Consider the following 243,793-nt stretch of genomic DNA (forward strand, 5'->3'; position numbering starts at 1 on the left):
TTTTTTGAGTGTTTTTTGCAGCTTAAAAATGCCTGTCTATGGCTTCATGCCCACCTAGGCGTTTTTGAGCTGCAAATGGCATAGGCGTTTTTAAGCTGTAAAAAAAACCCAGGACCAGTGCGTTCCGTGGCGCGGAGCTAGAGCTGTAAAAACGCGCACAAAGGCGCAACATATTTTCTTTGTTTTCTGAGTGCTATAGCCAAGAGATGTGTTTCTTTAAAAACGCTACTTAACGCTAACGCTAAAAAACGTGCAAAAACGCCAATGCAAAACGCGGTAAAAATTGCGTTTTTAACGCAGATTTTTCCAGGCGTCGGAGGTAGCTTTGCAGCCAGTTTTTTAAAACATCCGTGTGCATGAGCATTTAAAGGTATGATGGGCCTCTGTAGCTTAGGCATGTATTTGCAAATGTGTGGCGATTAAACCTGTTTTTAACGCATACTGTTAGACAGGAAAATTTGGTTGATTGCAGGCTGATCGGTAAGTTGAGCAGGGAATTTCTGAGGGTTTTTTTTTTTTTTTTGCATCACCCTTCTATGTGCTCCTTGCTGCAAAGGCCAGTTTTAGGTGAGGGCAGTGGTCATTTGTTTGTACTGTTGAAATACTGGTAAGGGGACGCATTGGATACTTTTGCTGCCATAGTGATATGTGCTGGGTGCCCATTGTACCCCTGTACCTTTAAGGAGGGGTGGGCTCCTTCCAGGCTTACCTGCCCTCTGCCTATCCATTATAGTGCATGTGTTCCATAGTTACATAGTAGGTAAGGTTGAATAAAGACAATTGGGGAGATTTACTAAAACTGGTGAAAACAAATCTGTACAGCTGTACATGGTAACCAATCAGCTTCTAACTTCAACTTGTTTGATTAAGCTTTGACAATTAAACCTGGAAGCTGATTGGTTTCTATGCAGACCTGCACCAGATTCTATGTGCACCAGTTTTAGTAAATCTCTCCCAATAGTCCATCCAGTTCAACCTGTGTAGGTGTACGTGTGTCAGTGTCTATAATTGTTTCCTATATCCCTGTATGTTGTGTTCTTTAAAGGAAAAGTCCAGCCTGAGCTTTTTAGGCTGGGCTTCTCCTATGGGTTACAGGAGTGCAATTAGTATTTTACTCCTGTGATCCATTTTCAGCAGAGAGCAGTCTGAAGTCCACTCTCCGCTGACATCACTGCTATCAGTCGAAGCAGCGCGTCATCCCGACTTCCGAAGTCTGGATCCGCCAGCTGCCTTGATTGATGGCAGTCTCAGCGAGCCGCTGAGATGGCTGCTCCCCGCCCCTCCACAGCTCAGCGCTCCAGTGAGTGTGGAGGATCAGAGTAAGAGAGATGCTGACTGACAGGCAGCATTTCTCCACTCAGGGAGGAGCGGAAACCGAGCCATCGGCAATGTTCGTGGATCGGTTCTAAGTGCAGAGGCGCCGAGGGACACCTGCAGCATCTCTCTAAAGCTGCATCCACCTAGGTGAGTATGATTATGTAGCAAGGTCCTAGGTCTCCTTTAGTCTAATGAGAACCTCCAGGACCAGGGATAGCTGACATCCTTCAATATGTGGTGGGCTGTGAGGCATAGTGGGTGCAAAGGTGTTAAAAGTCATTAGGCGCCAGACACTTTGGATGTAAAATAGGTTTCCCTAGCTTTGCACTTCGGATACCTTCAAGCTTCACACCTGCTGACTGGCTCAGTCCATAGCTTGACACACAAGGTTGCTCTGCAAGCGTCACCTCTGCTGGTTGGGTCCCTGACTTGTTCACCACCTGAAGTTTCACAATTCTCCACCGTGCCCATTCGGTAAGAGTACTGCTTGGGTACTTGCTTCAGTTACTCACTGTGGTCCCTGGTATAGGCAATTGGTCCCTTAGTGGCGACAGTATCCCTTTTCCCCTTGACCACGACAGGTGCCGACCTCTTACTTTGGGATAGGCCCTCACACAGCCTAGCAGCCTGATGCCCCTGGGATAGGCCCAATCTCCGGCTTAGCAGCCCAGGGCAGACGGCACACATCTACCCAGATGGCGGTCTGGGTGGCACACAAGAACTTGGATCACCTGACCTCACCCAAATATATAGGCAGGCCAAGGGATTTAACAAAATCCCTTTTCATTGGCTGGGATACCCTATTTACGCATAACCTGACCTTGAATCGTCTTTCTCAATCTAATACCTCCAAGTGCCCAGTCACTTGGTGATAGAAGAGGAAAGTACAACCAGGCAAAACTCTAGTAATTAACTACAGTAGCTACTCCAAGGAATTTGGTGAGGAGCTCCCTGACTAAACCCCAGGGCCGCTACAATTATAAAAAAACAAAAACCCATACTTATTTTCTTTTGAAAATATCCATACTCCCTGCTGCCACCACTGTCCACCCTGACAGTGAAAAACCCCCTGCGCAGTTTAAGGTTAAACTTCTTCTACTCCAATCTCATTGTGTAGCCCTGTGTCTTCGTACACTACCTGAGACTGAATAATTATTGATTGGTTTGCGCAAAAGTTATAGCGTTTACAAAATAGGGGATAGTCTTATGGCATTTTTATTAATAATTTTTTTTAATGGAGGCGATCAGCGATTTTTATTGTGACTGCGACATTATGGCGGGCACATCGGACATTTTTGACAGATTTTTGGGACCATTGTCATTTATACAGCAATCACTGCTATATAAATGCAGTGATTCCTGTGTAAATGACACTGGCAGTGAAGGGGTTAACCAGTAGGTAGCAGTGTAGGGGTTAAATGTTCCTAGGGGTGTGTTACTAACTGTGGGAGGCTGGGCTTTAATTTAGTGAACACTGATCTCTGCTCCAATCACACGGAGCAGAGATCAGCGTCACTAGTTGCTAGGCAGAACGGGCAAATGCTGTTTACAATGGCATTTCCTCGTTCAGCCGCCCCGTGAGACGATCGCGGGTATGCCCGCGGTGATCGAGTCCGCGGGACCCGCGACCGGACTCACGGGGGTCCTGACCAGCACACGAGCACGCCGCCGGCGGCACGCTCGTGATGGCAGGGCGGAATTAAAGATTGGACGTACCTGTACGCCAATATGCCTGCCCGTGCCATTATGCCGACATACATCGGTGTGTGCTGGTCGGGAACCGGTTAGCAGTACTGTCTTGGTCGGTATACACCCCTCCTTTTCCTGCATAAAAACTGAGGAGAAGAAGGCATTTAGTACAGTTGTCTTCTCTGTGTCATCTGTAACCAATTCCCATCTTTTATGTGGGTAATGTGCTCTGATTTTGGCTTTTTATTGTTAACCACTTCAATACTAATTGTCTCATATGACACCCTTGACATTGAGTGGATATATCTGAATGATGCCTGCAGCTACAGGCATCATTCAGATATCATTCTTTCCAGCCAGCGATTCTGTGCGCGATAAGAACGATCATAGCGGCAGTTCCACTGCTTGATTGTTTTTATAGGTGTCGCCATCTGGTGCTTCTCCAGGCTCTCCTGTGCAATCGGGGCCTGGAGAAAGAATCGCTCGCCACTGGATGAGGAGCATAGAGATTTCCGGGGACTAGATGGTCACCAGTCATCTCTATGCCCGTCAGAAATAAACAAAGCCGCGATTGCGGCTGTCAGCATGAGATTGGTGAATTTTTCTTTCCCAATCTCATGCTTTCCAGCCTGAAGGAGAGATGTGGGGTCTTATTGACCCCACATCTCTCCATAAAGATGACCTGTCGCAGACCATTCCTATTACAAGGGATGTTTACATTCCATATCATAGGAATAAAAGTGATAAAAAAAGTGAAAAAAAGTGCAAAAATAAAAAAATTAAGTAAAATAAAAAAAATGTTTTTAAATGCCCCGTTTCCCGGTAGCTCGCGTTCAGAAGAGAACGCACATGTAAGTCCCGCCCACACATGTAAACGCCGTTCAAACCACGCATGTGAGGTATCGCCGCATGCGTTAGAGCTTGTGCAACAATTTTAACACTAGAGCTCCTCTGTAACTCTAAACTGGTAACCTGTTAAAATTTTCAAAGCGCCACCTATGGAGATTTTTAAGTACCGAATTTTGCCACCATTCCATGAGTGTGTGCAATTTTAAAGTGTGTCATATTAGGTATTTATTTACTTGGCGTAACATCATCTTTCACATTATACAAAAAAATTGGGCTAACTTCACTGTTTTGTTATATTTTAATTCATGAAACCATTTTTTTTCCAAAAACAAGGTATTTGAAAAATTATTGCGCAAATACCGTGCACGATAAAAAGTTGCAATGACTGCCATTTTATTCCCTAGGGTGTCTGCTAAATAAACATATATAATGTTTGGGGGTTCTGAGTAATTATGATTTTTATATGTAGGAGAGAAGTGTCAGAATAGGCCCGGTATTGAAGTGGTTAATATATGTAAAAAATTTATTTGGATTTTTTTAACTCTCCTCCTCTATGTGTCTCTCGTAATCTTTTTTAGCCACCCTAATTGCGGTTTTACACTTCTTAGTGCATTTCTTGTAGTGTTGGAATACTGACAATGACCCATCCCTTTTATATTTTTTAAAGGCCATATTTTTCCCTTTAATGCAGATTTTTACTTCTTCTGTACTCAATGTTTCTAGGATTTGGTCCCAATTGATGTAATGTAGCAAAGACCGCAGTTCAGAAAAATTGGCTCGTATGAAATTTGTTCTTGTGCTACCCTCATACCTCCTTTTTCTATGCTTTACGCTAAATGTGATCATCCTATGATCGCTAGATCCCAAGTTGTCCCGTATTTCCACATTTGAACTTGCATTAAATTTGCAGGAAAAAAAGTGCAGGGACTTTTTTCCCCAGCACTGAAATCGGATCGCATTGGTGTTCTCATCTGATTCCTGTGCGAGTTCACAGTTCGCACTGCGATCTGTGAACCGATCTGGGGGTGTCATTAACAATGTATTGACACCTGCAGCAGTTCACAGAAACAGTGTGAACTGCCTGTGGGAGAGATGCGATGCGGGAACCAGCGCTGTTATCGCGGTGGTTCCCGCATCGCATCAGTGTGAACCTGTAGCTTAAGCGTATAGCTTAATTAGCATAATTTTTCTTTTTTTATTATTTGATGCGAGAATGGAATTAACAACAAAAATACACATGCAATTAGCAGTGCTGGGTCTAAGGATGGACATTAATAAGTAAGAAGATTGATGGGGGTTGGTCTAAGAACTAGCAGATACAGGAAAGAAAGAGGGGATGCCTCAGGCAGCTATTAAAGCATATTGATATAGGTGGGGGGTAAGATATCAATTGGAGGGTCATTGGTTAACAATTGGTTTGATACCATTGGGTATATTGAAATCATTACACCATCGTTTGTTGGGTATCTATAGGCAAGGTTTCAATGAAAAATTCCTAGACACCAAAGAATTTTTGGACCTGTAATTCTTAGTGTATGTGCTACAAGGTACTTGACAATGAGGAGTTGCTTACAGTCTCTTGATAGTATGTTTTTATAGAGGTCTATACATCCAAGCAAAATTTGGTTCCAATAGAGGTGCAGTACCTCCAAATGAAGGACAGTTAGGAGGATTCATGCACATATGATACACATACCTCTGGTTGGGATCTGCACTACTCTATGCCATTCTACTCCTTCAGAAGTCTCAGCACCGAGATGTGCAGATACGGCTTTATAATGTGTTGTAGGGATATAAGAGCTCAATGAGAAGAGTAGGGTGTGTATTACAGAAGATATCCCCAGAGTTTCCATTAGGATCACATCTGATTAATGTACACTCTACATGTGATAATAGTTATGTACAAGCTGTCTCTTTCAATTTTCTCCTCTGCTATGATATGATTTGCATTCCTGTGTAGCACATCCAGCCTTATGCATTGAGTGCTCTATAACAATATTCATTAGCTTCTTCTGCAGCAGAATTACACAAGACATGTTGGCATTCCTTACAAGAACGCCAAAAAAAGGAGAGCTGTACAAATGTTCCTTCCCGACAATTGAAGAACAAGATGTGTAGAGCAACATGTGTACTGATACACAAGGGTATTATGTAAAATTAAAAAATGTTTTATGCTGGTATTGATGCTGCATGCCTCCTTCATCTCTATTCACCAAAAACCATAGACCCTAAAGTGAACCTGTCATTACTAATAACAGCCTTTAGCCAATTTTGTTCTTCTACACAGGGGCGGACTGACAACTCATGGGGCCCCCGGACAATAGGAGATTATGGGGCCCCCAGGCAATAGAAGATTATGGGGCCCCAGGCAATAGATTATGGGGCCACACAGTATACACACAATTAGGGATGAGCTTCGTGTTCGAGTCGAACATACGTTCGACTCGAACATCGGCTGTTCGCCCGTTCGGCGAATTCCGAACATTATGGGCCGTTCGCGCCAAATTCGTGTGGCGCTCACGGCCCACAATGCACTGCGTCATCGCAGTGCATTGCTGGCTCATGATTGGCCAAGCATGCACTGTGACCCCGCATGCTTGGCCAATCACAGCGCCAGCAGCGAGAAGAGCCATGATTGGCCACAGGCAGGATGCCTGTGGCCAATCATAGCTCAGGCTGTGTAGTACTCGCCCCACACTATATAAGGCCGCCAGCGCGGCGGCCTTGTGTAGTGTGTTGGCGTCTGAAGCAGTTAGTGGGTGTTCTGTGTACCTTCAACACAGTATACACCGATCGTTATCGGACGATTTTCGATCTTGCTGTTGTGTAGTGGTTGTTGTCTGCGTGCCCTGACCGCAGTATACACCGCTATATTCACCTCACCTATATAGCTAGTGATCTATCTTTTATAATAGAGCTTGCAGTCAGTAGTGTTAGGAGCTTGTGCGTGCTGTCTGCGTGCTCTGTACCCAGTACACATCGCTATATCCACCTACATAGCTCTTCTCTATTTGAGCCCACTTGCCATCTGCAGGAGTTATTGGAAGTTGTGTGTGCCTCCAGCACAGCACAGTAAACATCTGTATATACCCCTTTATCTCTGGTGTTCTATAATAAAGGCATCTGCACGAGTTAGTGGGTGTTTTGTGCCTCCAGCACAATATACACCTGTATCTACCCTTTATTGCTGTTCTCTAATAGAGCCATCTGCAGGGCTTAGTGGGTGTTGTGTGACTCCATTACAGTATACCCCTTTATCACCTCACTCCTCCACCCCCTCCTCTTCTTCTCCATGGCCTCTTCCAGTGCTCTGGCCTCAGAACCAGCGGTGCTCCGTAGGCGTTCCAGGGGCTACGCAAGTACACAGGCAAAACTATGCCATGCCGTGCTTGCGCTGGTTTGTTTGGGGGACAGGAGCCACACTGGGGCGGATGTTTTGTCAGCTCTGCAGGAGCAGGCCGAGAGGTGGTTGACGCCACACCAGCTTAAGCCAGGAATGGTGGTTTGCGACAATGGCACCAACCTCCTCTCCGCCCTCCGACAGGGACAACTGACCCATGTGCCCTGTGTAGCTCACGTCCTTAACCTGGTGGTGCAGCGGTTCTTGGGCAGGTACCCCGGCTTACAGGATGTCCTGAAGCAGGCCAGGAAAGTCTGTGTGCATTTCCGCTGATCATTTAATGCCTGTGCTCGGCTGGCTGAGCTCCAAAAGGAGTTGAACCTGCCCAAGAACCGCCTTATATGTGACATGCCCACCAGGTGGAACTCAACGTTGGCCATGCTGCAGCAGCTGCACACGCAGCAGAGGGCCATCAATGAGTACCTGTGCGACTACGGCACCAGGACAGGGTCAGAGGAGCTCGATTTTTTTCTCACCACGCCAGTTGGGCATGATCAGGGATGCATGCACTGTCCTGTCACCGTTTGAGGAGGCCACAAGGATGGTGAGCAGTGACAGTGCATGCATCAGTGACACTGTACCTCTTGTCCACCTCTTGGAGCATACGCTGCGTGGAATAATGGACAGGGCACTTGAGGCAGAACAGAGGCAGGAAGAGGAGAACTTCCTTGCCTCTCAAGGCCCCCTTTATCCAGACAGTGTTCCTGCTGTGCCACCCATCACACAGGAAGAGGATGAGGAGGAGGAAGAGGAGGAGGAGGATGATTGTGTCAACATGGAGGTGGAGGCTGGCACTCAGCATCAGCAGCAGCAGCAGTCTTGTAGGGATGATTTACAGTCCCAAGAAACACGTGGACTTGTACATGGCTGGGAGGAGGTAGCTGCGGATCATGTTGTCCTTAGTGACCCAGAGGACTCCGGACCGAATGCCTCAGCTAACCTACGCTGCATGGCCTCCCTGATCCTGCAAAGCCTGCGGAAGGATCCTCGTATTCTTCGGATCAAGGAGAGGGACCATTACTGGCTGGCCACTCTCCTTGATCCACGGTACAAGGGTAAGGTTGCCGACCTTATCTTGCCATCCAGAGGGACCAGAGGATGAGACATCTCCGGGAGGCCTTGCAGAAAGGTCTGTGCAACGCGTTCCCAGAGACTGGGAGGTTACAAACTCCTGGTCCTGGACAACGTGTTGCTGAGGCATCGGTCAGAAGGAGCGGTGGAGAAGGTGGCCGTCTGACTGATGCTTTCAGACAATTTTTTAGTCCGCAGCCCCAAGGTATGATCGGTTCCAGCAACCATCGCCAGCGTATGATTTACATGGTGCAGGAATACCTAGGGGCAAGGTCAGACTTGGACACCTTTCCCACTGAAAATCCTCTGGCTTACTGGGTCTTGAGGATGGATCACTGGCCAGAGCTTGCACAGTATGCAATTGAGCTACTGGCCTGTCCTGCATCCAGCGTTCTTTCGGAACGCACCTTCAGTGCTGCTGGTGGCTTTGTTACCGATCACAGGGTGCGCCTGTCCACCGAATCAGTTGATCGACTGACCTTCATCAAGATGAATCAGTCTTGGATCACCCACAGCTACCAAGCACCTGCAGCTGATGTAACCGAATAATTTTTTTTGAAATATCACATCCCTTCAAGACTGCCTATGCTGATGCTGAGTGACTGTCCTGTTATGTTGATCCACTTCCTCTTCCGCTGATATGACATTTCTGGTTCTGGGTGATGCCATCAGCCCAATTTTTCTGCCCCTGTTTAACAGGGGCGTTTAATTACAATTTTTGATGCAATGCTTTGCAGCAGGGCTAATTCCTGCAATAAAACTAGAGTATATGGGAGAGGTTGCAGTGTGGTGGCACCAGCACCAGTGCCTAAGGCCCAATTTTTCTGCCCCTGTTTAACAGGGGCGTTTAAGTACAATTTTTGATGCAATGCTTTGCAGCAGGGCTAATTCCTGCAATAAAACTAGAGTATATGGGAGAGGTTGCAGTGTCGTGGCACCAGCACCAGTGCCTAAGGCCCAATTTTTCTGCCCCTGTTTAACAGGGACATGTACTTACAATTCTTGATATAATATTTCACAGGAGGGCCCGTTCCTGTGCCCACCCAGAGTAACTGTGAGGACTTATAGTGTTGTGGCACCAGCACCACAACCACCAAAGGTCAATTTTTCTACCACTGTTCAACAATGGCATGTAATTACAATTCTTGATATAATCGTTCACAGCAGGGCGCTCCAGCGCCCACAAAGAGTCACTTTGAGGGCTTACAATGTTGTGGCAAAACTAACACCTTGTTCCGCCATTTCTGCAGAGCATATAGGGCAGGCCCCTACTTTCAAACATCCAACTTACAAACATCTCCTACTTGCAAACGGAAGGAGACAACAGCAAGTGAGATGAAAAAAGACGGACGACAAAACAAATTATACAGGGGTGATAACCCTTCCCTATGTTTTCCAAAAAGCTTAAAAATAGTTTTTTGACTGGAGCTACACTTTAAAAATGTACCCGTTGAAAATTACAAACAGATTAAACTCAACACAACAAACCTACACAGTCCCTGTCTTGTTTGCACCGCCTGTATACTGCTGTTCTGAGTATATAGGGCCTGGGGGCCACACACGTTTCCTTTTTTTTAATATGGGTACGGGGTTCTCCTTAATATGCGTACAAGACCCAAAGGGGCTGGTAATGGGCAGGGAGGGCTACCCATGCCATTTTTCTCAATGATTTTCAACCATATTGCAGGAACCAGATATAACATTAAAACCGCAAGCAGTTTTAAATGATGTTATTTCCGTTTAATGTCATTTTGTGCAGGGAATGTTCTAAACACGGGAAACACGTGGCACTTCACAGGCATACTACAAACACCCCCCAGGCACCATATTTAAAGGAATATTTCACTTTTTTTTTCACTTTAATTGTCATTAAAATCAGTGTTACGGCCATTTTTAAAAACATTTTAGGCATTGACCCATGTCCCCTGGGGCAGGAGCCAGGTCCCCAAACCCTTTTTAGGACAGTATCTTGCATATTAGCCGTTAAAATTAGCACTTTTAATTTCGAACGTTCGAGTCCCATAGACTTCAATGGGGTTCTAAAGTTCGTACGAATTTGGGGTCCGTTCGAAAGTTGTGGTGTGAACCGAACCGGGGGGGGTGTTCGGTTCATCCCTACACACAATATACACACACAGTTTACACACACAGAATACACATACACATATTGAAAAGGTACTGGGGAGGCGGGGCAGCTATAATCTGGGGATTTAAAAAAAAACACAAATTTTTACATACTGTCCCTGGTTTTATTGAGGCTGGCAACCCTGATGGGGCCCCTTAGTGGCATGGGGCCCTCGGGCAGTGCCCGAGTGCCCGAATGGTCGGTCCGCCCCTGCTTCTACTTGTATACCCCTTATAGACCAGAGCAATTTTCACATTAACACTTCGAGTCTGTTTATTTGGAGGTGAATTTTTCATTATTTAAGATAACAAAAAATATATACATGATGCCTCGTAAGCCTCGTACACACGATCGGACTTTACGATAACAAAAGCGTGCAATTTTGTCCGAAGGGCGTTGGCTCAAACTTGTCTTGCATACACAAGGTCACACAAGTGTTGGCCAACAATTACGAAAGTAGTGACGTACTAGACGTACTACGTGGTCTTTCAGCTCTTTAGCGCTACCCTTTGGACTCCTTCTGCTAATTTCATGTTAGTAGAAGTTTGAGTGTTGATTCACGTTTTTCATTTAGCTCTTTTCAGTTCGTGCTTTTCAGTTAGTTTCTGAACGGACATTCGTCAACCAGCCATGTTGCGTAACCAGATAATGTGTTATTTATTATTGGCCTTGGAGTTATTGCTTTGACATTATTTTTTTGGTTGAATAATGATTTGATTTGTTATATTTTCTATATTTGTGGATGCATAGAATGCACTTTTTGGTTAAGTTCTATAGGCAGATAGCATGTCTAATTTTTTTTTTTTTAATGCACAGTAAAAAAAAATTCTCCAGTCCCCGAGTAAACATTGGGTTACCCAGAAGGGGTGAGAGAGGTAAGTGTGGCGAGAGCTACACTATTTGGTGGAATCCCAAATAGCAAGAGTGTGCCTCATAAGAGGGCTCATAGAAGCAGGTAAAGTTTAAGTGAGCAAACAGCAACTGGTGAGCAACAAAATGCCTTCAATGCCTGAAATTAGGGACCATAACAGAGTTTTCAATCCATACCTGCTCTATCCAAGACTGAAAAGATATTTTTCATTGGAGTTTTACTTTAAAATGTGAATACACATTACATCATCTCCAAATCATCTTCTGGGCAGCCCCGGATCCCATAAACCCACCACACATGGTGTCAGAGGCTTTGACTTGGCTCCAACATTGGAGCTCTCTATTGGCTACTGAATAGTTCCACCAGATAGTCATGTTCAGGGTTCTGCTTGCTATGTACACCTAGGAATAAGAGATTCTGGGCACATGTAATGTAGTTTGGGGACAGTTATTGGTATTTGGCCTTTTTAAAGTGCAAGGATTTGTTTTAAAATAAACCTTTGGGCCAGGTTTTCTTTAAAATTAGAAGTGCTGGATGAGCAGGGTTTGATGCAACTACACTGGGAGTCCAATGCTTATAGGTTTTAGTGCTGAGAAGTGTAAATCCCTTAACAATGTCAGAGTTTTATAGTAATTATAGCGATGTGCCTGTAATTATTGTAATATCACTGTCAATATTATGAGGCCATGGAAGCTATTGTGATGCCAAGAATATTACCTTAAAGCAGAACTACATTGCATCTGAGCACCACAAACCGAAAACGCTATTTAATTAAAGGGGTTAAAAACCCTCGTTTAGCTGCTCTGGCTCTAATCAGGTGCTTTAAAAAAACACCCTGCCCGCATTGAAATCCATATGTAGATCAGTGGCAAGATGCATGAATAGTTGAGGTGGCGCCCGTGCGCCCTCTATGGACGGGCCGCCACTGCACTTTATAATCAGTTACAGCAAACAGTTTTTTTCCTTTTGCGATAAAGGTTTTGCCTGAATAAATAAGTTGATCATTTTTAACACCCCTGCCAGTGTTAAAGGGGTTCTGAACCCCCCTTGTTTTTTTTTTTTTAATAACAAACATGTCATACTTCACTCCACTGTGCAGTTCGTTTTGTGGCCCGGGTCCTCCTCTTCAGTGGTCCCTCAGCGGCGCTGGTGGCTCCTCCCCGCATCGAGTATCCACGTTGCAGAAGCTCTCTCCTTGGTGGACACCCATGCGGGTGCGCTCCCGAGTCTCGCATCTGTGTCCATTCACACAGAATGCAAAACTTGGCCCCGCCCCCGGCGCCATGTCATTGGATTTGATTGACAGCAGCGGGAGCCAATGGCTGCAGTGCTATCAATCTAGTCAATCAGGACATGAGACACCAGTTTGAGATGGTGTGCTCGTTCCTGGACAGAGGATGACAGTGTTTAGGTAAGTAAAATGGGGCTGCTGGGGGGCTGCCGCACTACAGAAGGTTTTTCACCTTAATGCATAGAATGCATTAAGGTGAAAAACCATGAGGATTTACAACACCTTTAATTTTTTGTATTGAAAACAAACTCACCCATCCATGTCGCCATGCTTTATTTTCTGAGAAATTTTGAAATACACCCCCCTAGCATTTCTGGACACAGCCATCTTGAGTAAGGGCAGATGACTCGTGTAGCATTTATTTTCTGGAATCCATCTGCCCTTAGCTCAGGCATACAGCAAGAGAGTGCTTTGATGAGAAAACCCCTCTCCCCCTCTTGAAGACTGCTGTAATATACACTATATTGTCAAAAGTATTGGGACACCTGCCTTTACACACGTGAGCTTTAATGGCATCCTAGTCTTAGACCATAGGGTTTAATATTGAGTTGGCCCACCCTTTGCAGCTAACCTGACCTCACAAATGCGCTTCTGGAAGAATGATCAAACATTCCCTTAGACACACTCCTAAACGTTGTGGACGGCCTTCCCAGAGTTGAAGCTGTTATAGCTGCAAAGGGTGGACCAACTCAATATTGAACCCTACAGACTAAGACTGGGATGCCAGTAAAGTTCATGTGCGTGTAAAGGCAGGTGTCCCAATACTTTACAATATAGTGTATAACATCAATGGCCTAGGCCTGGAAATCAGGAAATAATTGAAGAAATGTGCAGACTGCAGACAGCTGAGCAGGAATCGAATAGCACGCATCTATTACAGAAGACCCAGCTAGTCCTCCCCGATTGCTACCAGAGAAAAGCTTTTCCAGTGTGGTGGTGCTTTGTCCCTGGGCCTGGGTTCTCTTCAACTGTTAATAGTTACAGTTGAGTTATCAGAGCTACTTTGGATTTCAGTGAGAGGGACTGTCTATGAGGATAATCAAAAGTACATTATGTTCTGAACTGTTTTACTGAAGTATAGAGTCTCAGCTAGACTCTCTGTTGCAATAGAATATGCAATGCTGTCATCTATTACCCTGGCTGAGTCACAGAGACTTTGCTGAGAAGACTCCATGTTTGTGCAGCTTTCATATTCTGTTTTGTATTATTTTTCCGTGTGTGCATGCTCTTCATCATTCTGACCCCGTTTTGCATTGTTGATTCTAACCTTGCACCAGAAAGGAAATTCCCACCAATGAAACATAAGCAGCAATAAGAAAAAAGACTTTGTGCCTTCGTCAGGCAGTAATTCCTTTTTCTGCCCCTATGAAAGAGACTGCCTTGCTCTTCATGTCCAGGTGATAGATGTCAAACACAACAGAAAAATAGAGAACTAATTTCTGCGTTGACACAGACAACATTTAAAAAAATTCACAGCAGAGGCTCAGACTAAATAAAAGTTTTTGCTCATTAATCCCTTTACGACCGCCCAACAAATATGTATGGGGGTATGGGGGCAAAAGAGTGAACTTTACTGCCTACACGCTGCACATATGCACACTGTGTAGCTGCATGCTCCCAGCCAGGGCAGCCATCAGAAATTTTTGGGCCCCTTACACAGCTTTAGGCCTGGCCCCCCCCCCCCCCCCCGAGCCTGACCACCAACATTCCCAAGGGCTTGCCCACGTGCCATCCCTCCGAATCCACACACTAGCTACCTCACCTGTACGCACTCAGCCCCCCTCTCAATCCTGTATATATGCCACCCCCCACACCTGTATATATGTCAGCCCCCCATCTATATAAATGCCAGCCCCCCTTACACCTGTATATATGTCAGCCCCTCTCACACCTGAATATATGTCAGTCCCACCCCCCTTGGATATATGTCAGCCACACCCCCCCTGTATATATGTCAGCCCCGTCACCTGTATATATGTCAGCCCCGTCACCTGTATATATGTCAGCCCCACCCCCCTGTATATATGTCAGCCCCCTCACATCTGTATATATGTCAGCCCCACCCCCCTGTATATATGTCAGCCCCCCTCACACCTGTATATATGTCAGCCCCACCCCCCTGTATATATGTCAGCCCCCCCCTCACACCTGTATATATGCCAGTCCCACCTGTATCTATATGTCAGCCTCACACACATCTGTAAACACACAAGCCTCTGGCCCCTCCCTATACACAAACAGCCCCCCTCCCTTCCCTTCACAGTCCCTACTTGTAAAGGAAATCTTCCTACCTAATCCCAGATAATTTTCAAAAAGATGACATATTGCTGACACAGGGGAGCACAGTACAGGCAGTTCACATGAGGGGTGCACATGCACATAGTAGCCAGAGGTGGCAGTAAAGAGCTTGATATCTGACCTCAATTACAGAGCAGCAAAAGCTGCGAGATTGTTTCTACAGTGCACACCATGGCTCCCCTTCACCCGTCCTGCCTTCTTCTGGCCCGGGGCGGGCACCTTACAGTTGTATCGGCTGTACCCCCCTGATGGCGGCCCTGCACCTAGCACAAAGACTACTCTCGGTCCAGACTAACGATCAGTAGCTGACAGGACCAGCTTCCAATCACGTGACCACTGTGACAATGGTCAAATGATTGCTGATCTTTTCTGCCCTCTGGGCACTTCAAACTGTGTGGGTGGGGGGTAAAGGGAAACTTCACTCCCCTTTATGTTTTTTTTTGTTTTATTATATCTCTTACCTACAAAACCACAAAAACATTTTAACACAGCCAGCAAATCATGTGCTGTCTGCTGTAACCTTCCAAATCTAGCACCGCCATCTTCTAACATTATCAGAAGGCCTGGTGTCTTTCTTTGGTTCTTTCACCCGATCCCTTGAGGACGCAGCCCTGTGCAGAGTACATAAGATTGCCTAGCACATTCACAGTATACTCGGGATTGACCCAAAGCATCCTGAATGTGTGTTCCAGGAGGCTTCGGGAAGAGAGATATGACATTCTCGCCTAGGTGAGAAAAGACAGAAGAACATCTGTTTTTTTCCTAGAAGAGGTATTTGGGAAGGGGGGGGGGGTCCGCTTTGGTTTTCAGCAATGGGTAAATCCAACAACTTCCATTGGGAACCCAGGTAGTTATTTTGCCTTTCAATGGTCTGGCTTATTCCTTCATTTGCACTATGCCATCTACCAGTGTTACAAATAGGGCCAAACATGCTTGGATTTTCCCTGTTGCTTTGAAAAATAATTACTTGGTTGTTTACTAGACATCGGTTACATGGGGATGATTGTTCATGCCATCTGAAAGCCACTGAGCCTCTTAAGCATGGACGGAAAACTCATCATTCTGTCGCAAACAAAATAATTAAAATTTGGAACAAGTACAATCCTTGGTGTTGGCCTGTTCAAATAGCAAATTAAAGGCATTCAAGTTACATTTTGCATTGCCCTAGCTAGAATTTTTTACCAAAGGTCTATTGTTTCTGACTGGCAGAAGTACAATAAAGACAGGTGTTGAAACTGTTTCCAGGCCCCTGACAATGTATGGGCATCAGGCTGGAGCAAGCGAAACAAAAAGGGCAACTGCTCCAATTTATTTATGACTAGCTTTTTAAAGTAAGGTGAATATGGAAGGAATTCTTGCAAAACAAAAGGCAATACCAAAATTTTCCAGGTAGTCAGGAAAAGTCTATATAACAAGACGTGCCAACCACAGTGAGGTATGAGGGCACCATGCTTTTCAAGGCTTATGATCTAATACCAGGCTTATTCTGAAAGGTAGTATTGTGAATTAACACATTATTGTTACCTTTTGCAGGATCTCTATAGAAAACGGCACATTTTTACCAGGATCAACAGTTTTTTAATTTTATTTATCAACAGATACAACAAAACTCCCAGTTTGTAAAATCGTAGCTATGCTCTATCTCCCTGTACCGTCAGCTGTCATCAGATGCATGCCCACGAGCCACATTTTTGCTCTGCAGCTATTACCTTTTGTACCACCACCCCCTCCCTTTAGAATGTAAGCTCTACGAGCAGGGCCCTCCTGTACCTTTTGTATTGTACTGTAATTGTGTTGTCCCCCCTATACATTGCGTAAACTGTTGGCGCTATATAAATCGTGAATAATAATAATAATAATATCAGCAATGAATGGGAGGCACACTGATGTAATTACCGTTGTAAAGCCAGCTTTACTATAATGAGTAGAATATTCACAACACCTTTCCACCTCCCGCTCCAACATATTTCACCCCACAATCATGGAGACCATGGACAGGTGAGACTATATGGTGGGAATCCTCTACTTATTATATTATATTAAAACTGGTTTTACATCAGTGACCGCATCAAGATGCAGCCTGTTCATTTCTACTTGTCAAGATATAACAATAATCTTTGAACAATATATTGAACATACAAAATAGAACAAATAATAGAAATTTATTGTTAGGGTTTACATATCAAATACATAGGTTGGGGGGGAACAAAACAGCCAATTAGATTAGGAAGAAGGCAGAGCAGTGAGAAGCATTCTCACCAGGGGAAATGGCCACCACCCCAGTATGAACTTCCCTGCAGCCAGAGAAACGTCCTAATCCGCCATCTTCTATACTGATAATAATTTGTTGGTTTTGCAGTGTGCAACAGGCAATGGCAGATCTCTGGCTGGGTTCCAGTAATGAGCTAAATTGGACAGGAGTATGTATGATTTTGATGGGTCCTTCTTAGCCAATTTAGTTATATTCTCTGTTTTGACAGATTCAAGTGGCTGAAAGTATTGGTGTCATGCAAACTTTGTAGGATATGAGTCCAGCAATTGGGAACTCTCAGTACAACCAATGAGACTTTTATTACTACTTTTTTTTTACAAAGGTTTTATTAATAAATATTAAAATAATAGTACAATATTACTATTTGCAGTCAAAAAGAGACACGAAAATGTGCAGATAGCATTCAAACAATGGAGTGGAACAAAGCGCACATTGGATGGACAAAATTCCAAATATAGTGCAAAATATATAAACAAAGATCACATGCATAAAACAGGGCAGGCAGAAACTATTAACAAGGGGAGTACTGGAGTACCTAAAGTAATCATCAGAGGTAGAGGTGCCCTGTTTCCCCAATCCATTACAGCAGTGGTCTCCAAACAGTGGTCCAAGGGCCGGATGTAGCCCTTTGCTTGCCTTTATCCAGCCCTTGGGACACTACTCCAACTGACACCAATAATGGGATGCCCTTCCTCCCACTGACACCAATGATGGGGCACTATTCCTCCCACTGACACCAATGATGGGGCACTATTCCTCCCACTGACACCAATGATGGAGCATTATTCCTCCCACTAACACCATTGATGAGACATTATTTCTCCCACTGACACCAATGATAGGGTACTATTCCTCCCACTAACACCAATGATGGGGCACTATTCCTCCCACTGACACCAATGATGGAGCATTATTCCTCCCACTGATGCCATTGATGGGGCACTATTCCTTCCATTAAAATCAACAATGGGGAATTCTCCCACTGGTCACATTACAGCCCCTTAAAGCAAGGGTAGGATACCTTGGTCCTCCAGATGTTTTGAAACTACAAGTCCCATGAGACATTGCAAGACCCTGGAAATCACAGGCATGACTCCTAGAGGCCAAGGCATGATGGGATTTGTAGTTTCACCACAGCTGGAGGGCCGAGATTGCCTACACCTGCCTTAAAGCCTAAATGACAGTAAAATGGCCCTTTGCTTAGAAAGAAAACAGGGAAAGAGAACAGCTTTTTTTTTTTCCAAGATTTTAACCACATGTCAAAAGGTGACTGCTGCAAGCATCCCTGTCAATGTCCAATCCCTGGTCACTGTCGCGTTTGAACAGTTTTATATGCAGCTACATCAGTAGTGCCCAACAGGCCTCCCATGTTGGCTCTCTGTGTGCGTTCTGATGTGTCCACCACCACCTGTTGCTTTGCAAATAGGCAGCCGCAGGGAGTTGAAATGCGCTCTGCTTTTCAGCACCCAGAACTGAAATAAAGATAGTACTGTTGGGTTGAGTGATCTCTGCTTGACATTACAAGACAATTATAGTTCCAAGTTCTCCAAGTTCAAAGGAATGAACCTTACTTCCGCATTGTGATTTTTCTTTGTGTCAGACAATCTTCATCGTTCATCCAGCAAATTTATAAACCCATGGCTTAAACAGCACTGTACTGAGGACCAGTGCAGGGGATGAAGGGTCTTGGATCACTGCCACTGACCACTAATGCTTTAATAGTACTGCCACTGACACCATTGTGTGTGTGCGGGGGGGGGGAGGGTCATTATTGTGGTCACTGACACCAATGCTGGGGGTTATGGTATGTAAATAAAAAACAGAAATGCATATAATACTGGGGTTGGGCATGTGCAATAAAAAAAAAGATGTATATAAGGACTCATCATTATCATTATAAGTATTAACCACATGTGTTTATCAGAATACAGCATTTTACATTTGTGGTCATTAAAAGAACACCAATAAAAAGCTAACAGAGATCTTTAGAAATAAGAAATAAGCTTTAGCAGGCCATATAAGGTTTTAGTACAATTCATGTTCAATGGTTCTGGAAAAAATAGGTGATAATTTCCATTTTGTATCTCTCCAGTCCAATATAAATCCTGTGGGTTGCCCTTCTTATGGGACAGGTTCATGGTGGGCCAATCAAATCTTTTTTAATCAGATGCTCAGTAGGGCTGCTCAGAGATCCCAAGACAGAGGAGGTCAATATCATAAATTCTCTTTTACTTTCTTTGTCTAGTATCCGCTAGACATCCAGGAGCTTATAAATCCTGGGATCTGTGAGTATCTCTCACTGACTGAACACCAAATCACTCCCCTTATCTCGGTGTTCAGTTAAATGCTTCTTTTTTTTTTTCTCTAAAATTGCTGATATAAATCTGGAAAAACAGACCTGGAGAGGTGATGAGAGAATGCTGGGGTGGGTTGCAGGAGCAAAATCATCTGGAAGTAGCTGAGCAGATATCATTCCAGTGATGGGTTGGCTTTTATCTTTAAGAAATAATAAAAAAAGTAACAAGGCAACTAATAATATCACACATTGTAGGGAAAGTGAAAAGAAGAAAATGCCCTCAACTGATGGATTCATTATTTCCCTACTGTTGGTGAAATTCCCAATAAACACGGAGTGCGTGACATGGTTTTAAATAGCCACAGCAGCCCTTGATTTATCCATTAAACCATTAACAATTCCAATTAACAATAACCAAAAACCTTTGCATATGAATAACATCATGACTGCTGGTTAGGAGAAGGGATCTTTGGTGTCCTCCAGCTGAAAATGCTTGACTAAAGTCTACCCATGTCCCTGGCCACACTCCTCCAACTTGAGAATATCTCCAGAATTCACTATTTCCAACTACCCAAGGGACTGACCCCACGGTTAAAACAACTGACACCAACAGGGAGCACCATATAACCCCCCCCCCCCCCCCAGGCTTTGTAGCATCTGACCTCTTCACAGTCCTCCAAAGACTCTAAACCCACCAAGCTGCCATGACAATAAAAACATGCTGTACATGTAGATCTAGTTCTGTAGTTAAACATTAAATGAGGGTAGTTAGTAGGTTGGGTAGTACAGCTTTCTTCCCTCGTCAAACATTTCCAAAATGAACTCCCAGCAGCCACTGCTGATCCTATCCCTCCCTACTACCTGAAGACTGACCTCCAAGGTAAGGCCTACTGTTTCTGTGGTAATAATCAACTTTTTCCTGGAAAACTTTTTCTTACCCCAGTACTCCAGGTTTGTCTTTTTCCCTGAGGTCTTCATTAGTTACATAGTTACATAGTAGGTGAGGTTGAAAAAAGACACAAGTCCATCAAGTCCAACCTATGTGTGTGATTATATGTCAAATTATGGAAATTGCTGCGCTAGACCACTATATGAAAATGAATTAAATATAAAAAACTGCTCACACTAAAACAATGTCCAAATAAATAAAATACAACAAAGTGTAGCGCTAAATGTGCCAAGAAAGAGGAACACCACTGATATGGTGAACCAGGGAGAAAAATGTCTAAAAATACGAAAACACTAAATGATAATGTTCAAAACCACTTAAGGATAATATCTCACGTAATTGGCTGCAAGACAAGATTCCTAAAAGCAATGACCAATAGGAACTATGCTAGGACACCACTGGTGTTATCTGGGTCATGTGACAAACCCAATGACTGACCGCTAATCACAATGGCCACGTGCTGATCACAGCATGATGACGTTGCGCAACATCAGACACTCATAATGGGCGGCACAGTCCGCGCTGCACCATGACGTCACACAATGCCAGCCGCTTTGAATGGGCGGCACGGCCTGCACGACCCAGCCCCCATCTCAGACACGCACAGCACACACAGTGCCAGCAACAGGCGGAGCACGTGACCACCACGCGACCCGGAACCAGGTCACATGGTGCCACCGTCGCCATATCGCCATGATGTCCCGAAGTCAGCTGAGACGCTCACATGCTCCACTTAGAAGCAAATCAAGCCTCACTGTGGGTAAATAGCCAGCGTGACTACGAAAGTAGTATTAGAAGGCCACCTAAACACAAAGATCTTAACACAACCCATAATATACATGAGACAAATATAATGAATAGTACATAGTTACATAGTTAGTAAGGTTGAATAAAGACACTAGTCCATCCAGTGTGGGTGTGTGTCTACAATTTTCCCTATCCCTGCACATTGTGTCTCATTAAGATGCTCATCTATTATATTATTATTTATTTAAGGTACCCATATAGTGCCATCAATTCACGCAGCACTCCACACATACATCGCACACTCACATTGGTCCCTACCCTCAAGAAACCCACAATTCCAGGTCCCCAACTCGCATTCATATACTAGGGCCAATTTTGGACGGAAGCCAACGGAGTACCCGGAGGAAACCCACGCAGGCACAGGGAGAACATGCAAACTCCAGGCAGGTAGTGTCATGGTTGTGATTTGAACCAGTGATCCTTTTTACTGCTAGGTGAGAGTGCTAACCACTACACCACTGTGCCGCCCAGTACATAATTAACATACATATCAAAAACAGAAGTATAATATAAATCTGACATAAATCATCTTGTCAAATACAAATAAAAATAGAGCATAGAAAATCACAATGTACACATGCTACATTGATAACCTAGTAACAATGCACATGTGTCACAGTGTGAATAAGGCAGACAAAGTGTAATGAAAGACTATCAAGCTGATTGATGAAACAATTAATATTCCAATCAACATTCATACCGAATGGCAAGTAGGATCTAAGTTCATGTATCCATTATGTTTCTAATCTAGATACTCCTCGTAAACAAGAAATGCCCCTCCAATGCAGAACAAATTTGTCAATAATTTGAAAATGGGTACCAGTGGGGTTCTTATCATGGTGTAGTAAATAATGGCGAGGCACACTGTGATTGGTTCAGCCATTTTTACATTTATACTGCCCAGATGTTCATTGACCCTCACAGTAAAGGTCCTGATGGTGCGCCCCAAATATTGTTTACTACAAGGCCAGGTGATAAGATAGACTATATATCTCGTAGCGCAAGTGGTAAAGTGCTTCATTTCACTACGATAAGTGGCTGTAGACTCAAAAGTGTCTGTCTTGCATCTGCCACATGGGTTATGAAGACAAACGTTGCAACTGCGGCAAGGGTAATAGTCCTTACATTGTTGGAAGAAAACAGACCTCGTGAGTGGATCAATAATATCGGGAGCAACATCCCTTTGTAAGGACCTAGCCCCCCTGAATATGACCCCTGCTCGCTCTGGAAGAACTGGTCCCAAAAGTCTATCATTCAATAAAACCCCCCAATGTTTATTGATGATCCTCTTTATTTGCGTATGCTGCATTGAGAAAGCTGTAAAGAAGGACCACCGAAACTTGTTATCCTGAAACTGATTCCTGAATGGATTTAGGATTATCAGTCAGCAATGAAGTATCTAACCTCAACCCTTTATCAGATGAATGTCCATCCTGCTTTGTACATGCCACGCAGTTGCAAAATATATTTTTGTCTACACTGTTTTATTATTCACTACAGAGGAGTATATCATAGCTATTTGATTGGACACTTTCTATGAAGTTTATTCACATTTCTTTGTATTTAGTGTCTGGACTTTATTAAGTTTTAGGTATCAAATACTTCACTGTGTTTTTTATCCTTAAGACGTTTTGAACATTATCATTTTGTGTTTTAGTATTTTACACATTTTTCTTCCTGGTTCACCATATCAGTGGTGTTCCTCTTTCGTAGCACATTTAGCGCTACACTTTGTTGTATTTTATGTATTTGGACTTTGTTTTAGTGTGCAGCTTTTTATATTTAATTAATTTTCATTTAGTGGTTTCCAGAATTTTATGTTTTTTTTTTTTTTTTCCAAAGCAGTATCCATTCCCATATTCATCAGAGTATACATGAAAAAGAGACATTTGTCTGTTCCATAACCAAATAAAGCTTGTGCCATAAACTAAGCATAAAACATAACATACTATAACATAATAACTACAGCCCATCTCCACCCTCACTGCTCTCAGCCACCCCAACTTGGCTGGAGCTCCCTTCCCAAAACAAACCATAGAACACTAGGCAATGTCAATAACAATAAGCCACGGGGGTGGACTTTGCCAGATATGGACTCAGTGACAAGACCAAGTCTTCTCCCGTCATAACCCGGCTTGTAGGCCGGAGCCGGACCATGCGTCCATTTCCCACCCCACTCCCATTGGTGCGGTGCCCAGTTCAGCAGCGGGACATAACAGTCCAAGAAAGGGCATGTATTAGGAGAAATTCAAAGTTCTGCAGTCCCATGCAACAAGTCCAGAAGACCTGCGTCTCCCCCCCACCCCCCCAGGAAAAGGGCCCAATAAAGCCCGCCAAGCGGGTCCCCCAAACTAAGAGGGAGGGGGAAGGGGTATTGTGTAGCGAACCAGGGGGATGCCCGCAGAGCGTGGCCATAGGCAGCAGTATATGTTCAGTCAACAAGAGCATCGGCCATCCATGTTAGAGAGGGGGAACAGAAGCATCAATTCAGGGACTGAGGATAGTGAACCACACATAGGCAGTCCAACAGCGATCTGCTTGCATACGGGCAAATATAGAGAGGGGGGAGCAGATAGAGTACTCACAAATCTTCCAATGATTTTAGTCTCGAGGTGGCCGATTTCGAGCCGTGTCCCTCTGGTCCAACCAGGAAACCGCCATCTCAGGATCCTCAAAAAAGTAGGCCCTATCTTCCCCCACTACGCGAAGTCTGGCCGGGTACAACATGGCGTACTTGAGGTGATGTGCCCTGAGGTGCCTCTTGACTTCCACAAATCGGGAACGACGTTTTTGAACTTCTGCGTAAAAGTCAGGAAACACTGAGATATGTCCGTTCTGAAACGGGATGTTGCCTTTTTCACGAGTAAGGCGAAGGATGACATCCCTATCCCGGTAATTTAACAGCTTAGCAATGCACGTGCGAGGAGGTGCCCCCTCCGGCGGCGGGCGGGCAGGCATTCTGTGGGCCCTTTCAATAATAAATCAGGTAGAGAACGCTTCCCTACCGTAGGCCTTAATCAGGAGAGATTCCAAAAATGTCGCCGGGTCAGCCCCCTCGGAGCCCTCTGGCAGGCCGATAAAGCGGAGGTTAGATCTGCGGGCCCTATTCTCAAGGTCGTCCTGTTTCTGGGCCAGCTGCTGGAGCTGCCTTTGCACATCCTCTTGGGCATGTCGCAGAGGGAACAGGACATCTTCGGCCTGACTGATCCGGGTTTCAGTTTCCTTCACTCTGTCACGCAGTTTGGCCATGTCCTGTCGGATAAGTGAAACATCCACCTTAACCTCCTCAAGTTTAGTTGTCAGTGTGGTCTGGCAGGTAGAAATCGCCTCAAGCACCTTCGCCGTGTCTGAGGTAGCAGGTTCTGCAGCCGGAGTGGACTGTCCGCCATGTTGGCCCTCATGGTCCCGCCGGAACTTTTCAAGAGATGCCGCCGCTGCAGACTGCTTCTTCGTCGGAGACATTGTCCCAATGTATACACAAGAAGGTAGCGGGTATTACACCTGTAAAATCGTAGGTAAAACAGTCAGTGGGCACCCAGGATCACTACAGGAGATCGCGGTAGGAGCGGAGCTCAGGTCACAAGGGTCCTACTCCATTGCTGTCCAGGCCACGCCCCCCCCAGAATTTTATGTTTTATATACATTTATATCCTGACACATTTGTTGTTTGCAGCTACCTCCTTTCCATTTGATCATGGATTTTTTTGAATAAAGGACCTCTGGGTCCTTTAATACAGAAGGAGTCTTTGTCACTACTAGTACAGACACTGAAATAAGTGGTCTTTTTCTCAGGCTTAAAAAACCTGATGGTGACAGAGTTACGCCTTCAATGGGATATTGCATTCTTGGAACAATATATCAAAGAACATATGGTCCCAAGGGGTGTGCGCTGGGATATGCATCCCCAGCAGGGTGATATTGAGTTGGAACCATGGTTCCGGTATTTTAATGAGGCAGGAATTACATTTCTTGGCTTCCTGGTGGATAGAAAATGAGTAAGGCTGACAGTCATTGATAAGGATATCAGAGATCTCAAAGATAAACCAGTCTGCAAAATCATCTAGAAAAAGAGGAACTTGACCAGAGAAATAAAAAAACATAAAAAATATAATCGAGACATAAACGATTATAAAAGTAAATTCTGTTTTTAATTGGCAAAAGAAAGTGTCTCCTCCCGTGGATTTCTGTTGTTATACCAATTCCTTGGTGAACTTTCATATCCATCTATATGATATTGATTTCTGGTGCCTTCATGTTGCCGTTGTCTATTCCTAGATTTAGAACCTTTACCCCTGGAGTTGGAGGGATGTCTCCCCTGGTTTAGGTCCCCCTGATAGGGTGCCACATAGGACCCTCGCCTTGGGATATAGACACCATCTCCACCTCCAGAGGGCCGAAGATTTTCAGGTCGGTTTCAGGTCTCCTAGCTGCAATCTGTGTTGATGGCTCAGAAACATCCATGGGGGGAGCTATACCTCCCATATCCGCGGGAGGAGACACTATAGAAAGTCGGACACAAACTTAATCAGGGCTTTGACAGGGAAGCACAAATAAGTTAAACACTATAGGAAGCAGTGGAGGAAAGCTATAAAGAGAACCTGTTAGGTTGCCTAAAATTGAGAAAGTAAGAGGTTAATATTAACCCCTTTCTCCTTTATATCTTTTGTAGTGTTTGCCAACTGGCTATCTCACTCCTGACAGTCTACTCCTACACCGAGTAATCCCAGGATATACCCCCTCTCACCCCAGCAAACAGCAGGCGACTGACAGCCTTGGCTATGTATGCTTTTCTATGAGAGTGAAGAGGGGTGTGTTCATTCCCTTCACTCAGATCTCAGATTACACTTATCTCTGTGTTGTGCAGTGTGTGATATCAGATCCTCACCCTCTGCCTTCTGAAGCTAAGAAAAGCTGTGTAAGTTATGTAGTTTGAACAGCTTTGGAGGAGAGAAGGATGCAGATTAGCAGGTACAATTTATGCAGGGGGATATGTTTAAAGCAGACTTTCAGTCATTTTTTTTCAACTTTCCACCTATTAAATCTTCTGTCCTTGTTGTTTTAACTTTGGATAGTAGAACATTTTTTCTGCCAGTAAATACCTTATACAGCCCACTTCCTGTTTCTTGTCTGGTCATTAGCCTAGGCTTATGACATCATGCACAGCTCTCTCCCTCACTCTTGTGAGAGTTTGCTAGGAAGGGAGGGGGATAAGTCATAAGAGGGCAAATGAGAGCTGCAGGGCTGCAGAGCTGGAGTTGTGCCTTTGTGTGTCTGTGTAAATCCAGGAAGTGAACAGGCAGCAGCTTTGGCTGCCCACAGTTAAAATGGCTGCAGCCAGACTTAGTGGAGGGAGATTTCTGCAGCATATTTGGCAATTACAGAATCACAGTATATATAAAATAATATGCAAAGTAGTTGGGGGAAAGCTTCAGAATGGCAAAAGATGTGTTTATTACAAATTATGAGAGCAGACTGCAGTTCCTCTTTAACCCCCCTGACGGTCTTCCCGAGTCTGGCTCGGGGTGGAATTTTTGTACCATTAGCGGTAACCCCGAGCCAGACTCGGGACCGCATCGCTGGATCCAGGAGGAGGTTTACTTACCTTCTCCCTCGGATCCAGCGTTGTCTCCCCGCTGTACGAGCTATCCGTGCCCTGCGAGCGTTGCGACGCACGGGGACGGAGATCGGCGCCAAATTCAAAAAGTGAAACACACAGTATACATACAGTATAATGTAATCTTACAGATTACATTGCTGTATGTAAATATTTCACATCCCCTTTGTCCCTAGTGGTCTGCCCAGTGTCCTGCATGCAGTTTTATATACTAAAAACTGTTCTTTATGCCTGGAAACTGGAGATTGTCCATAGCAACTAAACTGTCACTTTACATCAAAAATGGTTTTAGACCAGCTAGAAAACAGCGATAATAAATTGGAATCACTCACAGAATTGAGCGATAGCGATTTGTGGGGAGATCCGTCATCAAATACTGAAAAGTAATGACAGTGACAATTCTGCAACTGAGCAAATTTCAGTGTTTTTGATTTGATTACATTATTGAATAATTTTTATTATTGTTATATTATTATTTGGTACAATTATTTATAGTTATTTATTATATTATAATTTATGATTTCATTTTTCAAACTTTATCATACCCGGGATGTCTGCTAGACTCTGGTTTGGACAGATTTAAAGTGGTTGTAAACCCTTACAAACCACTTTGACCTACAGGTAAGCCTAGATTAAGGCTTACCTGTAGGTCCAAGCAATATCTCCTAAACCTATATGGTTTAGGAGATATTTGCCCGAAAACGGGCACCGCTGTCTACGGCGCATGCGCCGTAGACAGCGGCACGCAGGCGCACTGAACGCGGCAGTTCCAAGAATGGAGCTGCCGCATTTGTCGATTCCCGTGCGCATGCGCGGGAGTGACGTAATCGCGGCTTCGCCGAATGACAGCGGCGGAGCTGCGAGACGCCACCAGCAAGATGGATGCGGCGGACTACAGGGGACAGCGGCGACTTCGCTGGCTCCTGTGTCAGGTAAGTGACACATAATGGGCTACTATGCGATGCATAGTAGTCCATTATGCTTTACCTTTGCAGGAAAAAAAAGAGGAAGTAAACTCATCAGGGTTTACTTCCTCTTTAAGAGAGTTATTCCTAAGAATTACAGGACTACAATATAAAACGCCAAATTTTCATGCAAAATAATGGTACCGCTTTTAGCACCTAAAATCCGAAATAATCGTACCGCCAGGGAGGTTAATCTCTGTGTATCACTTGAAGCCAGTCACTTCACTGGGTATATGTCAGGGTTTACAACCACTTTAAATAGTAAACTGCCACGCAATGCCATGAGATAGCTGCAAAAAGCAGTGATATTTCAAGATCCAGAAAAAGAAAGATAAAGACCATAGCTCCCAACTATCCCTGATTTCGAGGGACTGTCCCTGATTTGGAGTCAGTGGCGGAATTATAGGGGTCGCCAAGATCGCCATGGCGACCGGGCCCCTTGCTGTAGGGGGCCCTCAGGCCCCCTGTACTCTTCCGTAGGAGGGGAGGCTGAGAGGAGCTCCTCTATCATCAGCCGAACTGAAATCGGCTCTGTGCGGGAGCTCCTCACGTTAGGGTAAAGTGTGTGCTCTTTGTCTCCCCCTACAGTGCAGTACCCGGCAGGAAGAGCCAAGGTACTGTAAATGTCTGCCGTTTTTTTTTTTTTATAAGACTAGCTACTGCATTTGTGTTTATGTGTGTGTGTGTGTGTGTGTGTGTGAGCATGCTTGTATGTGTGTGTGTGTGTGAGCATGCTTGTATGTGTGTGTGTGTGTGAGCATGCTTGTATGTATGTGTGTGTGTGAGCATGCTTGTATGTGTGTGTGTGTGTGAGCATGCTTGTATGTATGTGTGTGTGTGAGCATGCTTGTATGTGTGTGTGTGTGAGCATGCTTGTATGTATGTGTGTATGTATGTGTGTGTGAGCATGGAGGAGCATGCTTGTATGTGCGTGTGTGTGTGTGAGCATGCTTGTATGTGTGTGTGTGTGTATGTGTGTGTGTGTGAGCATGCTTGTATGTGCGTGTGTGTGTGAGCATGCTTGTATGTATGTGCGTGTGAGCAAGCATGCTTGTATGTATGTGCGTGTGAGCATGCTTGTATGTGCGTGTGTGAGCATGCATGTATGTGCGTGTGTGAGCATGCTTGTATGTATGTGTGTGTGAGCATGCTTGTATGTATGTGTGTGTGAGCATGCTTGTATGTATGTGTGTGTGAGCATGCTTGTATGTATGTGTGTGTGAGCATGCTTGTATGTATGTGTGTGTGAGCATGCTTGTATGTGTGCGTGTGAGCATGCTTGTATGTGTGCGTGTGAGCATGCTTGTATGTGCGCGTGTGAGCATGCATGTATGTGCGTGTGTGAGCATGTATGTGTGTGTGTGTGAGCATGCATGTATGTGTGTGAGCATGTATGTGTGTGTGTGAGCATGCATGTATGTGTGTGTGTGAGCATGCATGTATGTGTGTGTGTGAGCATGCATGTATGTGCGTGTGTGTGTGAGCATGCTTGTATGTATGTGTGTGTGAGCATGCTTGTATGTGTGTGTGTGAGCATGCTTGTATGTGCGTGTGTGTGTGAGCATGCTTGTATGTATGCGTGTGAGCATGCTTGTATGTGTGTGTGTGAGCATGCTTGTATGTGTGTGTGTGTGAGCATGCTTGTATGTGCGTGTTTGAGCATGCTTGTATGTGTGTGTGTGAGCATGCTTGTATGTGTGTGTGTGAGCATGCTTGTATGTGTGTGAGCATGTATGTGTGTGTGTGTGAGCATGTGTGTGTGTGTGTGTGTAAGCATGTATGTGTGTGAGCATGTATGTGTGTGTGTGTGTGTGTGTGTGTGTTCATATATGTATGTGTATGTATGCATGTGTGTGTGCGCATGTATGTGAGTGTGCATATATGTATGTATGTGAATGTGCATGTGTTTATCAGTGGCGGTGCATCCAAAAGGGTGCACAGGTGCCACTCGCTCCAGCCACCCCCTCTATGACCAATGGATAGATTCATGCATAGCATAGCATGAATCTATCCATAGCCACCGCTGGCACCCCCATATTTAGGTGTCTGGTCCCTTTTGGGGTGTCGGGCGCCTAAATTACAGCGGCGGGGGGTGTTTTTGCAGCACCTGATTAGAGCCATGGTCTCTAATAGGCTTCAAAATAGGTGAACTGCGAGCGCCATGCTTGACGCTCACAGTCTACCCAGGTGTGTTAGAAAAGTGAATTAATATTCACTTTCCTAACACTGAACCACCTCTCCACCAATCAGGTGTGCGGGTCTGTTACCCATCACCTGATTGGCTGAAGCGATAGGCTCCGCTATTGGACGCCTATCAGGAGGAGAGGACAGGAGATGAGGATGGCAGGAGATGAATGGAGGACCCCGCTCATGGCCGTTACCCGCTGCCCCACCCAGACAGGGTAAGTGGCGGGCAGACAGCGAGCGGGTGGTGGGGATTCACAGTGGCAGCATTTGATGGGCACACCAACAGCATTTGATGGGCACAGTGGCAGCATTTGTTGGGTACACTGGCAGCATTTGATGGGCACAGCGGTGGCATTTGATGATGGGCACAGCGGCAGAGTTTGATGGGCACAGTGGTGACATTTGATGGTACAGTGGTGGCGCTTGATGGTACAGTGGTTTTAATTGATGTTTTTTAAATCGGTTCCTTTATATGCGGCCACCCACTTAGGACTGGGCCCTGGTGTTCCACGATCGGACTCTGAGAAAAGAGCCCTGTTCGGAGGTCAGGGGGGGGGGGGCCCTCCAAGGTTTCCTGCATCGGGGCCCTGAAGGTTCTAGTTACGCCACTGTTTGGAGTAATGTCCCTCTGTCCCTCGTTCCTCCTGAATTGTCCCTCATTTTGGTCTGATCTATATAGATGTATATAAACTGCACTTTTTATCTTTCCAAAAGTGTTCTCCAGAGCTAAACCTTTCATCTGATTTTTAAATCGCTGCATTTGTAAATTCCAAAAGCCAATATAAAGGAATGGCAGTGGTATAAAAAAGGACTTGTGAGTTTAACCAATCTTGTTTTGTTGTACAATTCCCCTTTAAAGTGGTTGTAAACCATTACAAACCACTTTGACCTACAGGTAAGCCTAGATTAAGGCCTACCTGTAGGTCCAAGAAATATCTCCTAAACCTACACAGTTTAGGAGATATTTACAAAAAGACAGGCACCGCTGTCTATGGCACATGCACCGTAGACAGCGGTGCGCAGGCACACTGAGCATGCCTCTGCTAACGACGATATGCTGTTAGTGGCGGCTCCCATGCGCATGCGCGGGAATGACGTCATCGCTGCTCCGGCGATGTGAGTGGCCGGAGCAGCGATACCCGGAAGAAGATGGACGCTCCGTACACAAGGGGACAGCTGTGACATCACTGGCTTTTGTGTCAGGTAAGTGACACATAATGGACTACTATGCGATCAGGGTTTACTTCCTCTTTAAGGGGCATGACCAGGGGTGTGTCCTATGCCTGCATACTTTTGCTGATAGGTGTCCCTCATTCCCATCACAAAAAGTTGGGACGTATGTTAAGACATATGATAGTAGTATAGTATTGCCCCTATATAATAATTCACGTGTATGAGTAATGAACGAATGTAGAATTGTGGGCACCACACTAGAAGAAGGACATTGTAGATTCAAAAGGAGACAACCACATTAATAAAGATGATAAGAGTTCTCACTTCTAATGAAAGCTTTCAAAATTAAGCTTGTTCAGTTTGGAAAAGAGACGCCTTGCAGGTGATCTAATTAAAATGTATAAATATATCCAAGGACAATATAAAGATTTGGGAGATTAGCTTTTTGTCGCCAGGACTGTGCAAAGGACAAAGGGCCATCATCTTTCATGTAGAGGAAAGGATATTTGTCATCAACAGAAGAAAAGGTTCTTTAAAGGTAAGAAATGTCATACCACAGGGCCTAATCATGACAAAATGAATACCAAAATGTGAAAAATTCTTGGGGGTCTTTTTTAGAAATATTTTCACACAAGATTCACACAACTTTAACCCAGGATTCACATTTTTTGCTAATTAAATCTGATTAAAAAAAGGTATACATTTTGGATAAACGTTGTGTGAAAACATTTTTAAATAGACACCTTAAAGTGGTATTAAACCCCAAACCAAAAATTTAGTATATTGCAACTTACCAATCATTAGATGTGGTGGCTGCATTGGTTTTCTTTGGCTTTTTATACTTTGTTTTCACCTAGTGATCTGTCTAGTAACACACCTGGTGGAATGAGCACAGGAGGCACAGCAGACAGCAGCATTGACATTGTCAGGCTGAGTTGGAAGGTAGTGCTAAATGTATTAGTAAATTTAGATACACTAGCAAATTGAAGCCAAACTTCAGCTCACACTTTATCATTGGCAGCTGGTAGGTTCTTCTTTTGGGGGGGTGCAACAAACAAAGAACACCCCCCTCTGGCGGCGTGGCACAGCATTGAAACAATTCTCAAACCCCTCTCCCAGTGCGTGGCACGTGAAACACCCCCCCCCCCCCGGACAGTCCGGGACTTACCTGCGGGGCTGTGGTGTCCTCTCCTCCTCTCCTGGAGTGCTGGTAGCGTCTGCGGCAGCTTCAGTGTCCGCTCCTCCAGCGACTTCATCTGCTTTGTGTCTCCGCCAAAGCGCTAGGTATTCAATAGGATCGGCTGGCGCTTTGGCCAATTGGGAAACAAGTCTCACAGACCTGCCTCCTGATTGGCGGGTTGGAACTTTAGTGTGAAAATAGCAAAAATGTATTTGCTATGGTCACACAACTGGGTGACCTCAGAGCGCAATGCTCTGGGCTCCGAGGCCACCCGTTTTTGAAGCCTATTAGCGGCTCTGGCTCTAATCAAGTGCTTCAAAAAAACACCCTCCCAAATTGAAATCCATGGTTCGGCGCCACTGATATGTAGATCAGTGGGCCAGACGCATGGATAGGGGAGGCAGTGCCCGTGCACCCTCTATGAATGGGCCGCCACTGCACTTTATAATCAGTTACAGCACACATTTTTAGCACCCCTGCCAGTGTTAAATCTCCACTGTGCAGTTCGTTTTGCACAGAGTGGCCTCGGTTCTCCTCTTCTGGGGTCCCACAGTGGCGTTGGTGGCTCCTCCCGCATCGAGTGTCCATGAGGAGAAGCGCTCTCCTTGGTGGACAACCGTTATCTAGCTAACTTTGCCAGAAATCACAACCGGCGGCGTGACACCACTTTCTCTTTTAGAGCTAAGCCGCGTACACACGATCTGACTTTCCGACTATGCTCCATTGGACAATTGTTGTCGGCCTTTCCGCCAACAAATGTTGGATAGAAGGTTTTCAAAATTTCCTCGGACAAATGTCTGTTGTCAGATTTTCCGAGCGTGTGTACACAAGTCCGCCGGACAAAAGTCCAAAGTACAAACACGCATGCTCGGAAGCAAGGACGAGCCGGAAGAGGTCGGTCTTGTAAACTAGCAGTCATAATTGAGAATTAACATTTGTGACGTGGCAAATTATGAAATCTTGAAATGCAGCGCACATTCTCTTCTTCTTTAATGGGATAATAATGAAGCTGCTTTGCTTGTGATACTGATGGAGTTATTGCAAACAAATTTTGGCTTTTTTTTTCTAGTGATATCAAGAATAATATTAGTATGTTTTGGTTTTTTTATTTGGGCAAGTTACCACAACACCATTATCCCGTAGTATTTAAGATCAAGGATACAACAATGTTGGTGTCCCTTGTTAAATTTACATTGTATTTTTTAAAGTGTAACTCCCAAACATTTGAAGTAAAACACATAGCCAAGTATTATTCTACACAATTTTTTAAATTGTTCATTAAAAAAAAGAAAACAAATACAATTACACATGCTATCTGCCAATAGAACTGAACCAAAAAGTAGATTCTATGCATCCAAAAATATAGAAAATATACAAAATCACATCATTATTCAACCAGAAAAATAATGTCAAAGCAATAACTCCAAGGCCAATAATAAATAACACTTTAACTCCTCCGATTCGCTTCCGGGACACAGTACACATAAGGACCTTTTTAAAAAAAAAAAAATTCTTAAAGGGACATGTTTAACTGCTTAAGTACCGCCTCCTGCACATTTACGTTGGCAGAATGGCACGGCTGGGCACAATCGCGTACCTGTACGTGGCTCTTTAAGTGCCCAGCTGTGGGCTGCACGCTCCCGACCCGGTCCTGAGCTCCGTGACCGTGGCCGCAGGACCAGCGGACCCGATCGCCGCTTGTGTCTCGTGATCAGGTCACAGAGCTGAAGAACAAGGAGAGGTCTGTGTAAACAAACCTCTCCCCATGCTTCCTACTGTGGCTGTCACCGATCGTCTGTTCCCTGTTATAGGGAAAGACGATCAGTGACGTCGCATGCCAGGCCATGCCCCCTAGTAAAAAAAAAAAAAAAATGCTATAAAACTATCCCCTATTTTGTAAACGCTACAACTTTTGCGCAAACTAATCAATAATCGCTAATTGCGATTTTTTTTTTTACCAAAAATATGTAGTAGAATATGTATCGACCTAAACTGAGGTAAAAAAAATTTTTTTATATATATATTTTTTGGGGATATTTATCATAGCAAAAAGTAAAAAATATAGAATTTTTTTCAAAATGATCGCTCTATTTTTGTTTATAGCGCAAAAAATAAAAAATGCAGAGGTGATTAAATATCATCAAAACAAAGCTCTATTTGTGGGGAAAAAAGGACGCCAATTTTGTTTGGGAGCCACGTCGCACGACCGCGCAATTGTCAGTTAAAGACTACCGAATCGCAAAAAGGGCCTTGGTCCTTTGGCTGCAAATTGGTCCAGGGCTTAAGTAGTTAAATAGCATTTTTTTTTACTTTTTTTTGGGGGGCGGGGGCGGCACCCGGGAGCCCCCTATGGATGGGCCACCACTGAATGGCAGGGTACGGAGACACAGCAATGGAACTGTCGTCTGTAATAGTGAATGTACCGATACAGCTGGGTGCCTGAAGTGCAGCTCTCGCTACATTATGTGGCTAATGATGCAGTGGGGCTTACAAACAGCTAAATAAGCAACAAAACAGTATTGTTAAAAGTTTAACAGAAACGAAAAATATTAAAGGTTAAAAATGTCAAAGCCCCTGTTCTGCCGAGTTGGGATTGAAATATAACATTTGGATGGACCAACTCTTTAAATATGCAGATTGTTGGCTTGTTAAAAATGCATACTCTGCAATTATATAACAAATGTCAGCAGGTAGCATGCACTCTTGGAATAATGACAAAACAAATACAATGGAAATACTATAGGTTTCTAACCCCCTTTAGCAGAATCGGGAAAATGACAGTTATGTGGAATTTATATAACCTAATTAAAATTCTATCATAAGACTATCAGATCCGGGGTTATCCCTGACTTACAATGCTTAGTCTAAAAAATGTCTTTCCAATTACTTATGAACTATGACATTTTCATAATAGGAAAACCTTCTCATATTGCGCAATGTTTTCTTGTGTATAAAGTTATGCTATTCATAGAGACATGCTATTAACAAAGGTTGAGGCTTAAAGGGAAACTTAAGGGTCCTTTCACACGGGGCGGATCAGTTCTGATCCGCCCCGTGGATATCCGTTTGCTCAGCGGGGATCACTCCGTCGATCCCCGCTGAGCAGGGAGATGACAGGTCTGTCTCTGCACACTGCGCAGGGACGGACCTGTCACAGCGCCGCTCTCCCCTATGGGAGATCGGATGACGATGGACTGCAGTGCCCGTCGTCACCCAATTCGATCCGCAGACGGATGGAAAAATAGCTTTTTCCTCCGTTACACTTTTTCGGATCGGAGCGGGTCGGATGTCAGCGGACTTGTCACCGCTGACATCCGACGCTCCATAGAGCTCTATGGAGCACCCGTTCAGGTCCGCCTGAAAAACTGACAGGCGGGCCTGAACGGGACGTCAGTGTGAAAGGGGCCTAAGTCTTTTAAATTGGCTTTCAGGTATTGATGTCAATTTTAACAGCTTAAAGAAAAGGACCCATTTTTAAAGTTTTAGAGAGGTATTAGCTGGTATTTACCTCTACCATGTAGAAAGCGTAAAGCACAACCAGGGGCGGACTGACAACTCATGGGGCCCCCGGACAATAGGAGATTTTGGGGCCCCCCGGCAATAGGAGATTATGGGCCCTCCAGGCAATAAGAGATTATGGGGCCACACAGTATACACACACACAGTATACAATCACATAGTATACACATACATGTACACACAGTATACACAGACATGTTTCTATTGGCTGAGAAGGTACTGGAGAGTTGGGGCAGCTATAATCTCAGGATTTTTAGACCAAAAGGATGTCGGTAAGGGACATTTCAGAGACAGATGTAAAAAAAAACACAGATTTTTACATACTGTCCCTGGTTTTACAGATGCTGGCAACCCTGATGGGGCCCCCTAGTGGCCCGGGGCCCTCGGGCTGTGCCCGAGTAGCCAAATGGTCAGTCCGCCCCTGAGCACAACTCCGGGCACAAAAATAAAATACTTGCAGTGAACCTCACTGGGGTTATATGCTTGTTCTATTGCCAGAATAAGGAGAAATACCTTCTTCTGCACTCCAGCATGCTCCCTCCAGCGGTGTGACTATTTCTCCACAGCCCCCCTTCTAAGTCGCTCACAGTTGCAGCCCCATGCTTGCCCCCCCCCCCCCATCTGATTGGTCCATGGCCAAACTTTTTTTGTCCCACCCCCCCATGCAATTTCGCTCTCCACCTCAACATCCCAAAAAACAAGCAAACACACACATAGGGGTTGATTTACTAAAGGCAAATAGACTGTACACTTTAGTAACCATTCAGTGAGCGCTAATGATGTGCAGTAACCTTTAGAAACCAATCAGTGAGCAGTAAGGATGTGCAGGACCCTCTAGCAACTAATCAGTGAGCCTGGACTAATCTGTGAGTTTGGACCAGTTCTTTATGTTTACATTAATAAACCTTTTTTTCGATACGTCCATAAGGGTTACATTACTAAAGTTAAATAGACTGTGCAGTTGCACTTTGTAAGTGTAGTTGCTCCAGAGCTTAGTAAATGAGCAGATGCACTGCTGACTTCCATCATCCAACCATGTGCAAGCAAAAATGCTGTTTTTCTAATTTTCCTTGCACATGATTGGTGAATCATGAAGGTTTACCTAATTTACTAAGCTCTGGAGCAACTGCACTTGCAGAGTGGAGAAACTGTACAATCTGCCTTTAGTAAATCAACCTCATAGACTTAATATAAAAAAGTTTCATAATGTAAGTTGCTTGAGGCTCCTGCACATCTTTACCGCCACTGATTGGTTGCTAGATGTTACTGCACGTCATTACCACTCATTGATTGGTTGCAAGAGGTTACTGCAATTTTTTACTACTCACAGGTTGGTTGCTATATGTTACTATTTATTATTACTGCTCACTGATTGGTTTCTAGAGGTCACTGCACATCATTACTGCTAACTGATTGGTTGCTAGAGGTTACTGCACATCATTATTGCTCACTGATGGGGGAAGTGATTTCATGTGATGAGAAATAAATACAGAGCAATAATCAATAATACTAATATTAATAATAAATGATGGGGGGAGGCCACTGTAAAGTTCTCAAAACCATAATTTTACTTCTGTATATACCCCACTGTCATGGGGGACCCTCAATAAATGACCAGCCACCAATGCCGCATTCAGGTCCTCAATGCATTCAAACAGACCGGCCTAGCTGAAGTCCATCCTGGAGAGAAGATCAGGGAGCCGCAGTGAGCATCATCCAGGTGGGCTCTTTACTTGGCAAGACTTAAGCCCCATACACACAATCAGAAATTCTGCCAGCAAAAGTCTGATGTGAGCTTTTGGTCAGAAATTCTGACAGTGTGTATGCTCCATCAGATATTTGCTGGCAGAATTCCAACCAGCAAAAGCTTGAGAGCAGGTTCTCTATTTTTCGGTCAGAAAAATTTCCGATCGGAAATTCCGATTGTCTGTACAAATTCCGACACGCAAATTCCGACGCATGTTCGGAAACAATTCGACGCATGCTCGGAAGCATTGAACTTCATTTTCTTGGCTCTTCGTAGTGTTGTACATCACCACGTTCTTGACGGTTGAAAGTTCAGAGAACTTTTATGTGACCCTGTGTATGGAAGCCAAGCTTGAGCGGAATTCCGTCGGAAAAACCATCCAAGTTTTTTCAGACGGAAAATCCACTTGTGTGTATGGGGCATTAGGAGATTTGGGGAGGAGTCGAGGAGGGGAAAGGGGGAGGAGTCAGATGAGGGGAGGACATGACCCCAGGCCTTTGGGAGCTGCCCCTTTTGCCCCGTGTTAAAGACACAGAAAAGGATCAATAGTTCACATTTTAAACGATGACACCAAGAGAGTGTCTACAGGCCAAAGCTTCCAGGAGAGCTGGAGTTAGGGTAAGTAATACAGTCTCGAGTTCCGCCTTTTAGACTTAAAGCAGTATTAAACCCATAAGCAAACATTTATTATATTGCAGCTTACCAATTCTTATATGTGAGGGCTGCATTAGTTTTCTTCTTTAGGCTTTCTTTCTTCTATTTTCCCCTGGCAACCTGGCCAATAAGTCTGTTGTTTTTCAAAAGAACAAACTGTCTTGCAAAATGTATCAGTTACAGGGATAAGACAAACCATTCAACACTGGAAGGGGTGCTTACAATGATTAGCTTTTATCTAGTTATGTAAAACCTTTATCTCAAAAGGAAAAAAACTGTTGCTGTAACTGCTTTTAAAGTGTTAGCTGGAGTTTAGCTTCAGAATGTTAGTGTATTAAATCTGCTAGTCCATCCAACACTCCCCTCCCCCCTGACAGACAATGCTGCTGGTCAAAGGTGCCTGTCCTGTTATAGGGTGATAACTCTCTGCTACTGTGTTCAATTTGTGCTCTGGCATCACTTAGATTGTAGGTTTGCATAAGCAGGACCCTTCCAACCCTCTTGTCTTCAATTGTTTTGTAACTGTACTGTCTCCCTTTATTTTGTAAAGGGCTGTGCAAACTGTTGCCACACTATAAACCTCTATATAATAATAAGATAAAGTTGTCACCATCAAGAAACCCACTCTGAGAAATGTCATGCAGCCATTGCTGGAGTGTTTGTGGATGGGAAGCAGCTGCAAAGAGAATACTGTAGAACGGCAACCCGTTGATCGCGATCTACCCGTTGACCGTAGGCAGGTGGCAGGTAGATCGTGACCGTGCCCTGCTTTGCTGACGCAGGCTAGGTGCTGCTCCTTCCAACCAGCCTACTTTGCCACTCTCATCCTCATGTCAGAGCGGAGAGTGGGAGGCAGCACAGCTCAGGATGGAGGGTGGAAGCTGGAGCTGCCCAAGTTACTTTTCAAGACACAGGAGACTTTTACCCACCAATCACCAGAATGTGAATATGAAAGTTAAATCATTACTGTGCAAGGACACTACTGTAGGGAACACAAGAAATTGCTTTGAGGGGCAAAGGTCACTATGGACTACTGTGGCGGATATGTGACACTGCTGGGGGGGGGGGCAAAGGACACTGCTTTGGAGGACACTGTTTTGGGGGGGCACAGGACACTATCTCGGGGGGCATAGTACACTACTGTGGGGGCACGGGACACTGCTTTGGGGGCATAGGACACTACTGTGGGAGGACACAGGACTCTACTGTGGGCGGGAGGCAGAGGGCACCACTGTGACAATTTCATGACATTGTTTTTTTGGGGCTTGATAGTTTGTTTTTTTAACCGCTTGTTGACCGCCGCACACAGATGTACGTTGGCAGAATGGCACAGGCAGGCAAATGGGCATACCTGTACGTCCCTTTGAATTTGCCGCCTATCGGGCACCCGCCGCAAGCCGCAGGAACATACCCACAGGTCCTGGGAACTCGATGTTCGCCGGCGGCCTGCAATTGTGGTGAGGAGAGGCAGAATGCGGAGATGCCTTTGTAAACAAGGCATTTCCCTGTTCTGCCCAGTGACATGACAAAGATCCATTGCTCCCTGTCATCGGGAGCAGTGATCACTGTCATGTCAGTGGTAGCCCATCCACCCCACAGTTAGAATCACTCCTTAGGGCACACTTTACTCCTTGATCGCCCCCTAGTGTTAACCCCTTCCCTGCCAGTGTCATTTAGACAGTAATCAGTGCATTTTCATAGCACTGATCGCTGTATAAATATCTGTGTTTGCCATAATGTCGCAGTCACGATAAAAATCGCAGGTCGCCGGCCTTAATAATAAAAATTCCATAAATCTATCCCCTATTTTGTAGATGCTGTAACTTTTGCACAAACCAATCAATATACGCTTATTGCAATTTTTTTTTTACCAAAAATATATAGAAGAATATATATCGGCCTAAACTGAGAAAGACATTTGTTTTTTTATATACTTTTTGGGGGACATTTATTATAGCAAAAAGTAAAAAATACTGAATTTTTTTTTTAATTGTTGCTCTTTTTTTGTTTATAGTGCAAAAAATAAAAACCGCAGAAGTGATCAAATACCACCAAAAGGAAGATCTATTTGTAGGGAAAAAAGGACGTCAATTTTGTTTGGGTACAACGTCGCACGACAGAGTAATTGTCAGCTAAAGTGTTGCAGTGCCGAATCGCAAAAAATGCTCATGTCAGGAAGGGGGTAAATACGTCTGGGGCTGAAGTGGTTAAAAAGGCGCCGGAGCCCGTTGATCTTTGATCTCTTCCATGTTGTCCAGCACCAAGGCACACCAAAGGATAAAAAAAATAAAATAAAAGCATATATATATATATATATATATATATATATATATATATATATATATATATATATATATACATTTTTTTTAATGGCAAATTATTATACAAGAGCTGTCAGCTGCAAAAATTGTGGCTGTTATGGTCTACTCTGTCCATATCTGTACGTGGGCTCACCGTGACCACCAGTACAGTAAACTAGACCATTTTCCCGGAGCCTGTTCTAGACGTGGAGGAAGAAATAGAGCTGATGTGTCAGTCTGCATTCTCCTACTGTTTATTGAAGTCATTCATGAAGGGAATAAATGATTATCACATAACAGGATTTATGTTTCCTGTACCCTCTGGAAATATGTTAACCCCATTTCTGCTCCTGCATGATTAATATGCAAAAAGCCTCAGATTTTTTTTTTTGCTTTGCTTGCCATCTCCCTTGGCGAGGAAAGCAAAAGACAGATAATTGACTTTAGCCCATTGAGAATCTGACAGAGCCCGGTGGCCCAGATGTGGTTAGGATGAGCGGTGGAATACCAGGGGGAAACCTCAACATTTTACAGATCCCACCCAAGAAGGCCTACCGTGAAGATCCCAGACTAATGGTTATCTATGGGAAGGGATCAGTCACTGAAAAGTCTGTGATTCATTAACCGATTTATAGCTCACCATGGGTTTATCTTAGTTTCTTAACGCACAGTGCATCATAAAAAAAACCTGTCATTTTAATACTTTTTTTTTTCATCCTATGTTGCATCTTGGTGAATTGTATACTTAGTCTAATGAATTAGCAATGCTACATCGGTCCTATGAGTGTGAAACGCAATGAGGGAATAGTAATGCAGGGAGGAGGGCAAAAGAACTGGGGGTGCATTAATGCAATCAGGTGGCTGTACAGCTGCCGGACCACTTCCGTCTGACAACTAAAAGCCAGCTTGTCAGATTTTCCCAATGTACTCCAAACTCTTCTGGCAGTGAAAGGCTTACTCCGATTATCGGCACACTGTAAGCTTCTCACAGTATGCATTAGAAGCTGTGGAAAACAATTTCACTTTCTGGCTGCAGGAATCCAGCATCATCTTTCATCTATCTTCTCACAACATCCTTTCTTCTCAGCCTTACTGTCCCTGGCCAATCCCTTTCAGTCATAAGATTGGTGTCTGATGGTCTGGGCACCTAGGCTTGTTTAAGTGACTATTTGTTAATTAGTTCATGTTAATTAGATCATTGTCAGCTCTTAGTTGCTAGATCTGGATTAGCATACTGTTTATGTTGGCTGTTCCTTAGATGTGATAATTGTCTAGGTCAGTGATGGTGAACCTTGGCAACCCAGGTGTTTTGGTACATTTCCCATGATGCTCAACTACACTGCAGAGTGCATGAATATCATGGGAAATGTAGTTCCAAAACATTTGGAGTGCCAAGGTTCACCACCACTGGTCTAGGTTAATGTGATCAAGCTACCCTGTTTCCCCGAAAATAAGACTTAAGCCGCGTACACGCGGGCGGACTGTATGGCCAACTTAGTTCCTCAGACAATCCGACGGACAGTCCGTCCTACTTTCGAATGAACGGACTTGACCACACACGGATGCAAAACAGTCCGTCGAAAGTTTGCGCGATGACGTGTACAGCACGTACGACGGGACTAGAAATAGGAAGTCCAATACACAGCAATGCAACCTTTCGCCGTGTAAATCCTTTCTGAGCATGCGCCATACTTAGTCCGTCGAACTAGCCTACTCACGAGCGGATTGTCCGCTGAAACCAAAGTATGACGGACAGTATTACGGAAATTCCGAAATACTTAGTCGGCCAGACTGCACGCTGAAAAAGTCCGCTGAAGCCCACACACGAGCGGACTGTCCGCTGAAATGTGTTTCGACGGACTAAGTTGGCCAGACAGTCCGCCCGTGTGTACGCGGCTTAAGCGTGATTGTCGGTGATGGCTGCAATATAAGCCCTACCTCCCAAATAAACCCTTAAAGTCCTTGTAGGTCTTATTTTCAGGGAAACAGAGTAGGGCTTATTTGTGGGGTAGGGCTTATATTGCAGCCATCGCCGACAATCACGCTAGGTCTTATTTTAGAGGAAACAGGGTATTACCTAGGGCAGTGATGGCGAACCTTGGCACCCCAGATGTTTTGGAACTACATTTCCCATGATGCTCTACTACAATGCAGAGTGCATGAGCATCATGGGAAATGTAGTTCCAAAACATCTGGAGTGCCAAGGTTCGCCATCACTGACCTAGGGTCACCACCTCATCCCTTTAAAACCGAACACATATTAAAGTGGTAATTAAACTCACTTGGTGCCTTATCTGCATTAAATTAGCCTCAGAACCTGTGTCATTCATATGTGTTTGGGTTTAAAGGGATGAGGTGGCAACCCTACTATTACCTGATCTTGCATGGTATATAATCTGTGTGAATTTACAATAAAGTCAGTTTGATTTCCAGTTTGCACCTAAGCTAGTGTTATCTAGTTCTTGGGTGCTCAGCTACAATACTCGGTTCCTGGGTCCAGACTGGAGGAAGCTGTATACTGACAAAAGCACCCAAGCTGGCCGGGTGCTGGACATTCTGTCACAGTATGCAATGACAACCGAATGGAGAAAGTAGTCGGGGAGGGTAACGTTTAAAGCAGATTAAACTTCAGTTTTCATTATTGTAGCTACTACTAGTCCCCATTATTTTGTAGCTGGCCAGGTCTAAAAAATAAAGAAAAATAACTGAAGAAGCTGAGGTTTAGGTATGGATATTTTCGCATAGTCACTCTGGTCCTGCTTAACCCTGGCAGATTCCCATTGAAGCTGGAACTCAATGAATTACCACCACCACAGCTACAGTGATTGGCACTAGATTCTGGATAGCGGTGCCCAGGGATTTTTTTCTTGGAGAATAGGTGCAAGAACTCCCCCCCCCCCGTCTGAGTCACCCCTTGTCTCTGCCCCCTACCCCCCTCTGACCACCATCCCTTGATTCCACCCCCTACCCACCTACCAGTACTGCCCCTTTTAGAGAATACAGAACCAAGTATCATTTTGTGGTACTAAATCATTTGTGTGGAACATTTTGGTGATAAAAAGAAAAGCAGTAAAATAGATCCCCTGTAGCCAGCAACAATAGAATCTCAGCAATAGATCCCCACACAACAATAGACCCCCCCAGCAACAATGGACTCCACCCCAACAACAACAGATTCCCTGCAGCAACAGTGAACTACCCACAACAAAATATCACACTCAGTAACAAAATATCCACCCAAGCAACATTAGACACTTCCCCCCAACAGCAACAACAGATCTACCAGCAGCCAGCATCAATAAATCGTCCAGCAGTCAGTAAAAATAGACCTCCCCCTCAACAGTAGATCCCTTCCAGCAACATAAGAACCCCGCAGCAACAATAGATTACCCATCAGCAACAATAGACCCTCACACAAAATCAGATCCCCACCAGTGACAATAGATCCCCCAGCAGCCAACATGAATAGACCCTCCAGCATACCCCACACCCCATGCTATTACATACATTCAGTGCGGGAGGTGCTGGAACTGTGTTCCCCCACGTTCCCGCTGAAAAAAAGCCCTGGCGGTGCCTACTACACTGATTTCCAGATTGTAGAAGGCACTGTATGAATCAATGCACTTGCATTGATTCAAGCTAGACCAGAGTAACTATGCAAAAATATCTATACCTAAACCTCAGCTGTAACTAGCATAATACAATGGGGGTTCTCCCTGCTCTGCTCCTGTTGTCAGTTGGTATGATGTATTACAGGGGATAAGCACAAAGATATAATATGGGAGTGTCTCACTTTTCTGATTTACTGTTTTACTTTGTTAAAGATGAAATGTCATGGACCGGAATTTTTTTTTTTTTTTAACTACTTCCCGCCTGTAGGACGTCATAGGACATCCTGGATTTTCAGTGGAGATAACTGAATGATCTCAAATATATTAATATCTGAATACACGTGAGTGTGCAATTTAAAATAAAAGCAACCATCGGTTTCAGTACATACTGCACTATGGTACTTTTTATGCTTCTATGAGGTGAAATACTCTACTGTTGGGAGTGGATGTGTGATTAATTGCTGGCGATTGGAAGGACTACATGGTGGCCCTTAGGATACGGGTATCTTTGGAGTTTCCTTATGTGAAGTGGTTACCGCACTTTTGGATCGAGAGTTCCATCTGACGTCTATTCGGCGAGTTTGACCTCTCTATAACATGAGGATCCACTCTGTCCGGTAAGGGGAACTAGTTGATCACTGTGGTGGTGTGTGGTTTCATCTATCACACCGAGGCTGGTGCTGGGACACTTTATCTTCTGGCTTTCTTCAAAGGAACTTTTTTTGTGTGATACAGATTTATATCAAGCCCGCAGTAGTGGCCCATACATTAAGGGTGCACAGGCGCCGCTCCCTCTCTCCTGCCACCCCCTCTATCCCCAATAGATAGATTCATGCATTGCATGAATCGATCTATGGCCGCCACTGCCATCCCCTATTCAGGACCCTTTTCGGGTGCAGGGCACCTGAATTACAGGGGCAGGGGGTGTTTTTGAAGCACCTGATTGGAGCCATAGGCTCTAATAGGCATCAAAAAAAGGTAACCTGCGAGCGCCATGCTGAGCACTCACAGATCACTCAGCTGTGTTAGAAATGCAAATGAATATTTGCTTTTCTAACACGAAACCGCCTCTCCACCAATCAGGTACTCGGGTCTGTTACCTGTCAACTGATTGGCTGAAACGACAGGCGCTGCTATTGGACGCCTATCAGGAAGAGAGGATGGGAGATGAGGACGAAGGACCCTGCTCGTCACCCTCACCCGCTGCCTCACCAAGACAGGGTGAGCGGGCGGTGGTCACACTGGGGGCATTCAAGGGCACACTGAGGGTCACACTGGGGGCATTCAAGGGCACAATGACCGCATTTAAAGGGCACACAGGCAGCATTTGATGGGCACACTGGCAGCATTTGATGGGCACATTGGCAGCATGTGATGGGCACACTGGCAGGTATCATGGCAGGCATCATGCAGATATCTTTTTTTTCAGCCGACAATTCCCTGCATGGTAAAAGCTATAATAGCGGGTGCTTAGCCGCCTGATTAATTTTAAAGGCAGCGCGAGGGGACATGTCAGTTAGGTGTCCAATTTGTCTGCCGCAATATTGCAGTCCCGCTATAAGTCACTGATTGCCGCCATTACTAGTAAAAATATAAATAAAAATATACCATAGTTTGTAGACGCTGTAACTTTTGTGCACAGTAATCAATATACATTTTTTATTGGGAATGTTTTAAAGCAGAAAGTAAAAAATATTGTTGTTTTTTTTCAAAATTGTTGGACATTTTTTGTTTATAGAGCAAAAAATAAAAACTGCAGTGGTGATCAAATACCACCAAAAGAAAGCTCTATTTGTGGGAAAAAAATGACATTTATTTGGATACAGCGTCACAGGCCCACGCAATTGTCAGTTAAAGTAACGCAGTGCCACATTGCAAAAATGGCCTGGTCATGAAGGGGGGGTAAACATTCTGAAGCTGAAGTGGTTAAAAGTCAGAGTTTAGTTTATTTAGATGACACTGTAAAGTAACAATAACAGAACCAATAAATGACTGTAGTAAGGGAAGATTTAATGGGATACTACAGGTCAAAAACATATGAGTATATTTAAATCCAATCTAAAAACATCTCACAAAAGCTTTAGCTTAGATCTCTAAAGACACTTAAAGCGGAGGTCCACCCTAAAATGGACCTCCGCTCATCGGAATCCCCCCCCCCCTCCGGCGCCACAATCGGCACCTTTCAGGGGGGAGGGGGGTGCAGTTACCTGGATAATCCAGGTAACTGCACCCACTTCCGGGCTAGCTCTCTGCGGAAAGGGGCGTACGTTACGCCCCTTTCCGCAAGCGCCCGCCCCGTTCAGCAAGTGCCCCGCTGCCTGCTGGGAAACACACAGCTCCCAGAGGCAGCGGGGACCGTCCGGATTGCGCCGCGCGGCTCGCGCATGCGCAGTAGGGAACCGGGAAATGAAGCCGAAAGGCTCCATTTCCTGATTCCCATACCCAAGATGGCGGCGGCACGAGCGAGCGATCGGCTTCGGGTGCCGACATCGCGGGCGCGCTGGACAGGTAAGTGTCACTATTTAAAAGTCAGCAGCTGCAGTATTTGTAGCTGCTGGCTTTAAAAAAAAAAAAAAAAACGCGGAGTCCCGGTGGACTCCCGCTTTAATATGACTGCCATCTAAAGTACCTACCATAAAAAAGAGTTTAAATGTACCCGGGGGAAGACAGAAATGCAACATCATAGCATCAGGAATCTATTTATAAAAAAAAATGTATTTTATTGTTCTCATCATTAAAATTGTTCAGTCATTTCATAAAACACATCGACTACAAAACTGATTGAAAAATTCATAAAATATAACTTGTTTTACAGATCAGCTCTTCAAAAATAAGGTAATTCTCAACACCCATATAAATCGTCGTGATTCGCAGTCCACTGCCGCTTTCCCGGGATTACATGATAATGTAGATGTATTTGAGCACCTTCCACCGATCTGTGTGAAATAGACACATATGATAACACATAAATTATCTCAGTATATCTCAGTATATCTCAGTATATCAAGCAATTTATGAACATCTTCAAAGAACATAAAAGGTTCAAGTAAAGAATGTAGGATAACTGCACTGCAGTTAACAACTATGACAGATCCAGCCAGGACAGGGGCTTTTGGAGGGGACTGCAGGGTAGCCTATTGCCTACTGACTATGGGCCCTGGCTTTTGAGGGGGCTCTATTCTTTGGGACGTGTGTGCCCTGTCTTGTCAGCGGGGAAGTAATAGATTTTCTCTCCCCAGAAAGCAGGGAATAAAATGTAATACTTCCCTTAGAAAAAGCACTGCAGTACTAGTACGCCAAAACACTGGCTAGGCACACATTTAACCCTTTGATTGCCCTAGCTGTTTAACCCGTTCCCAGTCAGTGTCATTAGTACAGTGAGGGTGTATATTTTTAGCACTGATCATTGTATTAGTGTCACTGGTTCCCCAAAAGTGCCAGTTAGTGTCCGAATGTCCGCCACAATATCGCAGTCCTACTACAAGTCGAAGATCGCCCATTACTAGTTAAAAAAAATGCTTTTGAATCCAGATGTTTCTGGGGGGGAGGCCTAGAAGAGGGGCACCTCAATGTTGTACAAATTGTTTGTTTATCCGTCTTTGAAGTTACCTTATATGCAGGCTTGGGAGCAGGACTTAGGGAAGGAGATTGATTCAAGTGACTGGTGGAAGTGGTCTCCTCGTACATATAAGGGTATCAAGAACACAGCCCTGGCAGAGGGAGGATATAAGGTGCTTTCTAGATGGTACCTGGTGCCAGATCACCTCTCAAAGATGTACCAGGGGGTTTCCTCTCTGTGTTTTCAAGGATGTGGTCAACCGGGTGCGATGTTCCACATATGGTGGACTTGTACCAAGGTGCACCGGTTTTGGATTTGAGTTCACTCCCTAATCAATTCTGTGACAAAGATGAATACAATTAAAAAACTCTAAGGTGGTTCTTCTCAACTAGCTTGTCACTGATGCTCCCAAGCATGTTCAAACTTTAATTCACTTCATGTTTCTTGCGGTGAAAATCACCATAGCGACTGCTTGGAAGAAACCAGTGGTAGATCTAGCTATTATGAAACATAAGCTGACATGGATCATGCTCAACGAAAAGCTGGTCAGTATCCTGCAGGATAGGACTGCTAAATTTGACCATGTTTGGGATCCTTGGATTAAGTATCTCCAACTTCAAGCTGACTGAGGAATGGAGGCGGGCGTTCGGATAGTCCTTCTTTCGCCTTTTGCTTTGTCTCTTTCTTCTTCCCTTCTTTCTCTTCTTTTGTTCCTTTACTTTCTTTGTCTTCTCTTCCTTCTGATTTCCCCTCCCCCCCCCCCTTCCCCCTTTTCTTTCTTGGATTCTCACTTCCCTTTTCTTTTAGTTGTGTTGCTTCCACTTGTGGTTGCACATTATGTATACTCACGGTCCATACCGGCGGGTGGTGGCAAAGTACGGGTTCCTTTGTCTTTTATGTTGAATGGCACCCCTTTGTGTCGGAAATAACTGGTGGTATATATGAGTTCTCTCTTATACCTGTTGTTAATGTCTTGATATTCTCCACCTGCACTGTGGACCCTATTTTTGAAAAAAAAAATCAATAAAAATATTGAAACAGAAAAATATAAATAAATATATAAAAAATCCAGTATATAGCCCATAGTTTGTAGATGGTATAAGTTGTGTGCAAACCAATCAATATACGCTTATTGGGGTTTTTTTTTTTTAATAGAGACAGAAAGAGGGCTGCAAAGAGGCTATAGGCCTAATTTTTTTTATTATTTCTTTTTATTGAAGATGATATTGTACAAGTACAGAACATAGTCTTTGGGCATTCCCTGGCTAACAAATACAGATAACACAAACTGCTAAATATTACAACTTTCAAGGATTAATGTATTACAAGGAGATTCCCGTTCCCTCTCAACCAACTGAGTGATACATCAGGAGGACATTTACTCATAGTTGGATCGATACCTGATCTAATGAAGCATAAGTCACTGCAAAGAAGGTAAACCATATATATCTTAGGCCAGGGATGTCCAAACTTTTTTCAAAGAGGGCCAGATTTGATGAACTGAAAATGCGCGAGGGCCGACCATTTTGCCTGACATTCTTTGATCCATTAAAATTCGGTCTAAGTATGTTCGTCCAAGCACTAATACACGGCCCAACAAGAATTCTCTTGCCTTTGTGGCTGTGTGTGGTGAAGAGATTAACTCAAGTGTATTATTTGGATACACCGTATTTATTGGCGTATAACACGCACCTTCACTTTAAAAGGGAAGCTTCAGGAAAAAAAATAAAAAAATTTAAATAAAGAACTGTGAAGAAAAATAAGGGTCAGTGCCCATCTGCAGACCCACAATTGCCAGGAACGCAGCACCCACAATTGCCAGGAACGCAGCACCCACCATTGCCAGGAATGCAGCCCCACCATTGCCAGGAATGCAGCCCCACCATTGCCAGGAATGCAGCCCCACCATTGCCAGGAATGCAGCCCCATCATTGCCAGGAATGCAGCCCCACCATTGCCAGGAATGCAGCCCCACCATTGCCAGGAATGCAGCCCCACCATTGCCAGGAATGCAGCCCCACCATTGCCGGAAATGCAGCCCCACCATTGCCGGAAATGCAGCCCCACCATTGCCGGGAATGCAGCCCCACCATTGCCGGGAATGCAGCCCCACCATTGCCGGAAATGCAGCCCCACCATTGCCGGGAATGCGCCCACTATTGCTAGGAATGCAGCCCCACCATTGCTGGGAATGCAGCCCCACCATTGCTGGGAATGCAGCCCCACCATTGCCGGGAATGCAGCCCCACCATTGCCGGGAATGCAGCCCCATAATTGCCGGGAATGCAGCCCCATCATTGCCGGGAATGCAGCCCCATCATTGCCGGGAATGCAGCCCCATAATTGCCGGGAATGCAGCCCCATCATTGCCGGGAATGCACCCACAATTGCCAGGAGTGCACCCACAGTTGCCAGGAATGCACCCACTATTGCCAGGAATGCACCCACTATTGCCAGGAATGCACCCACTATTGCCAGGAATGCAGCCCCACTATTGCCAGGAATGCACCCACTATTGCTAGGAATGCAGCCCCACCATTGCCAGGAATTCACCCACCATTGCTAGGAATGCAGCCACCAGTGCCAGGAATTCACTCACCATTGCCAGGAATGCAGCCCCACAATTGCAGTTGCCAGGAATGCAGCCACCATTACCATCAGTGCAGCCATGGAGGGCAGGACGGGCGCCAAAGACATCCTACAGGAGAATTTCCTGTTTACACAACGGCCCCTTTAAGAGAAAGTCAGACCTCCTCTGATGGACAGAACAGTCGTCCAATGACAGAGATGGGACTTCCTATTACAAATGCCGTGTAAACAGGAAATTCTCCTCCTGTGTGCACGGCATTAGTCCTGCCTCCTCCCTCCAAGGCAGCCGGACTATATATCTTTTGTGACCCCAGCGCTGGGAGATCACCGGGGGCCACAAAAGATGTATATGTTTAAATAACCAGGCGGGCCGTTCAAAACCGGACCGCGGGCCGCGATTGGCCCGCGGGCCGGACTTTGGACATGCCTGTCTTAGGCTAAACCATATCAAGGGTGAATAGATTCAGTCCATGGACTCCTGATTGTCAGCTGTATAGTCTGAGTCTGTCCACAAGTGGCAGACCTTCTCAAATTTTTTAGGGCAACCCGAGACAAATAGGTAGCTTTGTATAGGGGTACAACCCTATTGATTAGACGCTTCCAGAAGGACAAAGTACTGTTGCCTTCCTGACAAAATAATCAGAGACCCAATAAAGTATTTATGGCCAAATCAACCAACCCCAGGAGACAAATTCCAACCTTTACAGGGACACACATAGTAGTCAGAGTATATATGAACTGGGACACATCCCACCAATAGCTACTAATCTGAGGGCACTCTCAAAAGATATGGGCAAATTCCACAGGGTCGTTAGAACACCTCAAACAGCAAGAAGAGGAACTAGGGTAGATACAATGTAGTCTTTGCGGTGTAAAATAAATTCTGTGCACTATTTTAAATTGGATCAATCTGTCTTTAGTCGATATTAATGCTTGGAATGGGCTGTCCCAGAGATCCTCCCAGTCTTCATTATCAAATTCCTGCTGCTCCGAGCGCCACAAAGTATACAGGGCATCTAGACCCTCATGAACGAAAGGCAGTAGTGACTTGTAGATCACTGATAGTGTTTTCTTGAGAGTGTCGGAGTTGCAGAAAATGGAAAAAGAACGCATTAGGCAGTGTAAATTTGTTCCTCAACCTGTCAAATGTAAATAGTGCACTCCCATCACGGATGTCTGCAAGATATCTAACTCCTTTGTGTCAGAAACCATGAAACAGACTGAGACAGAAGTACAATCAAATCACACTTGTTTATTAATAAAAAATAAAAAGGTAAATAGAAAAAAGCGTAGTCGAGCATAGCCAGAGTCCAGTAGCCAGATCGGGTAGTCAGCCAGTCCAAAGTTCATAAACCAGATTGGGTAATTAGCCGGGCCTGAAGTCAGGGATCTAAGGAGAGCAACTGCAAGCAGGATAAGAAGCCAGGAGGGATGTCAGCAAGCCAGTCTTGAAACAAACAGCAGGAGATGGTTCCTTGTGATGTGACCAATGCGAAGGCAAAGGAAAGAGTGAGCTGGAAGGCTTTAAATAGGCAGGTCAGACGCGCATCATCAGGAACAGCTGATAACTGTGGAAAGAGAAGAGAGCTGGCAATTAGCCGACAGCTGAGCGGCAAGCCCAGAGGAGGAAGGGCTAAGCCAGCCCTGACACTTTGGCAGCCAATAGACCGGGGTCCGGTAAGGAATGGAATTCTAGTAACATGGGATTAAACCAAAGTGGCTTAGATGGGGACATTTTACCCCATACTATATTAGGTTTAATAATAATTTCCCTCATAGCAGCAGTATGGGGTGGGTGAGAGACTCTCAGACCCCTGTAAAGTAGATTACGGAGGGTCTCATAGGATCCTGACTGCGTGGCTTCCAGAACTACTGAGGCATTTGTTTCATCAGAGACAAGCCAGTTATGAGCATGGGTGAGCATGGCTGCCAAATGGTAGTTATAAAAAAGTCTGGGCAAGCCAAGACCTCTTGTGTCCAAGGTCTGCATAAAATCTTCCTACTAAATCTAGCTGGGTTGGATTGCCATAAGATGAGCCTATCAGTGAATCTAGTTGTTTAAATAAGGATTTTGGTAACCAGACTGGGGAGTGCCTCGGAAGATTTTAATTTTTATTAGATTACTTCTTCCAATAAGGGATAAAGGGAAATATGACCAGGCTTTTAGCCTTTGTTTACTCCACTGAAGTGCTGGGGACAAGTTAGGTTGTCTAAAATCCTTAGTGTTGGAAGAAATATGAATCCCTAAATATTTAATAGTCGCTGGCACTTGCTGCCCATTGCAAAGGGGAATTGGGATCATCCAGCCTCCTAGCCTCCTGATCGATTGGTAAAACAAGGTATTTACCCCAGTTAGTATGCTGGATCCTAGATCGCCACAAAGTGATCTAGGATTCGTAATGCTTCTGAGAGAGAGGGGCCAAGGTCTTTTAGAAAGAGTATTAAGTCGTCTACCTTTGTCTACAATGGAACCTACACTACAGGCTTACATTTAACAAGAAATTCGATTTTTTTAAAAATTTTATTGGATGTGTTTTATAGCAGAAAGTAACAAATGTTGTGTTTTTTTCAAAATCGTTGGATTTTTTTGTTTATAACACAAAAGATAAAAACCACAGAGGTGATCAAATACCATCAAAAGAAAGCTCTATTTGTGGAGAAAAAAGGGACATGTATTTTGTTTGGGTACAGTGTTGCATGACCGCGCAATTGTCAGTTAAAGTAACAAATATTCCGAAGGTCAAGTGCTTAAAATTTTTTTTAAAAAAAAAGCATTTTATTTTTTAAAAGTGGCAATTGTTCTTAATACACTAAATAGAGGTTTTCTCTTCACTTTATTAAATGGCTGAATATAGCAATTTTCATTTCTCATTTTAGAACTCTATACTGCTTCTTAATTAGACCAAAGTCCTTCTATAAAGGGATCCGGATAGACTTTGAGGAACATTTGTGCTGCTGTAGGGTGTGTAGCAGCATGTCCGTCACCCCCCCTTCCTCCTTCCCCAATCAAGGCATCATCCAAGAGACGTGTCAGCAAATTAAGTGGAAAAAAAAAAGGCCGGATTTGGGAAAGATGCAAATCCCAAAGCATTCTTCACTGACCTCATTAATCAAAAAAACCTAAGATTCTACTATGGAAGACCGGCTTCCCATGAGAAGGGATGTGAATGATACGAATATGTGTGAGCTGATGAAATCTTGAGTGTCCCCCCCTCCTTCCTCTTCATTTGGAGTGTGGATTTAGCAATGAGATCCCTTCTCTCCCAATACACATGCCAAGCTGAGCACCTAGAGGGCAAAACCTTCATTGGCAGCAGAAGACCCTCACAAGACCATCCATGTTCAGCACAGAGGTCTTACGGGGCAGGCCGGGGCTGCCGTACCATCCTCATGTCCGCGCTGTTGACCTGAATAGCCGGCAAGACGTCTGCGAGGAGGCTGTTTTTGGCACTGAGCTGATTTTATGCTCGCTGTCCTGAGTGGCAAAATCAACATTCATACGAGGAGATGTAATGAGACCGTTTTTTTCTGACCCACTTCTGCGAGGTTTTCCTAAGAGGTTCACACTATTTTGATTCACGATAACAACAATAAGGGCAGGCAGAGCAGCCTTGCTTGTTCTTGCCCTACTTACATTGCGAACAATGAGAATAATTACACACCATGCTTATTAGAATCTCGGAGATGATGTGATTAAAAATAAAAGAATGCAATAGATCTGTACTTTTGTGTCCCTTTTTTTTATATTGTTTTGGCTCAGTGGGGCTGACTTATGCCAACTGGAGCAAAGCTAATAGAGTCATTGCCCAGGGCGACCAATCAGAAAGCATCTTGCATTTTCCAAGTGCTGGTGAGAGGATAGAAGATGAGACTTAACTGGAACATGTGGGGGAGGGCAGTTAGGAAACCTGAAAAGGAACCTGTTAGGGGAGTCAGTGACGGCTTAATTGTACCCTGGGCCCTTGGGCGGTTTTCAGTGCATGGTCAACCCCATGAGTTTAATGGGATCATGCAAAAGAGTCATTGTATCGTGCATACTATCAAAATTATTGCTCCAGGGACAGAGAGCTTGGATACCTATTGTGTATGATCATTCAATTATCTTAAGGAAACCTTCATTGAGAAGAATAGGGCTGTCGTTCCTGACCTGCTGCAGAAAACAATCCAAGGGCCTTCAAAGCTTAAAGGGGTTGTAAAGGTTTGTGTTTTTTTACCTTAATGCATATGCATCCTATGCATTAAGGTGAAAAAACTTCTGACAATGACTGGCCCCCTAACCACCCCCCCCCCCCCATTTTACTCACCTGAACCCCTTCAATCCCTCGTCAGAGAGAGACACGCTATACCTTTCTGATCTGGGATCGCGGGTCTTGATTGCATAGATTGATAGCAGCACAGCCATTGGCTCCCACTGCTGTCAATTAAGGTAATCCCCTTGGGAGACCGCTTCTCCAAGGGGGTTATGTAATGTGAGAAGGAGCCGAGGGACCCCAGAAATGTATGTCCGGGGCCACTCTGTGCAAAACGAGCTGCACAGTGGAGGTAAGTATGACATGTTTGTTATTTTTTTTAAAATAGATCCTTTAGTATCACTTTAAAGTATTTGCAAACTTTCATCTTGTAAAAAAAAAAAAAAAAAAAAAACATTCAGTTTAAAATAGAAATGAAAGGCAAAAAAAATTGTGAATACCTAAAAAAAATTATAAATAGCTTTTTTTTTGTTTTCCATTTTAACCACTTCAGCCCCGAAAGATTGGCTGCTGAATGACCAAGCCATTTTTTGCAATTCGCCACTGCGTCGCTTTAACTGACAATTGCGCAGTCGTGCGACACTGTACCCAAGCAAAACTGTCATCCTTTTTTTCCCCCACAAATTGAGCTTTCTGTTGGTGGTATTTGATCACCTCAGTGTTTTTTATTTTTTGTGCTATAAACAAAAGAACAGCGCCAATTCTAAAAAAAAAAACACAATATCTTTGACTTTTTGCTATATAAATATCCCACATTTAAAAAAAAATAACTATTTTTTTTCCTCAGTTTAGGCCTATATGTATTCTACTACATATTTTTGGTTCAAAAAGATCACAATAAGCGCATATTGATTGGTTTGCGCAAAAGTTATTTCGTCTACAAAATAGGGGATAGATTTATAGCATTTTTATTATAATTTTTTTTTTTACTAGTAATTGCAGCAATCTGCGATTTTTTTATCAGGACGGACAAATTGGACACTTTTGACACGTTTATGTGACCATTGACAATTATACAGCGATCAATGCCATAAAAACGTGTAAATGTCACTGGCAGGAAAGTGGTTAACACTAGGAGGCAATCAAGGGGTTAACTGTGTTCCCTAGGTGTGTTCTAACTGTAGGGGGGATGGGACTGTCTAGGAGGAAGGAAAGATCGGTGTTCATACTTAATATGAACACACGCAGAGATGGCTCTAGGCTTTGTGAGGCCTTAAGCAAACCTTAGACATGAGGCCCCACTCACTCCCATAATGGCAAAAATGATTGAAGCAATTTAAATTACTGCAGAAAAGACTGCACACATGATACAAGAGGTGGTCAGAGACCGCAGACATGATACAAGAGATGGTCAGAGGCCGCAGACATCATACAAGAGATGGTCAGATGCCGCAGACATGATACAAGAGAAGGTTAGACCACAGACATGATACAAGAGATGCATAAAAGGTGTGTGCAGTGCTAAACAAACAACAAAAAATATTTTTCAAAATTTTCAAGTGAAAAAAGTGTAAAAGAGAAAACTAAAACTAAGGCAGAGTCCCAGTGCAAATTATTTTTCCCAAATTTGCAAGTGAAAAATAAAGACTAAAGCAAAGACCCAGTGCAAAAATCAATCCATATATAAGGAAAACAAACATTCATTCATGTGTAATGTTGTTGGCAAATTGTAAAAGATTGTGAAGAATTTTCAAATAAATGTGCATCCAGCTCCCCACCCAACTGAGTAAGTAGCCTGCTTACCAGCTATCCATGACTGCTGAAAAGCAGTCTCACCTAGCACAGGGAAATCGGTCTCCCCAAGACCATTAAAAGATGTTTTGGAACCGCAGCTAGAACGATGTCACTCAGAAAACAAAGGAAAGTGCATTACCATCAGTGCAGCCTGATTGATGTCCATCCATCTGCAGCCTTGGAGGGGACAGGGAGGGGGGCGGGACGAGCGCCAAAAGATTACATACAGGGAAAAAAAACCTGCATGTAATCTTTTGCCGTTTGTCCTGCCCCCCTCCCTGTCCCCTCCAAGGCTGCAGATGGATGGACATCAATCAGGCTGCACTGATGGTAATGCACTTTCCTTTGTTTTCTGAGTGACATCGTTCTAGCTGCGGTTCCAAAACATCTTTTAATGGTCTTGGGGAGACCGATTTCCCTGTGCTAGGTGAGACTGCTGTTCAGCAGTCATGGATAGCTGGTAAGCAGGCTACTTACTCAGTTGGGTGGGGAGCTGGATGCACATTTATTTGAAGATTCTTCATAATCTTTTACAATTTGCCTACAATATTACACATGGGTGGAAGTTTTCCTTATATATGGATTGATTTTTGCACTGGGATTTTGCTTTATTCTTTATTTTTCACTTGCAAATTCTGAAAATATGTTTTTGTTGTTTGTTTAGCGCTGCACTTACCTTTTATGCATATTTACTTGGAGTTTTTGTATTAGACTTTTTAGTGCTGGCAGTTGGTCATATTTCACTATATTTTATTTATAGTTTACATTTCATATCTTTGATTCTCTAGCGCAGTGTTAGCCCACCTTGGGTTCCTTGAACAAAAATGATACAAGAGATGGTCAGAGGCCACAGACATGATACAAGAGATGGTCAGAGACTGTAGACACGATACAAAAGATGGTCAGAGCATGGGCGTCCGCAGAACTTTTTCCAGGGGGGGCATCATTTCAAGGCCACTAATGCTCCGCCCCTTTTCGACAATCTCATGAAAATCTTTCCACTGGTAATACATATGTGTTATATAACAGATAATTCATCTTCACTTTGTATTGGAAGCTACTCTGGCTGCTGTGTTCCATGCCCATATAGCCTAGAGAATGTACATCTTTTTACATTGCAATACATCTGTTGTGGCCATATTTTGATCTCATACTGTCACTGTATATGCTGTTTTCATCAAGATAAAAATATGGCAACAACAGATGTATTGCAATGTAAAAAGATGTACATTCTCTAGGCTATATAGGCTTGGTACGCAGCCACCTGAGTAACCTTGCAGACGCCCATGCTTTCAAAAACCAGCCCTGGAAAAAATTTCATACCAGCCTCACAGCATTATTATACCAGCTCAACAGCATAACGTCATTATTTTCTTGTTCATGAAAGGGAAAGCCATACATTTTAAAGCACATTTGATGAAGAGAGTATTAGATATAGATATTAAATCACATAGGGCTTTATATATATATATATATATATATATATATATATATTCAAATTCCAGTTAATAGTGGTAAGTGATCAATCATCAAGGGGGACCCCAGAAACTCAGAACGTGGGGGGGGGGGGGAACCACCTTCTGCAGAAAGAATATTCTAAGGTAAGGGGGATGGGTTACTAATATAAGGAGGAAACCCTTTATATCAGTGCCCCTTACATTATCGTATTCACTCCCCCCTTACATCAGTCACTCCCCGCCCTCGACTGGCCTGGCGGTGCTTTCACTGACCTCCTCTCAGGTGCACTGTGCAGGGCTCAGTCAGTCGGCTCCAGCTTGGTGGCTCTGGTTTTATCCTATAGTCTCCTGTCCACAGTCCACACAAGTCTGACTTTTCCCATGACCCCCATCCCGGCAGTGCTCCCACTCTTGACTCCTCTCCAGACTCCCTCAGAGACTGCAGACATGTTACAGGAGATGGTCAGAGACTGCAGACTTGATGCAAGAGTTCAATGCAGCCTCACCAGTGCCCATCAAAAGCAGCCTCACTGTGCCCACCAATGCAGCCTCACTGTGCCCACCAATGCAGCCTCACTGTGCCCACCAATGCAGCCTCATTGTGTCCATCAAATGCAGCCTCACTGTGTCCATCAAATGCAGCTTTACTGTGCTGTGAATGCAGTCTCACTGTGCCCATCATTGCAGCTCCTCCTGTGCCCCATGTCCCAGTCTGCAGTCCCTGTCTGTGGGAAGACACGACAAGTAGAGGCGCAAAAAATCAGATAATATACTCTAGAGGGCTGTCTGTATAAAGTTATATAGGACAATAATATATATAAGAACTTTTAGTTCTCAAGTCCCATGGAAGTGTCTTTCGTTCTTTGAGTGGGACTTTCAAAGTGCAGGGCTGCCACCACAGGGAGCTGAAACCAGGCTCCTAGACTGTTGCAGAAAAAGAGAAGAAGAAGGGGTCCTGTCTGTGGGAAGGTGTGTTGTTGATGCTTGATATGGTACCTTGCATGCCAGCAGGATATCCATGACGGCCAGCAGCAGGCAGGGTCTGTTCTTGTTTTGGATGGGGACGGTGCTCCTTCCAGAGGATCTATCTGCAGTGAGATGGAGTGGTCCCTGGCCACCTGCACCTTCAGCCGTCCTCATTTTCTGGCCCCAGTCAGCCTGCCCTCTGGTCCTGGGGAAGTGGAGAGCTCTGGGTGGGAGTTGGAGAGAAGGGGGAGCAAAGAGTACTGGCAGGGTTGGAGAACACATGGGTGGGGGCAAAGAGCGAGGGGGAGTGGAGATCACAGGGGTGGGGAGCGGAGAGCACTGAGGGGGAACTTGAGAGCACTGGGGGGGCCAATAAGAACAGGGGTAGAGAGCACGGTAGGCTGAGAGCACTAGGGGGGGCTAAGAGTGTGGGGTGGTGAAGAGCACGGGGGGGCAGAAAAACAGGGGTGGAGAGCATGGGGGCTGGAGAGTACTGGGGGGGTGCAAAGAGCAGTGGGGAGTGGAAAGCAATGGGGGGGAGCTTGAGAGCACCAGTGGGGGCCAGAAAGAACAGGGGTGGAAAGCACGGGGGACTGGAGAGCACTATGGGGGGTGGAGAGCACATGGGTGGGGGCAAAATGCTGGGGGAGTGGAGAGTACAGGGGTGGGGAGTGGAGAGTGCTGGGGGGAGCCAAAAAGAACAGGGGTGGAGAGCACAGAGGGTAGAGAGCACTGGGGGGGTGGAGAGCACCAGGGGGGCAGAAAGAACAGGGGTGGGGAGAATGGGGGGCTGGAGAGCACAGGGGTGGGGGCTGGAGAGTGATGGGGAGAGCTGAAGAGCACTGGGGGGGGGGAGAAAGAACAGGGGGAGAGCACTGGGGGAGTGGAGAGCACTGGGGGGAGAGCACTGGGGGGAAAGAACAGGGGGTGAGCACTGGGGGGAGAGGAGAGCACTGGGGGGGGGAGCACTGGGGGGAGAAAGAACAGTGGGGGAGAGCACTGGGGGAGAGCACTGGGGGGAGTGGAGGGCACTGGTGGGGGGGGGGGAGAACAGGGGGAGAGCACTGGGGGAGAACAGGGGGGAGAGCACTGGGGAGGAGAACAGGGGGGAGAGCACTGGGGAGGAGAACGGGGGGAGAGCATGGAGGGGAGAGGACTGGGGGGAGTGGAGATCACTGTGGTGGGGAGAACAGGGGGGGGAGCACTGGGCGGAGTGAAGAGCACTGGGGGGGACGGGGGGCAGCACTGGGATGGTGGCTAGAGAAGGATGGGGAGAGCTGGAGAGCAGAGGGGGCAGCAAGAACAGGGAAGGAGAAAACTGTGGGGGGGGGGCAGGAGAGTGTGGTGGAGGAGAGCACTGGGGGGGGGGGCAAGGAGGAGAGCACTGGGGGAGTGGAGAGCACTTGGGGGGGTGGAGAGCACTGTGGGGGGGAGAACAGGGGGAGAGCACTGGGGGGTGAACGGGGGGAGTGGAGAGCACTGGGATCATGCTAACTGATGTTACCTGTGGTTTCTTGCTGTTCTTGTTGCCTAGGCATGCACAGGCACAGCACAGCAGGTAGTAGAATATACAGTAACTGGGCTGGGTGGCTCACAGACTGCCAGTGTCAGGCCAGCATATCACTTGGCTCGTCGGCAGCTTGAGTGGGCGGATCCACAACAACACGATGTGAGTGAGAGTGACACACCTACACTACACAGGCAGCCAATCAATGAAGAGGAGGAGTGGAAAGGCTGACCTGCGGAGCGGTGTACACTGGACAGTGAAAACAGCAGAGAGCAGCCAGCAGAGAAACAGTGACAGATGTAGGAAAAAAGTCAGTGGCGGCCGCGATTGCAGCACGGCCGCAGCGGACATTAAGCACAACACACAGCCAGGTGACACAGCCAAGTAGCCAACAACACCTAATGATTCCAGGGGGGGGGGCAACTGCCCCACCTTGCCCGTATTTGCAGACGCTCATGGGTCAGAGGCTGTAGACATGATACTGGAGATAAAATAAAAAAGGGGGGCAAAATAAGGGACAGAGGGGCATTGGGACTTTGTATGAAACACACCACTCGGGCAGGATGAGACATTGAACAAGAATAAAGAAAAATATTGTATAGTAACAACAGAGGACATAGTTCAATAATATGTATATATTTAATTCAAGGATATAATACAGAGGAAAAAAACATGATTAGTACGTTATATTGTAAAAAGATTCATCGCAACAAGGTACGACAACCATGATTAATGCAAGTCTTGTAAAAGAATTCATAATATAGTACGCTGTATATAACATGATAATAATAAGTATCAAAAAAGCACCCACAGTATACACAGACATAATGAGTATAATAAAATAATTCAATGGCTCAGCCGAATAAAGCCCATAGTAGAAAGCATGGTAACTGTGACATAGCATCAAATATTAAATCTCTACGCGTTTTTGAAGTGGAGTAGTATCCACTTGTCAGGAGCAGCTATCTGGGAATATCTAAAATGAAAAATAGATAAATGATAAATACTAATAAATTAACACAGGAAGAGAGGGATCAAAATCTATGGTCCTAGCCCTCTTACCTGTGGGTATGGGTAGAATTGTATAAAAACCAAATAACTTGTAGATATACTTAGTGGTGAGCATATATATATATATATATATATATATATATATATATATATATATATATATATACCCCCATCAAATCATTCTCTGCAGCTATGACCTTTTGTACCACCCCCTCCCTTTAGAATGTAAGCTCTACGAGCAGGGCCCTCCTGTATTGAACTGTACTGTAATTGTGTTGTAATTGTGTTGTAAAGCGCTTCGTAAACTGTTGGCGCTATATAAATCGTGTATAATAATAATAATATTATATCCATAGATTATATGGACCAGTAGGTTTGAACCAGGACATACCATTCAGTATCTGTACATAGCCCATAATACTTACTATCAGAAGTAATTACAGCGGAACCTTGGATTACGAACATAATCCATTCCAGGAGAATGCTTGTAATCCAAAGCACTCACATATTATAGAAAGCGAGTTTCCCCATAGAAGTCAATGGAAACTAAGATAATTTGTTCCGCATTGACTTCTATTAAATACAATACCACATGTGGCCAGAGGTGGGGGGGGCGCTGGAGAGCCTCAAAAATACTCAGCTGAACTTGGAAAGGCTCGGAAAACCGAGTATTTGCTAGTGATTCCGAGCATTTCCGAACCGAGTTTCCCTGACGCCCCCGCACCTCTGGCCGATTGCAGTACTGCACACCCCATTATCTTGAATTCGGCTTGTTTTGCGAGACAACACTTGCAAACCGAGTCAAAAAAAAGTTGCTTGTCTTTCAAAACGCTTGTTAACCGCATTACTCGTAAACCAAGGTTCTGTTGTAATTCCATCTCCTTGCAACTCATATTTTGAACTCTTGGATACTTGGATTTTAACTCCTTGAAGCTCACCTCACATAAATATGTGCCCCCATGGAAAAATCCCAGTCTAGTGTAGAAGCCTAGTTAGATTTGCCTATCTCCCTTTGTGCAGGGCTGGATTAAGAGCATCATGGGCCTGGTGCTGAGGATTTTGGTAGGCCGCTTTTATGGTTAATAAATAAAATTAAAACGCAAACAAATTTTTATTAAAACAAATTAGGTATTTTTAACAAACTGCTCATTCACACTATGTGCAAGAGAACCCGTGCGAATGAGCAAACATTTTCTGTATACCGTATTTCTCTTTACATTTATTTTTTTATTTTTTAATTATTTGTTGCAATCTTTTATTGTTTACATTCTTATTTTTGTTTTTTTATGTCTTTTTTTTTGTTTTTTTACAATTTTACTTTTTTATTATTTTTTTTTTCCAGTGGAGGGCAGTGGATGGTGTAAGTAGTGCTGGGCCTATATTAAAGGTAGGGGCTTGGAGCTGCAGCTCCAATAGCCCCTACGTTAATCTGGCCCTGCCTTTGTGCTGGGAGCTAACGATCGGGACCCGGAACATCCGGCTCCTGGTCACCCGATGTGCTAATCTGGGCTTAAAAAAAACTATTATATAAAAATGTAAATTAAAAAATACCTAGATCAAGGTTTGATCTAGGTCAGTGTCAGGGTTAGTGTTTGGGTCAAGGTCAGGGTCAATATTTTGTTTGGAAAGGATTTATTTTCTTAACCACTTGCTTACTGGGCACTTAAACCCCCCTCAGTCCCAGACCAATTTTCAGCTTTCAGCGCTGATGCACTTTGAATGACAATTGCGCGGGCATACAACACTGTACCCAAATGAAATTTTTATCATTTTTTTCCCACAAATAGAGCTTTCTTTTGGTGGTATTTAGTTACAGCTCGGAGTTTTATTTTTTGCTAAACAAACAAAAAAAGATGCAAAAAAAAAAAAATCATGTTTTAATAGTTTGTTATAAAATTTTGCAAACGGGTCATTTTTCTCCTTCATTGAAGTGCGCTGATTAGGCGGCACTGATAGGCTGCATTGGTGGGCACTGATGGGCTGCATTGGTGGGCACTGATGGGCTGCATTGGTGGGCACTGATAGGCTGCACTGGTGGGCACTGATAGGCATAGTTAAGGCGGCACTAATAGGCACAGATAAGGCGGCACCGATGGGCACAGATAAGGCGGCACTGATGGGCAAAGATGGGCACAGATAAGATGGCACGGATGGGTGGCACGGATAAGTGGCACGGATGGGTGGCACGGATGGGCACTGATAGGTACCACAGATAGATGGGACTGATGGGCACTGATAGGTGGCACTGATAGGTGGCTCTGATAGGTGGCACTGCTGGGCACTGATGGGCGGCACTGCTGGGCACTGATGGGCGGCACTGCTGGGCACTGATGGGCGGCACTGGGGTGCAGCACCTTTGAGGCAGATTTTGGGTGGCACTGTGGGTGGCACTGCTGGGTGGCACTGTGGGTGGCACTGTGGGCACTGCTGGGTGGCACTGTGGGCACTGCTGGGTGGCACTGTGGGCACTATGGGCACTGCTGGGTGGCACTGACAGGGGGGCACTTACTTTATTTCAGGATGGCACTGCGGGTGACAGGTGGGCACTGGCAGGGGGCAGGTGTCCGTTTAAATTTCTGGCCGTGATCGGGACTGATGTCCCGAACACGGCCGCCGGCGATCGGCTTTTTTTTTTTCTCCTCGCGCTGTCAGCGCGAGGAGGAATACTAGCCGATTACCGGCTCCGTTTTATCACATGATCAGCTGTCATTGGCTGACAGCTGATCACGTGATAAGGGGTCGGGATCGACCCCTTACACGGATCGGTGATCAGGCGAGTCTCACGGACTCGCCGATCACAGAGAGCGCCGCGCGCGCCCCTCAGGGGGCGCACAGGCCGCTCGTAACCGGGACTACGTCAATAGACGTAGTCCCGAAAATGTGGGTCCGCGCTATTGCCGTCATTTTGCAATAGCGCGGTACCCAAGTGGTTAATTAATATCAGTGTCAGTTAGTGTCAATGGCACTGTGTTTTAGATAGGATAAAAAAGCAAAATGTGCACTGTTGTTTCTCAGGAGCCGGAGAATTTATCTTGGGTTGTTCTTTAATGGAAGTTTATGGTAGTAGCAAAAAATATACAACAACATTTAGATTTTTTTTTTTTTTACTATTTTGGGCCAGTTTTCCTTTGATAATAGAAAAAAAAAAAAACAGGAGATATCCATTATCATTTACCACCAAATAAAAGCCCAATTTGTCCTGAAAAAAAAAACAAGTTCTAATCCACCTGGATACACAAAGTAGTTGTGATGATATGTATAGTTTTACTAACATATGTCAAAGTGGTAAAAGTGTGTTTAGACATTAAAGCGGAGGTCCGCCCACACCTAAAAAAATTAAAAGTCAGCAGCTGCAGCGGCCCCGTCTCCCGGAAGGAGGGAAGGGGGACCTGTCAAAAACAGGTCCCCATTTTCCTTCCCCCCCTGAAAGGTGCCAAATGTGTCACCAGAGGGGGGGGGGGGAGGCGACGAACAAACAGAAGTTCAATTTTTGGGTGGAACTCCGCTTTAACGTTTGTTTTACCGTTTGGCACGAGGCGGTTAAGGAAGCATAAGGATCTACAACATTATTCCAATTTTGTTAAAAATTACCAATAAGGTTGATTTACTAAAGACAAGCAGGCTGTCCATTTTGCAAAGGAAGTTGCCACAGAGCTTAGTAAATTAGATGAACTTCTGACGACTTTCATTACCCAATCATGTTCAAGCAAAATAGATTTTTTTTTTTTATTTCCCTTGCACATCATTGGGTATTCTTTGCAAATTGAAATTTTACCACATTCACTAAGCTCTGTGGATAATTTCCTTGCAAAGTCCAACTTTTCTTGCAAAATCAACATCCTCTTTGCCTTTAGTAAAGTATTAAATGTGTTCTAGGAGGGGTGACCAAGGCACCACATCCCACATTTATCAAATCCCAAAAATATTTTTTTTACCCTCAATTAAGGTGAAACTTTAAACGTTTTAAAATATATTTTTTCTATTTTCCTTTAGTAAATCAACCTCAATGATAACATTATAATTATTGAATCGCTGCACAAGCCTTTGTGCAATTTAGTGTTCAGAAAAATGCCATTTCTAATTCAGCCTGAAGCCAATTAAAACATTAAAACGTGAAGTCCCAGCAAACCAATAAATAAACAGCTGACATAGATACTGTATATGTGAACTGCTTTATCTGCCAAATATATGTATTTCTGTTTATTCATACACCCCTGCCACACTACGCAGCCAGAAAAGTGGATAAGAAGCACCAAAACCCTGAGGGCCCATTGGGTGATTACTTTGTTCCTCCTATTATTGCCATCATCAAATGTTGTAGTGCAGGTGTAGAAGTGAAGGATCTAAATTTTAGGCTTGCAGTTTCTACAGGGCTTCCGTGATCATCTTGGGTTGCGGTAGGGATTTGGAGGTTCTGACCCCGAAAGGCACTGGTTTGCAATTGGAATATACTTGTATTTTTAACATTGAGATATACTTGTAATTGGACCTTACCTGTACTTGAATGTACTTGTATTTGGACCCATACTTGCATTTGGTCGCTTCAAGACAAGGCCTTTTTCTGACACTTGTTGCATGCAAGTTAAAATCAGTATTTTTTTTGCTGGAAAATTACTTAGAACCTCCCAAACATTACATAAATATTTCTTAGCAGAGACCCTAGAGAATTAAATGGCGGTCACTGCAATATTTTATGTCACACTGTATTTGCGCAGCGATCTTCAAACACATTTTTTTTCAAATAAAATACACCTACATGAATTTAAAAAAAAAAAACAGTAAAGTTAGCCTTTCTTTGTATAATGTGAAAGATTATGTTACGCAGAGTAAAAAGAGACCTAACATGTCATGCTTTTAAAACTGTGCACACTTGTGGAATGGCGAAAAACGACGGTACTTAAAACCCTCCATAGGCAATGCTTTAAAAAAATGTAAACGGATACCAGTTTAAAGTTACAGAGGAGTTCTAGCACTAGAATTGGGGATACTTCACATGTGTGGTTCTAAGACTGTTTACATTTGCGGCTGCGACTTACGTATGAGTTCACTTCTGCGGGCGAGCACAGAGGGATGGGGTGCTTTAATTAATTTATTTTTTTTACTTATTTATTTTATTTTTTTACACTGTCCCCAAATCCCTCCTTTGCACCTAAAAGCTGTTTTAAATCCTGAATTTTTTTACAAATCTGGCACCTTTAAGGCTCCAGTAAACCAGAAGTGACATCACTTCTGAATTACTAGATCCGAGACTAGATCAAAGCCGACTCTGGCTTTGTATGGGTCTCTGGCCAGCCGACGGAGATGCGTTCGCTCGGACCTCCCAGTGGGACGGAAGAGCTGGGTGGAGAGGCAGAAGGCGATGGGATGGGGGGGGGGGGGGGTGTCCCCTCCCACTGCTTGTGATAACAATCGAGCGCCTGCTTAGCCCCATCCATCGGTTGTTATCACTAGAAAGAACAGGTCCCGGAGTGATGCCTGCAGCTGTAGGTTTCATCCCGGTACAACCACTTGAAGCAGAATGATGTACAAGTTACAAAAGTGACTTTTGCGGCAAGTGGTTAAGGAAACATTTCCAGAGAAAAACATGGAGACTACTGTAGCACTGACCCCCGAAAGAGCTGCTGGTTATTTTTGGGCTTACCGTTACCTTTCGCTCTCCTTGTGACACGTCTAAGGGATGTCCCGTGGTAGATGGCCCAGTAACTTGAGACTGACAATAGATCCACTTGAATGGATTTTATTTGCAAAAACTCAAACCTTTGAACAGTGTTTAACTTGGGATCAGGGGGTTGGAAAGGAAAGTTCAGGTACTCTCAATGTCAAAGTCCAAAAACGTTAAAGAACTTGTTTGCTTTGACTGTATCTAGAGAATAGCCATTTGCAGCTGGATGAACACTCAGATTGGACAGTCCATCTCTCACAAGGCCTAGCAGCCAACCAGGTGTTTACTCAGGAACAAAGTCTTTATCACCGGCATTGTTGCAGAACATGTAGGGAAACTAAGCTTTAGAATACTTGTAGGATACCTGGATCTTTCAGCCTGCTTGGCGATATCCACAAGACCGGATTCTCTTGGTTACTTCAGCCCTTCCAGGCTCTTGTTAAGAAAACCAACCCATACGTGGTGTTCTTCTAAAGCAGGGATCCTCAAACTACGGCCCTCCAGCTGTTGCGGAACTACGCATCCCATGAGGCATTGTAAAACTCTGACATTCACAGACAGGACTAGGCATGATGGGAATTGTAGTTCCTGAACAACTGGAGGGCCATAGTTTGAAGACCCATGTTCTAAAGAGTCCTCTTCTGGAATGCTCGAAGTACAATGGGTCTCTCCTGAATCGGAGACAGCACCCACCCACCTTGGAATCCTTCCCTAGTTCCCTTGCCTTGGGCTAGCCAGCCTCGAGGCATTAAAGTTGGGTGGATCCGCACCCCAGGCCATAGCCTTCCTGGGGGCTGGTCAGGAGGACCAGGACCATGTAATCAGCACAGAATACTGGACCGTAACCCTGAACCACGTGACGTCCGCATCTTAACCACCTTCAGACCGGACCATTTTGCTGGTAAATGACCAGAGGTCTTTTTACAATTTGGCACTGCGCTGCTTTAACTGGTAATTGCGCGGTCATGCAATGTTGTACCCAAACAAAATTTGCGTCCTTTTCTTCCCACAAATAGAGCTTTCTTTTGATGGTATTTGATTGCCTCTGCGATTTTTATTTTTTGCGATATAAACGTAAAAAGACCGCAAATTTTGAAAAAAAATGATATTTTCTACTTTTTGTTATTAGAAAAATCCAATAAACTCAATTTTAGTCATACATTTAGGCCAAAATGTATTCAGCCACATGTCTTTGGTAAAAAAAAAGTCAATAATTGTATATTTATTGGTTTGCGCAAAAGTTGTCACATCTACAAACTAAGGTACGTTTTCTGGAATTTACGCAGCTTTTAGTTTACGACTGCCTATCTCATTTCTTGAGGTGCTAAAATGGCAGGGCAGTACAAAACCCCCCCAAATGACCCCATTTTGGAAAGTAGACACCCTAAGGAAATTGATAAGTGGCATGTTGAGCCCATTGAATATTTTATTTTTTTGCCTTAAGCGATTGAATAATGACAAAAAATAAATTTTTTATTTTTTTTTTACACAAAGTTGTCACTAAATGATATATTGCTCACACATGCTATTCGCATATGTGAAATGACACCCCAAAATAAATTCTGCTGCTTCTCCTGAGTACGGGGATACCACATATGTGGGACTTTTTGGGAGCCTAGCCGCGTACGGGGCCCCGAAAACCAAGCACCGCCTTCAGGCTTTCTAAGGGCGTAAATTTTTGATTTCACTTCTCACTACCTATTACAGTTTTGAAGGCCATAAAATGCCAAGATGGCACAAAACCCCCACAAATGACCCCATTTTAGAAAGTAGACAACCCAAGCTATTTGCTGAGAGGCATTTTGAGTCCATGGAATATTTTATATTTTGCCACAAGTTGCGGGAAAATTACAAACTTTAATTTTTTTTTTTTTTTTTCACAAAGTTGTCACTAAATGATATATTGCTCACGCATGCCATGGGCATATGTGAAATGACACCCCAAAATAAATTCTGCTGCTTCTCCTGAGTACGGGGATACCACATATGTGGGACTTTTTGGGAGCCTAGCCGCGTACGGGGCCCCGAAAACCAAGCACCGCCTTCAGGCTTTCTAAGGGCGTTACAGTTTTGAAGGCCATAAAATGCCAAGATGGCACAAACCCCCCCAAATTACCCCATTTTGGAAAGTAGACACCCCTAAATTTAGGGGTACACTAGTGAGACTAGGTAATAAATGGCGGGTGCCCTGAAACTATAAAAAAAATAACTAACCAACCAGCGTCACCTGTAACAGTTATATGGTGATCACTGGTGAAAGGGTTAACTAGGGGGCAATCAGGGGGCTTTATGCGGTAGTATATGGGGGTCCCTGGCGCTATAAAAAGCTGCGGCGAACCTAATTACCTACCTGCCTAACTAGCGTCACCTGTGACACTAATACAGTGATCAGAAAAACGATCGCTTATTAGGCTGGGTTCACACTGGAGCGATGCGGGAACGCCACGAATGCGCGGCGGGTTCCCGCATCGCATGCCTCCCGCAGTGCGATCTGCAAACTCGGATCGCATGGTGTGAACACCCATGCGATCCGATTCTGCTGCGGGCCAAAAAAAGGGTCCCGTGCGAATTTGCGGCGGGTGCGGCGGGTGCGGCGGCTGCGACACAAATTCAGCCATACTATCTTTATGGCTGAACTCGAATCGCACAGAGATCGGATGTGATTTGCACTGCAGTGCGGTGCAAATCACATTCGTTCTCATAAACCGCTGCAATGTGAACCCAGCCTTAGTGACACTGGCGACGGGGGGTGATCACGGGGTTAAACCTTTATTGGGGGGGTTAGGGGGGCACATTAGAACTAAAGGGGGCTAACCCTAACTGCCCTAACAGTTATTACAGTCACAAATGACACCAATGCAAAAAAAAAAAAAAAAGCAATTGGTGTCACTGTGACTGGGGGGGCAGGGGTAATTGGGGGGTGATCGGGGGGTAAAGGGGGGGTGTGAGTGTGCCTGGCATGTTCTACTGTGTAGTGTAGTGCTTGTGCAACTCACCGATGCTCTCTCCTCGGTGCCGGAACGAAAAATACCGACACGGAGGAGAGAATACATCACTTCCTCTCCTGTGTTTACATTACAGGAGAGGAAGTGATGTCACGGGACATTTTCATTCGTCGGGAGCGATCGCGAGGGGGTGGCCTCCCCTCGTCCGGGATCGCTCCCGAACGAATACCGACCGCCGCAGGCACCGGGCGGGGGCCCGATCGGGCCCCCGACCCGCGGGCAGGCAAGGACGTACATGTAAGCCCTTATGCCTGCCCGTGCCATTCTGTCGACGTACATCGTCGTGCGGCGGTCGGCAAGTGGTTAAATATCCTTTCCCAGAGGGCACAGTGAGAGGGCCACTCCCACTGACCTGACTCTGAGAGAGAGTAAATTAAACGCCCAACCAGACCATAGTTCCACGTCTGCCACCAGAGACAGCGCCCCCCCCCCCTGTGGCCAGGCTGAACATCTCACAGCCCAGTCAGATTGACACAGAAGTCAAATTTAGGCAAATAGACCCAAACCAAACTGTAGTTTGGGTAAAGTTAAATTCTGAAAACACATAGTGCGTGCTCTTCAGGAGCCCGCCGCTACACTACCATTGCTCATACCTCCCAACTTTTTGAGATGGGAATGAGGGACACCTATTAGCAAAAGTATGTAGGCATAGGACACACCACCAGCCACGCCCCCTTAAAGGAGAATTATGCAAAAAAAAAGATTTGTTAAAACCACAAGTACTATTTTGTTTACCAGTACTATTTTTTTTATATTGGCTTTTGAAATTTACAAATGTAGCAATTTAGAAATTGAATGAAAGGTTAAGTACTGGGAAACACTTTTTGAAAGATAAAAAGTGCATTTTAATTTAATTTAATTTTTTAAATGAGGGACAAATGAGGAGGAATGAGGGACAGAGGAACATTGGGGGTTATTTACTGAAGGCAAATCCACTTTGCACTACACTTGAAATTGCACTGAAAGTACACTTGGAAGTGCAGTCGCTGTAGATCCGAGGAGGACACAGGGACATCCGAGGAGGAAAATAAAAAACAGTATTTTAGCTTGCATGTCATTGGATAATAAAATCAGCAGAGCTTCCCCTCATTTCAGATCTACCCCACAGATTTACAGCGACTGCACTTCCAATTGCACGTTCAGTGCAATTCCAGGTGCACTTTGCACTTGTACTGGAGTTGCCCTTAGTAAATAACCCCCATTGCTCCAAATCAGGGACAGTCCCTTGAAATCAGAGACAGTTGAGAGCTATGCCATTTTTTTTTTTTGCAAATGCTAGTTGCTTGGGCTTCCCCATTCAATCCCAAAGCCAAATAAAATTGCCTACAGTTCAGTCTTCCTCCCAGATTGGCTTAATTGCTTATAGATATTAGACTTTAAGCCCCCTTGGGGCAGATCTGCGTTCTGTCTGGAAAGTGTTGGACAATACTCTGGTGCTCCCGAAATAAATAAAATTAATCAAATAAAAAAAAAAAAACGAGCTCACTCAGGTCTGTGTTTAGACAGCTCCCTTCCCTCGCAGTATCCAAAAGCCTGGCTCATCAAATTCATTGTCTAATCTGCTCCGAACACTTATTGGTTTCAAAGCAGCGGAGCTGGTGATGGGGAGACACGGAAGAGGAGAATATTAATGCAGAGCGAGGATCAGTAAGATTTTTTTTTGGCAGTCCACCAGTCCAAGCATATCATTGACATTTACCAGGCGGATGTGAACAATAATTAATTGTTTGCGTATAATAACTGGCATTAGAATCAGCATATAATTGTTTGCAACAGGCTTAGTATGTAATTATTTGCGCCAGTCTCATAATTTATTTTTTGCACTCACATGGGGAATTGAGAAGAGCAAAAGACCAAGCACAACGACCAAGTGATTCGAAAGTCTGAATGTAGTGCCAGGTCTCATGTTCAGATCCTTCCGGGATGGTCTACCTGGCGTTTGCATTGCTGACCTACTTCTGAGACTTCTTGCTGCCTGGCAGTCATGCTGATTATCTAACTTCACTGACCCTGAACATGTATGAAGCAAGTAACGTCATAGTTACTACAGAATTCCTGATCTGCATATATTGACTTGGCATCCCAGTCTTAGTCCGTAGGGTTTAATATTGCGTTGGCCCACCCTTTGCCACTAATAACAGCTTCAACTCCTCTTGGAAGGCTGTCCACAAGGTTTAGGAGTGTGTCTATGGGAATGTTTGACCCTTCTTCCAGAAGCAAATTTGTGAGGTCAGGCACTGATGTTGGATGAGAAGGCCTGGCTCGCAGTCTCCGCTCTTATTCACCCCGAAGGTGTTCTATTGGGTTGAGGTCAAGACTCTGTGCCAGTCAAGTTCCTCCACCCCAAACTCGCTCATCCATGTCTTTATGTGCACTGATGTGCAGTCATGTTGGAACAGGAAGGGGCCATCCCCAAGCGTTTACCACAAAGTTGGAGCATGAAATTGTCTAAAATGTCTTGGTATGCTGACACCTTAAGAGTTCCCTTCACTGGAATTAAGGGGTAAAGCCGGACCCCTGAAAAACAGCCCTACACCATAATCCCCCCTCCACCAAATGATTTGGACCAGTGCACAAAGCAAGGTCCATAAAGACATGGATAAGCGAGTTAGGGGTGCACGCCTTAATGCAACACTTATGCATGTTCTCCCTGTGCTTGCGCTGGTTTCCTCCAGTGTTCTTTTACACTCCGCACACATGCTATTATATTATTTTGTTCTTGTCCAAATTTTACCCAGCGTGCATGCATGTAAGATAAGGGCTTTGGACTGTGAGCAGGACAGCCTTTGGAAATTTTGGGACCCCTTACACAGCTTTAGGCCTGGGCCCTCTCCAGGCCTGAGCCCCTTAAATCAGAGTTTACCCCTTTCATTAGGGTCCCTTCCCCTTTAATCAGGGTCCCTAGAGTTCCCTCTCCTAAAATCAGGGTCCCAGAGTTTTCCCTTACATCAGAGACTCCACTTTAATTAGAGCCCCCAAAGTCTTACCTTAGATTAGGATCCCAAATTCCTCCTTACATCAGGGTCCCCATAGCCACACCAGGCTCCCCCAGAGCCCCCTTTTTTAAATCAGGGTCTTAAATCAGGGTCTCCAAAGTTCCCCCTTACATCAAAGTCCCCCTTTCAATAGGGTCCTCAAAGTTAGAAGGGACAGAACAGAACAGAACAAAAGAATGGTGTAAGGAGAGTGGAGAAGTTTAAGAAAATAGTTGGGGTAGTGGAAGGGGAGGAGGGAGTATTGTGAAGACTCCAGCTTACAACAGAATCAGTTTCTTCTCATTGCAGCAGTCAGTTACAGGACAGGTGGAAGCTGAAAGACTGGGCACTGGGACTGGATAGGTTTGCAGGAAGAACTTCCTCCTCCTCTCCTGAATGCCAGGGCCTGGGGTTGGAGCAAGCAAGTGATTGGTTGCTAGGACATGGGTGGTCCTAGCAACCAAACCCTAGTGCTGAAAACAGCAGACGGCGCTGTACATTCAAGGACAGCTCTGATTGCTGCACAGCCAGCGCTATGGCTGAGCGGTGCGGCTGTGGCAGCAGGGACACTGATTGGGTATTTGGGAAGGACGCTCTTGGGGGGTTTGGACCCAGCAACAACTGGTTGGTTGGGGCCCAGGCCCCTCGGGACACACAGGCCCCCTACATGTGTATGGCTGTCCCCCCTGATGGCGGCCCTGATTGTGAGCTTCCTTGAGAGCAGGGACAATGTGACTGTACAGTATGTAAAAGCACTGCGTAAATTGTCAGTGCTATATAAATACCTGTAAAAAATAATATATCTTCTGTGCCAGTGATTTGGAATGCAGTGAAATTCTCTTGTTTGCACCAGGATTCTTTTTGGGGGAGGGGCAACCAATCACGTGCTTGCCCCTCCCCCAGGCCCTGGCATTTAGAGGAGGAGGAAGAAGTTCTTCCTGCAAACCTATCCAGTCCCAGCGCCCAGCGTACAGACCCCTCCCCTTCAGTACAGACACGCTCCCTCCCCCTAGTGCAGAGACCCCCCTCCAGTTCAGACCTCCTTCCTTCCTTAACCTCAGTTACTGGTAGACCAGAGATATACAGAGGCAGCATGAAGTCCTGTGACATGTAAAATGGTGCGCTTGATCAATACAATAAATTCATAAGTGTAAAACAAAACACGATTTACAAAATAGTCCAAATAAGGATGAAAATATAAAGTCCAAGTGCAAAAAATGATGGTATATAAAACTGCTCAATCCATATTGTGATTAAAGTTGAAAAACATCCAGTGGAACAGAAGGTATAAAGCAACAACCACCGCCACCTATAAATGAAATGGTCGCTTACCTCAAGACTTTATATCTGTCAGGGCTGGGCACAGCCCTTCCTTCTCTGAGCTGGCCACTCAGCTGTCAGCTAATTGCCAGCTCCTATCTCTCGACAGTGACTCACCTGTTGATGATATCCTGCTCGTCAATCCTGCTTACTTAAGCCGTCCAGCCCAGATGATCTCTGCCTTCGCCTTGGTCAACATCACAGAGACTTTCTCCTGCGCTCCTGTTAAAGACTTGCTTGGCTGACAATCCTTCTGGCTCCAGATCCTGCTTGCTGTTCCACTACGCTGATCCGTGGCTTCCTGACCCCCAGGCTTGTCTGACTATCCGTTCCAATTACTGAATTTTAGCTATGTTTTGACTACGTTTGTTCTATTTACTTTTATTATTAAACAAGTGTGATTTAACTATACCTTTGTCTCGGTCTGATTCATGGTTTCTGACAATATCCCAAAGGATAACTGCTAGAATCCACAATGCACAACTCCAAAACGCCCGCTTGAATACTCTGGTTCTCGATCACTCAGAGAGCAAAAATACCCATAGCGCAAGTAAACTGCAAAACCTTTATTCAATAACCGCTTACATTAAAATGCTATAAGAACCATAGTACAAGTATGAAAAAAAAACAATCGCCTCCTCACCGCACTTCTGTACACTGTAGACAACGGAAGTGACGTCACAGGTTCCACTGATGCGTTGCGTCACTGGTCATGTGACTTCCTCAGGGAAAAGGATGAAGTCCTTCCCTTGGCTGGAGCCAAGGAGGAGCTTCCCTCAGCTTTCTATAGCAGCCAGGAGTGTGATAAAAATTAGTTCTATGAGTGATGGGCTTTTAGCTGCCCGATTACTCTCAAAGCCCATTGAATGTACCACACTGCCCTGGTCATGTATATAAGACTCCACTGTTCCATCTGCAGGCCCAGTACTGGTAAGGGGGGTGTCGATGGGTGGAATGGAAGGAGACCAGAAAATGTCTGTTTGCTGATCTCTCCTCCGAGGCTTAATATGTTGGGTATCTATTTACCCGTTGCAACCTTATCTTTTATCAAAATAAGTATTGTGTTTGTGTGCACAAAAATGTACTTTTTTACTGAAAATTTGCCTTTCAGAAAATACAGTATATAATGTTTTGAGTGTTTGCCTAACCTTCAGGCCTAAAACATACTTTTTAACATGTGTGCAAAAATGGAAAAAACAGCTCTGATAGTAAAGTGGTTAAAGGGATGCTCTGCAACTATTCATATTTCTCTTTACACAATACAAGGCGATACAGAGACGTTCTGTTGACTTCTGCATTACTATTTCATTTATGAAGGCTAGTAAAACAATTAACACCTAGCATGTCCAAAGTCTGGCCAGCGGACCAATCGTGGTTTCAGATGGCCCGCCTGTTAATTTGGACATGTATATCTTTTGTGGCCCCCAACGAATCCCAGAGCGCCGGGGGCCACAAAAGATATATATGCTGGCTGCCTTGGAGGGGAGGGGGCGGAACAAGTGCCGTACATACAATGAGAATTTCCTGTTTACATGTTGGCCTATGTGAAAGGAAGTCCCGTCTCCTGCGCTGCTATTGGACAACTGTTCTGTCCATCATAGGAGGCGGGACTTTCTATTAGAGAGGCCACTGAGAAAACAGGAGTTTCTCCTGTATGTCTGTTGGCGCTCATCACACCCCCTCCCTCTCTCCTCCAAGGCTGCAGATGGGCATGGATCAGGCTGCACTGATGGCAATGGTGAGCCTGTATTCATGTCAATGGGGGTGGTGCATTCATGACAATGGGGGTATTGCATTAATGGCAATGGGGGTGCTGCATTTATGGCAATGTGGGTGTTGTATTCAAAGCAATGTGGGTGCTGCATTCATGGCAACGGGGGTGCTGCTTTCATGGAAATGGGGGTGATGCATTCATGGCAACGGGGTGCTGCATTCATGGAAACGTGGGTGCTGCATTCATGTCAATGGGGGTGCCGCATTCATGTCAGTGGAGGTGCTGCATTCATGGCACTGTGGGTGTTGCATTCATGGCAATGGCGGGGCTGCATTCAGGCACTTGTGAGTCTGCATTGATGGGCACTGACCCTTATTTTGCTTCACAGTTCTTTATTTAAAATGTAAGATGTTTTCCTGAAACATCCTTTTTAAAGCTAGATCAAATTATAATGGCTTAACCATTTCCCGCCCGGCCTATAGAAAAAATGATGGCCGGGCGGTGGTTCAATTATCCTGACTGGGCATCAGATGACATCCATATGATGTCCAGCACGTGATCAGCCATGTCCATTCACGGCTGATCATGATGTAAACAGGAAGAGCGTTGATCGGCTTTTCCTCACTCGCATCTGACAGACATGAGTAGAGGATAGACGATCAACGGCTCTCCTGGCGGGGGGGGGGGGTCTGTGCTGATAGCGCAGCCCCCCCCCCCCCTGGATCCAGCCCAGGACCACCATGGTGGCCATCCACACTGGACCACCAGGGAAATACAAATCAGTGCCCAGGCAGCTGCCAATCAATGCCCAGGCAGCTGCCAATCTGTGCCCACTCACAATGCCTACCACTGCCAGTGCCACCAGGGATGCCTATCAGTGCTGCATATCAGTGCCACATAAGTGCCACGTATCAGTGCCCATCGGTGCCACGTATCAATGCCCATCAGTGCCCAGCAGTGCCGCCTATTAGTGCCCATCAGTGCCCAGCAATGCCGAATATCAGTTCCACCCATAAGTACCCATCTTTGCAGCCTTTCAGTGACCATCAGTGTCGCCCATCAGTGCCCACCTGTGCCACCCATGAGTGCCCATCAGTGCTGCCTATCAATGCCCATCAGTGCTGCATATCAGTGCCACCTAGCAGTGTCCATTAGTGCCGCATATCAGTGCCCATCGTTGGTGCCCGTCAGTGCCCACTCATTGGTGCCACCTCATCAGTGCAACCGTACCAGTGACCATCAGTGAAGGAGAAAACCAACTTATTTTCAACATTTTATAACAGAAACAAACGCATAACTTTTTTTTTTTCAACATTTTCGGTGTTTTTTTATTTGATTAGCAAAATTTAAAAAACGTAGAGGTGATCAAATGCCACCAAAAGAAAGCTCTATTTGTGGGAACAAAATGATAAAAATGATGTTTGGGTACAGTGTAGCATGACCGGGCAATTGTCATTTAAACAGCGACATCGCAGAAAGCTGAAAATTGGCTTGGGAAGGAAGTACCTGGTATTGAAGTGGTTAAAGAATGTCAGGCAAAATGGTCAGCCCTTCACTTCATCAAATCTGGCCCTTTTTGAAAAAAGTTTGGACACCCCTGATTAACACAGTTATGTTTTGTACCTTTTTGTGTAACACAAAATAATGTACCCATAACTGTATTTTGCATTCCATAAAAAAAAAAAAAACATTAATTAAAAAAAAAGGAAACATTGTCCGAAAACCATTTTGCTCCTCTAATGCAATAATTAGCATCTGAGAGTGTTAATAATCGCATCTATTACTCAGAAGTCAGGATGATCCTCTCTGTACACAAACATCTAAATTCTCCCATGTTGGGGCCACAGAGTAAATAGCGCGCTTTATCTAGGATAGTGAACAGAGACATTCCCTCCCCCTTCTCCCCTGTTGTCACGTTGAGGGATAACACCGTGTCATAATTAGACAAATTATCCAATATTAAAGCCTTACAATGTGCAATGCGTCTGGCCCAAGGGACCGTACATTACAAGGTGATTAGGGCAGGCACAAAAAAAAAAAAACATATGAGAACATGCGTCGCGTCTCTGCTCCCTGGGGTGCGAAGCGAATGACAAGAAGCATCTATTTGTTAGAGACTAAAATATGGTGTTAATTCATTGCGGCCAGGGGGGTGTGAACACTTAGTACCCGTGATTTTAAACAAACCAAAAAGGGACCATAAATTCGCATTAAAAATAAAAAAGCAGAATGCAAGCGGCTAATGTCCCCTCCAAATAATATTATTATTATTGTTTTCTTTTTATTTGCACTGTGATTTGTTCCATTAATCTTCTTTGCTAAAATTAAAAAATGAGTCATTTCAATGTGTCTCTAAAGTGCTCTAGTTTTTTTTCTAGAAATGTAAAAGAAAAAAATGCTTTTGCCATTAGACTTGTTTATATTTTTTTTATATTCTTTTCCTGTGTTTGTGCAAAATCATAATGTGCATATTAATTAGAATAGACATAAAGAGAAGAAGAAATTCCATTTAATCAAACTCGTAAACTTACGGTTTTAATGGTAATGTCACAACTTTGGGGTTTGAAAGGGATAATACCCTATAAGAAGTGTGGTGTGGTATGACCAAATATGGCTGATCTTTGCCCAGACTAAGGGGCGGGGCCTAAAGTACATGGTTGCAAGTTGCCATTGCTGGCCTTCTAAAAATCCTAGATGCTTGGCTGTGTTTGGCTTCTATGTTTCTTATGCCCTGTACACACGACCAGTTTTGCCATCTGAATAAACTCTGAAGGTTTTTCCGACGGAATTCCACTGAAACTGTCTTGCGTACACACGATCACACCAAAGTCCGACCGTCAAGAACGCGGTGACGTACAACACATATGACGGGACTAGAAAAAAGAAGTCCAATAGCCAGTAGCCAATAGCTTACGTCTCGTACTTGCTTCAGAGCATGCGTCGTTTTTGGTCTGTTGGAACAGCATACAGACGAGGGTTTTCCCAATAGGAGGAAAGGGACTTTTTATAAGGCACACGGAAGCAGAAAAATAAATTTAGGTAAAAAACGGGTGTTAATAAATTTGAATAGTCATATATTTACATATTATAGCACATAACCATACATTAATATTTTCAATTTCATCAAAATATACATTCCAACAAGGACTTAATAGTAAATACATGAGAAAATTCACATTCCGTAAGCACCAGTTATATATGGGTATGTGACACACTGAAGTGTCACTTAGGAAAAAATAAAAACAAAAAAAGGGGATAAATCAAAAAGGAACGCCCATTCTTTGTTAAAAATTGTGTACACAACACGGAAGTTGACAGCTCTACACGTTTCGTGACCTTTTTGTCACTCCTCAGGAGCAAGACCGTGATGGTGACCTATGAATAAAGAGAACAATCATATTTGGGATAAAACAAAGAGAAATAACACGGCACCAAAGGTTTGGAGAGCGCCATTCACCCCTAATTGCAAAGAAAAAAAAGAAAAAAGGTCTCCCCTATGGTGGGGTTTTTTTTGGCAACAATATGTCTATAATATGGTAAAGCACATATATATGCGAGTAGAGTTACTACAAACGCAAGAAGTCGGGCAAGCTTGTTATTTCATAATATTTATTAAGTAAAAAAAGAGGATATAAATGACTAACATAGTAGTCAAGAATTGAACTCCACTTTGACAATAAAAACATATATTATGGATGCACATATATAGACAACATAAATTATGTCACAAAAACACTGTACACCTGTATTTACAATGCAAAAATGACCCTGACGCGTTTCAACCCTCACAGGGGTCTTCTTCAGAGAATTTGTCTATTATGGAGGAAAAAGACAACTATAAATAGATATAAAAGAAATTGTTCATCATAATATACTAGGAACAATTTTCTGTAAGCAATATATACATCTATCGTCACAATGTTGTATATTTACCAATTAATGTGCATCACACGCCATAGAGGATATAGTCCACAGTGGAGATCCTGCAGTCATTTCCGTCAATGGCATTTCCGGAACGCCGGGGAGACCACATGTGGTCAGCCATGTTTGGCGACCATGCGGGTTCATTTGACGGAGGATGTACTGGGTGGGGCCCACCTGCGATTGCGGAACAGGACACAGCTGGGGTAGGTTTGGCCATATACTATATTTACCCAGCGATGAGGGAGGGCAATCTACCTGTCCCCATCAAGGAGACCATTGTTTGCTGAGATTTCACCGTACACCTAGGTAAGCTACCTTCTTGACTTCCTTAGGCACTCTTGTTTTTCTTATTCACTTCTTTATCATTATGGTTACTATTGCCTTTAACACACCTCTTTTACAGACCTGGGTCCCCTGTACCCTATTGAATCATATAAGGGTGCGGGGTGAGCATACTCTGGACCCCTGAGGTTGGGACCGGATAGTCTCTCCTCTATTTGTACTGTGGCCATCCTGGTCCATTTCTCCAAGAATCTCTCCATTAGATGCCATATTTAGGTAAACTTACATATACGTCTCTTCCCTTGGGCACTTCACATTACATCCATACCAGGATGCTTTCTTTCTTCTTGCTCATCACATTACATCATTTTCTTTCTTCCATGGCACTTATCCTGGTTTTTCATTCTTTTTCTTTTTTGATACTACTCACCAATAATAATGGTGGCTACACTGTTTATTGAGTGCACCTCTTACTCTTTATCCACGGTGTTACTCACCAGCTTTAGTCTCATTGGACACTGTTCCGACATGCTACCTTATGTTCCCTTACTCATCACTAGTAGTGGGGGATCTTCTCCATTTCTTTTGGAGTTGATAACTGACTAATGAGTTTGTTTTATGTCCTGTCCCGCTGCAGGTACGTCCCATCCTGCCTCTGACTATCGATACCTGTGTTCCCCTCCGTATGTTACACTGGAGGTGGACCTATACATGTGATCTTTCGCAAGCCACACTCCTGGACTCCCTTCTTCCCCTCTCTTTCCCCTCCCCCCCCTCTTGGGGCGGACCCCAACGACAGGGGCCTAGTATGTGATCTTTGGTGCACCTATGCAGGACATGAGAGGAATGTTTGGGGCCACATGTGCTTTCTGATGAGGATCTCCACTGTGGACTATATCCTCTATGCATGTGATGCACATTAATTGGTAAATATACAACATTGTGACGATAGATGTATATATTGCTTACAGCAAATTGTTCCTAGTATATTATGATGAACAATTTCTTTTATATCTATTTATAGTTGTCTTTTTCCTCCATAATAGACAAATTCTCTGAAGAAGACCCCTGTGAGGGTTGAAACGCGTCAGGGTCATTTTTGCATTGTAAATACAGGTGTACAGTGTTTTTGTGACATAATTTATGTTGTCTATATATGTGCATCCATAATATATGTTTTTATTGTCAAAGTGGAGTTCAATTCTTGACTACTATATTAGTCATTTATATCCTCTTTTTTTACTTAATAAATATTATGAAATAACAAGCTTGCCCGACTTCTTGCGTTTGTAGTAACTCTACTCACATATATATGTGCTTTACCATATTATAGACATATTGTTGCCAAAAAAAAACCACCATAGGGGAGACCTTTTTTCTTTTTTTATCATATTTGGGATGGTCTAGGAAAAAGTGGACAAATATACAATATGAAGAAACCCATATGTACACTTGACCCATAAACTTACATATATACCTCCGCAGAGGTGGTTTTTATTTTTTCCTAAGTGAAACTTCAGTGTGTCACATACCCATATATAACTGGTGCTTACGGAATGTGAATTTTCTCATGTATTTACTATTAAGTCCTTGTTGATGAAATTGATGAAATATTTTGATGAAATTGAAAATATGAATGTATGGTTATGTGCAATAATATGTAAATATATGACTATTCGAATTTATTAAAACCTGTTTTTTACCTAAAGTTATTTTTCTGCTTCCGTGTGCCTCATACAAATTCCCGCCCGTTGCTCCCCCTTTTTTTTGATATATTGAACCCGGGATGGAGGAGGGGATCTGAACGGCCCCTACTACCTCATTTAAAGTCCCAAATAATGTTTCTCTTTTTCTTAATCACTTTTCCCAATAGGAATTGGTTCAGTCGGAAATATTTAGAACATGTTCTATTTCTAAGTCCGTCTGAATTTTCGACGTAAAAAGTCAGATGGGGCATACACATGATCGGACATTCCGCTCGTGTGTATGCGGCATAAGCCACAGACCTGGAATACAAATGCAATAACATGGAACTCAACTGTATCTGAGCACCACAAAATGAAAAAGCTATTTGATTGATTTTTAATACTCAAAGCAAACTCACCCATCAATCCATGTCTCCATGCTTTATTTTGTTGAGAAATCATTTTAATAAACAACCCTCTAGCATTTCTAGCTGTGGTCATCTGGAGTAAGGTCAGATGATTCATCTGGCATTTACTTGAAGGAATCCATCTGCCCTTACCTCAGGCACGCAGGCTGAAGGGTGTGCTTAGCTGAGGAAGCCCCTCCACCCTCCTCGAGGTGAAAGAGAGACTCTTGGGATGTATGATATCATTTTGGCCTTGGCCAGAAACCAGGTAGCAACTGAAGAATTGCGATTTTTTTTTTTTAAACAAGCAAATATACCTTCCTATCTATTTACTTATGCTAGCACCATAAGGATTAAAAATATTTAATATTGATTGAGAGAGTTTAGTTCCACTTTAAATGAGAGTACAGAGAGTCCAGAATTCTTATACACTCAATGACTCTTAGGGCACTTTCACACTGAGCAGCACTGGGCGTCGGCGGAAAAGTGCAGATAGTTTTAGCGGTACTTTACTGACGTTTTTGCGGTGCTTTTCAGCCGCTAACGGGGCACGTTTAACCCCTTCTAACATCTGAAAAAGGGTTAAATGCGCATATGAAGCGATTCGGCGCCGCTGCCCATTGATTTCAATGGGCAGGGGCACTTTAGGGTTGGTGTATACACCGCTCATACTGCGCTTCAAAGATGCAGGACTTTTTTGAGCGTCCTGCCAGCACACCACTCCAGTGTGAAAGAACTCGGGCTTTCATATTGGAGTGAAAGGAGAGGCGCTTTACATGTGCTTTGCAGGCGCAGCGTCTTAAAGTTTTAGTTTTGGATAGAGTGGAGATAAATTAGGACACTGGTTAGCTTTATTTTGTTGTTGGTGTCCCCGTTAGGGAGATTCACCCTCTCTATCCTGCTTACCGTTATCACAGAGAGTGAAAGTAAAAGAGTTGAGTTAACAACAGAACAAGAATTGAGGGGAAATCTTCCAATGGGGATACTAGTACTGGTGACAACCCGAGGTCCCTTCACTTTGGAGAGATTTCCTCTCTCTTGCTGTTTTGGCTGTGGGACAGAAAGTGAATGGAAACCTCTCCAACAGGGCACACGTAAGCACGTGGGAACTCCATGCTGATAATTTACGTGATTATGTTGTTGCGGGACAGAAATTTGCATTGTGTATGGCTGACCAAAGGCTGCAGGGACTGATATAGGGCAGGCAGAGGAGAGGTAAGGCAGTGTAATCACTGCACTCACTCATTAAGCTGTGTGTGAAATATAAGCTTCAGCTACTGAGCTCCGCAAACAAGACGCTTTTTCAGCAAAACAGTAAACAATAACCAATTACACACATTAAAAGGAGCCTAGTACTTCACCTGCCCAGTAGCAAAAGGTACATTTAAATATTTTCATACAGAAAAAATATTTTTACATATTTTTTAGCTACTGAATATAAGGGAAATAGGAAAGCTAATGGTTTCTTTGATGAAAAATCACCATTTCATACTCTTAGCAACACTGTGTCAGCTAATATCTGTGACATACTATGATGACAGGTCTGCTGTAGATTTCTGTACTGTAATCACCAGCCTTAAAGACTAATTCACCTTTCTTCCCTTTTTTTTTCTTTAAGTTCCAGCTCCCCTATGTACCAATATAGCATTGATGTGCCCATTTTGCAAAAATAAAACAGGTTTCCATTTATTCTACACAGGCTTACCTCACTCTCATCATAGCTGGTTGACCACTTGCCGATCAGCTGCCGTCACTATACTGCGGCAGGTTGGCTCTATTGCGCGAATCGCCATAGCTGTACGACGATTTGTGCAATAGCTAATGGTTTCTTTGATGAAAAATCACCATTTCATACTCTTAGCAACACTGTGTCAGCTAATATCTGTGACATACTATGATGACAGGTCTGCTGTAGATTTCTGTACTGTAATCACCAGCCTTAAAGACTAATTCACCTTTCTTCCCTTTTTTTTTCTTTAAGTTCCAGCTCCCCTATGTACCAATATAGCATTGATGTGCCCATTTTGCAAAAATAAAACAGGTTTCCATTTATTCTACACAGGCTTACCTCACTCTCATCATAGCTGGTTGACCACTTGCCGATCAGCTGCCGTCACTATACTGCGGCAGGTTGGCTCTATTGCGCGAATCGCCATAGCTGTACGACGATTTGTGCAATAGATACAGCGGGCACATTAGGGTTGCCACCTTTTTTTTACGTCAAACCCGAACACTTTAGTGGCGCACGGCAATTTTTTTTTTTATAGTATAAACAATACATATATTTTGCTACTAAATAACATTTCTAATCATATGAAGTTAAGAACAAGCGTCCCCCTTTACATTAGAGTCCACAGAGTTCCCCTTTTACATCTGAACTCACAGAGTTCCCTTTCACTGTAAGGGAGAACTCTGCAGACTCTGATGTAAGGAGAACTCTGGGGACTCTGATGTAAGGGAGAACTCTGGGGACTCTGATGTAAGGGAGAACTCTGGGGACTCTGCTGTAAGGGAGAACTCTGTGGACTCTGCTGTAAGGGAGAACTCTGTGGACTCTGCTGTAAGGGAGAACTCTGGGGACTCTGATGTAAGGGAGAACTCTGGGGAGTCTGATGTAAGGGAGGACTCTGACATAAGGGATGCTCTGGGAGCCCTGATTTAAGTGGGAACCCTGAGAACTCTGATGTACGGAGAGGACTCTGATGTAAGGGGAAAAACTGTGGCATCTGGTGTAAAGGGGAACTGTGATGTAAGGGGTGCTCTGAGAACCCTAATTTACCTTAGTGTACTGGCAGTAAAGAGAAGGGGGGAGACTTCAGTCACAGACAGGGATGGATGGTGAGCTCACTCACCCCTTGGCAGTCAGCACCTCTCACCCAGATGTATCTGAGGCTGCTGGACTTCAAATTCCCGGCCCCAACTTACTTTCCTGTTCTGAGGCACAGCACTGGGGATTGGAGTGTGGGGCAGACACAGAGGGGTAGGGGTGGGGGGAAGAGGTGCAGATTGAGCCCCCTCTCCTCTCCCGTCTGTGTGTTTGAAGAGGGATTGTTAGTGTTGGCTTTGGGCAGTGTGAAAGAGTGTAACAGACACTCTCAGCTTAGACAACTGCTGCTGGAAAGCCATAGTCCAGTCTAAATAATGTGTCCGGGTTTCAGGCAGTCTGAAACCCGGACACATGATTCCAAACCCGAACTGTCCGGGTGAATCCTGGACAGGTGGCAACCCTAGGGCACATGCGTGGTGGTGCCAGAGTTGATGCGCGTGACCGGCGGCTGCGATGTCTGCTGGCCACCTGGGATCACTCCACAGAGATCCAGAACAGGGATCTGTCAATGTAAACAAACAGATCCCTGTTCTGACAGGGGAGTAGAGAGAAATCATTTGTTCCTAGTGATCAGGAACAGCTATCTCTTTCTTCTCCAGTCAGTACTCTCCCCCCACAGTTAGAAAAGCCTCCCAGGGAACACATTTACCCCTTGATTACCACTAGTGTTAACCCCTTCCCTGCCATTGTCATTTATACATAAATCAGTGCATTTTTATAGCACTGGTCGCTGTATAAATGTCACTGGTCCCAAAAAAGTGTCAAAAGTGTCCGATCTGTCCACCGTAATGCCGCAGTCCCGCTAAAAAACTGCTGATCACTGCTATTACTAGTAAAAAAAAATAATGATAATAAAAATGCCATAAATCTATCCACTATTTTGTAGACACTATGTTTGCACAAACCAGGCAATATATGCTTATTACAATTATTTTTACCAAAAATATGTAGCAGAATGCGTATTAGCCTAAACTGAGGAAGAAATCGTATTTATTATATCAAAAAGTAAAAAATTAAAAAATATAGCCTTTTTTTAAAATTCTCGCTCTTTTTTTGTTTATAGCAAAAAAATAAAAATTAAAACCACAGAGGCAATCAAATACCACCAAATCTATTTGTGGGGGAAAAGGACATTAATTTTGTTAGGGTACAATGTTGCACGACCGCGCAGTTGTCAGTTAAAGCGGCGTAGTGCTGTATCGCAAAAAATGGCCTGGTCATTAAGGAGGTAAATCCTTCCAGTCCTTAAGTGGTTAAACACACTGCTCGATTACTTCTGACTTCTGCCTTCTGCCTCAGTCCTAGTCTGACTTTAGGTCATGATACAGGAAGGAGTTGACCAGCTGACCTCATTAGCACACACCTAAAGTCTGTCCAGGAAGTAAGGCAGAAGTGATCGAGCAGTGTGTTTAAACAGCTATGAAGAGAGTGAGGTAAGCCAGTGTATAATTAATGGAAAGCTGTTTTATTTTTGCAAAATTTGTAGTATACAAATGCTATGTTGGTGCGGAATGAGGAGGAGCGCAAGGTCTCTAATATCCACCAGCTCTGTGATGTCATCATGTAGGAGTGGAAGAGGACTCCAGTGGCCACCTGTGAAGGTCTGGTGATCTCCATGCCTATAGGGTTAAGGCAGTGCTGGTGTCACGTACCTGGTGGTTGAGCCTGGAATGCAGGGAGCGGCCCCTCGTATCCCCTGGCTATCGAACCCCTGAAGGTGGAGACAGGTATTCGACAGTCCAGAGGGCACAAGTGCCTGGTAGATGGTATTGGTCCGGAAGGTCAGCTGGGCACAGATAACAGACTGGTGTAGCGGATGGTGCTTGACTGTCCCTGGTAGGCACAAGTGCGGGAACTGGCAGGTAAGCAGATGTTCTGTAATGCAGGAACTCAGGTAGGTAGCCGGAACAGCGGAGTCAGATACAGGCCGGGTCAGCAGGAGAGGATCAGCACGGTACAAAGGGATGAGGCAGAAGACGTAGTCAAACAGGCAGAGGTCGTAGGCAGGCAGCAATCGATCAGAGTCAAGGGAACAAGCCGGAGGTCAGGAATCAGATAACAGGTTCAGATGCAAACAACACGGATCACGGACACGCTGTAGACTGGACAGCACAGATGGAAGGGAGCCAATGACTAAAGAAGGCTTCAGGGCGCCAAACGAACGTACGACGGGTCAGCGCGCCCTCGTACGCCGACGTGCACCCGTCCGTGACCTACGTGCGCGCGTGTGCGCGTTCGTGTTGACGCGAGAGCGTTCGTTAGCTTTGACGCGCGTTGACGGGAAACGACGGCCTCTCCACGACAGGTTCCGACGGGTAAGGTTTCTAGTCGAAACGTTAGGGCGATCGTGACATTGCCCCCCCCCAAGGGGCAGCCCCCGGATGCCCAACCGAGCCCACTTGTTCGGGTGAGAATTCTTGAAGGCGCGGATAAGTCTCTTGGCATGAATATTAGCCTCTGGCTCCCAGGAGTTCTCCTCGGGTCCGTAGCCCCTCCACTTAACTAAGAATTGGACTTGGTTTCCTCTTTTCCTACAGTCCAGGATGGCTTCAACTTCGAATTCAATCTCTCCATCGACCAACACAGGTTCCGGGGGACAGGAGGTCCTGTCAGAGAAAGGATCCTCAACTGCAGGCTTGAGAAGCGATACGTGGAACACCGGGTGAATTCGGAAAGACTCAGGGAGTTCCAACTCGAATGCCACGTCATTTAGTTTCCTTTTGATCAGGAAGGGACCCAGGAATTTTGGACCCAATTTCTTGGAAGGACAGGATAACTTGAGATTTAAGGTGGACAGCCAGACCCTATCCCCGGTCTTGAGATCCAGCTCCCCTCTTCTCTTTCTGTCGAAGACTTTTTTATTGTGTTCCTGCGACTTTGTCAAGGTTTCCTGTAAGAGTTTATTATTCTCTTCAAAGAAAGCAAGTCTCTTCTGAAGTGCAGGTACCGGACATTCAGGAAGATCGCCAGACAAGAACAACGGATGGTACCCGAAATTTGCATAAAAAGGGGACTGCTTGGTGGCTGAATGGACTGAATTATTGTAGGCGAACTCGGCCATAGGCAGTAGGGAGACCCAATCGTCTTGTGAGAAGGACGAGAAGCAACGCAGGTACTGCTCTAAGGTCTGATTCGTCCTCTCGGTCTGACCGTTGGTCTGCGGATGGTAGGCTGAGGACATGCAGAGGTCGATCTTCAGAGCTGCACAGAGTGCCTTCCAAAATCTAGATGTGAACTGCACCCCCCTGTCAGACGTGATATTGGCGGGGATGCCATGAAGTCTTATAACTTCCTTTATGAAGACGTTAGCTGTCTCCGCGGCAGAGGGAGTGCCCTTCATGGGCAAGAAATGCGCCATCTTCGTGAGCCTGTCGACTACGACGAAGATCGCTGTATGGTTTTCTGAAGGGGGAAGTTCGACGATAAAATCCATGGAGATCATTCTCCATGGTCTATCAGGAACGGGTAGAGGTCTTAGTAAGCCCCAGGCTCTGGACTTGTTGCCCTTATTCCGAATGCAGGTCGTGCAGGCCTGTACGTAACTCCTGCAATCGTTCTTCATCCGCGGCCACCAGAAGTTACGCCTGAGTAGTTCTAACGTTTTGAATGTTCCAAAGTGGCCAGCCATGGGATGGTCATGACAGGAAGCCAGAACCAAGGTCCGAACTGTCTGGGGGACGAAGATCCTGTTCCCATGCCACATCAGATCATCGCTGGAGGACAGCGGGATACCGGGTGGAGGTGAGGCGCCTCTGGAAGCCTGTTTAACTTGAGAGACCACATCTCCTTGGAGTAAGAGGACGTTTCCAGCAGAAAGGATGGTGTCACTGGGGGGTAAATCTTCCGGCTGGCTAAACATACGAGATAAAGCGTCTGGCTTCGTGTTCTTGGATCCGGGGCGTAAGGTTATGTGGAATACGAACCTTGAGAAAAAGAGTGCCCACCTAGCTTGACGAGGCTTCAACCTTTTAGCTGTCTTCAGATATTCGAGGTTTTTGTGATCTGTATAAACCAGGATTGGGTGGATAGCCCCTTCTAGCAGATAGCGCCACTCCTCCAATGCCGACTTAATTGCCAGTAGCTCACGGTCGCCCACGTCGTAGTTTCTCTCGGCTTCGGATAGTTTGCGGGAGAAAAACGCAACTGGGTGGAGTAAGGCCTTAGGTCCCTGCCTCTGGGACAGCACAGCTCCGACGGCCACCTCCGACGCGTCAACCTCGAGAGTGTATGGCAGGGTAGGGTCAGGATGTTTCAGAATCGAAGCTGAAACGAATAGCTTTTTCAGGGTTTCGAAAGCCTCTTGTGCCTCAGGTGTCCAGCGGAACTTGGTGCCCAGCTTAGTTAGCCCGGTAATGGGGGCGATGATGGAGGAGAATCCCTTTATAAATTTGCGATAGAAATTCGCGAAGCCCACAAACCGCTGAACTCCTTTTCTATCGGAAGGGGCAGGCCAGTCCTGGATTGCAGTTATCTTCTGGGGATCCATCTCGACCCCTCGAATTGAGATAATCAGACCCAGGAACTGGATACTCTCCTTCTCGAAGACGCATTTTTCAGGCTTGGCATACAGGCCGTGAGAGCGGAGGCGAGTCAGGACCTTCTTGACATGTTCTCTGTGGGAGACTAACGTGGAGGAAAAGATTAGTATATCATCCAAATAAATTATAACAAACAAATCTAAATAGTCTCTGAAAATGTCGTTCACAAAATGCTGGAACGTAGCCGGGGCGTTACATAACCCAAAAGGCATCACTAAATACTCATAGTGTCCGAAGCGGGTGCGAAAAGCTGTTTTCCACTCATCGCCTTTCCTGATACGGACGAGGTTGTAAGCCCCCCGAAGATCCAGCTTTGTAAATAGTTTAGCGGAACCCAGTCTCTGGAAAAGTTCAGGTACTAATGGCAGAGGGTAGCGATTTTTAACTGTGATTTTATTTAGTGCCCGATAGTCCACACACGGACGTAAGGATTGGTCCTTCTTCTCTACAAAGAAGATCCCAGCGCCGGCTGGGGAGGTAGAAGGTCGGATGAACCCTTTTTGGAGATTATCGTCCAGGTAGGCCTTTAGAGTACTCAATTCGGATTCGGACAGTGGGAAGATCCTTCCGAACGGAATTTCTGCCCCCGGGAGCAGTTCAATAGGGCAATCATAAGGCCTATGAGGAGGGAGAGTTTCTGCGCCCTTCTTGCTGAAAACATCGAGAAACGCATGGTACTGCTCAGGTACAGCTTGTCGGGTTTCTTCATCCGAGTCCAGGCAGAGAAGGACTGACAAGTCCCCGTTGGGAGTCGGACAACAATGCTGGTGGCAGTAGTCAGAAGGGAACTTGATTATTCCGGTGGACCAGTCGATGTGCGGATTGTGTGCCTTTAGCCAAGGCATGCCTAGGATGATGGGGAACAGGGGAGACTGGATGACATCTAGGCAAAGGAGTTCTTGGTGAGACCCGGCAATGATGGCGGGTAGAGGACTGGTCTCCTGAATTACTGGTCCGGATTCCAATGTAGACCCATCAGCCAGGTATACCGAGAGCCCCTTCTCTCGTGGTCTAAGAGGGATCTTGTTCATTCGGGCCAAAGATGAGTCAATAAAGCCACTGCATGCCCCGGAATCAATTACCGCGTGGGTTGAGATAGTCCTTCCTGGGAGCTGCAAGAGAACAGGAACAGCTAGATGGGAGATGTTATCTGGCAACATTGGAGACGAGACAGGTGGAACACGGAGGCACTTACGCATCTTCGCCAGGCAGGAACGAACAAAATGCCCTGGTTCCCCGCAGTATAGACATAGGTTATTGACCCGACGACGCTGGCGTTCTTCCGGGGTTAGGGATGGGCGTAGTAGCCCCAGCTGCATAGGCTCCGGAACGTCCGATGTGGATGCAACTGGAACAGGCGGAGGTGGGTGACTAGGCACCCGTGGTAACATCCAAACCGGACGGGAAGTTGTGGTGGATCGCTCTTGGCGGCGCTCCCTCAAACGCCTGTCAATCTGGATAGAGATGTCAATCAGGGCCTCCAGGGTTTCAGGAACACCCACTCGTGCCAGCTCGTCTTTCAGGGTCTCGGAAAGCCCCATGCGGAACTGGTACCGCAGGGCCGCATTGTTCCAGTCCGTGTCTGCACTCCAACGTCGGAATTCAGAGACGTAGTCTTCTACGGGTCTGCGACCTTGTTGTAAGGCGTGTAGGGCTGCTTCGGCAGTGGCGGCTAGCTGGGGATCCTCATAAAGCCTGGACATTGCCTGGAAGAAAATGTCCATGGAGTCTAAGGACGGATCCTTCTGTTCCAACAGTCGGGGTGCCCAGGCCTGGGGTTCATTGGTTAACAGGGAGATGACGAATCCCACCTTCGTTGCCTCCAGGGAGAAAGTTCTGGGCTGTAGGGCGAAGTAGAGTTCGCAGGAGTTGCGGAATGCCCTGAACTTGCTCCGGTCCCCTGTGAACCGTTCCGGGGTTGGGACCCTGGGTTCCGGTGGCAGCATCACGACCGCCGGCGGGGCATGGGCCCCAGGAGCCGATGGTGCAGAGGCGGATAGCGTCTGGATTTGTTCCTCCAGTCGGTTGTAGCCCTCTTGTAGGTTCTTAACTGCCTGTGTAAGGCCGGCCAGATGGTGGCAGAGTTCGTCCATGGGGGAGGCTCCCTGCGCAGGCTCGGACATGGCTGTCCAGTACTGTCACGTACCTGGTGGTTGAGCCTGGAATGCAGGGAGCGGCCCCTCGTATCCCCTGGCTATCGAACCCCTGAAGGTGGAGACAGGTATTCGACAGTCCAGAGGGCACAAGTGCCTGGTAGATGGTATTGGTCCGGAAGGTCAGCTGGGCACAGATAACAGACTGGTGTAGCGGATGGTGCTTGACTGTCCCTGGTAGGCACAAGTGCGGGAACTGGCAGGTAAGCAGATGTTCTGTAATGCAGGAACTCAGGTAGGTAGCCGGAACAGCGGAGTCAGATACAGGCCGGGTCAGCAGGAGAGGATCAGCACGGTACAAAGGGATGAGGCAGAAGACGTAGTCAAACAGGCAGAGGTCGTAGGCAGGCAGCAATCGATCAGAGTCAAGGGAACAAGCCGGAGGTCAGGAATCAGATAACAGGTTCAGATGCAAACAACACGGATCACGGACACGCTGTAGACTGGACAGCACAGATGGAAGGGAGCCAATGACTAAAGAAGGCTTCAGGGCGCCAAACGAACGTACGACGGGTCAGCGCGCCCTCGTACGCCGACGTGCACCCGTCCGTGACCTACGTGCGCGCGTGTGCGCGTTCGTGTTGACGCGAGAGCGTTCGTTAGCTTTGACGCGCGTTGACGGGAAACGACGGCCTCTCCACGACAGGTTCCGACGGGTAAGGTTTCTAGTCGAAACGTTAGGGCGATCGTGACAGCTGGAAAATAATGGTGGCCACACAAAATATTGACAATTTGGGCCCAATTTGAACATTTTCGCTTAGGAGTGTACTCACTTTTGTTGCCAGCGGTTTAGACATTAACCTCCCTGGCGGTATGATTATTTCGGATTTTACAGTGGTGTGAAAAAGTGTTTGCCCCCTTCCTAATTTCCTGTTCCTTTGCATGTTTGTCACACTTAAGTGTTTCGGAACATCAAACCAATTTAAACAATAGTCAAGGACAACACAAGTAAACACAAAATGCAATTTGTAAATGAAGGTGTTTATTATTAAAGGTGAAAAAAAATCCAAACCATCATGGCCCTGTGTGAAAAAGTGATTGCCCCCTAAACCTAATAACTGGTTGGGCCACCCTTAGCAGCAACAACTGCAACCAAGCGTTTGCGATAACGTGCAATGAGGCTTTTACAGCGTCCTGGAGGAATTTTGGCCCACTCATCTTTGCAGAATTGTCCTAATTCAGTTACATTAGAGGGTTTTCGAGCATGAACGGCCTTTTTAAGGTCATACCACAACATCTCAATAGGATTCAGGTCAGGACTTTGGCTAGGCCACTCCAAAGTCTTAATTTTGTTTTTCTTCAGCCATTCGGTGGTGGACTTGCTGGTGTGTTTAGGATCATTGTCCTGCTGCAGAACCCAAGTTCGTTTCAGCTTGAGTACACGAACAGATGGTCGGACATTCTCCTTCAGGATCTCTTGGTAGACAGCAGAATTCATAGTTCCTTTTATCACAGCAAGCCTTCCAGGTCCTGAAGCAGCAAAACAGCCCCAGACCATCACACTACCACCACCATATTTTACTGTTGGTATAATGTTCTTTTTATGAAATGCAGTGTTCCTTCTACGCCAGATATACTTGGACACACACCTTCCAAAGAGTTCCACTTTTGTCTCATCGGTCCACAGAATGTTGTCCCAAAAGTCTTGGGGATCATCAAGATGTGTTGTGGAGAAATTGAGACGAGCTTTGATGTTCTTTTTGCTCAGCAGTGGTTTTCTCCTTGGAACTCTGCCATGCAGGCCATTTTTGCCCAGTCTTTTCCTGATGGTGGAGGCATGAACGCTGACCTTAACTGAGGCAAGTGAGGCCTGCAGTTCCTTGGACGTTGTTGTGGGGTCTTTTGTGACCTCTTGGATGAGTCGTCGCTGCGCTCTTGGGGTAATTTTGGCCGGCCGGCCACTCCTGGGAAGGTTCACCACTGTTCCATGTCTTCGCCATTTGTGGATAATGGCTCTCACTGTGGTTCGCTGGATTCCCAAAGCTTTGGAAATGGCTTTATAACCCTTTCCAGACTGATAGATCTCAATTACTTTCTTTCTCAATTGTTCCTGAATTTCTTTGGGTCTCGGCATGATGTGTAGCTTTTAAGGATCTTCTGGTGGACCTTACTGTGTCAAGCAGCTCCTATTTAAGTGATCCCTTGATTGTGAACAGGTGTGGCAATAATCAGGCCTGGGTGTGGCTAGAGAAATTGAACTCAGGTGTGGACAACCACAGTTATAGTATGTTTTATCAAGGGGGGCAATCACTTTTTCACACAGGGCCATGATGGTTTGGATTTTTTTTCACCTTTAATAATAAACACCTTCATTTACAAATTGCATTTTGTGTTTACTTGTGTTGTCCTTGACTATTGTTTAAATTGGTTTGATGTTCCGAAACACTTAAGTGTGACAAACATGCAAAGGAACAGGAAATGAGGAAGGGGGCAAACACTTTTTCACACCACTGTAGGTGCTAAAAGCGGTACCATTATTTTGCATGAAAATTTGGTGTTTTATGTTGTAGTCCTGTAATTCTTAGGAATAACTCACTTAAATCTGTCCAAACCAGAGTCTAGCAGACATCCCGGGTATAATAAAGTTTGAAAAATGAAATCATAAATTATAATATAATAAATAATTATAAATAATTGTACCAAATAATAATATAACAATAATAAAAATTATTCAATAATGTAATCAAATCAAAAACACTGAAATTTGCTCAGTTGCAGAATTGTCACTGTCATTACTTTTCAGTATTTGATGACGGATCTCCCCACAAATCGCTATTACTCAATTCTGCGAGTGATTCCAATTTATTATCGCTGTTTTCTAGCTGGTCTAAAATCATTTTTGATGTAAAGGGACAGTTTTGGTTGCTATGGACAATCTCCAGTTTCCAGGCATAAAGAACAGTTTTTATTATATAAAACTGCATGCAGGACACTGGGCAGACCACTAGGGACAAAGGGGATGTGAAATATTTACATACAGCAATGTAATCTGTAAGATTACATTATACTGTATGTATAGTGTGTGTTTCACTTTTTGAATTTGGCGCCGATCTCCATCCCCGTGCGTCGCAACGCTCGCAGGGAACGGAGATCAGCTCCGTGATAGATCGAGCGAGACACGGCTCGCTCGTACAGCGGGGAGACAACGCTGGATCCGAGGGAGAAGGTAAGTAAACGTCCTCCTGGATCCAGCGATGCAGTCCCGAGTCTGGCTCAGGGTTACCGCTTTTGGTATAAAAATTCCACCCCGAGCCAGACTCGGGAAGACCGTCAGGGGGGTTAATGGCTGTGTGTTGAGTTATTTTGATGGACAGCAAATTTACACTGTTATACAAGCTGTACACTCACTATTTTACAATGTAGCAAAGTGTCATTTCTTCAGTGTTGTCACATGAAAAGATAGAATAAAATATTTACAAAATATAGGTGTATGCCAAGGAGAAAACAATTATATTAATGAGAAAAAGGGGGTGTCATCCAGTGTCAAAAGAAAACCTTCCACCTTGAATCTTAACACACCACCACTTGTGCTCGGTGCTAATAATGCTCTCACCACTTTCTATGCTGCAATTAGCAGCAAGTAATGCTTCAATATCAGATTAAAAACTCCCAGCCTCTCACACGACCATCCAACTGCTAGATAAGTCCAGGTCCAAAGTTCTGATGTTTATCAGAGGGAAGCGACACACTGTCCATACAAGGGTAAGATGGATGCCAATTCTGATCCCCTGAACTGGCGGCATGATATCAGCATGTAATTCAGCCCTAATGCATTTCATGCAAGGGTACATCCTCAGGGGGCATTTGGTACCAACAGTAGCAGATATCAGCCAGACCATTTTTCTTAACACAGGTTTACATTAAATGCTTTTTTTCCCCCACTCTGACACTTACCCCTATGTTCTCAGCATCCTAGACACCTGCATGTACAGCCCATATCCTAGTTACAACATTTAACCATAAACAATTAGTTACACCATTATCCTAGTTACACCATCCAATATCAGATTTTCCAGAAGGGTTTGCAGAGATGTATTGATGCTGTAGCCCTTTTCATCATGTTCAAAAGTCAACAATGAAGCTCCTGAACAGTTGTATATATTGGAGGTGAAAGTCCATTTAGCCCTTTTTTTGAGCAATTTTGATTTAAACAGTACCTGTCAGAGTAGAAGACTGGAAGCCACCACTATTGACCCATTTAGCGGTAGGGGTGACAGCACTGGGAAATGCGAGTTTAAAAACAAGACAGCAATTAAGCTCTTGACCAGTTCTGTATATTGGGGATGGAAATAACTATATATTGGCGCGTTAGCCCTTTTAAAGCAATTTTGGTTTAAAGAGTACCTGTCAATGTAGAAAAATGGAAGTTACCATTATTGACACAGTAAACGGTAGGGGTGACAGCTCTGGAGAATGTATGTTCAAAAACATGTCACGGTGCTCTGTAAACTACTTTGAGGGCTGCTCCAAGCGACAATCCAAAATCCAAAATCACCCAGGGGCTCACACTGCTAATGGGTGCTGCTGTCCAAAAAGCTAATCTCAGCTCATATATAGGAACATGACAACAGGGAATGAGATGCTGAGCCCTGGAACACAACCCAAATTCCAGACAGTAAATGGTGGCTTCAGCCTGGCTCCTTCCAGGCTATACCCCACTGGTGTGTTTCACCCCACCCACAGGGTTTAGTCATAGAGGTCCTCTATGACTAAGCTCTGTGGGCAGGGTGAAATGTGTCATAGGGGCATGGCATGGGAGGGGCCAGGCTGAAGCCGCTTCTTACTCTCTTGCATTTGGGCTGTCTTCCAGAGTGTGGCATCTCATTTTCTGTTGTCATGTACGTTCAAAATCAAGTCAGCAATGAATGTCATGCCTCAAGCATACAGTTTATAATGTTCTTTTGTTTACCTGTTAAATTTGAACCCTACATTAATCAATAGACTTGCTTGTTAGTGTTTGACCCTGTAAGGTTTCCATCCTCCCATCATCCCTCACTCCAACAAGAAGTAGTTACATGGATCCTGGGAAGCCTAGACTTCATTTCAGAACACTTGTGAAGAAGAAACAGCCACAAAGCACAGCCATCACCTTAGCACATGTCTACAGTGGAGAGCTACATCTGTGTCTTATCTACGTGGCAGTACTGCTAATAAGAACTGGATCTACTTGTCTTCAGTTTCTGCCACAAACTTCAGGAATGGAAAATATTATTGTTATATTTAAAGTATTCTTACTTGGGCCGGGACAAGGGGTGGGCAGGAGGGACAGCTGCCCCAGGTGCAGTGAAGCAAGGGGACATATAACAGACACAGGATGGTACAACCATTCTACGCCATGTATTAACAGTGGGGGAGGAGGGCTCCCCTTCTGGATCCTTGCCCTGGGTGCTGGACAACCTTGTCAGGGTACTGTTCTTACTATATGGTTCTTTCTATTTTTCCCAGTTTCACCTCACCCTGTTCATTTCAATAAAGCCTCAGAAATTGTTCACACAGCCTGGTTTGTTGGAGGATAGGAAGGTTTAGCTACATGTCGAGCTACACAAAGCTCAACGTGTAGGAAGAACAAAACGATGAAGTTCCTAAACCAGTTCTATATATTGGGGGTAAAATAACTAAACATTGGTTCTTTAGCCCCTTTTTTAAGCACTTTTGGTTTAAAAATTACCTGTCAGGGTAGGAAAATAGAAGCCACCACTAATGACCCAATGAATGGTAAGGATGATAGCACTGGAGAATGCATGTTCAAAACCAAGTCAGCAATTAAGCTCCTAACCAGTTTTATATATTGGTGATGAAAATAACTATATATTGGTACTTTAGCCCCCTTTTTAAAGCAATATTGGTTTAAAGAGTACCTGTCAGGATGAGCAAAAGGGAGCACCCACTAATGACAAATTGAATGGTAGGAATGACAGCCCTGGAGAATGCAAAGTTTAAAAACAAGTCAGCAATGAACTCCTGACCATTTCAATATATTGTGGATTAAAATAACTATATTTTTGCTGCTTTAGCCTGTTTTTTAAGCAGTTTTGGTCTAAAGAGTACCTGTCAGGGTACAAAAATGGGAGCTACTGCTCCTTATTCAGTGAATAGTAAGGCTGACAGCTCTGGAGAATGCATGTCAAAAACAAGTCATCAACAAGCTCCTGGCCAGTTCAATATATGGTATAACCCCTTTTTTATGCAATTTTGGTTTAAAGAGTACCTGTCAGGGTGTAAAAATGAGAGCTACCACCCAGTGAATGTTATGCCGCGTACACACGGGCGGACTGTATGGCGTACTTAGTTCGTCATACAATCCGATGGACAGTCCGTCGTACTTTCGACTGAACGGACTTGACCACACACGGATGCACAAACAGTCCGACGAAAGCTTGCGCGATGACGTGTACAGCACGTACGACGGGACTAGAAATAGGAAGTCCAAGACACAGCAAAGCACCCTTCCGCCGTGTAAATCCTTTCTGGGCATGCGCCATTCTTAGTCCGTCGAACTAGCCTACTGACGAGCAGATTGTCCGCTGAAACCAAAGTACGACGGACAGAATTTCGAAAAATCCGAAATTCTTAGTACGCCGGACTGCACGCTGAAAAAGTCCACTGAAGCCCACACACGAGCGGATTGTCCGCTGAAATGTGTTTCGACAGACTAAGTACGCCATACAGTCCGCTCGTGTGTACGCGGCATTAGGGATGACAGTCCTGGAGAATGCATGTTCAATAACAAGTCAGCAATGAAGTTCAATATATTGGGGGTGAAAATATGATATATTGGTGCTTTAGCCCTTTTTAAGCAATTCTGATTTGAAGAGTAGTTGTCAGGGTAGAAAAATGGGAGCATGTTCAAAAAACAAGTCATAATTGAAGCTCCTGACCAATTCTATATATTAAAGTGGTTGTATAGTCATTTTTTTAACTTTTACCTACAGGAAAGCCTATAATAAAGCTTACCTGTAGGTAAAAAAAATATCTCCTAAACCTGTACGGTTTAGGAGATATTCCCCTCGGTATGCGCCGCTGACTGCAGCGGCGCATGCGCACAAGGGGGTTCTCTCCGTGAAAATCCGGCGCGATACCCGGAAGAGACGCCGAGGGAGCATGTCGGCTCCCTCGGCGTGGATCGGGCCAGATGTCGGGGCCTCGTTCTAAGGTAAGTATTTCATAATGAGCTAGTATGCGGTGCATACTAGCTCATTATGCATTTTGCTTTGCAGGTTTAAAAAAAATAAAAAATAAATTGCGGGTTTACTACCGCTTTAAGGATGAAAATAACTATATACAGTACAGTAAAACCTTGGATTGCGAGCATAATTTGTTCCGGAAACATGCATGTAATCCAAAGAACTCTTATATCAAAGTGAATTTCCGCATAAGTAATAATGCAAACTCAGATGATTTGTTCCACAACCATTTATTCATAGGTCTTTCAGTATAAAGTCCATATAAAAAGATTATAGCAATGTGATTGTTGTGTAACCATAAAATGTCCATCCACAAATGGAAGCCTCCACAAAGGGCTTAGAAGCAAAATCCAACAGGAGCTACAAAAGAGAAGAGAGGCGCCTCTAAGTGTAGTGATATAGTTACATGTAATGAAGATACAACATACAACACACATACAATACAACAACTCATCACATGATTGATGATTAAAACACGCACATCTAATGCCTTGTACACACGGTCGGACATTCCGACAACAAAATCCGTCGGATTTTTTCCGACGGATTTTGTCCTGAACTGGTGTTGCATATACACGATCGGACAAAGTTGTCGGAAAATCCGATCGTTCAGAACATGATGACGTTAGTTCCTTAAGACGGAACTACGTTAAGGCTAGTAGCCAATAGCTTTGGTCTCGTAATTTGATCCGAGCATGCGTGGTACTTTGTCTGATCGGAATTCTCTACAAACGATCGGAAAAAGTCTGATCGGATTTTTTTGTCGGAAAATTTGAGATCCTGCTCTCAAATTTTTTTCCGGCAGAATTTCCAACAGAAAAAGCCCGATAGAGCCCACACACTATCGGATTTTCCAACAATATAATCCGATCGGACCTTTTCCGTCGGAATTTCTGACCGTGTGTACAAGGCATAAGAATGCAGGCGTCCGAGGCAAAGCCATCCATATAGTCCATCCTCTACACCACCGGCTCTCACCGATGTCAGTCTGCAATCATGACTGGGAAGACTACCCTAAAAAAGAGGCTTGAACCGCTTGTGAAATGCAGCGTGGAAGGGATGATGTTGATGGCAGTGAGGAGGATGGTCTTGGACAGCTTTACCTCAGATGCCTGTATACTTAAATGTGCCTGTTTTAATCATCAACCATGTGAGTTGCTAAATGTTGTACCTTCGTTAACCAGTTTCCGACCGGCGCATGATGATGTACGTCGGCAGAATGGCACGGGCAGGCATATTGGTGTACAGGTACGTCCATTTCTATATGCCGCCCTGCCATCACGTGCGCACCGCCGGGAGTCCGGTCGCGGGTCCCGCGGACTCGATCGCCGCGGGACCCGCGATCGTCTCAGGGGGAGGCTGAACGGGGAGATGCCGTTGTAAACAGCATCTCCCCGCTCTGCCTAGCAACAAGTGACACTGATCTCTGCTCCATGTGATTGGAGCAGAGATCAGTGTTCACTAAGACATAGCCCAGCCCCCCATGGTTAGTAACACGCCCCTAGGAACAGTTAACCCCTACACTGCCACCCACTGGTTAACCCCTTCACTGCCAGTGTCATTACACAGGAATCAGTGCATTTGTATAGCACTGATTGCTGTATAAATGACAATGGTCCCAAAAATGTGTCAAAAATGTCCGATGTGTCCGCCATAATGTCGCAGTCACAATAAAAATCGCTGATCGCCGCCATTACTAGTAAAAAAAATTATTAATAAAAATGCCATAAAACTATCCCCTATTTTGTAAGCACTATAACTTTTGCGCAAACCAATTTTTTTTTACCAAAAATATGTAGAAGAATACACATCAACCTAAACTGAGGGAAAAAAATGTTTTTTATATATTTTTGGGGGATATTTATTATAAGAAAAAGTAAAAAATAATGCGTTTTTTTTTCAAAATTGTTGCTCTCTTTTTGTTTATAGCACAAAAAAATAAAAACTGCAGGGGTAATCAAATACCACCAAAAGAAAGCTCTATTTGTGAGGAAAAAAGGACGTCAATTTTGTTTGGGAGCCACGTCGCACGACCGTGCAATTGTCAGTGCCAAATTGCAAAAAGTGGTCTGGTCTTAAGCCAGCAAAGTGGTCCAGTCTGAAAGTGGTTAAATGTAACCATATTACTACACTTAGAGGTGCCTCTCTTCTCTGTTTTTTTAAATCAGTTGTGACATGACGCTACTTGTATATTAAGACATCACTTGTATATCAAGTCAAACTTTATTTAAAAATTCTGCTTGTCCTATAAAACGCTCTCAAACCAAGGTTTTACTGTATATCTATTTTTTAAGGCAATTTTGGTTTAAAGTGTGCCTGTCAGGGTAGAAAAATGGGAGCAATCACCATTGACCCAGTGAATGATATAAATGTAAGCTCTGGAGAATGCATGTTCAAAAAAAAGTCAACGATGAATCTCCTAACGAGTTTTCTATATCAGAGGTGAAAATACTTATACTGGTGTTTTAGCCCCCTTTTTAAGCCATCTTCATTCTAAACAGTACTTGTCAGGGTAGAATAATGGGAGCTACTTCTTCATTCATACCCAGAAGTATGACAGCTCTGGAGAATGTATGCTCAAAAACAAGTCATCAGTGAAGCTCCAGATCAGTTCCATATTTTGGAGGGGTTAATAACTGCTTAAGATTGATCGAATTCCACAACACACCATCCCTACCTGGGAAAAGCTCTATATTCGGTGTTGACCGTTGGCTTGAAGCACATAATAAGACACATTTGTCTCATTTGTTGATAAAACAGTCATTCATCTTCTGTGTGCTCCTGCTGATTCCCAGGCATCTCAATATATCATTTGTGTTTGCAAAGGGGCTGCCATTTAAAGGAGCCTCTCCTGTCAGTAGACCGAGCGAAGCGTGCTATAAGAGCGATCTGCGCTCGCTTGTTGTGCTTAGTAGTCAGTGGATGGAAAGGATGATGGAGGGGGGGGGGGGGTCTTTTTTTTATTTGAAAGGATAACAAGATATTCACAGTGTGTCAGCAGATGCTTTGCTTCCTATTTTCCTCCAGAAGAAGACAGTGGTGGTAGGGCTTCTGGGATTACATCTGGTGCCCAAGAAATGATAATTTTATCATTCATTTTTCTTTCCCTGAGAGAAGTGCCGGATTTCTTGCGCACGTCTGTGTGTAATCCTTTGAGAGCTGAGCATGCTGTAAATGTGTTTAACTCTTTACATAGAACTTAATTACTTGAGATCCCCAGAGTGGCCTAACAAGCAAAATTACAAAGGGGACATTACATGGAAACCCGGAATGAGAAGCTAACCCTTGCACTACCTGAGCATGGCTTTAAAACTATAAAGAAAATGAAAAATATAGGAGCAATAACAAGCGTGTCTAACACTTATGCAAGCCTGTTAATGATTGCACATTCGCCCTTAACCCGTCCTATTATTGCAACAAATGCTCACATCTGAGGCATGTCTTGTGAAAACGCGGCCTTTCATGTTCGCATTTCTTTAATGCTGAACTCTATGCAAATAATCAACCACTAAATGATGCCGTTAGGTTTTCATTAAAGCATCATTTTTATTTATTTATTTTTTTATACAACTGGCATGAGTACCTGCCAGTTGCCACCCATTGGGTGGCCTTGGTGAAATATCAGCAGGCATAATCTGCACCGCACGGTTTGATTAGGGTGTACACAGGCACCCCTGACACATCCCCTGTGCAGGCCTATGGTGCGTCATATGGGTCCAAATAGTTTTAAATCATTGTGCTGTTGACAGATTTTTTTTTATCATTCACTACCTAGGGGCATTTTGTGAATGCAGCGTCCCTGTGCATGTTAAGAGTAACCTTTCTGGTGTTAGGGCTAAAAAAGTCAAACTAGTACGACAAAATATAAGCATGACTAGGATTATGAAAAACCTGGGGTGCTCAGGGATAGAAAGTAGAAATACATTCTGCACCATTCTACATGCACCAAGACAAATAGTGAGTATAGCAAGATCATGTATAACATTGGGAGAGGCTTAAATGGGAATGATTAAACAGAATGTGTGCCTATTCACTCTTATGGGTGCCATTGATTGGATGTAATCATTCTTCAGGAACCTTCATTTCGGAGTCCTCAGCCACCCCTTTACATGAGAGTTCCTCATTTACACCAGGAGCCCACTGTTCACATCAGGAGTTCCCAGGATATATGCCAACCATATCTAGCAGTAGTGATGGACGAACTTCCGACGGGACGTTTCGCGAACGCGAAACGCGAACGGGCACAAACGTTCGCGAAAACGACCGTTCGCCGCGGGCTCCATTGACTTCAATGGGAGGCGAATTTCGCAAACCTTTAGGTCGAATTTGCGGCCACGGGGTAATTATTAGGGGGTAGCACGTAGTCCCACCACCTGGACAATAGCATAATACATGTATGAGGTGAATTTGGGATCGATAACTACAAGCATTTTTTTTTTATTTGGGAAATTGTTCTGACAATTCAGGACTATGGAGCTAATGAAGGCAATGGAGGAGAGGGAAGGTCAGGGACCAGGGTAGGCAAACAAGAGGGTGCAGGAGATACAGAGCACTGACAGCAGCACCGTAATACAGAGCACTGACATCAGCACCGTGACATACAGCGCTGACAGCAGCTCCGTGACATACAGCGCTGACAGCAGCTCCGTGACATACAGCGCTGACAGCAGCTCCGTGACATACAGCGCTGACAGCAGCTCCGTGACATACAGCGCTGACAGCAGCTCCGTGACATACAGCGCTGACAGCAGCACCGTGACATACAGCGCTGACAGCAGCTCCGTGACATACAGCGCTGACAGCAGCTCCGTGACATACAGCGCTGACAGCAGCTCCGTGACATACAGCACTGACAGCAGCTCCGTGACATACAGCGCTGACAGCAGCTCCGTGACATACAGCGCTGACAGCAGCACCGTGACATACAGCGCTGACAGCAGCTCCGTGACATACAGCGCTGACAGCAGCTCCGTGACATACAGCGCTGACAGCAGCTCCGTGACATACAGCACTGACAGCAGCTCCGTGACATACAGCGCTGACAGCAGCTCCGTGACATACAGCGCTGACAGCAGCACCGTGACATACAGCGCTGACAGCAGCTCCGTGACATACAGCGCTGACAGCAGCTCCGTGACATACAGCGCTGACAGCAGCTCCGTGACATACAGCGCTGACAGCAGCTCCGTGACATACAGCGCTGACAGCAGCTCCGTGACATACAGCGCTGACAGCAGCTCCGTGACATACAGCGCTGACAGCAGCTCCGTGACATACAGCGCTGACAGCAGCTCCGTGACATACAGCGCTGACAGCAGCACCGTAAGCAGCCCCAGGAGGAAGTCAGCACAGCACAGGGATGGTGTGATCCCCTCATAATAAGAACCCCCAGGAGGAAGTCAGCACAGCACAGGGATGGTGGGAGCCCCTCATAATAAGAACCCCCAGGAGGAAGTCAGCACAGCACAGGGATGGTGGGAGCCCCTCATAATAAGAACACCCAGGAGGAAGTCAGCACAGCACAGGGATGGTGGGAACCCCTCATAATAAGCAGCCCCAGTAGAAATATGACACCGCTCAACCTCTTCAAAGAGGAGGGTAGGGGCATATAGTACGGTGTGCTTTTTTGGGTCAGGGAAGTGAGCCAAATGAATTAAGAAGGTCTGTGTGCTTGATTCCAAAAATTGTTTATAGACATATACATGGTCTACTGATCACATGTGTTGAATTCCTCCGAGATCCATGCCTCATTCATTTTTAGAAATGTGAGGTAGTTAACACTGTCGTGAGCTAGGCGAGTACGCTTATCGGTCACAATCCCCCCTGCTGCGCTGAACGTCCTTTCGGACAGGACACTGGATGAGGGGCAAGCCAACAGTTCGATTGCAAATTGGGCAAGCTCTGGCCAGAGGTCAAGCCTGCCCACCCAGTAGTCTAGGGGTTCATCACTCCTCAGAGCGTCCACATCGGCCGTTAACCCAATGTAGTCGGACACCTGACGGTCTAGGCGTTCCCTGATGCTGGATCCGGATGACACCTGTCGATGGGTCGGCTGAAAGAATGACCTCATATCCGAAGTCACCAACACATCTTCAAACCGGCCTCTTCTTGCAGGCGCTGTTGGATTGGTACCCGCAAATCCTTCTCTGGGAGTGGGAATTGCTCCTCTGCCAGCGCACGCAAAAGCAGAATGCAGCATTTCTCGAAGCAAGGCCTGGAAGTGCTGCATTCTGACAGCCCTCTGCGACGGCGGTAACATTTCCGCCATTTTGTGTTTGTACCGGGGATCTAAGTACGTTGCCACCCAGTACTGGTCCTTGACCCTCATGCTTTTTATACGGGGGTCCCTATTAAAACACTGGAGCATGAAGGCCCCCATTTGCACTCAAGCGGAAGGTATGTGGTGGTGGTGGTGTTGTTGGTGGTAGTGTCTTTGGGGGTGCACATAGCAGAGAGTGAAGAAGAGGGTGCAGATCGAGAGGATGAGGAGGGTGCAGAAGAATAAGGCTGAGTGAGCCACTCAACCAAGTCTGGTGCGTCCTTTAAAGTAATTGAACGCACCTTCTGCAACTTCCCACTTTGGCTCAAGGCTGTTGCTCCTGCCCTACCCCTACCACCCCTGCGGAAGGGCCTGCCTCTTCCTCTGCCTGTCATTTTTTAAATCACCCTGTGACAAAACTCTTAGTCCCTATACCGCTGAAGGACTGCTGCAGTATAGGGCAGCGGTCAGCAGTAGTGCACGTCAACCCTATGTATTGTGGACCGATAGCGGTCCTTACAGAACAGCAGACTGTACTGCACTCAGGCCTATGTACCGTAGCACCCTATACCAAGTTACCAGTCCTTATAAGAACTTTTGTGGACCAAGCAGGTTGTGTGTTAGTGATTAGCAGACTGTACGTCAGTCCCTATACCAATGAAGGACTGCTGCAGTATAGGGCAGCGGTCAGCAGTAGTGCACGTCAACCCTATGTATTGTGGACCGATAGCGGTCCTTACAGAACAGCAGACTGTACTGCACTCAGGCCTATGTACCGTAGCACCCTATACCAAGTTACCAGTCCTTATAAGAACTTTTGTGGACCAAGCAGGTTGTGTGTTAGTGATTAGCAGACTGTACGTCAGTCCCTATACCAATGAAGGACTGCTGCAGTATAGGGCAGCGGTCAGCAGTAGTGCACGGCAACCCTATGTATTGTGGACCGATAGCGGTCCTTACAGAACAGCAGACTGTAACGCACTCAGGCCTATGTACCGTAGCACCCTATACCAAGTTACCAGTCCTTATAAGAACTTTTGTGGACCAAGCAGGTTGTGTGTTAGTGATTAGCAGACTGTACGTCAGTCCCTATACCAATGAAGGACTGCTGCAGTATAGGGCAGCGGTCAGCAGTAGTGCACGGCAACCCTATGTATTGTGGACCGATAGCGGTCCTTACAGAACAGCAGACTGTAACGCACTCAGGCCTATGTACCGTAGCACCCTATACCAAGTTACCAGTCCTTATAAGAACTTTTGTGGACCAAGCAGGTTGTGTGTTAGTGATTAGCAGACTGTACGTCAGTCCCTATACCAATGAAGGACTGCTGCAGTATAGGGCAGCGGTCAGCAGTAGTGCACGGCAACCCTATGTATTGTGGACCGATAGCGGTCCTTACAGAACAGCAGACTGTAACGCACTCAGGCCTATGTACCGTAGCACCCTATACCAAGTTACCAGTCCTTATAAGAACTTTTGTGGACCAAGCAGGTTGTGTGTTAGTGTTTAGCAGACTGTGCGTCAGTCCCTATACCGCTGAAGGACTGCTGCAGTATAGGGCAGCGGTCAGCAGTAGTGCACGGCAACCCTATGTATTGTGGACCGATAGCGGTCCTTACAGAACAGCAGACTGTACTGCACTCAGGCCTATGTACCGTAGCACCCTATACCAAGTTACCAGTCCTTATAAGAACTTTTGTGGACCAAGCAGGTTGTGTGTTAGTGATTAGCAGACTGTACGTCAGTCCCTATACCAATGAAGGACTGCTGCAGTATAGGGCAGCGGTCAGCAGTAGTGCACGTCAACCCTATGTATTGTGGACCGATAGCGGTCCTTACAGAACAGCAGACTGTACTGCACTCAGGCCTATGTACCGTAGCACCCTATACCAAGTTACCAGTCCTTATAAGAACTTTTGTGGACCAAGCAGGTTGTGTGTTAGTGATTAGCAGACTGTACGTCAGTCCCTATACCAATGAAGGACTGCTGCAGTATAGGGCAGCGGTCAGCAGTAGTGCACGGCAACCCTATGTATTGTGGACCGATAGCGGTCCTTACAGAACAGCAGACTGTAACGCACTCAGGCCTATGTACCGTAGCACCCTATACCAAGTTACCAGTCCTTATAAGAACTTTTGTGGACCAAGCAGGTTGTGTGTTAGTGATTAGCAGACTGTACGTCAGTCCCTATACCAATGAAGGACTGCTGCAGTATAGGGCAGCGGTCAGCAGTAGTGCACGGCAACCCTATGTATTGTGGACCGATAGCGGTCCTTACAGAACAGCAGACTGTAACGCACTCAGGCCTATGTACCGTAGCACCCTATACCAAGTTACCAGTCCTTATAAGAACTTTTGTGGACCAAGCAGGTTGTGTGTTAGTGATTAGCAGACTGTACGTCAGTCCCTATACCAATGAAGGACTGCTGCAGTATAGGGCAGCGGTCAGCAGTAGTGCACGGCAACCCTATGTATTGTGGACCGATAGCGGTCCTTACAGAACAGCAGACTGTAACGCACTCAGGCCTATGTACCGTAGCACCCTATACCAAGTTACCAGTCCTTATAAGAACTTTTGTGGACCAAGCAGGTTGTGTGTTAGTGTTTAGCAGACTGTGCGTCAGTCCCTATACCGCTGAAGGACTGCTGCAGTATAGGGCAGCGGTCAGCAGTAGTGCACGGCAACCCTATGTATTGTGGACCGATAGCGGTCCTTACAGAACAGCAGACTGTACTGCACTCAGGCCTATGTACCGTAGCACCCTATACCAAGTTACCAGTCCTTATAAGAACTTTTGTGGACCAAGCAGGTTGTGTGTTAGTGTTTAGCAGACTGTGCGTCAGTCCCTATACCGCTGAAGGACTGCTGCAGTATAGGGCAGCGGTCAGCAGTAGTGCACGGCAACCCTATGTATTGTGGACCGATAGCGGTCCTTACAGAACAGCAGACTGTAACGCACTCAGGCCTATGTACCGTAGCACCCTATACCAAGTTACCAGTCCTTATAAGAACTTTTGTGGACCAAGCAGGTTGTGTGTTAGTGATTAGCAGACTGTACGTCAGTCCCTATACCAATGAAGGACTGCTGCAGTATAGGGCAGCGGTCAGCAGTAGTGCACGGCAACCCTATGTATTGTGGACCGATAGCGGTCCTTACAGAACAGCAGACTGTAACGCACTCAGGCCTATGTACCGTAGCACCCTATACCAAGTTACCAGTCCTTATAAGAACTTTTGTGGACCAAGCAGGTTGTGTGTTAGTGATTAGCAGACTGTACGTCAGTCCCTATACCAATGAAGGACTGCTGCAGTATAGGGCAGCGGTCAGCAGTAGTGCACGGCAACCCTATGTATTGTGGACCGATAGCGGTCCTTACAGAACAGCAGACTGTAACGCACTCAGGCCTATGTACCGTAGCACCCTATACCAAGTTACCAGTCCTTATAAGAACTTTTGTGGACCAAGCAGGTTGTGTGTTAGTGATTAGCAGACTGTACGTCAGTCCCTATACCAATGAAGGACTGCTGCAGTATAGGGCAGCGGTCAGCAGTAGTGCACGGCAACCCTATGTATTGTGGACCGATAGCGGTCCTTACAGAACAGCAGACTGTAACGCACTCAGGCCTATGTACCGTAGCACCCTATACCAAGTTACCAGTCCTTATAAGAACTTTTGTGGACCAAGCAGGTTGTGTATTAGTGTTTAGCAGACTGTGCGTCAGTCCCTATACCGCTGAAGGACTGCTGCAGTATAGGGCAGCGGTCAGCAGTAGTGCACGGCAACCCTATGTATTGTGGACCGATAGCAGTCCTTACAGAACAGCAGACTGTACTGCACTCAGGCCTATGTACCGTAGCACCCTATACCAAGTTACCAGTCCTTATAAGAACTTTTGTGGACCAAGCAGGTTGTGTGTTAGTGTTTAGCAGACTGTGCGTCAGTCCCTATACCGCTGAAGGACTGCTGCAGTATAGGGCAGCGGTCAGCAGTAGTGCACGTCAACCCTATGTATTGTGGACCGATAGCGGTCCTTACAGAACAGCAGACTGTAACGCACTCAGGCCTATGTACCGTAGCACCCTATACCAAGTTACCAGTCCTTATAAGAACTTTTGTGGACCAAGCAGGTTGTGTATTAGTGTTTAGCAGACTGTGCGTCAGTCCCTATACCGCTGAAGGACTGCTGCAGTATAGGGCAGCGGTCAGCAGTAGTGCACGGCAACCCTATCTATTGTGGACCGATAGCGGTCCTTACAGAACAGCAGACTGTACCGCACCCAAGCCTATGTACCGTAGCACCCTAGACAGACCAAGTTACCAGTCCTTATAAGAACTTTTGTGGAACAAGTGAGTTGTGAATGATTAGCAGACTGCAGCAGAAGGGCAGCAGTCAAGTATAATATTCTTTCTATATTTGGAAGAAAGAATATTATACGTGTACAAGCCTATTACCGTACCACTGATACCAGTCCTGAAAAGAACCTTTGTGGAACTAATAGTAACAGCAAGTCTTTAAAATTATCCTCACTGCCTGACACACTGCTTCCTGCCTGTCCCTATACAAATTGGCAAAAAAGAGTAGGCTGGAACGATTAGCTGGAACAGCTCTTTTGTGGACCTGATAGTAACAGCTAATGATGATGATGATGATGATGATGAAGAAAGACTAATCTGGCTGAGCTGTCCCTAAAATAGCAGCATACAGCGCTCTGTCCCTTTATCTAAACTGACAAAAGAAACTCAGGCTGCTGACCTAACACCTATACCAGTCCTGAAAAGAACTTTTGTGTACCAAATAGCTAGCGTTTTCTCTGTCCCTACTCCACACAGGATCCTTTCCCTACAGTGACAGAAGAAAGAATGTAAAATGGCCACCGGATCGGGTGTATTTATAGGTTAGGGGGAATGTCCAAGTGTCCATGAGCTGTCATGTCTCAATTGGTTGTCCTGTAACACATGATAAACGTGTCACGAAAGGTTAAAGTTCTTGTATACATTAAACACGTAAGTCCGCCGGGGCGAACGACGGAAAAAGGCGTTCGAACCCGCGGACGGCGAAAGTCGGAAATTCGCCGCGAAACGACCGCCGGGCGAACCGTTCGGCCATCACTATCTAGCAGCATGTCATGCTAGTAAAATATATCCAGATAATCTTCTTTGGTGAAGAATCTTCACTACAGTGCGGCATAATGTCATAGGGTAGGAGCTGTGAGACAGAGCGGGGCTGTATGGAGGTGGTCTGGGCCTTGCCACCAGCATCCTAACAATCGGTGATGGGAGGGACTGCTCTGGAGACTGCAAGGGAAATATGTGGAGAACAAAAACAGCCCCTGCTGATCTAAATGCCCTGTTTGTATGTGGGTGCATAGAGTTAAATAAGGAAGCTTCTATACCTCCTAAGTCCAGTTGTCCCTTTGAAGCCCAACCTCACTTTATGACACATATGTTAAAAAAAAGAATTGCCCAGACTTTTTCAAAACAAAAAAGCAGTTCTGGCTGTGATCCAGTGCTGTTCCACTTCTTGGGTTGAGACAAGCCCAACATCATTCCACCCTATTCCTTTAAGTAAGGGGCATCAAGGACACAACTCTGGGGTTGTGCCATCGGGCCAACCTGGAATCACAGGAGAATGCATCGAAAGTCCATCTAGTTTAACCTATAAAAAGGAAAAAAAAAAAAATTATATATATATATATATATATATATATATATATATCATACAATCCCATATACACAATCCTATCTCCACAGTTGATCCAGAGGATGGCAAAAAAAAAACAGCAAAGCATGATCCAATTTGCTACAGCAGGGGGAAAAAAACTCTTCCTGATCCCCTGAGAGACACTCAGATTTTCTCTGGATCAACTTTACCTCTAAATGCTAGTATACAGTTATATTATGTACATTTAGGAAAGAATCCAGTCCTTTTTTAAAGCAATCTACTGAGCTGGCCAGAACCAGCTCTTGAGGGAGTGTATTCAGCATTTCCACAGCTCTTACTGTAAAGAAACCTTTCCGTATTTGGTGATTAAATCTCTTTTCCTACAGACATAAAGAGTGCCCCCTTGTCCTCTGTGATGACCTTAAAGTAAATAACTGAACACCAAGTTCACTATATGGACCACTTATGTTTTTATATACAGCCTGTTGATCATTGTGTTAGTGTTACACCATACTGCAGAACTGCTGGAAGAAGAAGAGATGGAAGAGGACCTATGAAAAACCATGTGACTGGACCCAAAGACTAATGGTGTTGGGAGGGGGCTGGAGTTGGGCTTTTTTGGGGTTGGGTAACTTTCATTGTATGATATGTCCTCTTTGCCAAAGTACAGTCCTTCTTTACAAGAGTGGTGACTCCTTGGCTCAATTTCATCTTATAGCAGCCCAGACTGCCAAAGGCAGAAAAATTTACCATCATCCTCCAAAAATGTTTTTTTAAGATGTGTTAAGCAAAAGTCTGTACCAATTTTTTTCCTGCATTTGAGTAGCAACTGATCACAGGGGGTTTTATTATACCCTAATGAATGCAATGCCAATCCATCAATACATTCCACCTGTCACACACATGATTATGTCCTAACCATTACAGGCCCTGAGAAGTTTCTTTATCAATGGTATGGTAGGATATATTGTAACAAAGCAAATTTAAATGTATCCACAGCAGAAAATGCATCATCGGCTCAATTAGGCCTGGTGGTAGACCTTGGTCGTAATAGATTTGAGGATGCATTTCTTGTGCACACATTTCAACTTGTTTTGTACAATGTAACATACCACAAAGTTGAGGAAGAGCTGGGAAACCAGAAGCTATCCTCTATTTTACATTCTCATGTACCATTTCGTGATTAAATACTTCTGGATGATTTAAGAAGTGCTGAGCTCTTAGCTCTCCAAAATAAATAAATAAATATATACTGTATATACAATGTTATGTAGAACTAGAATCCAAGGCAATTATGCTGCACAACCAAATGGCAGGATGAAGGTTGGGAATGCCAGTGAACTTGATGAAGTGCGTGGATGTTTGTGAACCTGATGAAGAGCAGGGACATCTGTGTACGTGATAAAGAGCAGGCACATGTGTAAATCTGATGAGGGTTGGAAAATTCTGTGACTCTGAGAAAGGACAAAGACACCTATGAAGCTGATGAAGGGCAGGGACAACTGTGAACCTGATGAAGGGTAGCGACACCTGTAAACCTGATAAAGGGTGGGGACACCTACAAGCCCCATAAAGGATGGGGTTGTCTGCAAACCTGATGAAGGGCGGGGGTGCCTATGAGACTGATGAAGGGCGAGGGCACCTGTGAACTTGATCAAGAGCATTTACACCTGTTAATCTGATGAAGGGCAGTGACTCCTATAAACCCAATGAAGGGTTGGGACGCCTGTAAACCTTATGAAGGACAGGGACACCTGTGAACCCAATGAAGTATGGGGACACCTGTGAACCTGATGAAGAGCAAGGACATATGTGAACTTGATGAAGAACAAGAACACCTGTGAACCAGATGAAGGGTGATGACTCCTGTATACCTGATGAAGGACAGGGACAACTGTGAACCTGATGAAGGGTGGGGAACACCTGTGAACATGATAAAGAGCAAGGACATCTGTGAACTTGGTGAAGAACAGGAACACCTGTGAACCTGATGAAGGGCAAGGACACCTGTAATCCTTATGAAGGGTGGGTCACCTGTGAATCTGATGAAGGGTTGGGGTCACCTGTGAACCTGATGAAGTGTTGGGAAACCTGTGATCCTAATGAAGGATGGGGACACCTGATAACCTGATGAAGGGCAGAGACACCTGTGAACGCCATGAAGGGCAGGGACACCTGTGAACCTTATGAAGGGTGGGTTACCTGGGAATCTGATGAAGGGTCACCTGTGAACCTGATGAAGGGTGGGGACACCTGTGAACCTGATGAAGGATGGGGACACCTGTAAACATGATGAAGGGCAGGGACACCTGTGAACCTTATGAAGGGTGGGTCATCTGTGAATCTGGTAAAGGGGCTGGGTCACCTGTGAACCTGATGAAGTGTGGGGACACCTGTGAACCTGATGGAGGGTGGGGACACCTGTGAACCTGATGGAGGGTGGGGACACCTGTGAACCTGATGGAGGGTGGGGACACCTGTGAACCTGATGGAGGGTGGGGACATCTGTATATATATATATATAATTTGGAGATTTTTCTAGGATAGCTGTGCACAAGCAAAGAAATAATAAAAAAATAATATATATATATATATATATATATATATATATATATATATATATATATATATATATATATATAAAATGATTAATCCCGATGGATAAGTTTTCATGCACGGTGTTTCCTATCGGTAGGTTGTGTGTTCCTGTACAGGTGACATTCCGGTGCAGCCAGCCCTCCTCCCCGTCCTCCCCGTCACCTGCCCGCTCCGGCATCCAAAGAGTGCCGCACCCCTCCGCCAGATGCAGCCAGGTGGGAGCTGAGGCTGGGTACCGCTCTGCCATTGGCCGCTGGGTCGTGACGTCACGGATGCTTAGCCCCGGCAGTCCGCGGGTGGGGGCCAGTCTGTGCGCGGAGCTCGGGGGGAGCGGGAGGGAACGTGGAGTTCTCCCGATCAGCAGTGTGGGATGTCTGGGCACTGGAAGTGTGAAGAGTGGGCACCGCTGTACTAGAAGGGCACCATGAACTCCCAGGGAGGGGCTGTCCTCATGGAGGACAAAGGTAAGTGCTTCTGGCTGGGGACACACCTGTAGGAGGACACACTGGCTGGTGACCTGGACTGGGACATCTATGAGCTTTACAAATGAACATTGCAAAAGGAAACATGGCTTACAAGGGACACGCTGGGACTTGTAGTGCCACCACAACTGGAAAGCCAAAGGTTTCCTGTACCTGGTGGTAGGTAGGGTAGGTAACCACATGGGTGTAAAGGGGCACGCTGGGACTTGTAGTGCCATGACACCTGGGAGACCCAAAGGTTTCCTCTACCTGTATATGAGCACTTGCAGGAAGGTGGCCCTGCATAGCTGGCATCTATAGAAGATGTATGATCACTCAGAGACACCTACCTTTCATTCCTCATAACCTGGGGGGGGGTTATGTACCAGACTCGTGTAACTGTGTTGTATTCCAGCTCATTCTCCTTCAGTGGCTGAGTTGTGGTTTTATTTTGTCATAAAAAATATGCACGCCATGCTTGACTCTAATGGAGGGGGAGCAAAGGGTTAACAAAGTTCTAGTATTCTTTTAATTGAATACTAATTCGCAACATGGCACCTTTCATAATAGGGTCTCCATATAATTTAGACAGGGAGAGGACTGAAAGGGTTAACAGTGATCTGTCAAGGTAATAAATTGAAATCATCCAGCATGCCATTACAATATATATATATATATATATATATATATATATATATATTTTTTTTTTTTTTTTTTTTTTTTTTCATGTACTGCATGCACCCCTTTAAATACGGACAAGGTAAGCATAGCATTTATATATTAAGATGTGATCTATAATGGTGATCCATTATTGATCCCTGTGTTTATAAAAGCATTTAAAATACAAGGGTTAGCAAAGTGTATATGGTGTGATATTTAACAGATATTAATAATTACTTACTCCACAAAACCGTCATCATAGGTCCATGGTCCAAAGATACTGTATATGTCATCATAGGTCCATGGTCCAAAGATACTGTATATGTCATCATAGGTCCATGGTCCAATGATTCTGTATATGTTATTATAGGTCCATGGTCCGATGATACTATGTATGTCATTAGAGGTGCATCGTCCTATCATAGAGGTTATTAGCACCCCTATTTCATGGATTTTAAATCCTGCTATTAATAATTACCTTACCCCCCATGAAAATAGTCCTATGATCCTGTTAATGTCATCATGGGTCCATGGTTCTATCACAGAGGGATTGGAAGGACTATTAGCACCCTATTTTGTGGATATTGTATTTCATGAAAGGGTCATCGAAGGTCCATGGTCTTTTGATCCTGTATATGTTACCATAGGTCCATGGACATATCAGAGAGGGATTGGAATAGTTATCAGTGCCCCTATTTTGAGTATACTAAATCCTGCTATTCATCATTACTTTTAGTCCATGAAAGGGTCATCATAGGTCCATGGTCCGATCACTAAAACGGGTATGAGCACCCCTCTTTTGTGGATATTAGCTCCTGCTATTAGTGATTATCTTACTGCATAAAAGGGTCATCAGAGGTCTATGGTCCTATCACTTGAAGGGTAATCAGCCCAACTCTTTTAAGGTTAATAAATCCCACTATTAACAATTACCTTAGTCCATGAAAGGGTCATCAGAGGTCCATGGTCCAATCACTAAAATGGGTATCAGCACCCCTCTTTTGTGGATATTAGCTCCTGCTATTAGTGATTATCTTACTGCATAAAAGGGTCATCAGAGGTCTATGGTCCTATCACTTGAAGGGTAATCAGCCCAACTCTTTTAAGGTTAATAAATCCCACTATTAACAATTACCTTAGTCCATGAAAGGGTCATCAGAGGTCCATGGTCCAATCACTAAAACGGGTATCAGCACCCCTCTTTTGTGGATATTAGCTCCTGCTATTAGTGATTATCTTACTGCATAAAAGGGTCATCAGAGGTCTATGGTCCTATCACTGGAAGGGTTATCAGCACCCGTCTTTTGGGGATATTAAATCCTACTATTTAAATTTAACTTACTCCATGAAAGGGTCATGAGAGGTCTACGGTCAGATCACTGGATGGATTATTGATGCTCCTATTTTAAGGATATTAAATCCTGCTGCTAACAATTAACTTACTCCATGAAAGGGTCATCATAGATCTATAGTCCTATCACTGGGAGGATTATTAGCACCTCTATTTTGAAGATAATAAATACCACTATAAATAAACTTACTCAATGAAAAAGTCATCATAGGTCCATAGTCCTATCATTGGAAGGTTTTTCAGCACCCCTGTTTTGAGGATATTAAATGCCACTATGCCCTGGTCTTGTTTCAAAGAGTCATGGTCCCTTTGTGGGGACACGGAGAAGTTCAATTCAATTCTACTGCAGTTGTGCTGCTGGCTTCCAGGAGACGATGAGAGCCGAGAAAAAGCTCATATTTGGGGTATGGATCACAGGGGAGCTGTATGCTAAAATTAGACATGCCCCACAGCTGAGCGGGGATGATTAGAGAGGCTCATAAGATGTTATTTAGCACTGGAAACGACACACAGCCATGCAAATTGCAAAGTAACGAGGGTAACCCTTGTAATGTGACATGTGTAATTGCATCGGATGTAAGTAGAAGAGCAATGTCTGTATAATACAGCAGCATAGAGAGAGGATAGAGCAAGTTCACCTAAACCGTAAGGGTGGAGAGAAGCGGACATAATAATCCAAGAAATAGGAATCAATGCCTAGCCGTTCACTTTCCCTTTTAACATAAAGATACCCTCAGATGTCTTTAATGAACACTGGCTGATCCCATTTGTTACACTTGTGCTACTTAGTATAATAGGAGATCCACCAAGGAGCTGTCACTTGAGCTTGGTGACAGATTCGTTACAAAAGACACTGCAAGCTTCAAGCTTTGCATCCTGTGCTATTTTAGTACATAGGAATCTTCCTGGGTCTCACAAACATGTCATCCACTCTATGCATTCTTTAGAACAGAGTAATGGAACCAGATTTGGGTGTCTAGAGAACACCTGTCTGATTTCCTCAACTTTAAAGGGCTGGACAAGGCAATACTTACGGTAGAGTAACTATATGAAATGATTAGAAATGGTGACTCATACACATCAACGTGGCCCATTCAAGTCTATATAAACCCCAAATATGGTTTTGGCATCATGTCTCACTATATACAGTTTTCTTTTTTTCTAGTCTGTTCCAATGTGGTCTCCCTGAAGATCCTGCCAGTAACAACACTGCCTGTTGCAGGTTGACAACGCTAAGCCATTGCCTTATAATTAACAGCATGATTGTCAACCTGCAATACAAGCTTCATCAGTTGGGGTGCTTATATGATAGTCTAATAATGATCAGAAAAAGCCAACACGTCAGTTGTAGATCCAGGTGGAATATTTACTGAAGTCTCAGGTATGTCTCTGCCTCTGCTTGTTGTCTTAACAAAGAGGGCCACTGTGCTCTGGAAACATTGGGGTAACCTTTTTTTTCACTTGGATCTTCTGGTATGTTGGCTTTTCCTTACCATTGGACTATCACATAAGGAGCCCAACAGTCAGCTGATGATTGCAGGTTGGACATTTACAATACCACTGTTAGGCGTGCACCCAGCCCAATTAATGGGACTGTTCAGAAGTCAGTGCAGTATACTTTGATGTAAATATGACATACCTGCAAATTTTTCCCTAAAATGTTTTGCTTAAGAAAACTGAATATAGTGAGGCATGAGCCAAACAAAATAAAACAGGTTTTATATACTGCTCAGGGGCAGGGACGGACATGTTTTACATACTGCTCAGGGGCAGGGACGGACAGGTTTTACATACTGCTCAGGGGCAGGGATGGACAGACTTTACATACTGCTCAGGGACAGGTTTTACATATTGCTATGGGCATGGAGCAGGGTTTACATACTGCTTAGGGGAAGGGACAGGTTTTGTATACTGCTCAGGGACAGGGACACATTTCCACATACTGCTCAGAGGCAGGGATTACATACTGCTCAGGGGCAGGGACAGGTTTTACATATTGCTCAGGGGCAGGGACAAGTTTTCACATACAGCTCAGGGACAGGGATTACATACTGCTCAGGGGCTTTTGTTATTGCTTGTCTAATTTCAAGGTTTGCATGAGTGGGGTAAATAGCGTTAATAAAATATTAGGAGGATTGGTTTGATGAAGGTCCTCTGATGCCTTCCCAGTGAGTCTAACCATGTTTCAGTTATACAATTTCATAAAAGTCGTTTAAAGCGGTACTAAACCCTTCAATTTAACGGTTTCATTACCGACATCGAGAAAGCTAACTGTCACATTTGCTTGTGATTTCAACCAAACTGTAAAACCATCAAATGGCTGGAATAATGAATTATCACATGTGCAGCATCTTGGCATTTGCAGATTAAACAGAGGCAGAGGCAGCTTCCTTGGCTGAAAAGGATAAGAGGGTTTTGTTCCACGAAAAAAATAAACTTGATTGGTTCCTTAGCTAATCTAATGTAGCACCCTGGTGTTTAGGCAGTGTTGCTAGTAAATTTAGTTTGCCAGATGGTAGTTGCCTTGGTTAATTGTTATGCCGCATACACACAATCAGACTCTCCGGCAGACTTGGTTCGGCGGACCGGAATCCGTCGGGCAATTCGATCATGTGTGGGCTCCAGCTGACTTTTTTTCCCCAAAATTCAGACGAACCTAGAAATAAAACATGTTTTAAATCTATCCGACGGACTCAAGTCAGACGGACTAAAAATCGGGAAACCCGTTTGTCTGTGTGCTAGTCCGAAGGAGCAAATATGACACAAGGGCAGCTATTGGCTACTGGCTATTGAACTTCCTTGTTTAGTCCTGTTTACGTCATCACGTTCAAAATGAACAGACTTTCGAACAGACTTAGTCTGGTCGTGTGTGGCCAAGCCCGTTTCGTTCAGAACGTCCGTTGGACCTCCACTGAAAGTTCATCGGGAAGACCGTCGGACCTAGTCCGTTGAAAAGTCCGGTTGTGTGTACGTGGCATTAGTAGATTCACTGATTCCTCTCTAGTTCTGGACTTGCTGCACCTTCTCTCTTCTGTCGCTAAGTGGCGTTATGCTGGTGACACTAGATAGACAAGGGCTTAGCGAGGTCAGGATATGAATGGATGGGATGTCTCAGACAATTGGCGGGGGTTTCTTTAGCCCCTTGGCCTGCTGGGAGAGCGTATTTATTTGGGTGGAGTTAGGTGATCGGGGTTCTGTGCCACCAAGACGGCTATCTGGGCGGTCGTGTGTCATGCTGCCCCTAGGCCAGAATCTTGAGGCCTATCCCGGGGACATCTGGCTGCTAGGCTGTCTGAGGGCCTGTCCAGAAGCAGGAGAAACAGCGCAGAGTTGGGACTGCAGGATTGGTAGTACAACCGAGAGTAACGGTTCGGCCGGACAGGGAACCAGTTGTGGTTGGAGGTAGAGGGGAAGCTGTAGCCAGTAAGGGACCATCCACCTTGTTACCGGAGACCACTGTAAGTAAGCTGAAGCCAGTACCAGAGCAGTCTTCTCACCAGCCGGGGAAAGTGAAGAAGTGAAGAACTTCAGCAAGTGCCAAGCCAGGGACCCAGTGGGACAGCAAAGGTGACACTTGAGGAGAATCAGTGAGTGCCAAGCCAAGGACCTAGCGGGTCAGTAGGGGTGACGCTTGAGGAGTATCTGTGAGTGCCAAGCCAGAGACCAAACAGAGAAGTGGGGGTGACGCTTGAGGAAGATACCAAGTTATGGAAGTGAACAAGTTCAGGGGATCTAGTGGTGATTGGGTCCGAGAGTTTAGTGAGAGACCAGGAGCTCAGTGAGTGAAGGCCTACAGTGAGAGACTGTAGCATGCGAGGAGAACTATTTGCCCTTGTACACACGGTCGGAGATTCCGACAACCAAATCCGTCCGATTTTGTCCGACGGATTTTGTCTGAAACTGTTGTATACACACGGTTGGACAAAATTGTCGGAAAATCCGACGTGATGACGTTATTTCGTTACGACGGGACTATGTGCATGCTAGTAGCCAATAGCTTTGGTGTAGGAATTTGATCTGAGCATGTGTGGCACTTTGTCCGATTGGAATTCTCTACACATGATCGGAGTATGTCCGATCGGAGCATTTTGTCAGAAAATATTTCCGGCAAGTTGGAAAAGTTGGTCCGACGGATATTCAGACGGAAACAGTCCGATGCAGACCACACACAGTCGGAATATCCGACAAAACGCTCCGATCGGACACATTCCGACGGAATCTCCGACCGTGTGTACAAGGGCTTTGTGTTGACAATAGTTAAGTACAGCCACCGTTAGGGACTGTTACAAGATTTGTTGCCATAGAAGACAGCGGTCCTAACTATAATGCCGCGTACACACGAGCGGACTTTTCAACATCCAAAGTCCGACGGAATGATTCCGTCAGACTATTCGATCGTGTGTGGGCTGCAACGGACTTTTGATTTGCAAAAGTCTGACGGACTTTAGAAAATGGAACATGCTTCAAATTTTTCCGACGGAACTCCGCCGGACCCGGTCCCTTCGAAAAATTCGCTCGTGTGTATGCTATTCCGACGGACTAAAACCGACGCTAGGGCAGCTATTGGCTACCGGCTATGAACTTCCTTATTCGAGTCCAGTCGTACGTCATCACGCTCGAATCCGTCGGAGTTTGGTGTGATTGTGTGTGGCCAAGTCCGCTCAGTCGAAAAGTCCGTCAGAACTCTGTCGGAACTCCGGCAGAACTCCGGCAGGACTCCTTCGGAAGTCTGTCGGACATAAATCCTCTCGTGTGTACGGGGCTTTAGTGCTATCTGTCTGGAGGCCTTCACCTGTATAGCTGAATACCTATAGAAGTCTTGAAGTCTGCCAATTATCATTGCATCTACTTAAGGGTGTCCTAGCCTTAACCCGCTCTCCCAAAGTTCTGTTTAGAGACAATAAATCTCTTTTGTATTCAAAAGGTGTCTGGCACCCATCACTTCAGCTTGCATTACACCCAACATGCCTTGTAACCCACTCTACAAAGACGGATGTAAGCTATCCCTGACTCTGGAGGTCACTATTAGGCCGTTGGAGGTCCGAGACCTTGATACACTAATATTCACATTCCTGGTTTATTTGATATAACAGCGGGGCAATGATGCTGTCACCTATATTCTATAGACAGTTTGCTGTAATGTGATTGGCTGATGTGGGTTAATGCTTTTTGCATGTCATTGTCATTAATAGCACTTGCAAAATAAATGAACTTGTTTAAGCATCCCTGTACAATATGGTAAATTTTTTAATGTTCATGTCCAATTGAATCTTTGGTTTAAAATACTTAAATACTTTCAAAGTGCACTCAAGGTACATTTAAAGTGCAATAAAAGTATTTTAATTTTTTTTCTATAGTAAGCAGCCTACATCTGAGTAGAAAACTCTGTACCCTTCCAGCATGCTGCAGAGAAGGATTCTTGCTCCCTGTGTGGAAGCAGTGGTCTCCTTGCAGAGATCTTCTAAGTCTGACCTATAGTTCTGCATTCAAAAGTCGTACTCCCTGCCAATTGAGTACTTTAACTTTGACTCAGTAGGGGGAGTGCCAAACCACTGGACACTACTGCTTCCACACAAAGAGCAAGGGTCTTTCTCTGCAGCATGCTGGCAGCGGACAGAGTTTTCTACTAAAGAAAATGTACAGTAAAGCCCCATACACACTATCAGATTTTCTGCTGATTTTTGTCCTTCAGATTTACCAAAAACATATAATATGAGGTCAAACCTTAGGAGTTTCAATGTGTATGCAATCAGGCAGGCCCTTGCACTACATGGTTTTGGTAAATCTGAAGGAAAAAGTCTGCAGAAAATCTGATAGTGTGTATGGGGCTTAAGACTTTGCACACCTTTAGTTAAGATAAACCTGAAATGCATTTAGTTGTTTTAAATGGAAAGGTCAAATGGGCTTTAAGTGAATAGTGTATGGTAAGGAGAACATGTCAAATGAATCGCTAGTTATGTTTGTAGAAAACGAGCAATGTCCTAAGCAGCTATCCTAAGCAGCTATTGTTAGCTATTAGCTATTGCTAATGGAAAATTTACTGGGGGGGGGGGGGGGGGGGGAGTGAATAATGGTGTACACCTGTTTGACAAATGTTTGGAGAGTTGCCTCCATCTACCCACGTATAAGCAGCATAATGCCAAAGAACATAAACTCCTCCCAAACCCACATCTACCATATGTCACCTAAAGAACCTACAGTCTTGTGTCCCTGAAGGCTTTCATTTGTCCAGGTCATATTATAGCTAGTAATAGTTGGTAACATTCAACTGGACTAGTTCTGTAATGTTGGAGATGTTTTTGTTAGCTTCTTAAAGCCACATCTTTTTCATAAATGATGGGAACATAACCAAACATTTATATCCACACAGGTAGCACAGTCACCTTAAACTAGTGGTCTCCAGACTGTGGCTTAGGTGCCGAATGTGACCCATGACTTGCCTTTATCTGGCCCTCAAGGCATTATTCCACCAACTGACACCATCGATGGGGGACTATTCAACCAACTGACACCATCGATGGGGGACTATTCAACCAACTGACAGCATCGATGGGGTACTATTCCACCAACTTACACCATTGATAGGCACTATTCCACCAACTTACACCATTGATGGGGCACTATTCCTTCCACTGACAGACACCATGAATGGGGCACTATTCCTCCCACTATCACCATCAATGGGGCACTATTCTTCTCACTGACATCATAGATGAGGCACTATTCCTCTCACTAATACCATTGATGGGGCTCTATTCCTCTCACTAATACCATCAATCTGGCACTGTTTTGCTAACACCATAGTTGAGGCAGTATTTCACCAACTAACACCATCGTTGGGACACTGTTCCTCCCACTGTCACCATCGATGGGGCACTATTCCACTAACTGACACTATCGATGGGACACTATTCCTCCCATTGATACAAACAATGGGGCATTATTTCTTCCATTCAAACAATTATGGGGCATTGTTTATGCCCACTGATGCCAGGGCATTTTCTGTTCGCATTGCTCACAGTCCAGCGCCCCTCAAGTTTGAGGGATATTAAACTGGCCCTTTGCTTAGAAAGTTTGGAGACCTCTGCTTTAAACCAAACACCATGGACCACTGGACAAACAACATCTATCTTGACACATTCCATGGTGATTGGATTAAGGCCAAAGTACTACTTGTGTGGATATAAATGCCAGAGTGTGTTCCTGACACTTATTATAACTGAAGAAGTGGCTTGGAGAAGCTATGAATCATCTTCAACAATACAAACACAGTCCAACTGAATGTGACTAGGTACTACTAGGTAATCTATAATTTTGTTTAAGAATTTTAAACATGCAAGATGTAAAAACTCTACTTAAATAGGTATTTAGTAATTACATATGTACATAAGGGGCTTTATTTGTTTGTTACACATTGAGGTCGTGCTTCCTTACTGTAATAGCATAATGATTGTGCTTTGCTGCTCTTGGCTCTTAGTCCAAATCTATAAGTCAACTCAGACTGATTAAATGCCATACATTCTTTTGGTGGCTAATCTTGTAAACGATTTTACGTATGTACTTGTTCAAGAAGGGTGCTGATGATACTATAAGATTTACTGAAGGCCACAACGGGAAAAAACTCAAATTTTGCAGATAAGCCGAGTCCCATATGGCACATGGTAGTGCTACCAAATGTTTTAATTTATAGCAATCTTTACGAAATAGACATTTACACAAATAAAACATATAATGATAGATATTTTTGTCCGATAAAACTTTCCCTAGCACTACATACATAAAGAAAGTAATATGCTTTTGGTGCATATACCATATTTTTATATTGATTTTAAGAATTACATACATTGTATGGTAATACAATTGTACAATATAAAACAAGAACAAGAGAACAAGAACAAAAACTGCAAAGAAGAAGCTGTGCTAAGGCTTGCTTGGCTAGACCTGACAAGGAAATATTATGCGTAACTCTACAGGTGCGCTTTAGGATGGGCCTATTGAGAAAATACAATATATACCAGATGTGGCCATCAAGAAAGTGGAGAAATGGGAAAGAAGGGGGGGGGGGGGGGGGTGGAAGTTATGTGGTGGTGGGAGTGTAGGTAGAAGGGAGGGGAAGGAATGGGAGGGAAGAGGGCAAGAAAGGCCGGGGCAGTGGAGGGGTTTGTAATGGAAGGGGGGGTGTAGGGAGAGAATGAAAAGGGGGAATTGTGTGAGGGAAAGAATTAGATAGTAAATACTAGTCCCAACTGTCAAAAATACTACCACCTATAACATATAGCAGGTGGTTGAGGTGAGGGCAAATAATGGCTGTGGAATGGGAAATTCTGTAACACACATCAAGGTTCTGAGGTAGAAAGGAAGTAATTCAGCCAAACTTTTTTAAATATCTTAAGGCACTTTCATAACTTGCTCTGTAGAAACGCACCATTGAATTTCCAGACTTTTTTCGAGAGTCCAACAGGGGTGGTTCAGGGTCATTTCACGAGCATAGTAGAGTAGAATATCCAACAAACGCGGGCAGCACTAGAAGGAAATGGAGATTCTTTTAGCCATAATAGGAAAAGGTGAGGTGCAGGTTGTACCAGGATTGTCGTTAAGTCTTCCAGAAACCTGGCAATCAAGTTTCAAAAGACATGGATTTTGTGGCAAGTCTAGAAAACATGGAAAAAGTAGGCTGGAGACTCTGTGCATCACCATCATTGTGCAGATGAGGATGAGCAGACCTTATAAAGACTCATTTGAGTCAAGTAGATTTTGTGGAGGAATTTGAATTCAATAAGGGGAGCTCTAGAAGAGATAAGGCGCTTGAAGTAGTAGTCCCAACAGTCATCCTAATCCTCCAAGTCCAAATACGTTTGCTTGTGGAGAAGGATTGGAGCATGTGATAAATGGAAGAAAGGGGTTTCTTTAGGAATAGGTCCCTTAGTAAGTCCTTCAGAACCATTGTGCTCACTGTGGGGCCCTGAGGACCAAACTGTGAAGGGAAGGCATATTCTAGTTGAAAGCAAAAAAGATGCTGATTGGCCAGCCCATGAGTAGACTTAAACCTAGTACACACTATTCTGGCTACAAGGGCGAGTTCAGAGGGTGGTGATAAATGGGGAGTACTCAGAATGGTCAGGGGTAGGTAGTGGGGTCCGCCAGGGTTCTGTGCTGGGACCAATCCTGTTAAATTTGTTCATAAACGACCTGGAGGATGGGGTAAACAGTTCAATCTCTGTATTTGCGGACAATACTAAGCTAAGCAGGGCAATAACTTCTCTGCAGAATGTAGAAACCTTGCAAGAAGATCTGAACAAATTGATGGGGTGGGCAACTACATGGCAAATGAGGTTCAATGTAGAAAAATGTAAAATAATGCATTTGGGTGGCAAAAATATGAATGCAATCTATACACTGGGGGAACCTCTGGGGGAATCTAGAATGGAAAAGGACCTCGTGTCATAGTAGATGATAGGCTCAGCAATGACATGCAATACCAAGCTGCTGCTAACAAGCAAACAGATATTGGCATGCATTAAAAAGGGGATCAACTCTACAGATAAAACGATAATTTTCCCCCTCTACAAGACTCTGGTCCGGCCGCACCCAAAATATGCTGTCCTGTTCTGGGCACCAGTCCTCAGGAAGGATGTACTGGAAATGGAGCGAGTACAAAGAAGGGCAACAAATCTAATAAAGGGTCTGGAGGATATTAGTTATGAGGAAAGGTTGCGAGCACTGAACTTTTTCTCTCTGGAGAAGATACGCTTGGGAGGGGATATGATTTCAATATACAAATACCGTACTGGTGACCCCACAATAGGGAAAAAACGTTTTCACGGAACGGAGTTTAAGAAGACTCGTGGCCACTCATTATAATTAGAAGAAAAGAGGTTTAACCTTAAACTACATAGAGGGTTCTTTACTGTAAGAGCAGCAAGGATGTGGAATTCACTTCCACAGCCGGTGGTCTCAGTGAGGGGGGGCATAGATAGTTTCAAGAAACTATTAGATAAGCACCTGAAAGACCACAACATACAGGGATATACAATGTAATACTGACCTATAATCACACAGATAGTTTGGACTTGATGGCGTCTTTTTTCGACCTCACCTACTATGTAACCATGTAACTATGTAATTAAACTCACTTGGTGCCTTATCTGCATTTAATTAGCATCAGAACCTGTGTAATGCAAAGGTGTTTGGGTGTAAAGGTATGAGGTGGCAACCCTAGATGTCGCCCGACATTTGGCCCATGTGTACTAGGCTTTAAAGTCCTCAAATGTTTGAGCGCGCCACTTAACATTGCATGAGCAACAGTCTTTACCAATTTAGTAGTCCAGATAGATGGATCCTAGATGGAATAAAAGTGAGGGAGTCATGGGTTACTCTATAATGGAGTATGTGGAGATCAAGGAGTTTGTATATAGGAATCAGATATTCTGGCTGTATATTATACTTTAATTGTGGGCTACTGTTTCACTAATGTGCCAGGCAGCTAGCATTCTCAAGATACGCAATTGCAGCGTAAAGTATAGCTAATGTTTTTGATATAGTTTAAGCATCATTTTTAGGTTTTTTCCATTTTAGTTAGAAGAAGGAACGTTTAAATCCCCTGTCAGTTTTTTTTTCTATCCATGCTGAATTTGATGACCCATAGACACACAAGAAATATTTTCTTTCATTTGGTAGAAGAAGGAATAGTCAAATCTGTCTGTTTTTTTTCAATCTGTTTCACATTGAAGTGATATCCTGTAGATCAGTGGTTCTCAACTCCTGTCTAGAGGAAAGAAAAAAATCCTGGACGGCCGCACACCGCTAAAGTAATCTTTATTGATGAATTAAAATCCAAAACAGTGACTTTGTGTGCATGAGAAACGGGAAAACAGCTAACGGGTTTCACATCATATATTGATGCTTAGTCATAGCTGATCAATACATGATGTGAAACGCCTTAGAGGTTTTCCCCTGTTTCTCAAGCACACAAAGTGACTGTTTTGGATTTTAATTAATCAATAAAGATGCCTTTAGCGGTGTCCTGCCGTCTAGGATTTTTTTCTTTCATCTAAACTTGAGCAGAGCCAGCACCTGCAAGTTGCTAATAGGGCGGGTGTTTTCAATAGGCTTGGAGCTTTTGGAGCAGCCTCCTGTCCTCAGGACCCACTAACAGGCCAGATTTTTAGTATTACCTTGGGGGAGATGCAGACTAGAATACTGCAATCATTGAGCAGCAAATGATATCACCTGTGATGTATTTCAGTTATCTTGAAAACCTGGCCTGTTAGTGGGCCCTGAGGACAGGGTTGATGACCACTGCCTTAGATCATACACTGCTAATATACAACTATGAGGCTGCATAGAAAGCCATGTGTGTTTGAGCTTTGGGGTGCACACCCTAATGCAATATAATGTGCACACCTATGATGCTACCCTTATTTGGCCGATCTGTGGGAGTCTAGCAAATTGGAATGCAGATTCGTGCAGTAGATGATTTGTGAGACAGATGCATGATTAGGCGAGTCTGGAGGGTCTCCTGTCTCTATTTACACATTTAGACCCCTTTCACACCACACCGCCCATAGCGTGGGCGGTAAAACACCGCTATCTTTAGCGGCGTTTTACCGCCGGATTTGCAGCGGATTTGCGGCGCATTTCGGCCACTAATGGGGTGCTTTAACCCCGCTAGCGGCCGAGAAAGGGTTAAAACCGCCGGCAATACACCGCAAAAGCGGCGTTTTGACGGCGGTGTTACAGCGCTGCCCCATTGATTTCAATGGGGAGCAGCGGTGGAGGAGCGGTAAACACACCGCTCCTTCACCGCTCCAAAGAAGCTGCTGGCAGGACTTTTCCCTGACGTCCTGCCAGCGCACCGATGTAGTGTGAAAGCCCTAGGGCTTTCACACTACAAACAATGGTGCAGCTGTTTTAAGGCGGATTGCAGGCGCTATTTCTGACGCTATAGCGCCTGCAAAACGCCCTGGTGTGAAAGGGGTCTAAGGGTTAATGCCCTTTCCTCAGAAGCAGTAGAGGCCCTGTTTAAGAGTTATGGACTCTGATATGTTTCTCACTCCTCCATATTGCTTTCATACATGTGCGGAGGAAAATACACAACTGTACTGTATACATTTGTATGCATTTAATCTAGCTCCCAGTTGACCCTCCCTTGAATTTCATACTCGGGTGCTTTGCAGGCGCTACAGCGCTAAAAATAGCGCCTGCAAAGCGCCCTGAAAGAGTGGCTCCTGTGTCTCCAATGTGAAAGCCCCGAGGACTTTCACACTGGAGCGGTGCGCTGGTAGGATGCTAAAAAAGTGCTGCTAGCAGCATCTTTGGAGCGGTGTATACACCGCTCCTTCACCGCTCCTGCCCATTGATATCAGTGGGGCAGCGCGGCTATAACTGCTGCAGCAGCGATTTGAAGTGGTTTTAACCCCTTCTCTCCCGCTAGCGATCGAATAGCGCAGTGAAATTGACGGTAAAGTGTTGGCAAAAATAGTGGCGCTTCACCCAGTGTGAAAGGGGCCTTAGTGGGTCCTGAAGACAGGCGTTAAGAACCACTGCTGTAGATAGATCTCTGAAGAGAAACCACTGCTTCCATACAGCGAGCAAAGGCCCTCCTCTGAAGAATGCTGGCAGGGCACAGGCTTTTCTATTTAGCCTCTGTTTTCTATGAAAATGTAAAGTAAGGGCTCTTTCACATGAACGTGTCCGTATACGGAGACCGCTCTGCTCAGCAGGGGATTGCTCCGTCGATCCCCACTGAGCAGGAAGATGACAGGTCCATCTCTGCCCACTGCGCAGGGACGGACCTGTCACAGGGCCGCTCTCCCCTATGGGGGATCAGATGAAGACGGACCATAGATCCGATCCACAGACAGATTGAAAAATAGGTTTTTCCTCCGTCACACTTTTTCGGATCGGAGCGGGTCGGATGTCATCAGACGTGTCACAGCTGACATCCGTCCCTTCATAGACCTCTATGGAGTGTCCATTCACATTCCCTTAAAAAACTGACAGGCGGACCTGAACAGATCGTGAAAGGGGCCTAAGACATTGAACACCTGGGATGTATTTTGCTGATTAAAACTTAGCTTTACAAACTTGAAATTTGATAATACTAATAGAAGTTTTTTTTGGGTTTTTTTTTTTAATCAACAGGTACAATTTTGGTATAGCATACATATGCAGTGTAGGGATGTCTGAGAAGATTGAAAGCGTGTTTGAGTGAGTGCCTAATAACTGCCTAATTTGTGGAGAGACTCAATACAGACAGCAGGGAAATTGCATTACAAGTGAAAAAGTATGAGATGATGTCGGGGAATTGCATTATCTGTGTCTGCGTCTGAGAAAATGCAGAATAATTACATTACATGTGGACAGACCAGATACACCATGGGGAAGTTTCATACATTTATAGATGCTTGTATTGTATACTTTGGACATTATGACATGTACTGGACATTTGTCTGTTGACTTTTATTTGATAAGGCAAGATCAACAAATACTGTCTGCATGGAGTTTGTTGCTGTTATTCGTTTCCTTCCTCAATGATTGCTTGCCAAAGCTTACAAGCAATTTGATTTAAATAACTGAATGTCTAGCTCCATACACACTATTGCCCTGTACACGGGGTTGGACTTTCCGATGGAAAATGTGCGATCGGATCTTGTTGTCGAAAAATCCGATCATGTGTGGGCTCCATCTGACTTTTTCCGTCTGAATTTCCGACACACAAAGTTTGAGAGCAAGATGTAAAATTTTCCGACAACAAAATCCGATTGTTTAAATTCCGATCGTGTGTAGACAATTCCGACGGACAAAGTGCCACACATGCTCAGAATAAATTACGAGATGAAAGCTATTGGCTACTGGCCCATTTATAGTACTGACGTACGTGTTCTACGTCACCGCGTTCTAAACGATCGGATTTTCCGATAACTTTGTGCGACCATGTGTATGCAAGACATGTTTGGGCCAAAATCCGTCGGACAAAAATCTGATGGATTTTGTTGTTGGAATGTCCGACCGTGTGTACAGGGCATATCAGATTTTCTGCTGATTTTTTCCTTCAGATTTACCAAAACCATATAATATGAGGTCAAACCTTAGGAGTTTCGATGTATATGCAATCAGGCAGGCCCTTGCACTACATGGTAGTGCAAGGGCCTGCTTGATTGCATATACATTGAAACTCCTAAGGTTTGACCTCATATTATAGTGCAAGGGCCTGCCTGATTGCATATACATTGACACTCCTAAGGTTTGACCTCATATTATATGGTTTTGGTAAATCTGAAGGAAAAAAATCAGCAGAAAATCTGATAGTGTGTATGGGACTTTAAAGAATTTCAAGGGGGCTGTACAAGATTTGAACCCCTTTATGTTACTACAAAGAGGAACCTCTGCCAGATAAGGGATTTCCTTTTTTCCACTGACAATTTTATATTTACAGATTCCATCTAACATGACCTAAATCTGCAGATAAAAAAGTCGGTTTCATTTTTTTTTTTTTTTACTACGTTTCTTCTAATTACAGTAATCTAGGCTGTCAGTGAAGTTTTTTTTCACTTCAGTGATTGAATTAAGCCCAGATTACTGAAAATGAGTGGGAAAACTGGAAGGGGAGGCTGTAGGCAGCATGAATGGATCAGGTAGGGGAACTACATTACATTGCACAAATGCATTTATGGATAGACAGAACCTAGGTGTAAATTTTATATAACATACTGTATGTGTACATTTTGTTGAATATGAGCAGGTTTTTTGTCTGCCATTTGTGATACAGCTTCCTTAATCTTTGGTGTCCTGCATGCAATCAAAGGGATATATCCAAGAGGTGCTGGGACTTCAATGCATATGTATACTAAATAGGAAAAGAATAAAAATGTAAAAAGATCACTGATGCGCTATACAAAATTCATAAAGGAGTGCAAAACATCTTTAATAATTAAGCAAAACGTTCAACATGTTTCTGGGGGCAAAACATGCGCCCTCTTCATCAGGGCTTTGCAACGTTTGCAAATATTTCAAATGGATTGAGGGAAGTAGATGCCACAGAAATCTTAAAAATACTAGGCTTTTGTGAATGAACAGGAGTCTGTGAGACTCAAGTTGTATCACAAACCACACCAGTGTGAACCAGCACTTATGCCGCGTACACACGAGCGGAATGTCCGACAGAAAAAATCTGACGTATATTCCGATCATGTGTATGCCTCATCAGACTTTTTTTTTTTTTGAAAATTCTGACGGACCTAGAAATAGAACATGTTTTAAATATTTCCAGAAATAAAGGTAGAGAGAGAGAGAGATATCACGGCTCCAGGCAGGTCAAGCGGCAGTGGAAAACCTTCTTATCCAGCCTGGAAGCCCAGGTGTTGGCAATGCATATAGCAATAACAAACAGGCAGAAGATCTGCACAGCCGCACTCAAAAAACGTTTTTTTTGCCTTTTATTCAAAAATTCTTGTGAACAAAAATACAAGCCACAGCAGGAACAGACAGGAGCTAATGCATTTCACACTTCAACGTAGTGCTTAGTCATAGCTTTGACTAAGCACTACATCGAAGTGTGAAACGCGTTAGCTTTTATTCCGACGGGAAAACCGGTCGTGTGTACGTGGCATTAGGAATTTAAATGATATGAGGTATTTTTGGGTCTAGGAACTTGCAATTCCAGTACATTTTTTATTCAGTTATCTCACCTGAATCATTTGAGATTCTAAAATACAATATGCAATAAATAAGTTACCCCTAACCTCAGAACCTCATAAACAATTGCCACTTTTTTTTTTGATTAAATTATGTTTTTATTGTTTTGCTTGTTTTTCATCCAAGTGCTGCTGATCTTCTCATCAGTCACTGACTGTTAATATGCAAGCAGCACAGATGGGCCATACCTGCACAATGTGTGTTGGCACTGCCACTTGTAGTCTCCACCAGGGAATGTGACCACTCAGGAGCATTATTAAAAGACCGCTGTCACCTTCTAACAGGAAGTGCCTGAACAAGGGCTTTCATGATAGGATCACCAAGTATTATTTTTCAAATAAATTCTTAACGCAATGCAGATAAAGCAAGAAATAATGCGCAATCCAGTGCATTTGCAATAAGCAACGCACAGGTGTAAACAGGCCCTTAGGGTCAGGAATTATACCAACCCTGCTGCCACTACCACCACTACTATCCATCATTCCAGCTTTCCTCCACAGTGCATTCGCCTATCTCCACCCTTACGACAAGATGTCATATCTCCACCCTTAGGAAATGTCCCTACATATTGACACTTGTTTCATGTCATTGGTAGAAAGTAGAAAGTAATCATGCACATTATTATGAAGGATCTATGGATGGGGGTTAAATGGATAGTTTACCTGGCAGTAGACTTTCTTTTATTACATTAAAACCATGGTTTGAGAGTAACTTGGTTTGAGAGCATTTTAAAAGACAAGCAAAATTTTTTAATAAATTTTGACTTGATATACAAGCGATGTCTTGATATACAAGTAGCATCATATCACAACTGAGTATAAATGAGAAGAGAGGCCCCTCTAAGTGTAGCAATATGGTTACATTTAATGAAGGTACAACATTTAGCAACATATTGCTACACTTAGAGGCACCTCTCTTCTCTTTTAATACTCTGTAGTTTCGGCTGGATTTTGCTTCTAATCCCCTTGTGGGGGCTGCCATTTGTGGATGGACATTTTATGTTTATACAACCTGGTCACATTACTACAATCTTTTTATATGGACTATAAACTGAAGGACCTATGAATAAATGGTTGTGGAACAAATTATTTGAGTTTCCATCATTTCTTATGGGGAAATTTGCTTTGATATACAAGTGCTTTGGATTACAAGCATGTTTCTGGAATGAATTATGGTCGCAATCCAAGGTTTTACTGTATTTGCCCAGCTAAATGAAGCTTGTAAGGAAAATTCATCTGGAATAGTTTCCTTGGGTATATAAAGTGAACGTGGGGAGGGCTTGCAGGCACCATGAACCCTGCTTCTGGAGCTACCATTGACATTGGAAGTTGAGATCACAAGATAATGAGTGTTTAGATCTGTACACTGGTAGGTTGCCAGTAGAATGTAGAGAAAACATGTTTTATAGTAAAGCGGAGAAGGTTTAGAACCTCTGCCAGGATTGTACTGTTATGAGTGCCCCATTGAGAGATTCCCCTTAATTCTGGAAGCCGTGAAGTTTTCCATAGGTTCCCATGGCCCAGTCATTCCTCCTCTAGCCTGCTGCAGCGGCCTATTAAAAATAGGTACAGGCCAAATTTAAATCAGTGTATGGCCTGGTTAACACTTTGCCACTATATCCTGAACTAAGAATTGGGCTTAAGTTGGACTTGAAAGTGTTTTTTTATAAAAATAACAAACATGCCTATACTTACCTGCTCTGTGCAATCAACAGAGCAGCCTCAATCCTTGGGTATCCCACCGACGCTCCAGGCCCCTCCTCCTCAAAGAAACCCTCTGACAGGCCTTTTTAGGGCAATGACTCCAAAAATATTGCGTGCAAACAATTAGGTATAAAAAATTAGTTTAATACAAAGTCTAAAAACATCAATACATAAAGTTTTTTTTGCCAAAACTGCATATTCAATTGATGTAATAGATATGAGAACATAATCAAACCACTATTTACAACACTCTTATGTAAATGTGCAGAGTGAAGCTCTACGCGTTTCAAGGTTTTTTGCGTGATTTCTCTTCATCAGGAGAAAGTGGTGTAGAGGTTTATGCAATCTAGAATTCATAAAGATACAAATAAGTACAGGGCATATGCATATACAAATTGGGACACAAAAGTTTGTCCACAGACATGCACTATATAATTTTGAAAAACATTCTCTACTGACCATATAATATAAGAGGAGGCCCCTCCTCTTAATCGGGTGCCCCCATGGAAAGCCACTTTCCCTGGGGGGGGGGGCCACCCATGCAGGCTAGCTCCCGAGTCCCACTGCTGCGTCCATTGACACAGACAGCGGGACTTGGCCCTGCCCCCCACACTAATGACACTGGATTTGATTGACGGCGGTGCCTCCTGCTACTATCAATCTGTCATCACATCACAGGATCGGATTGGGCTCAGGTAAGATAAAAAGGGGGGGGGCGCAGCACAGAAGGTTTTTTACATTAATGCATAGAATGCAATAAAGTGAAAAATGTTGAGGCTTTAAAACCACTTCAAGTCTACCAAACACTGAAACATTACTTTAGATAACATAGAGCACTGTTACAAGCATCAAGGCTATAAGTCTGGTGATCCACTGCATGCAGGTCCCGGCATCTAAGGTGCTGATCCAGGCCCACTATATAAAGCTGTATATAAGAGACTCCAGAAAGACCAAATATTACATTGAGTCCAAAAGCAGCCTCAGCCAGGCTCCTCCCAAGCCATGGTCGTTGATGCATTTTGCCTTGCCCACAAGGATCTCTATGACCAAGTTCTATGGGTGGGGTGGTCCGCATCAGGGGGCGTGGCTTGGAAGGAGCCCAGGCTGAGACTGCTTTTGGACTCAATGTAATTGTCATTATTATACAAGATTTATATAGCGCCAACAGTTTGCACAGCGCTTTACAATGTTAGGGCAGACAGTACAATTACAATGCAATTCAATACAGGAGGAATCGGAGGGCCCTGCTCATTAGAGCTTACAATCTAGGACTTCTTGGCAAGAGTACGGCGTTACTTTTGGGTGGACAGACCCTTTAAGTAGCCGTATGATACCATCCATCTTGGAACTCGTTATACTAGTTCAGTGCTTTCCAACATAATTTTCTTTTCAATTGATATGTGACAGCTTGCTGTGAAAAAAAAATTTCAGATATTTATTCTAGCTTGTTGAAAAAAATGATTTTATGCCTTTTGAAAGGATACATACAGTAGGTGAACTAAAAAGGTATTTTCTATTTGCTTGAAGGCTTTTTCCTATAGTATCATGTCATTAGGAGCTCCATGGCAAGGGGCTGATCAGGATGGTCCGCTAGTCTCTTTGAAGCGCTGCAGAATATGTTGGAGCTATATAAATGAATAATTATTGCTGCTTATAATATGCATGCAAAGCACACTAAGCAAATTGGATGTATCCATACATAGTTTAATTAATGTTCTGCGGCTCAGTATCTGCTGGTTAATTACCCATGCTTCCTCTCCCTTGATCTCAGCACTGTCTACGTGTAGACAGGAATGTATAGATCAAGCTTGTTTAGCTCTCCAGCTGTGCCTCACACACTATGACTGTGCCTTGCTGTACATCCTCTGAATTGTAGCCTAGCCATCATGCCGTGCAGAAAGCCATGAGGGTGAGCGATGTGTTCTGTAACCCACCGCAACCGGAGATCTCTGAGATGACTAAAGTAAGCCAATTGGATTACTTTAATGTGCATATCCTCAAAGCACTTTGAATATGCTCAACTGTTAGATCTGTGTGTTGCCTAAAAATTTAAAAAATTTTAATTTTTAAATTTCCATTTATTAAAGTAGAACAGTCCTGCATTAGGATCTGTATCCCCACATCTCTCTTTTAGATCTTATTAATATTAATAATTGTATCATTCAATGTGGACCTGTTATCAGATATACAGTGAAGGAAAAAAGCATTTGATCACCTGCTGATTTTGTATGTTTGCCCATTGACAAAGAAATGATCAGTCTATAATTTTAATGGTAGGTTTATTTTAACAGAGCGACAGAATAACAACAAAAATATCCATAAAAACGTATTTGAAAAAAGTTATAAATTGATTTGCATTTTAATGAGTTAAATAAATATTTGATCCCCTATCAATCTGCAAGATTTCTGGCTCTCTGGTGTCTTCCAAACAGGTAACGAGATGAGATTAGGAGCCCTCCCTTAAAGGGAGGGCTCCTAATCTCAGTTTGTTACCTGTATAAAATACACCTGTCCACATAAGCAATCAATCAGATTGCCATCTCTCCACCATGGAGACCAAAGAGCTGTCCAAGGATGTTAGGAACAGGATTTTAGACCTACACAAGGCTGGATTGGGCTATAAGACCATCGCCAAGCAGCTTGGTGAGAAGGTGACAACAGTTGGTGCGATTATTCACAAATGGAAGAAACACAAAGTAACTGTCAATCTCCCTTGGTTTGGGGCTCCATGCAAGATCTCATCTCATGGAGTTTTAATGATCATAAGAACGATGAGGAATCAGCCCAGAACTACACAGGAGAATCTTGTCAATGATCTCAAGGCAGCTGGGACCATAGTCACCAGGAAAATAATTGGTATCACTCTACGCCATGAAGGACTGAAATCCTGCAGCACCCACAAGGTCCCCCTGCTCAAGAAAGCACATGTACAGGCCCGTCTGAAGTTTGCTAATGAACATTTGAATGATTCAGAGGAGAACTGGGTGTTCTGGTCAGATGAGACCAAAATTAAGCTCCTTGGCATCAACTCAACCCGCAGTGTTTGGAGAAGAAGGAATGCTGCCTTTGAGCCCAAGAACACCATCCCAACTGTCAAACATGGAGGTGGAAACATTATACTTTGGGGGTGTTTTCCAGCTAAGGGGACAGTACAACTTCATCACATCAAAGGGGCCATGTACCGTCAAATCTTGGGTGAGAACCTCTTTCCCTCAGCTAGGGCATTGAAAATAGGTCGTGGATGGGTATTCCAGCATGACAATGACCCAAAACACACAGCCAAAGCAACAAAGGAGTGGCTTAAGAAGAAGCACATTAAGGTTCTGGAGTGGCCTAGCATCGAAAATATGTGGAGGGAGCAAAAGGTTTGAGTTACCAAACGTTAGCCTCTGAACCTTAATGATTTGGAGAGAATCTGCAAAGAGGTGTGGGACAAAATCTCTCCTGAGATGTGTGCAAACCTGGTGGCCAACTTCAAGAAATGTCTGACCTCTGCCAATAAAGGTTTTGCCACCAAGTACTAAGTCGTGTTTTGCGAAGGAGTCAAATACTTATTTCACTCATTAAAATGCAAATCAATTTTCAACTTTTTTAAAATGCATTTTTCTGGATATTTTTGTTGTTATTCTGTCTCTTGCTGTTAAAATAAACCTACCATTAAAATTATAGACTGATCATTTCTATGTCAGTGGGCAAACGTACAAAATCAGCAGGGGATCAAATACTCTTTCCCCTCACTGTATATTTTCACGTTGAGCACATGCTTGCCAAGTAATATGTAAGTCTAATGCCGCATACAAATGATCGGACTTTCCACCAACAAATAGTTGTTCGAAGGTTGTAGGCTCAAACTTGTCTTGCATACACACGATCAGACAAATGTTGGCCAACAATTGCGAACCTGGAAACGCGGTAAAGTACAAGACGTATGACGAGCCGAGAAATAGAAGTTCAATAGCCAGTGCGGCTCCTTCAGCTTGATTCCGAGCATGCGCAAACTTTTGTGCGCGGACTTGTGTACACATGATCGGAAATTCCGACAACAAAGTTTTGTTGGCGGAAAATTTGAGAACCTGATATCCAACATTTGTTGGCGGAAATTCAGACAACAAATGTTCGATGGAGCATACACACGGTCGGACTTTCAGCCAACAAGCTCACATCCAACATTTGTTGTCAGAAAATCCAATCGTGTGTATGGGGCATAACACTTCCTCAGTGTTAAGTCACAGTGGTACTACCCCTGACAATGCCTTTATATGCTTTTCTCTCCAGGAGAGCACCATCTTTGGTCAGGCACCATCTGGGGTCAGAATCTACTTTCTGGACTGAGATGCTCTCTCAGAGATGACCCGGTGTACTATGAAACTTTTATTAAATGCCACGGGTCTCTTTTACAGTAGTTGTTGCCATTATCCAAGAAGGAATCTGTAGGGAAGTACACTTTGACTTTAACTTTGACTGGGGTTCCATTTTAAAGACACCAGTGCTGCCCATCCAGACAGGCATCTTGTCCAGACTGATGCGGAGTAGGTGGGAGTAGGTAGAGCTTGCTGAGAGAAAGATAGAGACAGTGCTCCCAGAGGCAGGTAGCCTGTACAGCCATACCTAGGTGACTCTATAGCCAGGAGGCTAAGCTATTCTTGTCTGTGCGAGAACAGACCAAAGATCTAATGCCGCATACACACGACCAGACTTTCCGTCAGAATAAACTCTGATGGTCTTTCCGACGGAGTTCCGCTGAAACAGACTTGCCTACACACAATCACACCAAAGTCCGTTTGTTTAGAACGTGATGACGTACGATGGGACTAGAAAAGGAAGTTCTATAGCCAGTAGCCAATAGCTGCCCTTGTGTCCTTTTTGGTCCATCGGAAAAGCATATAGACGAACGGTTTCCCAAAATTAATTCAGTCGGAAAGATTTAAAACATGTTCTATTTCTAAGTCCATCAGAATAAAAAAAAAAAGTCAGATGAAGCCCACACACGATCGGAATATCCGATGAAATGATTCCGTCTGACCTTTTCTGCCAGAAAGTCCGGTCGCGTGTACACGGCATAGGAGGACCTAAAATTAGCCAGGGGGTTGATTGCTTGTTTTGTGTGCTGTTCTCTGTTGAACCTTTGTGTGGGAAACCTAATATAAGAGAAAGTTTTGTGACTAAAAGTGGATGGAAAAATCTTTAAACCACAGGTTGGTGGGTAAACTTAGTCCATAAAGCTTTACCCTTGACACTAATGCCCTGTACACACGGTCGGACATACTGACGACAAAATCTGTCAGATTTTTTCCGATGGATTTTGGCCCAAATTTGTCTTGCATACACATGGTCGCACAAAGTTGTTGGAAAATCCGATCATTCAGAACGAGGTGACGTAAACCGCATACGACAGGACTATAAAGAGGTCATTATCCAATAGCTTTCGTCTCGTCATTTATTCTGAGCATGCACGCCACTTTGTGCGTCGGAATTGTGTGCACACAATCGGAATTTAAACGATCAGATTTTCTTGTCGGAAAATTTATGATCCAGATCTCAAACTTTGTGTGCCGAAAATTACGAAGGAAAAAGTCCGATGGAGCCCACACATGATCGGAATTTCCAACAACACAGTCCGATCGTACATTTTCAGTCAGAAAGTCCGACCGTGTGTACAGGGCAGAAATCTTTAAAACATATATGAGCTAAAAAAATGATAGGTGTGATGGGTGTAAGAATGTGGGTCATAAAAAGGGACAGTCCATCCAAGGGAGGGTCAGCTGGAAGCTAGATTAAATGCATACAAATGTATACAGTACAGTTTTGTATTTTCCTCCTCACATGTATGAAAGCAACAATATGGAGGAGTGAGAAACATATCAGAGTCCATAACTCTTTCCCATGGCCTCTATTGCTGCTGAGGAAAGGGTATTGACCCTAAATGTGTAAATAGAGACAGGAGACCCTCCAGACTCACCTAATCGTGCATCTGTCTCACAATTCATCTACTGCACGAATCTGCAATCCAATTTGCTAGACTCCCAGAGGTCGGCCAGATAAGGGTAGCATCATAGGTGTGCACATTATATTGCATTAGAGTGTGCACCCCAAAGCTCAAACACACATGGCTTTCTCTGCAGCCTCATAGTTGTATATCAGCAGTGTATGATCTAAGGGATTTCTGTCTCAGCCCAAAGTTGTAAACTTGCCCTTGTTACTTGTTAGGCTATGTTTACATCTGTGGTTGGAGGGGGGGGGGGGGGGGGGTTAAAGACTTACGGAATTTCTACCAACAAATGTTTGATAGCAGGTTCTCAAATTTTCCACCAAAAAAACTTGGCAGAAAGTCCGATCGCGTGTACACAAGTCCGTCGCACAAAAGTTCATGCATGCTCTGAATCAAGCTGAAGGAGCCGCACTGGCTACTGAACTTCCTTTTTCTCGGTTCGTCGTACGCGTTGTACATCACTGCGTTCTCACGTTCGGAATTTTTGGCCAACATTTGTGTGACCGTGTGTATGCAAGACAAGTTTGAGCCAACATCCTTCGGACAAAAAAACAAGGTTTTGTTGTCAGAAAATCCGATCGTGTGTACGGGGCATTAGGCCCTCTGAAGCTGTGTAAATATGCACCTAGGGCTAAACAATACATAATTGGAACACAGCTTATTCCTGGTGCAGCAGCACCAATAGTACCAACAGACAGGAAAATCCCATGAACTGCATAGAACGTAGACACAAACACAAAGGGCGCTCACCTAGTGCATTAAGCACAATCAATCTTTTTAACAGGAAAATATTAATCAATCCTTAATGACAATAAACACATAAGTATTGCACTTATAAATATCCAGCTTTGTGACTGTGACAAGTGCATAAACATTGGATACTTATGAGTGCAATACTTGTTTTTTTTTTAATCATTAAATATTGATTGCACTTAATGCACTAGGTTTTGCACCCTTTCTGTTTGCTCCAATGTTCCATGAACTACCTAATTAGAAAGTAGCAAAACTACAGCGATTCTCTGGCCGTCACATACCCCCCCCCCCCCCCCCCGCCTTGTTTAATTACCTCTTCTTGTTTGGTGGATTGTGAGTGGGTTGCCAACATAATGAGGACACCCATTGGAAATTGTACCGGCTTTGGAATGTTGCTGGTGACCCTGTTCTACTGTGTCCAATGACCATCCCATTTTTACCACTTTAGCCATTCTTGCCACCCAATTGCTTGCCTGGATGCTGGCACAGCAACCAAGGACAGTGTGGCCCAACTGCCAGTGCCCTAGCAACCAAAGATGCTATGTGTCTGTGCATCAATTATTGGCTGGTACACATCATTAGTTGTTAGGGTCCAGGCATCACTACCAGCATAGCAACTGCCTCAGTAACACAGCCCTGTAAATACAGGGTAAGAATGGATACTCTGACCTCAGTGCCACCCCACCAAATGCTGCCTGAGGTAGCTGCTTTAAGTTTGAAGCATTGGCTTGCTTCTGCCCCACTTATCCCTCCCTCCCACCCATTCACAATGTTTTATTGTTAAATATATTCTGAAGCTTCTCTGCTGTCAATGTCCCTTATTGGTGCCAGTCAAGCTCTGTAGACTAGCTGGCACTGACTGGTCACCTCTTCATACAATCATAATACTCTGTAGTCTTCTAGAGCCTAATGCCACGTACACACGATCGGAAATTTCGGCCACCAAAAGACTGATGAGAGCTTTTCATCGAAAAATGCGACCGTGTGTATGCTACATCAGAATTTAGCTGGCCGAATTCCCACCAGCAAAAATTTGTTAGCATGTTCTCAATTTTCCCGATACAAATTCCGATCATGTTTATGCAATTCCGACATGCAAAAACGTATGCATGCTCAGATTCAACTGCGAGATGGAAGCTATTGGCTACTAGGTATTGAACTTCCTTTTTCTAGTCCCATCGTACGTGTTGTACGTCACTGCGTTCTTGGCGGTCAGAATTTGTTGTGACCGTGTGTAGGCAAGGCAGGCGGAATTCCGACGGGAAAATCATCAGAACTTTTTCCGACGAGAATTCCGCTCGTGTGAACGCAGCATAAGAGGACCGTGTTGCTGGACACCCAAAAGGAAGTGTATATGTCATCCAGGCAGCTTCCTAAACACATGAGAGGGACCTCTTCCTCTAAAATTTGGAAGATAGAAGACTTTGGACCACAGATTTATAAAAAGTGAAACGGGTTTATCAGTGTGTGTGTGTGGAGGGGGAAGGGTGGTAGGTTTGATACCTGAAGTGCAGCTAGGGTGGGCTTTTGTTCGCTTCACTTGGGTTTTGCATTCCCTTACAATTTCTTGTATTTCCCTTACTGTTTGGAGGTGGCCAATTGTAGATAAGAAGGAGATCAACTGAGGGTCAGATGGACTTTGCATTCTCATCTGCAGGTCAAATGCACCTGTGACCTGTCAATGAATTTTGAATGCTCTCAAAAGCATCTCAAATGGATGTCAACCTGATGCCATGAACACAAGTCCAAAGCTCTTCCACAGATACTTATTAGATGCTATCCTAAGATGGTTCTATTGTATTTTATTTGCATAGGAAAAGTAACATAAAAATCATAATCAGTAAATCTTGGCAAGAAGAACAGTCTGAAATAGGCAGCAGTTCATGATAGATCACTGTATGGGCAGCACAGTGGTGTAGGGTTAGCACTCTCACCTAGCAGTAAGAAGGGTCGCTGGTTCGAATCCCAACCAGCCTGGAGTTTGCATGTTCTCCCCGTGCCTGCGTGGGTTTCCTCTCACACTCCAAAGACATACAGGTAGGTTAATTGGCTTCTGTCCAAAATTGACCCTAGTATATGAAGGGGGACCTTGATCATGGGCTGCCTGAGGGTAGGGACTGATGTGAGTGTGCAATGTACAAGGATTGGGACAATTGTAGACACTCACTCAGGTTGAACTGGATGGACTGGTGTCTTTATTCAACCTTTGTAACTATGTAACTTGACATGTGCCCTAAGCACCCATGACTGTACTTCTTCCGGCTGCTGTTCATTTGGCAGTTGATGAGCAATTTATAAACTAACATGCATTGCATTTTGAAAATGATATAGTGAGTAACATGGAGTAAAACATGTCTAAAAAATGAATAAGACAAATAAAGATATTCATGTAAAGCTGTAGAGTATGTGGGGCAAGCAGATGGATGGAGACTAATTAGCTCTAAATGAAGTAATATTAGGAAATACGTTTATATGCATTAAAGAGATGATGTCTGGCGCATAAAGGGATGCATATGTCAAAGCTGAGACTATGCCGAGGCGTATGGTTAAATATTGTTATAAGGGAGACATTGATGTTCAGTATGCTAAATGTATATTATGTGTTGTCACCCTCAGTTATAGTATTATCTGCATATTTGTATAATAAGTAATAGATATAAACTATACACATTTTGCATATGTTACTTATTCTGGTCACTACTTAATTTAAAGATAGCCCTGGGATTGTAAAAAACAAATAAAAAATCTTTGCAGCGGGGTCCCCTCGAACTTTTCAGGCTTGGCATTTCTAGAGGTTGGAGGAAGAGGATGTATTACTTACCAGAGTACCCAGGTTCAGCGCTGTCCTCTTCTCCCTTGTACTGTCTTAGGGCTGTGAGCAGTCCCTCAGCATCATAATGTACAATGTAGGGCTATTGGAGAGTACCTTGGAGAGGCATTGCAGCGCTGACCCAGTCACATGGATTGGAGAAGTCTGTTGGAGCCAGGAATAAGGTAAATATTCCTTTTTATTCCCGTACCCCCTTGACTTAACAAGAATTTATCCCTAGCTTTAAATTTGGTTTTCCTAAAAAGAAAAAATTCTCAAGTAATTCCCACTCTCATATAATTAAGAAGAACTATGGCCTGCCATTCAAACAAAATATGTGCTTTAGCACTTAATTATAAGTTAATTTGCCTTTACAGTTTTGTCTTTGTCCCCATGCAAAACCCCACAAATACTTGTTGATCCTGCCAATGAAGTCCACCTAAAGCACCTTCTTGTGATAGTGTGGCAACAATGCTGTACTGCTCCTGGATCCAGAGCAGAGTTGGCATTTTCACACTACAATGGGCTGAAAAAATGTTGGCTATCATCAAATTTTTTTTGCTGATTTACAAGTCTCTAACTTGTTGATCAGCACCTGGCAAAACCTAGGTCTGCCCAATTCTTGAATTGAGGTTACTGCTTCTGTCGCTGAAACCTGCCCATTGTGAGCTTCAATGTCTAGAAGGGGGAGCGTGTGAGACACAAATTAAGGAAGATTCGACTCCATCAGGGAGGTAACTCTCCTTCTTACTTCATGAGCATCACATAGTAATTAGATTTGGTACTTGTAAAGGCAGTCATACCAGTGGTGGCGGCTCCATTAGGGGAGCATGGGTGCCGCCCCCCTAATTCATGCGCCCGCCCCTTATCTACATACACGGGGCGCTGGACGCTTGGATTTTAATGTTTGTTTTTCTTTAAGCATGTGATTGGAGCCTGAGGCTCTAATTGGCTTCAAAAAAGGGTGGTGTGACAATATGCTTCTCCTCTCGGACAATTAGGAAGCGGGTCTTAAGACCTGATTGGCCGCGAGGAGAAGCAATTGTATTGGCCAGGAGCAGGAGGGGAGGCACCAAGGAGGAGACGCAGGGGGAGGCTGCCGAAGCTGCCTTCGCCCTTAATGGGGTAAGTGTGGAGCTGACAGATGGCCAGATGGGGAGCGATGGAGGATTTGATCAATCGACAGGAGGGTGGTGTTGGGGGTTTGGCTGATCGCCCGGACAAACGGGTGGGGTCCGATGTTGTATTGGCCCCCCCCCTCAAAAAATTTAGCACCACTTGCCACTGAGTCACGCAGGAGCATTAAGTGGTATTTCAAGGGACAATTGGTAACAGTTGTCCTATAGGACATGCCCCCCCCCCCCAGTGCAACCCATTCCATTCCTTTGTGCCCATTTTAGTGATCTTTAATATCAGACCCTAACTAATCCTTGGAAGGGGGTGCCCAGGTGGTGGCTGGAGAGGCAATAAATGTTTGGGGAGGCCTGGACAGACCATTGTTCCTTAGGAGTGTTTTATTTCTCTTGAGGCGGCTGCCCCTGGGGGGCAGCTAGTGTTAGACAAGTGTCACAGTTGGAGCCTTGGCTAATGTTGGGCAGAGGGCCTGGAGAAGGTTGCTAAAGTGACCTGTTGAGGGTAATGCTCTGGGAGACCTGATCTGGTGAAGGATCTTTTTTTTTTGTCTCCCTCACTGATGAGTGTCATGTGGAGGCTGGGCGGAAGACAGTTCCTGGAAAATTATGAGTAAGACCTCGTTTTGGGACTTGGATGTGTTCCTGTTGATTTCTGCACTTGTTTTGGAGTATTCCAAGCTCTCAAATACCTTCTTGTTCAAGATTATACAAAACAAAAAATTCACCGAAAGACATCCCCAAGACTGAGTCTGTGTGTTAAAAATGTATGTGGTAGGCAGACTCTATACTAACCATGGAGACCTGGGCATGTTTTTAGTGGCCACTCCGGGGGTGAGCACTACAAATGCCCTAAAAAAAATACAAATTTACCTGTTCTTAGGTATCTCACTGTAGAAGTCTATGAGTATTTAGCTTTTGGTGGTGAGTTCTCTGTCCTGTCCCATATACAAGCAGCATTAAATATACTTCCACTCTTCCTGATTTTCCCACGATAGTCTTTTTTTTTTTTTTTTTTTATATTCCTCACACAAACATTTAAGAAGTAATTCTGATTTTCCCATGGCTGAAGTTTCTCTAGCACCCAAGCTAATATGACAGGTGGGAGTAAGCAAGTATGAGTCACAGGCATGTTCTGTGGTTTCAGTTCTTGTGAAGAATTTAAATGAGAACTCCGTTCAAACGTAACATTTACGATGCGCCCAATATAGTTGCTAATGTTGTGTTTAACCACTTAAGGACCGAGTCTCTTTTTGAGATGTGTTGTTTACAAGTTAAAAATTACTAGAAAATTACTTAGAACCCCCAAACATTATAAAAATAAAATTCTAACACCCTAGAGAATAAAATGGCAGTTGTTGCAATACTTTCTGCCACCCCCTATTTGCGCAGCGGTCTTACAAGCACATTTTTGGGGGGAAAATAAACTTTTTTGAATTAAAAAATAAGACAACAGTAAAGTTAGCCCAATTTTTTTATATTGTGAGAGATAATGTTATGCCGAGTAAATTGATACCCAACATATCACGCTTCAAAATTGCGCTCCGCTCGTGGAATGGCGACAAACTTTTACCCTTAAAATTCTCCATAGGCAACGTTTAAAAAATTCTACAGGTTGCATGTTTTAAGTTAGAGAGAAGATCTAGGGCTAGAATTGTTGCGTTCGCTGTGCCAATCACGGCGATACCTCACATGTGTGGTTTAAACACTGTTTTCATATACGGGCGCTACTCACTTTGCTTCTGCACGCATGCTCAGCCGGACGGGTGTGTTAAAAAAAATCCGCTGCAGAGACCACTCTTCTCAGAAAGCAGACCGCCAGCCGAACACGAGGATACCGGGGTTATGGCAGCTAGCTGCTGCCATAACAACGCTATCCCCCGTCAAAGTCAGGACGTATATCGGCGTGCGGCGGTCTGGAAGTGGTTAACTCTGCTATGTGCAGTTGTCTGCAACTCTCCTCTCAAAAGAGATATTTTAAGTTTAAGTAGATGTTGGTAGGCTGAATCTGCCCTGGCATTTTTATACACTCCAATTGTGAGACCTCTTTTCTATAATTATCAAATTTGTTCAGAGTCATGTGACCCAGAGCCCAAGGCACCACAGGATCTCCTTATCACCATGGACGGGTAACGCTGATTATTGTTTCTTGACAGTAACAAGTGCCAGCTGCCTGTAGCCGATTGGCTGTAAGCGCCAATAAGCTAGCAGTTTTTGGCCGAGCTCCTTCGACAAACGGCAATTACATTTTCAACTTTTGTCAAGCTGGCAGAGCCACCCATTGGTAGCGCTTCTAACAGTGTATGACCAGCTTAAAGGTGAATCTCAGGTATGGTATATTTTTACATAATTACATTGGTCCAGCTTAGACTAATGTGACTACAGTGCCTTGAAGAAGTATTCATACCCCTTGAAATTTTCAACATTTTGTCATGTTACAACCAAAAACATAAATGTAAATGGTAATTATTGGTTATCCTCGCGCTACAATCGTTAAACAAAGGAGCTAATATGGTTGCAGCAAAACACAGACAGAGGTGCAAACCCTCCCCTCAGATTATAATAGTGATTCAGAAATGGTGTTGCGCTCCACACAAAAACCTAGGTTTTTGTGTGGAGCGCAACACCATTTCTGAATCACAAAAACATAAATGTATTTTATTGGGATTTTATGTGATAGACCAGTGATGGACAACCTTGCACCCCAGATGTTTTGGAACTACATTTCCCATGATGCTCACCTACACTTCAGAATGCATGGGTATCATGGGAAATGTAGTTCCAAAACATCTGGGGTGCCAAGGTTCGCCATCACTGCCACTGTAATAGACCAACACAAAGTGGCACATAATTGTGAAGTGGAAGGAAAATGATAAAAGATTTGTAAAATCTTTAACAAATAAATGTGAAAAGTGTAGCGTGCATTTGTATTCAGCCCTACTAAGTCAATACTTTTCAGAACCACCTTTCACTGCAATTACAGCTGCAAGTCATTTTGGGGATGTCTCTACCATCTTTGCACATCTAGAGAGAGAAAGTTTTGCCCGTTCTTCTTTGCAAAATAGCTCAAGCTCTGTCAGATTGGATGGAGAGCGTCTGGGAACAGCAATTTTCAAGTAATTTTCAAGCCATAGATTCTCAATTGGATTTAGGTCTGGTCCTTGACTGGGCCATTCTAACACATGAATATGTATAAAATATGTATAAAATATAAAATCGTGTATAATAATAACAATGAATATGCTTTGATCTAAACCATTCCATTGTAGCTCTGGCTGTTTGTTTACGGTTGTCTTCCTAGAAGGTGAACCTCTCAAGTCTTTTGCAGGCTCTAACAGGTTTTCTTCTAAGGTTGTCCTGTATTTGACTCCATTCATCTTCCCATCAACTCTGACCAGCTTCCCTGTCCCTGCTGAAGGAAAGCATAAGATGATGCTGACATCACGTTGGGGGATGGTGTGTTCAGGGTGATCAACACTGTTAGTTTTCCGCCACACGTAGGATTTTGATTTTAGGCCAAAAAGTTAAATTTTTGTCTAATCTGAACAGAGCACCTTCTTCCACATGTTTGCTGTGTCCCCCACATGGCTTCTTGCAAACTTCAAACAGGACTTCTTATGGCTTTCTTTCAACAATGTCTTTCTTCTTGCCACTCTTCCATAAAGGCCAGATTTGTGGAGAGCACGACTAATAGCTGTCCTGTGGACAGATTCTCCCACCTGAGCTGTGGATCTCTTCAGCTCCTCCAGAGTTACCATGGGCCTCTTGGCTGCTTCTCTGATGAATGCTCTCCTTGTCCGGCCTGTCAGTTTAGGTGGACGGCCATATCTTGGTAGGTTTGCAGTTGTGCCATATTCTTTCCATTTTCAGATGATGGATTGATCAGTGCTTCATGAGATGTTTAAAGCTTGGGATATTTTGTTATAACCTAACCCTGCTTTAAACTTCTCCACAACTTTATCCCTGACCTGTCTGGTTTGTTTCTTGGCCTTCATGATGCTGTGTATTCACTAAGGTTCGCTAACAAACCTAAGAGGGCTTCACCGAACAGCTGTATTTATCCTGAGATTAAATTACACACAGATGGACTCTATTTACTAATTAGGTGACTTATTAAGGCAATCGGTTTCACTAGATTTTAGTTAGGGGTATCAGAGTAAAGGGGCTGAATACAAATGCACGCCACACTTTTCAGATTTTTATTTGGAAAAAAAAATGTAAAATCATTTATCATTTTCCTTCCACTTCACAATTATATGCCACATTGTGTTGGTCTATAACATAACATCCCAATAAAATACATTTACGTTTGTGGTTGTAACATGACAAAATGTGGAAAATTTCAAGGGATATAAATACTTTTTTAAGGCACTGTATGCATATACCATATCTGGTTGGTTCCCCTGAAAGCTGGAAAGCAGTGGAGTAGACACCCCAGTGATCTCCACTTGCTTCCGGGTCCCGTGTTGAACAGTAGACCTGATGCATTCTTACCACAGGAGGCCACAGTGACATCACCACCCTGCCTCTTCACCTTGTCCCTGGGAGTGTCTCACCAAAACTAAAATTCCTATTGCAGGGGGTGCCTAAAATTTCACTTGTATCTTAGGCTTCTGGTAAAATCAGTGAGCCAAACACGTACAACAAATTACATTTCTGGTGGCTTTCTGAACACCAATGGTGTATAGAGAGTGTATCCAGGTTGCTTTGAATTCTACAGAAAATTGCAGCTCTGCAGATTGAAAAGAGAGGTTTTGAATAACGTCACATTACAATATAGCTTGTTGCATATGCATATGCTATATTTTTATTTGCTATATCTTTTCCATGAAAGTGGACTTACCTAACACATAGACTTACATTGTTGACCTGCATTGATTAGTGCTAGTTGCTGGACTGTTATGCTGACCTTCTGGCCTCCATGCCCTCTGTCATTTTCGGGAAAGGAGGTCATCTATGACTGCCTATGAATTTCAGCGCAGGTTTCTTTTAAATTCTCTTCTCAGTTGGATCAACTTCACAGTATTAAAGGTGAAGACACAGGTTTGGAACTATCGAGGGATGTGAAGAATTCTAGTTATACGCTTATTAGAAAGCGTGAGACAAATGCCGCGTACACACGATCGGAATTCTCGTCGGAAAAAGCTCTGAGGGTTTTCCCAACGGAATTCGGCTCAAGCTGTCTTGCCTACACACGGTCACATCAAATTCTGATCATTTATAACGCGGTGACGTACAACACGTACGACGTGACTAGAAAAAGGAAGTTCAATAGCCAGTAGCCAATAGCTTCTGTCTTGTAGTTGAATCTGAGCATGCGTGATTTTTGGCATGTCGGAATTGCATACACACGATCGGAATTACCAATAGAGAGTTTTTCCTTTGGGAAAATTGAGAACATGCTATCAATTTTTGGCTGGCAGAAATTTGGACAGCTAAATTACGATGGAGCATACACACGGTCGCATTTTCTGATGAAAAGCTCTCATCAGTCTTTTTCTGGACGGAATTCCGATCGTGTGTACGCGGCATAAGAACACACTTCAAGGGCATTTGATGCATTGTTGGAAGAACGGCAGATAGTCCAGTCTTGTGTCACTGTTTTGGGACAGTGCCAGTAGGAAAGGGCAGATAATGTATCCCTTTGCAGACTGTCTGAGCCCCTGTGGATTCAGCACAGCTTTCTATATTGTGATCATTTATTTTTTAATTACACCCTGTGTTTAAACTGATGCTAATGGGACTGTGCCAGGACGGACAAACAACGTGTGCATGACATGTTATCTGACTATGTGCATTGGTGTGGTGCCAGGAGTAAATAGGAAGTAGATAGAAGCCTTGGTCAAAATATAAATATTCTGTATGATAATCATTTGTTTGTACAAATTATCCAGAAAACAATAAAAATTATGAAAAAAAAACGGAAAAAAAGCCAATGCTAATGTCACACTAGTGGTACGGACCTCGAACATGAACTCTCCATAGCGAGTCTTTCCCCTTCCCTATGTACAGCTCCATCAGATGATATAATCAGAGACAGAGACAAATTGGGTGAGATTTACTAAAACTGGCACACTCAAAATCTGGTGCAGCTGTGCATGGTAGCCAATCAGTTTCTAAAGCCCCATACACACTATCAGATTTTCTGCTGATTTTTTTCCTTCAGATTTACCAAAATCATATAATATGAGGTCAAACCTTAGGAGTTTCAATTTGTGAGCAATCAGGCAGACCCTTGCACTACATGGTTTTGGTAAATCTGAAGACAAAAATCAGCAGAAAATCTGATAGTGTGTATGGGACTTTACTTCAGCTTGTTCAATTAAGCTTTGACAATAAAACCTGGAAGCTGGTTGGTTTCTGTGCAGATCTGCACCAGATTTTACACTCTCCAGTTTTAGTAAATCCCCCCAAAATGTCAAAAAGCAGATGACATCTCCTTTTCTGTCTTTTTGGATAACTCATGGTACTCTAGAAATTATCCATCATGTATTGAGGCTGGTTCACACCACAATTTCTGTATTCCAGATTCGTTTCTGCATGTGCGTTTTTAATGCATTTTTTATGTGTTCTGGTGCGTTTTTCTCCTCTTTTTTTTCTTCATCTGAACTGAGGACATGTACAATTCCGGTGTGCTTTTGATGTGTTTTGCCATGTTCCAGATGCGTTCCATAACGAAGAAATGCAATATGTTCTACTTTTGTTGACTGCACTGGTGTGAACAAGGGCATTGCAATCCATGTTAACCCCTTTACATTCTAGTAACCCATATTTGTAGCAGTAAAGAGCTAGGCTTTAACACCCACATGCCACACATATGTGTTGCTGAGCGAGCAAGGTTTATGAGCTGGAAGTGTGTTCCCAGCACAAAGACCAAGTTGCCGAAAACAGCTCTTGGTTCAGAGAAAACATTGGAAGCCAGCAGGACCGGCTTCCAATCATGTGATCACTATGATAGCCAATCACAGTGGTCACATGATTAGTGTTCTTAACACCTCCCTGGGTGCTAAGAACTTTTAAAGAAGATGCCAGGTCAAGCGGGAAAGGGTTTACCATGATCCTTGCATTTTTGATGCAGAATAAAAACACACTGGACTGCATCTGTTGTGAACCAAATGGACTAGAATTAAAAAAGTGAAGATTTGCTATGTTATTGAGACATCTAGTAAAGTTATTTATGTGAAGCAATACCTTGAAAAATCTACCTTTATCTTTAACCCCCCTGACGGTCTTCCTGAGTCTGGCTCAGGGTGGAATTTTTGTACCATTAGCGGTAACCCAGAGCCAGACTCGGGACTGCATCGCTGGATCCAGGAGGAGGTTTACTTACCTTGTCCCTCGCATCCAGCGTTGTCTCCCCGCTGTACGAGCGAGCCGTGCCTCACTCGATCTATCACGGAGCCGATCTCCGTGCCCTGCGAGCTTTGCGACGCACGGGGACGGAGATCGGCGCCAAATTCAAAAAGTGAAACACACAGTATACATACAGTATAATGTAATCTTACAGATTACATTGCTGTATGTAAAATATTTCACATCCCCTTTGTCCCTAGTGGTCTGCCCAGTGTCCTGCATGCAGTTTTATATAATAAAAACTGTTCTTTATGCCTGGAAACTGGAGATTGTCCATAGCAACCAAACTGTCATTTTACATCAAAAATGGTTTTAGACCAGCTAGAAAACAGCGATAATAAATTAGAATCACTTGCAGAATTGAGCGATAGTGATTTGTGGGGAGATCCGTCATCAAATACTGAAAAGTAATGACAGTGACAATTCTGCAACTTAGCAAATTTCTGTGTTTTTGATTTGATTACATTATTGAATAATTTTTATTATTGTTATATTATTATTTGGTACAATTTGGTATTTGGTACAATTATTTATAGTTATTTGTTATATTATAATTTATGATTTCATTTTTCAAACTTTATCATACCCGGGATGTCTGCTAGACTCTGGTTTGGACAGATTTAAGAGAGTTATTCCTAAAGCCGCATACACACGGGCGGACTGTCTGGCCAACTAAGTCCGTCAGACAATCCGACGGACAGTCCGTCCTACTTTTGAATGAACGGACTTGACCACACACGATGAACAGACAGTCCGTTGAAAGCTTGCACGATGACGTGTACAGCACGTACGACGGGACTAGAAATACGACGTCCAATACACTGCAATGCAACCTTTGGCCGTGTAAATCCTTTCTGAGCATGCGCCATACTTAGTCCGTCCAACTTGCCTACTCACGAGCGGACTGTCCGCTGAAACCAAAGTTGGACGGACAATATTACGGAAATTCCGAAAGACTTAGTCCGCCAGACTGTCCGCTGAAAAAGTCCGCTGAAGCCCACACACGAGCGGACTGTCCGCTGAAATGTGTTTCAGCGGACTAAGTTGGACAGACAGTCCGCCCGTGTGTACGCGGCTTAAGAATTACAGGACTACAATATAAAACGCCAAATTTTCATGCAAAATAATGGTACCGCTTTTAGCACCTAAAATCCGAAATAATCGTACCGCCAGGGAGGTTAATTCCTTTTAAAAAAAATTGTAGTATACTTCCTGGTGTGTGACTGTGCCAAGGCACTGCTGTGACTGATACTGGTGAATAGACCTTTGCCCTCTGCCTGCATTTGTTGGGCACAATTTCCAAAGTTTAGATCCTCTTTATGACCTTATGCACATATGGGCAGTTTGGAATTGTGGGCAAACAATTAACAATTGTGGACAAACAAAAACGATAAAAATTGATCACATTTTGTGCTCAAGGTTTTTATTTTCTGATGTGTCCACCACCTTTATCCTCGCCCAAAGGAACGTTTGGTTTCTGTGCCGTCACTCATTGACCTTGAAGTACTGTGACCTAGCTGAGAAAATGGGAAATTTAGAGCTGCTCGTGACATGAAAACAGAGGTTTGATTGTCAGTTTACAAACAAGGAAGCTATCGAATCAACATCATCACCGGATCCAGATGGTTTGGTACTGGATATTACGAAGATAGAACTAGCTCGCCAGTTTATTAGAGCTATTCATTAATTATCTATTGGGGAACTATGATGTGCTGCCAAGATTTCACCTACATCCTTTCTTTCCAAAGGGCAATTTAAGAACAATGCCTACCATACATAGCAACATCACACAATACAGGTTGTAAAATAGGATCTTTTAATAATTAAGGATCCAGTTTAGAGCTTATGTCCAATCTGTCCTAGGTTTTCCTTTGACGTTTCGTTGATTTGCATAATGTTCATAGAAACAGCGCAGTGATGTGTACTTTTCGGTCACAATCCAATTTCAGCTTTTGTTATTTCAGTGAGAACACTGAAAGAAGAGTGCACATTGGACCCCAAAATATGGGGGTGCTTTGTAATGCCAGGCTTCCATGGTCACTGGTTGTCGTCAACTTCTTGCTACCGCATGCCATACACTAGTAGATTTTCAAAAGAGCATTTGTATGAAATGCATGATGGGAGAATATCATTCAAAAGTACTTTAAAATTTTGTTTGATTTCAACATTCAATTTTGGAATGATTAGATGTTCCGAAACAAAAAGCACAAACATCTTAGCCCTTGTACACACGGTCGAACATTCCGACAACCAAATCCGTTGGATTTTGTCCGACGGATTTTGTCCGACAGATTTTGTCCGACAGATTTTGTCCGAAACTGTTGCATACGCAAGTCGGACAAAGTTGTCAGAAAATCCGATCGTTCAGAACATGATGACGTTATTTAGTTACGACAGGACTACGTTCAGGCTAGTAGCCAATAGCTTTGGTCTAGGAATTTGATCTGAGCATGTGTGGCACAAAGTCCGATCGGATCATGTTGTCGGAAAATTTTATGGCCAAGTTGGAAAACTTGGTCCGTCGGATACTCTGATGGAAACAGTCCGATGGAGACCACACACTGTCGGATTATCCGACAACACGGTCCTATCGGACATTGTCCATCGGAATGTCCGTCCGTGTGTACAAGGGCTTAGAAATGTGTTCATCCAGGGAGGACTGGAGCAAAGCTTGAAAGATGGTGGCGAAATGCTCATTTAATACCACTACCCTTGAGGCCGCCTATAGCATAGTATTCTTGCGGTGGTACTGGGTCCCGGTTCGGATTGCTCATGCTTACCCTGACTGTAGTGAATTGTGGTCAGCCCGTGGATGTTTTGCACATCTGGTGATCATGCCTGATAGGATTCTGTTCCAGAGTCTTTGATTCACATGACAGCACTTATAGATTCTAGATTGGCCCTCTTATACTGTCCTATACTGGGCCTTTTTTCACCCCAGCAGAAATTGGCCTCATACCTTTTTATTTCTGCTAAGTGGACCATTGAATCACTGAAGGTGATTCAGTAGTGAGACAGAAGAGCATGGGGATACGGCAGTGGAATAGATGTGCAGGAAGGTACAGTGGTGGGGCAGATGAGAAAAGGGGTACATTGATGAGGCAGAGGAGTAGGGGGGGTATAGTGGTGGGGCAGATGTGCAGGAGGTACAGTGGTGGGAGGGATGAGAAGGGGGTTCAGGGTGGGACAGAAAAGCAGGGGGGTACAGTGATGGGGCAGATGAGTAGGGGGTACAGTAGTGGGGTAGATGAGCAGGGGGATACATTGGTGGGGCAGATGTGCAGAAGGTTACAGTGGTGGGGAAGATGTGCAGGGGGATTACAGTGGTGGAACAGATGAGCAGGGGGTACATGGTGGGGCAGATGTGTAGGGTAGTACAGTGGTGGGGGCAGATTTTCAGGGGGGACAGTGATCTGAGGCGTGGAGTTGCAGGAATTGGGGCTGATCTAAGGCATGAGAGTGCAGGATGTTAATGTCTCACTACTAAAGTAGTTTACAGAATTTACTTTATAAAAATCCTGATTGAGAGTGTGAAGTTTACATTTTTTTGGTTATAAAATCGGCACACTCAATTTCTACGAAAACATTTTTTGTACACATTGTGCTCAAAAGGTTGCCTACCCCTGGCCTAGAACAAGCATACAGTAAGTGAAGTATGACTAATAAAGGTAGTAAAGCCAGGACCACGACCACAGACCCGGAGTTGACACTTTTAAAAATTCAACAGCATTAGCTGTTCCTGCATTTCTTTATTTTGCCCTTTATTAATGTTAAGACCCATTTCATATTTTCAGACAGAATATCATCAAAGGGCAAACTTAGCATTTCCGGACTGTGCATAAAAATGGATTGTCCGTTCCCAGTCTTTGTATTTGCCGGCCTATACAGGACCAGCACTGTATCTTCTGAGCTTTGTATGCTATCCGTAAAAAGTGCACCAGGGATTGCTGGAAGTCTGTACTCTGAGAGGAGAATGGATGGCAGAGTCTATATTTAACAGAACAATGTTGTTAATTACAAGCTGACTTGAGACACCTTCCTTGCACTGACTGTAGAGAGTTCGGAGGATGTAAACAATGAACGAGCACCAGACTGGCCCGGCAGTGTAAAGGAAACTTGCTTTGGAAAATATTATATGTATATACACTAGATCAGTGATGGCGAACCTTGGCACCCCAGATGTTTTGGAACTACATTTCCCATGCCTCTCAACTACACAGCAGAGTGCATGAGCATCATGGGAAATGTAGTTCCAAAACATCTGGGGTGCCAAGGTTCGCCATCACTGCACTAGATGGTCACTTCACCACCTATCACATATACATACCTCTAAACTTTCTGAGATAAAAATGAGAGACACCTATTAGTAAAAGTATGTAGGCATAGAATACGACAGTGTACAAAAAAATTATTAGTTAAACCCACAATTGCTTTTTTACCACTACTATTCCTTTATATTGGCTTTTGGAATTTACAAATGCAGCAATTTAGAAATTGTATGAAAAGTTTAACACTTAAAAACATTTCTTTTTATATTATTAAATTGTGTTTAAAAAAAAAAAAAAGATCACTTTTATTGCTGTCACAAGGAATGTAAACAACCCTTGTGGCAGTAATAGGTGGGGACAGGTACTCTTTATGGAGGGATCGGGGGTCTAAAAGACCCTAAATCCCTCCTTTACATTTCAAAGTATTCAGATCACTGAAAACGGTGTATCTGAGTACTGTATATTTTTTAAAATCCGGCGCCATTGGCAACCAAGTAAACAGGAAGTGACGTTGTGACGTCGCTTCCGTGTTTACATCCAGGAGACTGGAACGAGGCCATTTCCGGCTTCGTTCCAGTCTGTCACTAGCCGCCAAAAGCGGGGGATGTTCGATCGGGCCTTCCGGTCGAACGGGAGGCCCGGGAAGAGCGGCGGGAGGCGGCGGGAGGGGTGAACGTCGCCTCTCGCTCCTCCGGTATAATAGCCGAATGGCTTTTATCCGTATCGGTTGTTATCCCCGGAAAGCTGATCGCCCGCTCTAAACAATGGTACCGGGAAGATGCCTGCAGCTGCGGGCATCATCCCAGTATAACCCCCGAAAACCGAGTCCGCACATTTGCGTATACTCGGCGGGAAGGGGTTAAGTTAGGAATAAATACCTTAACTTGTCTGTAACTATAGTTTTAAGTAAAGCCAACTCAATTTTTCCAGTTTATAGACCATAGGTTTAACCATTTCCGGACCGCCCGCCATCATTTTACGTCGCTACTTTGCAGAGGAATACCGTTGTTATGGCAGCAGCAAGCTGCACTAACCCTGATATCCTCGTCCCGCCGAGCTCACGTGCAGAAGTGTACGCATACATGAGCAGCACCCGCATATGAAAACAGTGTTCAAACCACACATGTGAGATATCGCCGCAATCGGTAGAGCGAGAGCAATAATTTTAGCGATCGTTTCCTGTCCCTGGCTTGGCATGGAGACGAGTGAGGGGAAGATGGCCCCCACTTGTCTCCATACCACTGCAGGACGGAAGCTATGTCAAAACATCACTTTTGCCCATAGCTCTTAAAGGGATTTTTTTTTTCCAAATGACATAAAAATATTTTTTTTTATTGCATTTTAGTGTAAATATGAGATCTGAGGTCTTTTTGACCCCAGATCTCATATTTAAGGGGTCTTGTCGTGCTTTTTTATTATTACAAGGGATGTTTACATTCCTTGTAATAGAAATAAAAGTGACACCGTTTTTTTTAAAGAACAGTGTAAAAACATAAAATAAAAAGGTAAAATAAATAAGAAAAAAAATTCTTAACCCGCCCCGTCCTGCCAAGCTTGTGTGCAGAAGCGAACGCATACATGAGCAGCGCCCGCATGTGAAAATGGTGTTCAAACCACACATGTGAAGCATCGCCATGATCAGTAGAACGAGACCAATAATTCTAGCCCTAGACCTCATTTGTAAGTCTAAACATACAGCCTGTAGGATTTTTTAAACGTCGCCTATGGAGAGTTTTAGGTAAAAGTTTGTCGCAGGCGCAATTTTGAAGTGTGACATGTTGGGTATCAATTTACTCGGCGTAATATTATCTTTCACAATATAAAATAATTGGGCTAACTTAACTGTTGTCTTATTTTTTTTTTAAAGTGTATTTTGTCCAAAAAAAGTGCGCTTGTAAGACCGCTGCTCAAATAGTTGACAGAAAGTATTGCAACGGCTGCCATTTTATTCTCTAGGGTGTTAGAAAAAAAAATGTTCGGGGGTTCTAAGTAATTTTCTAACAAAAGAAAATGTTTCTAACTTGTAAACACCAAATTTCAGAAAGAGGCTCGGTCCTCAAGTGGTTAAAGGGGAGTTCCGGACAAGATTTTTTTTTTTAAAGTCAGCAGCTACAAACACTGTAGCTGCTGACTTTTAATAAGGACACTTACCTGTCCAGCGATCCCGCGATGTCGGCCTCCCCGAGGCCAATCCATCCAGATCGGCTGCCGGCGCCTCCACCTTAATGAAGAGAAACAGGCAGTGAAACCTTGTGGCTTTCCTACTACGCATGCATGAGTCGCGCAGCGCTTTGTGAATGGACCCGTTGTTTTCTGGGACACACACATGTCCCAGAAGGCAACGGGCCACTCACCGAAGAGGAGGAAGGGCCGCGGAATAGGAAGAGGCAGATTAGGAAGACAGCCCAGCACAGTGATGGCGAACCTTGGCATCCCAGATGTTTTAGAACTACATTTCCCATGATCCTCAACTACACTGCAAAGTGCATGAGCATCATGGGAAATGTAGTTCCAAAACATCTGGGGTGCCAAGGTTCGCCATCACTGGCCTAGCAACAGCGGTTTCAGTTAAGTTAAATAAGAATATTTTATTTTGGTTTTTTTTGTTTGTTTTTTTTGTTTTTAAGAATATTAATGCATTTTTTTTTTTTTGGGTGGCCCTCCACTTTAAGTAAAGCCAATTCAAATTTTCCAGTTTATAGAAAAGTTTAAGGTAGTAACACATACATAACTTATTTATTTCAAGTACTTGTATAGCACTGTGAATTTATACAGCTCTTTTTATATACATTGTACATTCACATCCCTGCCCTCAAGGAGCTTTCAATCTAATATCCCTAACTCACATTCATGCATATACATACTAAGGCCAATTACCCTACCAGCATGTCTTTGGAGTGTGGGAGGAAACCCACGCAGGCACAGGATAAAACATGCAAACTCCAGCCAGCTAGCGTCGTGGTCAGGATTCAAACAAGCAACCCTTTTGCTGCGAGGCGAAAGTGCAAACGGCTCACTGTGCTGCCCTATTACTTGGTTACTTAGTTACTTCGTTTTAAGTGATATTAACTTGTAACTTACTAAATTTTTTTAAGTTGGTAAAACTTATTTTCCAAATATATTTGATATATGTTTGAATGTTTCTTAGAAAAATACAATAATATTTTTTTTTTTAAAAAGGAAGTCTCATGAAACAGGCTTTTCAAAACAAAAATAAAATGTATTATTTATAAAGTGTTACAAATGTAATATTATTAAAGCAACATCAAATGTAAACATTTAAAAAAAGAAAAAGAAAAAAAAAAAGCCTCTTTCTCAGCTAACAAATCAAACTGAAACACACACATACACAGTATATCTGTAAAGAACATGGAATACAGAATGTATTAAAAAAATTTAAAGCCTTTTAGGAAAGTAATTTGCACTTTAACCACTTCAGCCCGGAAGGATTTGCCCCCTTAATGACCAGACCATTTTTTGCCATAAGGCACTGCGTTGCTTTAACGGACAATTGCGCAGTCGTGCGATAATGTACCCATACAAAATTGAAATTTTTTTCCCCCACAAATTAGAGCTCTCTTTTGGGGGTATTTGATCCCCTCTGCGTTTTTTATTTTTTGCGCTATAAACAAAAAAAGAGCGACAATTTTGAAAAAAACGCATTATTTTTTACTTTTTGCTATAAGAAATATCCCCCAAAAACATATAAAAAAATATTTTTTTCCTCAGTTTAGGCCGATATGTATTCTTCTACATATTTTTGGTAAAAAAAAAACAAAAAAAAACGCAATAAGCGTATATTGATTGGTTTGCGCAAAAGTTATAGCGTTTACAAAATAGCAGATAGATTTATAGCATTTTTAGTATTATTTTTTTTTACTAGTAATGGCGGAGATCTGTGATTTTTATCGTGATTGCGATATTATGGTGGACACATCGGACAATTTTGACACATTTTTGGAACCATTGGCATTAATACAGCGATCAGTTACTGTAAAAATGTCACTGGCAGTGAAGGGTTTAACACTAGGGGGCGGTGAAGGGGTTAACCGTTCCCTGGGAGGTGATACTAAGGGGGACGGACTAACTACAGGAAGTGACCGATCGTGGTTCCTAGCTAATAGGAACACACGATCTGTCACTCCTGTTAGAACAGGGAAGTGTGCGTTTACACACACTCGTCCCTGTTCTGTGTTTCCAGCTCACGATCGCTCGTGGCCGGCGGTCATCGCGACTGTTGGCCACGAGCATCGGCATATCCCCCTCCATGCAGCGGGCGCACGCGCCTGCTATCCGGAACCCGCGAGCCCACGTACAGTTACGTAGTTTCGTGCAGGGGAGCCAACCTGCCGCAGTAAAATGATGGCTGGTCCAGAAGCAGTTAAAATATAAAAATATAATAAATATATACGCAATTTCAGTCAAATGAAAAGATCTTTTTTTTTAATTAAATGTAATGCAATTAGAATATTGAAATGCACATACCTTAAAAGTTTTGTCTAGATTACTCAATATTAGGCAGGGCACCCACTGCTGCGATGTCCAAGATCGGATGTGATTCGCAGCCTACTGCAGTGCAAATCACATGCGATCTCTGTGCAATGCGATTTCAGCCATACAGATAGTATGGCTGAATTCGCATTGCATTCGGAGCAAACTCGTACAGGAGCCTTTTTTTGGTCCGCAGCAGAATTGGATCGCATGAGTGTTCACACCATGCGATCCGATTCCGTTCCGAGTTTGCAGATCGCACATTAACTTTTAACTGACACCCCCAGCAGTTCGCATAGGGCAGTGTGAACTTCCGCCAGGAGAAATGCAATGCGGGAACCCTCAGTAGATTTGCATCGTTCTCGCATTTCAGCAGTGGGAACCGGCCCTAATACATTGTTTTTGTAAATGTAAAAGGTGTGTATTAAGAACTAATGAAAAATTAAGTAAGGTGCTTAAAATATCAAAGCAAATTAGTTTTATAATTAATTTTTATGTTGAAAATTATTCAATTTTTATGATAAAATTGCAAGCCAACGAATCGTTTTTATTAGTGTACATTCTTTGTTTTTTAAAATTAAACATTTAAGCAGATTTAAACCCTATTGCAAAAATATGCTTTTATATGTTACTGTCATTTCAAAAGCTTTGAATCTCTTTGAACATGCATCTTTTATTAAATACCTGGTTATTCTGCCATTACATTCTCGTTCAGGCACTTTCTGTTATAGGGTAGCATCTGCATCCTAGTTGTGCTCTCACATTGTCACCCTATTACACGCACCTCTGTTGGATACTAAAAGAGGCCATACCAACACACATTATGTAGGTATGGTCCACCATTGTCACTATCAGGTAGATGGTTCGGAGTAGGGGTCTTCAAACTTTCTAAACAAAGGGCCGGTTTACTATCCTTCAGACTTAAGAATAGCCAGACTGTGGCCAGTGGAAGTAGAAAATGTCCTGGCAACAATAGATCCCCCACCAGCAACAATAGACCTCCCCAGCAGCAATCAACCCTTCTGCAGAAATAGATCCCCTCCAGCAACAATAGATCCACCAGCAGCCAGCATCAATAGACACTGTAGCACAACCCAACACTCCTTGCCATTACATACATTCAGTGGTGGAGGTGCCGTAACTGCGTTCTCGCGCGTTCCCACTGAAAAAAAGCCCTGAGCACATGCGATAAGTTGGGTACTCAAAATGGAGTTCCAACGATTAATAGTTATTTTTTTAACATTTCTTTAGGTCATAACATTAACATATAACACTCACGTGTTTTGTGCATTTCGTCCCCCGATGTCCACTTTAATAAAAAAATAGATAAACTTATATTATAGTGTCCTGGCCGTTCTCATATTACTTGTGGGCATGTGAAGCCCACAAGCATACTATTCCGGGATACGGTACAGCTGAGTGACGAGCATGCACCGGCCGTTCTCGCACATGCACAGCATGACAGGCTTGCAGCGTCGTAAACTTCTCACGTTGCCATCACAACGGGCGGCGGCGAAGAAAGTGCCCGTCCCGCGATGGCAACGAAGATAATCAAAACACTAACATTTTAAAAATGGCACCGAAAGTCGCCTTTCACTGCGTCACTTTTGAAGTAACGCGATTCTAGCCCTTGGCGATGCCTACTGACTCCTGTAGTGAGCAAGGTGCCGAGGGAAGTGACGTCAGGAGCTGCGGCGAGGAAGGAGAAGATTTGAAGGGACCACATAGCAACAGGGATTAAAAGGTAAGTAAAAAAAAAAAAAGGCTCCAAATGTAATTTCTTATATTATTTGCTGCACAGCAATGATTTTTATTTATTTTTTTATGGGTGGAACTCCGCTTTAAAGATGAATTCCAGGTATGGATATTTTCTACATAGTTACATTAGTTCTAGACTTGAGCAAAACAGAAAATTACGTTTAGTTTTGGTTCGTTGTCATTCGTAAAATACATAATTTTGTTCTATTATATTTGTTATGTTAGGTTAATATGTTTTTGGATAATTTGTTATTTCTGTAGAGTGTCGATATTCGTTATACTGAATCTTGAATCATGTCGAATTCAATCATTATATCCACTATAATTTCATTCATATTCCTTGAAATTCGATATTTATATATATGTATATATATGTGTAATAATGATTCGTAGTTTGGAAAGTCTTTGTTTATTGAACCTTTTAACCTACACAATGACAATATCTCCTCCTCTGCTAAAATACAATACATCACCCTTCTCACTCAGTTCTCAGGAATGCACTTTGCCAGTAATCCAACCTCCAGCACAAAATTAATCAGCTGATTGGACTGTAAGATTTACTTTGAGTTGACCTTTTGTTTCATTAGATCTTTAACAAAATTACCGAATCATGTCGAATTAATTCGTTATTTCCGCTATAATTTCTTTCGTATTAGTTGAAATGCGTTATTTTTTTTATTCGGACATTTGGATGCATCCAAATGTCCAAAACCTGCAAAATTCGGCCAAATTTCGATTCATTATGAAACAAATTGCACAAGCCTTATTAGTTCAGCTTGGACCATTGTACCTATGTATCATAGTTGGCTGATGCCCTGGAAGCTGGAAATCATTGAAGTAGGCACTGCTACTCCAGTGATCTCCGCTTGCTTCCAAGTCCCCGTGCCAAGCGCTTGTCCTGCTGCAATCTGAACAGAGGAGGCCCGCTGCTCGACACTGGTTCCATTCAGAGAATGTTTTGCATTTTCTGAATGAACGCAAAGCGGTTTCTGATCAGATGAGGTGGAAAGCAAGGAAGTAAATTAATGCTCTCCACCTCATCCAATCAGAGAACGCTTTCCATTCATTCAGAAAATTAAAATTATTCTCTGAATGGTGACTGTGATGATCAACTGCCCTGCTGCAGTGTGAAAACAGGAGGTTGGCAGCTCAGACCAAGAAGCAAATGAGATTACTGTAGTAGCAGTGTCTATGTAAAGGTAAAGCATAATGGGCTACTATGCATAGCAGCCCATTATGTGTCACTTACCTGACACCGAGTAGTGGTGAAGATATTTGCCAGCATACCATGGAACGACACAAATAGCATCCAAATGGGTGATTTATTGCATGATCACAACACAAGGATAGTGCAACATTTCGGAGCCGCGCAGGACCCCTTCGTCAGGCATGTGAGACATCCTAATGTAACGTTGCACTATCCTTGTGTTGTGATCATGCAATAAATCACCTGTTTGGACGCTATTTGTGTCGTTCCATGGGGTGCTGGAAAATATCTTCACTGTGACTTGAACCAGTATCCAGCTGGTTGTTGCTGAAGCACCCAAATCCAAGAGCGCATCCAGGAACGTGTGCAATGGGACTATGACGTATTACCTGACACGAAGCCCGCGCTGTTGCCTTTGTCCCCACGGGCAGGGAGCGCCCATCTTCGCCCCTCTTCCTTCTGGGGCCACAAACTCCGGCTCTGTGACTGTCACGGCATGACCCCTATTAGAAACGACACAATGTGCCCTTTCTAAAGGGCGCATGCGCCAATGACATTGCCGCATGCGCCATAGTCATCAGCGCTCGTCTCTTTAGTAAATATCTCCTAAATTGTGGAGGTTTAGGAGATATTTCAAGCACCTACAGATAAGCCTTAATATAAGCTTACCTGTAGGTAAAAGTGGTTGTACAGGGTGTACAACCACTTTAAGGCTAGGTTCACACTGGTGTGGATGGGACAGCGGGTAAATTGCACCTGTTGCAACCAGCTGCAGCCAAAACATTGCGCTCTTTTGCAGACATGGGGCTGCCATTCATTTTTAATAAATATAAATTGGAAATTTACCGGAATTGCTCTTTAAAACTGTTGCAGTATGGCTTTTGACCACAACTATACAGCTGCTACAAGGGAAACCCTAACATAACATAAATGTGTGAAACCCTTAGGGCCCTTTCACCTTCGCTCTTTGTGTTTTCCTGCCATGTGCTTTTTATTGCTCATTAATGCATTTTTATTTGCGTTGCCACGTATGTGCAGTGTGATCAGTTTTTTGTTACCATGGACACTTCAGGTCAAAGTTTAGGGCAGAAATATGTTCATATGTCCTGGATTTGAAAGCCTGCACATTAACACATTTGTGCTTCGTTTTGTATCATTTCCTTCCTTTCTGCTTGTGATGCTGTAGTAACGCTTCATCACGTTCTAACTTCATGAAAAAAACAGCGTGAGCCAGCAATCATAATTGAAGTGATGGAAATAGTATCACTTATGGCAATAGAAAATAACTGACTTCTTGGTTTCTGGTGGAGTGAGCTGAGCCTTTACAGGAGATTCCATGCTTCAGTTGGCCAGAACAAGCCTACTAAATTTTCATCTGAGCTACCATTGTCAACAGGCTATTCCAATGGAATATTAACTAGAGGTGTATAAGCTACTGAAGCTACATGCACTCTACCAGAACAGGCCTACAGGCTTTTCATTAGAGCTGCTATTGTCACCAACATAAGTGCTCCATATATTCCGATGGAAGAGCAACTAGAGGTATATAGACGACCAAAGACCCACATTCACACTCTACTTGGCCAGAACTGGCCTACCACATTTTCATTTGAGCTACTATTGTCACCAGCCTAAAAGCTTATCTCCACTAACCGTAAACAAGGTGGCACATGCTTTTTCCACCCCTAAAACACCCAAAAACTGCCTTGCACAACCACAGTAATGCAAATGTATGGTACAATGCACACAGACACAAAAAAAAGTGAAATGAAACGTTCAAGATTGGCAACTTCCCGAACCCAAAGTCGGTGATAACATTTTTAAAGCTTTTGAAATTGTAATACCAATATAGACAAGACCCAACTACTCCATATATATATATATACTCTGATGATTACAGACGGTGTACAATCTACTAAAGGTGCACACACCAATTCCATGTCAGCTTTTCCGCCAAGCCACCATTGTCACCAGCCTATGCGCCCCATATATGTTTTGATGGAATATAGACTGGAGGTGTACAGGCCACCGATATAATGCCTTCGACCCGTTGCATATAACCGTGTAGCTATGTAATTTCCTATAATTACAATGGAAGTTCACTGTTGATCCACCCCTTTCCCAATGAGCTGGTTAATTATTTGAGAACAAATAGGAAAGATTACTTCTTTCTCTATGCAATGTATAATTAGCATATAAATAGCATGTCCATGAATGCATAGGCTTAAGAAATATACTAGGCTAAAATAAAAGGCTTATAATAACATAAGACAAAGATCATTTTTGGTAATGCTCAGCTGGTGCGTGTGTGCCTGAGTCACTTTGTAGCTCTCTTTATTAGCTCTGTCCTCCTTCTACATTATAGGGGTTGAAGGCAGCACTTGGAGCTTTACTTTTCAGCACGTGTTCTGGAAAACTGAAGTAGAATGGTTGCAAAAAAGCCTTCCGATTGTAAGCATCAGATAAGCTCCAGCCTCCAGCATTTCGGAGCATCCAAATATGTATCTGTGCAAGGGCATTGCTGGGTCTACAAGAGATCTGGGGCTAGAGCCCATAGCAGCATAGTAAAGAAAGTAATACGCTTGGGCAGGCATACAGATGTATATAATATACATGTGTGTGTGTGTGTGTGTGTGTGTGTGTGTGTGTGTGTATATATATATATCCCTAGAGAGCCCACCTTACATTAGGGTTCCCAAAGAGCCTCCCCCTTAAATCAGGGTCCCCAGAAAGCCTCCCCTCCCCTTGGGGACCCCTGCAGAGACTCGGGGCTATGGGCCCTAGATTCGGGGCTATAGCCCCAAAAGCCACCCCCTAGCGACACCCCTGTATCTGTGTATACACCTGTAAGAACAAGGAAACACAAAGAGGTCTAATTATAAAAATGTGATGTGCAAATGCATTGGCATTCATGCAAATGTTACAAATAATATCCTTGTGAATGTATTTAAACCGCATTACTTAGATGTACGGTGGCAGAGCGGCTCTTCTGTGCCAGATCACTTACCTAGTATGTGATCTGGCACTCCTGAGTAGGGGCATGTGGGCGTCGCCAGCGATTCGGCTGTGCTGTGACTAGACACAGTGCAAGCCGATCAGCGGGTGCCAGCCAATGGATGTCTACCGGCACCCACTGATCAGCGGAGAGAGATACAGGAAAGAGCTCTTCCTATGTAAACAAGGGAAAGCGGGGAAAAAAAATCTACCACATCCCTTAGTAAAACCACAACATAGTATACACATGTTAGGCACACAGTTAACCTTTTGAGCGCCCTAGATGTTTAACCCCTTCCCAGCCAGTGTCATTATTATAGTCACAGTGCATAGTTTTAGCACTGATCACTGTATTAGTGTCACTGGTTCCCGCAAAGTGTCAGTGTACGAATGTCCACCACAATATCACAGTTCCACTATAAGTTAATGATCACTGCAATTATTAGTATAAGTAAAAAATGCTTAACTTAATTTAATCTTAACTTTCTGAGATGGGAAATAGGGACACCCTTTGGCACAAAGTGTATAGGCAAAGGACACCCCCAGTTATGTATCCCATGAAGAATTAATAAGCAAAAAATGAATGATTTTTAGAATTAAGCATTAAAGTGATATTAAAATCTTATTTTTTTTTGTTTAAAAATAACAAGCGTGTTATGCTTACATGCTCTGTGCAGTGGTTTTGCACAGAGCAGCCCAGATCCTCCTCTCTCGTCGGCGCTCCTGGCTCTTTCCTCCTCCCTCCTCCCGAGTGCCCCCAAAGCAAGCTTGCTCTGGGGGCAACCGAACCGGGCTGCTGCTCTGTGTGTCCATTAAGACATGGAGCCGCCCCCTCTCTCTCCTCATTGGCTCACAGACTTTGATTGACAGTAGCGAGAGACAATGGCGCCTGCTGCTGTGTCTCGGCCAATTATGAGGGAGAGTCCCAGACAGCCGAGGATCACTGGCTCCAGATGGGGCACAGGTAACTATTAGGGGGGGCTGAGGGGGGCTGCTGCACACAGAAGGTTTTTTATCTTAATGCATAGAATGCATCAAGATAAAAACCTTCTGCCTTTAGAACAACTATTAAGCCAAAGATGTTTTTTTTTAATCACTGTCTTTCCTTTATACTGCTTTTTTTTAAAACACTTTTGGTATAAAAATAATTCCTTTATTTTAAAGGCCCACATATCTGTCCAAAAGGAGGGGCAACCGATAGGAAAAGTGGAACAGAGGACTTTGGTTCCTGAAAAGGGACAATCCCTTCAAATGAGTGACTGTTGGGAAGTATGCCTAAAGCAATAGCCTGAGAATAATTAATAATTCATTAAGAGAAAATAGTCTAAAACAATAGTTGCATACATTTGACCAAAAATAGCCTAAAACATTAGTCTTAGAACATTCAACCCCAAAGAGTAAATAACCTGAAACTATAGACTAAATACATTGAACCAAAAACAACATTAGTCTTAGCCCTTGTACACACGGTCGGACATTCCAACAACCAAATCCGTCGGATTTTGTCCGACGGATTTTGTCCGAAACTGTTGCATACACACAGTCGGACAAAGTTGTCAGAAAATCCGATCGTACTTAACGTGATGACGTTATTTCGTTAGGACGTGACTGCGTTCAGGCTAGTAGCCAATAGCTTTGGTCTAGGAATTTGATCTGAGCATGCGTGGCACTTTGTCCGTTCGGAATTCTCTACACATGATCGGACAAAGTCCGATCAGATCATGTTGTCGGAAAATGTTATAGCCCAGCTGGAAAACTTGGTCCGTCGGATACTCCGACGGAAACAGTGCGATGGAGCCCACACACTGTTGGATTATCCGACAACACGGTCCTATCGGACATTGTCCATCGGAATGTCCGACCATGTGTACAAGGGATTAGAACATAAAAAAATCACCCTAATCTGCCTCTTCCTATTCCACAGTGATCTTTAGTCTTCTCCTCCTTGCGTTATCTTCTGGGGAATGGGGTGCGGTGTGCTGTGGGAACTGTGTTTGTCCCAGAACACAGCGCTCCCCATTCACAAAGCGCCACGTGACTCGCACATGCGCAGTAGGAAACGGGCTGTGAAGCCGCAAGGCTCCTCTGCCTGTTTCCCTTAGTGAGGATGGCAGCGCCGACACACGATACGAGGGACGTATCGGCCTCAGGGGGGCTGACATCGCGGGTGCCCAGGACAGGTAAGTGTCCTTATTAAAAGTCAGCAGCTACAGTGTTTGTAGCTGCTGATTTTTTTTAAAAATGTTAAGGCTGGAACACCCCTTTAAGGAGCAGACTGAATGACTTTCATCCTGATCCTGAATTTAATACAGCAATTTTTTTTTTTTCAAAGAATGCGGATGTTTGTCACATCTGCATAACAAGCATTTTATACATTGACCCCTTTTTGTCATTGACCTGATGCGAGAAAGACTTCTGACTTTTCTGACCTACATACTTATTCATTGAAGCCAGGTGGGTGGGATTATAACAGCCAGAAAACTAGCATTTCCAGATGGAGGTCAGCAAATCTTTTTTCTCTTGGCAGATTTACCTTAAAGTAGTTGTAAACCCTTCCATAGACCCAGTAAAGTGACTGGCCTCAGGGGCTACACAGAGATGAAACAAATCCTCCTACATAAGTTTATCTGCATTCTTCTCTTCGAGAGCTTTTCAAGAGCTGAAATTACATTCTTCAGGGCTCGGGAGAGATTTAAAGCGGTTGTATAGTCTTTTTTATAACTTTTACCTACAGGTAAGCCTATAATAAGACTTACCTGTAGGTAAAAAAATATCTCCTAAACCTGTATGGTTTAGGAGATATTCCCCTCGAAATGAGCCGCTGACTTCAGCGGCGCATGCGCACAGGGGATTCTCGGCTGAAAGTCCCGCAGACGCCGGACCCTGCCGGAAAGGAATCTCCCGCTCACATGCGCGGGAGTGACGATATCGCGGCCTGAGCCGCGATACCCGGAAGACACGTCGAGGGAACATGTCAGCGGTGCATACTAGCTCATTATGACTTTTCCCTTGCAGGTCAGAAAAAAAAAAAAACGTCAGCGGCTTTACTCCCGCTTTACGAGCTGATTGGAGGGAAGGGACACATCCCCTTCACACAGTACACAAGAACAGCTGTGTGTTGGAGATCCCTTCTCCCCCTTTTTTTTTCTCTTGGAAAACTTGTCAGAACTGACTTATGCTGATGCGGAGGAAGGAAGCAGCAGACAGAAATGGCACTTAGTGCTCTGGATTAAGACAAGTACACCCTATAGAGGGAAATGCTTTGTTCATATTTCATATAATACAATGAATGTCCTTAGTGAGTGATCACTGATTGCATGTGATTATCTTCCCTCTTCAATATTTAGTGCTTCTGTGTCCACCATCAACTATGAATCCACCACCACCTAATGCAATGGCCACTCACCAGACAGACCAAATATGTATGCGCCTTCGGTTCATTCAGGATAACTACTCCATTAACCAGTAATGTTTTAGTGCCTCTTGCTCTAGAGCAGTGATAGCGAACCTTGGCACCCCAGATGTTTTGGAACTACATTTCCCATGATGCTCATGCACTCTGCAGTGTAGTTGAGCATCATGGGAAATGTAGTTCCAAAACATCTGGGGTGCCAAGGTTCGCCATCACTGCTCTAGAGTATCTCATACAAACACATAGATAGCCATCATAGTGTAGTATGTACTTTGGTTTATTAAAAAAGGTTAAAAAACATATATAAACTCACATGCTCCAGTGCCCTTTAAGCTGGCATTAAGCTGTCCAGCCATGTATATGGAGGGGGATGCCACTCTGTTTGTTGGTCTCTCCCTGTGTCTCTGTAAGTCGGCGTGCATTCCAACTCGCGGCGTGCGTTCCAAGCCTCACTCTCGCAAAACCGGAAGTAGCAGCTATACCTTTGCCAGCAGCCCCTACGCATTTCGCAACGTAATTTGCATCATCAGGAAGCTTCCTGATCACGCCAATTCCATTGCAAAACGCGTAGAAGCTGCTGGGAAAGGTATAGCTGCTACTTCCGGTTTCACGAGAGTGAGGCTTGGAACGCACCTAAAAAAAACGACTTTACGGTGGTCACCATCAGGAAACTCGCCCTGGAGAGGAGGAGGAAGAAACACCATGAAGTGCAAAGAGGTAGGAAGTGGCTATAAAAAGGTTTCAGGAGATCCGCAGCAGCAAGATGCAACATAGGATGAAAATGAAAATGACATGAGAGTATTTTATGGAAGAAATTGGCAATTATTATTTATGATGCATTGTGTTTTAACAAATGAAATGTCATTTGGTCAGAGTTTGCCTTTAATTAAAGTACAGAAATAAAATTCCATGGGCAGAACATACAGCATGTGATTTGCCAACTCACACACAGCACCAGTTCAGCCTGACAAACGATATCATTTTTAATAATCTGGTCATTGCTGATCGATGGCTGCAGACCCCAGACACGGAGCTCCAAAAATAGCGCATTCCCTGTGCCGTTATCCCCTTTTTTGGAAAAAAAAAGAATAAAGAAAAAAAAAAACTCAGCCGTCCCTGCCCGAGGTCTCTCCGTCACTGTCTGCCTTTCAACCTGAATATTTTTTCGTGTCAGAATGAATGAGCATTTTTCCATGCATCTTCATAAATCAACATTTTGTTCCCATATGACAATAATTTTTTTAAAAAAAAAAAGCCTATTTATCCTCTGTGGGTGCCTGCACGCTCCCCCCACCTTCCCTGCTCCCCCAGGAGACAGGCATCTGGGTTTAATTTGATATTTGCTTAATAGAAGGATATGTCTCAGCAGTGTCAAGCTGTACGCTGATTAGGACTGCGGTATGATTGCTGTCTGCTCCTACGATCATAGGCTTGTCGCTATTGACATACTTGTCATTTTCGGGGGGCTGCACAGATAAGGAGATTTTATGAGACATATTTTTTATTTTTTTTTGCCATGTGTTCTGCACTCCTACACTAGGGAATCCTAGCAGTGTTAATTAGCGGGACAAAGTCATTATATTGGCAGAAGTTGTCTGCAGCAACTACCGTCAAGCGGTGGAAGGGTAGCGCTTCAGTGGCTTTCTTCTGATGTCACTAAAGCAATTATGGCCCTTTGTTTAATAAGGCGGAAAACAAGGCTCCGGGTGCTGTAGGACATAGCAACCGATCAACACTCGGCTTGAGGCTTATTATTACCTTAATGAATAATTAACTCATTATTAATGGTACATGCCTGAACATACCTGTTTATATTTATTAGCTTGAATCAGCGGTGATGGGTTTGCTGCTGGTGGCTCCAGGTACTGCACCCCTGCCATTAAAAATTGCACTATATGGCCAAATGTTTGTGGGCACCTAACCCCTTGCATGTAACAATACTTTACTTAACGTGTATGGCACTCTGCAAATGTGTTTTTTTTTCCTTTGGGTTGCAGGGTGTGGGTCTTCGAGTCTAACTTGAAGTCAAGGGGAGGATGTGTGGCCCTTAGGTTCTTTCCTACCCTGTCTTGGGGGTGGGTATAATTTTGGGAGAGCCCCTCATCTATTACTCATGGTCGGCTTTAGTAGACCATGAGGAGTGGGGGCCACCAGGCCTTTTTGGCTAGGTGGGCCTAAGGGTGCTTTGCTCCCATCAGGAGTCTTGTGCAGTAGGGCCTCAAGGAAGGCTCCTTCTTTTTTGGGACAGTTCCATATGACACACCATAGGAGCACTTTTTTGCTTCACTTTGGTGTTCTATTTTTGAATGCCGCAGCGAGGGCTCAAAAAATAATTTAAAAAAAAGGCTAAACTTATGTTTTATTACACTCCATTACACCTACAATATGGCCAAGGGTATGTAGACATCCCTTCAAATGGCTGAGTTGGCTTTATTTGTAAAAAGAAACCTGCATAGCCATTGATCCATCCAGCAAACCTTTTGTCTACATGCGTTCTGTGCAAATTGGGCAAAAACAATTGTTCTTTAGGCTATTTCTTTCATGTGGACGAATGTTCTTTTATTATAGGCAGTAGTAAAATACTGCAATATGGCCACGGGATGGAGCTGAGGAGTAAAGGAAATACATAGGTCTTTGTAACAAGAAATACAACGTAACAGTTCTAGTAAATGCTAGAGGGAATTAGCAAATAAATGTAACCAATGGCTGCAGAAATTTGAAAATTCCCACTTACGTTCATTAGAACGATTACATTGTATCTATTGTTACAAAGACCTATATATTTCCTATGCTCCTCGCCTCCATCTAGTGGCCATATAATAAAAGAACATGTGTTCAGAGATTAGAATTTGTTTTCTTTGCTCTAACTGTATTTAAATCCTTATGTCCCATACACACGTTCAGACATTCCGACCACAAAATCCGTCTGATTTTTTCCGACAAATTTTGGGGCGAAAATTGTCCTGCATACAAACAGTCACACAAAGTTGTCGGAAAATCCGATCATTCAGAACGAGGGGATGTACAAAACGTACAACGGGACTACGTAGAGGCCAGTAGCCAATAGCTTTCGTCTCCAAATTTTTGGCACTTTGTCAAAATTCTGTACACACGATCAGAAAAAGTCTGATCGGATTTTGTTGTCGGAAAAGTTTAGATCCAGCTCTGAAACTTTTTCCATCGGAAATTCCAACAGAAAAAGTCCAATAGAGCCCACACATGATCGGATTTTCCGACAACATAATCCGATCGGACTTTTTCCGTCCTTTGGCCAGTTATATTTTCCATTTTAAAGAATGTTGTTTTAATAGCTTTATAAGGACAAAAATAAAAACTGTTGATCATAACAGGAATTCAGAGCTGTCTTGAATCCTCTACACACTTCCTGTGTTATTTCAAATAGTCTATTTAGCCCTCCTAGTTCTTATCTTGAAACTACAAGTTAATTAGTCCCCATGCTTTGGAGATCAAGACAATGGGATGGATTGAATATTTTAACAAATAAAATACAGAAAATAGTAATTTTGCATTGCTATATTGGTCCAGCTGTGACCAATGTAAGTATTCAAGTTCTATACCTGACCAGTATCCCTGGAAGCTAGAAATCATTGTAGAAGACACTGCAGTGATCTCCAGTGCAAAGAGGCTTTCCTACTAAATTTTAAACCATTTTTCTCAATAAATGCTAAGTGTTCTCTGATTGGACAAGGTGGAGATCATGACATCACCACCCTGTCTCTCCAGCTCATCCAATAAGAGAACAGTTCTCGTTACCATCCCAGGATGAAGATTTACTACAGCACGTATTCATTCTTAACTCTTGCATATCAAACATTTTAGACAGCCCTGCTCAACATCTGGAAGGGGGTTTAATAGGTGGACACACAACTTGTAAAGCCGGTATGAATGTGAACAGGGCCTATATCTATGGTTAACATGTCAAGTCGGTGATCACTGCCACTTGAGAATGATCACCTGACATCAATGTATAAAGAGCACTTTATCATGAAAATGGGCCTTGTTCTGCTCTTTTCTGTCAGTTGGAGATTTTTATGGTCTAGTGAAGCCATTCTCAGTCGGGTTCTGTAGAACCCTCAGGTTCCTTCAGAGATAGCTAGGGGTTCCTTGAGCTGTGGCTCATTGACCTTCCATTTAATGGCGCTTGCATAGTTCTGGAGCCTGTGCCACATGACAGAGACAACATTACCATAATGATCTTTTTTGCTGTTTGTAAGCTTGACAACACCACTGTATTGGGGGGCATTTTTTCCTGCTAGCCATCCATGCAAGGGTAATTATTCTCACCGACCTCAAATTAAAGCGGAGGGCCGTTAAAAAAAAAAAAAAAAAAGTCAGCAGCTGCAAACACTGCAGCTGCTGACTTAATCAGCCCACTTACCTGTCCAGGGCGCCCGCGATGTCGGCCGCCCGAGGCCGACCCGTCCCTCGGCTCTCGGGTCCCGGTGCCACCATTCCTTGTAAGGGAAACAGGCAGTGGAGCCTTACGGCTTCACTGCCCGTTTCCTACTGCGCATACGCGAGTCACGCGGCGCTTTGTGAATGGGACGCGCTGTGTTCTGGAACACACAGTTCCCAGAACACAGCGCGACCCATTACCCAGAAGACGCCGCAAGGAGGAGAGAAGAAAGAAGATCTCCGCGGAGGAGGAAGAGGAAGATTAGGATTATGTGCCTAGCAACAGGCACTTCTGGTAAGTAAAAAAAAAACAAATTTTTCATTTTTTTTTTTTTAGATTTTTTTGTAATTTTTTATATTTTTTTTTTTCAGGGTGGCCCTCCACTTTAATTGGTTTTAGCAGAGGTTCCCCAAGACCTGAAAACTATTTCTAGGTTTCCTCTGGAATAAAAAGTTGAGAAAGGCTGGTCTAGTGTGTGCATGTGTTGTGCTGGCATGATTTGGTAGAGGGAATTGATGCAGATTTAGATTATGAAAGGGTGTCAAATCTGTGGCTTAATGTCAGTTTTTCCTCCATTGCTAGAAAATGGACTACACAAGTTACTTGGTTATATTTGCTCTTTCCTATATGAAGGAAACATCAACACTCGTTCTAACAAAGATTTTACCAAAACTTGAGTGCCCTAATGGCAGGGCTGCCTTAAAGAGGAAGTAAACTTCCTATGCAAACGCTTACCTATAGGTAAGCCTATTATAAGGCTTACCTATAGGTATTGAAAAAATCTCTTAAACCTGCACATTTTAGGAGATATTTCCAGTGCATACAGCCAGTGACATCACTGGCGCACGCGTGCTCTGAAGGAATGCTCCACGGGTGCCGCTCCTTCCAAGCCCATGCCGTGAACAGCGGCTCCCGCATTCATGCCAATCACAGAGCCGGAGCGCGAAAACCAGGAAGATGGTCCAGGAAAGATGCCAGCCATGACAGCGGTGTGGGGGGACCGCTGCAACAGCTTAGTTTTAAGGTAAGTATTTCATAATGAGCTAATCTGCGTTGCATACTAACTCGTTATGCCTTTGTCTTGCAGGTTGTTTTTTTGAGGGGGGATTATTTTCTGAAGTTTACAACCTCTTTAATAGAATCATGGGCCCCTGGGCAAGGTAATACACTGGGGCCCCCTACTAGCCTGCCCCAATTTACACAAATACTCTCAAGAATTAAAGTATACATAGTTGATAGAATTAAACATGTATGTATTAGTACTTGCAATAAAATCGATTTTAACTAATAAGAAATCATGCAAAAAATCTAAGACTAAACAACACAAAGAGAACAGTAAGGGGGGGGGGGAGCAGAATGGCACAGTACAGGGGGAGTCAGGAGGGCACAATACTGAGATTAGAAGGGCACAGTACAGGTTCTGGGATTCTGCCATTCACATGGCCATTTTGGGGACAGCTTAGTAAATAGCGTGACAAGTATGATGTAGTGCAAAATTAACATGGGGTCCCCGTGCACCCGCTCAGGGGTGCCCAATCATTAAGTCAGCCCTGCCTAATGAAGGCTTCTAGCTTGCCCCGCATGGCCATGTGGGTCGGGGTCTAAGCACCAACTAGTATTCACCAGACAGGGCTGGACTGGGACAGAAATTTGACCCTGGAATTCATCCAGACCGGCCCACTTACATTTTGAGTGTCCCATCAGCACCCACTTACATCAGAGTGTCCCATGAGCAGCCCCCTTACATCAGTGTCTCATCACCAGCCCCCTTACATCAGAGAATCCCATGAACAGCCCCCTTACATCAGAGTGTACCATTAGCAGCCTCCTTACATCAGAGTGTCCCATTACCAGCCCCCTTACATCAGAGTGTCTCATGAGCAGCCCCCTTACATCAGAGTTTCCAATGAGCAGCCCCCTTACATCAGAGTGTCACATCAGCAGCCCTATTTACATCAGAGTGGCCCACTGAGCCATCGGCCCACCGGGAAACTCCCAGTAGTCCCGATGGCCAGTACATGCCTGTCACCAGAGCTCCTGATGGTGGAGATGGGTTTTGGTGCGTGCAAGTGCCAGGTCACTGTCCTCAGGATCACCCAACCATAGATTAGCCAGCTGTGGTGTGGTAGCAGATGTAGCAGATACTGAAAAAGCAGAAGCGCAATTGTTAAACAAGAAATGGTCAGGAGGAGGTGTGGAAGGTTGAGATCAAGCGCAAGCGTATATCGAGGAGCAAGCCAAAGGTCACTAACAAATAGTTCCAGGTCAGGATCAAGTGGAAGTGTAGTCAAGGAACAAGCCAAGATTGGTAATAAAGATGCGGACAGCAGCAGGAACATAAAGAGCAAGATATTGGCTGGAAAATAATCTGGCTAAAAGGAAATACAAAGGCATGACTTAAATAGGAAGTTGAAGGAGCAAGGAGTTCAAGGTTCACCAGGGACAATATGAAAAGTGAGTTTGTCTAAGGCAGGGCACTGCCCAGCATCTCAGGTGGCTCAGCAGGAAGACCTACTGCCAGATACAACAGAATGTTCAGATCCAGGTCTTGACAGGCCTAACCCCGTCATCACAATCTGTGAGGCTTCTTGCCAACATTGGCACTTTATGCTCCTCTAAGAGGTTATCTTTGGCCTCTAGGATATAACAGACTTGTCTGTCTTCATCAACCCCCATTCCTTCTTCCCAGTGTTAATTCATCCCTCCCTACCCCCCTCTCTGATAACAGAAGTCAAACTATATTACATCTTCACAATCTGCACAGTAATAATAGCAGTCAGAAAAACATTCATTAATATGACTCATCGACACGTTCCTCAAACATATAACGAGTTTGTAACACATACTCATAGTATGCCGTGTGTTATCTTTAAAGACCCCCCCCCCCCCCCCCCCGGTCAAAATAGATCCTAGGAACAAGTAAAAGCGAGAGTTTTTAAAGTGGAAGTAAACCCTGATGAGTTTACTTCCTCTTTTATTCCCTGCAAAGGTAAAGCATAATGGACTACTATGCATCGCATAGTAGTCCATTATGTGTCACCTACCTGACACAGGAGCCAGCGAAGTCACCGCTGTCCCCTTGTGTACGGAGCCTCCGAAGTCACCGCTGTCCCCTTGTGTACGGAGCCTCCGAAGTCACCGCTGTCCCCTTGTGTACGGAGCCTCCATCTTCTTGGTGGGTCTCGCTGCTCCGGCGCTGTCATTCGAATGAGCCGCGATGACGTCACTCCACTTGCGGCACATCGCATGCGCCGTAGACAGCGGTGCCTGTCTTTTGGCAAATATCTCCTCAACCGTGTAGGTTGAGGAGATATTTCTTGGACCTACAGGTAAGTCTTAATCTAGGCTTACCTGTAGGTCAAAGTGGTTTGTAAGGGTTTACAACCACTTTAATTCCTCCACAATTTTGGCGAAAATTGGGAGATTTCTGTAAACCTTTTCAATTTTAGGAAAATGCATTAAAGTTAACATGGGAAAAGTCAAAACAAAGGTGTTTGGTGCTTTTAATAGTTGTGCTGGGCTTCAAATGGCTCCTGAGGGTTACTAAAGCCCAAAATCATTCCCATATTAGTGTCATTATTTTATGTCACACAAAGAAAAAGCAGACAGCAAAAGGTTAAAGTAAACCTTGACAAATACTCATACATAAGTTGTACCTGTTTATCTGCAGTCTTCTATTCTATACATCAATTCAAATGGCCGAGATTTCTGAAAAAAAGCAGGTGGATAGCTGAAGTTACACTCTGCAGATCTCAGCGAGGAGAGCTCTGAGAGCTGATTGAAGGGAAGAGACCCCCCTCCACACAGCACACAGGAACTGAGCTGAAGAAGCTGTCAATCAGCTGGAAGTCCCTCCCCTGTCACCTTTTGTCTCTTGGTGTCAGGAACTTGTCAGAAGTGATTCACGCTGATAGCAGAGGAACTAAGCAGCAGGCAAAAGTGACACATCAAGGGTTTATTTACTAAAGGCAAATCCACTTTGCACTGCAAGTGCACTTGGAAGCGCAGTCGCTGTAGATCTGAGGGGGACATGCAAGGATAATAAAAACTGGCATTTTTGCTTGCACATGATTGGATGATAAAATCAGCAGAACTTCCCCTCATTTAAGATTTACCCCTCGGATCTACAGCGACTGCATTTCCAAGTGCACTTGCAGTGCACAGAAGATTTGCCTTTAGTAAATCAACCCCTTGGTGCTCTTAAAGCGGTTGTATACTCTTTTTTTTCACTTTTACTTACAGGTAAGCCTAGAATAAGGCTTGCCTGTAGGTAAAAAAAATCTCCTAAACCTGTACGGTTTAGCAGATATTCCCCTGGCAATGAGCCGCTGATTGCAGCGGCGCATGCGTACAGGGGTTTCTTGGCTGGAAGCCCGGCAGACGCCGGACACTGCCGGAAAGAAATCTCCCGCGAGTGACGATATCGCCTATCCAGCCACTCACAGCGCCAGAGCCACGATACCCGGAAGACACGTCGAGGGAACATGTCAGCTCCCTCGGCGTGTATCGGGCGAGATGTCGGGGCCTCGTTCTAAGGTAAGTATTTCATAATGAGCTAGTATGCAGTGTACAGTAGATCATTATGCCTTTTCCCTTGCAGGTATGAAAAAAAATAAAATATTTCAGCGGGTTTACTACCGCTTTAATTGAAGCAAGTATACACTATAGAGGGATATGCTTTGTTCATATTTCATATCTGAGGTTTACAATCACTTTAAGTAAATTATGTAAATCCCAAATTGAAAATTCAAATGAATCCCAAATTCAAATTCAAATGAAATTCAAAAATTATCCCTTACAGTGCAAGGGCTATCTATTAATTTAGTCTAGGGGAGAGAAGAAGCACTTGTACTTACCTTATACTACACTCTGGCAGATGGTGCTCTCCTATGCCCTGGCAGTGCATTTTCCTTTGGCATCATCAAGTCTAATGCAAGCCTATGGACCCTGCTTGAATCTTGATGACATCAGGACCTAAAGCCCCATACACACTATCAGATTTTCAGCTGATTTTTTCCTTCAGATTTACCAAAACCATGTAGTGAAAGGGCCTGCCTGATTACATATAAATTGAAACTCCTAAGGTTTGACCTCATATTATATGGTTTTGGTAAATCTGAAGTAAAAAATCTGCAGAAAATCTGATAGTGTGTATGGGGCTTTAGAGTGCTGGAGTGTAGGGGCGAAGACACTGCAGACAACCATCTAGCAGCATGGAGGATTAGGTAAGTAAATCTAATATAACAAGTCCCGTAGACCTAAATTAGCAATGGAGACTTGCAGTGTGGGTGCAGCCCCAGGGTAAGGGATAATTTTCAGTTTTCTAGGGTTGGGCAAATATACTCAAGCAGAAGAAGAAGAAAATAGGAATACAAAGAATACTAAAAGCACTATTCAGAAGCATAAGCCCTTGTACACACGGTCGGACATTCCAACGTAAAATGTCAGATCGGAACCGTCTTGTCGGATAATCCGACCGTGTGTGGGCTTCATCGGACTTTTTCCGTAGGAATATCCGACCGACAAAGTTTTAGAGCTGGGCTATAAAATTTTCCGACAACATGATCCGATTGGACTTTGTCCGATCGATTGTAGAGAACTACGATCGGACAAAGTGCCACGCATGCTCAGATCAAATTCCTAGACCAAAGCTATTGGCTACTAGCCTGAACATAGTCCCATCGTAACGAATTAACGGCATCACGTTATGAACGATCGGATTTTCCGACAACTTTGTCCGACCGTGCGTATGCAACACAAGTTTCGGTCAAAATCCGTCGGACAAAATCCGATGGATTTTGTTGTCGGAATGTCCGACCGTGTATACAGGGGCTTACAGTATCACACAGTAGAATGTCACAGTGCTGTTCCCCTTGAAGGCCACCCAAGTAATACAGTAGCTGGCCACACACCCATCAAAAGCGCTTATGCCATACACTGTGGTGCCCTCCCTTGAACAAACAGGTCATATCCAGTTTTGGCTGCATTGTAATTCATTAGCAGCCTGTGTATTCAAATGGGCTGCCTTAAAGCACTGCAGGTTAAAAAAAAGTGTAAAAAATAAATAAAAACAGCACACAGGTTTTTGACAAGTTCTTTATTAAAAAAATGTAAAAAATGAATAAAACAATGTCCCCCGATGTAGATCCATTGTCAATCATAGCGCCCACTGCACCACAGGACCCGGAAAAAAAAAGAAGCTCTGCACTCATCAAAGGCTGACCACTGAATGCCTGCTTTGCTGGGTGACAATTCTTAAACAAGTAAGGGGTGGGGGCGCCTGGTGATGTCACCTGCTGGCCCTGTCCCCTTGTGACGTCACCGACTGGTGCACGCTGCAGCAGGTTCTATGCATGGTACAGATGCGCCACTTTACAGACTAAGGGGACCCCCCAGGCACTATAGTTAAAGGAATTTTTCATTTTTATTGTTTCACTTTAAAGCGGGAGTAAACCTGCTGATGTGTTCTTTTTTTTTTTATATACCTGCAAAGGAAAAGGCATAATGAGCTAGTATGCACCGCATACTAACTCATTATGAAATACTTACCTTAGAATGAGGCCCCGACATCTGGTCCGATCCACGCCAAGGGAGCTGACATGTTCCCTCTGGGTTTCTTCCGGGTATCGCGGCTCCGGCGCTGTGAGTGGCCAGAAGCGCGATATCGTCACTCCCACGCATGCCCACAGGAGGTTTCTTCCCGGCAGCGTCCGTAGTCTGCCGGGCTTTCAGCCGGGAATCCCCTGAGCGCATGCGCCGCTGCGGTTTAGGAGATATTTTTTTTACCTACAGGTAAGCCTTATTATAGGCTTTCCTGTAGGTAAAAGTCCCAAAAAAGGCTATACAACCACTTTAAGCATCATTAAAATCACTGTTCCTTTAAAAATGATCATTTAAAAAAAAAATTGCATTACCTGGGCCACCATAGTCTTTTTGTGGGCAATAACTTGCATGTAAGCCTTCAAAATGGGGACTTTTTATTTTTTTTATGTTCTGGTCCCATAGACTTTAATAGAGTTCGTGGCTTGGGGCCGAACTTTTTCCCTGTTCGGGAGTTCTAGCGGGAACTGAAAAAGGGGGGTGTTCAGCACAACTCTATTTATTCGTTTTATACTGTACAAATTACATATATGTATATTACTAATACATTTATTACAGGTACTTCAGAACAAAAGGCGTTCTTTTAAAAAAACAGCCACAGCCCGAGAAGAAAAGCCTGTCCCTTCCACAGAAAGGGACCCTTGATATCTGTGTGGAAGCAGAGATCTCTCTGTAGAGGTCTAACCTACTCCCCTGATGAGCCAAATCTAGACCCCCCCCCCCGCAACCCCCCAATCAGCAGGGATTTCAAGTTTTGCTGATTAACTGTAGCTCTGACACAGCAGGGGCATGTAGGACCTCTGCAGAGAAACGACTGAGTGTGAATCTACAGCTTGCTGGCAGGATACAGGCTTTTTTCTATTCAAGATGTGGCTGTTTTCCAAAAAAAGTTAGCATACATTTTGTCTTGATGTAGCTGTAATGTATTTAGTTGATTAAAACTGAAATTCTAAAAACAGAACTTCAGTCTCATTTTAAGCAAATAATGCAGAGACTGACCGCGGGATGCAGGGCTGCCATTCGTTCCCGGTCCTAGTACCAATTACAGTGTGGATTCTTCTCTATTTCTTCTGGATGGTGTCTATGGGCTACATGTCTGGGCTGGTTTCCATCTTACTGTAATCACTATTCTTAGGGAAGTCTTTAGTGTTTATTGTCTGTTGTGAATGGGGAGATTAAAGTAAGCCACGGCTGCCAATTTGCTCCGATAACCAGAGAAAGTCCCCAGGATTGAAGTTTGGTCTTGGGAAATGCTGCTATTTATTAGTATTGCAGAGTCAATACTCTTTGAATCTATTTACTGGTTGTAATGCTCAGAATCTCTATTCCTTCTGTATGAGGGCCTGTGTCTTATGGGTGCTCCCCCATTCCCATACAAGTCAATAGCAGCTTGACGCAAGTAATACAGCTTATAAGGAGGTCAGGTGCAGGTTAAAAAAGTTTTAAAGCAAGTCAAAATGCAAAAAAAAAAAAAAAAAAAAGTTTTCTTTTGCTTTTAAAGGTAAATTAGACATCTGGGGTCTTTTTGACCCCAGATCTCTCAATAAAGAGGACCTGTCATGCCTATTTCTATTATGTTTACATCACCTGTAATAGGAATAACAGTGATTTAAAAAAGGGTAAAAAATAAAAAATGAAAAGTAAAATAAAATATGAAAAAAAAAATGTTAAAGCACCAACATCACTCTATGCTCACGCACAGAAGTGAATGCATACGCAAGTCGCACCCGCCCCGCATATGTAAACGGTGTTAAAACCACACATGTGAGGTATCACATGGCAATAATTCTAGTGCAAGACCTCCACCGTAACTCTAAAGAGGTAGCCTAGCTCTGAGGAAGGGGGTGCACCCCCAAAACGCATTAGCTCTACACCCCTTAATGTGAATGGCATATGTGTGTGCGCACCGCAGAGCATTGTGTGGTTCTATGGTTAACTGACACGTAACTACCCATTTTTATCAACAACTTAAGATACACTCTCAATGACCTACCAATTAGTGTATCATCACAGCGCTCCCACACTCCCTCCCTCCAGCTGCCACTTAAAAAATTAAATATATCTATCAGAAGGTGAAAAGAAAGCAAATCTGTCACTTGAAATGCAAACAAAGACACCTAGTGGCGCTAAACTTAGCGCCACTAGGTGTCTTTGTTTGCATTTCAAGTGACAGATTTGCTTTCTTTTCACCTTCTGATAGATATACCCATTTTTATCCATTGAAATTTTTATATAGATGTCGTTTGGTAATGCACTAGGTGCGTGCCCCTTCCTTCTTCATTTGTTTTTGTCGTACCAATTCGGATTACCCCGAAGAGGAGGGCTGTATCCGCCTATTCTTGGAATTGCAGTTGTCCTTTCTGCTTTCCACCACAGAGGACCTCTTTAAGGTGTACTGCTAACTTTTATATTGCAATATACCTTACTAAATGCAAGGACTGTAAGTACCTGAATTTAACTTGGTATCTGCTTGTTGCCGCAGAGCTCAGGTTGGGAGAGGAAAAAACAGCACAATAAGCCAATTAGGAGTATTGCAGTGCAGAAAGCATGCTAATAGCAGGAGAAAAAAAGAGTGACCGGCATGTGCTCATCAGAGTGCTGCCTCTTCTTTCACTGTCCAGTCTCAGTTTGGGGCTGGGGAGGGGACTCAATGTACAGAAACACAAATCTTTTGGAAGGTAAAAAACATCTCCTATGTGTATTTTATCTGTATATTTCGTGGGTTTGTTGAAGTTTCACATTAAAGCAGCAATGTGTCACATACAGTGACAACATTGCACTGTTGTTAAGGATGTCTTAGGGTGGGAATAGTTGATGTTAATGATTATGCTAATTAGTATAGTAGTTGATGTTCGGACTTCCAGCAGAGGCAGTGAGTCAGTCAACAATAAGTCAAATCAAACAGATCTACATTTCTATACTCACCACCCCCCCATATGACTAATGGATAGATTCCTGCATTGCATTAATCTATCCATGGCCGCCGCTGCCACCCCCTATTCAGGTATCCAGCCCCTTTTCGGATGCTGGGTGTCTGAAATACAGTGGCAGGGGTGTTTTTTTGAAGCACCTGATTAGAACCATAGGCTCTAATAGGCTTCAAAATAGGCGGCAGAGCATTGTGCCATGAGCCCACCCAGGTGTGTTAGAAAAGAAAATGAATATTTGCTTTTCTAACACTGAACCCCCTCTCCACCAATCAGGAAGCATGGGTCTAATACCTGCCACCTGATTGGCTGAAGGCAGAGGCGATCTTAATGGACGCCTAGCGAAACGGAGGAAGAGACGCAGGGAAGCATGGAGGATCCGCTGTTCATCCCACACAGCTCACCACTGTCACCCGATGCCTGACCTGCCACCAAGATGGGGTAACTGCCAGGCAGACAGCAGGCGGGGGTAACAGTAGCTGCATTTGATGGGGCACAAGTTGCTTCATATGATGGGGATTAAGTGGCTTCATATGATGGGCACAAGTGGCTGCATTTGATGGAGCACAGTGGCTGCATATGATGGGCACAAGTGGCTGCATTTGATGGGGCACAGTGGCTGCATATGATGGGCACAAGTGGCTACATTTGATGGGGCACAAGTAGCTGTATTTGATTTGGTACAAGTGGCTTCATTTGATGGGGCACAGTGGCTTCATTTGATGGGGCACAGTGGCTGCATTTGATGGACACAATGGCAGCAATTGATGGCACAGTGGCTGCATTTGATGGGGCACAGTGGTTGCATTTGATTGGGTACAAGTGGCTGCATATGATGGGCACAAGTGGCTGCATTTGATGGGCATAATGGCTGCAATTGATGGCACAGTGGTTGCATTTGATGGGGCACAAGTGGCTGCATATGATGGGGAACAGTGGCTGCATTTGATGGGGCACACGTGGCTGCATATGATGGGCACAAGTGGCTGCATTTGATGGGCACCTTGGCTGCATTTGATGGGCACAATGGCTACAATTGATGGCACAGTGGCTGCAATTGATGGGCACAGTGAGGCTGCATTTGATGGGGTTTTTCTTTCTTTTTTTTTCATTTGTTTGCGCCCCCCACAAAAATGTTGAGCACCAGCCACCACTGCACGAATTGCTAATCAGCCAATCACATGGCAGCAACTCAATGCATTAGGGCATCTAGACATGGTGAAGACAACTATAAGGCTTACCTGTAGGTACTGTAAATATTTCCTAAACCGTTTAGGAGGTATTAACTGTAGATGCAGCTGGTGATGCACCTAAACATGCGTTTTGAAGAAGTGGTCAACCGAGTCCTACGCCATAAATGGTGGCTCCCACACGCATGCCTGGGATTGACATAGTCGTGCCTCTGGCCACTCGCACGGCCAGAGTCCGTGAACCCAGAAGGAAGACTGGATGAAGATAAAAGTTCCTTCAGAGGTGACGGCACACCACCAGAGGGTTTTGGTTCTAAGATAAGTTTTACATAGTGTGCTAGTATGCAATGCATACTAGCACATTATCAAATTGCCTTGCAGGTAAAAAAAAGCCAGTAGTTTACTACCGCTTTAATGCGGCCATCTCTTTGCATGCTGCATTGTCAGATGACAGCCTTCCTCAGCACGTATTAAGATGGGACGAATAACTACATATACACTATATTGTCAAAAGTATTGGGGCGCCTGCCTTTACACGCACATGAACTTTAATGGAATCCCAGTCTTAGTCCGTAGGGTTCAATATTGAGTTGGCACACCCTTTGCAGCTATAGCAGCTTCAACTCTTCTGGGAAGGCTGTCCACAAGGTTTAGGAGTGTGTCTATGGGAATGTTTGATCATTCTTCCAGTAACACATTTGTAAAGGACAGGCACTGATGTGAACGAGAAGGCCAGGCTCGCAGTCTTTGATCTAATTCATCCCAAAGGTGTTCTATCAGGTTGAGGTCAAACGAGTCAGCTTCCTCCGCCCCAAAATTGCTTATCCATGTCTTTATGGACCTTGCTTTGTGCACAGGTGTGCAGTCAAGTTGGAACAGGAAGGGGCCATCCCCAAACTGTTCCCACAAAGTTGGGAGCATGAAATTGTCCAAAATGTCTTGATATGCTGATGCCTTAAGAGTTCCCTTCACTGAAACTAAGGGGCCAAGCCCAACCCCTAAAAAACAACCCCACACTATAATCCCCCCTCCACCAGATGATTTGTACCAGAGCACAAAAGCAAGGTCCATAGAGAGATGGATGAGCGAGTTTGGGGTGGAGGAACTTGTCTGGCCTGACAGAACACATTAATATGTTTTGTAAGCTTGGAGCTGAGGATAAGCATTGCCTATGGATGCAGCCATCTCCTTGTTAGCTGTGCTGCCGGATGGGCGTTGGTGGTGTCCTGACCAACCCCATAGCTGGCCATACACAGGATGTAGGAAAATGGTACCAAGATCTAGATGTACTTTATTCCCTGGGAGATAGAACACTTTATTAAAAAAAGTAATGAGTCTTCTTTAACCATGAATGGTTATAAATAAATGATTAGAATGTTAAGTAAGCACACATATTCTTTCAGTAGGGATATATTGGTCTTGTATGAACGCAGTACATTCTCTAAATCTAAGCTTTTAACAAAAATATCTTTCCACTTTAATTTAATGTTCCCATCCCTCCCTGTAATTGCTAGTTTTCTAATATCTTCTGTTATCCTCCTCTGCTGTCTAATCGGGCATTAAAGTGTTCTGTCTTGTTGGATGTGGCCTTTTCACTTGTGCCCTTCTCCTCCACTTTCATTCATCAGACGTTTGCACGACACCCACCATACACCTTTCACATGCCGCTTCCTCCACTCCATTATAACAGGGTGTTGTTTCCTGTTTACCGATACGTTTTCTCCTGCTGTTCCCGGCTGGATTTGGAATTAATCAGTGTTGCACCTCCCGGATCCCCCAGGATGAACAGCAGTCACCTTCCTTCAGTGATGTTGGCTTCTCATAGCTTTAAACTAATTAGACAGGTTTATGTTATCAATTTTTGTCATTTCATTGCTTCCATGGCAACTGGAAAGTTTGATGTGTTTGTCAATCTGTGGTCCCTTTTATCAGAACACTGGCGTCTGCGTGTTTTCTCAATTTATTTTCAGAAATATCTAGAATATCATGACGATCCAGCATCCAATCAGCCTACTAGAGAGAAAAGCATGGTCTCTGACAGATTGGAGATCTGTTCCCACTAGGGGCAGGGTGAATGACCAGGACTTGGTTGCAGCAGCTGGGCAGAAGGTGGCAAAAGCTACAGAGAAGGCATAATGAGATTATCGATGGTGAGAGCCCTCGGAAGGGCCAAGGAGCAGAATCTGAGGACCCACCTGGTCTTCGCCAGAGCTCCTAGAGGTGGAGATGTTACATTGCAGGCTATTCCCTGGTTACATCCCTCTGACACACCCAAGCCGGCAGGTACTGAGAGTAGGCAATTGCCCTTTGCCCTTTGGGGCACCAGATACACTAGACAGTAAGTCCTCGTTCACCCAGGGCACCTATGCACCCATGTGGGGGCCATTTTTAACTGTGTGGGGATAAACAGGTGTTCAGTACTTCCCATGCAGGCAGTCCCATTCAAGTCAGTTGGAACACATCAGCTGCACAGACGAACCACTGCTCCCAATCTGACATCCGTGTGGGTCCCTGAACTCACTATGCCTGCATTCGGGGGTGCACACACACATACACACACACACCCACATGGAGGTCAAATTGGGAGCAGTGACTGTGCCTGCGAAGTTGCTGCAGCCCAATTAACTTGAAAGAGACTGTCTACAAGGGGAAGCATGGAACACCTGGGCATCCCCGTGTGTGTGTGCCTAATGTGAATGAGCCCTAAATAAAACAGTAGGAGTGCAAGGGAACACACAGAGATACAGGCTGGGAGTGAACAGATGCTGATGTTGAGAGGTTGGTCGGAACTCATTGGGAAACACACTAGTGCACACGTGCAGAGGGGGACACAGTGCTGAAGGCTGGCAAGAGTGCACGGGGTGACAAAAGCTGGGTACAAACTATGAAAAACTATAATAAACAAAGCAGTCTTAGCCCTTGTACACACGGTCGGACATTATGATGGAAAATGTCCGATTGGCCTGTGTTGTCGGATAATCCGACTGTGTGTGGGCTCCATCGGACTGTTTCCGTTGGAACATCCGACGGACAACGTTTTAGAGCTGGGCTATAAAACTTTCCGACAACATGATCCGATCGGACTTTGTCCGATTGTGTGTAGAGAATTCCGATCAGACAAAGTGCCACGCATGCTCAGATCAAATTCCTAGACCACAGCTATTGGCTACTATCCTTAACATAGCCTCATCACGTTACTTATGATCGGATTTTCCGACAACTTTGTCCGACCGTGTGTATGCAACACAAGTTTTGGACAAAATCTGACGGATTTTGTTGTCGGAATATCCGACCATGTGTACAAGGGCTTAGGGGTCACAGTCTGGAACACACGGGGATCACAAGGCTGGAATGACTGATAATACTGGGAAACACTGGGACCACTGAGCTGTCTCTCACAGGAGCTGTGTACAGACTGGGCAGACACTGGGAACACTGTACTGTAAGTCATAAGACCATACTGGGAGATAATTGACAAGTCCCTTTGGAACACAGGGGGTTTAGGTGCCAGCATGTTGACGCTTTGCTCAAGCAATGTGCACAAGCCCTTTAAGAGAGGTCCTAGCCAGGGGTTGGCCAAGGCGCTCAAACAAGGGAGAAAACCTGACAACGGAGCATAGAGCAAGCAAATGTGACAATGTCATGCCTACTTGGTCTCTTATTGTCCTCATATATGGAGCTCTTATTTTCTATAGTTGGTCAGTGTGAATTAAACCTTGTAATTAAAGGCCCCCCTGGAAGACCAGTTCCCCCCCGCTTTTTTTTATACTCACCCTTTCTGGAATTCTTCAGACCAGTCATGTGATGCCACAGGGGCTTCTTCCTCTTCACGGTGGTCAGTCCTCAGTGACATAGTGATGCTCCCTTCGGTTGGTAGGCCCATGAAGCCTTGCAATGCTCCCCTCTCTTTTTTCTTACACTTGCTAGGGGAGCCTTTAAAGTAGGTGACAAGGCTTACTACTCAGACTCACCAAATCAAACCTCTGAGAGAGTCCGATATGAAGTCTAAGGTAAAAACTGTAAAAGGAATCACATAAATACCTTTCTACTGTTCTTATAAATGTGGTCGTGTGACTGCTAAGCCTTTCTTACTGCCTTTTCCTCTGTGGTCGGTGGGCAGAGACTAAAAAGGTGTTGATGTGCATGTGCATTGAGATACCTCGGGACAAGGCCACCTAGAAAAATTGGGCACTAATCTGCATGGTCACTCCTTAAATATAAATGCCCCCTCCTTCCAGTACAAATGGGCCCACCTGCTGAAATCTTTCCTCTCAGCACAAATCTCTTCCCCCTCTATCCCCCAAATACCTCCAGCACAAAAAAAGATCACCCCTCTTAGCACAAATCCTCCACCCCTCAAATTTGCCTTTTGAGTACACATTCTCCCCCCCCCCCCCCCACTCCAACCCCCTTCCCCCAGCATAAACATCCACCCTTCTAGAACAAACACCCCCCAATTATCCCTACTTGCACAAATCCCCATCCCCAAAAAAAGAATTTCGCCTCCTAGCACAAATTCCCTCCCCCTCTACCATATCACCTCTTCTAGCACAAACCTCACAAATAGACCCTCCTAGCACAAAACCTCTTCTCTCATCCCCCTTCCCAACATAAATCCCTGTGAATCACCACTTCCAGCACATACACAGAGATTTTCCCTCCTAGAACAATTCTTACTCCCCCCAATCCAATTCCTCCTCCTCCTAATACAAATCCCCTCCACCCTCAATCTATTCACGGTGCCCCCCCCTTACCTCACATGATACCACAGTGCCAAGGGCAGCTACTCCTTCTGCCCACCCCTTGTCCTGGCCTTGCCGAACCTCTACTCTCTGTGGACACCTTTAAAGCTGAAGTCCAGGTTAAAAAAAATTGCGTAAATACAAGAGACATGGGTACTGTTCATAAATCTTGGTGTATTTCTGGATCCATGTTGTATTCAAGTTTGAAATAGGAGCTTCCTGTAAAAAAGACAGCCAAAGAAGGACAGCCCCAAGTTTTTGGGATATCATCCCATGCCTTCATTTAACAACAGAAACGTGAGTGCATTAATAGAAAATCTTATTGTACATTAAAACCTGTTTAAAACCTGCCCCCAGAGGCGCCTCCTCTCTCTCTCTTTTTCTCTCTGGTTTTTGGGAACAGTGTTCTGTTCCCTCGTGACGGCAGCCCTGAGAGTGGATTATCCCCATCTTTTTCCCTCCCCTCCCCCTTCTCCCTCCCCATTACTACCAATCATACTTCTTTGAAAAAAAAAATTATGGACTTCTCCGTGATCTATCTGAGAGACTGTGGACTACATATATGCCACCTAGCACTAAACCATTACAGGATACCACTGTATTAGGAACTTTGCGCCTTTTTACTTGTATAACTGTAAAAAAGACCAGTCACTTCTGCTCTCTTTCCTTGTGTAGGGTGACTGGTCTTGTCTCCGCCCCTTCCTATAGCCTGTAATGGGTGGGGCCTGCTAGGTTCCCCCCACAGCTCTGCCCTCTGCACATGTTATGTACATCACAGTGATGATGCCACTGCAACTTATACAAGGAAATATCTGGACTTGGTGCACAAAAAAGTGGATTTATTTCCCTTGTGCCTATTGAGGAATATAGCGAAATTAAAATTTTGAGCCTAGAGTTTAGCTTTAAAATATGTCTAAAGCCAAAATGTTTGTCTTTAGTTTTGGATAGCAAAGGGAAGTCCCCTGCCCCCCTGTCAGGTGTTTATTGCTTCCTCTGTCTCCTCTGGGAAGACTCTTCATTTCTATTCGTCCTGATGACCATTGTCCATGCCGATGAGAAATCCAAACTTGTATGGTTGTAACTGAAACAGGAGGTGATGAGAAATCTCCTCATTTTCTCACTCAGTGTTGTGTATCCAAGTCAGGAATTGAAGGGAATGCTCCCCAACTTGCTCCCCAAAAAAAAAAAAAGCATTAGTACAAGCTCATACGGGCCACATTTTCCAGTTTATGAGCAGACACCATTGGCTCCAGACTTATCCCTGAAGAACAGGTGCAATCGACTAATCTACGTAGATAATTCATTCTCACTCCAAGACCGGGCAGACATGGTGTCTGTAGGAGTCTTATGGTGCCATTAAACATTATTAGATAGTAGAATGACAGTAATCTTATGTCTAAGAACCTTTAACCATTCGAAAAAAGTAATTAAACAAATACTAACAGATTTTTTTTCTGAAATAAATTTGTTTAAAGGAATTCAATGCAACACTTTCGGGTCTATATATATCATTCGTTGGAGGAACACCATACACATGCATGCAGGCTGTACAAATTGTGGCTGTAGCTTTTCTAGTAGATTAATTCTTATGGCCGTGAGCTGTATCTAGTGGCCAAAACATGGTATAATCTCTCATTGAGCTATTTTAGAAAACAATATGATATTTTGGCCACTAGGTGGAGCTGATGATCATAGGAATTAATATATTACAGAAATGCAGTGCAGTTTCCACCCCTGTGTGTGACAATCACCCAATTAATTTTTAATAAATAGACCTTAGCATGTTTCTTTAAAAAAAAAGTTACCAAAACATTTACTCATAATTTATCACAACTACAGCCTGGGGTACCTGTGAGCGTCCCCAAACTTCTGGTTGGGGAGCATGAACACAGTCTATTCCCTACTACATTATGGCAAGACTACAAATCCTATGGTGCACAGGGCACAATGTTAATACGCAATACAGTACCCCACCCATAGCCTTGTGACAATGTTGGGAGAAGTAGCATACTGATGAGCTTATCTTTCTGTGCTCCCCTCTCTCTTCCTATCAGTATGATCCTTGCTTGATTGGCTACTTATCCTGCTTCTATCTCCTGCTCTCTGAGCTCTGCTGTACAGGGGCTAATACCAAGTCAAATTCAAGTACTTGCACTGCTTGCATTTAAAAAAATACATGTAAACATGTAATAATGGTTACAGAGATCTTTTTTAGACACCTTGAGCTCAGCGGATCTGAAGTCCCTATATGTATAATATTAAACCCTGTATTTGAAAGGGAATACACAAAGTGTCTGTTTGTGTTTATGCATTCTTACAGGTAGTTGAATGGCTTCAGCCTGCATGCAGGTTCACTTTAAAGTGGTTGTATACCGCTGGGCGTTTTTTCTTTTTTTCCCCTTTAAGGTAAAGTCATAATGTGCTAGTATGCATCACATACTAGCACACTATGTGAAACTTACCTTAAAACAAAGCTGTTACATCTCCGCAATGTCAGCACTGTAGGGGCTCCAAATCTTCACCCGTCTTGCTTCCAGTTCTGTGACTGGCCGGATCCGCGATGATGTCACTCCCAAGCATGTGCATTGGAGCTGTCGTTCATGGCACAGGGTTCTAAAGGAATGGCACGAGTGGCCGTTCCTTCAGAGCGAATGCGTCAGTAATGTCACTGGCTGCATGTAAATATCTCCTAAATGGTGCACGTTTAGGAAATATTTACACTACCTTATTATAGGCATAGCTACGTCAGAAAAGGATGTTTATTTCCTCTTTAAGAAAACATTCAGAAAGGCAAATACCTGGGAAGGTGAGAAATTTGAATCACTGGTGGCACTACAGGCATTAATAAAATATACAAGTTGTGTGTAGATGCCATTACAACAATCTTTTATTTATATTTCCTCTGTTAACATGCCTTTCACATATCCAGTGATTTTATTTTTATTGTGTTGACAAAGAATGTCCACTTTACATTGACATGCTTCAAGCCTAAATATCCTAAATAAATAAACTTATTATTATCCTATAAGTAAACTTAAATACTTTGAGGGTCCAATGGAAATTAGACTACTGGCAAGAAGGCACATACTCCTTTATTTATACAGTCCGACTCCTCAACAGTTTCACGGTCATAGGACCGCTTCTTCAGGAGGATAAATCTATAAAGTAGATGGTATAGTTGAACAGTTAAAGGAGTCTGAATATAATATGTAAAACAATATAAATACAGTTTGACATATTATAGTCAGACTCCTTGTGACTGTTTATCTATACCATCTACTTTATAGATTTTTCCTCCTGAAGAAGCGGTCCTATGATCACGAAACTGTTGAGGACTGTATAAATCTGTGAACATACTCTTTAACCAATTATCAAGCCTGGAAGTCTATGCCCTTGCACACACGGTCGGACATTCCGACAACCAAATCCATTGGATTTTGTCTGAAACTGGTGTTGCATACACACGGTCGGACAAAGTTGTCGGAAAATCCGAGTGTTCGTAACGTGATGATGTTATTTCGTTACAACGGGACTACGTTCAGGCTAGTAGCCAATAGCTTTGGTCTAGGAATTTGATCTGAGCATGCGTGGCACTTTGTCCGATCGGAATTCTCTACATTCTCTCTCTTTTTGTCCGATCGGATCATGTTGTCGGAAAATTTTATAGCCCAGCTCTAAAACTTTGTCGGTCGGATATTTAGATGGAAACAGTCCGATGTAGCCCGCACATGGTCGGATTATCCGACAACACGGTCCGATCGGACATTTTCCGTCGGAATGTCCGACCGTGTGTACAAGGGCTATTAGTATCATATTACTGCAGTGATCTTCCTATTACATTTATATTTTCATTTGGTTGACAGCCTAAGCAACTGTCCCTATCTCTCTCCTCTGTTCCTATATACATTTACTGTTTGGATGATGATACCTGTAACGACACCCCGAGTATGAAAGGGGTTAAGGTCTTTAGGACATTCCATTTCTGAACACAAAGGCAGCTACCGCACACTCCAATCAGCCAAACAAGAACCCGATACGAATAGTTCTTCCCCCCAAGTACGAGACGAGGCTCTGCACGGAGGTTTTTCCTCTGTCAGTGCAGGAAGGTGTGCAATTACACACCTTCTTGCACCCGCTCAGATGTGAACATCCATGTATTCCTGGCTGGTAATTTTTCATTTGATTGTTTTTTTTAATTCTGTGATTAAGTGAAAATGAAGCATATGTGAACACAATGAGTGTGCTGCCTTCCACAAGATGGTGGCCTTTGTACCTGCTCAGTAAGATTGGCTATAACAGTGCACCATCCTGTGGTCGGCAGTGTATTCCCCACCTTTTTTATTTTATCTGTAAAAGTTAAAAAAGTCAGTGAGTACTCTGTCTGACACAACATGGCATACTTTGTAACATAATAGCCAACCTTACTGAGGAGGTACAATAGGCACCATCTCCTTGTAGGTAGGCAGCACACTCACTTTGCACCTATTCAGTTGGACACTAATACTGGACAACATCCAACCTTACTGGGCATTGTTCATAAAAACTGGAATCAGGTTAAATTTTCTAAAGGACCTAGGGGCAACGCATATTGTTTTTCCTTTTTCCAGTTTTTATAATATTGGCACAATTTATTTCATTTAAAAAGACTTTTACTTAGTATCTGCTGCTGAACCCTCTCCAGAACAAAAAATAATCTACGGCCCTGGGGGACGGTACAGTATACCACATATTGTAGTCGTGCCCGAAAGTTCAAAGGTTTATTGTTATTATTCACTCATAAATACGGTGACCTTGGTTGATAGAAAAAAAATCTCCTAATGAGGCATTGCTAGGCAGCACATGTTTTAATGTTCAGGGTCAGGCAAATTCTTATACATGCTTCTAGCCAATAGAATCGCTATAGTCAGATGTTGGCATGAGTCTGTGATTCCCTTGGAATTAGTTATGAGTAGACTTATCTGGATCATGGTTAATAATAGGTTATCAAGCATTTTAAACAACTCACAATCTAAATTTGAAGCCAATTGGGACTCGTGAATTCACTATACCTCACTTTTTTGACACAATAGGGAGATCCTGTGCACCTGTTCCTCTCTATTTCCTACTCATTTTGCTCCTCCTTATGTTTTTCCCTTTGCTGTTTCGAGTTTGCTTTTACTTGGCTTAAGTAACTTTATTAGGGTTACCGGTATATGCAATTCAAAGTTGTGTATTGATACAAATGGACTATTGTTTTTTTCTCATGTACACTTGGAAAGCAACATCTATATGATTTGTAAAGTATGACGACCATTTTCATATGTATTCATGATCTTAAAAAATTTAATAAAATGAGGAAACAGAAAATTGTACACAAGAATAGTGTAAATTGTAATATAATCAGATAAAAAAATATAACTTAGCTTATTCCTCTAGTCACTATTTTTGCCTTGATTGGAACAGAACCAATTTAAGTAGGATTGTTCAGATTTTCAGCTACAAATGGGATAACATTTGTCAAAACTGGATGTGATTTCATAGAATATATTTATTTTAGAGATAGAATTTGTGTAGATTGATTGAAGGGCTTATTAAATGATATACCCAAACCAGATCATTACACCTATATGACCTTGTTGGATATCCCTGTAGGACCTTGCTCTAAGCTGTAGTGTCCCTAATTAGTTCTGTTTACTTTTTTCTGGACTCTGCTGATTCTCCTAAGCTCAATACATTGATTGCTCCTGTCTGGTAATATTGGGCTGATTCCAGTAATCAGCAGGGAGAAGGACATTCATTGAGTTATTAACATTTGCTGACCCAACCAATCCCTGAGTTTTTTGTTCAGATGTATAGTTTGGGAGATGATAAATACTGTATTTAGATATCCCTTCCAGAGTGCTTTGTTCCTCCTGGGCATCTGCCAGGAAAAGACATATGCACAGAGGGATTTCACTTGGGCCTTGCTTCAGTCAGGGGCATGTGCTGGAGGCCCAGATTTCTGGCTGCCCTACTGGAAGGTATATCTAAAGGGACCTGGGCTAACTGTCTGCCTGGAAGGAGCCTGGAAGGAGCCTGTACAGTCAGTATCTTCTTGCTGAAAATTGTCAAAGAGCTGAGTAGAAGCTACTGCTGGACATTGTAGGAAGGATTCATTGCCCGCCAATGTACATGCTATCAAAGGCTTACAAGCTAGATTTAGTACAGAGAGGTCCACTGCAACTCAAGACAGTGAATTCTCTTAAATGGTCATAGATCTGTCTGGCTGTCTCTCACAGGGCCAGCAATCACAAACATCTTAATTGAGTTCAGCAATAAAATCTAAAAAGACTAAAGTGATTGGTGCCCAACAAATTTTTCACCCTACCAAATACCCAAGAACACAACCCTGAGATGGAGATGTTAGTCTGCCACACTATGTAGGAGGTTATTCTGCAGGTAGAATGCTATTTTCCATTCCAAACCTTAAGCATTAATATGGCGTTTAACCCACCCGCCCCAAGTTTGTGACTATTACAGCCTCCACTCTTCTTGGAAGGCATTCCACAAGATTTTGGAACGTGTCTATGGAAATTTATGGCCATACAGTCCAAACTGCACTTGTGAGGTCAGGTGATAATGCTGGGTGAGAAGACCTGGTGATTAGAAAAATTACCATTGGCACAAGACTCGGAAAGCACAATTGATTTAAAATGATAGGAGATTTGGCTAAATTTGGCATGCATGGAATACCTTTCATGCCACCACAATGTACATGGTCTTGCTGCGTACATGTGTTGTAAAACAGTACATGGTTATTATATTACACAGATGCTCCAACCCAGCCTTGTCTTCTCCTACCCCCCCATCTCTATTTTTCTTTCACTTTTTACACATTTTAAGACCCCTTTCACACTGGGGCGTTTTTCAAGCGCTTTAGCGTTAAAAAAAGCGCCTGTGAAGCGCTTGAAAGAAGCCTCATCTGCAATCCCAATGTGAAAGCCCAAGTGCTTTAAGAGCCCTTTCACAATGTCAGCGCCCGAAAAATGCTCGTAAAGCGCCGCTTAAACTAGCAGCGCTTTACCAGCATCTTTCGAGCGCTATTGGGGCTCTTTTAACCCCTGCTAGTGGCCAAATAAAGGGTTAAAAGCGCTCACAAAATGCTGCTGCCAAAAGCGTTTTTCAGGCGCTTTTCAGGCGCTTCCCATTGATTTCAATGGGAAGGGGCTTTTTATACACCGCTCCAAAAGCGCTGCAAAGAAGCTGCTTGCAGGACTTTTTTTGACACACGCAACGCCTCAGTGTGAAAGCACTCAGACTTTTACATTGGGATTGCAGTTGCGGCTTCTTTCAAGGCTTTACAGGCACTTTTTTTAACGCTAAAGCGCCTGAAAAACGCCTGCAAAATGCCCCAGTGTGAAAGGGGTCTAAATGTTAGAAAGAAGAAGATGTATTATAGATCTGTTCCCTATGGACAAAATACATATAGTACTTTGTCCTATATTTCCAAGTGATTTCTATTCCTATAAATGAGGACCGACCTGACCCCCTCCCCTCCTTCCATGGTTAATCTGACAACAGCTATGAAGGAGATCACTGATTCATAGCTGCAAATTGTCTTGGCTGTGAGCATTTTCCCGAGAGAAATTTAGAGTCTTACATATCCTCCCTCCCTCCGCATTCTCCTTGCCGTTGTTTGACTTGGGAAAGTGTCAACCTAGACAAGTTGCAGCTATGAATCAGCTATCTCCTTCCAAGCTGTTGTTGGATTGGCGACAGGAGGAGGGAGGACCTTATAACTAGGGTTAGAAGGCACTTAGAAACATGGCACAAAGTACTACATGTACGTTGTCTCATAGGGCAGTGGTCATCAATCCTGTACTCAGGACCCACTAACAGGCCAGGTTTTATGTATTACCTTGGGGGAGATGCAGTCCAGAATACTGCAGTTACTGAGCAGCAAATATCACCTGTGATGTATTTCGGTTCTCTTGCAAACCTGGCCTGTTAGTGGGCCCTGAGGACAGGGTTGATGACCACTGCCATAGGGGACAGAACTGTAAAATAGAAATAAAGAGGTTATTAACTAGGTATATAGTTAGGTTCCAATGAGGACATGTCTCATGCTTGGCAGTATAACCTAGAATATTTTTTGCCTAAAATGTTTAATTAAACAGAGATTGAAAAAAATTATTTTTAGAGGGGTGTCAGCATATTTTTTGCCCATATACCGCTGGGTGTTGGTCAACTCTCTACAAGCTTTTGTTCATATAGTATATAGTATATCTTAATTTATGTGATTGGGAGATATTTTATCTAGATGAAATTGTTGTCATTCTAAAATGAATGCTAAGTTTGTTTAGTTGCAATGTTTAGTATGTGTTGGTGCCTTCTCATTTTTGTATCTGGGATCTTCCTGGAAGAGGGCAGCGTCCCTGGAGCCAGCCACCATCTAAAATAACCTCAAAGTCAGTGACACAGAATTGGGTATGGGGCATCACGGAGTTTGCTTAAAAGCTTTATGCAATCAGCAGATTAAAGTTTTATTTCACTAAGAGAGACAAAACACTTGAGCGAATCTGCATGCATTTCCAGTCTGTCAGATCATTACCACTATAACGAGCGAGGATTGCCTCCGTTTATTTATTAAATAGGAATAGATTTAATTTAAAGAGAACCCTCGGCTGCACACATTTAAGGCAGACTTTTTTTTTAGCTGAACATTTTTTTAACTTGTTAGAAAACCATGTAGTTCTTATTGTAATATTTTAACATCTTTATTTTTATTAAAGAGAAACAAATTGATATAAAGATTGGTTTTAAATATACACATGAATGTGAGTATTTATAATTTAGCTTAAAAAAATGTAAAAAATCTTTTTCTTTTCCCTCCTTCTTTAACCACTTGCTTACTGGGCACCTAAATCCCCCTCCTACCCAGGCCAATTTTCAGTTTTCAGCGCTGCCACTCTTTGAATGACAATTGCGCGGTCATATAACACTGTACCCAAATGATATTTTTATCATTTTTTTCCCACAAATAGAGCTTTCTTTTGGTGGTATTTGATCACCTCTGGATTTTTTATTTTTTGTTAAAAAAAAAATTAAAAAAGACCAAATAAAAAAAAAAAATACAAAACAATTTTATATTTTGTTAATACATTTTGCAAACAGGTAATTTTTCTCCTTCATTGATGTACCTTGATGAGGCTACACTGATGGGCACTGATAGGCTGCATTGATAGGCACTGATAAGGCAACACTGATGGGCATTGATAAGGTGACACTGATGGGTACTAATAGGCAGCACTGGTGGGCATTGATGAGGTGGCATTGGTGGGCACTGAGAGGTGCCACTGATGGGTGGCACTGATGGGCGGCACTGAAGGGCATTGATAGGTGGTACTGAAGGGCACTAATAGGTGGCACTGATGGGTGGCAGTGATGGGCACTGATGGGTGGTAGTGATGGACACTGATCGGCACTGGTAGGTGACACTGATAGGCAGCACTGCTAGGTGGCACTGATTGGCACCACTTGTGGGCATTGATAGGTGACACTTGTGGGCACTGATTGCTGTGGGCACTGATTCGTGACACTGTGGGCACTGATTCGTTGCACTTGCAGGTGGTACTGGTGGACACATATGAGGCAACTTCACCTCTTCCTCTTCGGGACCGATGTCCCTTCAAACAGAAGCCAGTGATTGGCTTTTTTTCTCCTCATGCTGTCAGCGTGAGAATTAAAAAAAAAAACGATTACCGATCTTCTGTTTACATCACGTGATCAGCTGTCATTGGCTGACAACTGTTCACGTGGTAAGGCGCCGGGATTGGCCCCTTACTCGAATCTGTGATCACTCAAGTCTCATTGACTCGGGTGATCAGAGCATGCGCCACGTGCACCCTTCAGGGGGTCGTGGCGAGCCTGCAAAGGGGAGAGAGTCTATTAACGGCCTCCCAGCAAAGCAGATCTGCGCTGTAGCCATCATTCTGCTATAGCGCAGATCTGAAGCAGTTAAGCCGTAGTAGATTTTTTCATGAAAATGTTCTCTTCAGAGAGAACATTGTTCTTGTTGAGTCTTGTTGAGAATTTTTGTTCCAATTTTTGTGCAAATTTTGCAAAAATTTGCACAAAAATTTGAACAAAAATTTGAACAAAAATTTTCAACACATTCAAGAGCTTGATAAATGTTGTTCAAAAGTAACTCAAAATTTAGTTTGCCTTTAACATTCAATTTTGGAGCGTGTAAAGACTTGCTCCTATCAATGCAATGAAAGGCATTGTCTTGGTGGCTTTAGGCCTGGTTCACATCTATGCATTTTTTAGTGCGTTTTCAGTTTTGCATAAACACACTACAGTCCATTTAACATGGTTTCCTATGTATGTAGTTCACATCTGTGCATTCTATTCCATAGACTTCAATGGATCAAAAACACGTATTGAAAAATGCAAGATGCACCTGATTGATTTTAACAGTGCAGATGTTCATTGTGCTGATAGCATTGTTATCTCAGCAATCATTTCACAAGAATGGGAAATTGAGTCCGAGATTCAGGCACATGGGTGAATCGATAAACGTGTATGTAAAACTCAGTCATGAATATGGAATAGCAGGCAAGCAAACTGTAAAAGTCACATAAAAAATTCTTTTAGGTAATTTTCACAGTAATAACCTAAAATGTGCACTCAAGAAAACTTCAGTAGACTGAAAGAGGAATTATTTGGTATAAAAATGTGGCCTTTCTAGCTGCATGGGGACATCTAATCTGTTGGAGGAAGCAATTATTTTCTTATACAAAGAATATTCATACAGATATTCAATAGAGGTGATAATACAGACAGGGTTAGTAGAAGCTGCACTTACAACTAGGCCCCCTCTTTTGAGGAACAATAGGATCTACCAAATGCTCTCTTCTTCATCATTTCCCAGAGCATGCATGCAGAAAAGATTTCTTCACCTGGATGTGTGGACTACCCTGCACTTCCTGGTGGGACATGGACGGCATAAGAAAAGAAAACTGTCAGGAGTTTCCGTAAAGCGGAATGTAACCCTAATCCCCTTCATCCCCACCCCCTCCACAATCAGAATTGCATTTTTATTTTCTGTGTTTATCTGTTTTTTCTTCTTTTTTTTCTTTGGCCCCTGCCCACATCTATCACAATTATGAGTCCTTGGTCCTGCAGCCTCCTGGTATACTTAGGCCGCGTACACACGGGCGGACTGTCTGACGGACTTGGTCCGCTGAAACGTGTTTCAGCGGACAATCCGCTCGTGTGTGGGCTTCAGCGGACTTTTTCAGCGGACAGTCTGGCGGACTAAGTCTTTCGGAATTTCCGTAATATTGTCCGTCCAACTTTGGTTTCAGCGGACAGTCCGCTCGTGTGTAGGCAAGTTGGACGGACTAAGTATGGCGCATGCTCAGAAAGGCCGAAGGTTGCATTGCAGTGTATTGGACGTCGTATTTCTAGTCCCGTCGTACGTGCTGTACACGTCATCGCGCAAGCTTTCAGCGGACTGTCTGTTCATCGTGTGTGGTCAAGTCCGTTCATTCAAAAATAGGACGGACTGTCTGTCGGATTGTCTGACGGACTTAGTTGGACGGACAGTCCGCCCGTGTGTGCGCGGCCTTACATTGCATTCCCAGGAGGCTGTCGGATCGGCCCACAGAGCAGCCGGGACAGGCAAGAGGCTTACCCTGAAGAGGTAACCAGCCCAACAGAACCATGTTGGCTATATGGGACCTGACGTATGTCACCCAAACACAGGATTCGCAACAGGGCTGGATTCGCTGCGCGAGTGAGTATGTGTTTTGAAGAGAACGCAGCATACAGGTCAGAGGGGGAGGATAAAACAACACAGGAGCATTGAGTGCTTCTTTAAATTAAGACTTATGTAACATGGCCAAAAGTTAGTGCATATACTTAAATACGAAAGTGGCCAATTTAGCGTACCACCTGATCCATCACACCTATGTGAGCTTGTTGGATATCCCATTCTAAAACGATGGGCATTAATATGGAGCTGCTCCCCCCTCAACCTATAACATCCTCCACTATTTTTAGAAAGGCTTTCCACAAGATTTTGGACTGTCCTCAAGAAATGTGTACCCATTCATCCAATAGTCTACTTCTCATACTGAATTTGAATGAGAAGACCTAGAAGACAATCAACGTCCCAATACACCCCAAAGGTGTTTAGTAGGGTTGAGGTCAGGACTCTGTGAAGGACACTGCAGTTCCTCCACACCATACTGGTCAAACCATGTCTTTATGAAGTTGGTTTGTACACAGGGGTACAGTTATGTTGGAACATACAGGGGTCTTCCCCAAATAGTTATCACAAGTTTGAAAGCACACTAAAAATGCCTTGATATAGTGTTAACAGTACCCTTCACTGGAACATGTGAACTCAATAATTTAGAAGGGTGTCCATATACTTTGACACTATAGTGTACTTATGGCTGGGTTCACACTATTACAAATTGGATGCAGGTTTCTCCGCATCCAATTCGCATATCAGGAGATTGTGGCCAGTTCTCTATGGAGCTGATTCACACATCTCTGGAGAGGCTCCGGTGCAAATTGCACAGAGGTCCTGTGCGTCTTCTGGTCCATTTCAAGTACGAATTCAGCCAAAAATTCGGACTGAAATCGGACCTTAAAGTGGTTTTCCACACACCAAAAAAAAAAATGCTTAAAATTCCTAATAAAAAAAAAAAAATTTGGAAAAAAAAAAAATTAACTCACCTCTAAATGCCTGTTGCTAGGGGGTCCCTTGTAGTCTGCCTCCTTCAGTGTCCGGGCACCTGACGTCACTTCCCCTCAGTGCAGGAAGGGCTCAGCTCTGCTCCCTCCCTCCTGCCAATCATCTGGGACACGTGACAGGTCCCAGATGACTGCGCGGCCAATCACGGTGTGCGGCGCCGCTCGCGCAAGCGCTGTGGGTGCCCAGCTGTGAAGCCACAGCCGGGTGCCCACAGTTGCAATGCCGGCGCCGCCAAGAGGAGGGGACGAAGAGCGGGGCTTCGTTCCCCCGCATCGCTGGACCCTGGGACAGGTAAGTGTCCGATTATTAAAAGTCAGCAGCTGCAGTATTTGTAGCTGCTGACTTTAAATTTTTTTTCTTAAGGGAAACTCCTCTTTTAACAGTGAACAGGGATGCACTGGACCGCTGCTGTGAGCCGCTCCGTGCAGCAGTGTGAACCCAACCTTAATCCTGGAATTAGTTTGAATAAGGTTTATGTCTATGGGAATGTGGATGTCAAATTCCTGTAATTGAGAGTATGCATTCATGTGCAACAACTATAATAAATTAGAGTCACGCTAGCATGGGCCATAACTAATATTCTCTCAGAAAATGATACGATCTCAGTACTCCAGCATGTAAAAGAATATCTAATTATATGCAGTTCTCTACTCATAAATGACTCTACATTTGAAGGCAGAACAGTTGCTAAAAATACTGGACTTTTTATTTGAGGGGTAAGGGGATACTTATAGCTTTTGCATGAACAAAAAAACATTTTTTGACGTTCAGTTCCTCAAAAAACAAACAGATAGACTGGAAGTGCTCTGCAACTTACCTATGAAAGGATTGTGATGGGCTGAATACAGAATGGTGATTTTATCAGGCAGTAAGTTTCAGTATAAACTCAGGGTGAATAGACAGTATAAAGGAGCCCTGCAGGAACAAGCTATTATGGCTAGGCATCATTGTGCTGACATGCATTGTAGTAGAGATAAAAGCAGAATGAACAGGTTGCATGTTGTGATCTGAGCACTGCTCATGTACTATTGGCTTCCTTCTGTATGACTCACTTCTCTGCACAGACTGCAGTGTCTTCTGCAGCTTCAAAGAGTGTACCATATATTAATCTTATCGTTCAGTCATCCACATAAGGGATTTCCAACCCTAGACAATATAACATGTCAGAGTTCATTTGTCATGTATACTGTATGATTAATGATTGGTGTCAATGTGGTCTCTGTTATATTGGACAGACCACACAAAAACTGAAGGACACGATCGCCCAGTAAAAGTATTCCATTAAAGATAAATGAGTTGAACTGCTATTGGTGAGACATTTTGTTGAAAAGGGACACAATTGGAATTTATAGCTATATATACCGTGTTCCAAAATGAAGGAGAGGGGGCAACTGTGAACTAATTCAGAAGAATTGGAAAGTGATGTATTCATGATTTAAATATGTTAAAACCAATGAGTCTTATGCCCCCTACACACGATCGGACTTTCCGACAACAAAGTTTTGTTGGAGGAAACTTTGAGAACCTGCTAGCCAACATTCATTGGCGGAAAGTCCGACAAGAAATGTCCGTTGGAGTGTACACATGGTCAAACTTTCAGCCAACAAACTCACATCCAACATTTGTTGTCGGAAAATCCGATTGTGCATACGGAGAATTAGTGTAAATTTGGATTTTCTTTTTTTTTTTTTTTTAAAGTTGTGTGTATTTTTTTTTTTCATTCTGCAGGTATATAAGGCAATTGGGGATCATGGTGAATATTCCCATCTGTTGCTGTTTTATGACCATTGATGAGATAATTAACAATGTATTAAAGTGGTTGTAAACCCTTACAACACACTTTGACCTACAGGTAAGCCTAGATTAAGGCTTACCTGTAGGTCCAAGAAATATCTCCTAAACCTATACGGTTTAGGAGATATTTGCCCGAAGACAGGCACTGCTGTCTGCGGCGCATGTGCCGTAGACAGCGGCGCGCAGGCGCACTGAGCACGGCATTTTCAGCAACGGAGCTGCAGCGCGTGTCGGCTCCCGTGTGCTTCGCTGAATGACAGCGGCGGAGCTGCGAGACCCCACCAAGAAGATGGATGCGCCGGACTACAGGGGACAGCGGTGACTTCGCTGGCTCCTCTGTCAGGTAAGTGACACATAATGGACTACTATGCGATGCATAGTAGTCCATTATGCTTTGCCTTTGCAGGGAATGAAAGAGGAAGTAAACCCATCAGGGTTTACTTCCTCTTTAAGGGTTAAGATATATACATACACATATGATACAATCTTACAGGAAGCATGAAAGAATTACCACAGCAATTAACAGCTTGGCCACGTTTCTTTTTAAATTGTGACAGCTAGCGGTGAGGGAGAAGAATTCCGCTATCTGTCACAGCGGGGATCGGGGAGGTGCGGGGCCATTCAGTTCGTAACATGTTACACCCTGAATATGGATTTTACATGTAACATGTTAAGAAGGGTGAACTTAACCCCTTTCTGTCCATGTAAAGCATGTGTACAGCAGCAAAGAGACAAAGGCCGCGTACACACGGGCGGACTGTTCGCCCAACTTTGTCCGCTGAACAGTGTTTGGGCGGACAGTCCGCTCGTGTGTGGGCTTTCAGCGGACAGTTTCAGCGGACAGTTGGACGGACAAGGTTTTTCGGAATTTCCGAAAAACTGTCCGCTGAAACCTTGTTTGAGCGAACAGTCCGCCCGTGTGTAGGCTTGTTCGTCAAACAAAGTTGCGTGCATGCTCAGAAAGGATTTTCACGCCGAAAGCTATAATGCAGTGTATAGGACGTCGTATTTTTCGTCCCGTCGTACGTGCCGTTCACGTCATTGCGCACGGTTTCAGCAAACTGTTCGTCCGTCGTGTGTGGCCATGTCCGTCCATGCTAAGTTTGAGCGGACTGTTTGCCGAAACTGTTGGACGGACAAAGTTGGGCGAACAGTCCGCGCGTGTGTACGCGGCCTTAGCTTTAAAGTGGTTGTAAAGGCTGAAGGTTTTTTTTACCTTGCATGAAGGTAAAAAAACCTTCTATGTGTTGCTCCCTCCACAGCTCCCCTAATACTCACCTGAGCCCCTTCTTGATCCAATGTTGTGCACAAGGACCTAGGATGTTCCGGGACTCCCTCTCCTCATTGGCTGAGACAGCAGCGAGAGCCATTGGCTCCCACTTCTGTCAATCACAGCCAGTGAGCCAATGGGGAAAGAGCAGGGGCATGTGTCTTATGGACGCATAGAGCAGTGCTCTGGAGCAAGAGCACACCAGTGCCCCCAAAGGAAGCGGCTTGCTATTAGGGGCACTGGTCAAGAGGGATGTGCCAAGAGCGCCAGCTGGGGACCCGAGAAGAGGAGGATCGGGTCTGCTCTTTGCACAAAAATTGCACAGAGCAGGAAAGAATGATATGTTGGTTATTTTTTTAAAATAAAAGTTGAAGCTTAAATACCACTTTAACATCCACATGCCACACATATGCGTCCACAAACAACCAAGGTTTCTGTGCTGAGTGGGCACATGTTGCTCACTGCTAGAACAGTGACAGAGCTGTCAGAGACAGCTCTTGGTCTCTAGTCACAATTGGGAACTGGTGGGAGCGGCTCCCGATCATGTGGCCACTGTGACAGCCAATCACAGTGATTGGGAAGTCTGCCATCCCCCCAATCCACGTATAGGGACACCGGAACTGGGCAGGAAGGGGTTAAAGTGTTTGTGATCAAAGATTGTATTCAGTACACATAGTACAAAAAATACAAATTATACCAAAAATAAAAACATACAAACTTTAACAAAAAAATAAAAGAAAACTGACCTCAAACCATTCATTTCTTGCAATCTTTTGGGGCTTTTTCTTAAAGTGATATTAAAAACACACTGTTTAATTTACATTGTCCTTTCTATTTCTGTATGGGATGATGGCGCTGTAATTATTGTAATAAATAAAAGAAAAATCGAAGTACCTTCTTTCCTAATCCATATCCAGCTGTCACATGACCCAACTCTTCCCCAGCCTGTCTGCAGGGAAACATAAGCAGGAGGAGTTTCTAGTTCCCTGCTGCTGGTCACATGTTAAAAAAAAAAGCATGTGGGATACAGAGTAAAAATAAAGAATCCATATCAATAAGCTGTTTTAAATTGTCATACAGATATACAATTGAAATCAAATCGTTATTATTTTTTTGCCAATAACATTATTATTTTTACTATATTATTATTATTATTATTATTATAATACAGGATACAACAGTTTGTACAGTGATTTACAATTTAAAGAGACACAGTACAGTTACAATACAATAAAATACAAGAGGATTAAAGCGGAGGTCCACCCTAAAATGGACCTCCGCTCATCGGAATCCCCCCCCCTCCGGCGCCACAATTGGCACCTTTCAGGGGGGAGGGGGGTGCAGTTACCTGGATAATCCAGGTAACTGCGCCCACTTCCGGGATAGATGTCTGTGGAAAGGGGCGTAGATTACGCCCCTTTCCGCAACTGCCCGCCCCTTTGCGCAAGTGCCCCGCTGCCTGCTGGGAAACACACAGTTCCCAGAGGCAGCGGGGACCGTCCGGATTGCGCCGCGCGGCTCGCACATGCGCAGTAGGGAACCAGGAAATGAAGCCGAAAGACTCCATTTCCTGATTCCCATACCCAAGATGGCGGCGGCAGGACCCGACAGACGACCTAGCGATCGGCTTCGGGTGCCGACATCGCGGGCGCGCTGGACAGGTAAGTGTCACTATTTTAAAAGTCAGCAGCTGCAGTATTTGTAGCTGCTGGCTTTTAAGAAAAAAAAAAAAAACGCGGAGTCCCGGTGGACTCCCGCTTTAAGAGGATTAAGAGGGCCCTACTCATAAGAGCTTACAATCTAATAGGGTGGGGCAAGTAGTATAAGAGGTTATAACTGTGGGGGATGAGGTGCTGGAAGAGATAAAAGTTCAGTTAGTTGGAGGTGTGATAGGCTTCCCTGCAGAGATGAGTTTTCAGGGATTGCCTAAAGGCAGCCAGAGTAGGAGATAGCCGGACCGGTGGAGGTAGCGAGTTCCAGAGGATGGGAGAGGCTCTGGAGAAGTCCTGGAGATGAGCATGGGGGGAGGAGACGATCATGGGAGGAGGAGACAAGAGAGTTTGAGAGCAGAAGGTCTTGGGAGGAACGGAGAGGAGGGATTGGGTGATATTTAGAGACAAGATTGGTGATGTAGCTCGGGGAAGAGTTGTGAATGGCTTTGTAATTTGTTGTTAGGATTTTGAATGTAATTCACTGGGCAGTCGGAAGCCAGTGTAGGGACTGGCAGAGAAGGGTGATAGACACTGAGTGGTTGGTAAGGTAGAGGAGTCTGGCAGCAGCATTCACGATAGACCGAAGAGGGGATAGCCTATGGAGAGGTAGGCCTTTGAGAAAGCAGTTGAAATAGTAAAGGCGAGAGATAACAAGAGAGTGAATGAGAAGCTTGCTGGGTTCATTAGTTAAAAAGGGGTAAATGTTAGAGATTTTACAGAGATGAAGCCTAACATGGCATACGTGGATTTCTGCCAGTCACAGGGTGTGTCACACCCCTCCAGCCTGTGTATTAGAATAATAGGGAGGTGAAGCCTCCATCAATCAAGATGCAATATCCCACCCTAATCGCGTTTAGCTAGTTAGTGGGCATGGAGGAGGAGGGAGGGAGTGGGCTGTCATTTACCACTATGTATACGCCCACGTGTGTGACTCTATAGTCACATGGGCTGCTCAGATGTGATAGGGTGGAAATGCTCAGGGTAGATCTACACTGAAAACTGAGCATGTGCAGCGCTGCCTCTCTGCAAAATCACCAACTGCAGTGGGGACATGAACAGAAGGTGGAGATAGAGAACAGCAGGCTCAACCGGGTGTTTTTGCAGAATACAAAAAATGAATACCATAGTAGTGTCTGAATAAGTATGAACAGCATACAATGTAGCAGTTATTGATAGTTTTTAATGATGTGGGTTTAATAGCACTTTAAACTTTGGCAAGTAGTTTGTCTCCATTATATTGTGTCACAACATTCAAACTAAATAGAAAATATCTGATTTCTTGCCATCATTAGACCGCCACCATTCTACACATACAAATGACCAAATTAATATTCTATTTCCAGATTCTACGCCTTAAATGTTTCTCTCGGTAATTCCCATATCGCGTTGAGCTACGCCTATCATGTCTTTTGTAGGAGTAAAACACACAAGTCATTAATCTGGACCCATTACCTCCATGTTTTACTGTGCTGGTGTCTTTAAGTCGGCTAATAATAATTTTTTCCAGTTTGTTAGTCTTAAAAGAGTAAGGAATTGGTGTAATTACCGCCTCCTATACTCTGCACAAAGCACTGTAGCAAGGGCTATCTTTCTTTTAACACTGCTAGAATTGTAATGAGTCTCTCCTCTCATTTGCATAATGGGGCCTGCGCTAAAAGGCATGAGATGATAAGGAAGAGATAAATATAATAGCTCCAAATGTAAAGAATTTCTGAAAGAGATAAATAGTTGTCATTTTAGGTATCATTTCAGAAAGACTGGAAAAGGTATTAGTGGTCACCAAGGAAATGTGTTTTTTTTTTTTTTTTTTTATAAAAGCTGTGTGAGCTTGTCCCATATACCTGTTTTCATATAGCCTTTAACATTAATAGGTAGGGGTCTTTTTAATGTATTATAATGAGAAGTAAAAAAATTAAGCTTTAAAAACATATTTTTTCTTTTTTATTTAGTCAGATAAATATTATGTATTGGTCTTGTGCATTCTCCTTTTGAGCCAGCAGGTGGAGCCTTAGGCTCCTTTTTATGTTTCTCCTCTCCTCTCCCTTCTTTTTTTACGTGTTGTTATTATTATTATTTAAACAATTTTTATTCAAGAAATATGCATACATACAAGTAATCTTATAGCACTTTCCCCTTCGAGGACTCGCAGTGATACTAAAGTAATTTTTTTTGTATAAAAATAACAAACATCTTATACTTACCTGCTCTGTGTAGTGGTTTTGCAGAGAGCAGCCAAAATCCTCCTCTTCTTGGGTCCCTCTTCAAAGCTCTGGGCCCCTCCCTCCTGTTGAGCGCCCCCACAGCAAGCAGCTTGCTATGGGGGCACTCGTGAAGAGCTGTAGCCATGGCCTGACCTTGCCCCCTCTCTCTCCTCATTGGCTCACTGACTTTGACAGCAGCGGGAACCAATGACACTTCACTGCTCTCTCAGTCAATGAGGAAGGAGAGTCTGGACAGCCAAATCTCTCGTGAAACATCGCTGGATCAACATGGGTCTCAGGTAAGTATTAGGGGGGGCTGAGAAGGGCTGCAGTACACAGAAGGCTTTTTATCTTAAAGGGGTTGTAAAGGTAAATGTTTTTCCACCTCAATGCAGTCTATGCATTAAGGTGAAAAAACATCTGACAGTGCCTGCGCCCCTAGCCCCCCCCCCCCGTTTTACTTACCTCACCCCTCGAAAGTCCTGCGCTCGTCCCCCGACGTCCTTTCCACCGTTCAGCCTGGCCGCTGATTGGCTGGAGTGGATGGATGGAAAGCAGTGCAGCCATTGGCTCGCGCTGCTGTCAATCACATCCACTGATGCGGAGCGCCGGGGGTGGGGCCGTGTGATACAGCGAGCGGCTATAGCCGCCGGCTGTATCACGGGAGCGCGCCCGCAGATGCTTCTCACCATGCGAGGGAGCTCGCATGAACGTGAGAAGCATCTGAGGGAGGAAGCCGAGACAGCCGCCGAGGGACCCCAGAAGAGCAGATTCACTTTACAACCCCTTTAATGCAACCTTCTGCCTTTTCAACCACTTTAAAGTGGATCTTCAGCCAGAAAGTAGCGGATATAGCTGGGATGGATGATCACCAGATATTTCACGCAAAGGAAGCAGAGAACATAAGTACACGGTACAACAGGCACTGTTCAATACTGTACATACTATTTAAAGCAGGGGAACTCTTTGCTTATTATACATTTCTTGTTTGATTGTAGTCCTGATGAAGGGGGATTGTTCTTAACCCCTGAAACACGTTACTGATTATATCCCATATCATCCTGTTGATGAAATTAAAAAGATCATAATTATTTACTCTAAATGTAATGGTTTGGTGCTATCATTATGTTACGTGTTAAATTAGGGAGAGTCTTCTGTGCTGTCTCTTCAGCAAACCCTGGATGCTCTGGGAACCCTTCTTCATGCAAAAACTTTTATAGAGAAAAAAAAACAATGAAAAAGCTAAAAGACAACAGTTTGGCAACTACAATTAGCTTGTAAAAGCATTATATTTGCTATTATAGGGTTCAGGTTAATGCATTACCAGGTATTACTGTAACTCATGGTAATGTCTGAACTGTGTTGAAGTGCCATACGCATTGTGATCCTTGTTCTTTGCTACATTGAATAAAAGGTATCATTTTCTTGTTCATTTAAAATGAATGGCCTGGAAATCTGTTGACTTAAAGTGTAACTATCGGCAAAACTTTTCTTTTGGTTTCGGATAGAGTAACAGTATAACCTCTGTCAGTGTTTTGCTATCTGTGTTCCACAGGGAAAATTTCCCTTCACTTCCTGTTCCATAGCCAAAGCAGAAAATAAGAGGAAATCCCTTCAAAGTGAGGGAATTTCTGATTGTCACCAGAACCCATTGGAAGATTTCCTTATTATTACTGTTCTGATGTCAACCTAAAATTTGGGATTTTCTTTTACTTTCACTTTCGAGGATAATGGTAAACAGGACAACATACAGCAACATGAGCTGACAGGTGCTCTAATCCCTCTACACTCTATCCAAAACTAGGGGGAAAAAAGTTTTCCTTTTAGTAACACTTTATTGCAGCCCATAGAGAATGAATATGCAAAAATGATTGACTATTTTTTTTTCACCTCTACTTTTGTGCACTGTAAGATAAACGAGCGATGATTCTTCCAGCTAGGGTGACCATGTGTCCTTTCCCACATTTTGCAGGTCTGTCCTGGGTCCCAGACACCTTAATTCCAGAACAAAAGTGTCCCAGAATGAAACTGACACAGCCACCCGATGAGCTGACGACTCAACCCTTTCCAAGGTGCTTGGCAGGTGTTCTCCCTGCCGAACGCTCTGCAATGTACTGTGCCCAATCAGGGCGCAATAGAAGCTGGGTCAGCTGTGGTTGAGTCCCCTTAACAACCGATAAATCATCAGCTGTCACTCGGCTTCCATGTTGACAGCTGGAAAAAAATTGCCAGTAAAAAAAAAACCATACGGGGTCCCCCCCAGTCCACAGAAGACCCTTCAGGTAGAGCACCCCTGCCCCAAAGCATCCCCCACATGTTGAGGGCATGTGGCCTGGTATTGCTCAGGTGGGGGGGGGTTGCTTGCTCGTTCCCCCCCTTTCCTGACCTGCCAGGCTGCTTACTCAGATATGGTTAAGGAGAAAAGAAGAGAGGGGCGCCTCTGGGTGCAGATTTTTCCAAACACTTTATTTACAATGTAACAATAGTAAAGTTTGCACTCACATTTGGTAGGTTAAAAGTAGGCATTTATCATAAGAGGTATCTGATTAAAACATCAGCCAGTGATCCGGTCCACATCTGCCATCCTTCCTGTTTTCCTCAGCGTTGTCCACAACTGATGTTAGATAGGTGCCGGCTTGTGGTGGACGCAGTGTATGTAGATTCAAAACGAGGCTTGGGAAGCAGAGACGGCCAGGGCGCGGAGCTGTGACGTCAAGAGTATGTGACGCGTTTCTTGATACCTCTTATGATAAATGCCTACTTTTAACCTACCAAATGTGAGTGCAAACTTTACTATTGTTACATTGTAAAGTGTTTGGAAAAATCTGCACCCAGAGGCGCCCCTCTCCTCTTTTCTCCTTATCTGCAGCAATCCGGGAGCTTGGTTTCAGCTCTTCAAAGGTGGCAGCCCTGCATGCGGATTCCCCCCCCCCCCCCCACAAGATGAACTAAGAGCATCCAATTACTCTCTCGGACTTGATTACTCCATGTATTTTTATAGACTTTTTCTCGTAGTGGGAATATAATAATATCATTTTTGATTTGCGCCAAAAACTTGTCTTATGTTTACTCAGATATGGGTCTGGTATAGACTGGGGGGGGGGGGGGGGCACAATGTTTTTTTCAATAGCCGAGTGGCGGCAATTGCAACCGCAAGTCAATTTAAATGTGATTGTGATGTAGTTTGATGTTTTTCCTTTAGAAATGTACATTTTGCTGCAGCAGGTTCTATACACGGTACAGGTGTACCCCTTTCCAGGCAGACTAAGGGGACCCCCAGGCACTATATTTAAAGGAATTTTTTGTTTTTATTGTTGCACTTTAAGCATCATTAAAATCACTGCTCCTGAAACAATAGTTTTTAGAATTTTTTTTTCTATTGATACATGTCCCCCAGGGCAGTACCTGTACCCCGATACCCCTTTTATGGCCAATTACTTACATATAAGTCTTCAAAATGCCCACTTTTGATTTTTCCTGTTCGGCTTCCATAGACTTCAATGGGGAGTTCTGCTGCGAGCCGAAGGGGGTGTTCGACCCACCTCTACCATTAAGAGATGTCGAACACATTTAGAAGTAGGACCCGTTTTAGGCAGCAGCCAGTGATTGTGTTCGGTGCACAATTCACAATACTGAAAAATGCACAGACATCTATGTTTATAGCAATCTCAAGCACAACTCCGATGCAGTGCACTTGCCAAAGTAAGTGACCCTGATGGGATGGATGATGTACACTAAGTGACTTATTTAAAACAGGTACTCATTGTATATCACGTGACTAAACTGGGGACCACTGTTTGCTTTTGTTTTTCTGAAAATTGACAAAAAAAAAAAAAGTAATAAAAAAAATCATATTTTTTTGGGAAGGGTGGGGGGTCCCTGAATGGCAGTTTGTAAATGTGGTCACCCTACTCCAAGGGGGTGTGTCCCTGACTACCTGGGATCACAGGAAGTAAGTATAATGACACTGGTTGTTTTTGGTGGAGACAAGCACTGGAGACAAGATGAGTTTTGCAGTAAGAACTTTTTTTTATATTAAAAATGTCTGGACAATTACCTTATTTTTTTTTTTTTATTTTTTTTTTTAGAAAAAGAATGTCATTTGAAGTATGTTAAGCAGAGTGAATGGTGTTTTTTGTTGGATTCAGTGACTTCACATTACATTTTTCCTCATTAAATAGAAGTCTTTGACAGTAAACGTCAACTTTGTAATAAGAAGAAGACAGATCCTGCACAGCACGCCAGCAGATGATATACAAGGCATGAGGAAATTATAGCATGTTATGATAGTCGCCATTCAAACATACAGTAAATGGCCTGGTTGGGTGCACTTACCTTCGTAAGAGACACGGCTCGGCTGGCCGGCCAGGAGTGGGCTGTGTTGTCTTTGCTTAAATGCCATTTAAGTGGCAGTTAGCAGCATTTTCTGTCCATGCCTCCTCACCATATAATCTTTTTCATAAAGTTCACGGAACATCGTTGAGTATTGCTGAGGACAGGCAGGATGCAGACACTGATGTGCAGGGATATTTACTGTTCCGTCATCTCTGTTAGTCAAGCCGATCCAGGTGGTGTCTGTAATATACCTGGAGAATGTGTCAACAGTATGGAGGAAACCATCGGGGACACCATCTGTTACACCTCACAGGCAGACAAGCCGCTGTCCCCTTTCAGGTACACGGCGCTGTGACACCATAGACGTGATGGCGATGTAGTCTGCTCCATTATTATCATGGCATCACTTATATAAATATCTCTAGTCGTGTTGTTTTTTTTTTGAAGACCAGTTCAGATGAACATTTTGGAGCATTTTTTGTCAGCACTGTCATTTTCATTGACTTATTACAGCAAGGATTTAGCCCATAAAACATCATATCTCTAGTATATGTTTTGCTGGAGGTTCGTGGTTAGCAATAAAGTGTTATTAAGCCCTAAAATTTTAAAAGCAAGAATACATATCTTCCAGCTTTCTTAGATGGGAATGAGGGACAACCAGGGGCATAACTATAGGGGGTGCAGCAGTCGCGACTGCAACTGGGCCCTGTGATGCAGGGGGCCCATGCAGCCCCCTCTACATATGGCCGGCAGCAGCAATAGGCAGCTAGGGGTACCAGTGCACCATGCACATGGGTGGCTGGAGATGGAGGGTGACTAGCAGAGCTCCATGCTCGACTATCGCACTAGCTGCTCTTTAGTTGTGCATTCCCTGCATGACCTGTGTCCTCGGCCGGCTCCTCAGAGTACCCCTCTCCTGCTCCATGCATTGCCGCTCAGTCTGATGTCTGTTCTCCCCAGCCAGAGTCCTGCCCCCCCCCCCGAGTCCGGCCCACACTGCACTGCATATTTCTCCCGGGTAAACAAACTTTAAGCACACAGATGCAGTGCAGCCCTCTGAGAGACGGCTCCCCGGAGGACACTGTAGGCTTGTCTGCCATCCCCCTTCCTCCCCGTCATACACAGATGAAAGGTCTTTCTGGGAGATATGCTGATCGCCTGTCCAGCACACTGAATGGAGCCCAGGCCAACATGGATGAGTGTGCGGCCTGCAGCTTGGTCATGGTGAGTGAGAGGACCCCATCCCCCACACACCATTACATACCCCCTCCATCTCCCTGGGACATACCCCCGCCATCTCCCCCTGGGGACAGGGACCCCTTCTCACGTGGGGACAGGAACCCCCACCTCCCCTAGGGACAGGGACCCCTTCTCACCTGGGGGCAGTAACTTCATCTGCCCTGGAGAAAAGGACCTCATCTCTTCTGGGGATGGGGACCCCATCCTGTCTAGGGGCACCTAAAAATGTAAAAAAAACTAATTAAAAAAAACTACTGATACCAGTGGTGGAACTACAGGGGTCACAAAGGTCATACCTGTGACCACGCCCTGGAGTTCCACCGTAGGACTCGGAGGGAAGGGCCCTGGCTGGGGTTCAGGGGGGCCCTTCATGGTTTATTGCATCAGGGCCCTGGAGGTTCTAGTTACGCCACTGGGGACAACTATTAGCAAAAGTATGTAGTCATATGACCAGGGCCAACTTTAATATTGATTGGACCCCGGGCAAACATTTTCTTGGGTCCTCCCGAATCCACTTATTAACTATTTTTAGCCAGTGCGGACTCAAGGGGCAGATGCTTTGGGCCCCACAACAATGACTAGGCACGGGGCAGCTGCATTAAAGACGGCCCGGCATAGGACACACATCCTGCCACGCCTCCTTAAAGGAGAATTATACAAACAAAAATGATTAGTTAAACCCACAAGTGCTTTTTTTTTACCACTACTATTCCTTTATTTTGGCTTTTGAAATTTACCAATGCATCAATTTAGAAATTGGATGAAAGGTTTAACACTGATAGGTATGGTCTCTTTCTTCTGCACTTTTCTCTGGTTTTCTTCTTTTCTTCTCTGTACACGCTTTTCCTATCTCCCTCCTCAGGTGCAATATTGGTCCTCTAGATGCACCCTTTGTCCAGGTTTTATATGTGACAATTTATCTTAAAATATACGATATTGATATATTTGAATTTTCTAATTGTTGTTCTCAAAGTAATATAAATAAGTCTAGGCACCATAGTGGTTTGCCACAGTTTCATTATTATGGCCATAGCCTGCTCTGGTTGTAGGGTGGACAGGTGTAGTCCCATTTGACCACTCCACTGAACCTTCAATGTTGGCCTTTAGTAAAGCCCATCGGTTGCTTGGTCTCTTCTTGGCATATAGCCGAACATGTATTGCTATACAGGACTGTTCACAGTTGACCACAATGTCATAGTTCCTGGTACCTACTGATGGACTTTCCACGGGTTCCTGACTAAACTCCTTATCCTTTAAATATTGTATTGTTGCCATCTTCTTGTTCAGTGATTTTGATGATGGTTTCATTATGCACTTTTTTTTGTTTTATTATAAAGTTTTTATTTTTCAAAAACCGAATAAAAACATTGAAACAAAAAGGTTAAGCACTAGGAAACACTTTTTGAAAGATAAAAAGTGCATTTTATATGCAACTATATAGATCAGACCAAAATGAAGGACAAATGAGGAGGAAAGAGGGACAGGGACTTTGTTCCAAATCAGGGACAGTTGGGAGCTATAGCAGTTAACGTGTCTGCTGCTTAAGGTTGCATTTCTTCTTGAATGAGCCAGTCCAAAGGTCTCTGCTGGAAGTTTGCCATTGCCTTGTGTGGTCTTATGGAGCCACCCTTACATTTGCGCTTCCTGGTGAGAGACCACAAGCTGCCTGTGAATGTCCGCACAGGGCAGGGTCCTATTGCCAATGAGGTCTCCGGAGTGCAGATGTAAGGATTGCTCCTATGTTCCCCCAGATAACAGAGACACCCTAGAAGAGTTAGCCTGCAGCAGAGAACTCTGGCTCCGTAATGGAAAATATACTAGACAGGAATGGACAAGAGAGGACTAGAATGGACATGTATACGTGGTGGCGCTTGGAATCATGGAACATATAGTCCTAAGGAGGAAGATCAGAGACATTCTATGCTGTGATCAATATGCGCTCCCTGACCACAGCACAGTGCAAGCACATCTGATTATAAGTCTTTCTACACTATTATATATATTTAGATATATAGATTTATATTATAAGTGATATCAAAGTCATTTTTTTTTTATAAAAAAAGGTAATATATATACCTGCTCTGTACAGAAATATTGTACAGAATTGGTATTTCTCTGCTGACGCTGTCACCTTCTCCGGTCACTGGGTGCTTCCTTAGTAGGCTGGGTGCTATAGAGGCCCCATTGTGTGTGCATGCCAAAGCCAGGCTGTGTGAGTCCATAGACACACACAATGCCAATAAGCTTCTCCCCCTGCTCCTTCCTCACAGGAGTTTGACTTACAGCAGAAACAGCCTGTGCCCTCTGCTGCCCTCAGTGTCTCCTGCGAGACCGGGAAGTGAGGGCAGTGATGTTGTAATCGAGATAGCGCTAGAGAGGTGATAGAAGCCAGGTAAGTGTTTAGGGATGGGGGGCTAGGAAAGACAGTGGGGTGTTTTTTAACCTTAAAGTGGTTGTAAAAGATGAAGGTTTTATACCTTCAGTGTGCAGCTCCCCCCTCAGCCCGGCAATACTTACCTAATCCTGATCTCGATCTAGTGATGTGCACGTGACCCAAGGCTCTCCTGGGTCTCTCCCTCCTGATTGACTGAGATGCTGTGAATCACAGCCAGTGAGGCGGGAGCCGGGGGCTGAGCCACGCTCTCTGTGTCTTATGGATGCAGAGAGCTGGCTCGAGAGCAAGCACGCACAAGTGCCCCCACAGGAAGCAGCAGTCTAAGTCACGTGTGTTGTGACGTAACGCGTAGGATACCGAGAGGCATACAGACACCGGAAAAGACAGTCAGGTACGAGCCCGGCATTCGTTTTTACATTGCATGATCCACACATGGAAATGTGAGTTCTTTTATGGTCTTACTAATAAACTTCAGCTTTTACCGAAAACATACTGCACCATGGTAGGCTTTTTATCCTCTTTTATACCCTGACATATTGAGCATTTGAGTGATTATAAACAACTATTCAGTGGAAGGAAAGGAAAGGATCCCCCCTGGTTCTGCTCCACACAGTGGGAATGCACAGGAACATACCGATCCGAAGGGATCCAACTCCCCTTATCTTCTCTACATGCTGTTTACCTTACAGCAGTAAGGTAATCATTTAGTACAACCACGGGTGTCAGTGACACAGAAGACACAATTTGCACTTAAAGTCACTGCGACACTGGATATCATTGTATCACCACTCAGTGTTCCTGTGAAACACTTGCACACCTGCACTATTTTTGCACACCGGACCCTGAAGAGCGTCCAATATTGCACTATAGATTTTATATATTTATGCTTATCCCTGTGATTTATTTTGCCTATTTGCACATTTTGGATGGATGGTGAGCTAACTCACCCCTTGGCAGTCAGCACCTCTTATGCAGATGTATCTGAGGCTGCTGGACTTCAAATGTACGGGCCCCACTTTCCTTTTCTGAGGCACAGTGCCAGGGATTGGAGTGTGGGCAGACATAGAGGGGTAGGGGCGGGAGGAAGAGGAGCAGATCGAGCCCTCTCTCCTCTCCCGTCTGTATGTGAGGGGATTGTTAGTGCTGGCTTTGGGCAGTGTGAAAGAGAGTGTAACAGGCAATAGTCCAGTCTGAATAATGTGTCCGTGTTTCAGACAGTTTGAAACCCAGAAACATGATTCCAAACCCGAACTGTCCGGGTAAATCCCAGACAGGTGGCAACCCTAGGCCATGCCTAAAGCAGGGCCAGCGCCAACAAGCTAGGACATGTAAAGGAAGGTGGGAGAGAAGTACCTGCAGAGGACAGACACCTCTCGGGCCGGCCACTGGAGATATGCTTGCACTCGAGAGACAATGGCGGCCTCTCTTTTCTAACACCGGCCAGCGCACTGTGACAGATCCACATTGAGGAAGGTGAGTGCACTGAACTGATCCAGTGTGTGTTACAGCCAAAGTTCCACTCTGTAGCAGCGGGGAAGAGGGGTGGATTGGGACTGTCTCTTTGCTGGACTGGGGACTGTCTCTTTGTTGAATTGGAGACTGTCTCTTTGCTGGATTGTCTCTTTGCTGAACTGAGGACTGTCTCTTAGCTGGACTGTCTCCTGTCTCTTTGCTGGACTGTCTCTTTGTTAGCCCGTCTCTTTGTTGGACTGTCTCTTTGCTGGACTGGGCACTGTCTCTTTGCTGGACTGTCTCTTTGCTGAACTGGGGACCTTCTCTTTGCTGGACTGTCTCTTTGCTGAACTGGGGACTGTCTCTTTGCTGGACTGGGGCAGTCTCTTTGCTGGACTGGGGATGTCTCTTTACTGGACTGGGGATGTCTCTTTGCTGGACTGGGGCAGTTTCTTTGCTGGACTGGGGATGTCTCTTTACTGGACTGGGGATGTCTCTTTGCTGGACTGGGGCAGTCTCTTTGCTGGACTGGGGCAGACTCTTTGCTGGACTGGGGATGTCTCTTTGCTGGACTGTGGCAGTCTCTTTGCTGGACTGGGGCAGTCTCTTTGCTGGATTAGGATGACTCTTTGCTGAACTGGGGCAGTCTCTTTGCTGGATGGGGCTTTCTCTTTGCTGGACTGGGGATGTCTCTTTGCCTGCAGGCTTGTATTTAGTTTTCCCATCCACTGGGTTTGTAAAACATCCTATGGCTTCTGCTGGACAACCCACCCCTGGACCATCTTCTATGTGCCAGGATCGGTGGTCTCATCAGTGCTGGGCTTTGATTGGTGTTTGTTATGCCACAGAAGTGATTTTACTGCAGTAATCAGGAGAGACAGAAGCTTCATGCCGTACCTCTGGGGAATTCTATGCAAATAAGCCTCTTAGTCAGCAACTTCTGACTACATAATTGCGCTGTAATGATAACGTCATGCAGAAAAACATGTCGTCTGCCTTGTCTGGGGTGCCAATCATTGCTGCTTGTGGAAAGGCGTATTTGCATAGAGTTTCCAGGGAGCTTTGTCTGAAGACCTGCTACTTGCACTTAGGACTTCAGTGAGGATAACCAAGGGCCCAATATGGACCCAGACATGAGAAGTATATAAAACTAATGACATAGTGGTCATGAAAAAAAAAAAAACAGACTCTCACCATCGTCTCTTAAAGGGTAATTTTGTAAAAAAAAAAAAAAAATATATATATATATATATATATATTTTAGTTAGGAGTGAAGCCTGCTGGAGTCTGCAATTTTCTCCCCTCCTGTAAGCATGTGTACAGAGTTAGACTGACTGCACTATGCAAGTGTATGTCAGATAGGTAAGCCAGTGCGTTCCAGATAGGTCAGTGTGTGTCAGGTAGGTAGTTCAGTGCGTGTCAAGTAGGTAGGTAAGTGTATGTCAGGTGGGTAGGTCAGTGTATATTCGGAAGGTCAGTGTATGTATGTCAGGTAGGTAGGTCAGTGTATATCAGGTGGGTAGGTCAGTGCGTGTCAGTGCATGTCAGGTAGGTCAGTGTATGTCATGTAGGTCAGTGTATGTATGTTAGGTAGGTCAGTGCGTGTCAGGGAGGTCAGTGTATGTCAGGTAGGTAGGTAGGTAGGTCAGTGTATATCAGGTGGGTAGGTCAGTGCGTGTCAGTGCATGTCAGGTAGGTCAGTGTATGTCATGTAGGTCAGTGTATGTATGTTAGGTAGGTCAGTTTGTGTCAGGGAAGTCAGTGCGTGTCAGGTAGGTTAGGTCAGTGTATGTATGTCAGGTAGGTCAGTGCGTGTCAGGTAGGTAGGTAGGTAGGTCAGGTAGGTCAGTGTGTGTCAGGTAGGTAGGTCAGTGTATGCCAGGTAGGTCAGTTTGTGTCAGGTAGGTCAGTGTATGTGAGGTAGGTCCGTGTATGTATGTCAGATAGGTCAGTGTATGTGAGATAGGTCAGTGTATGTATGTCAGGTAGGTCAGTTTGTGTCAGGTAGGTCATTGTATGTCAGGTAGGTCAGTGTGTGTCAGGTAGGTCAGTGTATGTCAGGTAGGTAGGCCAGTGTGTGTCAGGTAGGTCAGTGTATGTCAGGTAGGTAGGTCAGTGTATGTCAGGTAGGTAGGTCAGTGTGGCAGGCAGGTGAGTTTAGTGGTGGTCAGCATTGATGGGCACCGGTAAGCCAGACAGCAACCAGCAAGTGAGCTTACCCCCCATGACACAAACCCACCGCCCAAGCAAAAAACCCTGCGCTGCCACCCACCACCCCACCCCCCTGCCAGCCTTGGACTTTGGGCTGAAGTTCCTGTTTTTTTTGCCACCTAGCAATGCCCCAGCATGATGGAATCTGGAATAATATATTGTTGGAAAATACATCAAACTGTACATCACTTTTACTTATAAACATGAGGAGCAGAAACCTGGCCAAAGACAAATCCTATTTCCCAAGGATTGTGTTTACAGTGTGACCTGGAGAGGGGGGAATTACATTGTGTGCAATTGATAGTATATTTAAAACATACACATTTAGAAAGCAGTTTGAACCAGATTAATATAGACAATTTCTAAATAAGCAGGAATCAAAACCTGACAGGGGCTCTACCCCAGCTCACTCCATCCAAAAAAAATATTTTGTCTAGAGAAATTATTAAAGTTTTATTGTAAATAAAGAGGTTCATTGAAAGTGATCTCTGTAGATAGTATAATTATAAATAAAGAGTTCATTTTTATAATTAGGATAAATGATATAATAATAAAATGATCCTGGGTGGAATAAATCTGTAAATATAGGTGATCATACAGAGAGCAGACCATGTATAGAAAGGAGCTCCAGTCTTGTAATTACACAAATAAATGTTCAGGAGTGCTATATATGAATAGACAGCACTGGGCTTCTTGTGTCAATAATAGTACAACACTGCCATCTGCTGGTTTGTTTAAAAAATGCATTGATACCTGTGCCTATTACCTACTGAATGGTTAAGCTGGAGCTTTTCTCAGTCTTTTTGCCCCAAAGTGAACCTTAAAATAATTTTTGGTCTTGGGGAAAAAACTGCTAAAACCATTGGTGGTAAGTGGAAAAAAATGCTTCTTACACTGATGGTCAGTGGCAGTAATGCCCCACTTACAGTGGTAGTCAGAATGCCACATTTACAAACAGCTAAAAGATCATTGGTGTCATGCAGCTGGTTCTACCAAGTGGTGTTGGCCCTAGAACTATACAGACACCATCAAATCCAAGGAACCTCTAACCACCTCTGTAGGAACCCTAGGGTTCCACGGGAACCTGTTTAGGAATTGCTGGTCTGGACTGCTTATTGTTTGTTTGTTTGTTTTGTTTATTTTTTCTTTTCTGTTTTTTTATCAAAAAGGAAGCTGATGTTTTTGTATTTTTTTTTAATACATGATAGTGAGCAGATGGCAACTGGTCACAATCCAACTGTAGTAGCACTAACTTTTCTGTTTATATGATGGGCACAGTGGCTGCATATGATGGGCACAGTGGCTGTATATGATGGGCACAGTGGCTGCATATGATGGGCACAGTGGCTGCATATGATGGGCACAGTGGCTGCATATGATGGGCACAGTTAGCTGCATATGATGGGCACAGTGGCTGCATTTAATGGGCACAGTGGCTGCATATGATGGGCACAGTGGCTGCATTTAATGGGCACAGTGGCTGCATTTGATGGGCATAGTGGCTGCATATGATGGCACAGGGAGGCTGCATTTGATGTCTTTGTTTCTGTATTTTTCAGTTCGTTTGCACGCCCCCCCCCCCCCCCCCCCCCCCATATAAAAAAAAAATTACTGAGCGCCAGCCGCCACTGAAACCACATTTCACTGCAATTACAGCTGCAAGTCTTTTTGGGGATGTCTCTACCAACTTTGCACATCTAGAGAGTGACATTTTTGGCCATTCTTCTTTGAAAAATAGCTCAAGCTCTGTCCGATTGGATGGATGCATCTGTGAACAGAAATTTTAAAGTCTTGCCACAGATTCTCAATTGGATTTAGGTCTGGATTTTGACTGGGCCATTCTAATACATGAATCGTAGCTCTGGCTGTATGTTTAGGGTCGTTGTCCTGCTGGAAGGTGAACCTCTGCCCCAGTCTCAAGTCTATTGCAGACTAATGCTGCGTGCACACGACCGGACTTTCCGGCAGAAAAGGTCCGATGGTCTTCCCGACGGAGTTCCGACAGATTTTTGACCGAACGGACTTGCTCACACGCGAACGGACCAAAGTCAGTTCGTTTTGAACGTTATGAGGTACAACGGGACTAGAAAAGGAAGTTCAATAGCCAATAGCTGCCCTTGCATCGTATTCGGTCCGTTGAACCAGCATACAGACGAACGGTTTTCCCCAATAGAAATTGATTCAGTTGTAAAGATTTGAAACATGTTCTATTTCTAGGTCCATCAGAATTTTTGAAGAAAAAAGTCAGATGAAACCCACACAGGATCGTAATATCCGACAGAATGATTCCATCTGACCTTTTGTGCCGGAAAGTCCGGTCGTGTGTACGCGGCATAACATAATCTTCTAAGATTGCCCTGTATTTGGCTCCATCCATCTTCCCATCAATTCTGACCAGCTTCCCTGTCCCTGCTGAAGAAAAGCATCCCCACAACATGATGTTGCCACCACCATGTTTCACGGTGGGGATGTTGTGTTCAGGGTGATGTGCAGTGTTAGTTTTCTGCCACACATTGTGTTTTGCTCAATTTTGGTCTCATCTGACCAGAGCACCTTCTTCCACCCGTTTGCTGTGTCCCCCAGACTTCTTTTCACAAACTGCAAACGGGACTTCTTATAGCTTTCTTCTTGCCACTCTTCCATAAAGGCCAGATTTGTGGAGTGGACGATTAATAGTTGTCCTGTGGACAGATTCTCCTACCTGAGCTGTGGATCTCTGCAGCTCCTCCAGAGCTACCATGGGCCTCTTGGCCGCTTCTCTGATGAATGCTCTCCTTGCCCGGCCTGTCACTTTAGGTGGACGGCCATGTCTTGGTAGGTTTGCAGTTGTGCCATACTCTTTCCATTTTTGGATGCTGAATTAAAAAGTACTCTGTGAGATATTCAAAGCTTGGGATATTATTTTATAACCTGATCCTGCTTTAATACTTCTCCACAACTTCCCTGACCTTTCTGATATGTTCCTTGGCCTTCATGATGCTGTTTGTTCACTAAGGTTCTCTAACAAACCTCTGAAGGCTTCACAGAACAGCTATATTTATACTGAGATTAAATTACACTCAGTTGGACTCTATTTACTAAATAGGTGACTTCTGAAGGCAATTGGTTCTAATAAAGTTTAGTTAGGGGTATCAGAGTAAATATAAATGCATGCCACACTTTTAAGATATTTATTTGTTTAAAAAAATGGAAATTATTTATTATTTAAGTGTCATTTCTGTCTGCTGTTTTGTTCCTCTGCTATCAGCATCAATCACTTTGGACAAATTTTCCTGGTGCCAAGAAAAAAAGGGATGACAGGGGAGGGACCTCCAGTTGATTGACAGCCTCAGGTCTGTTCCTGTGTGCTGTGTGAAGGTGTCCCTTCCCACCAATCAGCTCCCAGAGCTCTCCAGAGTGTAACTTCAGATCTCCATCCCCTTTTTTTCTGACAACTCAGACAAGCTTTATAAATTCTGGCCTTTGAATGGCTGTAGAGAAGAGAAAACTGAAAGTAAACAGGTTCAACTTATGTAGGAGGATTTGATTCAACTGTTCGGGCTAGTCACTTCACTGGGTATACCTAAAGGTTTACAACAGCTTTAAAGAGGAAGTAAACCTTAGTGGGTTTACTTCCTCTTTGTCTCCCTGCAAAGGTAAAGCATAATGGACTACTGTGCATCGCATAGTAGTCCATTATGTGTCACTTACCTGACACAGGAGCCAGCGAAGTCACCGCTGTCCCCTGTAGCACAAAGCGCCCATCTTCTTCAGGGTATCGCTGCTCTGACCACTCACAGCACCGGAGCAGCGATGACATCACTCCCACGCATGCGCACGGGAGCTGCCACTAACGGCATATCACTGTTATTAGCGGCATGCCCAGTGCGCATGTGCGCCGCTGTCTTTTTGTAAATATCTCCTAAACCGTGACAGTTTAGGAGATATTTCTTGGACCTACAGGTAAACCTTAATCTAGGCTTACCTGTAGGTCAAAGTGGCTTGTAAGGGTTTACAACCACTTTAACCACCTCAATACTGGGCACTTAAATACCTTCCTGCCTGGACCAATTTTGAGCTTTCAGCACTGTTGCTTTTTGAATGACAATTGCACAGTCATGCTACACTGTACCCAAATGAAATTTTTATCATTTTTTTCCCCACAAATAGAGCTTTCTTTTGGTGATATTTGATCACCTCTACGGTTTTTATTTTTTGCTAAACAAATAAAAAAAGCCTGAAAATTTTGAAAAAAAAAGTTTTTTTTTATTCAGTTTCAAAACGTTGTAAATAAGTACGTTTTCGCCTTCACTGATGGGCACTGGTGGGGCGGCACTGACGGGCACTGATAAGGCGGCACTAATGAGGTGGCACCAATGAAATGGCACTGATGAGGTGGCATTGATGGGCACTGATATGTGGCACTGAAAGGCGGCACTGATGGGCACTGATAGGTGGCACTGATGGGTGACACGGATGGACACTGATAGGTGGCACAAATTGGCACTGATAGCTGGCATGGATTGGCATGGATAGCTGGCACAGATTGGCATGGATAGGCGGCACGAATGGGCATGGATAGGCGGCACGAATGGGCATGGCTAGGTGGCACAGATGGGCATGGCTAGGTGGCACAGATGGGCATGGATGGGCACTGATAGTTGGCACGGATGGGCACTGATAGGTGGCACAGATGGGCACTGATAGGCGGCATTGTATTGTACTGATGAATGCCAATCAGTGCCAAACAATAATGCATGCCAATCAGTGATGCCCATTGTGGGTACTGATTGGCATCCATTGTGGGCACTGATTGGCATCCATTGTGGGCACTGACTGGCATCCCTGGTGGTCTAGGGTGGCATACCTGGTGCTGGGCATCCCTGGTGGTCTGGTGGCATCCCTGGTGGTCCAGTCTCGTCATCCTCTGGGGGGCTGCGCTGATAATCGATCAGCACAGACCCCCCCTGTCTGAGGAGCAGCCGATCGACTCTCCTCTACTCGCGTCTGACAGACGCGAGTGAGGAAAAGCCGATCACCGGCTCTTCTATTTACACTGTGATCAGCCGTGATTGGACACGGCTGATCACGTGGTAAAGAGTCTCCGTCAGAGACTCTTTACTGAGATCGTAGTTGGGGGGGTCAGTCTGACACCCTGCAACAACGATTGCCGTGATGCTCGCCCCCGCAGCGGCTCAAAATCCTGAGGACGTCCTATGACGTCCGGTCAGGATTTTGAAACCACTTTGCCACCGTCATTTGCCTATGGACGGGCGGCAAGTGGTTAATGTTGAGCTGCCACGCAAATGGATCCATGGGGAGTGTTGTTTTGTGCTGAGAGTGGCATCACTGCACGCTCCCAGGACAATGGCTAAGCTGTCACAGACAGCACCCGATCATCGATGGCAATCACAGGCTTCTGATCATGTGTGATTGTGGTTGTGATTGATATCAGTCCATTGAGACTCACTGAGAACCAGCAACGTGGGACTATGAGCCAGCAGTATGGAACGAGTAGAGCGACTCACCTCTAATGCCGTGTACACATGCCGGACTTTCCCGCAGATTAGGTCGGATGGAATCAGTCCGTCGGTCATTCCAATCGTGTGTGGGTAATCCGATCGTTTTTCATTTTAAAAAAAATCAGACGGACCTAGAAATAGAACATGTTTCAAATCTGTCCGACGGACTCAATTCCTATCAGGAAAACCGTTAGTCTGTGTGCTGGTCCAACGGACCAAATACGACGCAAGGGCAGCTATTGGCTACTGGCTATTGAACTTCCCTTTTTAGTCCCGTCTTACGTCATCACGTTCAAAACGAATGGACTTTCGAATGGACTTAGTCCACTCATGTGCGTTCGGAAGTCCGTCGGAACTCCCCCGAAAGTCCGTCGGGAAGACCATCGGACCTTTTCTGCCGGAAAGTCCGGTCGTGTGTACGCGCCATTAGGTAACAGTTTTCTCTCCATACTCGGTGCACCACTTGCTCTTTAACACCACAGGCTAATCGCATTAGATATTATTTGACAGAAATAATACTCTACCTCCTTATTTTCCTCCACGTGTCTGAAACAATCTGCCAAAATCGTATCTCTCTCTTCAGTATTTCCCCTTTGATACCGCCGTCTAACTCACAGAGTCCAAAAGGAATTTGTATCTTACCACTACTGTGACCCGAGAAGTCAGACTATCTTACAGAAGCATATCTGCAAAACTGAGATCTCAGAAAAACATATTTCCTAATGTGCTAGGCATGTAAGCTCCTTTGATTAAAAACTGGAGAAAAGAAAACTTGGGCAATTCTCAACCACAACCAATTACATTTTTGTTGGGTAGGTTGGATGTCAAAGCCAGCTCTCAGTTTGTTAATGGGCTTTGCACTGAACCATATGCTAGAAAAAATGTGTTTAAAATCTTTCGTTTTGAGAACGTAGTTTGATTTTCTCATCGTTAGTGTTGCCAAATAGCTATTCGTTTTTGACCGCAGTGATGAAAAAATTCAAAGGAGCAGGATGAACATTTTTTCTCAAATGAACAAACTTCCAAGAGCCAATGTGGTTTCCTGAAACTCCATTCCTTCTAAAGCTTAATGTTAACAGCAAATGTCTTCTGAAATATTTGCAAAGGATATTCATGTCATCGAATGTAGTAATGAGAATTTTCCTTTAAATGTTTGTATCAATGTTCATTCAAAAACCTACTGGTGTATGACCAGTTTTAGCTATTTGATTCCTTTATTTGTAATTATGTCTACAACAAAATTGGAGCAGGCAGAATCTGGAGCAGCTAGTATGGCCACCAATCAGCTTCTAGCCTAAGCTTGTACAGTTAACTCTGAACAATGGCGGCTGGTGAAGTTTTAGTATGGGGGAGCGCCAGACCCCGCCCTTCCTATTTGCCCCTTCTGATGTCCCATAAGCCCCACCCCTCATAGAATCCACCCACGCCGTCCCCTGTATTTCACTTGCTTCCACCCATAGCGTTAGGAGTATACAGCCCCAGAATCACAGAACAGAGTATACAGCTCAGCATTACAGATAAGGTATACAGCTCAGCATTACAGATATGGTATATAAATCAGCACCACAGATACGGTATACAGATCAGCACCACAGATACAGTATATAGATCAGCACCATAGATACGGTATACAGATCAGCACCACAGATATGGTATACAGATCAGCACAACAGACACTGACACACTGATAGCATGACAATACCCCCCACCCCCCTTTCCGACACTCCGCTCACAGCACAACCCCCCCCCACGGATGGATCACAGGACACCCCGCTCACAGCACAACCATGGCGCAGATGGGATTCAGGACACCACGCTCACAGCACCCCCCACGTATTTTTTGCGGGACACCCTGCTCACAGCGCAACCCCCCCCCCCCCCCCCGCAGATGGGTTTTCAGGACACCTTGCTCACAGCACCCCCTATGGATGTTTTGCGGGACACCTCGCTCACAGCACAACCCCCCTACAGTTTTGCAGGACACCCCACTCAGAGCACAAACCCACGGATGGATTGGGACACTCCGCTCACAGCAACCCCCCCGTGCTGATGGATCGTGGGACACTCCGCTAACAGCACCCCCCCTGTGGATGGATCGCGGGACATTCCGCTAACAGAACTCACCCATGCGGTTGGATCACGGGACACTCCGCTCACATAAACCCACCTGCGGGTGGATTGCGGGACACTCAGCTCACAGCACCCCCCATCACAGATGGATCGCGGATGGATTCCTGTGTAGGAGGCTGCCAGGTGTCCTCTTCTCCGGGATCTCCTCTCCAGTCAGCTTCCTCCTCTGTGTCCCACTTCCGCCAATGCACCGGACATCCAGTAAGGATGCCTGGCACTTTAGCCAATCAGGAAACAGGTCTGATGAGCCTCTGCTCCGGAGTGATGGCTTGCCGCATGCAGGTATCCTGCCTGCTGATATAAGGGGTCAGCAAAGCCAGCAGACGGTGAAAAACGGGGTCCGTCATTCGGAGATAATTCCTGAAATCATCAGGATTATTCTCCTGGATCTCACGGAGCAAAAGCATGTGCGAGAACTGGTCACGCTGGCGCAACCAATTCTTGGTCCACAAACGCCTCCCCTCCCTGTTCATGGACCGGCTTGTGTCAAAGTAAGTACCCCAACACGAAGGCCCTGCACAGCACAAACTCTACGACGAGTACGTAGACGAAACATGGTTTGAAAACGGTCGGCTGGTCAGAACGGACAACAGAAAGCACCGATAAACAGCAAGGCCTGAAAGAACGAACTGAATAGCAGAAGCAAGCAGACAATAAGAAATGCAAATCAAAGTGTAATATACCAAGATATAGTCCGATTATCAGATACGCAAAGACAAGCAGAAACTGAAGAGCAGTAGCGATCTGAATCACTAATCTGAAAAGCGCGAATCGTCTCTCACCAAACTTCTACTAACACGCGATAGACACAAGATCAGCAGAAGGAGCCCAAAGGGTGCCGGACGTGGTGCTGAACTTCGCTTTTCTAGGCCCGCCGTACGCGGCTTACGTCACCGCGTTCTTGGCAACCGGAAATTCCGACAACTTGGTCCGACCGTGTGTATGCAACATCACTTCCGGACCTCGTCCGGAATTAATCCGTCGGAATAACTCAGACGGATTTGGTCATCGGAATCTCCGACCATGTGTACAAGGGCTTACACTTTATTACGCACAGTATTTAGGTTCATGGCGCAGCACTACCTTCATTTTATATATTCTCTGGGTTCTGATATTTCCTTCAGTTTTGCAGCATATTGTTAAAAAATGCACACATTTGGTAAGGCTATTTAAAACACCTAAACATTTTCAAAAAACATTATCAAAAATATGGGGATTTGGTCACACCATATTGCTATATATATTATATATATTAAGCCCACTCACTACGACAAAGTACCCCATGGTTAGTGGGTCCTACACTATCCATAGAATGGTAGACCCTGCTTCTCTGAACCACGGGAGCCATAGACTCCTCTATATGGGAGAACTAAAGGACTCATTAAAACTTGTTTGTTTATGCTGTATACCTGACTATTCTTCAATAACCTTTTTGGTAACAAAAATGAAAGATCGAAGCTGATTGTTTGCCTAGCACAGCTGCTCCAGCTGCAGCTGCGCTTTAGCCCCTCACAGTTCCCACGAGCTCAGCGCCATCCTGGAATCCATGTCTGGTCCCGGTGAGGGGAATGTCCTTTCTTGTTCATTCGGATAGTTCGGCTTGGTCTAATTTTCAGTTTGTGTCGGTTCCGCGGCGCTGCCTCACGGCTGCCAGTTTTGAGGCTAGTAGCTATTCTTCTCATTTTTCCGACATCGGGGCCGCTACTGAGACTGTCTGGCAGGTATTGGATACCACAGTTGTAAAACGTATCGGCAGGTGGGAGTCAGACAGGTTCAAAATTTCTGTGCGTCCACACTTGATTTAATACCCGCAGGTTCATTGGGGTGTCTTGATGTTATTCTTTTTGCATGTGTAGTTGTGTGTTGTTGTGTTTTCTGTGCTGTGTTATGTTTTGTGTATTTCTTTTCAGATTATGCTTGCCTCGTGTGGATCTTGGGACACTCCTTTGTTCATTGGGGGGCCAAGAGGGCTGATGTCAGGCCTAATGGTCGTCAACTGGGCTTCTTGAGGTTTGAGGCTAGCATTATGTGGATAGGTGTTCCGGGGTTGTTATACAGCATGGTGGTCCCGGAGGTAAATAGGGTTGCAAGATGGGATAGGCCCCCTGATGCTTTGGTCTTGCATGCTGGAGGCTACGACCTGGGGGTTCAGTCCAGCCAACACCTAATACAAGACGTCAAGTTTGACGTGCTCCAACTGCAGTTGGCCCTTCCTCATACTGTGGTGGTGTGGTCTGACATAGTAGGTTGCACGACTTGGCACTTTGCCAGGTCAGTGGCAAAATTCAACAGGGCCAGAGTGAAGGTTAACAAGGAGGTTGGGAGGTTTATAGCACGTAACGGAGGTGTCGTAGTATGGCATCAGGAGCTGGAGGGGGAGATATGGCTGTATCTCCGCAGTGATGGTGTCCATCTGAATGCGGTGGGCACGGATCTGTGGTCCCTGGGTTTGCAAGACGGGGTACAGAGGACATTGCGTATTTGACGGGACACAAAGGTCTGAGGCTTCATACTTTGCGCTGTGGCGGTTGGGTCTTTGGAGGCATTTTAAAATAACCTATTGTGATTAGATGATTGGGTCCCATCTAAGGTATGGGTCCCGGGTGGAATACCAGCTATGGTGGATTAACTGGTAGTCACAATGGTGTATCTGCAGAATGTGGTCCATCCCCGAGTCGGTGCAGTGCGGCAGGGACCATGGAAGTCAGTTACGCAGGGAAAAAGTTTTGATGCAACATGGGGCTGCAGGGGATTGGGCAGCCAGCGTGGGAGAGGCACTGAAAAGTACAGGAGGGAGGGGGACAAGGGGGAACCGGACATCCAGGGAGGACACGAGGAAGAGAAGCATTCCTGCCCACCCTACATTGGCTTGATTTGTTCTATGCTTGCGTTTGTCGTGTTGTTTTGTTTTCTTTTTTACAGTATACGTTCAGTTGGGTCTTTGGAGGCATTTTAAAATAACCTGCTGTGATTAGATGATTGGGACCCATCTAAGATATGGGTCCCCAGAGGAATGCCAGTTATGCTGGATTAACTGGTAGTTACAATGGTGTATCTACAGAATGTGGTTTGTCCCCGAGTCGGTGCAGTGCGGCAGGGACCAGAGAAGTAGTTTACGCAGATACAAAAGAAAAAGTTTTGATACTTAGTGTCTCCAAGGATCAGTAAACAAAAGTGTTATGTTTTTGTTTGGTAATATTGGTTTTACATAATTGTTAATTTTAATAAAGGGGCCGAAAACGGCCATTTTACTCCAACCTCTGTGTCAGCATATTTTTTATGGCAGTTATAGTTGGGGAAATGAGATGGGGGTACAATAATTTATGATACAAAGAGTCAGGATATATCTGTGGTACCTTTTTCATGATTAATCCCCCTCAATGTGTTTTGGTTCCTGGTTTGAGCAGATAAAGCAACCCTGAGAAAATGAAGGATGTAGCCCATGCTGTTGCTTTGACATACAGCATGACAATAACTCCCATGTACACATTTTACTTAACCGCTTGCCGACCGCCTCACGCCGATATACATCGTCAGAAGGGCTCGTACAGGCAAACTAATGTACCTGTACGTGGCCCTTTAAGAGGCAGCCAGCGGGCACGAGCCCGCGACAAGCTCTGTGAGTCGGTTGGCATCCCGCGGACTTGATCGCCACGGGGATACCTGCGATCGCCTCACGGATAGGAAGAATGGGGAGATCCTAACAAGCATCTCCCTGTTCTGCCTAGTGACAGTGTCACTGATCACTGCTCCCTGCGATCGGGAGCAGAGATCACTGACGTGTCACACGTAGCCACGCCCCCCCCCCACAGTTAGAAACACTCCCCAGGACACACTTAACTAGTGGTTAACCCCTTCACTGCCAGTGTCATTTACACAGGAATCAGTGCATTTGTATAGCACTGATTGCTGTATAAATGACAATGGTCCCAAAAATGTGTCATAAAATGTCCAATGTGTCTGCCATAATGTCACAGCCATGATATAAATCGCTGATCGCCGCCATTACTAGTAAAAAAAAAATTTATATAATAAAATGAATAAAAATGCCATAAAACTATCCCCTATTTTGTAAACGCTATAACTTTTTGCGCAAACCAATCAATGAACGTTTATTGCAATTTTTCCCAAAAATATTTAGAAAAATAAGTATCGGCCTAAACTGAAGAAAAAAAATGTTTTTTTATATATTTTTGAGGGACATTTATTATAGCAAAATGTAAAAAAAATAATGCGTTTTTTTCTAAATTGACGCTCTTTTTTTGTTTATAGCGCAAAAAATAAAAACCGCAGGGGTGATCAAATACCACCAAAAGAAAGCTCTATTTGTGGGAAAAAAATGTTGTCAGGGAGCCACGACTGCACAATTGTCAGTTAAAGCGACCCAGTGCCGAATCACAAAAAGTGCTCTGGTCAGAAGGGGGGTAAATTCTTCAGAGGCTGAAGTGGTTAAAGGATATCTAAAGGTAAATTTTATTTTTATTTTTTAAAACAAACATATCATATATACCTCATCTGTGCAGTTGGTTTTGCACAGAGTGGCCCCGATCCTCCTCTTCTTGGGTCCCTCCGCGACGCTCCTGGCTCCTCTTCTTCTCAAGTAACCTGTTGGAGAAGCACTCTCCCTCTGGTCACTAGTGCGTGTGTGCTCCCGTGTCCTGCTGCTGTGTCTATTGACACAGACAGCAGGACTTGGCCCCGCCACCTGGCGACCGCATCATTGGATTTGATTGACAGCAGCGGGAGTCAATGGCTGTGCTGCTATCAATCTATCTAATCTGGACACGCGACACCAGCTAGAGCTGGTGTGCTCGTTCCCGGCTGGAGAAAGACAGGGTTCAGGTAAGTATAAGGGGGGCTCTGGGGGGCTGGTACATGACAGGAGGTTTTTCACCTTAATGTATAGAATGTATTAAGATGAAAAACCTTGAGGTTTTACAACCCCTTTAACTTGGCACCACCAGTCTTAACCCACAGAGGCACATGTAGCATATAGCAATGTGCATGTCCGTAATGGAAATTCATGGACAGATGCAAAAATTATAGATTTTACAAACTGTTTATAAATTAACTGACAGTTGGCAACCCTGAACCCCATAATGAGAATAAGTCGTGGTGGTAGGAAAAAAAACTTCTTTAGTTATAAAGTGTAGGCACCTAGAGCTATGTGCACATACATGCATCAGCTTCCCAGACCCATCAGAATGTCAAGCTTCTTACTTTGAGTGTCTGAACTTGCTAATAAACTCTACCTCTACTCATTCATATTGGGCCTTCATTATAAAGGACAACTCTACTGTCCATTATAAAACTTCAATGTACAGGAGTTGGCAAAGGAAATGTGAGCTCCAGTGTCATCAGAAAGTACAAATCCTCTAACCTCTGCCTGCCTCCCCATGTCAGTGTCTCCTTACTGTGAACCTGTGCTTTGACCAAACAGGGCAAAGCAACAAGTCTATGTTAGTTCTGGTGCCCAAAGTTGGACTCTGCCAACACTGGGATCAAATTCAAGAAACTCTTCCCAGGCCCACGTGGTTAACCCTTTACCAAGAACCATTGCTGTCACATAGGGGGGGGGGGGGGCGCAAAGTAAGTCACAATATTGCTTTGCAGCCCCAGGTAAGCAACATAAAGGAGCTTTCATGAGGAATTTTTTTTATTTTGTTTTGTTCAGTTACTGGCAAACTACATTTCCTTACAGCTGTTTATATCTCATAGGGATTCTGGTGGTGATATCTGTCCACTAGAATTCCCAGTTCCAAGCAATCACCGTGGCCAACATGATGGCAGATACATAATGTTGTTATTCTCTTCTATTCTTCAATGAAAAAACAAATATATTGGGGGGGCACCTTCATTATGGCTTTATGAGAGTAGAAATGGAAACCGCTATGAGGAACTCTTTCCATTGAGTCTCAGAAATTTAAAAAGCTACAATTGGTGAATTGATGCACCAGTAGCTCCCCAATATGCAAATATCTGTTTTGAGTGAATCTGACATTTAATCCTACCACAATTCACCCAAGCCCTGCTCCAAATTGATGCCTACTTTTCCATCCACAGCCTTTTCAGGGCCTGAAAATTGGGATTGTCCCTTCAAAATTGAAATGCCTTAAGTACAGGGGGTATAACAGCTACCAGGTTTATTATACTAGATAAGGTTTAGGTGCTTCTCTGCTCTTAGCCAGGAAGTTTCCAAAAAATAACTCCTTTGGTTGTAGAAGTGTTTGATTCACTTGCCGAGGGGGACAGGGTGTTGTCATCTGAACCCTCTGCACATACAGAGGCAAATTAACTCAAACACTTGGGGCTCAGGGAGTTGCCATTTCACCCCAGCTGGTTGCCCACAGTGTTCTTGGTCACACTTGCTGCCCCTTACTTCCCAGTACACTTGTGTGGTACACGTTTTTTTTGTCTTGTCCAGCATGGGTATTATAGCACTCAGAAGTGTACTGGTGCATTGTATTAAAGTTGATTATAATACTAATTACCATATGAAGTAGACAGTTACCTTTATTTTTTCTTTCAGAGCAGACAGCAATTTCAGAAACTTTCCCATTTCTAAAATATGCTTCGATGGAAGCTTTGCAAATGCTCCCCGAGCAGCGGCACTCTGTACAGAAATAGAGCAACTTTGGTGAATTGGGACTAGAGGAACTGTCAAGCTCATTAAAATGGCACACTAATTAACTAATAACAATGACCTAAGATGCTAGTCACTGTCATCTTTGAAAGTCATTAGGCAAGAACCAAAAAAAAACATGTCTGACCTTCTCAGCAACATTCTAAAAGAGTTTGGTGACATTATACTCTGCGTTGAATTATCTAGATGACAATGTTGTGACAATTTTTATAACTTTTTCCCTTTCTCTTCTTTCTTCTTTGCAGATATTTTCTACAATCTCTCTTCATCTTATTGGCCAACTACAATGGAAAACACCTCATGGCTGAATACTACAAGCATTGATACGCAAAGTCCAAATTATACGATGGGGACAAGAAGCCCGTACCAAACAATGGAGATGATTTTCATTGCCACAGTGACAGGCTCACTTAGTTTAGTCACTGTGGTGGGAAACATTTTGGTCATGCTTTCCATCAAGGTCAATCGACAGTTGCAGACAGTGAACAATTATTTTCTCTTCAGCCTGGCCTGTGCTGACCTTATTATTGGTGTTTTTTCCATGAACCTCTATTCTGTGTACATTATTAAGGGCTACTGGCCTCTTGGTCCTATTGTGTGTGATTTGTGGTTGGCTCTAGACTACGTGGTCAGCAATGCTTCTGTAATGAACCTCCTTATCATCAGCTTTGATCGGTATTTCTGTGTTACCAAACCATTGACTTATCCAGCTCGAAGAACCACCAAGATGGCAGGTCTGATGATTGCAGCTGCCTGGCTCCTTTCCTTTGCCCTTTGGGCACCTGCCATTCTATTCTGGCAATTCATTGTGGGTGAGAGGACAGTGAAGAACGATGAATGCTACATCCAGTTTCTTTCCAATCCAGCAGTCACTTTTGGCACAGCCATCGCAGCCTTCTACCTTCCTGTAGTCATCATGACCATACTGTATATTCACATTTCATTGGCCAGCAGGAGCAGGGTCCGCAGGCATTGTCCAGATGTTCGACAAGAGAAGAAGAAACCCATTAGCTCTATGAAAAGTCCTTTAATAAAACAAACCAAGAGTCCTCCCAAACCTGAGCCTTTGGAAGCAAAACCAGAAGAGGAGAATGGAGTGAGAAATGGGAAGATAGAGAAGTCTTTGACCAACCTCCAGTCCGTGGAAGAGAAAGAGACCTCGAATGAATCAAGCACAGCCAGCATGACCCACAATGCTCCAGATAAGCAGTTGGGTAATGCATCTTCTGGTGTTGTCTTGGCCCCTACACAGAGTATACAGTCTTTGCACCCAAGGGCGAATGCTGCTTCAAAGTGGTCAAAAATCAAGATTGTCACCAAGCAGACAGGCAATGAGTGCATAACAGCCATAGAGATTGTGCCTGAATGCTCAATACCTCTGCACAAAGATTCTTCTGGCTTGCCAAATACTCGTCCAGGCAATGTGGCACGGAAGTTTGCAAGCATTGCCCGTAATCAGGTGAGAAAGAAACGGCAGATGGCAGCTAGGGAGAAGAAAGTTACCAGGACCATTTTTGCCATTCTGCTAGCATTCATCATCACATGGACGCCTTACAATGTCATGGTCCTCATAAACACATTTTGTGAGACTTGCATCCCTGAAACAATGTGGTACATAGGCTATTGGCTCTGCTACGTGAACAGCACAATAAACCCAGCTTGTTACGCTCTGTGCAATGCCACCTTCAAAAAGACCTTTAAACACCTCCTCATGTGCCAATACAGGAACATTGGTGTAGCCAGATAGGCTTAAGGAACTTACATTGTAAGCACTTGCTCTCATTCTTATGATGAAAAACAAAATATTAATGGAATTTAGAGACTTTCCTGAGCAAAAGTCCAGAGTGTCTCATGGAACGCTGTACAAAGGACATTTGTTGGTTCAGCAGCAGGATTGTAGGTAGATATTAATCTAACACAATCGGCATTCTCTTTAAAAGAAAGTCCTGTTTTGGAGGACACAATTTAAGCAAACCTAAAGGCTAAAAAACAGTTTTGACTTAAAATGGGATGTACCATACCTTAAACAAAGAACTATACAAATGATGGTGTAGTACTGAGTGGAAGCTTAGCAGGAAAACAAAATCTTGTGAACAGTCACCAGTGGGATGGCCTTGTTGTAGACCTTCTTTAGACCATCTTGCAAAGCATGTTATATCGATGCTGTTACAGTTTTGCAGAGCATTAATCCTTGATGAGTAAACCAATCAGTGCTCTGCTGTATAGACTTTGTTCCTGCACTTAGAACATTTCTGTAGTAATGGTTTAAATAGCCTGTTACACCCCAGCTAAGCATTTTCCATATGCCAATGTTATCTATAGTCCTTACCTTTTCTGCAGGTCACCACTAGTCTATTTCTTGGTATGACATCAAAATCTGCATACAGCAATTTACAGCCTTTGCAAACACCCACAACGCGCTTCCTTTTGGATAGACCTTTTGGGATGGTCTAATCTTTTGGTGCAAGCAATTTGTAAAACAATCTTCTGAGCATTCTACAGTAGCTAAAATTTCCTTTGAGTCCTCCTAGGATGTCAAGTTATGAAGTTGGTTGATGTGTTGGACTATATTATACCAGACTTATATGTCAGGCTTTTTTTTCATCCAGTTTAGATTATTAATTATTAATGATTAAAAAGATACAATTTGACAACATAGTCGAGGTAGAGCATTTATGAGAAAATAAATGATAATGAAACAGCTCTTCCTGTTGGCCACACCACTTCAGGTCACAAGGGTTATAATAATTTAATAATTATATAATTCAGGTTTAGATTTATTTGCTTGTTACACAAAACAGATATCTTAGCACTCCATTGTTAGATTTTTTTAATTAGTTTTCTAAAATAATTTCTTAGACATAGCTCTGATATCAGATTTACTGAAAGTATATCTTAACTCCTTAGTTATGTGAGGACCAACATTTCAAAGATCTGTTGAATTTTCATCTTAGTTGTCAATCTTAAGCGACACTTCCACTTTAGATCAGATTTGTACAAACAGGAAAGAGCATTCTATTTTTAATGTCAAAAGATAAAAAAATAGCATTAGATTATTATCTCTCCGGTGACCTGAGGCAAGCTTAGAGCAATTTAAAGCACATCAGTAATTTCATAATAAACATGGTGCAGTGAAGAAGGAGGGTAGAAGTGTGAGCACTGTACATATTTCTTCATGAAGATTTTTGTCTTTTCCAGAAGAACATCATTTGAGGGTTACCCTAGTATTTAGTTCTTCAGTGGTGTTTGCTTGCTAGTGCTGCAGCACGCTAAGTTTTGGCAACATTTTGGGGAAGATCCTTTTCTGTTTCAACATGATAGTGCCCCTGTACACAAGGCCAACTCCAATAAAGGCATTGGGGTTGATTTTCTAACACTAGAGAGTTCAAAAACGGGTGCAGCTCTGCATAGAAAACAATCAGCTTCAAGATTTGTTGTCACAGCCTAATTAAACAAGCTGAGAAGCTGATTGGCTACCATGCACAACTGCACCAGATTTGCACTCTCCAGTTTTAGTAAATTATCCCCATTGTTTGGTGAGGAAAAATATTAAATGGTCTGCACAGAGACATGATCCCAACCCCATTGAACAACCTTCTGATGGAATGGAATGGTGATTTGTTTAGCATTTACACCTGACCTTACAAATGCTGTTTTGGCTGATTGGCCAAAGGTTTTGTAGAAATCATTTCTAGAAGAGTGGATTGTTCTATGAATGAAAATGGGAGGTGAGGCAGCAGTTCCATAGTCATTTTAATGATTTTGGAACATCCAACAAGCTAGCTCATATTGATAGTTAGGTGTCTACATTATTTTACCCATACGGTATACTTTACACAAGTTCTTTTGCCAGTTTCAAAGTTTTCAGCTGAGCAGAATACTGTTCTTCTCTTATTTACAGATCTCAGTACTCTCTCCATGACTTGAGCCATTTTGACATATTCAGACCTAAAGAGAGAAAAGTCCACAACAGAGAGCCAACATGACCGTATAACATAATTTTAGAATAATTTGGCATTTTATATGGTGTCCCGTAAACCCAAAAACCAGAGATGCTGAGTTTAAAGATCTAGACTCTGACCAGGACCCTCCCTATGCCTCCTTGTGTGTCACTAAATATAATGGGTGGTGATACTGACTGATGGAGAGGTGTGGGGGGGAGACAAGCCAGAACTTGACATTCCAAGCTTGGAATATTTGTATAACTAAATATTCTAGGCTTTTGAGTCTATCATGCAACTCTAGAAGGCTGAAATTAAACAGAAATTGTGAATCACTTTACACGACTAGAAATCACATATATTATATGTGCACGCCATATAAAAAAGCCTATCTAATTTACAAGTGCCTCCTGCCATCAACCCAAATATACCTACTGATTCTGGCAGGAAGTTTGTTATGACCTAACTTCCTTTGGACAGATAACAAGCCTAAAATAAAGACTCCAAAATTTGCCCTAGTGTTATCCATCCAGGTGCAAACCCAAGCCAGACTACAGTTAGATGTGTTGGCATACCTACTGCTGCTGGCATGTCCCACTCTTGTCAACATGAAAATTCCTTCTTGGATTGCGCTGGACCATGCCAGACCCCTCTATATGCTTATCTTAGGGGGTGCAAGAGCAAGGAGCAACTGCATATGTTGCTGAACCACACCTCCTCTACAAAAAGTTCCCACAGGAGCTCATGGGAGTTGTTTCTGGGGCCAGCATCACAAGTAGATAATGTGTAGTTGCAAATGCAACATGTCTACCCAGCCAGGAGATTTTTGCCAGAATGGTAAGGGAAGCCATTACAGATAAGGTCAAAAAATTTAATTCAATCACTGTTTTAATAAAAAAAAAAAGGCCAACATAGCGACCTAGCCTTCAGCAAAGAACTTTATAAAAAAAAGCATAAATAAAAAATTAGACTTCATACTTAATTCAACTAAACTGGATTTTTAATGCATTAAGATTGAAAAAAGCTGTTCTAAAACATCTTGAAAAAGTTGGTGCCTGCCTTCAGTACCCTCCTTCTTTACATCCAACCACGTACTATCGTTTGATAGGCGTTACATCTACCAGCAAGTCTGGGAAGGACATCAGGTATACACCAAAACAAGTCATCATGGTTACTTTTCGACCTGTGCCAAGATTACAGCATTTGTTCTTAAGTAGCGAATATTGCCACAAAGATGGACTTTTGAATATTTTTTTATAGAGTGATAAATATTTATTAATACTGTCTTTGTATCTGCATGATTCTGGCTACAGGCAGTGTCAAATGTTCAGTGTTGCAGAGTGCCTACCTGGCAGTGACAAGGGTAAAGCACATGCTGGGTGTGAAATATCTTACGGTCATTAAACACGTGGTCTCTCTCAACTGTCTATGTGTTGTGTTGGTTATCTTTCAATCCAATTATATCTTTCATAGCTCTGTCAGCAATTATTGAATAAGTCAGCCCAGTGACTGTGACTTCAGAAAGCTCAAATAGTTCAGGATGTTTCAAGCAAAATTGTTACCTTCACAACAGTTTTAAAACTTGGGGGGTCCTTCATAATAGAAAGTGGATATTGCCATGCACTATACAATCTTATGTAATGTACCTGCTTGTATTTTGTGGCCCATTCATAAAAAGCAGGTCGCAGTGTAGAGCCTGCATTATATCACAGAGTTCTCTTTCCTCAACAGGTGATTAGAGGAAATGTCAGTCACACAACTTTGATGAGTCACATGATCAGGCTTTTTTTTCTTCAAAAGGATGTATAAAGGGTTTTAAAACGTACCCAGGCACAAGGAAAGGGGGGCACTAATGCAACTGCAAAAAATAACAATACACAAGAAATGATAAATGACAAAAAAAGAGTGAGTCTTTTAGGCCTGGTTTACACCTATGCATTTTTTGTGCATTTTCAGTTTTGCAGAAACACAATACAGTCCATTTAACATGGTTTCCTATGGATGTAGCTCACATCTGTGCATTTTATGGTAAGGGCCAGGGTTTTTATTCTGGATTTTGGTTCCATAGACTTCAAAGATTTAAAGATGTGTATTGACAAATGCACCTGCAATATGCAAACTGCAACCTGTACAAGTGTGAATCAGGCCTTAGTCCTTGAAAAAAAGTCCATATAAAGTCACTGGCATGAAGTTCACACTGTGGCAGCGTCAGCAGTTTCTCTTCCAAGCAGGATCTGGGGACGCTCCCACCCCCAAACCATGTAAAAACAAAAGGGAGAGAAAAGCGCCACTATCTAAGTGTAGCATTTATTATTATTCATATTTATGAAATGGAAAACAATAAATATGCACTCACATTTACAAGATATTAAAAAGTGTATCAATAAGTCTTAAGCAGGTGACAACCTTCCAGGTGGTCAATGGTGAGCAAGCCCCTCCAGGTGAATGTGATACAAGGTGCTCGGAACCAGGAAGCAAACCAGGGAAACACCAGGAAGAGCTAACAAAAACAGCCAACTGTGTATAACACGTTGATAAGAACCCCTGTGGACAGAAAGGAAGTGTTGTAGGCCCACAAGATGGCCGTTATGATGTTGTGTGAAATAAATAAGCATTTTTTTTTATTCTTCAAAGCAGCAGTTTGGTCATAGTAAGGCCATACTGATGCTTTAAAATAGAGCCTTAAAGTTGCACACAGACTTTCTCAACCCTTTTACCCTTAAAGAATCCTTGAAAAAACTTTCTGGTCTTGGGGAACCCCAGATAAAACCAACTTATCAAAGGTCAGTGGGAAAAAATCGCCCCTTACATGGATGGTCAGTGAAAAGAATGCCCCCACCCTTACAGTGGTGGTCAAAAATAGCTAACGATATCATTTGCGTGATACCATTGACTTGTCAATTGGAATTGGCCCCAAAAATGTGTGGGAACTATCAAATGAGAGGTAAACCAGCCACAGCTCAAGGAATCCCTAGCAACCTCTGGAGGAACCTTGGTTGAGAATGGCTGGTTTAACATGTTTCTTCATTTAATTTCTCCAGTCAATTTTGGATAGAGCAGGAAAGTGTTAGAACCACTGTCATTTTTTTTAAAATGCTCTCTGTGGCCCCGTATGGTAGGTTTTTCTCACTTTTGTAAAATTCTCCCAGAAGGGCAGAATAAACACTAGTGAAAACCTTCTTTTTAGTAGAGTGCTGCAAGCTAGAACCCCTATCAGCTTTTTAATAGCTCTCTAGGCAATAATGTTGCCACCAGAATTGAGGCCTTAGACAGCAGGGTTTCCTTCCCTACCTTACTCTATTGAAAACGAAAAAGAAAAATTAGGGTTGGAGTTACACTTTCAACATGGTCTTTCTCTTTATAAAAAAAGGGGATCATGATTCAAACCTATCTCTATCCTCAATAGACATGATTTCTGTTTCAATGATGCTCTAAAATTAGGTAACAACAGGCTTCTCTTAGGGAAGCACCATTTGTGAACTCTTCTATTGGTACTTGGAGACTTAGGCATAAAAAAAGTTACAGTGATTGAAACAGCAATTAGGTTTGGAGATGTGTATTATGGGTACCTCTTTGTCCCCTGCTGTTGCAGCATTTCACACTCAAGCACCTGCCTGACACCACAGCTCCTCTTCCTCTACATAGCTAGCATCTAGTACCACAGAAACACTCATCATGCCAGTGTCTTTATGGGAATTGACTGAAATCCACCTGAGTAGAGTAGTGGGATGCATTTTGGGGGTTATCACTAATAGCCCCGTGATCATGGTTTAAGGGTCTTATACACTGTGCATGCTTTATTTATTCAGAATGTGTGGTTACAGTTTTCTTTCAAAGGGAAGCTCATTTAAATTGCATTCATCCTGCATGTGAAGGAAGAAATCATTGTGAGGGATGTTTCATGAGTACATGAGATAACAATTCATGTGTACTTCATACAGCTGGATGACCAACAGTAGCAGGGTGCTGCAATGATAATGGTAGATGATGCCATCAAGGTCTGGTCCAGTGAGAAGCAGATAAATAGCACATCTAACATTTGTCAATATAGCAACTCTTTTGATCACACACAAATAGCGAGATTTAGGAACCACTTAACAATTCCTTCAACACAGTGGCGGATGGTACTAAACATTTTTTGAGAGGCGCAAACAAACCCCTCCAGGTTCACACTCACCAGAGGACGCCGTGAGACCTACCTACAATCGGAGCCCTCTAGTGGTCATGGTTCCCCTGATACCCATGTTAACTCTGCCTTCTTTCTGGGTTCCAAATCTTCAGCCTCCTGTCCTGATTGGAAGCCGGAAACCGCAAGCGACGCAACGGCAAACAGTGATTTTCTAAAATCACAAGTGGTAGGATTCGGGGCCCAGAGGACATCCTAAAACAAGCCAATTAGAGCCTCATAAACCCATTAGTACAGCGCCCCGCACAGTGCACAGCCACACAAAGAGAACGATTGATTTTTAAATAAATGATAAAATTACTAAAAAAATGTAACTTTAAGATGCTAAACAATGTTAGTCATATTATCAGTTATTTAAAAAGAAATCATTCTATGATTCTATCGTTATATGATTATGCAAACTAACTTTGGGAACTTTGGGGGGGGGTGGTACCCCTGCGCCCCTTATGGACTGACCACCACTGCTTCAACAGGTAATAACTTGAAATATTGTTCTCTACATGTGATCAATAAAGATGTTCTTATGGAGCTTTAGATGTGCTTGTGACATGTTTCTGACTGCAATGTTAAATTAGCTCATTCACTGTCAACCAGTGTCATTTCTGAATCACAAGAGACTCAATTTACAAAGCTGACATTCCTGGTTAAGATCCTTTTTTCCCCCAAAAAAGTGACAGCTATTTTCAA

At 44.0% G+C, this 243,793-nt stretch overlaps 1 protein-coding gene across 2 annotated transcripts; it reads left to right on the top strand.

Moving 5' to 3' along the window:
- The first annotated feature begins 113,748 nt into the window (after positions 1–113,748).
- On the top strand, positions 113,749–240,342 carry CHRM4 (cholinergic receptor muscarinic 4). 2 transcript variants are annotated; one of them, XM_077461687.1, is made up of 2 exons: positions 113,749–113,922; positions 235,225–240,342. In XM_077461687.1, exons 1-2 carry the CDS (start codon positions 113,883–113,885, stop codon positions 236,724–236,726), a joined length of 1,542 nt encoding a protein of 513 aa, XP_077317813.1. In that variant the 5' UTR covers positions 113,749–113,882; the 3' UTR covers positions 236,727–240,342. The 2 variants fall into 2 exon arrangements, with proteins under 2 accessions (XP_077317813.1, XP_077317821.1); XM_077461695.1 differs by lacking the exon at positions 113,749–113,922 and adding an exon at positions 113,981–114,099.
- Positions 240,343–243,793: the final 3,451 nt, after the last annotated feature.

The sequence above is a fragment of the Lithobates pipiens genome, unplaced genomic scaffold (assembly GCF_037356315.1).
Source record: "Lithobates pipiens isolate NorthernLeopardFrog02 unplaced genomic scaffold, aLitPip1_a1.2 Scaffold_10, whole genome shotgun sequence".
NCBI classification, from domain to species: Eukaryota; Metazoa; Chordata; class Amphibia; order Anura; family Ranidae; genus Lithobates; species Lithobates pipiens.

Bases quoted from the DNA above. Each gene is read 5' to 3' on its own strand.
- CHRM4 (XM_077461687.1), top strand. From the start codon at position 113,883: ATGAACTCCCAGGGAGGGGCTGTCCTCATGGAGGACAAAG. The intron at 113,923-235,224 runs GTAAGTGCTTCT...TCTTCTTTGCAG, and splicing joins TGTCCTCATGGAGGACAAAG to ATATTTTCTACAATCTCTCT.